A 259,976-nucleotide genomic window follows, 5' to 3' on the forward strand; every position below is an offset into this window, starting at 1 on the left:
ATGGATCATTTGTAATACTTTTTAAATACTGGAACTGTGTCTTTGAAAATGTGTAGTGTGAGGTAAAATTCATGCAACCCATTTATCTTGAGTTTAAATGGAAATCTGTTTCTTCTGGGTTACCCCTGATGCCCAGCAGGAGGCAGTACAAACTCTACTAAGTACATGTGCCTAACATATCTTTATTATAAAACTGATGGGACTGGATGTAGCAGGAATTAAAAAAGACAATTTTTAAGATAATTTTTCCTTTGTCACAGTAGAAAAAGTGTAGTGTATTAGACATTTTCCCAACAAACAAAAGCTCCCCAGTTCAGTTCTGAGACATAAATCCTTTTGGAGTTAAGTCAGGAAGAAAATCCAGCATGATATTCATGGTCAAATATGCAGACAAGGCGCCCTCTTGCAAATAAAGAAGCAGAGTAAAGTAGTTTCTAGAAAAGCACAGATGGAATTAATAATTCTCAGTTCCAGTAAGCTCTGAACTTGGTTATGCAAGACCTCCCCTGAGACACAACCATCAACAATACACCCAAGCTACTATTTTGGCATGTCAAAATGGCCCATTTTACAGTTAAAAGATGTAATCAGATACAACACTGCACATTTGTAGATTTTTATTCTCAGCTATAGATACACTGCAGCCATTTTCTTTTCTGCATTCTTGACTTTTGATACAGTAATACATGCCTTTATAGATATTTATTTATATATGCATTGTATATGTATATAACGGGTCATCATCACAGAGAAGGGATGCTGAGTCTTCAAATTAAAAGCATATCTGTCACAGTGAATCTCCACTAATTTGCATTTTTTTCTCTAAATCACAAAATAAACAGTGAGAGTGAGAGTAAATACATTGCATGTTGTAAATACAAACAGTAGCGATGCTCCGAGCTGTGGATAATCATATATTTAAGCTCTCAACCTGCTTTGTTACAGCAATCCCTCCACAATGAGTATATCCCTGTGGCTGATATATTCTGTACCTTGTATTGCAGTGCACAGAAAGCATGGAGGTTTCCTCTTCTGAAATTCAGGAGTGCAAATGCTAATTGTGTAAAATAAACATTTCTTTTCTTTGCTGACAGAAACTGCTACACATCCTTTAACTACATACGCCGAATCATTCACTCACACACATAACACAAAACCGCCTTTATCTACTTCAACAATCGGATTCAAAAGATAAACTAACAAATCTTTACATAAATAAAACACTGAGTGTATCATCATCTTACCGCAAATGTAATATTAGAAAACTGGGATTATTTCATTTCCCAGTGCCAAATCCTGAGGGGCTGAATTATTAAATTAAATAACTTCTCTACACGAAAATGAAAAAACAAACAAACATCAGCAAACAAGTTAAAATCACCTACAGAAACTTTTGACCAGCGTTCAGTGTGGTATTTAACTCATCAAATGCACAGACAAAATCAAACCTAAAGCACGTACAGTTACACCTGCACTCATCACATCCATACTTTAAAAGTGGAGGTCAACAATGATTAGTTGAAACATAATAATAAAGAATGAAAGACACACACACACACACACACACAAGGTAAAGAAAAGCAGAAGGGCAATCCACACAACGACAAAGCAGTCAAAGCTAGGATCAAACTGACAGATGTTGATTAGTCATGCCTGTTAAGTTCACATGAGTGATTATTCATTCCTAGGCTACAGATGTCAGTAATGTTGAGATTAAATAGAATATATAATTCCCAAAGACAGAGTACACATAGTCAACACGAAACACAACAGCAGCAGTTAAATTCAGTGTCAGTACAGTCTGATTTTCTGTTTGTGATATCTTGACCATCTGAATCAAAAAAGCAGAGGCTAGTACAGTGAGTGAGAAGTTGTTTTTTTTCATAAAGGATTATCTGTGAAAGTTGTGAGAGGCAGTGCAATGTGAAATATCGTCTTTCAGTCCAAGCACCTACTCCAAGAGCAGTACCAGTGTTTTTAAGTAAAATGTACTTCGGAGGTTTGTGAGTTATTTGATGGGGATAGTGTCACTCTGTTTTCTTTGAGTGTTCTGTTGCTCTACCACAGGATAAGACAAACCTATCAGACAACTTGAATCAGAAAGTAAAACAATCAGGAGATCAACAAAAGGCTTTCTTTGGTCACAAAAGGCAAAAAGATAAAAAAAATAAAATAAAGAAACTCAGAAGTACTTTGAAACCACACAGGGAAAAAACTCCAAATCAAGAACTAAAGATCATCTTCCAGGTCCTAAAGGGGAAGACTGTGGTAGCTTTGAGGTGTGTTTGTGCACACTAGGATTGCATGTGACTAATGCATAGGACTAGCAGGGATTTTAGCATGGGCACAACGAGGGAGTTGGGCAGAGTGTTACTCAATCATTTACTCTTCCTTCCTCCTCATCATTGTTCTTTTCTTCTTCGTAGTAGCGGTGAAAGAGCTGGTGGAGATGCTGTTGGAGATCACGGGTTTTTGATCCTTTTCTGGGGTGGTCCACTTTCTCTTGAATGACCTGTTTGCGCTGCCCAGCTCCCTCAACCACTGTTCGTGTGAGAGTGCAACCTTTACGCAGATGGGCCCTGGACAGGTAGCAAGAGGCAGGGAGGGGAAATAGATAAAGAAAGATAAATATCTTTGAAAAAATTCACCTGTGGAAAATAAAGTAAAGGAAGAGCTATAGTTACAGATATGTTATAGGAGAAAAAAAAAAACCCACACAGATTAGACCGTGTAAATCCAACATTACATTTTTGGATTTACACAGTTGAATTGAATTCAGGTTTACTTATAAAGTGCCAAATCCCAACAACGATCACCTCAGGACACTTGATACTGTAAAGTAAAGACCCTATAGTATTCTGGAGAAAACCCCAATAATCAAGTGACTCTATATCACCCACATGGGGGACGAAATGTGAAAGCTTTTTTAGAAACTCTAGAAACCACAAATAAACCTGCCGTCTGAAAGCAGAAGTGCTCTGTTGGGATAATATAAAACTGTCTGATGACGGTATGATGAAGCCTGATTACTCAAGATTTTGTATGTAAAGAGAAGGACTTTAAATTCAGTTGTGGACAGTGAGCCTGAGAAGCAGTTATGGGAGAAATTGATCTCTCTTTCTCATCTCTATTAATACTCGCTGCACACATGCACAGCAACTTCATGGTCTTGATGCATGCTCGATCGTCCAGGTAAGGAAATCCCCACAACTTGATTCTGTTCATCTGGACCTGAAATCACTATGACTAGATGAAAGGAATCAATTTTTTGTGAGCAACTTCATAGCTATTTTCTTAGTGGAGAAAGCTTAAGATTGTGTTGCAAAACTCATACTGTTAAGGCTGAAAACATGTCGTCCCCTGCGTGGAACCTGAATTCAGGTTCCTCAAACCAAGGAATTTCTTTTGAGCCAGTTTTTCCTGAATTAAACTTGTTTGTAAAATACCACCATTAGGAAACCTACGGAATTCTACTCAAAACTCATTTGTGTCAAAATGTATCTTTTTCCTTTTCATTTTTGTGTCTTTTGCTTGTTAATTACTTGGAATATTTAAGGCTATTCAACTTCTATACTACTCAAAAGCAGCAACACAAAGTAATCACTAAAACTATGATTTACTAAAAACAACTAAATAGTGCATGAATAATAATTTTAATGTAGTGCACGGGACAACATTTTCTTGCAGTTGTTCACAAGAGTTAAAAAATTATAAACTCACATCTCACTGGTTTATTTACACGTTTGACTTTGAATTGGTTAAGAATACAAAAAATTTGTTTGCCAGCACAAATGAACATGCGCAAACATTAGTCAATAATAGTAAGCTTCACACACACACACGTGCACTCCAGTAGGCACACCTCCTGACCACTGTTCCATCCTCTTTGATAGTCTCTCTTTCTACCACCAGAGGGAGCTCTGTTCCGCTAAAACCACTCAAATAACCGAATGCCTGGTGGCATGAAAAGCAGAGAACACAGTCTCTTAATTCAAAGTGATTAAATAATAAAAAACATACATTTGAAACTCGAAACATCTTCACAATGTGCTGTTTGTTTATTATTTTTTTTAAACCTAAGGTGCTAAGACATGAAGAATGTTGATGTATAAGTATTATGTTAATATGTGGTTATGTGGTTGGGGAATAACGGTGACAAAGTGTTTAAAAACCTTCTTGAAGTCGTCCTGGGCTGTAGGCAGATCAGAGGTCAAAGACTGATCACCATGGTGTGTCACTGTCCTTTCACCCTCCAACACGGTTGTCCTTTCCGTGTGACTGATCTTGCGGCCATCAGCCGTCTCCTGCCTTGATGATGACGAATGCTCACGTTCGGTAAAAGTCACCTAGGTCAAAAAGTTTATTTAGCTGTACTTTATATATTAATGTCAGTATAGATGTTACACCTTCCATTTTTTGGTAAAAAACAAAACAAAAAACAACCCCAAAACAAAACAGAACAAAACACTATGAAGAAGGACATCTGCAACGAACATACCTCTGTGTGGTCTCCCTCACTTTTCACGACTGTCCGCTTCACAACCTTAGAGTAGCCATCTCCCTCCGCTGCAGGGACAAACCCCTGAGGAGCTCCTTCTAAGGTCGTCTCTTCATGCTCCGCACCATCCGCGGAAACACACTTACGTATAATTTTACGGGTAACCTGAGCAAGATAATGCATTTAACGACTATATATAGGATTAACTTATACTTGCATATAATGCATATAGTGCATTTTTTCTCCACCTTTTTGACAACTATGTGTCCATTTTCATCCTTGTACCTTTCTTCTGACACCGACTGGGCAGGGAGGTCTGGCATTTCATCAGCCTATGAGGAAAACAAGACAACTAATAATCATACAGGCTCATTTGGGTCAGTGAAATATTCACTTCTTTAACTGACAAATTAGTGCAACTGTATGTTCGAGTATAATAATGCACACAACTTTTAAGCAGTAATTCAGTGAGAAAACAGAGACTTCGGGACACAGGAAACAAACTTGCATTTTCAGATGTATTTTGTTAAATAAACCAAGAAAAAAAGTGCTCACAGCAGCACAAAACTCTCAGGTTAGGCTCATACATGTTAATCAAGGGGTGTGTTATCTAATTTGAACCCATTTTAATCCTTTCTGTTAAGACTTAAGGTTGTTAGAAAATAAACATTTGTAACTTGACAGTGAAAGTTTTTAGCTTTCATTTAGTTGCCACACTGGTTTAAAACGTCATCAGTCATGCTAAATCAGATACCTGAATGACAACTCTTCTTTGTACTATTCTGGCAGTCAAAAATTCATCATCTGAACTTTCTGACATTGATCCAAGCTCAGCGTTGATCTCCTGACCAAGCAACACAAATCCATTGACATTTAATAATGAATGACAGCATGAATGCTAGGTTTGCAGGAAAGCAAGCAAGAAGCAGAGTGATATGTTGCACTTTCAGATGATTGCATGTCGTTTTGTACATTACACTGAAAGTACAACATGGCAGTCTATAATTAAACAAAAAAAGAAAATACACCATGCTCTTACCTAGATGACAATAAATGTGCCTACTGATGAAAAAAAAAGTAACTCATGTTATCACTGTGAGTGATCCTACTAGTTACAGGCAGCAAAGTGACATGCTAAGTTAGGATTAGTCAAATGTGAAATCAAAACAAATTAAGGGTTAGAAGGAGTTTTAGCTCCCATTCACGTGTCTACAGGGTTACCAGCAGTCATTCCTCTCTGAAGCAAATATAGTCATTTGGCCAAGCTCAGCTCTGGGGAAAACACTTGCAGTTTTTTTTACCAACTCTCATCTTACCCTTGTCAGAGATTTATCAGTATCATGATATGCTGCAGTTTCACAGACAGGTGGTGGTTGTGAAGTCTCACACAAGGTGAATTCTTCATCTGATGTTTCTTGCATTTCTTCTCTCTTTACATCTACACGATAAATAGGCTCATGGACAAAAGAAGCGTCTTCGTAATCTTCACTTCCAGAAGACAACAGTACTTTTTGATTCAACTTTTCCTGCACTCTAGAGTGATCCTGGGCTTGACCTCCACTTGACCTAGCTCTTGTCTCAGATTCATCAGGATCAGGCTCTGAGAAATCGGATGAACCCTGTTTGCAGTCAAAGTAAGGCTCTGGGTCAGAATATTCATTGGTTGGACTGTCTGCACCACTATGCACTATAGGACTGTATCCTGAAGGTATCTGAGTATAGGTAGATGAAATAGAGGAGGCCTCTGCATAGCCAGGTGGCAAGTTGTACTCTTCATCAGAGGCTGAAGAAGAATAAGTTTTGGGTTTGACTGAAGAAGACTCAGAGTCAAAACATTCATCGTCTACTGAAGTCAGAGATCCTTCTGAATGGTGTTCACTGGTCCTGTCCTCATCTGAAGATATTTTTAAGTTCCTTGATGAGGAATTGGGCACCAGTTCTTCAAAGCTGAAATTTCTTGCAGATATCACTGTCTCAGGAGTCAAATCAGAAAGAGACTGTGAAGACAAATCTTCATTATGTATACTGTCAACAGAGTTTGCTGCCCATAACTGAAGTCTATCTGGGTTAGTTTGTGATTCTGTCACACCTTTAAAGTCATTAGATGGCATAGCTAATTCATGTGCTTCTTGACTCTGAAGAATGTCAGTTGTAGCATCTTCCCAACAAATATCTTTCTCAGGTATGTCAGACTTGCTCTTTGTAGCAACTGAAGGAAATTTCTGAGTATTATTTAGACCATGTGTGCTTAACTGAAATGCATCCACATGAAAGCTTGGTTGTTCCATTTCTTCACAAAGTCTTTGGGAAGATTCTGGGCTCGAAAGGGATTCATTAGAGGACTCAGAACTGTCTTTATGAAGACCAGAGCTTGATGGTACGCTTATGACAAGTTTTGTTACATCGGGAATGACTGAGACCATTTCATGTTCAAGCTGAATGGATGTCTGGAAATGTGGATGCTCTGTAATGGGAATATCTGGGTTATCTACTGCAAGCTGTGCAGCAGATGATAGATTGACTTTTAGCATATCACTATATTCTGCAGGGCTGTGATCCTGAAGGAAAATATCTTGGAACTCATACATTTGGTCAACTGCAGGGATCTCGTTGGTGGATTCAGATGAATGTGGTTTAAGTGCCTCTGGTCTAAACTTAAGTTTCATCTCCTCCAGATCTGACAGAAGCTGGTCAAGCTGAGGGGACCCAGACCCTGGTGGTGTTGGTGTGGATTCTGAGGACATGACAGTTGCAGCATCTGGGCTATCTTGAGCTGTTTGAGAGACTGATTCTAGAGTCATGAAGCTTGGTTTAACTAAGCCATAATCTTCACTTGTGGGAGATGACATTTTGTCTTTTTCCTGTGGTGCACTAATTTGATTGTTCACTGTGGTGTCAAATTGTGCTTTACTCAAGTCAAAGTTAGCTGGAATTGGTAATTCTAGTTTTTTAGTGAAAACTGTATTTGAATCACATGGTAAGGATGGGGATTCTGCTGGAAAGACCTGCCTCTGTCCTAATTCAAGATTTTTTTGTTGTGAATCTTGTGAAATATTTGTCTTGGAAGATGCAGGTGACACCTGAAAGAAATGGTACAATGAAGTGGGAATTAAAAATAAATATCATGGGTGGTTTTGTTGTTGATTTAAGGAAGACTCCAATGACGCATGCATTTTCCAAGATTTTTCAAGGACAAGTTGGTGTTTTAAATACAAGAACAGTGAGCAATATTTTAAATAATTAAGTTCACTTGTAGTGCACATGCATATAAAACAGAATTAACATATTAAGAAATATGTTAATACATGTATTTAACAAGCAGCATGAGGTTTAAAAAGCATGGCATGACCTATTAAGATGCCCATCGATATTTTTGAAATATTCTTCATAGCAGTACATAATTGACAAGACATTATATTACAACTATGATAGACTTGCAAAAATGAATAACAAAAGATTTGATTTACTGTGAAGATGAACATGCATAAGTATAGTATAAAGTCACTTCCATGTCATATAAAGTCAGCCATCCAGCAGTTTATAAAATTTGCTAGTGCATTTTGCTGAGCTGCATTACTGCAATAATAATAACACTGTTTCAAAAAACCTGCCCAAATGACACAGCATTATAAGGAAAGGTTACAAAAACACATCAGGTGAAAATTTGAATCAACGCAACCAACCCAAGGTGTTGCGCCCCTGCCAATACATTTGGGAAAGCAAAATGTGTGGGTTTTAAATGTAAAAATTCTTTGGCGGAGGATGTACTTTCAAAGAGGAAGAAAAATATCAGCTGTGGCAAATTTAGAATTCTGTGTTTTTTAACTGAACAGCTAAATATTGCAAAAAATTTGCTGCAACTACAGTAAATAAAAAATACATTTCTATTGGTAATCTCTATTAGTTTTGCTTCAGAGAAAGGGCATTCTACCTGTTCTAATGCAAACATGCCATGGTCAGAGAGCCATTGCTTGTTATTGGGGGAAGCTACTACTTATAAAAATCAACACTGCATTCACTGATATGCAACAGCCTTTGCTGCCTTACCAATGCCATGGAAATTTTTCTCTTGAACTTGATCGTGGATTTTCTTTTCATGGGCTTTTCATGTACTTGGGAAGATCAGTCTTGGACATGTGATATTGTTGTGTCCATTTTTGTTCATACACAAGTTGTATTCACTTCAGGGATTCTTTTTTCCTTGAGGTTGTTCATTGGAAAGCCTCCTCCAGCCAGGTACCATGATGAAAACCACTGTTTTCTACAGATGGCTTGTGACTCAAATGATGAAAACTAGCTGTGGTTTATTGTGATCTAATATAGACTTTTTGGCATTTAGGCTTTATTAAAAAACAAACTGAAAAACTATTATTTATATCTTAGTAAAGAGTTATAGGTTCGTTTTCAGATGTTTCATTTTGTGTAGTCTTTGTTTCAAGATATGTATCTGTGACTGTAACTAATGTAGAGTGAAATCAGAATTTTGTAATCTATTTGAATGCTCTTCTATTTTTTCTTCTTACTTGCCAAAACCAACAGCAACAGATCCTCTGTCTGAACTAGCCTGCATGCCAGATATACTTGGGCAAGATAGTAACCCCAAGTTGCTCTTCGATGCATCCACTGGAGTGTGAATTTTAGACAGAAAGCAATTGCATAGAAAAAGAAAAAAAAAGTGCTTGTATGAGTGGGTGAATAAGGCAAGTTGTAGCGCTCCGAGTGCCTTGTCAGAGTAGAAAAGTGCTATATAAGAACCAGTCCATTTACTACTGCTTGAGCATAGGGCTTTGTCTGATTGTTGGGGAGTTTCACTCTAATCTGAATTTTAAATAATTTTAGTGATTGCAGGCAACAAATCATCAACAACTGACTGTGTACACCTTTTTTTGTACAGTACATTTATGGGGGACCCGTAGGATTGAATATTAAACTCTAAAGTATAGAGTGTACAATACACATTGTATACAATAAAAACTAGTGTATACAATCGATAATATGGTCATATCACATAAAAGAAAAATAGCAAAACATAAATAATTACAGTGTCTCTCCAGATTAGATAGATAGGTAATTTTATTATCTGAGCTGTGAATATACAATGTTATGCCTATAATGTCTATTCTCTGAAAGACAGAATTGAGTTGGTGGAAGACAGATGATCTGTGACAAAGCACAACACCTGTCAACTCCCTCTGGTGGCCCATCTGCACCATGTGATGACAATTCATTTGCTAACTTTTTATTTATCCAGGGAACATAGTGACAGATATAGCATTTCATTTCCTTTCTAAATTATTTGTTGCACCAAATATTATAATGTCTTAAAATCAGAGTCAAATACCTCAGCACTCCTGAACAAAACTGTTTTGACCAGATGGTGACCCTTTAATTTATAATTTATGTTGTCACGCCTCCATTTGAATGTGCCCCTACAGCATCAGATAGGCGTTTCTGCTGGTGTAACTCTACTAACTAATGCAAAAGCTTGTTTGGACAGAATAAAACAGATAAACAACTGGTCACACTGCATTCTGAGTATGAGCAGTAGGTCAGCCACAACATTGAAACTACCTGATATTTGGTAGACACCCAGCAAAACACCTATGGTCCACTTATGCATGCACATAGGATGTTACATGCAGGTTACACTATACAAGACTAGACCTTGACTAGACCTTACTCCAAAATGTGGCCTGGATTTCCAGCATTACAGCCTTAAGCCTGTGACAAAATCAGCAGACTTGAGCTTAATAAAACTTGACAAGTGTTAGGGGTGGGCGGTAGAAACGGTATACGATAGAAACAATATAAATTTGGCCAACGGTAGAGATTTTGACTTATACCGCTCTACCGTGATAGCGCATGTTGACGGCGTCATCAAGCTGTGCCTGTTTTGGTCGAAAGCATTGCAGCAGCTGCAAACAACATCATCTGCAAATTATGCCGGGCGACAGTAATAGCAAAGAGACGAAGCACTTTTCGAATATGGGGAAAGCTAAAAACTGCGCTTCCTCCACTTCCGTACCATTGATTCAATAATGATGAATTCTCTCGCAGCTGTTCTATTCCCATGCTGTTGCAGTATATTAATGACTAACCTCGTATTGTGGATTACCTCAGTTGTTCTCCTGACTGAAGTTTTGTCCGTTTATAGCATCCTGCCATGCAATTGCATTTGTCCCTAACCACCAGAAATCCTCACGTTAACTTTTATCGAGTGGAAAAAGGTTAGCGTTCATCCTTCAGCTTCACTGTGCTAATGTTATGCTAACATAGCTGTTTTGCTAGCGATCACGTAGCACATCATTATATACCAGCTAGTCCAACTTCAGTAACCCTACAAAAATCACTGCTGTTTAGTTTTCTGTCTGTTTTCATTTATGTTGGAAGTCATAGCAGACCTGTACATTTTAATTTTTCAGAAATCTCTCAGTCAGAACATGCTATATCATGTTTAAGTGGAAACTAGCGAGCTAACTTCCTGCTAACTTCTAACTCCATTAAATTTAATAAATTCTGTTTTCATGGATGCCTGGATGTTAAACTTAATTGTTACACCTGGTAAAGCAGCAACGCTGATTATTTTATTAAGGATGAAAGAATTTAGACAGTTTTTCGTTTGACTTTGGGACCTGAAGCAGACGGAGTTTTGGACCCGGATTACTCCGCGAAGCTCCTGACTACGGCAGCCGTAACGCTCCGGCAATCCATCAAGCTGTGCGCCTTCATAGCTTACCAAAATCATACTAAAACATTTTTTGACAGATTTCTACCACATAAAATCGGTTCGAGGTGAGTAAGCACAACCAGAATTCAGACATAAGGCACACTGTCGATTTCTGAGAAAATGAAAGTATTTTATGCCTTATAGCGGGGGGTAGACAACCTTTCTGATGATGAGTACCATCTAAAATTTCCTCAGAAGTCAATGTGCCATATGATTGCATTAGCAATAAATTTAATAACTCTATATTGACAGTTACACACTATATAGAACAACTTTATAGAATTATATTTGTTCGCAGATGTTTGCAGCTATCAGCGAATAGTTATCAGCTGTTTTGAAACAAAAAAATACACTTTTTATCCATAACAAGAACTCCATAACAGCAAATGAACTGTACAACAGAAAATGCAAATGCTCTTTATGGTCTCCTCACAACAATGATAAGAAAAATAAACTGAGCCAATATGACATGTTTGTTAATACAGGGATACACATGTTAATGTGATCTCTGGTCTCCCACTCAGAGACACAGGTCTACGAGTGTCCAGCATGCAGACCGCTACCTGAGGACACTCTTCGTGTGAGAGAAAATCTGCTTACACAGATATGTAGAGCCAAATACTGTCAATAATGCCTCTGCAATGTTCTGAAGACAGTTAAACTTGTCAGGTAGTGATGTCCAGCAGGTGAAAATGCAAGCTCCATGAACACGCACAGCTATGGATTCCAGCTTCGTTCGTAGTTCTGCAAACTTTCACCCCCACAAAGTTGAGGTTTTCAGTTCAATCAGCTGCATTTCAATGTCGCATTAACTGGCATTAACTCAGCCAGTTAATGCGAGACAAATCCAGCTGCTCATTAAAGCCTTCTGGTTTGATCAGTCTCGAGTCTACGGATGTATCCGTGTATTTCTGTGGTGCTGATGCTGCGCTGAGCGGAGAGCTCCTGAAGCATCTGAAGTGTCAGAATGTGGAAATTTCAACATCGCTTGAAAAAACTGTCAGCTAGCAACGTCCCTCTCACTGGTAAGCTAAGTTATTTTTAGCCAATTACAAGTTGAATCTGGTCGTTGTGGTTGTTAGCTAAGATACCGTCATTAAGAAGCGGCACAACTAGTGTGTCTATGTGAGCTAATTTGTGATGTGCACCGCTGGCCCAGCCATTTATTTTTTAATGCACCTTCTCAGATTAACTCACTGCGTGTCGTGCCCAGGGCTGGACTGTGACAAAAGATCGGCCCGGGCATTTTGACTAGAGACCGGCCCACCAGGTATTAAAGATATAAAGCCTTTGAATGAAAACAAACGCCTTGGTGACAGTGATGTACACTGTCTTGTTGGTATATGTATGATTTCTATACATTTTACGTCAGATAAAAACTTTGGTTATAAGATTCAGATAATTATTTAATAAAAGCTAGATATTTTTAAATGAGAATAAGAAAGAAACATATTTCTTTGTGCCCCCCTTTCCCTGTTAATGCCCTACCTGGCCCCCTGGCAAAACTTTGCTAGATGATGTTGCTGTTTTCCTGTTTCCGCTGGTTTCCTGTTTCTGGTGCAAAGTGGGCGATAAACAAGCATAGCCGATCAGCTGATCATTGATCAGTTTCATGACTGAAGTAGCAACAGGAGAGGGAGGGGGAGAGAGTGAGAGAAGAAGAAACAGCTGTGCAGCGTAAAGACGCAGAAAAACTCCAGCTTTGCTTGTGAAGCTCGCACACAAGAATTTCACTCACATGTGCTGTACCAATGTACCTGCACATGTGATGTGACAATAAAAGTGATTTGATTTGATTTGATTTGCTTTGTGTCTTTTTCCATTTTAGCTGAAGTACGGGACAAACTGTGTTCCTTTTCAGCTCAATACGAAACGCGTAATATTTTCTCTGAATATGGGATTATTCCGTTTTTTACAGGACGGTTGGCAACTCTACTAACTAACCTTATGAATAAAATAAAGTTCGCTATCAGTAACATCATAGCACCTGCCCAGCTGTATAGAAACTCCGCCAGCTAGTACGCAGTACGGGTTATTGTAACTGACTGTAAAAAGTCAGCACAACGAAAATAAACTACACCTAAACTTGGTTTTTCTATGACCCAGATAGACTGCAGGTCATAACGTCTTACCTGAAGTTCAGTTCACCTGACACTCGGACCAGCGGCTGCCTTGGGTCTCTCCTCCTGCCCCCCCTTTTCCTCATCCACCCGCTGGCCTCTGGTGGTGGCTATGGCGGAGCTTCCACAAACAACTGAGTTATTTTTACACATCGACCAGTATCTGGCCAATCCACCACCTTTCATTGTTTATACCGTTACAAAAATAAATAAATAAATACATAATCAGCCCATAAAAACGAAAAATCACCCGGTATGCCAGATGGCCAGTCCAGATACGGTCGTGCCATCAGTTAACCCTTGGCACGCGTGCCCAGGGTTGTCGACCCCTGCCTTATAGTGTGTAAAGTATGTTATACAGAAGAAAAGAATATATCGCGATATATATCGTTACCGCACATGCTTCAAATTATACCATGATATGGATTTTAGGCCATATTGACCAGCCCTAACTGGCGTGGATAATCATTAAAAATTACACATTAGGGAACATGAAAGGCTTGGTCAAACAAAAAAACAAACCCCCCTCAAAATTAGGGCTCAAAATACAACCACATTCACTAAAAAAGGCAACAGTTGAAAACACATAAGGGAACATTAAGCTCATTTTGAGTTAATCCCATGATCCTAGTAGTACCTAGAAGCCCTAGCAGTAACTAGTTGGCCTTACTTGCATTGAGGAAAAGAGCATAAGGACTAAGGAATAAAGGAATAAAGGATAAATAGAATATATGTGTAGGGGAATCACACAGTTTATCATAAATTAACGTCATAAGTCAAGATTACGGGTGTCTTCAGCATTGCAATAGAGATGCTTGAAGATCTAATAACACAATAGTTGTTATGCAAAAAAAGATGACTGGTGACTGGTGAAATACTAGAGAAAAAAAACTGAACCATTTTAGTTACTATTGCGTCAGGATATTTTTTGTGATGTTCAACTGACTTGACTAAATAGGTGGATGGTTTCAGAAAATCTAATATCACAACAAGGACATTTTCCTTTATACATTGGATCAGAAAGATGTGACATTAGTTTGGGAAAACAAACTTTGTTTTGTATGCTAGAATCACTAACATATCTCATTTCATATGACTGTGGCAAGGAATGCAAAGATGAAGTGTGTACCTGGGTATGGTTTTTATTAACTAATAGGTTTTGAGAAGATAGAGGTTCAAAATCTGATGAAAAAGCCTTGGCTGAAGTTGATTTTTCTCTGAAAGCATGACTTGATTTTCGGGACGAAGTTGTGTCGCGTTCATTTTCTGGGGACGAAGGACTATTATTTGATAAAGAATCGGGACCAAAATCAGATGAATGTGACTGAGAGGACACTGGTCTGATCTCATCAAACATAATTTCCAGACGCAAATCAGAATCTTCCCAGTCTGAAAATGCTGATTCTGGTGTAACCGACCTTTGCCCTAACAATTCCGCATTACATTCATTATGGGGACATCTGAACTGAGGAACAGGTGAGTCCGGAGAGAGTGGCCTAAATTCACCTTCAGACTCCAGCGATTCAGGAGACTGGGGCCTTAATTCCGCCACCCACTCGTCTAGAAGATAAAGGGTATGTTCTGTATCAGATGCTTCTGATGGCGAAGATGCAGAAGGCATAGTTCTCAAGTCACTACTTTGGAAGTCAAATAAAGTGTCACATTCGTTGTCATGTGTAAAGCCTCGCACAACCTGTGCATAGGTCAAAGTTCTTGAAGCAGGCAGCAAAGGCGATGATTTTACAGTAAGAGCTGAGTGTTTAACTTCAACATTTAAAGAATAGGAATCTGGTGAATCTGGTCTGTTGTCTTCAAACATTTGTGCAAGACAAGATTCTAAATCATCATTATCGGACATTGTTGAAAGAGGTGACGTGGGCCTTTTTTCAGAATATTGCAAGTAGTAGTTACAATGTTGACTGATTGTTGGACTTAACATCATGGAAGAAGAATGAGGACATTGATGAACTGACACCACTGATTCTGGGGAGGATGCTCTAAAGTCTGCCAGCCAACTGTTCAAGAGTGAAAAGTCCAAACCAGGAGACACAAACTCTGGAGACAACGCTCTATTATCTGACAACAGATCCAGACTAAAATCAGATGAATGTGACTGAGAGGACACTGGTCTGATGTCATCAAACATAATTTCCAGACACAAATGAGAATCTTCCCAGTCTGAAAATGCTGATTCTGGTGTAACCGACCTTTGCCCTAACAATTCCGCATTACATTCATTATGGGGACATCTGAACTGAGGAACAGGTGAGTCCGGAGAGAGCGGCCTAAATTCACCTTCAGACTCCAGCGATTCAGGAGACTGTGGCCTTAATTCCGCCACCCACTCGTCTAGAAGATAAAGGGTATGTTCTGTATCAGATGCTTCTGATGGCGAAGATGCAGAAGGCATAGTTCTCAAGTCACTACTTTGGAAGTCAAATAAAGTGTCACATTCGTTGTCATGTGTAAAGCCTCGCACAACCTGTGCATAGGTCAAAGTTCTTGAAGCAGGCAGCAAAGGCGATGATTTTACAGTAAGAGCTGAGTGTTTAACTTCAACATTTAAAGAATAGGAATCTGGTGAATCTGGTTTGTTGTCTTCAAACATTTGTGCAAGACAAGATTCTAAATCATCATTATCGGACATTGTTGAAAGAGGTGACGTGGGCCTATTTTCAGAATATTGCAAGTAGTAGTTACAATGTTGACTGATTGTTGGACTTAACATCATGGAAGAAGAATGAGGACATTGATGAACTGACACCACAGATTCTGGGGAGGATGCTCTAAAGTCTGCCAGCCAACTGTTCAAGAGTGAAAAGTCCAAACCAGGAGACACAAACTCTGGAGACAATGCTCTATTATCTGACAACAGATCCAGACTAAAATCAGATGAATGTGACTGAGAGGACACTGGTCTGATCTCATCAAACATAATTTCCAGACGCAAATCAGAATCTTCCCAGTCTGAAAATGCTGATTCTGGTGTAACCGACCTTTGCCCTAACAATTCCGCATTACATTCATTATGGGGACATCTGAACTGAGGAACAGGTGAGTCCGGAGAGAGCGGCCTAAATTCACCTTCAGACTCCAGCGATTCAGGAGACTGTGGCCTTAATTCCGCCACCCACTCGTCTAGAAGATAAAGGGTATATTCTGTATCAGATGCTTCTGATGGCGAAGATGCAGAAGGCATAGTTCTCAAGTCACTACTTTGGAAGTCAAATAAAGTGTCACATTCGTTGTCATGTGTAAAGCCTCGCACAACCAGTGCATAGGTCAAAGTTCTTGAAGCAGGCAGCAAAGGCGATGATTTTACAGTAAGAGCTGAGTGTTTAACTTCAACATTTAAAGAATAGGAATCTGGTGAATCTGGTCTGTTGTCTTCAAACATTTGTGCAAGACAAGATTCTAAATCATCATTATCGGACATTGTTGAAAGAGGTGACGTGGGCCTTTTTTCAGAATATTGCAAGTAGTAGTTACAATGTTGACTGATTGTTGGACTTAACATCATGGAAGAAGAATGAGGACATTGATGAACTGACACCACAGATTCTGGGGAGGATGCTCTAAAGTCTGCCAGCCAACTGTTCAAGAGTGAAAAGTCCAAACCAGGAGACACAAACTCTGGAGACAACGCTCTATTATCTGACAACAGATCCAGACTAAAATCAGATGAATGTGACTGAGAGGACACTGGTCTGATGTCATCAAACATAATTTCCAGACACAAATGAGAATCTTCCCAGTCTGAAAATGCTGATTCTGGTGTAACCGACCTTTGCCCTAACAATTCCGCATTACATTCATTATGGGGACATCTGAACTGAGGAACAGGTGAGTCCGGAGAGAGCGGCCTAAATTCACCTTCAGACTCCAGCGATTCAGGAGACTGTGGCCTTAATTCCGCCACCCACTCGTCTAGAAGATAAAGGGTATGTTCTGTATCAGATGCTTCTGATGGCGAAGATGCAGAAGGCATAGTTCTCAAGTCACTACTTTGGAAGTCAAATAAAGTGTCACATTCGTTGTCATGTGTAAAGCCTCGCACAACCTGTGCATAGGTCAAAGTTCTTGAAGCAGGCAGCAAAGGCGATGATTTTACAGTAAGAGCTGAGTGTTTAACTTCAACATTTAAAGAATAGGAATCTGGTGAATCTGGTTTGTTGTCTTCAAACATTTGTGCAAGACAAGATTCTAAATCATCATTATCGGACATTGTTGAAAGAGGTGACGTGGGCCTATTTTCAGAATATTGCAAGTAGTAGTTACAATGTTGACTGATTGTTGGACTTAACATCATGGAAGAAGAATGAGGACATTGATGAACTGACACCACAGATTCTGGGGAGGATGCTCTAAAGTCTGCCAGCCAACTGTTCAAGAGTGAAAAGTCCAAACCAGGAGACACAAACTCTGGAGACAATGCTCTATTATCTGACAACAGATCCAGACTAAAATCAGATGAATGTGACTGAGAGGACACTGGTCTGATCTCATCAAACATAATTTCCAGACGCAAATCAGAATCTTCCCAGTCTGAAAATGCTGATTCTGGTGTAACCGACCTTTGCCCTAACAATTCCGCATTACATTCATTATGGGGACATCTGAACTGAGGAACAGGTGAGTCCGGAGAGAGCGGCCTAAATTCACCTTCAGACTCCAGCGATTCAGGAGACTGTGGCCTTAATTCCGCCACCCACTCGTCTAGAAGATAAAGGGTATATTCTGTATCAGATGCTTCTGATGGCGAAGATGCAGAAGGCATAGTTCTCAAGTCACTACTTTGGAAGTCAAATAAAGTGTCACATTCGTTGTCATGTGTAAAGCCTCGCACAACCAGTGCATAGGTCAAAGTTCTTGAAGCAGGCAGCAAAGGCGATGATTTTACAGTAAGAGCTGAGTGTTTAACTTCAACATTTAAAGAATAGGAATCTGGTGAATCTGGTCTGTTGTCTTCAAACATTTGTGCAAGACAAGATTCTAAATCATCATTATCGGACATTGTTGAAAGAGGTGACGTGGGCCTTTTTTCAGAATATTGCAAGTAGTAGTTACAATGTTGACTGATTGTTGGACTTAACATCATGGAAGAAGAATGAGGACATTGATGAACTGACACCACAGATTCTGGGGAGGATGCTCTAAAGTCTGCCAGCCAACTGTTCAAGAGTGAAAAGTCCAAACCAGGAGACACAAACTCTGGAGACAACGCTCTATTATCTGACAACAGATCCAGACTAAAATCAGATGAATGTGACTGAGAGGACACTGGTCTGATGTCATCAAACATAATTTCCAGACACAAATGAGAATCTTCCCAGTCTGAAAATGCTGATTCTGGTGTAACCGACCTTTGCCCTAACAATTCCGCATTACATTCATTATGGGGACATCTGAACTGAGGAACAGGTGAGTCCGGAGAGAGCGGCCTAAATTCACCTTCAGACTCCAGCGATTCAGGAGACTGTGGCCTTAATTCCGCCACCCACTCGTCTAGAAGATAAAGGGTATGTTCTGTATCAGATGCTTCTGATGGCGAAGATGCAGAAGGCATAGTTCTCAAGTCACTACTTTGGAAGTCAAATAAAGTGTCACATTCGTTGTCATGTGTAAAGCCTCGCACAACCTGTGCATAGGTCAAAGTTCTTGAAGCAGGCAGCAAAGGCGATGATTTTACAGTAAGAGCTGAGTGTTTAACTTCAACATTTAAAGAATAGGAATCTGGTGAATCTGGTTTGTTGTCTTCAAACATTTGTGCAAGACAAGATTCTAAATCATCATTATCGGACATTGTTGAAAGAGGTGACGTGGGCCTATTTTCAGAATATTGCAAGTAGTAGTTACAATGTTGACTGATTGTTGGACTTAACATCATGGAAGAAGAATGAGGACATTGATGAACTGACACCACAGATTCTGGGGAGGATGCTCTAAAGTCTGCCAGCCAACTGTTCAAGAGTGAAAAGTCCAAACCAGGAGACACAAACTCTGGAGACAATGCTCTATTATCTGACAACAGATCCAGACTAAAATCAGATGAATGTGACTGAGAGGACACTGGTCTGATCTCATCAAACATAATTTCCAGACGCAAATCAGAATCTTCCCAGTCTGAAAATGCTGATTCTGGTGTAACCGACCTTTGCCCTAACAATTCCGCATTACATTCATTATGGGGACATCTGAACTGAGGAACAGGTGAGTCCGGAGAGAGCGGCCTAAATTCACCTTCAGACTCCAGCGATTCAGGAGACTGTGGCCTTAATTCCGCCACCCACTCGTCTAGAAGATAAAGGGTATATTCTGTATCAGATGCTTCTGATGGCGAAGATGCAGAAGGCATAGTTCTCAAGTCACTACTTTGGAAGTCAAATAAAGTGTCACATTCGTTGTCATGTGTAAAGCCTCGCACAACCAGTGCATAGGTCAAAGTTCTTGAAGCAGGCAGCAAAGGCGATGATTTTACAGTAAGAGCTGAGTGTTTAACTTCAACATTTAAAGAATAGGAATCTGGTGAATCTGGTCTGTTGTCTTCAAACATTTGTGCAAGACAAGATTCTAAATCATCATTATCGGACATTGTTGAAAGAGGTGACGTGGGCCTTTTTTCAGAATATTGCAAGTAGTAGTTACAATGTTGACTGATTGTTGGACTTAACATCATGGAAGAAGAATGAGGACATTGATGAACTGACACCACAGATTCTGGGGAGGATGCTCTAAAGTCTGCCAGCCAACTGTTCAAGAGTGAAAAGTCCAAACCAGGAGACACAAACTCTGGAGACAACGCTCTATTATCTGACAACAGATCCAGACTAAAATCAGATGAATGTGACTGAGAGGACACTGGTCTGATGTCATCAAACATAATTTCCAGACGCAAATCAGAATCTTCCCAGTCTGAAAATGCTGATTCTGGTGTAACCGACCTTTGCCCTAACAATTCCGCATTACATTCATTATGGGGACATCTGAACTGAGGAACAGGTGAGTCCGGAGAGAGCGGCCTAAATTCACCTTCAGACTCCAGCGATTCAGGAGACTGTGGCCTTAATTCCGCCACCCACTCGTCTAGAAGATAAAGGGTATGTTCTGTATCAGATGCTTCTGATGGCGAAGATGCAGAAGGCATAGTTCTCAAGTCACTACTTTGGAAGTCAAATAAAGTGTCACATTCGTTGTCATGTGTAAAGCCTCGCACAACCTGTGCATAGGTCAAAGTTCTTGAAGCAGGCAGCAAAGGCGATGATTTTACAGTAAGAGCTGAGTGTTTAACTTCAACATTTAAAGAATAGGAATCTGGTGAATCTGGTCTGTTGTCTTCAAACATTTGTGCAAGACAAGATTCTAAATCATCATTATCGGACATTGTTGAAAGAGGTGACGTGGGCCTTTTTTCAGAATATTGCAAGTAGTAGTTACAATGTTGACTGATTGTTGGACTTAACATCATGGAAGAAGAATGAGGACATTGATGAACTGACACCACAGATTCTGGGGAGGATGCTCTAAAGTCTGCCAGCCAACTGTTCAAGAGTGAAAAGTCCAAACCAGGAGACACAAACTCTGGAGACAACGCTCTATTATCTGACAACAGATCCAGACTAAAATCAGATGAATGTGACTGAGAGGACACTGGTCTGATCTCATCAAACATAATTTCCAGACACAAACGAGAATCTTCCCAGTCTGAAAATGCTGATTCTGGTGTAACCGACCTTTGCCCTAACAATTCCGCATTACATTCATTATGGGGACATCTGAACTGAGGAACAGGTGAGTCCGGAGAGAGCGGCCTAAATTCACCTTCAGACTCCAGCGATTCAGGAGACTGTGGCCTTAATTCCGCCACCCACTCGTCTAGAAGATAAAGGGTATGTTCTGTATCAGATGCTTCTGATGGCGAAGATGCAGAAGGCATAGTTCTCAAGTCACTACTTTGGAAGTCAAATAAAGTGTCACATTCGTTGTCATGTGTAAAGCCTCGCACAACCTGTGCATAGGTCAAAGTTCTTGAAGCAGGCAGCAAAGGCGATGATTTTACAGTAAGAGCTGAGTGTTTAACTTCAACATTTAAAGAATAGGAATCTGGTGAATCTGGTCTGTTGTCTTCAAACATTTGTGCAAGACAAGATTCTAAATCATCATTATCGGACATTGTTGAAAGAGGTGACGTGGGCCTTTTTTCAGAATATTGCAAGTAGTAGTTACAATGTTGACTGATTGTTGGACTTAACATCATGGAAGAAGAATGAGGACATTGATGAACTGACACCACAGATTCTGGGGAGGATGCTCTAAAGTCTGCCAGCCAACTGTTCAAGAGTGAAAAGTCCAAACCAGGAGACACAAACTCTGGAGACAACGCTCTATTATCTGACAACAGATCCAGACTAAAATCAGATGAATGTGACTGAGAGGACACTGGTCTGATCTCATCAAACATAATTTCCAGACACAAACGAGAATCTTCCCAGTCTGAAAATGCTGATTCTGGTGTAACCGACCTTTGCCCTAACAATTCCGCATTACATTCATTATGGGGACATCTGAACTGAGGAACAGGTGAGTCCGGAGAGAGCGGCCTAAATTCACCTTCAGACTCCAGCGATTCAGGAGACTGTGGCCTTAATTCCGCCACCCACTCGTCTAGAAGATAAAGGGTATGTTCTGTATCAGATGCTTCTGATGGCGAAGATGCAGAAGGCATAGTTCTCAAGTCACTACTTTGGAAGTCAAATAAAGTGTCACATTCGTTGTCATGTGTAAAGCCTCGCACAACCTGTGCATAGGTCAAAGTTCTTGAAGCAGGCAGCAAAGGCGATGATTTTACAGTAAGAGCTGAGTGTTTAACTTCAACATTTGAAGAGTAGGAATCTGGTGAATCTGGTCTGTTGTCTTCAAACATTTGTGCAAGACAAGATTCTAAATCATCATTATCGGACATTGTTGAAAGAGGTGACGTGGGCCTTTTTTCAGAATATTGCAAGTAGTAGTTACAATGTTGACTGATTGTTGGACTTAACATCATGGAAGAAGAATGAGGACATTGATGAACTGACACCACAGATTCTGGGGAGGATGCTCTAAAGTCTGCCAGCCAACTGTTCAAGAGTGAAAAGTCCAAACCAGGAGACACAAACTCTGGAGACAACGCTCTATTATCTGACAACAGATCCAGACTAAAATCAGATGAATGTGACTGAGAGGACACTGGTCTGATGTCATCAAACATAATTTCCAGACGCAAATCAGAATCTTCCCAGTCTGAAAATGCTGATTCTGGTGTAACCGACCTTTGCCCTAACAATTCCGCATTACATTCATTATGGGGACATCTGAACTGAGGAACAGGTGAGTCCGGAGAGAGCGGCCTAAATTCACCTTCAGACTCCAGCGATTCAGGAGACTGTGGCCTTAATTCCGCCACCCACTCGTCTAGAAGATAAAGGGTATGTTCTGTATCAGATGCTTCTGATGGCGAAGATGCAGAAGGCATAGTTCTCAAGTCACTACTTTGGAAGTCAAATAAAGTGTCACATTCGTTGTCATGTGTAAAGCCTCGCACAACCTGTGCATAGGTCAAAGTTCTTGAAGCAGGCAGCAAAGGCGATGATTTTACAGTAAGAGCTGAGTGTTTAACTTCAACATTTGAAGAGTAGGAATCTGGTGAATCTGGTCTGTTGTCTTCAAACATTTGTGCAAGACAAGATTCTAAATCATCATTATCGGACATTGTTGAAAGAGGTGACGTGGGCCTTTTTTCAGAATATTGCAAGTAGTAGTTACAATGTTGACTGATTGTTGGACTTAACATCATGGAAGAAGAATGAGGACATTGATGAACTGACACCACAGATTCTGGGGAGGATGCTCTAAAGTCTGCCAGCCAACTGTTCAAGAGTGAAAAGTCCAAACCAGGAGACACAAACTCTGGAGACAACGCTCTATTATCTGACAACAGATCCAGACTAAAATCAGATGAATGTGACTGAGAGGACACTGGTCTGATGTCATCAAACATAATTTCCAGACACAAATGAGAATCTTCCCAGTCTGAAAATGCTGATTCTGGTGTAACCGACCTTTGCCCTAACAATTCCGCATTACATTCATTATGGGGACATCTGAACTGAGGAACAGGTGAGTCCGGAGAGAGCGGCCTAAATTCACCTTCAGACTCCAGCGATTCAGGAGACTGTGGCCTTAATTCCGCCACCCACTCGTCTAGAAGATAAAGGGTATGTTCTGTATCAGATGCTTCTGATGGCGAAGATGCAGAAGGCATAGTTCTCAAGTCACTACTTTGGAAGTCAAATAAAGTGTCACATTCGTTGTCATGTGTAAAGCCTCGCACAACCTGTGCATAGGTCAAAGTTCTTGAAGCAGGCAGCAAAGGCGATGATTTTACAGTAAGAGCTGAGTGTTTAACTTCAACATTTAAAGAATAGGAATCTGGTGAATCTGGTTTGTTGTCTTCAAACATTTGTGCAAGACAAGATTCTAAATCATCATTATCGGACATTGTTGAAAGAGGTGACGTGGGCCTATTTTCAGAATATTGCAAGTAGTAGTTACAATGTTGACTGATTGTTGGACTTAACATCATGGAAGAAGAATGAGGACATTGATGAACTGACACCACAGATTCTGGGGAGGATGCTCTAAAGTCTGCCAGCCAACTGTTCAAGAGTGAAAAGTCCAAACCAGGAGACACAAACTCTGGAGACAATGCTCTATTATCTGACAACAGATCCAGACTAAAATCAGATGAATGTGACTGAGAGGACACTGGTCTGATCTCATCAAACATAATTTCCAGACGCAAATCAGAATCTTCCCAGTCTGAAAATGCTGATTCTGGTGTAACCGACCTTTGCCCTAACAATTCCGCATTACATTCATTATGGGGACATCTGAACTGAGGAACAGGTGAGTCCGGAGAGAGCGGCCTAAATTCACCTTCAGACTCCAGCGATTCAGGAGACTGTGGCCTTAATTCCGCCACCCACTCGTCTAGAAGATAAAGGGTATATTCTGTATCAGATGCTTCTGATGGCGAAGATGCAGAAGGCATAGTTCTCAAGTCACTACTTTGGAAGTCAAATAAAGTGTCACATTCGTTGTCATGTGTAAAGCCTCGCACAACCAGTGCATAGGTCAAAGTTCTTGAAGCAGGCAGCAAAGGCGATGATTTTACAGTAAGAGCTGAGTGTTTAACTTCAACATTTAAAGAATAGGAATCTGGTGAATCTGGTCTGTTGTCTTCAAACATTTGTGCAAGACAAGATTCTAAATCATCATTATCGGACATTGTTGAAAGAGGTGATGTGGGCCTTTTTTCAGAATATTGCAAGTAGTAGTTACAATGTTGACTGATTGTTGGACTTAACATCAGGGAAGAAGAATGAGGACATTGATGAACTGACACCACAGATTCTGGGGAGGATGCTCTAAAGTCTGCCAGCCAACTGTTCAAGAGTGAAAAGTCCAAACCAGGAGACACAAACTCTGGAGACAACGCTCTATTATCTGACAACAGATCCAGACTAAAATCAGATGAATGTGACTGAGAGGACACTGGTCTGATCTCATCAAACATAATTTCCAGACACAAATGAGAATCTTCCCAGTCTGAAAATGCCGACCGTTGCCCTAACAATTCCGCATTACATTCATTATGGGGACATCTGAACTGAGGAACAGGTGAGTCCGGAGAGAGCGGCCTAAATTCACCTTCAGACTCCAGCGATTCAGGAGACTGTGGCCTTAATTCCGCCACCCACTCGTCTAGAAGATAAAGGGTATGTTCTGTATCAGATGCTTCTGATGGCGAAGATGCAGAAGGCATAGTTCTCAAGTCACTACTTTGGAAGTCAAATAAAGTGTCACATTCGTTGTCATGTGTAAAGCCTCGCACAACCTGTGCATAGGTCAAAGTTCTTGAAGCAGGCAGCAAAGGCGATGATTTTACAGTAAGAGCTGAGTGTTTAACTTCAACATTTGAAGAGTAGGAATCTGGTGAATCTGGTCTGTTGTCTTCAAACATTTGTGCAAGACAAGATTCTAAATCATCATTATCGGACATTGTTGAAAGAGGTGACGTGGGCCTATTTTCAGGATATTGCAAGTAGTAGTTACAATGTTGACTGATTGTTGGACTTAACATCAGGGAAGAAGAATGAGGACATTGATGAACTGACACCACAGATTCTGGGGAGGATGCTCTAAAGTCTGCCAGCCAACTGTTCAAGAGTGAAAAGTCCAAACCAGGAGACACAAACTCTGGAGACAATGCTCTATTATCTGACAACAGATCCAGACTAAAATCAGATGAATGTGACTGAGAGGACACTGGTCTGATCTCATCAAACATAATTTCCAGACGCAAATCAGAATCTTCCCAGTCTGAAAATGCTGATTCTGGTGTAACCGACCTTTGCCCTAACAATTCCGCATTACATTCATTATGGGGACATCTGAACTGAGGAACAGGTGAGTCCGGAGAGAGCGGCCTAAATTCACCTTCAGACTCCAGCGATTCAGGAGACTGTGGCCTTAATTCCGCCACCCACTCGTCTAGAAGATAAAGGGTATATTCTGTATCAGATGCTTCTGATGGCGAAGATGCAGAAGGCATAGTTCTCAAGTCACTACTTTGGAAGTCAAATAAAGTGTCACATTCGTTGTCATGTGTAAAGCCTCGCACAACCTGTGCATAGGTCAAAGTTCTTGAAGCAGGCAGCAAAGGCGATGATTTTACAGTAAGAGCTGAGTGTTTAACTTCAACATTTGAAGAGTAGGAATCTGGTGAATCTGGTCTGTTGTCTTCAAACATTTGTGCAAGACAAGATTCTAAATCATCATTATCGGACATTGTTGAAAGAGGTGACGTGGGCCTATTTTCAGAATATTGCAAGTAGTAGTTACAATGTTGACTGATTGTTGGACTTAACATCAGGGAAGAAGAATGAGGACATTGATGAACTGACACCACAGATTCTGGGGAGGATGCTCTAAAGTCTGCCAGCCAACTGTTCAAGAGTGAAAAGTCCAAACCAGGAGACACAAACTCTGGAGACAATGCTCTATTATCTGACAACAGATCCAGACTAAAATCAGATGAATGTGACTGAGAGGACACTGGTCTGATCTCATCAAACATAATTTCCAGACGCAAATCAGAATCTTCCCAGTCTGAAAATGCTGATTCTGGTGTAACCGACCTTTGCCCTAACAATTCCGCATTACATTCATTATGGGGACATCTGAACTGAGGAACAGGTGAGTCCGGAGAGAGCGGCCTAAATTCACCTTCAGACTCCAGCGATTCAGGAGACTGTGGCCTTAATTCCGCCACCCACTCGTCTAGAAGATAAAGGGTATGTTCTGTATCAGATGCTTCTGATGGCGAAGATGCAGAAGGCATAGTTCTCAAGTCACTACTTTGGAAGTCAAATAAAGTGTCACATTCGTTGTCATGTGTAAAGCCTCGCACAACCTGTGCATAGGTCAAAGTTCTTGAAGCAGGCAGCAAAGGCGATGATTTTACAGTAAGAGCTGAGTGTTTAACTTCAACATTTGAAGAGTAGGAATCTGGTGAATCTGGTCTGTTGTCTTCAAACATTTGTGCAAGACAAGATTCTAAATCATCATTATCGGACATTGTTGAAAGAGGTGACGTGGGCCTATTTTCAGGATATTGCAAGTAGTAGTTACAATGTTGACTGATTGTTGGACTTAACATCAGGGAAGAAGAATGAGGACATTGATGAACTGACACCACAGATTCTGGGGAGGATGCTCTAAAGTCTGCCAGCCAACTGTTCAAGAGTGAAAAGTCCAAACCAGGAGACACAAACTCTGGAGACAATGCTCTATTATCTGACAACAGATCCAGACTAAAATCAGATGAATGTGACTGAGAGGACACTGGTCTGATCTCATCAAACATAATTTCCAGACGCAAATCAGAATCTTCCCAGTCTGAAAATGCTGATTCTGGTGTAACCGACCTTTGCCCTAACAATTCCGCATTACATTCATTATGGGGACATCTGAACTGAGGAACAGGTGAGTCCGGAGAGAGCGGCCTAAATTCACCTTCAGACTCCAGCGATTCAGGAGACTGTGGCCTTAATTCCGCCACCCACTCGTCTAGAAGATAAAGGGTATATTCTGTATCAGATGCTTCTGATGGCGAAGATGCAGAAGGCATAGTTCTCAAGTCACTACTTTGGAAGTCAAATAAAGTGTCACATTCGTTGTCATGTGTAAAGCCTCGCACAACCTGTGCATAGGTCAAAGTTCTTGAAGCAGGCAGCAAAGGCGATGATTTTACAGTAAGAGCTGAGTGTTTAACTTCAACATTTGAAGAGTAGGAATCTGGTGAATCTGGTCTGTTGTCTTCAAACATTTGTGCAAGACAAGATTCTAAATCATCATTATCGGACATTGTTGAAAGAGGTGACGTGGGCCTATTTTCAGAATATTGCAAGTAGTAGTTACAATGTTGACTGATTGTTGGACTTAACATCAGGGAAGAAGAATGAGGACATTGATGAACTGACACCACAGATTCTGGGGAGGATGCTCTAAAGTCTGCCAGCCAACTGTTCAAGAGTGAAAAGTCCAAACCAGGAGACACAAACTCTGGAGACAATGCTCTATTATCTGACAACAGATCCAGACTAAAATCAGATGAATGTGACTGAGAGGACACTGGTCTGATCTCATCAAACATAATTTCCAGACGCAAATCAGAATCTTCCCAGTCTGAAAATGCTGATTCTGGTGTAACCGACCTTTGCCCTAACAATTCCGCATTACATTCATTATGGGGACATCTGAACTGAGGAACAGGTGAGTCCGGAGAGAGCGGCCTAAATTCACCTTCAGACTCCAGCGATTCAGGAGACTGTGGCCTTAATTCCGCCACCCACTCGTCTAGAAGATAAAGGGTATGTTCTGTATCAGATGCTTCTGATGGCGAAGATGCAGAAGGCATAGTTCTCAAGTCACTACTTTGGAAGTCAAATAAAGTGTCACATTCGTTGTCATGTGTAAAGCCTCGCACAACCTGTGCATAGGTCAAAGTTCTTGAAGCAGGCAGCAAAGGCGATGATTTTACAGTAAGAGCTGAGTGTTTAACTTCAACATTTAAAGAATAGGAATCTGGTGAATCTGGTCTGTTGTCTTCAAACATTTGTGCAAGACAAGATTCTAAATCATCATTATCGGACATTGTTGAAAGAGGTGACGTGGGCCTTTTTTCAGAATATTGCAAGTAGTAGTTACAATGTTGACTGATTGTTGGACTTAACATCATGGAAGAAGAATGAGGACATTGATGAACTGACACCACAGATTCTGGGGAGGATGCTCTAAAGTCTGCCAGCCAACTGTTCAAGAGTGAAAAGTCCAAACCAGGAGACACAAACTCTGGAGACAACGCTCTATTATCTGACAACAGATCCAGACTAAAATCAGATGAATGTGACTGAGAGGACACTGGTCTGATCTCATCAAACATAATTTCCAGACGCAAATCAGAATCTTCCCAGTCTGAAAATGCTGATTCTGGTGTAACCGACCTTTGCCCTAACAATTCCGCATTACATTCATTATGGGGACATCTGAACTGAGGAACAGGTGAGTCCGGAGAGAGCGGCCTAAATTCACCTTCAGACTCCAGCGATTCAGGAGACTGTGGCCTTAATTCCGCCACCCACTCGTCTAGAAGATAAAGGGTATGTTCTGTATCAGATGCTTCTGATGGCGAAGATGCAGAAGGCATAGTTCTCAAGTCACTACTTTGGAAGTCAAATAAAGTGTCACATTCGTTGTCATGTGTAAAGCCTCGCACAACCTGTGCATAGGTCAAAGTTCTTGAAGCAGGCAGCAAAGGCGATGATTTTACAGTAAGAGCTGAGTGTTTAACTTCAACATTTGAAGAGTAGGAATCTGGTGAATCTGGTCTGTTGTCTTCAAACATTTGTGCAAGACAAGATTCTAAATCATCATTATCGGACATTGTTGAAAGAGGTGACGTGGGCCTATTTTCAGAATATTGCAAGTAGTAGTTACAATGTTGACTGATTGTTGGACTTAACATCAGGGAAGAAGAATGAGGACATTGATGAACTGACACCACAGATTCTGGGGAGGATGCTCTAAAGTCTGCCAGCCAACTGTTCAAGAGTGAAAAGTCCAAACCAGGAGACACAAACTCTGGAGACAATGCTCTATTATCTGACAACAGATCCAGACTAAAATCAGATGAATGTGACTGAGAGGACACTGGTCTGATGTCATCAAACATAATTTCCAGACGCAAATCAGAATCTTCCCAGTCTGAAAATGCTGATTCTGGTGTAACCGACCTTTGCCCTAACAATTCCGCATTACATTCATTATGGGGACATCTGAACTGAGGAACAGGTGAGTCCGGAGAGAGCGGCCTAAATTCACCTTCAGACTCCAGCGATTCAGGAGACTGTGGCCTTAATTCCGCCACCCACTCGTCTAGAAGATAAAGGGTATGTTCTGTATCAGATGCTTCTGATGGCGAAGATGCAGAAGGCATAGTTCTCAAGTCACTACTTTGGAAGTCAAATAAAGTGTCACATTCGTTGTCATGTGTAAAGCCTCGCACAACCTGTGCATAGGTCAAAGTTCTTGAAGCAGGCAGCAAAGGCGATGATTTTACAGTAAGAGCTGAGTGTTTAACGTCAACATTTAAAGAATAGGAATCTGGTGAATCTGGTCTGTTGTCTTCAAACATTTGTGCAAGACAAGATTCTAAATCATCATTATCGGACATTGTTGAAAGAGGTGACGTGGGCCTTTTTTCAGAATATTGCAAGTAGTAGTTACAATGTTGACTGATTGTTGGACTTAACATCAGGGAAGAAGAATGAGGACATTGATGAACTGACACCACAGATTCTGGGGAGGATGCTCTAAAGTCTGCCAGCCAACTGTTCAAGAGTGAAAAGTCCAAACCAGGAGACACAAACTCTGGAGACAACGCTCTATTATCTGACAACAGATCCAGACTAAAATCAGATGAATGTGACTGAGAGGACACTGGTCTGATGTCATCAAACATAATTTCCAGACACAAATGAGAATCTTCCCAGTCTGAAAATGCTGATTCTGGTGTAACCGACCGTTGCCCTAACAATTCCGCATTACATTCATTATGGGGACATCTGAACTGAGGAACAGGTGAGTCCGGAGAGAGCGGACTAAATTCACCTTCAGACTCCAGCCATTCAGGAGACTGTGGCCTTAATTCCGCCACCCACTCGTCTAGAAGACAAAGGGTATGTTCTGTATCAGATGCTTCTGATGGCGAAGATGCAGAAGGCATAGTTCTCAAGTCACTACTTTGGAAGTCAAATAAAGTGTCACATTCGTTGTCATGTGTAAAGCCTCGCACAACCAGTGCATAGGTCAAAGTTCTTGAAGCAGGCAGCAAAGGCGATGATTTTACAGTAAGAGCTGAGTGTTTAACTTCAACATTTGAAGAGTAGGAATCTGGTGAATCTGGTCTGTTGTCTTCAAACATTTGTGCAAGACAAGATTCTAAATCATCATTATCAGACATTGTTGAAAGAGGTGACGTGGGCCTTTTTTCAGAATATTGCAAGTAGTAGTTACAATGTTGACTGATTGTTGGACTTAACATCATGGAAGAAGAATGAGGACATTGATGAACTGACACCACAGATTCTGGGGAGGATGCTCTAAAGTCTGCCAGCCAACTGTTCAAGAATGAAAAGTCCAAACCAGGAGACACAAACTCTGGAGACAACGCTCTATTATCTGACAACAGATCCAGACTAAAATCAGATGAATGTGACTGAGAGGACACTGGTCTGATGTCATCAAACATAATTTCCAGACACAAATGAGAATCTTCCCAGTCTGAAAATGCTGATTCTGGTGTAACCGACCTTTGCCCTAACAATTCCGCATTACATTCATTATGGGGACATCTGAACTGAGGAACAGGTGAGTCCGGAGAGAGTGGCCTAAATTCACCTTCAGACTCCAGCGATTCAGGAGACTGTGGCCTTAATTCCACCACCCACTCGTCTAGAAGATAAAGGGTATGTTCTGTATCAGATGCTTCTGATGGCGAAGATGCAGAAGGCATAGTTCTCAAGTCACTACTTTGGAAGTCAAATAAAGTGTCACATTCGTTGTCATGTGTAAAGCCTCGCACAACCCGTGCATAGGTCAAAGTTCTTGAAGCAGGCAGCAAAGGCGATGATTTTACAGTAAGAGCTGAGTGTTTAACTTCAACATTTAAAGAATAGGAATCTGGTGAATCTGGTCTGTTGTCTTCAAACATTTGTGCAAGACAAGATTCTAAATCATCATTATCGGACATTGTTGAAAGAGGTGACGTGGGCCTTTTTTCAGAATATTGCAAGTAGTAGTTACAATGTTGACTGATTGTTGGACTTAACATCAGGGAAGAAGAATGAGGACATTGATGAACTGACACCACAGATTCTGGGGAGGATGCTCTAAAGTCTGCCAGCCAACTGTTCAAGAGTGAAAAGTCCAAACCAGGAGACACAAACTCTGGAGACAATGCTCTATTATCTGACAACAGATCCAGACTAAAATCAGATGAATGTGACTGAGAGGACACTGGTCTGATCTCATCAAACATAATTTCCAGACGCAAATCAGAATCTTCCCAGTCTGAAAATGCTGATTCTGGTGTAACCGACCTTTGCCCTAACAATTCCGCATTACATTCATTATGGGGACATCTGAACTGAGGAACAGGTGAGTCCGGAGAGAGCGGCCTAAATTCACCTTCAGACTCCAGCGATTCAGGAGACTGTGGCCTTAATTCCGCCACCCACTCGTCTAGAAGATAAAGGGTATGTTCTGTATCAGATGCTTCTGATGGCGAAGATGCAGAAGGCATAGTTCTCAAGTCACTACTTTGGAAGTCAAATAAAGTGTCACATTCGTTGTCATGTGTAAAGCCTCGCACAACCTGTGCATAGGTCAAAGTTCTTGAAGCAGGCAGCAAAGGCGATGATTTTACAGTAAGAGCTGAGTGTTTAACTTCAACATTTGAAGAGTAGGAATCTGGTGAATCTGGTCTGTTGTCTTCAAACATTTGTGCAAGACAAGATTCTAAATAATCATTATCGGACATTGTTGAAAGAGGTGACGTGGGCCTATTTTCAGAATATTGCAAGTAGTAGTTACAATGTTGACTGATTGTTGGACTTAACATCAGGGAAGAAGAATGAGGACATTGATGAACTGACACCACAGATTCTGGGGAGGATGCTCTAAAGTCTGCCAGCCAACTGTTCAAGAGTGAAAAGTCCAAACCAGGAGACACAAACTCTGGAGACAATGCTCTATTATCTGACAACAGATCCAGACTAAAATCAGATGAATGTGACTGAGAGGACACTGGTCTGATCTCATCAAACATAATTTCCAGACGCAAATCAGAATCTTCCCAGTCTGAAAATGCTGATTCTGGTGTAACCGACCTTTGCCCTAACAATTCCGCATTACATTCATTATGGGGACATCTGAACTGAGGAACAGGTGAGTCCGGAGAGAGCGGCCTAAATTCACCTTCAGACTCCAGCGATTCAGGAGACTGTGGCCTTAATTCCGCCACCCACTCGTCTAGAAGATAAAGGGTATGTTCTGTATCAGATGCTTCTGATGGCGAAGATGCAGAAGGCATAGTTCTCAAGTCACTACTTTGGAAGTCAAATAAAGTGTCACATTCGTTGTCATGTGTAAAGCCTCGCACAACCTGTGCATAGGTCAAAGTTCTTGAAGCAGGCAGCAAAGGCGATGATTTTACAGTAAGAGCTGAGTGTTTAACTTCAACATTTAAAGAATAGGAATCTGGTGAATCTGGTCTGTTGTCTTCAAACATTTGTGCAAGACAAGATTCTAAATCATCATTATCGGACATTGTTGAAAGAGGTGACGTGGGCCTTTTTTCAGAATATTGCAAGTAGTAGTTACAATGTTGACTGATTGTTGGACTTAACATCATGGAAGAAGAATGAGGACATTGATGAACTGACACCACAGATTCTGGGGAGGATGCTCTAAAGTCTGCCAGCCAACTGTTCAAGAGTGAAAAGTCCAAACCAGGAGACACAAACTCTGGAGACAACGCTCTATTATCTGACAACAGATCCAGACTAAAATCAGATGAATGTGACTGAGAGGACACTGGTCTGATCTCATCAAACATAATTTCCAGACGCAAATCAGAATCTTCCCAGTCTGAAAATGCTGATTCTGGTGTAACCGACCTTTGCCCTAACAATTCCGCATTACATTCATTATGGGGACATCTGAACTGAGGAACAGGTGAGTCCGGAGAGAGCGGCCTAAATTCACCTTCAGACTCCAGCGATTCAGGAGACTGTGGCCTTAATTCCGCCACCCACTCGTCTAGAAGATAAAGGGTATATTCTGTATCAGATGCTTCTGATGGCGAAGATGCAGAAGGCATAGTTCTCAAGTCACTACTTTGGAAGTCAAATAAAGTGTCACATTCGTTGTCATGTGTAAAGCCTCGCACAACCTGTGCATAGGTCAAAGTTCTTGAAGCAGGCAGCAAAGGCGATGATTTTACAGTAAGAGCTGAGTGTTTAACTTCAACATTTAAAGAATAGGAATCTGGTGAATCTGGTCTGTTGTCTTCAAACATTTGTGCAAGACAAGATTCTAAATCATCATTATCGGACATTGTTGAAAGAGGTGATGTGGGCCTTTTTTCAGAATATTGCAAGTAGTAGTTACAATGTTGACTGATTGTTGGACTTAACATCAGGGAAGAAGAATGAGGACATTGATGAACTGACACCACAGATTCTGGGGAGGATGCTCTAAAGTCTGCCAGCCAACTGTTCAAGAGTGAAAAGTCCAAACCAGGAGACACAAACTCTGGAGACAATGCTCTATTATCTGACAACAGATCCAGACTAAAATCAGATGAATGTGACTGAGAGGACACTGGTCTGATGTCATCAAACATAATTTCCAGACGCAAATCAGAATCTTCCCAGTCTGAAAATGCTGATTCTGGTGTAACCGACCTTTGCCCTAACAATTCCGCATTACATTCATTATGGGGACATCTGAACTGAGGAACAGGTGAGTCCGGAGAGAGCGGCCTAAATTCACCTTCAGACTCCAGCGATTCAGGAGACTGTGGCCTTAATTCCGCCACCCACTCGTCTAGAAGATAAAGGGTATGTTCTGTATCAGATGCTTCTGATAGCGAAGATGCAGAAGGCATAGTTCTCAAGTCACTACTTTGGAAGTCAAATAAAGTGTCACATTCGTTGTCATGTGTAAAGCCTCGCACAACCTGTGCATAGGTCAAAGTTCTTGAAGCAGGCAGCAAAGGCGATGATTTTACAGTAAGAGCTGAGTGTTTAACTTCAACATTTGAAGAGTAGGAATCTGGTGAATCTGGTCTGTTGTCTTCAAACATTTGTGCAAGACAAGATTCTAAATCATCATTATCGGACATTGTTGAAAGAGGTGACGTGGGCCTATTTTCAGAATATTGCAAGTAGTAGTTACAATGTTGACTGATTGTTGGACTTAACATCAGGGAAGAAGAATGAGGACATTGATGAACTGACACCAAAGATTCTGGGGAGGATGATCTAAAGTCTGCCAGCCAACTGTTCAAGAGTGAAAAGTCCAAACCAGGAGATACAAACTCTGGAGACAATGCTCTATTATCTGACAACAGATCCAGACTAAAATCAGATGAATGTGACTGAGAGGACATTGGTCTGATCTCATCAAACATAATTTCCAGACGCAAATCAGAATCTTCCCAGTCTGAAAATGCTGATTCTGGTGTAACCGACCGTTGCCCTAACAATTCCGCATTACATTCATTATGGGGACATCTGAACTGAGGAACAGGTGAGTCCGGAGAGAGCGGCCTAAATTCACCTTCAGACTCCAGCGATTCAGGAGACTGTGGCCTTAATTCCGCCACCCACTCGTCTAGAAGATAAAGGGTATGTTCTGTATCAGATGCTTCTGATGGCGAAGATGCAGAAGGCATAGTTCTCAAGTCACTACTTTGGAAGTCAAATAAAGTGTCACATTCGTTGTCATGTGTAAAGCCTCGCACAACCTGTGCATAGGTCAAAGGTCTTGAAGCAGGCCTTAGCAATTCTTCATTGTACTCATTATGGGGACATCTGAACTGAGTAACAGGTGAGTCAGGAGAGAGAGGACTAAATTCATCATCAGACTCCAATGATTCAGGAGATTTTGGCCGCAATCTTAGGCATGATTTTACATTAAAAGCTGAGCGTGTAAGTTCAATATCTGAAGAATAGAAATCTTTTGAATTTTTTTTGTTATCCTCAAAAACTTGTGTAGGTACTGTTCTCAAGTCACTGATAAGGGTTAACTCCTTTTCAGTTAGAGTGCATACGGTCCCCAAACTTTTTGTATCTTCAGGAAATACATAATCCCTCTGTTTTCCTAGCGATGTATGTGAAATTTTCAAACATGGCCTTAGTGCTTCCTTCTCAGTTGTGAATAATGCATACTGACAGTCTTTGTTTAAAGTTTCATTTAAGGGTTTTTTTGTGTTAGAGAATTGAGTTATCGTTGGAAAGTCCAAAATGTATTTTGGTCTCTCCACTAAGTCAAACACAAGTGGTTGGGCTAAAGATATTTTTTGCAAGTTGTCACAAGTTTCAAGTTTTTGGTGTTGGTCTTTGGTAGGTGATAATTCTTTCACCGAAGTCAAATTTATAGTCTCTTTCATTTCATTGTATTCTGGAGCCAATTTTGGCTTTGTTGTTAAATCTTCAACTGACTTCCCTGGTAATGAATTATTTTCTAAAGATTCTGCTTCCAGCTTTGAAAACCAGTAATCAAGGTAAGATTGACTCCTTTCCTCTCTTAATTTTTGGACTCCAGAAACTAGTGGCTTAAATTGAAATGACTCTTCTTCTTTAGCTGAACAGCCCAAGTCTTCAGTGTCAATGATTTTGACTGTAAGAGTAGATGAATCCATAATTGGTATTTCTCGTCCTTTCATGTGACATATCAATGAATCTGATGCATCTGTGGTTTTATCATCTCGCCATTGATTAAGATGAGATGAGCAATTCTTTATAGTATATTGCTTGACATCACATGCATTATGTTGGTGCTGTGAAGCAGAAAAATGTGGTGGAAGATAAACTGATGTGGCAGATTGCTGGGGGATAGACGGAGGGCAATCACAATCTACATAGTCCTCCATCAAAGGGCTACTTTGACCTGCTTCCTTTACACTGAATTTTTGGTAAGAAGTTGGCATCAGGGATGGTGAGGATGGATTTTCTCCTGAATACTGTAAATAATAATGACAGTGTTGATTCATTAGCTGTGTGCGAATTGGCTGTGACAGCAATAGTTCAAGAAATGAAAAACTGCACTGAGAAGTTTGCGATTGTGGGGAAGATGGTCGGCAATCCCTATCTGTAGATAAATAGTCATGAATAGCTGCACACAAGTCAGGTGAAGATATTCCTTTGTGAACTGAAAGATCATATTCATTTTCTACTATCACAGGTGAGAATGTTCTGGATTCTTTCTTTAAATGTTCACCCTCATGTCTTGGACTATATTTAGAGATTAGATAGTCATTCGATACTGGTCTAGAGTGTGAAATTACAGGAACAAAAGCCTTTGACCCAAAAAGCAGTTTGTGGTCGTAACTACATGACTCACAGGTGTTATATTCATTTTCAGTGAAGTTGTTTGTAACTTCTGGAGAACTACATCTCTCAGACATAACAGAGAGTGCATAGGTCTCATCAAATATACTTGAAAAGTCTGGAGGTAATACTCTTTCCCCACCCTGAGGAGAGTCAGGTGACATTGCTCTATAATCACTAACTGACATGACAGATTCGGGGGATGACAATCTAGGTACAGATTCATTTAACATCCATGCATCTGGAAGGAAGTGACCACTTTCATTAGCGGGAGAAAGGGAGCCACACTGCTCTTCAGATGCTAAAGAATCAGGGGTCAATTGGCTGCAGTCTATAAAAGTGGAAGGTAATGTGATACCACACTCAGGTGTTTGTAGTGTGAGATAAGTGACAGGCTGGAAATAGTGGAAAGACAAATTCTCTGGCTCAGTAATGCAGGACCTGTTTGCTGCTGCTACAACATTGTTACTGTTTGGAGTAGTAGAATAACAATTACAGATCATCTCAGTTGAGTCACAAGCCATACAATGAGGGCGACAGGTTGTCTGACTGCATGGCATCATTGTCTGTATGCCATTTTTAAATGGATTCACGTTGCTGGACTTAGCTGTTGCAATATTGAGTTCAGTTGCCTGCATATCAGCATTGTCATCAATGAAGGGCAAGTTTTCCAGAATGACTTCACTATATACATTGCACTTTGTTATTTCTTCTTTGCTTAACTTGAAGGGTTTGGTGTCCATGTCCACACCTGAAACCTGTGTGGTCTTGTCATGACTATAGAGTACTCTCTTGAACTGGGCTGTGATCTCACTAGAACTGGCTGGATCTCTACTGCAAAACAAGGGTGCACAATGTAATTCATTACAAAGCTTACTGATATCAGTTTCAATTTTGTCTGACTCTGACAGCCTCAGAGTAAAGTCTCTGACAGAAAAAGATGAGTGAGATGAGTGAATTTCACAGGATTGACCTTGCTTGTCTTCATAACCACAGTGCTCTAGGCTTTGACCATCTTTGACTTGAGCTCCACCTTGGAAAGAGCTGATGAAATGAGCTTCCTGGTCTTTCACTTTGGGGTCATAAACCTGAGTTGCTTGGCTCCCAAATGCAGCTTCTTTTGAAGTAGGCTGCATACTTACTTGCTCATCTAAGTTGTCTTGACTTGATTCACGTGTAATTACATTCTCAGAGGTCCACAAGTTAGGATTCAACTCACTGCAGAACAAAAAGAAAGATAGGTCACAAAATCTGACTTTGATGATAAATGTGCATCTCAGAGTCCTAATCTGACAAGCTAAAAGGGAAACACACCCAAAGAACTGCACCCACTATATGACACAAAGAACAGCCTGAAGCAGGATAGGACACTGTTCTGTTTCCTGAGGACAACTTGGTGGGAAACATTAGGCTTGAGAAAAGGAGTAGTTTGATCTGACATTGTGTTGCACTGCCAGTGCATTTTGCAGAGTCAGGAATATTTTCAAATGAATAACTTACTGCGGGATTTCAAGCTCCTCCAATAGGTCACCATGCATGCTCTCCGAATGGATCTGTCCAACAGGCTCTGCCCACGAAGGAATATCCAGTAGGGAAGCGACTGAGAGGTCCTCTTCTGAAACAGCTGGGGGTGGTCTGCGATCTGACTCCACTTTTCTCACGACTCTGGGGCTATCTGCATCCTCTTGGACTGAAGATAAGGCTACTGACACTAAAAACAACATATATATGTATATATATGAATGAACGTAAACACACAGGGAGCTTGGTGTAAGGTAGGGTGTTCAGTGTGCTAAGAAGTACAACTACCTTCACTGTGATCCAGTGTCTTCTCTATCTCTGCATAAGTTCTAGATGTTTGCTCTTGAACTGACTTGTTCATCTGGGTTTCAATAAGATGAACAATGTCCATGCGGTTGATCTTAGTCAGCCTCTTAATCAGACAGTCCTCTGTGGAAGAATCAATAATTTATTAATAGATGACTAGAAGACATTCATTTCTATTACGTAAAAACTGAAAATAAAACATTTGTATTCAATCAGCGATTTGAATATGGGTCTACCAAATGCACAAATAATTTCATAAAGGCATATCTGGCAGGACAAAATGTTATGGACCTGTGGCGTGTTTTCCCTCACGTTCAACCCAGCGCTGCAGTAAAGCATGGCTCTGCTCTTGCAGGGAATTAGGATTCTCTGTTCTCACTAGCTGAATATCATCTTCACTGAATTCCAGTTCTCTTGCAAGTTCTTGAGAGGTGGAGAACAAATCAAATAACAAAAGGGTTGAATTATGTATAATATCATCTGTTCCTGATGATGAATAGTTGAGTTAAAGTTAAAATAACATTTGAAAAATGCAGTAAATACAGCCTCTACCTAAAATACAGCCTCTTCCTAAAGTACATTGCGTATTTAAAATTTAAAATATAAAACTTAAAATTAATTGCATAATTTGACAGCTTACCAGTCCAGCTGAAGCCAAGAAGATCTGAAATGATAGCTAATGTCTCCTCTTTCCTGTCAGCATCTTCCTGCCAATCGACTAAAAAAAATGCCAACATAGCCAAACATTAAATGTTAACAACTCCTGAAGTGAAAATATACCGAGTAAAATTTTATTTTACATATTGCAAGTATATGTTATGTGAATGTGTACGTGTAAAATAATATTTCACGAGGATTCTATGCTATAGGCTGTAAAATAAATGTAGATCTGTAATAATGACGTAGATGATAACATAAAGGCTGAAATTTGATACGAATTAATGTTTTCTTACAAATGACTAGTCACGGTCAGCACATCATGCTTTTCAGTCATTAGTGTAAGTAATGTTATAGATCTGCTTTTCCTTATTTTGATAATAGTAAAGCTGGATTATTAGTACAGACAATACTCTCATATAATAATCATTCATTCATCTATAATCAATAAGTCTTCATTGAAACTACTTAGACTATTTCTTTAGCCAACATGGCCATTCAATCTTGAGACTGCATATTCACAAACACAGATGGGAAAGTAACTTACATGCACAACACAAAAATATACACATAGGGGCACACATACTCACATACAAAATACACTAAGCTGTGCAAGGTGGGACCAGACAAGTCACAACATATGAAAGCAATGCAAAATGAGTAATGTTGATATTGTTCTTAGGAGGAGGGAAAAGGCTCTTGCAGCTGAGAGGAAGAGATAAGAATGTAAAAACCCACTTTGAGTCTGGCCATACCTGCCGTACATTCTGAAGTTTGGTCATCGATGACTCTCTGCATCTGAGTTTCCACTGTTTCATTCCAGGCAGGCCTGGATTCAAATACATCCACTGTCTCACAAGACAAATGCTCTGTTGGCTCTACTCTACTGCCATCAGAACCTGAACTATGCGAAGCAGGAATGTCATATGTGAAGATAACAGAATCTGGGCTCTTGTGACTAGCGCTACTTATATCATCGGTATCCAAAGAAGGCCTAACAGATGTTTCTATAGTCATGGACAGTTGGCTGTCTTTCCTTGGAGAAGAGCATGTCGAGATCATATGAGGTAAAGCTTTTTCTTGTGTCATTACAGTAAGTTTGGAAGGGGAAAGGTCAGTTGTATTAGTGGGCTGACTACCATCAGAATAACTCCTGCTGTCTTTTACAGAGGATTTATTTATGTCACTAGCCTCAGATCTAGTCCTACGGGCCAAGGTGGAACTTTTTTCTTCTCCATGAACTTGAGATATCTGTGTGTCTTTCTTGGCTTTTTTATAATGACCATCTCCCTTAACTGCCGTGGCTGGTTTTGTCAAAGGTGTGGGTGAGTCCTGATTATATGCTGGCATGCTAGGCTGACCAGATGAAAAGGCCATCTCTATGACTGAGCACTGGTCTTCTTCCTCCTCAACGTCATCATCATCATCATCATCATCATCATCTGAGAAATCATGGCTCTGGTCTGAGTAGAATGAATGAGCGACTGTGGATATGTCTGATTGAAGATCGGCTATGGTAGAGTCTAGATAGCTTAGACCGAGACTTTCAAGGCTTTTATTGTCTAAAGCAGAGCTAGAGCTGGCACATTGAACTTTAGTAAGTGGCTTCTCAAGTTGTGATTTTCCACTTGTAGCTACGATGACAGTTTCAGAATTGGGACTAGATGCTTTGTCACTGGTACCCTGAGTCAAATATGAATTTGGGGTTTCTTGATGGGTTACATCTGAGACATAATCATTCATCTGTAAAGTTAAAGACTTTGATTGAGAGTGTTCAGTCTCTTCTGGGACAACTTCATCAACTGGATGTTTCCCAATATGAAAAAATGCATATGCTTCCCTTTCTTCATCGAGGCTTCTTGTCATGTCAATAGCTCCACCTCTGGTCATTTCAAATAGCTTTCCCTCTTGAAACTGAAATGGATCAGGGGTTTTTTCATCACCTGGTGTTTTATCTGGTGTTTTTCTGTCCTCTGAAATGCAAAGACCCTCACACTCTACAACAAATTCTCCTTCTTTAGTACACACCGTAGTCTGAGGTTGGCTGACTGAAGCTGAACCGATTGTAAATGGTGATCCAACTTCTTTGTCATCATTTAAATGATGTTCATCTGAGCCAGAAAAAGGAATGTCAGTGACTGCACCTCCAATAGTGTCTTTATCTTTGTGTGGCACAGAGTACTCACATTCTTGTTCAGGTTCATCTGGAGTTGCAGTTAAACACAGTGAACTGTCAACTGAGTGAGTACTTTTAGGATCTGACTGAGTTTCTTCCTTCTTATTAAAAGTAATATTCAGTGCCTCCTTTTGTCTGTGAATGCTTTCTGTCACACATTTCTCTGTTATTTTCTCTATTCCATCTTGTGGGACAGACTGTGAAACCGGGCCAGATTTAAGATCAACCTCACCATTTTCATGACCATTTGTTTCTGATAGTACAATAGCATCAAAAGATTTTTCTATCTGCAGTTTAGACTCCTGTTCCATCTCCTCAAATGTTTTGATCTTTGCAGCCATTTTAAACATCTCCTCTTCTGGTGTTAACTGTTTATTGGTGCCATCAACCGCCCTTTCTTCTGTGTCAAAACAGCCTTGCCTTACAAACATGTGAAGACTCTCACCATGAGCTACTCTCTTTGTGGATTCAGAATATTTGTCTTCTTTATTTTCACTGTGTATTTCAGTTGTCTCAAGATTGTTATCATGCTCAACATGCTCACATTCATCTGAGTAAATATTTTTCTCATAAGCAAAACATGCTCTGAGCTGGGAAGCATAATCTTCATATACAGCAGTCTTTGCTGGGATCTTAACATCTGCATTGTTTGACTGAGTAGGACTTCCCTCAAGAGAGTCTGGACAAGGAGATTCTTTGGTAGGGCTTGGTTCAATTGAATCAGGGGATTTCTGTGACGATTTATCCTCCACAAGAGGGCTAGCTTCTAGTGAATCTCGATGACATGACTCATTAGCTGGGTCATCAAATACAACAGTGTTTAGATTTTCTAAATCAGCCGGTCGCTGTAGTGTGTTAAAACTACTTGGTACTTGAAAAAGAACAGAATCAGAGACAGCAACACTAACATCTTCATGGTCACTTTTATAGTCATGTGCATCCACCATCCATTCCGTTTTAATTTCCTCAGATGAAAAACTCTTCAGGCCTTCATCTTCTTTAGAACATGTGTGCCAACCACTTTCTAAAGGTTGTTTTTTAGTGATATCCAGGCTGTCAAAAATTGTATCTCCTGGTGACATCATTTTATGTTCAGGAGATAAGGCATGAGTTTCTTGTTTGAAATCCTTTATTGCTATAACTTGCTTGTAGCTCTCATGGACTAGTTCCTCTTCTGGTTCAGATTGCACTACTGCTGACTTTTCCTGAAGATGCTGATCTAAGTCATGACTAAGAACTGATAGCATGCCAGACATATTTTTCCCAGTTGTAGATGGCTGGTGGTGCGCCTTTCTCTCTATGCAAATTTCTTGGAATGGAGTTTCTACCACTGAACTTAGTATTTCTCTGCCTACCATTACATCAGTCTGCAGCTCTTCGATTTCTTCTTCTGATATTTTGACCTGTAAATCATTACTTTTTATGGTAGTTTGTTCACATCTCTCATGGACTACAACCTCTTCTGGTTCAGATTGCACTACCACAGACTTTTCCTCAAGATGTTGATCTAAGTCACTGCTAAGAAGTGACAACATGCCAGACATATTTTTTTCAGATGTAGATTGCTGGTGGTGTGCCTTTGTCTCTATGCAAACTTCTTGGAATGGAGTTTCCAACACTGATTCTCTGTCTCCAATTACATTTGTCTGAAGCTCTTTGTTTGCCTCTTCTGCTATTTTGACCTCTAAATCATTATTTTTCACAGTAGTTTGTTCACATCTCTCATGGACTACATCCTCTTCTGGTTCAGATTGCACTACCACAGACTTTTCCTCAAGATGTTGATCTAAGTCACTGCTAAGAAGTGACAACATGCCAGACATATTTTTTTCAGATGTAGATTGCTGGTGGTGTGCCTTTGTCTCTATGCAAACTTCTTGGAATGGAGTTTCCAACACTGATTCTCTGTCTCCAATTACATTTGTCTGAAGCTCTTTGTTTGCCTCTTCTGCTATTTTGACCTCTAAATCATTATTTTTCACAGTAGTTTGTTCACATCTCTCATGGACTACATCCTCTTCTGGTTCAGATTGCACTACCACAGACTTTTCCTCAAGATGTTGATCTAAGTCACTGCTAAGAAGTGACAACATGCCAGACATATTTTTTTCAGATGTAGATTGCTGGTGGTGTGCCTTTGTCTCTATGCAAACTTCTTGGAATGGAGTTTCCAACACTGATTCTCTGTCTCCAATTACATTTGTCTGAAGCTCTTCATTTGCCTCTTCTGCTATTTTGACCTGTAAATCATTATTTTTCACAGTAGTTTGTTCACATCTCTCATGGACTACAACCTCTTCTGGTTCAGATTGCACTACCACAGACTTTTCCTGAAGATGCTGATCTAAGTCATGACTAAGAAGTGACAACATGCCAGACATATTTTTTTCAGATGTAGATTGCTGGTGATGCACATTTGTCTCTATGCAAACGTCTTGGAATGACGTTTCCAAAGCTGATTCTCTGTTTCCAATTACATCTGTCTGAAGCTCTTCCTTTGATTCTCCCTCTATTTTGCCCCCCAAATTATCACGTGTCAATATGACTTGTTGAAACCTCTCATGGACTAGCTCTTCCTGTGGCTGGGATTGTATTGTCACTGACTTTTCGTTGAGATGCTGAACTAGGTCACTGCTAAGAAGTGATACCATACCTGACATATTCTTCTCAGTAGTAGACTTTGGTTGTTCTAAATTTCTCTCAATGCATGTTTCTTGAAATGGAGTCTCTGATATAGAACATGGTGTTAGTTCTTTTACTTCAGCCACATCAATCTGTGTCTGGTCATGCATCTGTGCACCTATCTCATCCTCCATATCAGCACTCGAAGACTGATGTATTTTGGTTTGAATAACTTGCTGAAAATTCTCCTGAACAACAACCTCCTCTGTAGGCTCACTTTTCACTGGCTTGTCCTTGAGGTACTGATCCAAGTCACTGTTCAGCAGGGATAGCATGCCTGACATCTCCTTTGGTTCTGTAGATGGATCGTATGATTGTTGATATTGTACCTTTTTTTCAAGGCAAACTTCCTGGAATGGAGTCTCACTTGCCAAAGTTGGCATGATTTCTTTCTCTCTAATTACATCAGTGTGCAGGTTTTTATTTGCCTCACCGTCTATTTTGTCCTGTAAATCATTACTGGACAATATAATTTGTTCACATCTCTCGTGGACTAGATGTTCTTCTGGTTCAGATTGCATTGCCACAGACTTTTCCTCAAGATGTTGATCTAAGTCATGACTCAGAAGTGATAGCATGCCAGACATATTTTTCTCAGATGCAGATGGCTGGTGCTGTGACTTTCTCTCTATGTAAATTTCTTGGATTGAAGTTTCCACCATTGAACTTGGTGTTAGTTCTCTGCCTCCACTTACATCTGTCTGAAGGTCTTCACTTGGTTCTCCCCTTATCATGTCTATTGAAATATCACTTGTCAATATGACTTGTTGGAACCTCTCATGGACTAGCTCTTCCTGTGGCTGGGATTGTATTGTCACTGACTTTTCGTTGAGATGTTGAACTAGGTCACTGCTAAGAAGTGATACCATACCTGACATATTCTTCTCAGTTGTAAACTGTTGTTGGTTTAAGTTTCTCTGAATGCAAGTTTCTTGAAATGGAGTCTCTGATATAGAACATGGTGTTAGTTCTTTTACTTCAGCCACATCAATCGGTGTCTGTTCATCTGTCTGTGCATTCATCTCATCCTCCATATCAGCACTAGAAGACTGATGTATTTTGGTGTGAATAACTTGTTCAAAGTTTTCCTGAACAACAACCTCCTCTGCATGCTCACTTTTCACTGGCTTGTCCTTGAGGTACTGATCCAGGTCACTGTTCAGCAGGGATAGCATGCCTGCCATCTCTTTTGGTTTTACGGATTGCTCATATGATTGTTGATGTGCCCTTTTGTCAATGCAAACCTCCTGGAATGGAGTCTCAGTTACTGAAGTTGGCATGAGCTCTTTCTTTCTAATTTCATCAGTCTGTGGGTCTTCAGTTGGCTCCTCCCCTATTTTGACCTGTAAATCATTACTTTTTATTATAATTTGTTCCCATCTCTCACAGACTAGATCTCCTCCTGGTTCAGACTGCATTGCCATTGGCTTTTCCTTCAGGTGTTGATCTAAGTCATGACTCAGAAGTGACAACATGCCAGACATATTTTTCTCAGACGTAGATTGCTGGTGGTGTGCCTTTCTCTCTGTGCAAACCTCCTGGAATGGAGTGTCACTTACCAAAGTTGCTGTGAATTTTTCCTTTCTAATTAAATCAGTCAGCAGCTCTTCATTTGTTTCTTCCCCTATTTTGACCTGTAAATCATTGCTTTTCACTATAGTTTGTTCACATCTCTCATGGACTACATCCTCTTCTGGTTCAGATTGCACTACCACAGACTTTTCCTCAAGATGTTGATATAAGTCACTGCTAAGAAGTGACAACATGCCAGACATATTTTTCTCAGATGTAGATGGCTGGTGGTGTGCCTTTGTCTCTATGCAAACTTCTTGGAATGGAGTTTCCAACACTGAACTTGGTATTTCTCTGTCTCCAATTACATCTGTCTGAAGCTCTTCATTTGGCTCTCCCTTTATTTTGCCCTCCGAATCATCACGTGTCAATATGACTTGTTGGAACCTCTCATGGACTAGCTCTTCTTGTGGTTGGGATTGTATTGTCACTGGCTTTTCTTTGAGATGTTGAACTACGTCACTGCTAAGAAGTGATATCAGGCCTGACATATTCTTTTCACTTGCAGATTCTTGTTGTTTTAAGTTTCTCTCAGTGCAATTTTCTTGAAATGGAGTCTCGCTCACAGGAGTTGGTGTGAGTCCTTTCTCTGTAATTACATTAGTCTGCAGGACTTCATTTTCCTCACCACCTAGTTTGTCCTGTAAATCATTACTTGACAATACAGTTTCTTCATAACTTTCATGGACTAGATCTTCTTCTGGTTCAGATTGTACTGCCATTGGCCTTTCCTGAAGATGTTGATTTAAGTCATTATTGAGAAGTGACAACATGCCAGACATATTTTTCTCAGATGTAGATTGCTTTTCCGTTGAAGACTGTTGTAGGCTTAAGCTTTTCTGAATGCAAGTTTCTTGAAATGGAGTCTCTGATATAGAACATGGTGTTAGTTCTTTTACTTTAGCCACATCAATCTGTGTCTCTTCATCATTAATATCATCCTTCATATCAGCACTAGAAGAATGATGTATTTTGGTGTGAATAACTTGTTCAAAGTTTTCCTGAACAACAACCTCCTCTGCATGCTCACTTTTCACTGGCTTGTCCTTGAGGTACTGATCCAGGTCACTGTTCAGCAGGGATAGCATCCCTGCCATCTCTTTTGGTTTTGCAGATTGCTCATATGATTGCTGATGTACCTTTTTGTCAATGCAAACCTCCTGGAGTGAAGTCTCAGTTACTGAAGTTGGCATGAGTTCTTTCTCTCTAATTACATCAGCCTGACTAGATGTTTTTATCTCTACTTGGATTTGATCTTCCTCTGATGGTATAATGTACATTCCATCTTCTTTAGTAGAGTACGAATGGATTTCATTGCTCAGTCCTGACATGAGTCCTTCAGAACTGTCTCTCTCACCAGTGCTGGAGTGATATGTTGTAATAACACTAGTCTCTGAGGATTTATCAATGCCTTTATGTTTGTGACTCTCAAGATACTTGGGACTTATGTCTTCCTCAAAATAAGTATCAGAATCCTGAGCAAAGCTCTCCTCTTCAGGTGTCTCAAGTTGATGTCTGACATCTGAAGCTGTTTGCTTGAACTGCTGGTACTTTGGACATTCCTCCAGCTCAGCTTTTATGTCTGCACTAAAGTCCTCAGAAGGTCTGCGATCAGGGCTAATCTGTGAATCATCAGATATACTCTTTCTAATAGCCGGTTCTTCGAGTTGCATTATCCTTCTTGATAACTCTGAATCATCACTCCAAGAGCTAACCCTTCCGTCATCTAACTGAATTCCATAAGGATTTTTTACTGTTTCTCCAAAATAAGAAATATCTAACATTTGTTGTGAACTCTCAGGATTCTGTAGAGGGCCAGTTTGGGCCTCTAAATCCTTCATATCTCTCTGCGGTTGGAAAGTTGTGATATTCTGCATTTGGGTTTGCAATTTTGGCTCATTTCTGGGACTGTGTTCACTCCACTTAATGCCTGACTCTGACTCTAGTGCTCCAACTTTACTCTTCAAAGGGTCTTTCTGAGACTCAAATGTTTTCCTCAGCTCCTTCACAGACATGGCATCTTTATGTAACATCTTTGGCCCCTTATTAAGACACAATTGATCACCCTGAAGTGTATCTACAAATATTAGTGACTTTCCATAAGGAATATCTGAAATTATCTGTGATTCCTTTTTGATTAAGGTTACTGGTTGATCAACCAATTCTGCCTGGTCATATTGCTTGGCATCACTCTGTTGATGTACATTTGTGAGGTTCTGACTTTGGATTTGAGTATTTATCTGTTTTGTAGGACTTTGTTCAGTACTCTGTATCTCTGCAGAATCTCCTGAATGGGATATTAATGTTGAAATAGAGGAAGCCACAGGTTTGTGTTCAAAAAGTTCCACTTTAGTTTTTGAGGGATCTTTTACAGACTGGAATGTTTTCATCAGCTCCTTAACAGACACATTTTGCTTTTCTGAAAACTCTTGCACATCTTGCTGTGGGCTAACAGCATCATACTGAACTGTGTCAGCAAACGTAACTGTCTTTCTCAACAGGGAAATGTCTGAAATTAACTGTGGTTCCGTTTTGATTAAACTTTGTGATTGATCATCTGTGTCTGTCTTTATGATGCCGTGTACATCAGCGTCACTCTTTGAATGGAAAACCGTGGGTCTCTGAGATTGGCTTTGTGATTCTGGCTCCTGTGTAGAACTTTGTTCAGTTGTCTCTCTCTCTTCAGAATCATTAGAATCTAATATCAGTGTTGAATGAGGTCCCACTTTACTTTTTTGATCTTCTTGCCCAGTCTGGAATGTTTTTATCAGATGTTTCACAGAGATTCCCTCCTTCTCTGACAAGTTTGATACTTCTTGCAATGGGCTAACACTTTCATCATCTCGTTGAACAGTATCACTAAATGTAACCATCTTTTCAATATAAACACTGTCTGAAGTGAACTGGGATTCTTTACAGCTGATTAGGTTTGCTGGTTCATCCTTGATGTCTGTTTGATCACCTTTCTTGACACTACTCTGTTGATGGAAAATCGTGGGCCTTTGAGTTTGGATTTGTGATTTTGGCTCCTGTGTAGGTCTTTGTTCTATATCATGCACTGTTTCCGAACCTGGTGATTCAGAAATCCATGTGGAAATACAAGAAGACTGCAAGGATTGGTGTTCAAAAAGCCCAGATTTACTTTTTGACGGGTCTTCCCCAGTTTGGAAAGCTTTCATAAGGTCCTTCACTGACATAGTTTCCTCTAATCTTTCTGTCTGAGATCTAGGTGACTTAGGAACTCTGGGAAGTTCTGGCATAGCTTCCTCCATTTTCTTTGCGGTAATAGAAGATTTTCCATCGTATGTAAAGACTTTAGTATCTTTTTGCACTTCTTCCTCTTCAACTTTGTTCTGTAAAGCTTTTACCCTGTCCTTTATTGATCCTATAGGTGTCTCAACCACCAAAGGAGAAGCTGGTGGCTCGACAACTTGGGTGGATAAAAGGCTACTCTCTTTAAGAATAGTATCACCATCTAAAGACTCCTCAGAGCTCATCCTTTCCAACTCTCCCTCAGAACTGCTACATCCAGAACGCGATCTGTCTCTAAGTTTTTTCCGAATAGGTTTCTTGATATCTGGGGGGTGTTTTTTGTTTGCATGCTTCTCAATGACCTGTTCAAATCCATCTTGGACAAGATCTTCTTGAGAACCACATGTCCTAGCAGATTTCTGGCCAAGGCATTTTTCTGTCTGTGTGGTAGGGGGGGAGAACAATGTGATGTCTCTAACATCTGTGTAAGATCTACTTAAACTTTGTTTCTCAATGTTCTTTATGACTGGCTCTTCAAGGGTATTGGCCCCATAGAGTGAAAATTTATCTTTGATATCATCAATTTGTTGTCCTCTCAGTTTACTAACATTCGTCCGATCGTTAATTTCACCAGCCTTTTCTACTCTGTCTTTGAACTGTTCTACAGTGGCCACAGATTCTCTTTCTTCCGATTTATTAGTTTCAGCTCTTTCTTCATAGATATCTGGAGTAAAGATAGCAGACATTCTGACATCTTGTGTGTCTGACAGGAGATCTGGGCTCGCAAGGGTTGCAGGGTCAAGAGGTTGATTAGTTCTTAAGGAGAATGTCTCCGTTGATTCAGATTCATCGTCTTCAGTGAAAAATATTTCAGAACCAAAAAGGGTACAGAACATAAGGGACAAATGAAGTGGGGGAGAGAGACATCAGAAAATTGTCATCAAGATAATGCCATCAAAAATCCATCTTCAGTTCACAGAGTTAGAAGATGACAAGGCAGAGAATAAGGAAGTCTCAAAAAGAAGACCAAAGAAGACAAAGTAGTTCCCAGACACTTGAAGAGCGGTAGAGCAGCAACAGCATAAGCAAAGCCAAGAGGTGTAACAAAATGAATAGAATGTAAATAAGTACCATAATAATCTAAATTGTTTGACTATGCATTAAAAATGAATTGCAAGATATACCAAAAACAAGATGAAACAGATAAACCTACATATGGAACAAAGGTACAAGAAGGACTGAAAACAGACAAACAAAACTTCTCAAGATTGTTGCTATTATAGTCATGTTTGCCAACAAATAAACATTTTTTTAAATAATAAACTTTGAATTAAAAAAATTATAAGGTATTTGAGTGAGTGAAAATATGAGGTAAGCAAAGTAAGAGAATCACTGTTACTTGACTGTTTTAGTCTCTTTTCAATACCTACTAACTGTAAGCAACACAATATATAGAACTGTTAGTTAGTATAAAATACTGTTATATTTAGCATTTACACTCTATTTGATGTGTTCACTATTATTAAATATTATAGCTTACAAGTTGTTACTGCTAGAATCCTATAGTTTTGTGACATGATAGCATATATAGAAAATAAAAATAGTGAGGTAAAACAGTGTAAACCAAATTTAAAATTTGTGTGAATGAGTGAATGAAAGTAACTTAGTACAAAAAAATAATAATAATTTAAAGAAATAAAACAACAAAGGAGAAAGCAGTGGCTAAAGAAAATCATAGAACATGAATTATGTAATAATAAATTGGCTAGTAATCAAGCACAAACAACATGATATTGTTTGTTTTTCTGTGAATAACAATTTTTACACGCAACTCGTACAACTGCTGAGGTTTAACATGAGAAAATATTATGTCAAAAAAATACTTGTTACATAATAAATGTTATTATCATAAAACATAATTATCTGTAAGTTAAGATTAATGTCAAGTACAAATATCTAGAGAATCAAACAATTTTGAGAAGATATATATAAAAAATACTATTTTGACCTTTGTATGAAATTAATAAAAACAAATATAGTGGAAAATTGAAATGATAGGAAAGTCAGTGGAGTTTGGAGTGAGAACATAAAGTATAGCAGCCATAGCATTTCCTCCAGTTACAAACATGTAACTGCATACAATGTTAGTAGTAGTAATTAGTAGTTAGTATATATAACAGGCAAATCTTTTAACTTAATACTTCAAAATATTTATGACCAGCAATCTCAAGTTAATCTTGTGATGCATAAATGCATAACTATCATATAATATACAGGCCCATTACTATTGAAAATAGTTTTTACAATGTCTCAATACATGAATTTCTATCATGCATTTTAGATACTTGGTCTATTGTGACAATATATATAAGAAAACTAACTTCTAATAGAGCACAAATACTAAAATAACAACTTACATTTCTTGTCACTCTTCTCACTCTGAAAAAAAAAAAAGAAGTCAAATCACAGTAAGCTGCAACCTAATTATACCATCTAGGTTTTTTGCTATAGACTGAAATCAAACAAACTTTATTTACCTCATCATCTCCATCTTGGTCTGAATCAGACTCCTAAATAAAAGAATAAAAATGAGGAGAAATCAGCAATGCGGCAGTTTCAAAGTTAAAGTTAAAATCACCTAGCATACATGATAAAATATTTAAAAGCTGACCTTTGAGTATGATGGAAGGGTGATGTTTAGGTTGCAGATTGCATTGAGATTAAGACTACGGTACGTGCGCGGTTCCTTGGTAAAAGACAATCGACCACATGGCTCCTGTGCTGTGTCTCGAATCTGCTCATATTTGGGGAAAAAATATGTCTCTGACTTGCATATATTTAGATTTGTGAATTTCTGAGTAAAAAAGTAAACATTTTATATATTTTAATAGATTTAAAGTCATACTTTAATAAAGAGGGCCAGTCTGTTCTCTTTGAAGGCATAGAAACTGAACACATGGTGCTGCCCACTCTTGGTAAGAGGCACCAGGTTTCCAAAGCAGTCAGCAAATATAGGTTTCCCCTCTAGTACCTGTATCAGGATATGACAAATCTAAATGTTTCCATGGCTCAAAAGAAACAAAAATTCTTGGACAATATTATTCAATTTCTTTCCAGAAATGAAAAAGAACCAATATTAATAAGAATCAGTCAGTAATAACCTGCGTCTGATTTAAAATCTTTAAATACCCACTTAACCATCATTAATTGACATCGACCTACTTTTCTCAATTACTGTTTAACCCTCGTTAGATAAACCTGTGCACACAATTTGATTTGATTTGCCTTATTTATTCCCCAGTATTACACTGCACCTCAACATCTCGGCTGCGGGCGACTTCAGTGAAGTTTTCTTGCTGTTCCAAGGTTTTGTCCATCTTGTCATCTGTCATGCAAAAACACCGTAGGCGAGCCTCAATGGGGTCAAGTGTCTTAGCAAAAATGACAAACTTAGCCATGTATGGGACACAGATGATTTCTCTGTAGACCTGAGTGCCAAAACCAACAGACTCCTGGATCTGTCTGCAGTCTATCAGCCAGAATCTACAAATGAACGACACTTTTAGGTAAGTATCAACAGGTAAAAATTTAAGCATAAACGTTTATAACCTTCAATCGTAAGACTGCAACTGTGCATCGTCATTTACCAACAAATAAAGGATTTACCTTGCTGACACATTCGTGGTGAAGGAAACACATTGGTTAACAAAAGTGAGAGGCGTGGAGCCGGTGATGTCCTCCCATTGTGCAGGAGTGGTACCACCTGAAAGGTAAACCGATGATTTGTTACTCAACCTCTGAAAACAGTTCACGCAATATTTTTTAATCTTCACACAGCATTTGTCTTTTTATTGGACTTAAGATAAGATACATCCACCACCACGAAGTTCTGATAAATTACGTCCATTAAATCAGGTCATTTCTTTTAATAGCACACAAAGAAAAATATCAAAGATTGACTAAAGAGCTTTATATTAAGATTTTAAACATAGAAATCTTAATAAAATTATGAAAAAAAACAGCAATTGCACAAGCAACAAATACAACATGAACAATAAATTAGGATGTTCACGGGAGCATTTCAATATGTCATCCAATGAGATGTGCCTGAAAGCCATCCAAGATGTTTTCTTTCTAAAACAAAGGGTTTTATTTATAGATACTTACCTGTAATACTACAAAGCAAACGTAAAGTCGGGGTCTCCCCACTGAATGTGGTGTCACTATTGGAGGTCTTGGGAATTGGGATTGTCATTGTGATGGGTTTGTGGAACTTTCTTCTCCTTGGCTCCAATGTGACAATTGGGCTGAACGTTGCTTTATTACCAAGAATCTTTCTCACCATGTCAACATCAATAGGCTGAGCCTGGGGCAAGATATGTGGTAATATGTATTCATATTTTTTTTCTTCATAGCCATAATTTGGATATTCTGTTGGTATACCAGTCAAGGAATGTACACACCTGAAGCCCAACTCTAATCTTCTTAGTAAGGGCTCCTTCAGGGAATACAGCCTGGACCTGGGGCACGAGAGTACTACTGAGGACCCCGCCCTCTGGACCAATCAAATGACTGTCCTGCTTTATCCTTGACACAACAGCAAAATACTGTGGGAAGTCTCTGGTGATGATGCGACATATTCTTTTCTTTTCAAGTTCCTCAGGGGAATCAAGTTCTGTGAAAGAAAGCATAAAGTCAGTGCTTTGTTTTTTCCCTTTATTATTTACGTACTGTGCTTCACATTATTATACTAGCATTTTAAAATCTATAAGACAACTCTCTCCTGCTCTAGTGTTGCTTGTTTTATGGCATTCATGTATTGTTTTACATAAAATGCTTTGAGATATCAACCTATCGATCACAGTTATACATCACAGGCCACTTCAGATCCCTTACTTTCATCCATGCCATTAAGTATCTGGTTCAGTTCCTCTTCAGTGAAGTCACAGTGGTGTTCCTTCCAGCTCTCTCCTGTTTCACTCCTTAAGATCACTAGCTCCCGCTCTGTTCCCCGCAGAGCAGCAAAATGGGGGATCTCTACAATCACAGGCCTAAAAGGTGTGACAAGGTAAAAGCAAATACAAATTGGACTAATGCTAATTAATGCTTTTCAGCGCTAACTCCAGAGAAAAATCAATGATAGCATAGTGTTTAGGTTGACATGTGAATGAATTTACGAAGAAAGAAAACAATAAAAACTCAGTTAAAATTAATTTCAAAACACAAACTATGAACATAAAAATAAATAAACATCTATTTCACATCAGGACCAGAATCCAACTAGAAACATGATTGGGGAGATAGGTGCTTGTGGGAAGCATGAAGAAAACTCAACAGGTTAAGGTAACAGGTCAGGTGGTAAAGCTGTCCTTCTCTTCAAAGAAAGAAAAGAAGCACCACAAAAATAAATTATAAAAATTAATATATATATATCATGAAAAACTAAAAAAAAAATTCAAATTTCAGGACAAGGGAAAAACACGGGTGGGCGTGTAACCAGGATTTGAGGGTGGTTGGGTATCACCCTCACATGGTCCTACCCGAGGAACTTGGTTCCTGGAGGACCCAGCTGCAGGATGCGACTGACCAAGCTCTCACCCTCATTCAGAGGGGGTGGAGCTGTAGGTAGGTGGAGCTTACTGATCCATACGCAGCACAGAGGGGGAGTGAAGAAGAAAGTATGAACACACCACACAACTACTGAAACACACTTATACCAGATAGTACAAAGCCACCAGCAAGTACACAAACTGTTAGTAGATGCGCGCAGACACACACAAACACACGCACACTCAACCAAATTTACCCCAAGAACTGGGCTCCAGTGGGTCCCACTTCTATAATGCGACCAGCCAGCCCTTCACCCTCTACCATAGGTGGCATAGAGGCCAGACGATGCCTCTTCACCAGCCTGCAAGTCACCCGTGTCGGGGCAGAGCACTTTCTTGGTGGGACAATAATTCGCAAACCATTGTGACGGCAACCACGCATAGCTCCACCTCTGGCATCTACCATAAAGCTGACCAGGAAGCTAAAGAAAAGGCACCAGAAATGGATGAATTGGTTTCTAGACATTCAAACAAATAAAGATGCAAAATCTCCATGCTCACAAGGCAACTGAATCAAGTAAAGGTAAAAGAAAAGGCTATTTTTGTAACCTGAGAAGAGACATTAATAACAAATAGGTCTCAATAAATATCACTTTATCCTGGAGAAACACTTTTTCGGTTTTATTCTGCTTTAATTTTTTAACTTGCAAGATTCTGGTCAGGACACAGGTTGTATTATGAACTGATATAATTAAATTGCATTAAAAACAGGGCAAAGCCAGCTAGAGCTGCACTAAGGATAAAAAAAAATCTGGTTATTTCAGGTAATGTAAGGGCATTCATTATGAAATAAAGCAGAGAAACAGGATGGAAATGAGAAAATCATTCAAAAGTGACAAAGAAAAAGAAGTAAAGGCACAAAGGAGATAAGAAAATAGACAAAATAAAGACTTCACCTGCTGTTGTCATGGTCTAGGCATGGTGAGGAACGGCTAGAAGCAGAATACAAAAACAACACACACACACACACACACAGAGTCACAAACACAGAGAAGATAAGAGAATGCACATCGAAGCAACAACAAAATAAATAAAAGAGAAAGAGAGAAAAAAGAATGAGTAAAAGTGAGAAAACCTGACCAGACAGATAATTACACAGCAGGAAAAATAAAAGGAGTAGAAAAGACACATGAGAAAGTATGAAAAATACACCAAAAGTACACCAGAAAAAAATAAGGGCATGTAAAAGATGGAATATCTATTTCAGAATATAATGATAACCCTTGAAGTAGTGCATTAGCCAGCACAAGCAGCAGAACAGTCAGTAATTTGTTGCAGGAGGTATATAAGCTGAAGGACAGCTGCAAACAGGAGAAAGATTTACTGAAATAAAGGCTTGCAAAGCACCGAGATGCCATTTTGTGTCTTAAACTTTGGTGACTTTATCAGCAAGTAAACTAAAATAGAACCAGAAAATACACAACAATGGCAGAATAATGCTTTGAGTATAAGTAAATCATTAAAAAAAAAAATCAATATCAGCTGATCCTTTGACATGCTGCTGCACATACTGTACACAAAGCAAAATGCAAATGAGAAGATCCAGTTAGAAATGCCCACATAGCCTGTTTATCCAAGATGTACACCTTTGTGTATAAAGATGGAGCCTTTAGTCTGAATTCTAATGTCCAAGCTCACTCTGAAATTAAAATGCTACAAGTGTAAAAAAAAATTGATTTTACTTTGAAGTCAATGTGCCTTTAGAGGGCACTGCTACCATAAACAGGTTGGTAGAATTTCCAAAGATGGGCTTAATGTATTTATTTCTATAAGAGACGCCATGCAAAATGAAACTGTACCTGAGTGTAGTGACAATAAAGACAATTCTGCTTTTGGTTGTGGATAATTTACTAAAGAAATTTGGATAAAGTGTGCACCCTAAGCTGATTTAATGCAAGTCCACAAAAAGTTTATGGCATCTTGTGGATTTTACAAATTGTGGGTTTAAAAAAACCCCTCAGTATTTCCAGACATAATGGGAATGTGTATGTTAAGTTTGCAACTGGGTTAAGTCCCAACATTTGGATTTTCTCTGAAAGAAAGGAGTGTGAGTTTTTCTCTGTGTGTGTTTGTGTGTGTTTATACCCAGAATGTAGCAGACTGGAGGACAGCACAACATTATCAAGATGTTCAGCACCCCAGCTCAGACGGAATGAGTCCTTTTCATGCTCTCTAGACAGTGTTGACACCTAAAGAACAACAAGCATCAGCAGGCTGGTTAAACTCACCTCGAGTGTCTAAAGATACTTTATTGAAGGTTAGACTACGGATACTACGCTTACCTGGTGACTTGTAAGCAGATCTTCAATGAGAACTTCTCTTTGATGGAAACTTTGGTGAATGGGAGTGTGTTGGGGCCTGATGAAAAACCAAGGTGAATCTTCTCAGACCTTTTCTGTATATATCTGCATTACTTAGGTATTCCTTATGATGATGAACTTGGCTAACAGCAGATCTGGAAGGTTTGCTGTGAGCAAATTTAGATGTTTGTCAAATACAATATGTGTGTGCTGTTTCTGACCTGTCCAAGTTGTGGCTCATGTAATTGAAGCCATCTAGATAATGTCCTGGCAGAGAGTCATCTCCCAGCTCACGGAGGTCCTCTGCTCTTAGATACTCTCCCCCATCACCTGTCATTGTGTCCTCGCCTGGAAAACAGATACAACAAAAATGCCAAACCTTGTTATGACCAATGAAAAAATTAATAACACTCTCTCTCTCATGTATATATATATATATATATATATAATATATGTTGCATTGACTATGCAAGTAATATGGGGATCGAAAAGATGAGTTCCACAGACATCTCAGATAATGGCTCTTCTTCAACCCTTCGAGCACTTTTTCAGATCCAAAACTACATCACCTACAATACACTTTTTTACAACTTTTGAACAATGAGGTATAATTTTTTAATGAAGCTCAGTCATGACTTATTGTGTCTCATGACTGGAGTAGTTTTTTCCTATAAAAAAATTAGCTTGATATCGATGAGCAGCACACTAAATTCTTGTTTTCTACATTTAAGTAACTTACCCTCTTCATCAGACACATCGAGAATCTCAGTCATGGTCTCTGGAACATTCAGTTTGTGTTTCTCTGTAACCGTCTAATGTAACACCATTCAGAGTCATGGAAAACAGACAACCAAAACAGAGAAAGGTTATAGTTTAAGTTAAAAAAAATTTCCTGGCTCCATTTCCAGAGGCTAAAGCAATCATGAGCTTACAGTTGTGGTTGTGATGACCTCCTCAGTGACGACTTTCAGTGTGTCTACCACAGAAATGTAACCCAAACGTTTCGCAATCGACAGAGCGGTATTTCCATTCTAACAGAGAGAAGGATATACGATAGCGTACCAGCAGAACTTTTTCCACAACATATTTCACATGTTAAAAGTAAATGCTTGGACTCTATTGTGTCTTACCACTGTAGTAGTATTGGGCTTGGCCCCATGTTGTAATAAAACATTAATTATGTGTGTATTCCCTTGTTGTGCCGCTTGATGAAGTGGCGTGTAACCATTCTGCAGGGCAAAAGTTTAAAAAGAAGACAACAAAATTTTGTTAAGTCACAGTAGAAACTAAAACGAAAGGGATGCTATATTTGAGTTTTGCTTCATGCTGTGTCTGCAGTTTAAGTTAAATAGAGCTTGCATGCTTCAAATTTAAGATTTAAATATAACCTTGGTTTTGGAGTTGACGCTGGCTCCTTGTTGTAACAGGAAGTTAACCATCTTGGCATTTCCATAATGACAGGCGACAATCAGAGGGGTATATCCAAGCTGTAGCGAGGAGGGAGAGGGTGAGAGATGAACACTGATCTTCTGTAAGCAAGCACTAAACTCAATCTTAATGCTTCCTGAATATATGATGTATATGAAGACTTTGTTATGTTTTTAAAAAGCCTCTGGATGGCAGGTATTTACATGCACGTCCATATGATACACTTAAATATTAACATGTAAACATAAAGCGAATAAACAGAAAGTAAGCAAGACATACTGTCATTCACACAGGAAAATTCTTGTAGATTAGCATACTGTTAGGTTTTCATTACTAGTAACAATTTTCTTTTGCGTATACTTGTTAAATTTGTCATGCACATGCATGTCTGTACTTTGGTTTGCTGGTCCAAGTTGGCATCATGTTTGGCTAGTACTTCTGTTACAGTGACTTTGTCCTCTTGGGCAGCAAGATGCAGAGGAGTTAGTCCACTCTGTAAAACACAAAGCAATGTCACATTACCATCCTTCACACTTTTTTATTTTATTAATTCCATGAAGCAATTTATTAACATAGTAATAAATTGCTTCATGGAACAAATTAGACAAAACTGTTGTTATAGAGCACTCAGCTTAAGAACTAAAGAGTTTTATACAGCTGTATGTAGAGTGCATGTGTTTCTTGTTTCCACTTCAAATTATTTTAATAAATAAAAATGTCATAAAGATTGTGCTTCTGTGTGACCTTTGTCGCTGTGTTCACATGGGCTCCTTTTCCCAGCAGGAGGCTGGCCATCTCTGCATGTCCTTCCTGAGCTGCCAGATGCAGAGGGCTGACTCCCTGTTTCGTTAAAGCATTGGTCTCTGCTCCATACTGCAGTAGCGCTAAAGCAATGTTTGTCTGGTTCTTTTTGGCTGCAATGTGGAGAGGAGTGTAGCCATTCTAAAACAGAGGAACGAAAGAAGATATACACTGTGATAGAAATACAGTACATGCAAACAAGTGTGAGCTTCTCATGGACCTTTATTTTTCTTTAAAACTCAGCCTAACCTTTGCAGTAGCATGAGGCGATGCACCTTTATCCAGGAGCAGCAGCGCCACCTCTTGGTTGTCATAATGAGCTGCCACATGTAGTGGAGTTAAGCCATTCTGTGAAAAGAAGCATTTGATTTAATGAAACTTTTTGCAAGCCTTTGTGATATTTTTGTGTGTGTGTTTTTGTGTGTGTTTTTTTTGTTTCAAGTCAGTTTTATTCCATAATTTGTGTTTCAGAGAAAACAATCAGATGCTCAAAGATTAAGTGTAATGTGTCTCTCTCTGAAATTAAGACAATTACCCTCAGTGCTGGGTTTTGTTTCAGAACCTGCTTCTACAACTTCAGCTCACCTTGCCAGCATCATCAGTAAGAGCTCTGCGCTGAAGGAGAAGTTTTGCTACGTCGAGGCTTCCATATTTTGCTGCTACATGTAATGGAGTGAATCCTTTCTGTAGATGTAAAAGGGATTAATTAAAATTCCACTGATTTAACTTATCACATGTTATTTATCTGTCTACGTGCATTCATCCTCTGTTCACCTTGGTGGCCATTGAGTGTGAAGCTCCAGCCTCCAGGAGCACAGCAGCTGTCTCCACCTGCCCCTCTCTGGCTGAAATGTGGAGAGGAGTGTAGCCATTTGTGGTGGCAGCATCCGGGTAGGCCATGTGCTGTAATAGTAGCTGGACAATGTCTGTTTTTCCCAGACGGGATGCAATGTGCAGGGGAGTCTGGTCCTCCTGTAGTTGAGGGGAAAAGAGGTAGTACATGTTATAGAAGAAAAGGATAAACGGAAATGATGCAGTCATTTAAAAGCAGTAAAATTAGAATGAACGGTGATGTTGTAGGCAGAGCTGGGACAGGTGACATCAGGCATTCAAACCAGTGCTTGAAATATAAAAATTTACTGTAAACAGAAGGAAAGAGTGATTAATGTTTACAGCTGACTCACCCTGGCCATGGCATCCACCAACGCTCCATTTCTCAGCAAACAGCGAACCACTTCCATCTGTCCTGCTCGTGCTGCCATATGGAGAGCTGTCTCACCGCGCTGACAATCAAAGGCAGAAGATTTTTAAGCTTTAGGACACTGTGCTAAACACAAAAAGTACACCAGAACGGGGTACATTTTTTCACGTGTTTGCACTGAAACAAATGAAATGTGTGTTTACTTTGTGATGTGTATTTCCGACTGCTGATCGCTGACCTGATAAAAGAAATTACTACTTACAATGTTACGAACATCAGGAGAAGCTCCATTCTGCAGTAGAAGTAAAACGATGTTGAGGTGACCCATGAAAGCAGCTACGTGCATGGGAGTCAGACCAGACTGCAATAATGAAAAAAGAGACAGTAACAGTAGCAGTAACAACAAGGAGAAGCATTAAATGCAAATTTAGAACAATGTTAGCAACAAAGTATACTGTGCTAATCCATGAAATCCTGACACACCAAAACAATCTCACCTCAGTAATTGCCTGTATGGAGGCACCGTATTTGACCAGCAGCTCCATCACCTTCACTCTGTTTTTCTTACAAGCAATGTGGAGAGGAGTAAAACCATTCTGGTAGAGACAGTAAGAGAAAAATTAGCAGGAATATGCATGTCTCTATAGTAAAAAGGTAGCATTGGAGTATTTAAATTTTATAACCTTATTTTATATTTCAGGAGTTATTAAACTTTTTGGGTCAACTGACCCTTGATAATCTGATTAACCCTATGCTTACTACTGTTGGGACTCTTATATATCATTAAAACTAACTGTATTCTGACCATTTCCAAACCAAAGAGGCATTTAATTTGAAGGTGAAAAGTCAGAATATACGTGTTCCCAGTCAGAATTTTTTAACTGTATCTGCCCCTCAAGTCAGATTTCCAACTCAGACCATCAATGCTGACTTCACAATCCAAGTTGGCAGTTTGAAATTCCTCAGGAACATTTTATATGAAAGAATATGGAAATATATAAATATATATATATAAATAAGCATACTAGTAAATCGCAAGATATTCACGATCCATAGTGTCACTCTTTTTATCTTAATATGTGCATCAGTAAATATCATGATAATTTCTGTTAATACCAGTTTTGGTGCTTCTCTTATTGTTTCTTTGAACCCTTACCAGTGCTCTTGCATTGGGATTGGCCTTCTTGTCCAGGAGGAGCTTAGTTACTCTGTAGTGGCCACAGTGAGCTGCGACGTGCAGCGCGGTAAGGTAGTCGAGTGTGACATCATCAACAGGCGCCTTGTGTTGCAGCAATAGTTTTACACACTCTATGTGGTCTCCCTGGGCTGACATGTGCAGTGGAGACAGTCCATTCTATATGGAGGCAAAAAATTTAAAGAATAGCAGCCGAGATAAAAACCAAAGGCATATAAAAAGGAACAATAGTACTCATATTGTATAAATTCTAAATGATATACTAGTGCAAATATGCTAACCTTGGTTCTAGCTAGGATGGGGGCTCCTCTTTCCAGCAAAAGCTCAACTGCAGGATCATGTCCACTCCTGGCTGCACAGTGCAGGGGCGTCAAACCATCCTTCGGAACAATCACATATGCACAAGCAAACGCACACATTAATCCAGTTTAAAGATTTTGAGAAAGAGGACGTGGAAAGTTGTTGATTCCACTTATTTATTGTTCACTATGGTTTTAATAAAATCTGAGTCTTACTCTTGTTTTAGCATCTATCTGAGAACCTCGGTCCAATAACAGGGCCACCATGTTGGTGTTGCCCCTCTTAGAGGCAACATGTAGAGGTGTTATTCCATTCTGACAAGGCAGATACAGAAACAAAGGTACATCAAAAACTACAGCATGTAAAACATACAGAAAGAAATGTAACGTTTAATGGGCTAGAGGTAAATGTATTAATAAAGGCTTATTAGAAGTGAACACTACGATGGTAAATAACATGCCCTTCTGTAATGATCAAAATCAAAAACAGCCACACAGCAGGAATTTGGCTGTACCCTGGCTGTGAAGTCAACAGCAGCTCCTCTGTTCAGCAACAGGGTGGAGACATTCACGTTACCATAGTGAGCCGCAATGTGCAGAGGGGTGAAACCACTCTGATAGGAAAGGAGAGAATAGAGAGGGACAGAGTGAAAGGAAAAGAGGTTAGAGAGTGCAGAACAGCTCATCACGAAAAGGAGAAAAGTAAAATGAAAGTGAACAAAAGAAAGTAAGAAAGACTTTTCATTGTTAGATACAGGAATAGACTCTACTGAAGCAGACTCTGCTGAAGTAGTAATATGATGAAAGAGCGTGCTGAAAGAAAAACATTGTGTAAGAAGGAGCATAAAAATGAGCAAATCCCAAAATAGCACATTCAATAGATAACACATGCAAAACTGCTCAAGTTCAGCCATGCTTACTAAAAAAAACTACGGGTGAATCAACTTGGTTTTTTGGATACATAAATATATTGAAATAAAGGACAAAACATAACTCATAAGCACCAAGCAACACTATGGACGCTCGCAAGTATGTGTTTCTACTTGGGTGGACAAATGAACATTTATATATTAGCTATATATATAAATTTTCATAGTACACAATTGCAGGTCGGTTCACTCCTTACCTTCCCATTCTGATAGACATGGTGCAATTTAATTAAGAAACAAAGTTTACTTAAAGATCAGAGATCAAAGTGTTTCAGAGAAGTAAATCAACATGCACAAGGACACACATGCGCTGAGTTACGCGTAGAAAGATAGGAGTAAAAGAAAAAGCTGATTTTACTTTCAGGTTATCAGTTCAGTATAAAATTTGTAAACATAATACATTTCAATGACCTATCAATTAAAAATAACAACAAAAATCTATAAAATAAATGATCAGTAATTAACTGACATTCTCTGGGGATTATCAATAAAACACATTGTGTTTTACTGTCAGCCATGCAGTGTCTAATACAGCAAACTCTGGCATGCAGGGTATCCCTATGTCACAAAAGTCCTCAATAAGTAAGGACAAGATCAAAACAAAAGAGCTGAAAAAAATGGTCAGAAGTAGGGATGGGTACCGGTGTCCGGTGCCATCTGACATAAACGGTAGTAACCAGACCGAAAAGCAGCGCACATTTCGGTGCTTTATTTCGGTGCTTTTTTTTTTCCTGAGCTGTGATACACTTCTAGCCAATCATTTTACGTTTCCGAGGATAGTAGGCGGGGCCAGGTACGTGCGTTCTTTTAGAGCAGAGCTACAGATTAAAATGTCCAAGGCGAAGCGGTCAAAAGTCTGGCTGTACTTCACAGCAAAAGATGCAAACTCAGCAGCAACAAGTGCTTTAAGGTGATACTGTGATACTGTCAAAGGAGGTAACTCCTCAAATCCAATGAGACACCTGGCGACGCATAGCGTTTTTTTTTAAAAGCCCAGAAATGCGCCGTATGATAGCTTGCTGCGAGACCTCACACCGAGCGCATCTACTGCGGGTGGGTTGCCTGTTATCTGACCCGGAGTTAGCAATATCCCCCAAAAACCCCGAAGAGGAGAGTCCTGGCCCCTAGCCCTGTCAGTGTAGCAGAAATGATGAGGATGATGATGCAGCGGCAGCCGTTCTTCTCTGCGTGAGTAGCTTAATGTTGTTCGTGTAATTTACGTTGAGTAGGCTAACCACGTTATTACATTAATGCATGTAAGGTGAACTAGCAAACATCATCATAGCTACATGCAGCTGTCTTCTTGTTTGATGGCAGATACTCCCTTCACCCTGGCCAAAAAGGCTAAAATGACCAAAGAAAAAGTGGAAAACAGTTAAACATGAGAGGTTTAGGACAAAGTTTGTGTTTTTTCCATTGTTTAAGCACTGCTTCCAGCCAAGAGTGATGCCATATATGCCACATAGCTGCAGAAAAGGCTAACATTGTTATCTTTTTACAAAAAACAGCTGAACATGAGAGGTTTTTGGACCAATTTTGTGCTCTCCATTCTTTAAGCACCGGTTTGAGCACCGTTTGAGCACCGGCACCGTTTCAAAAGTACCGATTTGGCACCGGTATCGGATAAAACCTAAACGATACCCATCCCTAGTCAGAAGTGACAAAATTCAGAATCAAAGGAGGAGGTGATAAGTCTGTATACCTCTGTGGTTCTATTGACCATCATCTGGTTATGATGCATAGAGAGAGAAAAGGGGAATAGGGTGAAGGGCTGTCAGGGGAAACACTCAGTATTTTTTTTTTAATTTAAAACACTGAGTATGTTTATAAGTTTGCACAGTTTGAAAATAAAAAATAAGGACCTGTACAATACAGCATTTTCAGAGAGGCCTGGTCTGTCCGTTTTATTATTGTTCCCTAAGGAACCCACAAACAATAAAATGTAACTTGTCCCTGTTGCCCTCCCTCACCTTAGACTGGACATCAGCGTTGTGGTCATTCTGAAGCAGCAGTGCAGCAGACTTTGTGTCGTCTTTGCGGGCAGCAATGTGCAGGGCTGGAAGGCGTACCTTACCCTTAGTGTCATGCTCCAACAACAAGGAGACAACTGAGTTGTGCCCCTGCTGAAGAGCAATAGCAAGTGGAGTAAAGCCATCCTGGAGGAGCACAGGGGAAAAAAAGTTAAATGGTTACACGCTTCATAGAGAAAAGAAAAGAAAATAGGCAAGATATTACATATTGTTTTTACCTTCAATAATTGTATATATAACAATATGAAAGATAAACATACCTCTGTTGCAATGCTTTGATTTCCTTCATTTTCCAAGAGGTATCGCACGACCTCCAAGTGATTCTCCTGAGCCGCCATGTAGAGTGGCGTGAAGCCATTCTGAAGAGATATACAGACAAAAACAAAACCACATCATATACTTGTTGCTTGTGTTGCATGCTGATGCATTTTGTAAAAGTTCTTGTTAATTCTCACCTGTGACTGAGAATTGACATCTGCTCCTCTTGACACCAACAATTTGACTACTTCTTTTTGTCCAGCCAAAGAGGCAATATGGAGGGCAGTGTTTCCTTTCTGCAAAGAGAAAACAGGGTTAAGATCACCAACCAAATATCTGTCGTCTCTTACCTCCCTCAGTCTTAACCCTGAAAATTCCAGAAAATTCTGATTTTTGAAAATGAATGTTTATTGAAATGTTTGACACATATAAAAAAATATACATACACTTGGTGTTACAGGGCTAAAATCACATTATGCAAACATTTCATTTCTGCTTTAATGTTTAGGATGTAAAAGTTGGGTTTAATTCCAAGAAACGTATTCAAGTCACTCGAAGGACACAAACAGCAGAGTGATAGATTCTGTGTCAGCTGTTCACTGCTGCTAGCTGTTGAGCCTGAGTCATGAGGCAGTCACAGACTCACATAACAAGCAGCTTGCCAAAAAGCGCACTACACATTCACTCTCGCCTTCTCTTACTCCTTCCGACTGAATGGTACAATATCTAAACTTAGCACAAAAAGTAAGGATTTCTTTGTTGTAACAATGCTTCTTGGCAATAAATCTTATACTGTTGGAAAGGGTTGAGCAGCAGAGTTGAGTATACAAAACATATTGGCCATATAATAATAATAATAATAATTTAACAACAGAGGCACAAAGCACAAGTCATTAGTAGAAGAAGCTGTTTGGGATTGGCAGAGAGGTTTTTCATGGGCGCAACCGACACACTCAACTCTGCTGCTCAACCCACAAATGCAATTTCCTTACCAATGTGGCACCATTTAATGGAAAAAAATTAAACAGGGCTTCCAACATTTACTGCCAAGAAACATTCTTACAACAAACAAGTCATCAGCCAATCAAAAATTTCCTGACTCATTGTGCTAAGTTTATATATGATACAATTATTAATATTTTATTAATTAATAAAACTGAATGTCTGAAGAAACAAACAATCAAACTCTCATAATCATCTTAAATCACCCTCATATCCACCCCAATGGCTCCTTAATTCACTAAAGAAGGAATGATTTTTATGGTATTTTACAACTTATTTAATTCCTTTCCATCATCTCCTTCTTTCTCCTTTGGTTAAAATAATTTTCTTATCTTTTTTTCCCTCTTTTAAAAATTTAGCTTTATCTTTAAAAAGTTATCTTTGCCAATGCAAGCCAAAGAAAAACCCATTAGATATATAGTGAGCGATTAAAGCAACAATTATATTAACTGAAATATATCAATTAAAGACCCTATAAAGCTAAATCATGTGTGTACCTTGGTGGAAGAGTCAACAGATGCTCCTCTCTGTAGCAGTTCCTCCACCAATTCCTTGTGCCCCTCCTTAGCCGCCAGGTGTAACGCATTGAGACCATTCTAAACAGAAAACAAGAGAAGATTTCAAGAAAACACGTGAAGAAAAAATGAAACTGCGTGGTGCTCAGGGAATCATATTACAACCCCCCTGTATCAAAGATAAGGCATACCAACATTACAGGACATAAAGCGATATCTACTGGAAATTGGCTCAATAACAATCTAATGGAATCATGTATACTCCTGCAAAAAAGGAAAACTATAGTACAAGTGTGAATTTTTGTAAAATTGGCAACAATAAAAAATCTTGATTAAGTTTATAGTCACTTATGAAGGTATAATCCAACTTGACATTGCATTATACTGTACATGATTTATGGCATTCATTTCATTCACAGTTGGAGAGATTGACATTTAAGAATGGAAACAGAAGAAAAACTATTTGGGTTAAAAAAACTGGCTGATTTTTCACAGTTCAATTCGCTCATAACAAAGGCCTCACCTCAGATTTATCAACAGGAACTATAGCAGCACAAGAGGAGAGCAGACCTCAAATGTTGCACTCCAACAAGCCCTTACAACACAACTGATTTATCCCCACTCGAAAACTCACAGTACCTCTTCTGACGCTGACATTTACACACAGAAACAAACTCTAAACAAAACAAAAACCATTCACCTCGTCCTCCTTTTCTTCCATCCTGTGCTTTGGATCTTTGAAATTTTGCTCTTTTTTTATCTTTCAAAATGCCCGCTCCTTTGGGTATTCTGTGCCTTCATGAATCCTTTGCTCTGTTTTCTTTTGTCTTTGGTGATGGAACTCCAACCAGTCCTCCACCTCCTGCTTCCTCTATACTGGTTTAGAACCAGCTTTCTAGGTTTATGTGCTCTGTCCTCTTCCTGCAGGCTAATTCAGATGAATGACAGCGAGGAAATGTGCCTCTAAGCTCTGGATGCTTTTTGGGCAGTGATATAAAAGAGGAGCTGTTGCTAACCCCTCTATCATTGCCTTTTCCCCTCCATAGCACATGTACATCATGCATATACATTCACACACAAATAGAAACACGCCCTCTCTTTCTTTCTCGCGAGTTGCTAAATGCCAAACAGCCAAAGAGGGTGTCATATTTCTGCACAGTCATAGAGGGAACCCAAACACACATCCAAACATAGATAATCATATTTAGAAGCAACTGAAAATGTCAGCCTTTAAAATAAAAAGGGGGGCATTCCTCAAAGGCCAAAGTATATCAGTGACTGTCTGGCTGAGTGATTTATAACATGACTTTAAAAAGAGTGAAAAATGACACATAGTTCGTATCACTATGGTACATCCATAAAACCTAAGAAGGCATAAATGCCTTCAGTTTGTGCAAACGGTTTCTAATGAGCTACGAGTAAAGCGGCACAAATGGCACTAGACCAGTGTCTGTTATGTGTCTTAATCAAATCTGCAGAGATCCACCGATCGACAGTCTATGACACATTCTCAATCAGTTTCATGTATGTCAGATTATGAGTTGGTCACACTGCATCACGCTAAAATAGTCACACATGCTCTCACAGCACAGTCGCTTAAAGTGTGAAAGCTCCTCATGGTCTAATCAAGTCTAATCAAACACTTAAATCATCATCACGCAGGTCTGCAAGGTCTGCAACTGACTCATCATAGCAAGCACTCACTTTTGATAAGTAAAGACTTTAAATTTTAATATATGTTTTTGCTGATTTTTTTAAATTGTCATTATCACTTCCACAATGATCACACTGCATATCATGTTTGTCCGGTCGCATGGCCAAACCTTCTAATATCATCATCACTTCAGTATATTTTAAATCAGTATGCAGTTAGTCCATCTGTGACTTTTTCCACTGAACTGGCAACGAATGAAAAGAGAAAAAAATAGTCTAGGCTATATCAGATGCTCTTTGCTGACATTTGAGAAGCAGAAAGTCCAGCCTCAGTTATACTTCAGTTCTGAAATGATAGACTCACTGACACGGCACAAAATAATCATACTTTCAGCCACATTTCAGCCATTATGTATTTCAGGAGAGACAAGAAAACCCTACAAAACACACACACAGTCACACAAACCGATCTAAATCTCCTTTCCCTCTGAGCTCAGTTGTTCCTAAAAGCTTCATTTAGCTAATGGACATCGTGATCCCTGGCACTTTGTTGCTTCCCCTAGCAGGAGACAAAATGTTGAGCTTCATCCAGCGCAGATTGTCATTCAAGCTGCTTTGACCACTGACCTTTGTTATAAGCACACATGGTATAAACAACCATGCTTACTTGGTGCCGTTTTATTGTCTCAAATGTCACAGGGGAAAGATGTTGGAGGAAATAATGTAAATGTCATAAATGTCACAGTGGGATAGATTTTGGAGCAAATAATGTAAATGCATGCGGATTAAAGTAAAGAGTAATATTACTCACCAAGGATTAAAATTTTAAGTAGATTAGAAGGGAAATCTGGCCTTTAATTGTGAAGAGCGAAACAGTTCTTATACACACTCCTAACACGCAAATACAAGCACATAGGCATATTGTATTAAAATGCAGAATAAGCTGTAGTGACTCATTCTCTTTTGAAATCCTAAAACTCAAACACACCATGCTTAAAAACTGGAAGAACAAACATCATCTGTAAAAAACATTACAACTTTATTTATACATCTCATTCATAAAATCTGTGCAATGGAGAATCATAGTATGACAGTGGCTTTGGCAAGCTAGGAATATACCCCTCACTCTCTCTTCTACTAACTTGGGCAGCCTTCTGCCCTTGGCGCCAGTTTCTGGCCCTTGCCACTCTCTTCGTGCTTTCTAGGTTTTTACTCTTCAGTTATTAATGAATATAGCACCAAGGGCGATACTCAAAATATGTGCATGACTTAGTGTGTGACATTTGCAGCTTCTTGTGGTGTTTTGTGGATGGATAGACTTTTTAAAGAAACCATGAATAACATTAAACATGATAAAATACTAAGATACAGTTCCTGTATTTGATTGCATTGTGAACGGTAATCGGAAACGCATTAAAACAAGCAAAAGGAAATTGGGTCATTCAACTGCAATGTCACATTATCCGGCTCTTGTCAATAGACTACTAACTCTAATGACTCATTATCGGACATTATTTCAGATAATGGCTTTGTGATAATGATGCTTTTCCGTGATTCGTTCAAGTCTTTGGAGAAAATTTGCATTTATGCACAGAATTATTGTGATTTATTTATTTTTTTTTATCTTACTGCAGTAATCAAAAGCATTAATCCTGGGCTCATGCCATCACTTCCAGTACGGTCATGTCACTGCCTGTTGTGCTTTGACTTAACAAAATCATTCTAGAGACATCACTCATCAGCTGTCATACACATTCAGCACAAATTAAGACCAGTGATGTGTGCTTTAACTTAACCATACTGTCAATGTCTTTCCTCTTAAAATTTGTGAGTAAAAAGGTAAAGACACAACAGACTTCCCTGCCTGTAACACAGCATATATCTGTAGGTGGAAAAAGTGTAGAAATGATCTGTGAATCTGTGAATGTATGATTATGTATTTAAGCACGTGCAATCAGAATTAGAGACAAATACACACGTGGGAAGATGCACACATTATTTTATATTATTTTACATTTGGCTATTGAAAACACTAAGAGAAAAAAAGTAATGCATTTATGTGCATGTTATAACTTTAATTTGGTTTACTTACACATCACTGGAATAAAATAAAGTCTATAGCTTATGTTCATATGTGCTGGGAGATATTTAACGTGCTTAGGTCCAAAATTACATTCACTGCACATTATACTGGCCTCTACACACACAATAATGAGGGAATAACTGGGATATGTATAAAAATGTCCCTTACATTTTTTGGTCACTTGACAAGGTCTCAAATTTGATCATCTGACCACCGAGAAATCCTATTAGGGCAAGGCTCTCCTGTTGCAGGACAGGAGGTGTGTGTGCCTATGTACATGTCTGTGTGTATGTGTATGTGAAGATTAGTGTGTGCACAGCTTTCTATATTCAGGCTTCCCTCTCGGGGCACAAAACAGAGCCCATGGTGCCCATGATAACAAACAGCAGAGCTACGGGTTGGCTTTTTATAGCTGCAAACCAGCTATAACAGTCAAGCAATGACACAGTAAAAAATAACGATATGCACGCACACACACAACACATACGCTCACGTAGCCTCACTCCTTTAGGCTGTCTTGTGACTTCTGTAAATCACATTGACGTAGACAGGAGAGAGGAGTAGGGGGAAATATTTTAACCTCTCCAATCCCTCCCCTTCGGCGGAATGTGGGACAGGGCGAGTATGGGGAGGGGACGAGAACAGCTGTCACGTAGACAGACCTTTTCAAAAGCTGCTGAGATTGGGGGGAAGAATGGGTGGGGGGGGGGGGGAGTAATTGTAGCTATGAGGGTAGCTGTGAGTATGTAAAGGGATATGGCAGGTTAAGGTACTCGCTGTGTGATGCCATCATGACACGGCAGGGCAAAGGTTAGCTTGAGCAGGTTTGACAGTAGCTTGCATTGAAGCACTAAACAGCAGATTTTAGATATTATTTCACACAATTGCTATATCAGTTCTGGAAAGTTGTAATAAATATTTAGATTAAAAAAAACTAAAAACTTAAAAAGTATTATTTAAAATTAAAAACGCAAAGATGTAGTTTTGAAAAATATAACTCCATAAAACCTGAAAATTTGTCACAGTTTTTATTTTTATCGCCTCTCTTCAAATTAATGTAACTGCATACAAGAATTCAAACAAAATCCGATGTTGTTTAAGTTTTCTTACCTGGTTACATGTGCTGATGTCAACCCCGTTCTTCAGGAATTCAAGGACTTTGTCAATGTTTCCAGCTCTGGCAGCCCGGAGGAAACTGGTGTTACTGTCCGACTACAGAGATAAAACAGAAATTAGGGTAATATTAATAACAGGTAAATAAGCAAATGTTTCTAATTTATTTTGTTACTGTGTCATTCTGATAAAAGTGCCACATATATGCAATATTATAGTAACAACATTAAAGGCCACATTCCATTTATCAGACAAAACAGTATTTTTCTCTCTCACACACACACACACACACACACACACACACACACACACACACACACACACACACGATGGGTTTGTTCCTTAAAGCTCTTTTAATGTGAAAACATAAAATAAAGGGTCAATCATGTGTTTTTATATGGCTAAATAGCTGCTTGTACAGTATCAGTGGCCTACTAGGCTACTCTAAATGTAACCATCACAAAGCAGCTGCGCACGCGTGCACACACACACATGCACACACAGAGTCACGTTTCCACATTGCCAGAGGACATTATGTTGACTTACATTCATTTCATGGAGATTCTAACCTTGATCCCTACATCATGTTGTCATACAAAATTTGCATTTTGATGTCGTGGTTTTTTTTTTGTTCAGGCTTAAGTTTATTTGTTTTATTTAGCCATTCCTGGTGTCTTTTTTTTAGTTTTACTTGTGTCTTTACTATTTTTTCCTCCATTTTTGTCTGTCCTGCACTGATAAATATCACCTGCCGCACTTGTTCCCAATCTGTTACTGTTTGATCTCAAGCCTTCCAGCATTTCTTGTTCTCCTGGTGTAAGACTTGTTTTCATTTTATTCAAAATGTGTTCATTTTTTGTTAGAATTGTTCGTTACTGCCTGATCAACAGTTAATGACAGACTGTCTTTATGTGCATGTACACAGCAAATTTAAGTTTTAAATGTAAATTGTGTTTTCCTCTTGCTCTTTAAAAAAAATGTAAGAGGAATAGCACTCTTTTCTGAGTTGGATTAAATATAAATCTTACCAAATAGTGTTATATTTTTAAGGCAGTATCAGAATTAAAAGAAAAATCTTATATTAATAAACCATCTAACATTTGTTTACTGCAGACAATCATAATCACTGCAGCTTAATGAACAGAAATTTAACAACCAATTTTAACAGCAAACAAAAAAACAAAACAAAGTCAAAGGAAGTGATGACTTTCTGACGATGGCCTGTCATTACCTCTGTAATGATTTTGGCCCAAAATAGAATTTTTCATTGCATGACATCTGATATTTGAATAATCAAAATATACCGATGTATCGCTTTATTTGCTGAATATCACAGTATGTGAACATTAGTAGTGTCTTCATTATCTTGAGAGTGTCAACGAGTTTCTAACCTCTTTTTAGCAAGGTTAAAGTGTTAAAGTGTCAGTCAATCACCACTGGAAGTTAACTTGTAAGGTCATCAAACTTCGCAATACATGTCAACAATCATACCACACCCCCTATGTGGATTACCCTTCACGTGCAATGTCGCACAATCCCAAGCAAACCATCAGACATTAACATGTTTGTTTCTTCTTCTTTTTTTTGCCTGTCCCGTTTGGTTCTTTTGCCATCAGAATTGTTGTCTAAAGGCAAAGAAAGATGCCCAATGGATTTACTTTACCAAATGGACCATCCCAGCCTTGCTGTATTGGTCTATTTGATTCACCTTTGCTTTTATTGTTTATTTTATTTTCATTTGCTGAACACGGGACAAACAAACATGTTTGTTTCTGACAAAAAAGGACATTAGCAGAAAAAGAAATTATAACAACCCAAGTCTGCTTTTTCCATCTCTTACCAGTAAATCATCAACGTTAGATCCAGTGTCAGCAGCCTTGTAGTAATCAGTATGTTGATTTGAGGCATAGTCAATCCCAACGGTCTTTGAAGCTTTATCTGATCCACATATCTTACATGTTGCTGCATTTCCCATGGTTACCATTCAGACAGGAAAAGAATTCACAGCTTTACCTGAATATTGTCGCCTTTCTTTACTCTCTTTGGCCACTTTGTCAAATTCTTGCAGTTTCTCACTTTGCATCTCTCAGTACACTCCTGATTACTGGCATCCTTTAATCCTACAGTCTAATAAATTTGTACATATCTTTGGTTCAAACATATTTAATAAATTACCAAATCTTGCTTCCTTTTCTAATTAATTCTACTACATTTCCTTGTTGTTCCCTTTTATCACAGTGCAAGCTGAGGATCAGCCTCTAGCTCTGACTTAATGTACGATGTACTGTGGTCAAGGCCCAGTCCTGCCTACTCTTCCGCTGCCTCTCCTCTCTCGCAGTAAGATAACAACTGCAGCCATAAACATTTAACCCTTACTGTTTCTCCTGTCTTAGCTATTTTTACCATTCTAGACCTTCAGTTCCACAGACACAACCCACTGATGGGTGTGTGTGTGTTCATGGTAGGGTGCATAACAGCTGGGTTTCACTCAGAATGTAGACCACATGGCCTACGGTGCTTTCAGGAACACCAAGGGTCAGGATTCTGAGACAAAATTAAAAATGGAACACAGCAATAAAAAGATTTAAATAAGAAATGCACTAATTGAGATTTCTTTGGCCAATTCCATGTTTTTTTGCAAGTCTGACATGGTAATACATATTTTTGATGATTCTGATTCTCTTCTTTCTAAGAACTATAACTGTTCTTCAAAGCAAAATTAGCTGAAGCATAAATAGTTAACTGAAATGTCTGATATATTTTTCCTTACCAAACAAAAGCAACAGATTTATATAACAACAACAACAAAAAACCTTTCATCTTTTTTCAGCATGTTCATAACAGGCTTTCAGCCCTTCCTTCATTTTTACTCATCTCTATAATTGTCTACATAACTCCTCCGATCCTTTGCTCATACCGAGGCTGCTGGCTTGGATTGGCTCTGAGCTCTGGACGGCTTTAGCTTTAGTCCCTTTGCCTTGGTTACTTTCTTATAAATGTTCATGGTGGTGATTTAAGTGTTTGATTAGGTTTGCTGTTACAAAGGTTTTTCATGGTAGTGAACAGTGAGACTTTACCTCCAAAAGTTGACAGTACTGTTTATCCCCAACCTTATAAACAGTACTGTTTATAAGCTCGGGGAAACCTGCAGTCAGCTGAGACTGAAGAAGTCACTTGGATGAGTGACGAAACGTCCAGATGAACAGAATCAACCTTTGGAGATTTACTTACCTGGATGATTGAGAATGCATCAAGAAGTGAGTCTTTACAACACTAATGACATGTTAGTGTGTGGCTGTGAGTGTGTATGCAACTGTTTGGCTGTGCTGCTGTACATGTGTTGCTCATGCATAACGGGACATATGGGAGGCTGACAGAAACCACTGAAAAATGGACCAAGTCAGATCCGGTTAGTACAAGCAATCTAATTTCAACCTTACATAGAATTTTTCACTACACAGAACTCGTTTTGTGTGTGTGTGTATTCTTCAGTCTCCACTTTTTGAGTTTTTACTCGTCTGCCTGCCTGATTCAGCTGTTTGCCAAACTCCACATGCAGAGATTGGATTGATTGAGATCCAGCTGTAATCTCTGTATCCGTACAGGATTTGCACAGATTCGCCTGGAGTCAGTCATGTAATGAAGGACAACACAAGTATGCTTACACTGGATGAAAATCAAAACTCTACTTATTATCACGAATGTCTCATTAACAGCTGCTTTGTGTACACGAGGTCACTTATGAACATATGTGCACTAGTATTGCTAGGGGCTTTAGCTTTAGTCCCTTTGCCTTGGTTACTTTCTTATAAATGTTCATGGTGGTGATTTAAGTGTTTGATTAGGTTAACCTCATGGTTAACCTTGTTTTAACCATGAAGGTTAAAACAAAAACGGTGAAAATCTTTTTAAAAAATTATACTATTTATGGTAGACAGTGGTACAGTACTATTTCTTTGACTTTATCCGTTACCTAGTGCGATTTCAACCACCTCCACATCTGTGCAAATCCCAGAGCCCCTTTTCATGTTGTCCTACAGTAACACCAAAGCGTACGATAAGGCCACCACAGAATGTGGTAATGAAATTGTCATGATACACACCACGTGTGACAGATTTTACCTGACGCTTTCGTTCAGCTCTTTCCCGCTGCCGTCTCCTCTTCTCCCTGGCTTTCTGCAAAGCCCTGTAGTCTGGGTGTTGCTCAAGCTCGCGAGCTTTCTTAAGATGGGCTGCAGCGTGGGCCATGACTTCACCCTTCTACTTTTCTGTGTTTTCTCCTTGGTGCTAAAGTTTATAAATTCTGCCTAAAGCAAACTAAACACCTTCACTTTTTATATTTGTCAAAAAAAATGCCATACTATATAAATTATAAAAAGTTATTAGGCCTTGTTTTGCATCAGCATTATGCTAATACTAAAAGAAAAAACAGAGAAATATTGACTAATTACTCCGAAATGACTGAAAAAAAGACTTTAAAGAAGCGTTAACCCAAATTCAGTGAAAAATAAAATATTTTTAAAAAACTGTTGCATATTCCTCTTTTTCCTTTCTTCGGTTTTCTTTTCTTCCACCTTGTACAGCGGTTAGATTTCAGTCCTCACACAAAAACACAGGCATACACACACCTACAGGTGCTCAAAAAATGAATCCCTCCCCTCGTATGATCCTATCAAACACGAACAAGAGGGATGATGACTGAAAAGGGCTGATGAAAAATGAACATAAGAACCACTCACACTCTCATCCTCATCACATATTTCAACACACAAACAGGGAATTACCCATCCCAGATGTACATGAAAACCCTCCATGTGAACAGATGTGGCTACAAAAGGCTCTGAGTGTGTACGAGCGTGTCCTTGCATGACTGTTAATGTGCATGTGAGCCAGAGTCACAGGAAATTTTTCATTGTGTAAGGGATTTAAGGAGGCTGTGTGCTAACAGCCAGCTGACTGCTGCAGACACAGCTACTTCCTCTGCTGCTGTGAAAATGCTCTCCATCCTTAGCGAATGAGGTAAATGTGTAGTGAAGATTTAATAGGTCAGAAAGGACCATGAGACGGATTACAATGGTCGAAATACGGTAAATATTCTAGTCATGGTATGGTTAACCCCCAATTTACAAGTTCATAAATCTATAAAGTCTGTAAGGACTTTTTATTTTGTCGCAGTTTAAATGATGTATGCGTTTAGTTTCTTTTATTACATACTACAGACTTTTCCAAATAAAAATGGAAAAGAATGATGCAAAAAGTGTTCAAAAATGAGACAAGACCATGAAAAGGGTGAACTTGGGTACAGGCTGTCCTACTGTGAGCCAGCAGAGCAAATGGGACACACCACTCTGTCCAGAGGGGGACCAGTGAGCAGAGAACAGTGGCTTCCAACCACCAAGTTACAGGCTTCCCCCTAAACGGGAGAAAGTGGGTCAGTCTGAATCTTAACTGCATTGCACCCTCCATAGTGGTGGCTGATAGAATTGAAGTTGACAGCTCCTGCATGTGAGTGTGCGCGCCCACTCCAAGCAGACGGGTGTCAAGGTCTCTCTCTGTCAATGCCGCTAATGTTAGGAGTTTGAAATTTCAGCACAAGTGACAGGGACACAATCTCACACCTCTATTTCTGTTCACACATTCTGCCTGATCGGTTTCACTGACTCAGTCAGCTACAGCAGCATCAGCAGCATTTATTTCTTCTAGTAATCATGAATGGGACAGATTTGCTGAATCACTCCACAACTGCAATAATGTTGTTTTCCTTTTTTTCTTTTTTTTTTTTTTAACACTGGTGCACTGAACCTGACTGCTTCATTTAGTTCCATGACAATGCTGCCTTTAGAGAGACTGCACATTTCTTTTTCCTTTGCTGCTCTCTGCTGGTGATGAAGGGAATAAGAGAATCTTTTTTTTAAGGAAACAGCGTATGGATCTTAGAACCCAATCTGACCTAACAACAGTGTTTATATTGGAAGAAAAAACAACTGGCAGTAAACACAAGTAAAAAGAACACTCGACATTTTTGCATCATTAATCCATTATACTAATATTCAAAACAAAATAATACTACTCTGATCTAGGTTTTTGGAACAAGGAACCTTGAACAGAAATTTAAGGCTCCTTGTTAATTTATTCACTTGAATAAAAATAATACAGCTGTAATAATTGTAATAAACTGAAATTGTAATATACATTTTTTTCTGGTTTCTTTTCAAGCATAAACTTGTTTTTAACTGAAATTACAAGCACATGCTATTCACTAGGTCACCTATTCAAACCATTTATGGTCATAAAATTAAAACAGTTTATGGTTACAGATACTTTAGAATGTGGCTGGTTACTATATTCTCAGTGCCTGATTATGAATTTATTGTTTGATTTTACGCTCAGTAAAAACATACTCTCAAAGCCTCAGATGAGATTTTCCTCAATCATTGTATCTTAAAAGAAAAGGTGGGCTGGTCTTCCTTAACAAGGGAATGAAACAGATGCAAAATGTTTATTTTTATTGTATTTTTCATAAATTTGCAATTACCTTTGTTTATTTGTAACAGGCGGGCATAGTACATAAAGTCTGAGTTTTCAGGAAATGGATTCAACCAAAATCTTTTTATTTCACGAGAGATAATTTCGCCATTAACTACATTAACTTTTACATAGCAATATAGTTGGTACTGTCCAGTCACAGGACATCCTAACAGGACATAAGAAATTGTGGAGTCTCAAATGGAATGGAACTGCTGCACAATACAATTTTACTTTTTGGTTTGCTATTGTAATTTTAAATATATATGCATCGTTACTTGAAATGTATCACATACTGAAATACTTACTGGATGGGGGTTATTTACAACTAGTAGCATTTTGTTACAGTGAGCTATTGTAAAATTACTAACAAGTTCTGTTTGGATTGCCGAAGATGTGCAGTCTTTTGGAGGTGTACCTTCATTGGGTACACCTTCCCTTCCCTAAGTACACTAAAGCCAACTCTGTTTTACAAGTAAAAACCTTGGCATTACCCGAGTTCTTGAATTTCACATTAAACAGACAAAAATCTATAATTATTGATCATCATGTTAGCTGATCCAGAAACAGTGTCCTCAGTAATAAGTTATAATGCTATCATTGCTTGTCTGCAAATGCACGTGTATATGAGGAAGTGTGTGTGTGTGTGGTGGCGGTTATCCATTTGAGATTCAGGTTACACTGATGGGCGATCTGAAAGAAGGATGACGTGAGCTCTCGTTTCTGTTGGTCCAGTGGACCTGGTACATGGGGAGGGGTTAATGGTCTGCTTTCCTTTTTATAGATCCAAAGGCTTTTATTTGGCCCATTAGCATTCTTTGATAGACAGAGAGCACACACGCATGTTTCAAACTGTAAATGTGTGTGTGTTCGCAGAATTGTACAACTCCTTTGTCAAATGAACACACACTCATTTTTATATGAAAAGGGGGGTTATAAACAACCAAATTCACACTTTACATCTATGTTTCAATTTGTTCCTGTTTATTTTTCGACTTTTGTGCTTAATTTTCAAGCTGATTTTTTTATTTAATAATGAATTTGACAGTTTTAAAAGGCAACAGGGCTTTAAAAAGATAGTTGCCTTCCATGGACTTCGATCTGTCCATCCATCCAATCTCTTCTGCTTATCCTTATCGTGGGGGGGCTCATGTTATGAAACACAAGCAAACATTAGGAGCAAGAGCAAAGGAATAAGCCATTATGTTTTTGATCACTTTCTTTAAATTGTGAGATAGGCCATTATCCTTGATGGAAGACGTGGCCTTCAAGTTGATAACGATTATTCTACCTGCTAATGGAGCTACAGTGCTGACTAGTAGAGTTCTCCCAGAGAAGAGTGTCTAACAGCATATAATGCATCTGAGATTTAATGGAGATATGATCTTTCTGTTTGAAAAAACTCATATAGACTTCTTAACGCGTTTAAATATTTCATAACCACAATTTTTATCTCCTCCCTGAAATTTGTAACAGCGATCGGGGATGGCTACCAGATTCTTTTTTTTGCCAACCCCTTTGAACCTTTGTTAGCTTTGAATAACTTGACCATTTTCAGGCCCGGGACTAATATAAAGACTCATGATGTCAATAACCACTATATTGTATTTTCCAATATATTTAATTTAGTAAAATATCCTTCATTATCAGATGACATCATTCCATAAGAAAGATTGGAGAAAAAACTAAATTTAAGTTAAGGCTTTACCATGCTTTAAAAGATTATGTATAGCAGAGTTTCACTTCTTAACTGTCCAAAGACCAAAAATAGCCAATTTACAGCATCGACTGAGGCCGATGACCAGTCAGTCAGCCTCACTTATTTCAAATTACAAGCCGGTCTGTTTCATGCATGTACAACACACACACAGTGATGTAGGCAAATCGTTGCATGCAAACCACATGATACTATGTGGTTAGCTTTAAGGCTTCTTATTGTGAGTGAAGACACGATGTTTGCCAAAATCACAGGGGGACCACCACAAATGTTCAGAACAAAAAAATCTAAAGAGACATTTAAACCACCTCCACCTAGCAAAACATGGAAACGTGGATTTTAAAGAAACTAACAAAGGCAAAGTGGCTAAAGCTATAGAGTTCAGAGCCAGTCACAAACAAGCAACCTTGGCATGAGCAAAGTCACTAATAGTTATTTTGTTTCATAAATCTGTTGCATCTGTGGGTGCACAGCAACTACACTTGAGTTCTAAATACTTCTTTCAATAGCAGAGCACTTTATTTTTACTTGTGAGAGAGGATCCTGTAAAACATACAGTTTGGGGGAAAATTTTTTGAGGGCAGTTTTTTTTAAAAATGATCAAAATATGATTTTGCATTGAAGAGAAGTTGATTTTTTTTTTTTTTTTGCTTTGATATGCTGACTTTCCACTTAAAAGGTTGATATTTCTATTTTTTATGTCTAATAGCTAAATTGTTAGCCTGTTTATGTTTGTGTAACAGAATTAATAAAATACATGGCTGAAGCAGTAATGGACTGCCTCAGAGACAGTTCCTAAATGCCATGTCTTTTTGAAAGCCTCTTTTAGTGCTTAAGAAAGGTCAGCACCATAAAATACACAGCACACATGCTTGCTCTCCATCACCGTCCCTGTTTTTTCCAAAACCAAATCATACAGAGTCAAATTTAATAGCAAGCAAACAAAGCAGGCAGTTAAGACTCCAGATCATGCCACACCCAAACACACACTAAGAAATAAAACTCGGATGCTTGGTGGGAGGGGCTGAAATGAGATGAGATTGAATAGAAGGGCACATTGTAGACATGACATAACCTTGATACATTATTATATAAAGAGAAAGTCAAATGAAGAAAGAGGAAGTCAAAAGGACCACACCCTGTTGCAAATGAAGCACAAAATGGAAAAATCTCATTAGTCACTCAGCTCATTTACACGTAACATGACTTGCTCCATTTGTTTGTTAGTGTTGTGCAACCGCACTAAAGCCCCCAATACACACACCCTCACAGACAGGCAGCAACACTAAAGGCAAACAGCAGTGCTACATTAACTGATTGCTTAAGCTTTTATTTTTTGTTACACAATGCCACAACCTTCAACTTCTTTCTTTTCCCAAATAAATTATGAACACTTTAAGAAAAGCTAGATGGCCAGTAATGCAGTGTAAGCAACTGCTCACGTCAATAAATTCATTATTCACTTCCCGTAACTGATGCCAGGGTTTATGAAGTGTTATATGTAAAAGCCATCAGTACAATGCAATGCCTCCAGCTACAACCAACATTCACTGCCTCCCTGTGATAGATGAGGGTTGGTAAGATAGCCGCTACAGTACCTTGCAAATGGCCAGTACCTGAATTTATAGCTTTCCCCTTTTCCCCTCTTTGAAGTTCTACCCAAGTCCCTTGGGAACACATGATGTCATCTTGCTTTTCATTTTAATTAAAAAGAGGCCTTGAGGCAAATGGAAAATAAATACTTGAAAGAGACTCCCATCCTATTATAGGATGTTATCAATGTTAAGTAGTACAATATACCAGTTATCACAACAAAAGTCTGTAGTTTTGTATACTAAATACTGAAGTATAAGTTCAAGCCATAGAGTCCCTAGCTATGTGTGGCTCCACAGCCTAGTGGTTCACACATTTACCTAACAAATGACATCACCTAACAAGATACCTGGTTTCAGCACCGTATTGCACAAAGTAACAATGCAACATCATATCAGCTGGGATAATGTTGGGGATAACCTGTGTAATTTTTTTACGTGATATAAAAGTATAAATGGTCTGGTTCTTATATACCGCTTTTCTACTCAGTCTGAGCATTCCAAGTGCTTTACAACTTGCCTCATTCACCCATAGAAAACACTTACGACTAGAGCTGGGCGATATGAGATTTTTTCATATCACGATATGTTTTTTTCATTTCAGGCGATAACGATATCTATCACGATATAAGCCAAATAACTATATTTGTAAGATTTAAATGTGCCGTTGCTCACAAGTAAAATGTGAAATAATCAGCAGCTTGTTTTTATTTAAATATTTATTTCCCATAATAAGTTCAACAGGGTAGATGTACTTAAGGAACATGAGACTTTTTCAGATAAATAAAGGCAAATATTGCAAACTACACAAAAGGCAGCCGCTAAAGCGTTTAAGTTTCAAAATAGAACAAACGAAACAGACTAAATTGTCAATTCCACTTAGAAACAAAATATTAATTCTAAAAATAAATCTTAGTTTGTTTTACAGAAGAACAGACAAAACTGACTAACTTTTATCAATATCAAATAAACTGAGAACTAAAAGGAAATTCTCAATCTCTCCTTGTTGTATAGCTGAGCTTTTCAAACAGTTTTAACAGTTACTTTAGTCTGACAAAAGCTGAATGACGAATTAGCGCTTCCAGTCAGAGACTGAGGCTACGTCCACGCGTACACGGGTATTTTTGAAAACGGAGATTTTCCGTTTTCGTTTTAAAAAATAATCCCATCCACACATAAAGGCAGAAATGAAGGAAAACGCTGCTATGAACATGCCAAAGCAGCAGGTGGCGCTAGATTCCTAACCGTGCAGAAATGTTGGCCAATCAGAAGTCTAGAAGCCTCGGTGGGAAAAAGTAAACAAAGCTGGGGCATAGAAGCAGAACCGAGTCGTATGTGTGGAGGGACAGTAACTGTGTGTATATGTAAGCATTTAAACACTGCAGAGAGTAGAATTAACAGTATTGTAGAAATTCATTTCACCGAAACAATAACGTGGCGCACAGTGTGACGCATGCACCAGTTTATTGTATTTCCAGACTTGCTTTCGGCACAATTTACAGTGCACGCTACTCTGTTTTTTGTCAGACTTGAAATAGCCGAAATACCTTCACACTACGGAACTTCTATGGCTCTTCCGTTCGACAATCTCTCCGGCATTGGAACCATCATCTGTTTTCTCTTCGGTCACGCTCGGTTGATTTTTCTAGTCGGCACACTCATTTCCTCCATTACCCGCTGGCTGCTTCCCAAACAAACACACGTGCGGCTTGGCACTTGTGCTGTACGTAACAAGTCACGCGACGTGACGCTGCGGCTGTGATTGGTTCGGCTCTGCGCTACTTAGTTTGGATTGGCTGTTCTTTTTTTTCTTTTTTTTTTAAGAGGACAAGAGCGGCGAGGTCTATCGCGATAGCTTAATTTCTCTATCGAGTAAAAGTTATATCGCGGTACATATCGTTATCGTTCTATCGCCCAGGTCTACTTACGACGTAAGTGCTTTCTATCTAACATTCACACACATTTATTCTCCAATGAGAGCACCTCGGGGTTAGTATCCTGCTCAAGGATATTTGGCATGCAACCTGAAGCAGCCAGGAATTAAACCATCAACCCACTCCTGCGTTACAACCACAAGTGTCACAGCATGACATGTCATTGCTATAGTAACGCCTAGTACAAGCGTTACTTTAGATTCCCTAGTACACACAACAAAACAAGCCCGGACATCTCTGACAGTAAGAGTATGTGTCAGCTACTGGAACAACCACCAACAAACTCTGGAAAAATATGCAAAACATTTGTTCCTAAAGGTGGAACTAAAGGTTCCACCTTTTGCTAAAGGTGCTAAACATGGAAATGACAAACATGTTTTGCCACTTAAGGCAGAATCACAGTCAAGAACAATGAGGAGATACTAGCAGCTGGTGATGTGCAACCCAAATATAATCAAATGGCCTCACCGGGAGTTGATGGAGTACTGACTAGTTGCACACCATATGAAAGGACGCACAAACAGTGAAGGAAAATTCCTGATGCAGTTATAGAATAAAAAAAGCACGGCTGGCTAAAAACCTTCCAACGAGAAAATATTTTTCTTTTTTATTATGTGACAATATTGTGCAGCTCCTGATAAATTACAAGGTTGGGTTAGTTTAGTTATTTTTGAAATCAAAGTGTTTAGCTGTTATTTTACCTGCTATTTAAAATTTCTCAGGTAACATTACATAGGCTTACATTTGAACTTACATTTAACATCTGCTGTGTCACTGGATATTATGCTGTATGATCTCTAATGCAGTATAATGCTTCTGCAGCTGGCACCTTGTTTCAGTAGGTTCACACTTCAAATTACGTGGTGTGTCATCAATGACAGCAGCTCACTGAAAAAGAAGGATGAAAAATGACCTTCAATAATTTAAATGCGGCTGCCTGCAATCATCAATAACACATCTTTCTGTATCTTTCTTTCTGTATGTTTTGATATGAGTCAAAACTGACTCAAAATTGGACACAATAAACATCCAAGCATCCACTTATTTTCTTAACTGCTTATCCAATTCACGGTCTCAGGGGTGGGTTGGGGGGGGGTTGAAGCCTATCCTAGCTGTTACAGGTCAAGGGGAAGGGCACACCCTTTACAGATTGCCTATCAATTGCAGGGCTTACACATAGAGAAAGACATGCATTCATGCTCACATTCACCCCTACAGCTAATATAGAATTGGAAAATTATCTGTATTGTAAATTTTCTGCACCTTTTCTTTAAAGTTCACTGATTTCTTGATATGCTAGAATAACAAAATGATGACAGAGTGCTGTGTCAGATGACAAAGGGTATTGAGGCAGAAACTGATTTCACCTCCAATCTGAATGTGTTATGAATAATGAAGCGTGTGACCTAAAATCCGCTGCAGCGCACAGTCAAGCAGGAATGCTGAGTGATGCCGTGATGCCATCACACAGAGAAAAAGAACAATGCAGACAATTAGTAAGACAGACATAAAAAACAAAACTGTGAGATGGCGACAAAGAAAACAAAACAAATGGGGGAAGAATTCACTTTATTGTATCGCCACTTTTTTCAGCCGCTTTTTAGATCTATAACCATACCAGTTCAGAAAGGAAAATGTTAGACCTAAGTGACACATAATAAAAGCACAAATGTCAGACTTAACTCTAATGTAACTGCTGCATGAGTTAGAAGGTGGGTCACAGGTTGTGTCATCTTCCTCGGTTTGTGAAAAAAAAGCAACATGCTGCTGTGCGTATGTGCACGTACATGATTGTGCGTGTGAACATTCAGTTCGATCAGCAAACTATTCTCAGCAACACGGTCAAAAGCTTTGATGCGTTTCCTATGAGAAAACCTTTGCTTACCCAACTTAAATTTGATGCAAGAGAAGTGGAGAGAAGGAGCATTAGGAAGGAGCTGACGGCTGGGGAGAGTGCACATTTACATAGATATGTCTGAGCTTCTGAGAAGTCCATTGATCACTAACCACACCCTGCTCTTGCCCCCGCCTTCTATTTCTCTCTAACGGGAATCAGCCTTATAAGGTCATTATAAATAATTAACTTCTAAATGCTTCTCACTGCCTTGGTCCAAAAACACCTGTCCTCTATGAAGCAGAGGACACATTTCAAGGGATACAATATTTACATAGTGTTGTTAGCTTTTCTTATACTCGGGCTGATATTCTCTCAAGTTTTCTCCTTATAAGTTCATCTGTTTCAGTCTGCAACATTTTGTAAAAATGATGGTGAGGTATTACACATCAAGTGATGCTATCTCTCTCCTTGAAACATCTATAAGGAAAAAAACATGCCAGGAAAAGATGGTGTCAGACGTAAATAGGGCACCCAAGCTAGCTGTGAGGTTGAGTCAGGGTGTTGTTTGTACCCCAGTATAGACATGCTCATGTGCTCTTTGGATTTTGGATCTTGGACAGGAATACCAATGGATTTCTCTACACAGTATCACCATTACCTAGTACTGAAACACAACACTCATGTGTATTGCTTGTACATTGCATCAGAGCTCACCAGCAATGTGGCTCATCTGTATTTGGAGAACATTTTTCTAATTACTTGCTCTTTGACAATAATTGACTAAAGCTAGGTGTCAGTATTTAAAAATAATTGGTACTAGTAAAATGTTTCAATTAACAATTAACCAGTTGGCAAAAATAAATTATTCAGAATATAAGTAGTGAAAATTACAATAAGCATTCTGTATTCTATTGTTGTGTTGTGTTGGTCCAAAAGCTCCAAACTACAAAAACATAAATCATTTTCCTTGTATTATATCAACAAATTACAAGAAAAAAGCAGCTTTACATTTTTTGTTAAAAAACAAAACACTTTACTAATTCTCAAAATCTCAAAATTAACATTTGACAGACTGAGTGACGAACTGGTTAATCCGAAAGATGATGCAGTAATGTGCCATTTTGCTGATGGTATAGTATATGAATAGTGAGAAAGTGTAATTGACAGCTGTATCCTGCTGAATCATATCTATACAGAAATAATCTGGAAGCATTAAGCCCACATTATAAATTGTTAATGGCATTTGACAACCATAGGGTACTGGAGTTGTTGACCTGCAGTCATTTACAGGTTTTTGCATGAATTTATAATCAGGAATGTGCTGTTAAGCCTCTGGTAAATACTAATATACAGTTTAATGCTTTACCTACATGTGCGTTTAGCAATTTGAATGAATATAGAGTATTTGACCCCAAACGTTTCCAGTGGTTATATGTGGGTGTACATTGATGTAGCTGTTCTGAAGTAATGTAATGAAGATCTTGGCTCCATTAGGACTCCCTTCCTGCAGAGTCCCATCATGAGACTCCCAGTGGGAAAAGACAGACAGGCAGGCAAAAACAGAAAGGCATAAAAGCAACAGACAGAGAGGCGGAAAAGAGAAAGCTGAAAATGTCAAAGGCTGCAGTGTAATCTGACCTCCTTGCACATCAGGACATGAGTGTAGGAACTAGTGGAGAGGAGTGCAGGGCAAAAACAGTGTGTGTGTGTGTGTGGGGGGGGGGGGTATTTTGCTGGGAAATGAGAGATGGGTAGGGAAGGCAGCCAAAAAGACAAGGAGAAAACCAACCTAAAGAGTCAAACCCCTTTAAAGAGGAAAGAACGAGAAAGCAAGGCTCTCGAGGAGAAAAGACAACTGGCAACCAGAAAAGAAAGTGGAGAGGGAACGCAGCGCAAGAAAAGGTGTCAAAAGAAAGGAGCATGCAGCGACAGGGCTTGACACTTGAAATAGGACCTTCATATCAAGTCCTGAATAAAAAACAGGTCAAGCTGCCTAAACCCATCATCGTTGGATATAAAATGAAGGCATTACGCTTTTCTGGGTTTTATATCTGTATCTACATGGGGAGCAGCATTTTTCCACCAAAGCAAAAAGGTTCAAATAGCTCCTTGACTTGTCTTAGACTGCAATGAACATAAAATCTAGTAGAATCAATCTCTGTTCCTAAGAATCTACTATTCGAGCCCAGGAAAGTAGTTTACATATTTTGACGCACTCCACATATCTTTCAGATAGAGGAGGGAGTACACTGCAGAAAGCAATCATTTAACAACAGCTCAGAGTAGCGTGCAAATGAACAGTGACATTGGTCCATTGCAGTGAGCGCAGAGACATGGACACAAAGCCATTTGGCTGGGAAAAAGCGATTTCTCTCCAGGACAATCACGAGAGAGACAGGAGTATTTTTAGACCTGAAAATAAGATCTTCACATCCCAGTCTCCCTTAGTCATGTTCTCCTTTTGTGTCAGAGCTGTTTTATTGTTTTAGTGAACTCCAGCTCAACGATAAGATTTCGATTATTCATAAGATTAAACATTAAAGTGCTGTAATATATTACATTTATTCATGTCAACTTGCTTTTTTTAAAGTTTTGCGCATATTGTCTATCTGTGGTTTGGAAAGTACACTGGAGATGAAACAAAGTTTGGTTGCAGGATTAAAATCTTTGAAAGTTCAGTTTAGAAAAACACAAGAATCGTTCCTGCAGTCAATCCTGTTTCTTCTGACACCTTAAAGTCCTCCATAAACCAAGGTATCGTTATTAGAAAGACATTTTCTGATGTATTTAACAGATAAAATCAAGAGTATCCACTCAGCTAGATGCTTTTTCACACTTGCAAGACAACAAGACAAGACAAGTGTACTCTTTGTGCCAAAAGCCTATTAATTGGACAGTATCCCTTTGATGTGCCATAGTCTTTCTTGCAAGTTAAAGTGATGTATCCCAAGAGGCCAAAATGTGCTATTTTTTATACTCACGGTGAGTAAAATTATCACACGTATCACATGATTTGCCTTCACATAAGAACTCGCTCTGTACCTCTCCTTGCTGGCCCATGCGCATTTAGGATACTTAATTTTCACTGTGCTCATTAAAGCCATTTCCAGCAACAGCAGATATAAAAAGGCTTTGATAAAACCAGTGTGCCCTAACAAAATGGCAGACAAAGAAAGCAGAAGCTTGCTGGTGAAGAGAGTCCAACATAAAGCAAGAACAAGACTCAGGAGTTAGATGGGACCAAAGCAGGGGGTGAAGAAAGTGAATATCAGAGTCATTCATAACGATACACAGAAACCTGAATCAACTTCCAACACAAGTTTTCAAAGATTTGTAATATCTTTTTGTGTTTTGGGCATACTGACTATATAAAGTATTTTGATTTTGCACTACTGTTTGCTCAGCTGTGGTGCATTATGCACCCAGTGCACTCTACTGAACAATTCGTTACTCATCATTGCCTCAGGCATCTTTTCCTACATTTTTCTCTGTAAAAAATAAAAATAAAAAAGTAATATACAGTCATGTGAAAAACTGTTTTAACAGGACTCCATGCAGTCCTGTTATGATTCACTAACTTGTGGAACCACCTTAAGGAGCAAAAAGTTAAAGTAATCTTTTAGCAGTATATTGTTGTGAAAGATCTCCACTCTTCTTTGCTTTGCTGAGGCTTGCAAGCTCTTCTTTATACAGCGCTCTCTCACCACATCATTTCCATCAGGTGGAGGTTTGTACTTTGGCCCATTGCAACACCTTGATTCATTTATTTTTTTGTAGATTTGATCCTCAGAGACCTGTGAAAACTTGTTTTTCAAATGATTGTACGTACACAGTGCTAATCAAATTTATTAGACCACCTAAAACTGTAAAAATTCATATTTTAGCATTAAAAATATATGAGTTAAAGGGCTTGCACATACTGGTGTATTAATGATTACATGTATGTGAAATTAGTTTTAGTCATTACCAGTTCCAATGATTTAGTGCAACTGTGGTGTAAAATGTAAAGTGGGTGATGGTCTAATAAATTTGTTAAGCACTATATATTGGAAATCAATAGGTCAGTGTCATACAGCCTCAAGCTGTAAGGTGTGGCTTATTGTACCAGTTTAGCCTCTAAACAAGCTTTGAGTGTCACAGCCTGTTTAGAGGCCTAAACGTGAATCCAGTTTGTTATCTGAAAATTAAGAAATCTATTTTCTGCTTTCATTGTGGAGCACATCAACATAAGTATGCAAATTGCATTTTTTTTAAACTAACTATAGTAAACCTGTAGACGATGTGATTAGTTGACCACGAACAAGCAAGCACACGGATGAGCAGTGCGGCGTTTGATATTTCAGTGCCATTTAATTATAAAAAAACAAAACCTCCGGGGTAATTCAAGTATCTGAGCTCAAAGGCCCCACCCCAAAAGAAGGGTCTAAGTGTGTGTCTGTGTGTGCAAGTGTACATGTAGCACCACAGTCCATTACTGAAATCACATTAGCCTCAGAGAGTGCACTGAGACAGGAAACAACCCTCTGCCATCTCCTGACTCACTTCCACCGAGCAACCAAACACACATTGCATGATCAGGCCTAGATGGTAACGCTTTACATCCATTTTCTTGTTCATACTGAAAATTTATGAAAATTGACTTTTGGATATAGATATAGGGACTCTATATATTACTAGCATGTGTACTCATAAAAGTAAATCTAGAACTTAGTGATAAATAAACAGTACTGTTAGTCTGTAAGTCTTGAGCCATCCCCTCATTTCTTAATATTTTGTTTTCAAGGAGCCATACTTTCATGTAATTTTTAAAGTGGTCCTGGGCAATAGTTCTGCAGGCTTCCTGGAGGTTTTTCAGTGTTTTTCTTGGATATTGGCTTCTTTTTCCATCCAGTCCAGTCCTTATACCTGACCATTTTCATACAAATGTTTAAAAGGAATTTTTTTTTTTTTAGTATTAAGCCATTTAACAAAAACACTGAACTATAAAGCACTCAAACATAAGCAAAGTGCCTTACTATAACATGTTCTATTTCTTTACCTGAATCTACAAAAAATACCAATGACCAAACAGTTTGACACACATAAAATCCACCATGCAATACCATCTGCACAGCATCTGATTGGAAATGACTTCATTTTCCAGCATGACAAGGATCCCAAACACACTGACATACAGTATTTTACTGTATGCCAGTGTGTACACCTGGGTAGAATAACATACAATGGAAGAGAATCAATCCTGGATTGGCCTCCCCAGGGCCCAGACCTCAATTATTGAAATAGTGCGGATCTTGACAGAGAACAGAGCAAAAAGCAGCCAACGTCTAAAAACGAAGATTTGAATGTCCTTCATGAAGCCTGGAAAACTATTCCTGAAGACTACTTAGAAATGATCAGAAAGCTGCCTAAGAGAGTTCAGGCTTTATGGAAGAGTAAAGGTGCCCATGCCAAAATTGACATTCAAGCTCACTACCTCTGTCTGTTTGCATGTTTCAATAAATTGCTGAGCTTACTGTATTTCCCATCTTTTTAGTGAAATGTAAAGAAATGAGTGGAGACTTTTGCACAGCACTCTATGTGAGGTTGTTGCAGATATCACATACAGTGTATGCGTGTCATTTCAAGAGCTTGAGAGTCTCAGACACAAGTCTATGGACCTACAAATATTTGGAAAAAAAAAAAATCACATCTGAAGTTCAAACTAATCAAGCAAATATTCAGAACTATAAACAACTTGTAGTGTGTCATGATATGGCCGATCCAGACAGTAAACTTTCAGTGGTAAATGATAACATGTAAACATTCTTCACTGAAGCCCCTCGACCAGAGCAGACCTGGTGGTGTTTATTTTGACGGCCATAACAACTGGCACAGTTGGCCTGTTATCACACAATGCTGAAGCACGTCCCTCTACGTCGCTTATCAAAACAGATGGTTGAGGAGCTTTTCTATTATTAACAGCTAATTTAAACACAGTTTATGCAGCATCATAGGAAAATCTGTCTTCTCGGCAGCGCCGATGTGATAAAGCACGGCAACGCCTATGACCGCTCTGCCTAGGCGCACAGCATCATCAGCATCATCAGCATCAGCGCTTTGGACTGCTCGTTACACGGCTGACTGGGCCAGCTAGTGCAGAGAGCAGGCTGCGGACAGACACCCACCTGGCGTATACGGTTTTGGTGCAGCGGTGGTGGATTTCCATCCTCGAGGGACGTGCTGCTCGAAGAGGCCGTCTTTAAGTCACGGTTGGAGCCGCCGCCCCTGGAGTGACTTTCTTCGGGGCTACTTGACATTCCGTCTCGGGCTTGCTGCTTCTGCTGGAGGAGACACGGGGGTCCTTTACCCGACCCACTGTGGATTTCTGTGCACGCCTCAGCATCCACGGCGCCCGGCAGAGCCCGGGATCATTATGCGTCGTCAGAGAAAGTCTTTAATCAAGCTCGACAGAAGCTAATACAGCGATTCTTCCAGATGGTAAACCAAAACGAGCGCTCCCTCCTCTCAGGGATGCTCCCGGTGTGCTGCTATGGCCTGCGCGCGTGTTTGTGTGTATGGAAACGGGAACGCGCTTCAGATGCGCTTCCCCGAACCTCCGCAGGACCAGTGTTGCCTTCGTGGACAACCGGAAACCTCGACAGTAGACCTTGGCAGTGATGACCACCCTGAATGCGACCAGAAGTAGCCTCAGAGCACCTTTTAAAGGGGCGCACTGTGCGCAGACATTTTTTTTAAACACATCGCATCACTTAAAGCATACATTGTCACCATATAGTGCTTTACTGCATAGTAAAGCACTAATTCAAAACAAAACATTTACAATGAGACAATTCCCAGTGGCACTTGAATACACCGACGCCCTGTGCAGCAGTTTGCTTCAGAGATCAAAGTTCCCAGTATGGAGCATGTTGTCCCATGGTTGAATAAAAACTGTGAGATTACTTACACACTCATGTGAAATTAGACACTTTGGGTTGGGTTTAACTAATCTAATCTCCTTCTTCGTGTTCTTACGCCCCCGCCATGGCCTGGCCTTCTTCACTAGATGACAAATTTAATATAGGCTGACAGGGCAAAAATCAATAACAATGTCTTGGAGACATTTTAAAAAACAGACAGCATCTTGGGCAGAGGAGGGCCAAGTACGGGAAGAGATGTAAGAAATCATGTTAGCAAAATGTCATCGTTTGAGATGCAGTCTTCAGAGCCAGTAGGGCATAGAATAATATGCCCTAGGCCAAATCTATGAGTTTACAAAAAAGACAGAGGTAATTTTTTTTCTTTAAAACATGCGTGAAACAATTACTAGATAAGAACACCTTTTAGATGTGACTTAACCCTTTGTCAGAAATCAGCTCTAAAGAATGCAACTTTATTTAGTTAAATAAAGTAAATAAACTATGAATGGTTGCCAACACACATGCAATTTCTGAGTGAAGGGAATGGATGTGAGAAATGCCCTGGGCTCCAGCTGCCCAGGTCAGATGTCAGGTCAGCTCCACCCACTAATTACCTGGGGGATATGATACAGGCAACAAGGACAACAAGGGTGGCCGTCATACTGCAGTATTATTGTGTCTGTGCCTAACACAACCCCCCCCCAGCTCAGAATACTAATAAAATACTAGTATTATCAATGAGGAATAGAAAATAAATCAAATCAATTTTATTTATATAGCACTTTTAAAAAACAACAACTGTTGGCCAAAGTACTGTACAATAGAATAATCAGATAAATAAGATAAGAAAATAATAAGAATAAAATAATGACAGACTCATACAGAATAGTAATTTAAAAAAAAAAAAGCCAAAGAGTAAAAATGGGTCTTTAAACAAGTTTTAAAAGTATCTAGTGTTGGAGAGGTCCTGATATGTTTATTCCACAGTTTCGGGGTAGTCACAGCAAAAGCCCGATCTCCTCTGTGTTGTAATCTAGACCTAGGGACAGCTAGAAGCATTTGGTCCGCGGACCTCAAAGATCTCGCTGGAGTGTACCAATTTAAAAGATCAGAAAGATATATAGGAGCTAGTCCATCCAATGTTTTAAAAGTGTCAAGATTTTAAAATTAATTTGAAAACTTACTGGCAGCCAGTGTAGCGAGGCAAGTATATAGGGGATATGTGCTCTCACTTCCGCTTGCCAGTCAGAAGCCTTGCCACAGCATTTTGAACCAGCTGTAGTTGGCCAATAGATGACGAAGTAACACCAGAGTAGAGGCTGTTGCAGAAGTCAAGGCGAGATGAAATAAAGGCATGGGATGCTTTCTCAAAGTATCTGAAGCAGAGAAATGGCTTCACCTTTGCAAGTACGCGGAGTTGAAAGAAGCTGGTCTTGATCACATTATTTATCTGTTTATCGAATGTTAAATTACTATCAGAAACTTAGTTATTTACAAATAAATAACTGCAAAGTGGGGTGTGCGTAATTATTCAGCCCCCTCTGGTCTGAGTGCAGTCAGTTGCCCATAGACATTGCCTGATGAGTGCTAATGACTAAATAGAGTGCACCTGTGTGTAATCTAATGTCAGTACAAATACAGCTGCTCTGTGATGGCCTCAGAGGTTGTCTAAGCGAATATTGGGAGCAACAACACCATGAAGTCCAAAGAACACACCAGACAGGTCAGGGATAAAGTTATTGAGAAATTTAAAGCAGGCTTAGGCTACAAAAAGATTTCCCAATCCTTGAACATCTCACGGTGCACTGTTCAAGCGATCATTCAGAAATGGAAGGAGTATGGCACAACTGTAAACCTACCACGACAAGGCCGTCCACCTAAACTCACAGGCCGAACAAGGAGAGCGCTGATCAGAAATGCAGCCAAGAGGCTCATGGTGACTCTGGACGAGCTGCAGAGATCTACAGCTCAGGTGGGGGAATCTGTCCATAGGAAAACTATTAGTCGTGCGCTGCACAAAGTTGGCCTTTGTGGAAGAGTGGCAAAAAGAAAGCCATTGTTAACAGAAAACCATAAGAAGTCCCGTTTGCAGTTTGCACCAAGCCATGTGGGGGACACAGCAAACATGTGGAAGAAGGTGCTCTGGTCAGATGAGACCAAAATGCAAAACGCTATGTGCAGTGGAAAACTAACACTGCACATCACTCTGAACACACCATCCCCACTGTCAAATATGGTGGTGGCAGCATCATGCTCTGGGGGTGCTTCTCTTCAGCAGGGACAGGGAAGCTGGTCAGAGTTGATGGGAAGATGGATGGAGCCAAATACAGGGCAATCTTGGAAGAAAACCTCTTGGAGTCTGCAAAAGACTTGAGACTGGGGCGGAGGTTCACCTTCCAGCAGGACAACGACCCTAAACATAAAGCCAGGGCAACAATGGAATGGTTTAAAACAAAACATGTCCATGTGTTAGAATGGCCCAGTCAAAGTCCAGATCTAAATCCAATCGAGAATCTGTGGCAAGATCTAATCTGACTGAGCTGGAGCTGTTTTGCAAAGAAGAATTGGCAAAGATTTCAGTCTGTAGATGTGCAAAGCTGGTAGAGACATACCCTAAAAGACTGGCAGCTGTAATTGCAGCAAAAGGTGGTTCTACAAAGTATTGACTCAGGGGGCTGAATAATTACACACACACCACTTTGCAGTTTATTTGTAAAAAATGTTTGGAATCATGCATGATTTTTGTTCCACTTCTCACGTGTACACCACTTTGTATTGGTCTTTCACGTGGAATTCCAATAAAACTGATTCATGTTTGTGGCTGTAATGTGACAAAATGTGGAAAAGTTCAAGGGGACCAAATACTTTTGCAAGCCACTGTAAAATGGCGGAGTCTCCCGAGTCTGTAAAAGTTAAAAAGTCATTAGAAACTTTTAAAAAAATTAAAAGGTGCACAGTGGCTGTGGTTTCATGGTCAGAGTGAGGTACACTACATATTGCAGAGATTATTTTGAAGTTAAGCTGATGATGCTTAGATTAATTCACTGCAATCTACCTTCAGTCTGTTTAATTTTCTACCTAAGTGATTCAAGCTGAGTATATTATTTAGAACTAAAATTTCAACCAAAGTAAAGTTAGCATTCTCATTTATTGTCATTATTAAATTAACATAACAGTAGTAGAAACATCTTCCAAAGAGATACTTTTTACTTTCTTACTTTGCGCATGTTTCATGTTTCAGTCTATACTTTTTCATTGTTAGTTGAGTTAAGAAGGTGAATCCGTACTTCAACTTTTACAACAATCAGTACTTGTACTTAAGCACAGAATGTCTGTACTTTTGTCACCTCTGTGGCAAAAGACAATACACTTCCAGGGAGGAGGAAGTCTTAAGCAGCATACCATAACTGTTAGAAGATAATCACACGGATGACTTCATGTTCATAAATTCAACCTGAGATTTTATCACTTTTGCCACTGTTAACAGCCTTAGAAACAAATAACACAAACATGTGCGTGTACTGGAGCACACAACTGATGCTTTCTGCTACTTAAATAGCGCTACACCTCTAGGTATAGTCACATTCAATAAGTACTCTAGACTATGAGGCCTCCCCAAACCAGTTATAGGTCACAGCCCAGTACTCAGACAACCAATTCACAATATTAACACACAAAGGGAAGGGGTGGTGAGCTCTGTGCTCATGTGGTCTGTGCTTATGTGCTTCAGGACTGGTGCCATAACAGCAGAATTACACAGTCACTGCTCACTACACTTAGGTGCCATGTCCACTTGGTGCTGGCCTATCTATCTGCCTCGCAAGCTAACGGTAGCCAATGTTACCACTGAACAACCTCACCAACCACAAAGGCCAGAGCTATATCCTGGACAGCAGCCTCAAACTAGCAGAGGAGCTCATACCTTCTTTGCTCAGTTTGAGACCACCCCTCCCCCACTTCCCCTGCCACCCACCTCACCCAGCACACACCCTTCTCCCTCCAGGAACACGAGGTCATGAGGAGGCTGAGAGCAGTGAACCCCAGGCGACCTGCTGGCCCCGACAGCATCCCAGGGGCTGTGGTTAAAGTTGGTTGAACGAACTGTCAGGGATCCTCATCAGGCTATTCAACCTCTCCCTGACTCATGCCACTGTTCCCAACTGTCTGAAGGCCTCCACTATCATACCCATCCTCAGAAGACTGGTATAGACAGCCTCAAAGACTTCATGGAGGCTGTCTATGAGCCTGAGCCATCTGGAGAACAGGAAGGTGGACTAAAGCTTCAAAACCATAATCCCAGAAATCCTCACCACCAAACTGGACTATTTTCAGACTAAGTCAGTCCGACTTGGCCCCACCTCTCCCCCTCACTGTCACTGAGCACCACGGCTCCCCACAGGGCTGCGTTCTCAGCCCCCTTACTGTACACTCTCTACAGATACGAGTGTAAACCAACCCACCCAACCAAACATCATCATCAAGCATGCCAATGACACCACTGTGATATAGATCAGACAGTGTACGGGGCAGAGGTAGAGAACTGGTGCTGAGGAAATAACCTGAAGTTGAACATTCTTAAAACAGGCCCAGGGTAATTAAATCATTGGCTGCCCACACCCCAACCCTGCCCAACCACCTCACTAATCTGAGCCATGCTCTGAGTAACCCCCGCAACACTCAGGCCACTCATACATGGACTCTATTCAGATCAAGTCTTTACTTTGCATTAGTTCCAAGCACTTTGCAACTTGTTCTCTGTGTGCCTATTTTTGTATATATTTATCCTGTTTGCTATTTATTCCTGTCTACTATTTATATTTTCATCATCATCATCATTGTTTATTTATATAGCACTTTAAAAACACACAAGGCTGACCAAAGTGCTGAACAATAGAAACATAATAGATACCATAAGAATAATAAATACGATCAAATAAATAATATTTTATTGCACCACAGTTGGTGTGAAGCACCCAAAATTACATTATACATGTAAAATGACAATAAGCAGCAATATTCTGTTCAATCCTTTTCTAAAGGCAAGTCAAAAGAAATAACTAACCAAAATAAGTATACACAAGATGTGACCCCAAGAATACCAGGTGCAGCCTAACAAAGCAGTACAAACAAGCATTTGAAAACTTACTGGACCCGATTTTTGTGCAGACAAGCTCCCATTCGATGCAACCCGCTTTAAAAGAATAACAAAAACAGGGAGACCACACCTAATCTTAGGAGGCAGTGGAGTGGTTTAATGAAATAAAGTAGTGAAACCAGAGATTTGTATGGGTAGTTATCAGGACATCAGTGTGTATACAGTGTGTGTGTGAGTGCAAAGACAGCGTATAAGTGTGTGCAGGTGAAAACAAAAGCGAAACCAAATGGCCAGGCGGCCAGCCAGCTAGTCAGTCAGGCTTCTGGAGGAGGAAACATACAGGCAACAAGGAACACAAGGTCAGTCCCATCACATTCCTTTCACATTTAAACCCATTTGGACCATTATATGGACCATGAGTTTGTTTGTTTGTTTGCAGCCTCTGTGAACCAGCATTGTGCACTTTAAATCAAACAGTCAATATGTGGCGTAAGTACAGATTTTTGAGGGGGTTAAACAAAAAAAAAAAATTGAACTAAGCTCCCCCTGGAAACACACATTGTTTATAGACCGAAAAGCAAACTAAAATTATTATAACTATCAGGATTGTTTTTAGTGTCAGGATGGAAATCACTTGCAGCCAACGACATCGACCATGGACATTACTAAATATTGTTTCCTTCCTTGATCTGCTAGTCCTTTACTGCAGCAGTTCAGCTGCTGCTTTTTTGTGTGTCTCTCTGTGTTCAGTTTTGTAGTTAATAACTGAAAAGTTTCCTCTGTTACGTCAAGTTCAGGTGACTGAATGATCTATTGAAGAATATCCATTTTTCTTTCTTGAATAAACTGTAGCGATGCCTCTTTGGACTTCAAAATTGAACAACTGCTCAATACAAGTCCAAAAGTTGGAATCAGCTCCAGATCTTCCATCTGCTTAGTTTTTCAGGAATTAACAAATAAGGAAACACACCCTGTGCATTATATGTATGCCTCTAAAAATGGCTCTGATGGACAGGGGGCAAATTACAAAATCATGCTGGTGTCAAAATATTTACAAACTGTAAATATGTCTGTTTACAGTCTGACTGTAGGTCCTTAAATCCAAATTAATGAATGCTCATTCCAAAAAGAGTTTTTATAAGTCTAGTGTACCAATGAAGCTTCACGACAAGAAAAAACATCAAAGCAGGAAGACGACAATGACACAGCCACCATAACCTTTGTAATGCACTTTAGATTTTGAAGATGTAACATACTCAGTGTAAGCTTGCCCAATTATTGACAAGTGAAATAAATGTTTTGAAATGTCTTGAAACAAAACAGCAACAGAGCAGTCTGTGCAGTCATCCAAATTTTTAATAAAGGCTGCGTTACTGTGGATGCAACCATTCCAATGCAACCACATGGGCTTCTTGTTGCATATTACTCTGCTGTAAAACGTTTGTTTGTAGAAAGGCTCTTGATATAATAGAGGCTTAAATAAAATATATCCAAATACCAGCCATTTTATGAACTGCATCTAATCAGAAATGGGAAATGAATGAGGTGGCTCAGGCCTGGTTTTAGGGGGTTTTCTGGCGTTTCCAGTATGCTAAAACTGGAAACTTTCTTATTGTTACAGTTTTTCTCCTCATATCCTGAAAGACTAATGAAAAGACAGGAAAGGATCAATCCCTTTCTATATGCCAAAACATTCATCAACAGAAATGTCAGTTACCAAATACATCCTATGTACAGTATGGAAAATGACTCAATATATGAATGATGGGAAGTCGTTCCCAGAATCTTACCGTGCTGCTCATTTATGAACTCCCATACACAACACTGCCCTCTATTTCCACTCTATGGTATTACACCACCTTAAACGCATTGTTCCATCAGATTGCCTGCAGTCTGATCAACACCAGTCCACCTTGATGATCTAAACTCAAGGCAAAAATTATGATGACTGCACAATTCAACTGTAAAGTGAGGTGGACTTTGGCTCAGATTAGGCTGGACACAAAAATCAAACAGGTTAAAAAAAAGAAAAAGAAAAAAAAAGTAGAAATATATATTTAAAAAAAGCTTTATTGAACAGCTACCTTTTACAAACAAGACATCACTAAACTGTTTCCAGTTAGTGACAGCAGCACAAATCCACCAAAAATATCAGCAATGACAAACAACAGAAGACAAGAACACATGGTGGGAAAGCTTATAAAGAGCCAGAACAGAAATGTACTTCTGAATAATTTTTTTTGTTTTAATGTGGAGAGAGTTGGTCTATGTTGTCATGGATACGACTTGACAGATGGGTCTCCAAAATTTCCCCAAACAAGTTCCTTTTCAGTAAGTTGTAAGCCATGGGCAAAAGTTGCTTGATAACCTTGTGGAAGTACTGTAAGAGAGAGAGAGAAAATCAAAGAGAAATGATTTATATCCCCAAAAACCCAGTCCTTAAAAAGTTTTGAAAATTCAGTTCTTTGTATGGACCAAAGCATTAGTTCCCAACTTATGTTTATTCTATTTAACTTAAATGTATGTGCAACATTAAACCACTAATAGTTCTAGCATAGCCACTGTTGTGTTTTGTTTTAAATATGTCAAAGAATTAAAACTATCCCATTTTAAATAAGAAATAAGTCGAAAAGAAAAGTTATTTTTATTTCATAAGTCATCTCAGAAATCACATCAAATCCAAGAAAGATGATTGCTGAAGAAGCAGTGACTTAGTATACTCACATGAGATCCATAACAGAAGAGGTCTATTCCCAGTTCATAACCCATGCCATAATCGCACTCGTCATTAGCAAACTGAACAAATGTTATCATTTCCTGGATCGGTCCAAAAGCTTTGACGCGTTCTTCATCAGTCCGTGCTTCAACAATGGCTTTACAAATTTTCTTGAGACCAGCTGGGACACAAGGGAAAAAACAAATTTGTTAAGGAGCGGAGACAAAAAAAAAAAAAAAATCTCTGCAATCTCCAAAAGTTGATTCTGTTCATCTGGAGGTAGCGTTTTCAGTGGGAGAAACGTTTTGTCACTCATCCAAGTGACTTCTTCAGTCTCAGCTGACTGCAGGTTTCCCCAATCTTATAATCGTATGAGTTCCGGTCAATAGCATTGTCTCTTCACTTGCATCCCAGTCACGGAAGCGTTGGAGGTAGTTCGTAAGAGATTACAGGATGACCCCAACCTCAGCAACAGGACCACTCTCAGCACTAACCAAGTGTGTTTGCTGTTGGAACTGTATCTTCATTCCACCTATTTCACATACAAGGGTCAGTTCTACAGGCAGAAACATGGGTGTGCCATGGGCTCCCCAATTTCACCCATCGTGGCCAATTTGTACACGGAAGAAGTGGAAAAGAGGGCTTTGTTATCCTACCCTGGAACACCACCAAGTCATTGGTTCAGGTATGTGGATGACACCTGGATGAAAATCAAATCTCAGGACGTACCACAACTCACGGATCACATTAACTTGGTGGACCGACACATCAAATTTACCAGGGAGGATATGAAAAGTGGCAGGTTAGCCTTCTTAGACTGTGAGATTTCCATCAGTAATGGGGAACATCTAAAAGCTGAAACCTACGCATACAGATCAGTATTTAAGGTTTGACGCTCATCATCCACTGGAGCATAAACTGGTTGTCATCAGGACGCCAACACCATCCCCACAGACACAGCGGACAGGGAAGCAGAAGAACATCACATCAAGAAGGCCCTGAGTAAATGGGGTTATCCCAGCTGGACTTTTGTCAAAGCTGGAAAGGCGCCTAAAGAAAGTTCCAGCCGATCCAGGAGAGAAGGACAACCGCTGACTAAGCAAAAACCTGTAGTGATCCCATGTGTCAGGAGTTGAGACACATTTTTTCTAAACATCATGTCTCTGTGGCTTTTAAACCCCAAAACATGCTGCGCCAAAAATTGGTCCACCCCAAGGATCTGGTCGCTCGACACAAACAGAGTAACATAGTGTACGCTGTTAAGTGCCAGGAGGATTGCCAGGATTTATACATCAGGGAAACCAAACAACCTTTGGCAAAGCGGATGGCACAACACAGAAGAGCCACCTCATTAGACCAGGACTGCAGTATTCCCACCTACAGGGTGGACACTCTTTCAATGATGAGGATGTACACATCCTGGAAAGGGAAGAACGCTGGTTTGAGCGCAGAGTCAATGAGGCCATTTACATGAAAAGGGAAAGACCATCTCTGAATAGAGGAGGGTGCTTAAGGGTACATCTTTCGCCATCTTACAATGCTGTGATTGCAGCCATTCCCCAACTCTGTGTGAATGGTACTCATGGCCATTGATCAGTGATCTTTGATCAGTGGTTGTTGATCAATGGTCATGAGAATTTGCATAATCAAGATGAAGGAACTGACCTCCCAGTCCATTTTTCCTTCAGTGGGCTGGTTTCAGTGATTATGCAAATGTACTAGTTACAGTATAAGATTGGGGAAACTTGCAGTCAGTTGAGACTGAAGAAGTCACTTGGATGAGTGACGAAACGTTTCTCCCACTGAAAACGCTACATCCACATGAACAGAATCAACTTTTGGAGATTTACTTACCTGGATGATTGAGAATGCATCAAGACATCTCTGCAATCTATATAACCAGCTTATTTCACAGAAGCTAAATTCCTTTATCAAAATTTGTTTACCTCACCAATGAATAAACAAAAGACAAATGGAAAAAACTGGTGTTAAAACAACTTTAAATTTGTAAACTCACCATCTGTTTCTGGAAGTTCCCTGTATCCAACATCATTCTTGTCTACAGGTACAACAATGCCCGCGCCGTGGAATGTCTTTGTTACGACCTATAGTGTGTAAAAAGTTTTCAAGCATCAACTTTAAGAACACTTTTTTTTTTTCATATCTATACATTTAATGCTTTTCAAGCAGCATTACTGTCTTGTAAATGTGGAACAGTCAGAGCTACCAGAACTTTTTCTGTAAATGAAATTGGACTTGATCTTTTATTAAGATGTCTCGGGGATTAAATGTGTACATCAATGTCTTTAAAGAAGAAAGTGCAGTTTCACTCATCCGGTCCACTTAAGATCAAAGTCGGCTATATGCGACCCTAAATGCAAAATGAGTTTGACATCCCTGATTTAATGGGTATTACAAGAGAGGTCTTGGTAATTTTTTTTGTTGGCGTGTCCATTTTACCTTCTTGTCTCTCTGCTTCATGTCTTTGGTCTTCTGCTCCAGAGAAAAGCCCAGAGTCTGTGCTTTGTCTCTCAGCTTTGCCTCCAAGGTTTCCAATGCCTCATCCCCAGTTTTCTTACTGCCCCTCTCTTTCCTCTTCCTCAGCAGATACAGGCTGATGGAAGTAAGAACAGCAAATTACAAGACAAAAAGAAGTGATGACAGAAAATTTCATGCAGTAATGTACCTCCACTCTCACACATGAAATAAAAGGAGGAAGGACAAGAGGGCATATTATGAAAAGTTAAGGATCACCCAATTTGACTGTTTATTTCTGTAAGCATCAAGTTATTGATGGAATTTTAAGTGGCCAACAAACAAATAAACCACAACATTAAAGCCACCACTTTAATACTCTACAATTTCCCCTTGTGCTGAGACCACACCTCAGTGGGTCAGAGCTGTTGAGGGGTGGACTCAACACAAGACCTCAGAAGGCGTTTTGTGGTATCAAGCATCAACAGATTAGCACGACTTCCTTTAAGTCTCCATGCACTCGAGTTTTTTCCCAACACATTCAGATGCTCAATCAGGCAGACACAGAAACTCAGCAAGTCAACTTAAAACCTTAAAGCTTTTTTCATATTCCTCAAAACATTCCTGAACAGTTTTTGCAGTTAAATGTGGTGCATTATTCTACTATTGTTCCCATGAAAGTTTATTTGTGGTCTGAAGGTTTAGGTGGGTGATATGCATCAAAATAACAACATCCACATAAATATACTTTTAGTAATGTAAGAGTTCAGCAAAGGTACCCTGACTGATCTACAGCTACAAAACCCAAACACAACAGGATGCAACGCACTGATGATTCTTTCAACTTTCTGATAGTGCTGGATGATAAAACGATTACAATATTATTTCGAGAAAATTTTTTTTTAAGACCATGATAATAAATGTAGGCTTTACAATTTGATCAGACAGACAATACAAGTAGCTTGTTTAATAATAATAAATAAATAATAGCTTGTTTATATTATGCTAACGTAGCTGTGTCGCTAGCGGTCACACAGCACATCATTATATACCAGCTAGCCCAACTTCAGTAACCCTACAAACGTTACTGCTGTTTAGTTTTCTGTCTTCATTTATGCTGGAAGTGATAACAGAGCTGTACGTTTTAATTTGTTTCCAAAACCCCGCAGTCAGGACATGCTATATTGTATTTAGATAGAAGCTAGCGAGCTAACTCCCTGCTAACTTCTAACTCCTTTAAATGTCATAAATTCCGTTTTCATGGATGCCTGGATGTTAAACTCAATAGTTACACCTGGTAGAGCAGAACGCTGATCATTTTATTAAAGATGAAAGACTTTAGACAGTTTTTCAACTCTCAGTAATGCCATAGTGATCGTTTGATATATGGACCTGCAGCGGAGTTTAGACCCAGACACGGCTAGTGACGTCAGACTGAACAACCGGATAGCCTATCAGACAGTATTGTAGGGTTGGCATAACGCCACAGCAGTCAATCATAGTCAAATCAAATTCAAATTCAAATTTTATTTGTCACGTACACAGTCATACACAGTACGATATGTAGTGAAATGCTTGGACAACTGCTCGTGACCTAAAGAAAACAAAAAAAGGAAAGGCTATGAATAAGATAGGAAATAAATATGAAAAATTAAAAAGGGTAAATTTAACTAGGAAGGAATAAAATATAAATTAAGGTTAAAAATGAAATAACTGTACAACACAAATTAGAATGAAGGGTAAATTTAACTGGGAAGAATAAGATTAAATATATAAATTAAAGTTGAAAATAAAATAACTGTACAACAAAATACACAATACACAATATAGAACTATATAAGAATGTATGAAGAAATCTAAATATAAATAAATATATACACAATAACAGCAGCTGTACAAGTATTAACTGGAAATGAAGAATATAGTGACCAGTGTTGTGCAAAAACAATGTCCAGAAAGTCCAGTGTGTGTGTAAGAACCATATGTGTGGGTCAGTACTGTGTGGTGGTGTGATTGAGAGACCGTATCGCCTGCGGGAAGAAGCTCCTCCTCAGTCTCTCTGTGTTGGTCTTCAGGGAGCGGAATCGCTTTCCTGACCTCAACAGAGAGAACAGTCTGTTGTTGGGATGGCTGAGGTCCTTCACGATCTTCCTGGCCTTGGTCCGGCACCGCCTGCTGTAGATTGAGTGCAGGTCAGGGAGCTCGGAGCGGATGGTGCGCTCAGCTGACCGCACAACCCTCTGTAGAGCTCGTTTGTCCTGCATGGTGCTGTTCCCGAACCAGGTTAAGATGTTTCCCGCCAGGATGCTCTCTATGGTGCACGAGTAAAAGTTCCTGAGCACCTTGGAGGGTAGTTGGAAGTCTCTCAAGCGTCTGAGGTGGTAGAGACGCTGTCGGGCCTTTTTCACCACGGTGTTGATGTGACAGGACCATGACAGGTCCTGCGTGATGTGAACTCCGAGGTATTTGAAGCTGTCCACTCTCTCCACTGGGCACTCGTTGATGACGGGGGTCTGGTAGTTCCTCTCCTGCTTAGTGCTGAAGTCCACTATCAGCTCCTTTGTCTTACTGACGTTTAGAAGGAGGTTGTTCCTCTGGCACCAGTTCTCCAGATTCCTAATCTCCTTCACGTAGGCCGTCTCGTTGTTAACAGAGATCAGGCCCACCACGACGGTGTCGTCAGCAAACTTGATGATGGTGGTGGAGCTGGTAGTGGCCACACAGTCATATGTGTACAAAGAGTACAGCAGGGGGCTCAGAACACACCCCTGGGGGGCTCCAGTGCTGAGAGTGGTGGAGGCTGAGACATGTCCGCCCATCCTTACTGCCTGTGGTCTGCCAGTTAGGAAGTTGGAGATCCACTGACACATAGATGAGCTGAGTCCCAGATGCTCCAGCTTGGTGGTGAGTGTGGAGGGAATTATGGTATTAAATGCAGAGCTGTAGTCTATGAAGAGCATTTTAACATAATTCCCCCTTCTAGTGTCCAAGTGAGTGAGTGATGTGTGGAGGAGATGAGAGATGGCATCGTCTGTGGAACGATTTGGACGGTAAGCGAACTGTAGTGGGTCCAGTGTGACTGGTAGTGAAGAAATGATGAAGTCTCTGACCAGGCGTTCAAAGCACTTCATCACTACTGAGGTGAGGGCTACAGGGCGATAGTCATTGAGAGAAGCAGGGTGGGGTTTCTTCGGGACAGGAACAATGATGGACTCTTTGAAGCATGTGGGGATCACCGACTGAGATAAAGAGATGTTGAATATCTCAGTGAACACAGGAGCTAGCTGGTATGCGCAGTCTCTTAGGATACGACCTGGGATGCCGTCTGGTCCTGCTGCTTTCCTGGTGTTCACTCTCTTGAAGGCTCTCCTTACTTCATGCTCGGAGATGACGAGCACGTTTCCGGTGCTGGCAGTATCTTCCTGTCTGCAGCCGTTAGCGCCGCTAACACTAGCATTGTTGGAGACCTTAGCTGCAGCCTCGAAGCGTGCATAGAAAGTGTTCAGCTCGTCTGCCAAAGTCACGGCCGCGTTCGTCATACCGGTTGTTGGTGCTTTATAGTCCGTTATTGTCCTTAGTCCCCGCCACAGGCTCCTAGAGTCACTCTGTTGGAGTTGTGACTCTAGTTTCCTCCCGTAGCGCTGCTTCGCCTCTTTCACCGCCCTCCGCACGTTATATGACGCGGCTTTGTACGGGTCCATGTCCCCCGTCATGAGTCCCGTGTTGTAGGCAGCGGTGCGGGATCTCAGAGCGTCGCGGATGGTTTTATCCACCCACGGCTTCTGGTTGGGAAACGTTGTGATAGTCTTTGTCTCCACGGTATCATCCGCTAGTTTCCTGATGAATCCCACAACCGCTTCCGTAAACACGTTGACGTCATCGTCGGAGCTGTTTCTGAACATGCCCCAGTCTGCGTCATCGAGTGCGTCCTGTAACGCGGCCACCGATTGATCCGTCCAGCGCGCGACCTTCCTCTGAACCGGAACTTCCTGTTTCAGCCTTTGTTTGTATTTTGGCATGAGGAAGATGGCGGCGTGATCAGATTTGCCAAACGGGGGGCGGGATTGTGCCTTGTAGCCGTCCTTGACCGTAGTGTAGCAGTGGTCCAGTGTCCTTTCACCCCTGGTGGGGCAGGTGATGTGTTGATAAAAGTTCGGCGCTGCGCGTTTGAGGTTGGCGCTATTAAAGTCCCCCGTCACAATAAGCGCAGCGTCCCGGTGTTGTCTGGTGCTGTGTGAGTGCCTCATGCAGCTCGCATAAGGCGGTGACCGTGTCCGCTTGTGGTGGAATATAAACGGCACTTACAATGACCGATGTAAATTCCCGAGGTAGATAAAAAGGACGACACATGATGGACAGTAGTTCCAGATTTGGTGTGCAGGAGCGTGTGAGAGGAACAACGTTCGCACTGTTGCACCAGTTGTTGTTCACCATTAAACACACGCCGCCTCCCCTTGACTTCCCCGAGTCCCGTGTCCTGTCCATGCGGTGAACCGAGAAGAACTCGGCCGGCTGGATGGCGTGGTCCGGCACCGCTGGGTTCAGCCATGTCTCGGTGAAGCAGAGGAGATTGCAGTCCCGAATGTCTCTCTGGAACTTTATCCTGGCCCTGAGGTCGTCAAGCTTGTTCTCCAGTGACTGGACGTTGGCGAGCAGGATGCTAGGCAGAGGTGTGCGGTGTGCACGAGCTCTCAGCCTGTTCCTGACGCCGGCTCGCTTCCCTCTAGGCCGCCGCCGCTTCCCTTTGTTCTCCCTCGAGATCTCACTCGGCCAGCTCGGATCCGGAGTTAAAAACTTCGAATTGTGAGTACATTGTATACCAATAGAAACAAGAGTGTCACTGTCATACCTAATGTACCCAATGGTGATGATTTTGCCGATTTAGAAACGCTGAAAACTAACTTAAAAAACAAAGACAAAGAAAAAGTGGTCGGAGCAGTCGTGACGGCAGCCGACCTCACCGGCGCCATCTTAATCACTCACTGACGTCAGACTGAACAACCGGATAGCCTATCAGACAGTATTGTAGGGTTGGCATAACGCCACAGCAGTCAATCATAGTCAACATGTTTCCCATTCCCTCAGAAGACGAAAAAAATAATGTAAACATTACTTGCAAGGACTTGTGAAAAACATGTCAGGCAACTAAGATGTCCTTGTGAGCAGTAAATAAAGACGACGATTGTACCGCATTTTGATCCGGGACGTAATCTGCATGAAAACAAGCGCTCACTCTTCCTGCTCAACAAATGACAAGGGCGGAGCCTTATACCACGTGATACAGAAGCTGGCTGCTAAAATTAGCAGGGAAAAAACAACGGAGAGCACATGAGAAAGTGACAGGAGAAAATCCGTCCCGGTCAACCACCCAAACATCAATAACGGGAACCTTATACAGCGCTTCACGTCGAACTCCCGCAGGCACAAAGAAATTACGGAGGCTATCACTTATCACCTGACCAAAGATATGGCTTCCATCAACACTGTGCAAAACGAGGGATTTAGAAAAATGATCAACACCCTAGACAAACGCTACACAGTGCCGTCCTGCAACTATTTTTCTATTGTTGCACTACCTGCTCTATACCAGTGTTGCCAACTCCTCAGTAAGGAAAGTCGCTATTGGCTGTCCTAAAAGTCGCTAGAAGTCGTTAAATGACGTCATCGCCTAATTTGCATAATTGGTCATGCTAATATAACTGTAACCTACGTTGTTGGAGAGAGAAATAACATCATGGAAGAGACATAAAGTGAGTAAAGAACGTTCTAAATGCATTTAGAATTTATTTATAACTACAAATTAAATTTATTTGAGCAATTATTGTTTTTTTTTAATGTCACAATTCCAACCCTGTTCCTTTATCCGGGCTTGTACCGGCAAAAGTGACCCGAAATAGGCACTCTGGTGGAGTTACTGTGTGTGTGTGTGTGTGTGTATAAGTAGTTTTAAACCTCGTGATCCACAAAAAAGCACAACAGTAAAAGAAGAACTGACTGCGTTACAGTCAGTGCGAGAGCAGCGGCTTCGCTCATGCGCTATTCATTTGCAGTTCGGACGCACAGGTGTGAACATCTTCTGCCCTGATAGAAGCTGGGGGGGACTATTCTCCGCCCGTGAGCGCTTTGGAACGGGTGAGATGCCCACGGCAGCACCCGCTGCTTGTTGAGAGTAAAAGCGATACGCGCTTTCACTTCAAAAAGTCGTCATAAATAGGTCTCCAATAACACCAGAAAAAGTCGCCAGATTTGTCGCTAGTCGCTTTTTAGAAAAAAAGTCGCCAAGGGGGTCTGAAAACTCGCTAAATATAGCGACAAAGTCGCTAATGCTGGGCTTACACTGTGCGATTTTTGGCCCATTTTGAGCAGATTTTTGAGTCGTGCGACCGTTTTGGCGATCGGCCCGATTTTGGCCTTCATCGTGCGTCGTGTAGTATACGTGGGGTAACGAGAAGCGATTGACACCTCACGACCAGCTCCCGATCATCAATCGCTTGGTCGAGAGGATTTCAAACCTGTTTGAAATCCTCGCGACCGTCGTGAGGGTGTCACCGCAGTTTCTCACACTGCGCACGCGCAAACACAAATGTCAGCGAAAAAGACGGCGCAGCACGGCAGTGCAGCGTGTGATCTGGACACAAGCGATGGAGGCACAACTTGTAGAACTATGGCAAGCTCATCCGAGCCTTTTCGATGTGGCCTCACAAAATTATCACGACCACAACAACCGTGAAAATAGTTGGATCTACACTGCTGCTCAATCACAGCTGCCTGGTCAATGTTTTTCATTAGCAATTTAGCAAAGTTGATGGTGGTGTGTGTGTCTGTGTGAGTGAAAGACAGAGAGGGAGAGCGAGCAACAGAATTTCTCTTATAACCTTCATTTTATGGACGCACAGTGTGAGCACTCGGGTCGCATCAGAGCATCGGGCCGTATAGTGTGAGACCCTGCATCGTGACCTATGAACTTCTAACCCCTGCGAGTCAACCGTACAGTTTGAGCAGGAGCTGAATCGCGCGACTGAAAAAAATCGCAGTGTCTGCCCAGCTTAAGTTGGCAACACTGCTCTATACACGCAGTGTCGAGCAACGGTGGAGACGGAATTTCAAGCAGTACAACATTTTGCAGCAACAACAAAATGTGAGACATTTGTTGTTTTTATGTTTATTTATTGTTTTTATGTTCAGTCTCAACTGTTGCGAAGTTGATGTGCAGTTAATAAGTGCAATAAATATTTATACTGGAAAAGAAAATCGTGAGATAATCGTGATCTCAATTCTAAGCCAAAATAATCGTGATTCTCATTTTATGCAAAATCGTGCAGCCCTAAATAATACCATTCAAACAAGCATGATGGAATAGTGGAAAGTCCACGCAACAGGTTTTCCTACAAAGAGTCTTCTTGCTTAGCGTTAAATCTGTATCCCTGCCATCAGTTCACCAGAAACTGAAATTGTTCAGTAAAGAAAAAAAAAATTTGTGATTGTTTTTTTTTTTTTTAATCCATATTGCCCAGATCTACCTTCCAGTACAGCTGATACTAAGCTCTTCCTGATTTTCCTGAACATAAAAAAACAGTTTTCATTTCTCCTGCTTTGGAGGCTGTGACCTTGTTGCTTTTTCAGCATTTGTCCCCCTTCAGATCACTTTTAGAACCTGTTAAACAGTACATACCTAAACACTACATTTAAAAAAACAAAACAGTTTATTGTGAAATGTGATGTGGGAAATAAAACCACCACCATCAGTGGTCACTAATGCACAAGGACTTTTTTTGTTCTTGTGCCAAGAATTTGTTTCTTAAGCTGGAAGTTGGATTATATAAAGTGATATAAGGTGAGTTTGTGGTGGTTAACACTCACTGGACTGCAGCAAACACGTTGTCCCCCATCTGTGTTATAGTACAGCCCTTCTTGGCTTCATTTTCCCCAACAAACGAAGGGAGGGAGTCTGGAGTATCTCTGGCGGAACAATGAAATTCAGTAAAACAAAGCAACAACAAAATCAGAACCACTTGTGCTCATGTACATATTGTTATCACCATTTTCATATTATTACACACGATGCTCTCTATCTTCTCGGTAGAGCAAATGTTGGAAGCAGCCTTTGGTGGAAGCTACAAGATTCTAATAAAAGCCGATAGTCACACACTTCAGATCTTATGTTCTATACCTGTAGTAACCAATGTGATGCTGGCTGTTCTCACACCCTGCGAGTATGGTCTGAAACTCTGGTGGGTCATAAAAATATCGCCAGTGAAGGTGGAAGTTCGGCTGGGAATTCTTGGAGTTTTTGTGAGCTCCTGCCAAAATATCAAATGGTCCAACTAGCTGCAATCCCAGCGAGTCTTTCAGAGCACCTACAGAGAGTGACAATATATTGATACAGAAACGAGCTGACACAGAAGCATTACTTAAGTGCAAATTATTGATGAAATATTTTACTAAATAGACACACTGTTTTGTAGCACATATCTTATACACCACATAAGTATCTGAGATGGAGATTTTTCACTTAATGATAAAATGAATCATCTGCACTGCTCAAAAAAACCTTGATAAATGAAATAAACTTAAATCTGAGAACAAAACAACACTCAGTGGAAACAAATCATCCACTGTTTTAGGGCTGGATTCAAAAATAACAAAAAAAAAAAAAAAAAATCAAAGATAAAATTGTTCAGGTGTTCAGTATATTTGACATTTTATAGATGAAATGATCATTGACTGTCAGCTGCTGTACTCTACTGCAGTGTGTACACTACCACTCACCGCAGCACCTTCAAGAACATCTGCTTTTAGCTAGCTGTTACACTGGCCTTTAAAGCACCGTACAGTACTACAGTATTACAGACGTGATGCTTCTGTCTTCTACTGTGTCATCTGTTTCACACCTGTATTACAGCTCCTAAGTTCATTACAACGATTGAGCATCTAATAGCTAAAAAACAGGTTCTGAATTTCATGTTTAAGTATAATAGGAGATCTGTTCATTTTGAAGTCCTTAACCACCGACTGTCACGTGGAATTTTTTTTTGCTTTGAATTACCTCGTCTTTAATGTTCTATTAGACTGAAATACTAAGCAGTATTAAATTCAGCGGTTCCACCCTATGAAGTCTAGTACCACATCATCATACCACAGGGGTTGTCAGTGCAAAGCTCGCTGCAGAATTCCCAGAAGTGGTACAGATCTTCTGGCATTTGAAAACTGTATAACTGCATCAGCTCATCACGTTGCTCCGATTTCACTCCCGATGGCAGCACATCATTGGATTCTTCACTTCGAGCTTTCTTCACCTCTCCATTATTTGTGCCTTTTTCCTAAAGACATGAAAAGCAGGGGAACTCCTGAGCAATACTGCATAGTAAGTTGCCTATTTATGTATTATATCAAGCTCCAAATATCTCATTTTGATTCAGCAGGTTGACAGTAAAACATATCGTGGATACATTGAACCAACCACTATATTATTATAAAAAGAAGCCATCCATCCAAAAAAAAAAAAAATATCGATAAAGGTTATTCAAAACACTTCTATAATAATCATTGAGCATCATGGTCTCCACAGAAGTAGGTCAATATTTACTGCGTGAGAAATAATGCATCGACCTCGCATCAGCACTAGTGTACAATAAGTACAGCTGTGTCCACTGCCTTGGACTCTGTACCCTGCAGTGGCGTGTACAATACGAGTAGGGATCGAAATCTTTTCCAATAGTTGCTCGCAACCTTAGCAAAACGATATTATGGGGCCATTTATTGGTGTTTAATGGATAAAGGCACCAATCAATGAAGACACCCACAGTGCGCTTGCTGATGCCACACTACACAATCAGTGAATGGGAACGACGCACGGATATTTCCTAGCTAGCATAAAGGTCCAGTTATGGTGCAGTGCTTTCCATTTAATCAAAGCCCATGACCCCATTCAGGTATGTGCTGTTAGCATCGCTGAACAAGCTGCTTTGTGGGACCAGCCTGCAGAGCTGCTGCCATGTTGTCCACTGCTGCTCGGTCAGGCTGCTAAACACTTCTTCACACCGACTTTAACGGCAGCTGCTCTGCTGCACACAGAGCACGGCGTCTCGTTTGGTAAGGCTGCTGTTTTAAACGCATATTCCTGCACCAAACACAGCAGGTCAAAACAAAGCGTATTTACCTGAACGGCTTTGTGTTTTCTTTTTGCGCGCCCTGTCATTTTATCCCTCTTTTTCTCCGTTGAAGTCTTCTTCTGCCAGTCAGCGTCGAGCCGTCGGCAGCAACAGCGCCCTGTTTAAGAGCACCAGTGCCACCCACAGGCCTGGAATGCAAACGTCCATTCCCCTAAATAATCCAGGTAACAATAAAACAACGCTACTACTACTACTACTATTACTACTACTACTACTAATAATAATAATAAATTGGCTTACTATACAGTCATCTGCCCCTTTTGCCTCTACAGTTCAGCTAAATAACTACTTACTATTAACAAGGTTATGCAAATCATATAGAAGGTATGTGACAATACTTTGAACATTTTAGGCTGGATAATTATTTAAAATGCATGCTGTATATGTGTGGTGAACAATATCTTTATTGCTCAGTTTCAGATGGTGGGAATAACATTAGTTGTTATCAGTTCTGCTAAATTTCAAGATAACCTTGTAAGTCAGAGCCAATAAAGGGGAACAATTAATAGAATTAGCACAGGGTCAAAGTGCTCCAAAGAGCCATTATGGAAAGAAAGTCAAATCAGATAAAAAAAAAAAATATGTAGATGTCAGTAATCTAATAAAATAAATAGTTGAATACAAGTTCACAAAATTGATTATGTTATAGATCACTGTACTAATTTGATGGTATGTGGAAAGGAAGCAGTACATTTAAAATACTTATGCATTTGAAAATCTGGATACAGGTCTTACGAAACTCAGTGTAGCACAGATAAAAATACAAATACAGATATGGTGTGCAAATAATCAAAGTCATTTTTCAGACTTTCAAAGCTTCACTGCTAAATAAACAGATTAATGTAGGCTCAATGTGAAGGCTGAGCAGTCCATCCCCTAACCTAACACTCCATACAGAGAGAACATAAATGTGAATGTAGCTTTTAATGTAAAGTACTTTGAGAAGCTATTTAGTACATCTTTACATACAGTAAATGCATTTAATTTGCTATTATATATGTGGCACAATAAGTTGTTTGCAATACAAGTGCAGGAATAATCATAACCGTGAGGGCCACTGCATAACATATTAACCAGTTTGATCATCAAAGTTCTGATGTGTGAGCAATAGGTCAGTCTTCACTTAGAAGAATGAAGATAGAACATATGGGCAAGCCTCCTTTTAGCCTCTGAAGCCACGTGTCTTCATCTTCTCTCCAGTCCGCTGTTCATTGGTCTGTCTGTGTCTCTCCCTTAAAGTCTTCATGCAGTGAAGTTTTCATTGTTTTCTTTTTCTTGTTCATCAGCAAGTTGCAGCCAGTTTTCTCTGTTCTTCTTACACCCATTTAGCAAAGGAGAGCAGGAGTCAAACAGTCTCGATACAGTCTGAGGAAGGCAAAGACAGAGATGGGATTGTTGATAGAACAGTGGAAATTACAACTGATCTTAAGGGAACAAGATGGCAACAAGGTGAATTCTGTGATGAAATGTATAAGGACACATGCATGCAAGTAGAATATACAGTTATCTACACATTGCTTACACAATACCAATAGTAATAACACACCTTGTAGAGTGGATAGCAGACCTCATCAATGTATTCAACTTGCATATACGGCAGTCGAGTGCTGTTTTCTCTGTTCATTATGTCCTAGTGAAAAGTAAGCATAAAGTGGCTGTTAAAAAGCACTTAAAGCACTTACAGAAGATCAGATAGAATTGTAAAAGTATGCAGTACTTGAATATGAACATTTATATATGAAGATTGATTCAACCCCAAACACTGCAAGCTACATTAAATTTACTTCACTCTGAATGGGGAAAAATGCATCAGAAATACACAACAGGCTTTATAAAGCTTTATGTATTCAAAGATATTGTTATTTTTGTTATAGTGTAGACAGAGTAACAGTAACATTTTATGAAAACCCTTTTTTGAATCTGTGTAAACAAAATAAGAAATTTTTTTAAACCACAGTGACAAAAATGTGAAGATATTCTGAGACATACCAGTGTTTGTGGTTATGTATTTTTTCAAAGAACAGTCTTTGGCACCGTGATACTGTTATACGACGGGGTAGATGCAATTGTAGCGCAACAAGAAATAGGACAACAGCATGCCTTTTAAACTTAAAAACATTTATCATCAGACTGAAACAAGATATTCACAAATGATTGGATTCTTGTTTGATTCCAATCATGAAAAAATAATATTGATTTAAATTCCTTTTTATGTGCGCACACTTTTTTATCCGGATGTGAGTTCCACTCAACATTTTCAGAATCCTTGGCACACTACAAATCCTGCAAGCTCCACTTACAATGGGTTTGATTTTGAACTCTTCCCTCTCTTTGTCCCCCTGTGCAAAGAACTCCATGGCAACCAAACTGGCAATCTGTTAGGCGGAAGAGTGAGGTTAAGGTTGCAGTGAAAAAGGATTGAGAGATGAAGCATGAAGTGTTTTATTTCTTCATTCAGAGCTACTTTGTGAGACCTACTCTTTTTTGTTCAGGCCAAGGCTTTGTGATAGCAGAGAGGTCACTGGCTGTCATCAGCATTGACCTGTGGGGTAAAGTAATAGCTTACAACACAGCGCATTCTCTTGGTTTACCGAGCACAACAATATAATATGCCTCTGATTCTAATTTATGTGATTCTCACGTGAGCAAGTCTCTTTGTTTCTCACTTTTCCAGCTCACTCCGCTTTTGTTAGCAAGAGAAAAGAACTCCTTTCTTCTTCTGAAAATTTTTTTTTAAAAACAGCCAGAAGAAACATGGGTTAAAATAAGACTGACTTAATGTGTAATCTACGTCTTCTATGACATTTTTAATGTTTCAGACGTACTCCATGTAGACAGTCAGGTCTGTGGCAAGGATTGCCCTTTTGATTAAGTGTAATAGAGCTTTGTGCTCTTCAGCAGACAGACCGCTAAGAATCTGACTGCCCTGGAAGATGAGAGAGAGAAAGAAAGTAAATTAAATTGAAGACTACAAGTTCACACACAGAGATCAAAATAATCTAATTATTTCACAAGTGGAATGATTGCAGAATAATAGATATAGTATATGAGCTTCATTTGAACGTCCTGTTGTGTGCATGCAAACATAACTTATTTCTTGCATCTTACAGTGTTGTTTAGGATGAAGACACACAGGTTGTAGTGGTGGTTCTCAAGAGAGGAGTGTCCATATAACTGAGCTAAAGGCTGATGAGTCCTGAGAGAAAAAAGAAAGAAAGAATCAGGACTGAATATAAGTAGGCAGTGACTAATAACTGTTATAGATAGTACAAATCAAAATAAATACAAATAATTATGGTCTAGATAATTTAGAGTAAAAATAAGTAATGGAGTAAATGTGAGAGATGAAGAAGTAACATTTACCTTTCTATGAAGGAATTATTAACTCCTCTGTGATCAACATCATGATTCAGAGTGGCTATCATCAACGCTAAGATCTCCAGACGAGAAAAAATGGTCTAACATATGAACAGAAAGAAACAGGTTGTAATAATGAAGAAAATTATTTTTCTGCATTTTATAATTGAACGCTTTATAGGAAAAAAATAATAAGTGAGAAAATAATCATCTGCACATGTATATATTGCACATGTGCTACACAAAATAAAAGAAAGTTTGTATCAATAGGTGGCTCATGTGCTGTCAAAAGTCGATAATAAAAGTTTCTAACAGATAAGATGATAAAGGACCAACCCCAATTGGAGCTGAAGTCTATGGATCCCTACACACGAGTATATGTAAGGGTAAAAAACAGGAAGCAGGAATTTATGGATAGTTGATGATGCAAAATCTCTAAATCATTTTTAATTTGTTTTTTGTATTTTAATTGTATTTAAATAATCTCTAATCTAAAAGAATTAAGTGATAAGACAGTAAAATGTTAGATAGTAATGTTATTTTCTATCTGAACAAATACTGAAAAAAAAGTGTAACTGTAATTCTACTATTCAATGTTTGATGTTAAAGAAATGAAGTACGACAAATGATACTTCCATTTTAGTGTTACTAATACCAGTCAGTGTCTTCATTGAATATCCCACATAATTAAGCTCCAGACTATAACAGATACAAATATGCATAACAGATACAGCTTGGTCCTGGTACAGAGACCCCCAGGGTGGCCATACACCTGGATCTCCAAAAAGCTTAGAACACTGGTGAGTGAATGGCAGAAGTCACTTGAGTTGAGGCGTAGGCATGTGTCTGATTGTTACAGACAGCAGTTAAGAGGTTTTGGCAAGATCTAAAATTAATCCTCTTCCAAACAGTTAAGAGCGCTGAGTATGGAAGGACAACCCTGGCAGTCCTCAACTGACTCCTCCCAAAACTTCTGAGCTACAGGACAGATGAAACTCCGGCGGCATTATGCAAATGTCACAGTGTGACTGTCACATGGACACATAGAATTGATTGTAAATAAAATTATAATAATAGCAACTACAGACCCACTCTGCTTTTACCACAAACTAACCTGGAGTTGGTCTGTTGCCATGAGCATTGCAAACATGCTTTGAGCAGTGCTCACTGCATGGTGCCAGTTGTGGTAGGGCACATTGTTCCTGTAGCCACGTTTCACAGTCAAAACCCACTGGCAAAGACTCTGGAAGGATGAGATATGTAAAATTGATAAATAATAGAAATTGAGAATATTTAAGGTATTAGGTGATTCTATTGTGCTTTTCTAGTTTGTCAGTAGTGAAATTCCTGTAACTCAAAGAGACATATTGAACTACATATTGTCAAATGTAAGAGCTAATAAGATAACACTAAAATATCCATTATGAACTCATATTCTCCTCTCTCAAAGGTCCTTTTCCCACTAACGTGATTCCTGTTTTGGTGCCTTAGATAAGATGGAGTTAATGAAATGAAAAAAAGACCAATGCCAGTGAAACAAGCTTGAACCACCACAGAACCCCAGGGTTTCACAGTCCTTAACATCAGTAGCTACACAACAGGATTTTACCAAGAAATTCACAGATAACTTGCAGATGCAGCTTGCAGATTTTGACAGAGAAGCTTTTCTTCTTACCAAAATCTCTTTACCCCAACTTTTAAAATGGAACATTGTGAAATGCTTAGTTATTAAACTTTGAATTTTGTGCTTGTTCAAAAGGCACAAACGCCAAACTGGCTTCACACTAACACTGATACAAGTACTATCCTGTATCCTGATTGGAAAAAAGATGTAAAAGAAGCATGATGTGTATGAAAAAGGATTTTTGAATTCATAAATACTTATGAAACAAGCCTATTAATGTCATTTTGTTCTAAAACAAACAAACAAACAAACAAACAAACAAACAAACAAACAAACAAACAAACAAACAAACAAACAAACAAACAAACAAACAAACAAACAAACAAACAAACAAACAAACAAAAATTAACTGTTTCCTCATTTATATGATAAAGAAAATGACGCTACTAATATTAATAGAAGCTGAGCTACCTTGTAGTCTATGTTAAAATCCTGCACCAAATTGAGATCCAGGAACATGCGAATCGTGGATTGTGTTGTCGCGTCTTCTGGCACGCTGAAACCAGAGAAATGGAAGTCTAGAATATTCAGCAATTCAGCAGAAGGAATGGTGGCCTCCTAAAAACACAACCAATAAAAGAAATTAAAATGTACTCTTCAGGACGTTCAAGCACAAACACACACAAACAAAATAGAACTTGAGCTCCTTTCCTCAGTTTACCTAGGTGTGTAAACACAGAAAACCCATCTAGCTTTAACATGGGTGAGGAGGTTACCTTAACACTCACATTCAGTGATAGCAGCTGATCAAGAGCTTTAAGTTGTTAGGGCATTAGTTCTACAATAGCATTAAAGCCTGTAAATCTGGCCTCTTGGAACAAAGCAAGGGTTGATTGCTTGACTACTGCCATAGTGATTAAAAAAATAGGAAGAGTGGAGAAGGAAGGCATTTAACAGAAAGAACAAGGTATATGAAAGAAAAGGGAACAAATGTGTGCGCTATTTACTTTAAATCACTATTTACATGCACGATGCCACGCTGTAACAGGGATAAACTGGATAAAAAGAGAAAGGCTGATTTCTTCCAAAGAAAGCCTCACCTGCAATGCCTGGATTTCCTGCTCTGCTGCAGTGATGTGGTAGGCAAGGACCTGCACAATTACAATAAACAAAGAAAACTCAGAAACAAAACTTTAAGATTTGTTAATGTATGAATTATTTTTCTGACTCTTCTCTAACTTACTAATTGGGCGAGATAGTGTTCTCACCTCCTGTGTGACCTCTATACTGGCCCTCCGCTCCTCAGTGATCTGGACTGCCTGAGCATACTGTAGAGCCAGGCCACAATACACTGCCAGGTCTTCCAGAAGGCGCTCGTCATATCGGTTAAAGACTTCCATTTCATCTGAGGCTCTGCTTTGTTTGTTCATCAGCTGGCACACAGCTAAATGACATTAAAAGACAGATGGTTGTGTAGCTTGAGCACAAAGTTCTTCAAATTATGTTTTTGTTTTTAACACATAGTCTAGTTGCTTTCTGTGGTAAAGCTGAGATGGGCAACTTGTTTTTGGAATCACTGGGAAAAAAAATCACAATAATAATCTCAGCATCTAAATATTCAAGTGGCTAGAAAAGATAACTGGATTAAAAACTGAAACAATTTTATAAAATGTCCAGATCTGGTCTTCTCAGAGCAGATCACAGTAAGTAGTATAAAGACTGAAAAGGTCTAAACAGTAAGTAAGGATTTCTAGCTGTGAAAGGTCACTGCAAATCATCTGTGAAACCTATTATTTTATATTATTTCATACTATTTTATTTTCTATTTTAATAAGAGAGCTTTGTATGCTGTGCTTCATTTGTGCTTGTCTGGTAACAGAGGTGTGAAAGATTTATTTTCAAATTCTATCCTGTTTACAATGTTTACTGCCATTCAAGAAAAGAACTTACCGATAACATTTTCAGATCTCTCATTTCTAACTGGGCAGCAGATGAGACTCCTTTTCAGTTCATCAGAACTCTTCGACATATTAAGTGTTTCCATAGAAGTCAGGGTTCGAAAGGCATATGACGGATCTATATTCCTGAGGTCACGCTCCCTGAAAAATTATACTTTCAAATTACAAAACCCCCCAAATATCCCATATTTGTTTTAAAAGTAAATCACACTCAAGGACTTGCAAAGTCTCCGGACAATACCTTCTGTAGATCTGGCAGGTTGATCCGAGCTCCTCACATTCCAAATGTATAACTCTTGAGAATAAAGTCTGTAATCAAAAGACAAAAATGAAAAACAAAACAAAACAAAACAAAAAAAAATGAAAACATTGTGTATGGCTAAAAATATTGTACTATATTCTAAACAGACAAAGTAATGGAAAACAAGGAAATTGAGCAGGATGTCAAGATAATGTACCTTTTCTTCAGTGTCTGAAGTTTGCTCACTGGGGATAAAGATGGTGCAGTATTGAGCGTGTGTAAAGGGCATGATGGTGGCAGCCATCTTACTCAGCATAACTTCAAGGGAATGGTGCTCCTTTGATAGTACTTGTGCCATCTCTATCAAAGCCTGGACCACACACACACACATATGCATGAAGATATTACTTAGATATACATGTTACAAGGCATAAAACGATTTTAAACTGTTCTCTGGCTTTACCTTACTGCGTTTAGCCTCTTGTCTCGCACCTTCATACAGCTGGACATTATCCAGGACAGTCCCCAACACATCCATGTGATTTGACAACACCTTAAAACAAAATCGTATTTATGGGTGGTAAGCATTAAGACAAGGCAAATATCTGACATTATAAATAATGTTTATAATAGAAAAAAATCTCCATACTAAAGTCCAATCCCTCACCTTTTCATCAACGTTTGTGAAAACAGAACGTGATCCATCGCAACTATTTCTTTTGTTGATCATTAGCAGGACACCTAAAACCTGTTCAAAAAAAGAAAACGTTTTATTTACATCCAATCTATATTTAAAATTCTGTTATGACAATGAACAATATGCCACTGAAAAATCCACAGGACATTTACATTAGTTAAAGGTATTTGCAACGGCACACATACCTCTCCCCTATGGTTGCTGATAGGAACACTCAGAACCGTCCTGATCTTTGATGTTTGATCATTGGCTAAGTTGAATCTGGGGTCCTGTTGGGACAAATAAGGAAAACATAAGTGCATGTAAGAGGATCACTTAATATTAATTACTTAACAGCAACATGTTTTAAACATATCCTATCCAACAGTCTTATGTATGTTAGATATTTGTGGCAACTGAGTAGCAACAGACTTTAATACCTAAACTAACTTTAATCTCTTCATAACCCTTTGTTGTTAAGCTATTGGGTCAGCGCTGTTCATCAGCTTTAGCCACATCTGACCAAAAATACCCACACTTCTCAGGATGCTTGGCCTCTACCTAGTTATTAGGGACAACCCATGCACACCCACGCTGACTGGGTTTACCTGGTGTTCAACTCTTCCAGGCACACATTCCAAATCACCTTACTTGTGAGGGCAAGAAGAGCTGCTGTGACCACCACCTGTAAGCCTTTTAGACAGCTTTGGCATGAATCTACTTTTGTGGGGGTGTATGTGTGGGCATGTGCGAGGAAAGGACAGTAATCCAAGGTTTATCACTGGAAGCAGTCACTAAAAGGATTAAAAGAAACTGCGTCATCAGGGATTCCCTATCAGGCTTCTTCAAATAGCCATGTCATCATCTCAAAACAGACTTTCAGGAAATGGGTGACTCATTAAACATGCAGTCCTCATTTCTGATTTTTAATCCCTCGTCTGTGCCCTGGAACATGGGAGTTAAGCTTACATGTACAATCATGACATCAACATTTACCTCAGATGCATCTCTTAGATTTATTGGTGAAGCTGTAGCCATTACGCATCCCATGATCCCTTTTACCAGTTCTAGATGAGCTTGGCTGTATGGGTTTCCCTCATTCAAGTGCCCCAGTGATGTTAGGGCTATCACGTCTTCCAAGCTACTCCTTCCACCACAGTGTTTCCGTACAAGAGAGAGCGAACCACCCTCTGCTCCCAGTAGCTCCCCAACATGGATCACAGTCCCCTGGCAGAGCTCTGCTAAAGAACCCATACAGCTTAGGCCTTCTCCTAGGAGCCCCATCATCCAAGGGCAGCCGTCACCATGGCCACATGATGTGGGTGGAAAAAACTGTGGAGGGTGGGGTAAGCTAGATGAGCAGGGGCAAACGGGAGCTCGTGGTTGACAGGGAGAAAACTGAAAACGGGAACAACGAGGTAAGCAGAGACAGCATGGTGAATGGCTTTCTTTAACATCTGGACCAAAGTGATCCATCCATTCAGGGACACTGAGATTTGAAGCGAGGCGTCTGTCTGTCAAAGTTAAAACGTTCAGGTCTGAGCTTCTCAATGGGGAAGAATTTCTCCGATAAGGTGCCTTCATGAGCGCCTCGGAATGGTCAGAGCTCCTCCTTTGAAACCTTGACAGAAGTGGGGACATTTCTGTCTGTGGACAACTGACCCTGAAATCATACACAAATTACACGATTTATTTAAAAGCAAAACTAAAATAAAGTACTTAAAATTTGTATAAAAAGTATTAAACGTATATGTGGAAACATAATTTTATCTAATGCAGCTTATATTTTCATTACTAATAAAGTGTTCACCTTTACAAGCGTTTTATTCAACAAAAGTTTGTTAAAAACGTTTTAATCGCACATTATAATTTTGAGGGATCTGAGTAATTTGAGTTTCAGCTAAAACTGTAGAGGTATAAATGTAAACTCTTACGCTGAGGTTCTGCGTAAAAAGTAAGCCCTTGTGAAGTCGGAGTGGTCATCCAACCATGCGTCCTCTTGGTAGCTTGTCGTACCATCTCCAAACTTCCTGCTATGCAACCTGGACCTTGGACTCCACAGTGGGGAGAAGAACCAGCCCGTGCCTTGCACCATCGGCGAGTCGCTCACGATTCCCCTGCGCATCGACTCCGCGCCAGCGTCCGGAGATGCCCCAGGACTCACGCTGCCAGGCTCCATGGACTCTAGCGCTTCAGAGTGAAGGCAGGGCATCCCCTCGCTCAGGTAAATCGAGAAAAGATCGGGTAAACTCAGTTTTTACGCCCAGTGAGCTATCTAAGAGAAACACCTCGAACGCGAGGAGGCAGAAAGTAAGACAGACTAACGACTTGCCAGAGAGCAGAGCATAAAGAGCCCGTGAAAACGATTGCGTCAAGGTAATCCCTTGACCTTTATTTAGCCGATATCCACTAAAGGAACCTGATTAAATGGATTTGCTCTAACCCCCGGCTCGTACATGTTATGACCTCGTCATTTAAATTTAACACCTGTGTCCAAGTGTCCAAAAAAGTAAATATCTTAGAACTAGGAAAACCAACCTATTGTGATATTTATTTGTACAATAACAAAAAAGCACCAACATGTCCTCATTTAAATAGCAAATAATAGGTTAATCCTAATTATTTGGCTTGAAGTACTGAACGAGCAATAAAACCAAGTAAAAAGGACAAATTATGGTTTAATCATCATAAGTACACAACATATTATGTGTTATTCACTTACGTGATGTGGATAAACTATAAATTAACCTTTACGCTTTATATAAAAAAAAGCATGATAGGTGATCACATGATCAGCAAATATTTGAGCTTTGCAATTTAGACCTTTAGAATTAAAATAAACAACCAAGAACAACATGAACACAGTCAGATATCATTACAGATTTATAGCATTAACTGGACATTAGAAGATTATTTCACACTGTGCAAATATGTTACAAAATAGTAATTTGCCCTCTTAAACAAGAAATAAATTTGAGTAAAATGTAACTGAAATATATAAAATCAAAAGTTTCTTTTATTTAAATAATTAATGATGGAGCAAAATAGGCTTGGTGTAAACTGAATGCCAACTGTATACCAGTCAAGTACATTTCATTTAGCCAGATTCTGTTAAATACATTTATACGTGCAACATAAGTACAACATAACATAAATTGTACTCCTTGCAAAAAAAAGAAAAGAAAAGAAAAGCCGAAGATCATAAAAGCAAGGTGACCAGAACAATGTTTATTTAGTTTTTAGGGAATATCACACAGTGCTGTAATAAGAAAGGGCTTTTCAAACATTCTTTGACTGATATCTTGTTTATCCTTTTCTTATCATGTTTTATTTTCTGGAGACAAATAACTGAAATTGTAGCGACATACCATCAATTGGTGTGTGAGGTTTTAAAAGTTTCTTTTAAAGAATTTTTCTTTCATCTGTTTAAATTGCTCTGCAGTCCTCAATATTATTTTTACTTTGGACAGAAAACTGCATGCTGGTATGTGCCACTCAGTATTTAAGGGCTCCCTCTGCTGGTCTTGGGTACTTCTCATCACCTGCAGTGGGTGGATCCTCCAGTGACAGCTATACTGTGATTGGCTGCTCCAGTAGGAGGCTGCCATGACACATTGGATGCTGCACAGATCCACAGCATCAGCAGGCAACGGACCTCCATCCTCCTCGTTATCCCTCTCTCTTTCTCTTTTTTCTCCTCCTTTGCCTCTCCTCCTCTCACTACTACCCCTGCTCTCTCTTCTCTGTCCCTTCTCCTCCCACTTGGAAAGACACGCAGGCCTGTTTGAGTACACTGCAGCAGAGGTCCATTAACACAACAGCAGCAGGAATAGCAGCAGCAGCGACAGCAGCAGGCGGACTGGTAGGTGTGCTGAGGCCTGTCTCCCTCCTTATTGCAGCACAGGCAAGACATCGCATTCTCCTCTGATCACTGTCAAGGACTATCTTTTTGAGAAGTGTGCGTGCATGTGAGAGCAGGAATCTGGCAAGTAGTCAAAGAGGACTACCACACCCTGGGAACATTATTACCAGTGGTAGGGCTGAATGTAGCAGCTGATATTTTCATTCTCATGCTATGTTCATTATATACTTATTTCTGAGCTTAAACACAAGGATTCATCTTTTGCTTTTCTCTGCTCTAGTTGTTTGTTGCTTTTCCTTCATTCTACAGCACTGTGATTTGATTCAGCACCCACTAGGCCTTGTTCGTCTACACACGTGTCTTTGCTAATGAATGCATTGAATGTCTAACTAAGGTCACATCATTTGCCATGCTGTGCGCACATATTGTCAGCCTACCTAATGACAGCCTTCGTCTTTCCTTTCCAAAGCTGTCTTCATCACCAGCCTCTCCATCCACCGTTCTCTCTTCTGTCCTCCTGCATCTTAATTTCCTCTCACTCCCATTCCTCTTTCCTAAAACCCTGTTCCTCCTTCCCCCGCCCCTTGCATTCCAGTCTCAATCTCTTCGACGTGCCTTTTCTTCTTCCTGCCGGCTGGTTTCCCAGGATGCCTTTTTCCAGGCCGCTCCGTTAGGCCCTACCAGCATGGGCGGAGACTGGGTGGGGAGAGACATTACGGATTGGACCCTTCCCCTCAGGACGGGCGCACTGGCGGGTCACCCTCCCTCAGCTTCAGATGGGCGAGGACGCTGAGAGCCCCAAAATCAACCACACCTTCCTGCGAGACTACGTCACTGAAGGTAGAGCGGACGATGTCTCGCTGCCATCTCTGTGGTGTCAGATAACATACTGGTATAATTGAACAGATTAATTTCAGCTTCCTGCATTGCACAGTAGAAGGAATGTATGATGACACTGCCTGACTCAGCAACAGACACTTTCATAATTTAAATTTTCCTTAGGCATCATAGACATAAATGGTTGATTTATGGTTTAGAGTAACTGAAATAATATGTGATTTTATTAATTTTTCTTTCATTGCCAGCCTTTTCTACATTGTTATGGTCACTTAATCATCTGTGCTTTTTTTGCCATGTCTGCCTAACGTTCTCGCTACTCTATCATTGCTGCGGTTTTCTTTTCTTCTTTCTATACTTTTGTTTAATTGCCTCCAATGTTCCTATCTTCCTTACAGCTGATGTCATCTCTACAGTGGAGTTTAACCAGACAGGGGACCTTCTGGCCACGGGGGACAAAGGTGGCCGGGTGGTCATTTTTCAGAGAGAGACTGAGGTTAGTTTACAATGCAAAACCACCACTTTCTGTACACATGCTTTTTTTTTTAAAAAATAGCTTCGTACACATACTGTAAATGCATGCTGAAAGCCGTGTTTTCCTCACTGTCTGCCCTGGGCAGCCGAAAGGTGAATCAGAGGAGGTGGGCGAGACAGGGGACTCTGGGGAGTACAATGTCTACAGCACGTTTCAGAGCCACGAGCCTGACTTTGACTACCTGAAGAGTGTGGAGATAGAAGAAAAAATTAACAAGATCAGATGGCTGCCACAGCAGAACGCAGCACATTTCCTCCTCTCCACCAATGGTGAGAAATCAGTGACTTCTCAGTCTCTATCAGAACATCATATTGATTGTTGGTTGTCGTAAAATGAAGTACAGGAAGTATACATGCATATAGGTTTTATCTATCTATCTATCTATCTATCTATCTATCTATCTATCTATCTATCTATCTATCTATCTATCTATCTATCTATCTATCTATCTATCTATCTATCTATCTATCTATCTATCTATCTATCTATCTATCTATCTATCTATCTATCTATCTATCTATTGAGAGATAGTGAGAGAGAGAGATTTGTTATAAATAGCAGTTGTTTTTGCTTGATATGGCACAGGTATCGCTTACACACTTTGGTTTCAAACTACCTCCAATTTCCAAAATTATGGCAGCCTTGTGTCATCTTTTATTACCTACATAGAATTAAATAACATCAAGATAGTCTTTGGAGTCTCACTTACGGGTGCAATAATGGCACAGAAAAAAAAATCTAAATTTGGTGCATGAATTAAGTATTATGTTTTAAATTAGCTGCAAATGTGATTTTTGTTGTGCTTTGCAATTTTCAATGAATGTAATCATCGTCAAAGGAGCTTGCAAAGAAAAGCGTCTGGACTTCTTTAAGTTCTAGCAACTCAAAGAAGTCCAGACGCTTTTCTTTGCAAGCTCCTTTGACTACGATGACCTGGATGACTGAGAACCTTCACAGACGAATGTAATCATCATTTTCTGGCACGCAAATCCCGATGCCTGTCACAGATAAGACTATTAAACTGTGGAAGGTAAGCGAGAGAGACAAGAGACCAGAAGGATACAACCTGAAAGATGAGGAGGGACGGCTCAAGGACATCTCTACCATCACCTCTCTACAGGTACTCGGACACACACATACAACTGCACACTTTCATTTTGTTGGGTATGCCTGATACAAGTATTTATCAGGCTAACATTTAATCATCAAATCAAGTGTCTGTCTTTTTGCTCCTGTCCTTAAATGATCCATGGCTCTACTGTCCTCCAATTATGTCCTTTCTCATTGTTGTCTTTCTTTTTGCCCTATGATTTACTCCTCCTGTTCTTATCACCTCCTCCCTTCCGCCTTAAATCTTTTATCTCTCACCATTTAAGGTGCCAGTGCTGAAACCTACAGATCTAATGGTGGAGGTCCGTCCCAGAAGAGTATTCGCTAATGGACATACCTACCATGTCAACTCCATCTCAGTCAACAGCGATGGGGAAACCTACCTGTCTGCTGACGACCTCCGCATCAACATGTGGCACCTGGGCATCACAGACCGCAGTTTCAGTATCCTTACTGTCTTTTTTTTTGTAATATAACACACTATTTTCAGTTTAACCAACCATGACCATTTGCTTTAAATAATTCTATAGCTCCTCTCAGACTTTTGTGTGGTGGAAACTCCTTCAATTTTACAGAGAATTCAGCGGTATGAATTAGATCACTGTTCATTGTTAAAGTATAACTGTATCCTTTTGGTAATTGTAAAACAGCAATGAGAACAATATACCTAAACAGGTAAAGATTCCTGTCTACACCAAAAGGGAAAAAAAAAGAAAAAGTTTAATATACGTCAGTAAGCTTTTTTTGTGTTTGATTTTATGGTGAAGTGTCCATAAAGGATAAAATCTCATTTTAATTGTGTTAAGGTACACTGTAAAACAATTCATGCTACTATGTTAGTGTGCATGATTTTAGTTATCAGTATTGATCATTATGTATGTAGTTTCCTTACTAAAGAAAAAGAAATTGAGCAGTGTTGGGAACGCATCCCATATGCTTCTAATCTGTGTTTGTATTTCATCCACTGTTATCTAAATTTATGCCTAAAATATCACGGAGCCAATTCCAGGTTATGTACAGTAATCATAACCAATCATCCAAATTCATCTTCTGATTTATACTTAATGTAAACAACGTGACTCTGATTGGATTTGTGTTTCCATTATAATGCTGAGTAGTCAGTGCAGGTGGTAGCATGTGGGACTGGCTGCATGTTGTGATTTCCCCATTCAAATGGAAGCTGACCTAGAAAATCATAGAGGCATCTATGGAAGACGAGTTTAAATAATTCACACGGCAGTACACTTTCTTCTGAGCCACACAGGACTACCACAAATAGAACAGAGAGGAACAGCCTGTGCATGCATATTGGGGATAGGATGGGGTGCAGTTTTTTTTTTTTCCGGGATGTCTTTATGAATTTAGGTTGTGAACGTGTAGATCATCTGAAAATAAAAAGACTGCATGAATGAATATAAGTGATTTGTTTGCATGTCTGCTGCCTCAATTGACAAAATGTAAACATAGTCATGGAATTCGGTGTGGCTGTGGTAGAAACCCAGCTCGCCAGATTTATGTGGTGCTTAATGTCTGCGCTGTTTGTTCCTTGATGGCTCTGCTTCTCAGATATTGTAGACATCAAACCAGCAAACATGGAGGATCTGACGGAGGTGATAACAGCGGCAGAGTTCCACCCTCACCACTGCCACTTGTTCGTGTACAGCAGCAGCAAGGGAACACTGCGCCTCTGTGACATGAGAGCCTCGGCTCTCTGCGACAAACATACCAAACGTGAGGAAACATTTTAAAGAGTTTACTGCAAGCTGTGCATGAGGAATCCTGCTCTCACGAAAGCAATGCAATTATATTTCTGTCTGATTAGTTTTTGAGGAGCCTGAGGATCCAGGGAACCGCTCCTTCTTCTCAGAGATTATTTCCTCTGTGTCGGATGTTAAGTTCAGCCATAGCGGACGTTACCTGCTGACCAGAGACTACCTCACCGCTAAGGTGTGGGATATCAATATGGATAAAGGCCCAGTGGAGACCTTTCAGGTAGAGGATTTTACCTGCACCTATTTGGAAATTGTATTCATTATTTGTCTGACATAAAATCTGTCTGAATCAAATTTGAAAATTTTGGGTGTTTGTTATGCTTTTCAAATTCAAAATACATATATTTTTACATTCATACACAATTCATTCAGTTGATCAGCATAATTCAGCAGCATCAACTTGATCCCAAAGAAAATCTGGAAGCCTTTTCTCATTTTTACTGCCGGTGTATTATACATGAGAGCAAAGTACAAGAAAGAAGATTAAAATGCCAAAATGTGAGCGTCCTGAGCAGGATAATGCTACCTTCCCCAAAACTTAAGCTGACTGTTTGCATCATCCCCAGGTCCATGAATACCTGAGGAGTAAGCTGTGTTCCCTCTACGAAAACGACTGCATCTTTGACAAGTTTGAGTGTGTTTGGAACAGCTCAGACAGGTAAGAGGCGGTGGGGGGACAGACAAAGTACAGCTTAAGTAGATTTGGAAGCAAAAACAGACTGCTGTGTCAGTGTGTTACTGCTTACAGTGATTTCCTAAATGCCCGGCCTCCTGCTTTATCCGACGTTTAAATCAATCCCAGAGACAAGCTTTACAGACATCAAATCAATCCTCATGTATTCAGTTTGCTTTTTCCTCTTTTCCTCCCCCTCATTCTACCATGAACACCGCTTGTCTCTTCCCGCTCTTTACTTCCTTTCGCCTCTCCTTTCCTCCATGATCCAGCGTGATTATGACAGGGGCGTACAACAGCTTCTTCCGGATGTTCGACAGGGAGACAGGCCGAGGCGTAACCCTGGAGGCCTGGCGAGAGAGCAGCAAGCCCCGGGCCGTACTGCGAACCCGCCGTGTGTACACTGGCGGTAAACGTCGCAGGGGCGATGTGGGCGTCGATAGCTTGGACTTCACCAAGAAAATCCTGCACATGGCTTGGCACCCATCTGAAAATATAATTGCCATAGCAGCCACCAACAATCTGTACATCTTCCAGGATCGTGTCAACCCAGAAACGCAGGCACAGTGACAAGAATGGAAATATGAACAGAAGCAGACAGTACTTTTTATCAAAGTGTCACAGAAATGCAAAGAGTGACTGGAATATATTTGGATGTTCTATCGAGGGCATGGAGAGTGGCATGTTTGATGACATGCTTTGATGCAGAGTCTGTACATAATTGGAATAATCATAAAATAACAAGACTCTTTATTCAGTTCATTTTATTTAAAGGTGTTTAATTTAATCACCGAACTGAACTGATCTAGTACCCATCGGGACATTTGATTGATTGATTTATTTTTGGCTGCACTCTACTTCCACTTTTTGAAGATGTTTGTCTAACTGCCCCACTGTTGGGGCAGTCAATGAGGTGCAGGGACACCTCTCGATCTGCAGTGACTCAGTGCTGTTCCTCACACCGTGTTGCACTTCCCATTAATGTTCTGGTTACCTTTCACATAAAAATGGAAGATATGTGCTAGCTAGCATTTGAGAGGTAATTTCTAAATGCTACAGAATATACCGATAGAATGGCTGGAAAACTTTACCAGGCATTTAATCCAAATCTAATTGTTTTCACTAGGGTGAGGTATCAGGAATGGTGTTATTGTATAGTTCACAACAGTCTCCTAAAAGTTTTTTCTTCTTTGTCGTGTGACAACAGCAATTCAGTCTCTCCTTCAGAGCAGTGCTCTGGGGGAACGCACGAATAACTGTCCCGTAATCTTTTCCCTGTTCACGTTGCAATAATAACACTAACAAAACACAGTGCAGCACCATTCCTGCTTTAATACATGAGCTCTTCTTCTACAGGTAACAAAAAAATGTACACACTCTTTTTACTGTTTGCTGTAAATAGTCTGTGTTTTTTTTTAAAGGCGGTACCAATTTTCAGTTCCAGAGAGCTAAGAAAAAAAAGCATTTTGTCAAGGACACTCTAAATCGGTGTGAGATCTCATTTATAATAAGGTTTGTGGAATCACACTTTATCAGATATTTTCTCGTAGCAGTATATAGGTAGTTGTCGCTGGCTGTAGAGAGGACGGGGTAAAATTGTGCACAAAAAACACTAACTGTTTGGTTGTGTATATTAAGCCCTTATTGTGTTTTGATTGCTGTATCATGGTAATCTCATGTAAAAAAGAAAAAAAAAGAAAAAGAGGAAAGAAACAAATCCACATGCTTATATGAGAAAACATAGCAGTTGAAGGAGGCAGTGTGTGTATTGATGGGGGAATCTTGCAGTTTGGACAAACTTGAATTCTAAGCACATCGTTTATCGTTGAGACTCCCAAATTTAAATCAAAGTTGACTTTGTGTCCAGTGTGCTTGGAGGTTAGAGTTTATCATCAGTGCAATAGCTCATCACAGCAGTAATGTCATGTGAATTCATACTATCACAAGATCTTAATGTCATTACACCGTATACCTCACAGCGCCACATGCTACTCTGCGGTGCGACTCTGAAAGCCTGGGATGTACAGCAGTACAGTAAGGTGATGTCCGTGTTGGATCGCGTGAGACTTGTTTGTTTACAGTGAAGTACTTTATTTTCAAGTGACCTTGGCCCTGATGGGATTATTGTAAGTGGTTTAAATGTGTACTGTAGTGGGTGGGGTAACATAACCAGTGCAAAGGTAGAGAATATCAAGTCCCTTTGCACATTTTCAAAATCTGAAGAATCAACAGTGTAAAGAAATAACTGCTGTCACACCTGCTTCCTCCTCTCTCCCTCATGCCCGTTTGGTTTTCCAAGTTGCTGTTCACACACATCTGTGTTATCTGCCTGTAGCTAAGATGGTTTTCTTATGGGCATATATATTTTTTGTCTTCACTACCAGCCAGTGTTATCATGTGCAGGTACAGTTTTTCACTTATTGATTTAACATGTACGACACAGCAAAATCCATGATGACGACAACCCACAAGAAAACGGTTTTACATAGTGAAGGGCCTTGTGAAGCATTATGTAAGCTCCGAGGTTCATCCCTGCAGTGGCGAAATGTAGTTTAGAACAAGTCAGTTGTAATCGCATCATAACCACCAACACATACAACCAGTGAGACGATTTGTGTTCGGGAGCACAGCAGCAGCAGCATGTCGCCATTACTCAATGCTACTAGCGTGTATATCTATCATGCTTTAAAAATCTAACAGTACGAAAACATAACTCATATGAGGTGAATGAAAGGAATGTGCATTAATAAAATAACATAAAATCTAACAAAAATGTGTTGGATTTCATTTTAATGTCTGTCCTCATTTAATAGATTCTGCTTTTTGTCTCATCACCAAAAAAGAAATATATATAAAAAATATATATTAATCTGAATAAAACCTTTCACAAGAGATTTTTCCCCCCCAATTCAAGCATTTTAATAGACACCCCATTTAACTCCACCAGTGGAAAAAAAAAAGGCACTCACATTTACAGTGTCGAGGCTCAACGTCAGCAATTGTAAACCACACGAGCATTGAGGTTACAGATTGATAGTGTTTATGTGTAAAGCTTTTCATACACCACCACTGCATTACTGTACTGTGTAAACCAGATAGCTAGGAAAACCCCCATTTCAAAAATAAATTAATCATTCATTACTGTTATTTTAACTATCCGTCCATCCATCTTCTTCCACGTATCCAATTCAGGGCTGCTGGAGCTTATGGAGCTTAGGGTTGAGAGGTGGCGATACACTCTGGGCACATCGCCAATCTTTCACAGGGCTTATTTTAATTATGTGTACAATATTTTCTTTAGTACCTCTTTCTTCAGTCAAATTCCAAACTGGCAAATTTTGAGATAAAAACTGTTTTTCTTTAAAGGTTCGGATTCTGTAAACAAAATGGTCTCTTAACTTGAACCAATATTGTGTTCAACTCAGTGAAACAACACATTTTAAACATTCCTGGTAATTCTTAATTGTTATGGAATGAACATGGTGTGTCTTAAATTTGTCATTTGCATACATTTGAGAAATACCATAAAAGGAGGTCTAGTGTGTGTTAATGTGATAACGAAAGTTTTCACAGAACTGCACAAAGTTCAACCTTATTTGCGTCTGGTTATTGATCATCAGCAAGTGAGCACTTCTATAAAAGCAGAGGTTTTGGCAGTTTTCTGGGCTGGAGCATTCTCATGTGTGTTAACAAAATGCCACAATCTTCCAATGAGGGGATGCCCCAGCAAATTCACTCCAAAGTCACACTGTGTAACTCTCAGATCACCTACAAGAACAACAAGCACTATATCTTAGCCTCTATAGGCCTGAATATGTTAAAGTTCATGATAGTAAATTTATAAAAAGTACAACTTGGGTAGAAGGGGTTCCAGGAGAAAGGCTCTTCCTCTAAAAACAAGATGTCAGCACAGTTTAAGTTTGCAGATCTGCATCTGGGCAAACCACAAGACTTCTGGAACGATGTCTTGATGAGAAACAGATCAGACCAAAGTGTAGATATCTGTGTATAATCCACAGCACCACATTTGATGCATTTTGATATGTGTAATACAAAAATCTGCAAGTTTACTGCAACCCCCCCTTGATGAAAGTTTTATGCTGGCTTTTCAAAATGACTGCATGTGCATCATAGCTTGAGAGACAGGAAAATCTGATGCTAAAATTAAAGTTAAGACCAGGAAGTTTAAAGACAACATCATAAAATATTGCCTAACAGAGGAAGCCAGAAATGCATATATATTATCACTAAATTTGTGTCATATATTTCCATAAAAATATTTAAATATGCATTTGAAAATGCACAAATATAAACAGAATACAAATGCACTTCCCATTAATGTTCTGGTTACCTTTCACATAAAAATGGAAGATATGTGCTAGCTAGCATTTGAGAGGTAATTTCTAAATGCTACAGAATATACCGATTAAGATCTTAATGTCATTACACCGTATACCTCACAGCGCCACATGCTACTCTGCGGTGCGACTCTGAAAGCCTGGGATGTACAGCAGTACAGTAAGGTGATGTCCGTGTTGGATCGCGTGAGACTTGTTTGTTTACAGTGAAGTACTTTATTTTCAAGTGACCTTGGCCCTGATGGGATTATTGTAAGTGGTTTAAATGTGTACTGTAGTGGGTGGGGTAACATAACCAGTGCAAAGGTAGAGAATATCAAGTCCCTTTGCACATTTTCAAAATCTGAAGAATCAACAGTGTAAAGAAATAACTGCTGTCACACCTGCTTCCTCCTCTCTCCCTCATGCCCGTTTGGTTTTCCAAGTTGCTGTTCACACACATCTGTGTTATCTGCCTGTAGCTAAGATGGTTTTCTTATGGGCATATATATTTTTTGTCTTCACTACCAGCCAGTGTTATCATGTGCAGGTACAGTTTTTCACTTATTGATTTAACATGTACGACACAGCAAAATCCATGATGACGACAACCCACAAGAAAACGGTTTTACATAGTGAAGGGCCTTGTGAAGCATTATGTAAGCTCCGAGGTTCATCCCTGCAGTGGCGAAATGTAGTTTAGAACAAGTCAGTTGTAATCGCATCATAACCACCAACACATACAACCAGTGAGACGATTTGTGTTCGGGAGCACAGCAGCAGCAGCATGTCGCCATTACTCAATGCTACTAGCGTGTATATCTATCATGCTTTAAAAATCTAACAGTACGAAAACATAACTCATATGAGGTGAATGAAAGGAATGTGCATTAATAAAATAACATAAAATCTAACAAAAATGTGTTGGATTTCATTTTAATGTCTGTCCTCATTTAATAGATTCTGCTTTTTGTCTCATCACCAAAAAAGAAATATATATAAAAAATATATATTAATCTGAATAAAACCTTTCACAAGAGATTTTTCCCCCCCAATTCAAGCATTTTAATAGACACCCCATTTAACTCCACCAGTGGAAAAAAAAAAGGCACTCACATTTACAGTGTCGAGGCTCAACGTCAGCAATTGTAAACCACACGAGCATTGAGGTTACAGATTGATAGTGTTTATGTGTAAAGCTTTTCATACACCACCACTGCATTACTGTACTGTGTAAACCAGATAGCTAGGAAAACCCCCATTTCAAAAATAAATTAATCATTCATTACTGTTATTTTAACTATCCGTCCATCCATCTTCTTCCACGTATCCAATTCAGGGCTGCTGGAGCTTATGGAGCTTAGGGTTGAGAGGTGGCGATACACTCTGGGCACATCGCCAATCTTTCACAGGGCTTATTTTAATTATGTGTACAATATTTTCTTTAGTACCTCTTTCTTCAGTCAAATTCCAAACTGGCAAATTTTGAGATAAAAACTGTTTTTCTTTAAAGGTTCGGATTCTGTAAACAAAATGGTCTCTTAACTTGAACCAATATTGTGTTCAACTCAGTGAAACAACACGTTTTAAACATTCCTGGTAATTCTTAATTGTTATGGAATGAACATGGTGTGTCTTAAATTTGTCATTTGCATACATTTGAGAAATACCATAAAAGGAGGTCTAGTGTGTGTTAATGTGATAACGAAAGTTTTCACAGAACTGCACAAAGTTCAACCTTATTTGCGTCTGGTTATTGATCATCAGCAAGTGAGCACTTCTATAAAAGCAGAGGTTTTGGCAGTTTTCTGGGCTGGAGCATTCTCATGTGTGTTAACAAAATGCCACAATCTTCCAATGAGGGGATGCCCCAGCAAATTCACTCCAAAGTCACACTGTGTAACTCTCAGATCACCTACAAGAACAACAAGCACTATATCTTAGCCTCTATAGGCCTGAATATGTTAAAGTTCATGATAGTAAATTTATAAAAAGTACAACTTGGGTAGAAGGGGTTCCAGGAGAAAGGCTCTTCCTCTAAAAACAAGATGTCAGCACAGTTTAAGTTTGCAGATCTGCATCTGGGCAAACCACAAGACTTCTGGAACGATGTCTTGATGAGAAACAGATCAGACCAAAGTGTAGATATCTGTGTATAATCCACAGCACCACATTTGATGCATTTTGATATGTGTAATACAAAAATCTGCAAGTTTACTGCAACCCCCCCTTGATGAAAGTTTTATGCTGGCTTTTCAAAGTGACTGCATGTGCATCATAGCTTGAGAGACAGGAAAATCTGATGCTAAAATTAAAGTTAAGACCAGGAAGTTTAAAGACAACATCATAAAATATTGCCTAACAGAGGAAGCCAGAAATGCATATATATTATCACTAAATTTGTGTCATATATTTCCATAAAAATATTTAAATATGCATTTGAAAATGCACAAATATAAACAGAATACAAATGCAAATATCTTAACCATACACTATATTTCTAGATAAATTTCTAAATACAAAGGCAGATATAAAATCTACTCAGTCGCTATTTTGTTTTCAACAAATGTGCAGTTTTCTAGGTATTCAAAGGAGAACAGCACCCAGCATTAACCTTCTTGCATACAGCTGGATACCATCAAATTACAGCAATCTTCCAGTTCTTTATAACTATATTATAACATATTATTATATATTAGGTTGTGTGTGTATAAGTTTAACTCTAGCTAGACATAAAATGGATTTGAAAATAAAACAGATCATGAGTCTTGCCAAAGTTGGTGTCTGACGATTCTTGAACTGCTGTAGATGAAGTAAAAGTAGGATCTGCATAAACTAATGCACAGGAACACAAACTTTATAGATCCATCCAATTAAAAAAATATTATTTTAATTGCATCAGTGCTTCTAGACTAACATCATAAGAAACAAGATGATGTTCTGGAGAGACTCAAATAGGTTATTTTATTTCTACTTTTAATTACTAGTTTTACATTTTTGCTGACAAAAATGGGGAAAAGAAAAAATCAAATGCAAACTTCAGGGCTTTCATTGTGGTACGTCTCCAGTTTCTCTCTATTTTCACCTGCCTGCCTCTAGTGAGCACTGAAGAAGGACAGTCAAGACAGTGGATAGCTTTCAACTCAAAGGCTGGAGCTCTGGCTCCTAGACGTCCCTCCAGTTTGGTGCTAAACTCCACCTTATTACCAGGGCTCAGATTTAGAAGCACCTGTCTGAACTCATGACTCGCCATTAGGACTATATCTCTGGCTGGGTCCTCTCTCTCTCCACGTTCATCCTGGATCATTCCCACTGTCACTTCAAAGCGGTAGCTGTCGAAACGCTTGACATGGCAGGTATGTTTAGCCAGAGCCTTGAGCTGACACAGTTCTTCCTCATCTTGCGATAGAAGGAGGATTGGCAGTGAAACAGGCCTTGATGCAGAACTGGCTGTCAAATCTGCAGCTGTCAGATTTGCAACTGCGGCATTCTTTGGCTCACATTTGGGATAGGTCTCACCGTACAAGCAGCGCAGCCAATCTCCCACAAACACCGGCAACATGTTGATCACAGACTGTGCCCCATTCTCTGTTTCAGCCACACGGACTTGCTTGAAGCACCCAGTCCAGGTGACTCTGTGTCCATTCAGGTGGCTACAGAAGATTTGTGTCTGGGCTATGCCTTTGGTTTCCCAAGCAGGAGGCCCACAAACCTGGCCATACTGACTCCAAGTAAGGGTGGGGTTGTACACCTTCTCACCTTCTGCATGGTACACATAGACAGAGAAGAATAGAAGGACCATGGAGATGCAGAGTAAAATGAGTTTGACTGGACCCCGATGAGTCAGTGAGCGAAAGACATCCAGAATGGACGTGCTGAACCGCGTCCACAGCCGCAAGGTGACAGGGATCGCACATATTACCAGAGTCACAATCATCTTTGTCAGTTCTAGCTCGAGGAACCACTTAAACACTTGGATGAAGAGCATGGTGGCGAGACCAAATGCCAGAACAGGCAAGGCAAACAGGAAGAGAAAGTAAGCCACACAAGTGCGGATTAGACCCACAACAGTGGAATTCTGGAGGAGGACCACTGAGAACTCGCACCACATGAAGCACACAAGATACGGAACCAGGAAGCAGTAAGTTCCCCGGAAACCACGCAACCTCGCCATGCTAAGGAAGGAGAAACAAAAAGGAGGGGGTAAAAAGTTCTGAGATTACTTTAAGTGTCTGAAGAGTAAATCTGTCATTTTAACATAGAATAAAACAACACGGCAGACAGGAGTAAGACCAGTTTGAGAATTTTACTAATATAAGTAATCAATATTTCAGTTTGTCCAAATCTTTCTTACCTGAAGAACAGATAGAACAGGTAAACATAAAGCAAGCAGGGGAGACTGAGCTTCAGCACCACAGACTCCCCCAGTGGCAGAGTGGCGAAGGTGCGTCCCAGTAAATGAAGCGCCGTCATGTTCTGTGGCAAGAACTGCGTCAGGCAACAGAGAGATGATGCCATCTGGATTAAACCAAATGCAAGGACACAACAGAGGTTTTGATTAACTTGGAGAAGGCTGTTTTATTTCACTGTCATAAAAACATTAAGATTATAAATAGGAAAGAGATTTTTGTCGACATTTGTTAAAACCTTGCACAACAGCATTGCATGTTTTCCATTCATAAAACTGAGGTTAAGTACACATAAAAACCCTTTAACCCATTCTGTGGTTTAGTTTATATCCGTAGTTCTGGTTCTTTTAGTTGTTTTTCTGTTTTGTGTAATACTTGTAGTTTCTGGCCTTAGTTTTGCCATCTAGTCTTCAGGTTCTGTTTCCATGCCTCTCCTATGTTCCACAGACTGTTTTATCAGACTTGTCTTCATGTTTGTTTTACTCTTATCTCCGTGTTTAGTATTTCTTTTCTGTCTCCTCAGTAAGTTTTGTTCCCATGTCTGTTTCTCCCCTGGTCCCAGTGTCAAACACTTGTTTCTTAGTCTTTGTCTGTGTGGTTATTGTACTTCCTGTTTTATTTTGACAGTCTCTCGTAGTGTGTACAGTTTGTTAAGTTTTGCTTCTCTTGTCCTGTTTGTCTGTATTAGTTCTCATTGTGTCCCATCCTCTCGTTAACATGTGTGTATTTAAGTCCTCTCTCTTCCACTGCACATTGTCGTGTTGTCCCTGTTTGCCATGTGTGCCATGTTTTACTTGTTAATTCCTAGTTTTAATCTCCTAGTTGTTTGTTACCAGTTTATAGTTCCTAGTTGCTAATTTCTGAGTTTTTGGTTGTTAGTACCCTTGTGGTTAAATAGTCTCAGCTGCGTCTTTCAGTTGATCCCTTTGTGTCTGAGTCCTGCTTTTGGGTCCTACCTCTGCCTGCCACACAGCGTACACAACAACGAGTGAATGAAAGCATGTGGTCACTATCAGGCTAATTATGCAACTTATGCCTAAAAAAGGCATTACTAGAAAATTATGTCAAACTCTGGTTTTACAAGGCAAAATAAAACTTCAACTCCCAAATCTGAGATTTCCCAGTATTTACAAAAATATTTTTTCTCTGTTATCAATGTCATGTTGCTGCTACACGTTTTTATGACAGAAGGCAAACAAGTGGTATCCTAGAAATTCCAAATCATTTCATTAAGAATGAAATGATTAATTAAGCAGCAATATTATTAGTGTAAATTATACTTAGCAACAGGCAAGACAGTAATTCTGATCATTCAATCACTCAGTCAACTGACCTCTATAACCATTGCCCGGCGTGCATATGCTGTGGCATTTGGGCTGAGGCTGTGGTAGCTGACAGCAGTAAAGAAGATGGCCACAGTCGAGAGCTCAGAGCAGGGGATCCAATTCTTGTCTGCTACAGGGAAGGAGAAAATTACAAAGAAGACGGAGAAGATAAAATAGAGGTACGGTTCAAGGTTGTTCCAGCCAAAGTTTGTCTCTGCTTGTTCCACATCAAGGCCAGGTTCAAACCGTGTCAGCAGAGATGTCAGGGCACTAAAGTTCTCCCAGGTCTAGAAAAAGGGGGAAAGTTTACAAGTGAAAGGAAGCAAAGCACTCCAAAGAAATTTAAATGCAGGGTATTTAGACTGAAATTCAATATCAAACAAATTAAAGAAAAAAAAACAAACAACAACAACAGAAAACATATTCTCACCTATCCCATTTAGCATTAGCTGACTTTTTTGTACAAAAATGTCGTCCGCAAAGTTTACATTCATGCTATAAATATTTTCTGATTTATAGGCATTCAAAGTGGATTGAGGTTGGTTGAATTTTTTTAATGTGCTGCAAATTTTAAATCTGAGATTGTGTCCCTTTTTTTGTATCTTTGGGGTCAGAAATACTAAGTTTGCAGAATAAAAAGCATTTAGCATAAAAAGCAACTTTTAGCAACACAGTAAATTTGAAACAATAATTATATTTTTGCATTAAAAATACTGATTGTGGTATTTTTTTTTACTGGTAATTTGATAATTACCAGTACTGTTAATGTAGGGCAGATTTAGCATAAACCTTACATTGGTTGTGGTGTAATAAATTGGTTGAGCACTACATAATTTCATTGATTAAGGAGAAATGCAAAAATAAATGCACATTTACAGTAGAAATTACTTTGTTTCATAAACTTTCATGTAAACTTTCAGGGTTCTGACAGTCCTGCTAACTGTGTGAAAATTACTAAATGAAACTGAAAGGAAATGCTCACCTTTGTCCTCTGGAAAATACGCAGCGTGCAAATGATCATGGTGATGAAGGAGAGGTAGAAGACAAGCAGAGGGATAACAAAAGCAAACAGATCCACCGTCAAGTTGCTGATGATGAAGAAGAAAATGAGAGCATTGACGTGTTGCGTTGGAATGATTGTGCTCAGCCACTGGACACCGGCCCGTGATGCCCAATCAACAAGATGCTCCTTTATCTCAACAACTGCATGCAGTGGGTACTGCAGCATCTGAGGAGAAGAGAGACGGATATGAAGATGAACAGAGAATATCAACACATTTAAAAGACTATTAAAATGTGAAATAATAATGAGGTAACAGGTACTATTAATTGTGACTTCATGTCCATGGCCCTTCTAAAGGCTCCGGTCTCACTAGTGTGCAGCATCATCCCACTTCGGCCAAAACTCCAGGCACTCTTGTTTGACTTCTTGCATCCTGATGAGACTGACTCAGCCTTGTGCTTTAAAAACACAGTTGCAAACACAAACACATTCACAGCCATGCTGTATCAAATAAACTATGTTCAAGTAACAGTTTATTTCTGCTTATGTAAAGTGTAAACCTTTTTTTTCTTTTCTTTTCTTTTCTTTTTTTTTTTTTTTTTTTTTTACCCCTGTACGACTGTCATGAAGTGCAGGGCTTTCAGTTGTGGCTGAGACTTGGCTGCCATTCTTGGGAGTAGCCGGGGCAATACCCTGTGCATAGTTCTTAGTCATCTCAACAAACTCATCCAGGTCCACCATCTGACTGGCTAAGAGATAAAGAGAGATATAATTACAGGTGGAGATGCAATATAGTTTCTGGTCCGCTCCTCCACCCTCTCTGGATACCTACATTCTTTGCTGACCATGCTCCCCAACACTTTCTGGGCTTGATTCGAAGTTGGGACAGGAACCTTGCTGCTTGCAGTGCCACCTGTTGGTGAGAAATGACCACACCACCATTGAGCTGGATGAAAGCTGGTAACATGAAACTATTCATTGTAACAGCTGCAAATATTAAAATCACACAGGGGCATCTCATATTTCCAGCAGTAGTGACAGCTATTGCATAACAGCATACTAAATCCTTCTAGGTATAGCCACTAGTACATCATGCAGCATTATTTTCACCATTCAAAAATAGTTAATACTTTTTAATGATGAATTTATCAAAATATCTGTGGCTGAGTTTGTCTCTCCTACCTGGAACTGCATTCACCTGGTTGACATTTTCCAGCATCTCAGATACAGTCACCTTCTTCTTCCTGTCTGGGTTTAGCTTCCAGTACATCAGCATGGCTGCTTTGCGTACTGCCAGCTCAAACTTACTCTCTGTCGACAACCTGCGGACATCAGCCTCATTCTCTGGAGTGATTCCTAGTGGAAGTGAGCTTAAGTTATAGAACAGAAACATAAAGACTTTAACACATGTGATACTTGTGTTAAATGAACCTTTTTTCTGGATCCAGCAGCGCTGCAGGGCTTTTGCTGCACCCCTTCTTCCCTGTTTCGCTGCTTTAACAAGCCAGTTAACAGCCAGCAGATTATTTGTTTCACTATCCTTCTCTTTAGCAAGACCCAAGTAGTGCTGACCAAGCTGAAAGACAGAGGAGAGGTAAAAGGGCCAGATTATTTCAGCTTACTTAATGTACTGCATGCATGGATATGTATTTAAGCAAGCTTGTTATACTGTGGTGTTAAAGGCAAAACTACAAAAAATCGTGTATGTCCAAAACTGTATGTCTACTACAATCTTTTTCCTAGCTCCCAAGATACAGCAGTGAACAATGCCCCAAAAAGTGTTATCATAAAACATTATGCCATAGTGAAATCATAGCTGAGCTTCTTTTGTATTTTGGACAGAAACAGAATCGCATATTAATTTTATCCCATTAAAAATGTATGTGAAGTGTTTTGGTCATAATTGGTGTATGCATGTTATGGCCAAAAATGTGTTACGTGAGGTCACACTGACCTCTGAATTTTAGTAACCAAATAATAATAATTTCATTTTTGAGATCAAGTGAACGTTTGTGCTAAAGCTTAAGAACTTCCCTGAGGGTATTCCTAAAATATTAATATTATGAAAAAAATGGGAGAGACAGATGAAAAAAAAGCAACACCTCCAGCTACGACATTCACTGTCATCAAAATTAATCTGCAGTGGCACAAAAATGTAATTAAACAGGAACTTGTATTTCCAGTAGCTCTCTTGTTATTTTGAACAATCCTCAAGGATTATTGGATTTACACTTGTTTGTGAGCTCCATTCAAAACAGTTCATAGTAAAGTTCATATAATGCACCAAGAACACATGACTTCAGAATGTATTATTTTCTGTTTCTGTAGCCGTCGGGGCATTCGTCATGTCTAACTAACAGGGGCAGCAGTGGCCCCTGTGGCATATCAAATGACTGCTTTCTAATATTAACTGTCATTTCATAAACTTCCCTCTCACTCAGTTATTATTAAATGTCCCTATTTGTGTGGAATCAGATGTGTCTTCGTTTTTAATGGTTCTGCAGTTGTGTATTCCTGTGTCTATCAGACAAACAAAGAAAATACCATCATAAAACTTATTTTAATTGCTAGAGTGACAAAATGTTTTTAAAATAAAATAAAGCTTTGAATTGGAGTATTGGACAGTACTGTAAATATTATAATGTGTATCTTGCCTATTGGGATACCATAATGCACAAATGGAAAGCCTACCAATGCTTCTCAGCATCCAGCTGCTGTACTGATATGGTCTCAGGTTTGCATGTGTTCTCTTAGATATGCACACCCTCTCCTTATTTAGACAGTGGGTATGTGCAAATACATGACATCTGGCAAGAGAATGTTGAACCAAATGTTGACAAGACACTTGGGAATGTCACTTCTACCACCCTTGAATTTGTTTGCGCTGGCAGACAACATGGAGTAAACAGAGTGTGAATTTTGCATTGTTATTTATACAGCAGCAGTACATGCTACAGTATGCTTTAACTTTTACACTTCTTAATGATTTGTAAGTATGACAGTATATTAGTGTGTCACACTGAAATTGTGGGATCATCTTCCAAGTGGCCCAAAATAGGCACATGCTGAAAACCAGACTGAGTCAGCTTGCAGGACTGAAAACAATACCAAGAGCCTGTCTGTGCATGTCTGTGCATGTGCTTTCACTTACACGGGCCTGAGCTCTGGCATCACCGCCTATGGCCTTCTCCTCAAGCTGCTCCACAGACACGTCTTCCTCTGGTTCTTCATCTGCAGGAGAGGACACAATATGTCTTAATAAAAAAAAAAATCATGTATATCAATTTTAATTAACTGCCAATAACTTTTTGACAAAACCTCAAAGCTTCCAGCAACACCGTGCCCAGTTTTTACCTCACAGCACTTGTCAGCTGTAAAAGTTTCATAACTGTCCCCCCGCTGTCCATTAAGAAAAGGGCTTGACACTCTTCAACTTTAGCCCTTACTGCATTTCAAATGTCACAGCTTATCACGCATAGCAGATCTCCAACTGGTGAAGCCAGGATCTTGTTTTCAATTCCAACAGCTATGGAATATATTGAAATACCACAAAATGTCAATGAGACAAGAGTGTCGGTTTTCTAAAGTACTTAAGGAAAATGTACATTATGAACAGTTTTATTATTATACATAAAAATCTGATTATACAGTCTGATCTACTGGGACTTTCCCACACAGTCATCTCTAGGGTTTCCTATGAATGGTCTGAAAAAGAGTAAATATCCAGTGAGCAGCAGTTCTTTTGGCAAAAATGCCTTGTTGTTACCAGAGGTCTGAGAAAGATGGCCATACTGCTTTAAGCTGACAGTTAGGAGACAGGAGACAGTTAGGAGACTCAATATTTACTTTCACAAACAAGGTATGCAAGGGAGAGTATCTCTGAGAACACATTAAACCCCGAAGCAGATGGATTACCACAGCAGAAGACCACAATAGGTGCCACTTCTGTCAGCTAAGAACAGGAAACTGAGGCTATAATTCCCACATACTTACCAAAACCAGACAACACAAAAATTGGAAAAACATTGCCTGGTCTGAGGAGTCTTGACTTCTGCTATGACATTTGGATAGTGGGGTCAGATTTTGATATATGCAACATGAAAGTACAATGCATTTTTTATTGTACCAAGGTTTAGGGAGGATATTTTCTTGACACACTGTAGACTCCTTAGTATCAACTGAGCATAGTTTAAACACCACAGGCTACCTGAGTGTTGTTGCTAACAATGTTAGCCATCTTCTTGTAGGGTTTAAAAAAAAAAAAAAATGCTGCTTCCAGCAGGATAAAACACCATGTCAGGAAACTCAAACGGGTGGTGTCTTGAACATGACAATAAGTTCAGTGTATCCAAATGGGCCCCACAGTCACCAGGTCTACATCCAGCAGAGCAGTTATGGGATGTGATGGGGCAGGAAATTCACTTTATTGTTATGCTGCCAACAAATCCGCATCACCTTCATGATGCTGTCATTTTAAAATGGACCAAAATTTTTGTAGAATGTTTCCAGCACCTTGTTGAATCTGTGCCAGAGAGAATTAATGAACGCGAGTGTTAATTTTTGAGTGTACAATGACACAATCAAATTCTTTTTGTGCTTTGTTTTTTTATAGAATAAACTTTAAATAGTAATACTTTTTTGCATATTTAAACTTTCAGAGAGTGCTGAACCCTTCCTATTGTTACTCTTGGCAGACATTTTTAAACCAGTGATGCTGCTAACCAACCAAATTTAGGCTGTAAAATTGACTTATTAAACAATGAGCAACTTCTGTTTAACTTTTCTGTTGCAAAATTCATATTTTTTCAATGACAATACAATTTCTTCAGTTTCAGCATTTTACAGATTGCCTTTGTATATTTTTCCACGAAATATGGAGTTTATGTGATTTGGAAATCATTGCATTCTTCTTAAAACTGCATTTACACCTTCCCAACTTTTGGAAGTGAGGTTATAAAATTAGTGCACTTGACAGATAAAATATTTATTGTGATACATGAAACATATCATGATGTACAATGAAAAAGGTGTATTATTTCTATCAATGAGGGGACATGACTTTGTGCACAAAATTCCACGGCAACGCAACTAATATTGTTTCATAGATTTGAACCTCATATTGGAGTTTTAGACTACCAAAGTCATAATGTCCCTGTGTAATGCCCTACAGATTTAAATGCAAGCCATAACAAGTTGCTGAGATATTTAAGTAAAAGCCTTTTGCATTATTTCGATTATTGTGTTTAATTCACTGGGAAAAAAAGCATCCCAAAATGTTTTACAGCACGGTATTCAAATGAGTAAACAAAGGAAGCCAAAGTGGATCTGGATTCTTGACAAGAGTTGTGTTTTCCTCGGGACAGGGTTACATGAAAAGACATTCCAAAGCATGCAGAAGGCTTAACACAGCAACTGGTCTATGACATCCTCTCAGCAGCACTGAACCTTCAAAATCTGTCATTTAATCCCTCAATTTGAATGAAACTATTCTTACCATCCTCTTCATCAAAGGCATCCTCTTCCTCAGCTTTTCTAAGTCTTTCCTGTATGATTACCCGTTTGGCCATGGAAGCAAAAGTGCGTTTTGCGGAGGCCATGGATGAAGATGTGGAAGCCGTGGTGGAAGTAGCTGTTGAGGAGGCAGATGTGAGGTCGGAAGTGAGTGAAATTGTGGAAGTTTGAGGGTCAGCAAGGGTGAGAGAAGCTGGTAGGGGTGTTCTGATCGGAGCACTAAGGGAGGGATTAGTAGAAACGGTTTTACATGTAGAGCTAGGAGACACAGCAGGAGATAAGGGCTTTGACTTGTCTAAGGAAAGGGGGGGATCCATCTGTTTAGCGGTAGTATGTGTAGATGGTGGCGAAGAACTGGGTAATTTTCTGGGTTCCAGAGAGGTTGGTGATTTTTCATGCTGAGTGGGAGAAGCAGAGAGGTTACTGGAGATGGGTGTAAGAGGAATTTGCATGGGGGATGGACAAGAGGGCATATCCAGGACAGGGCTCGACCCCTGGACGTTGACACTAGTTGGTGTTGATGACAAATCCTTCTCCATCTCTCCTAAAATAAAAACAGGGTGAGAGAAAATGTATATTTTAGCTGGGTAGTGAACTTTCTGAACTCCCTGTTACAGAATTTGATGGATTCACCTACAGACATTTTACGTCCATAACAACAGATCTTCTCATTGAAGTTTTGAACTTAACAAATTCTTACATAAAGCAGGCTAAAAGTGCAAAGCAAGAAAAAGGCTAATTAAAAAAATATACAACAGCATAAAAATTTGAGAAAACGCAAGGTAAATGAGAGGTGCTTTGGGAAAGTACTGTAATTACTCCGCATTAAAGCATCAGAGCAGCAAGCAGGGACTGACATGAAGTAATAGGCAACAGGAGAACTCGGAACGTCAGTAACTAGAGCAAATCTTCAACATTAAAACTGCGCTATGATGACATACAGTAAAGCAATAATCATTACCTGTTTACTAAATGAGCAGATTTCTTTAGGATTCAAGACAATCACCCTCCTGGATTTGAATGTTGAGTGTGTATTCCATGTTCCAGATTAATCCTCACCAAACAGCCCCGAGTAACCAGAGACGCACACTTGCTCGCTGCCGTCAAACTCTGGGCTATAAACGACGCCACAACTTTGTGGCCCGCCCTCTTAAAACAGGCTCTCGCACTGCAAGGACTGCAAATGTCCGTCAAAGGAACAGCTTACCTGATTGGTTTTTAGCTTTTTAAACCTGTGACAGATGCTTTGCGGATGTTTTATGGCGATTCTTTAAACATTTCCCCAATGCACTTCCAATTTTAAAAAGAAAAAACAAACAAACTTGAGGTCTTGCTTTAAAGTTCAAGCCTGGACGTGCAGTTATTTTAGCTATAGCTAGAGCAGTAGACACATGTAAGTAGATTACGGGGTCCCAGATCAAACGCTACGGGCCTACACTTAATCGATTGTGTCTTTTCCATATGGCAGAGGACAGCGATCCTGCACCCTGAGATGCTGTGAAAGTAAAATAGAAATCATTAAAATGACTAATAAATAAAACCAAGATAATTATATAAGTCACAATTGCTGTAATCATCAGATACAAACACAATCGCATATGAATTAAAATAGGAGATTCTTATGTATACCTGTTTACCATCTCTCGGTTACTTCAAAAGTAAATGTCGTATTGTTATTAATACCCGATGTTCTATTAGACGAGGATTTATGATCCTTTCATTATTTCATTAAGGAGAGACAGGATTTTACATCAGTGTAGTTGATCATTATGAGGCATGTAGTAGAGAAACACTTGTATCAGTATACTAAAGAGGACAAATACATAATAATAATAATAATAATAATAATAATAATAATAATAATAATTGTTAGGTATTTTAGTACCATGGTAGCATTTACTGGATATTGTTTTATAGTGACATTATGCAGGAAAACTCTGTCATTCAATAAGGCCCCTTTGTTTCAGTGTTTTTCTCTTTGACCCAAGAATTGATGTGTGAGAATCACAGGCTGGTACAAGGTTGAAATACCACAGAGATCACTCCCTCAGCTACATTAGTTTCTTAATCTTTTAGACGCCTGTTGAAGGCCAAATGGTTTGTTTCAGATTTCACTAATGAAAGAACTCTTCGTTTTGTGCCTTGAAAATATGTCGCTGAGATAATCACAATTGTAGCTGAACTGATACACTACACAAAGGATGCTTCTTCACCCAAGGGCAGGAAGACGCTGCCTTATCTTGGTCTGTACTGGTTTAAACTGATAAATCTGCTGTCTCATGAATTTTACCCTATATAAAAACTATTGTATTTGTGAATAAAGTTGAGTCACTTTGGGAAGACAATCTAAAGCAGTCTCTGTTTTCTTGTTCTCCCAAGCTGCTCCCGAGCTCGTACTAACACGCTGAATGGCATGCTTGAATATTACTTGAGAATATATTTGACTGTGTTACAGACTAAGGGACATTCTCTGCTGATAGGTGAAGGTACATTCTCTGCTGATAGACGTCCACGCCTCGAAGGAAGTCGATCCACGGATTAGGCCCTGGAAACCGTTTCCTTCAATAATAATAATAATAATAATAATAATAATAATAATAATAATAATAATAATAATAATAATAATAATAATAATGCGTGTGCACGTATTATTGCTGTGTTAATGTTTGTAGCGGTCCACCTGTCCAAGTGCTGAGGGACAGCCGCCGCCCACCCTCATCCCGTTTCCGAGAGTACATATGGAGCGCCCTGGGAAGGGCAGGCCTCCATAATTGAAGATGAAGGAACTAGAAAGGCTAGCTCTCGTTTAGCTCGCATGGTCTTTGATGTAAAGCAGGTCTTTGTGTGACAACCGCAGTTAAGCCCCTAAGGCACATGGACTTTGTGGATGATCCCCCCCAGATGTGGATGGAAAGATGATGCTGATTTAATCCGATGATAATGATGTGTCTTGCTCAGACACAACCCCCCACATTAAAACACGAGAAAGGGGCACACTGGAGAGAGACAAAGAGGTCCTCCACAAAGAGGCCAAAACACCGAATCTAAATTTATCGGGGTAAGTTGTAGATGTGCTTACTTATTCTTTCAGCACGAATGCTTCACTTTAAAACTAGTTCACACTGACACGCCACCAGTCCTGTCAAAACGGGAGCACTGCACCATGTGTGTATGAAGAGGAAGGATTCTAGGTTGCCCGAAGAGAGCTGCTTTTCCAGTTCACATCATCGAATGAGTGCGCTTGCCTGGAGAGGCGGGACTGTGACCCGGTTAGACGTAAAATAAGCAAAGCCGTCTCCATCCTTTCAGACTTGGGGGGGAAGTGTGCGTCTCCCACTGTAGCCAATATGTCTGACTGCAGAAGACAGTGGAACCGGGAGGATGAGCTACCTGTCTACCTAGCAGGGCCGATCACCACCGGGCCGAACCAGCGGAAGACCTATGGTATGTTCAGCTCCGTCGAGGGGGCGTTTGAGAGCAAGACCATAGACTTCGAAAACTACGCGGTGGGGAGAAAAGGTAGCCGCACCCCGAGAAGCGGGAGCCGGGAACGACTCTTAGACACCGGTGACCCCATTAGCAAGACGCCCAGCGAGGCCCGGGAGTCGTCGCTGAACGGCTCGCCCGGAGAGAGAAACGAAGCACGCAGTGGTGCTGAGGTCAGATTTTCATCGGGGACGGAAAGTCCTAATGGCAAGGTAGGACTGACAGCTTCAATCTGTGGCTTTTTGTTGACATATGTTGATAGTGCAATGGCTCCGTCGTTCCCTAACTATAATTTATTAATGAAGTGCACCAGTAAGTGCCACTAGACTTTAACCTTTGGTTAAACCTTTGGCCTACGCAGAGGATAAAATTAATTTTTACTCATAAACCACCAAAAAAAGCTATGCTGGTTTCGTTTTGGGACACCAGGAACCAGGAGTTATTTTCCTGACAAAGGCGTCAGTTTGCATAAATTATGAACTTTTTATGGTGCATTGCAGTTTGGCTATTATGGATTGCGTTAAGCTTAAATTCTCAATAAAAGGCGCAAAACGCGCGCAACAAAGCAACACATATTTTTTGCTTGCCGTGGTGCTGAATCGGACAGCTACAGACAACATGCACCCCCACCCAACCTCCACGCTGCATTGTTTATGCTTTGAAGTAAGATGTGTGTGTGTGTAGTGGGTGTGAGGGTGCTCGTGTCTTCACATACGGCCTATAGCTGTCTTTTCCCCCCCGTGTCGTGAACGTCGTCAGGCAATACGGTGGCTGTGAGTTTTTCCTCACGCGCGCGCCCACAGGAACGTCAGCTTTCTTCCACTGTGCGCGCGCCACGCAGCCTGACGCAGCCGTACGGCGGCGGATTCATCGCTCGCTTTCTGTCACACACGGAAACAAAACCCACATCACATCAGTGGAGACAAAGGGGAGCAGGAAGCCGCGCAGGGGCGCCGGAGTCGGTATAATTCGCTTCTGAGTTAACTGCCAGGGGGCAGAGCGACGGAAAGAGCATGTCTGGGTCCAAGAACAGCATCCCCCATCTGACGGTAAGCGAGCCGGCCTGCTCAGCAGCGACCAGCAGTCATGTATGCATGAATACGGATTAAATTCCTACTGAAGGTTACCTCACTTAAGGCTTTCTCATGCTGCCCCTACGAGAAACTGCACGCCAAAGAAAGGTGACAGTGCGTTGTGTTTGAGCGCGTTTTCTCGCTCCTGGTTGGATAATGTTATATAATCTCGCTGCCTGTCAGAGAGATTAACTCGGTTGACGTGTGCGATCGAAACTGGAGTCGAGCAAGTGACAATTGCTTGCTTAAAAGCAACGAAATGTGAAGCTAGATTTTAACAAACGACGTGCATCCTTTTCAGTCTGTGTTCAAGCGTGGATTTTACACATTTGGCACGTCTGTTATTTGAGAATTATCCAGTGTCTAATGGATCTTAAGCCTAGAGTTACACATTGAATTTGAAGGTTAAGACACAAATAATGTCTGCATATTCTTCCCCCCTTTTGCCTTCTCATTGGTCAAAGACGTTGATTTTTCGGCAAGCCGTCAGCTGTCGTCATGCCAAACTCTGCTTGATCACTGGTTACCATGGAGACGTAACATCTTCCTAATGCTGTTGCCAGGCACCATCCGTAGTAGTAGAAGGTGTGGACACGTGGTGGTCTCACAAAAAACGTGCTGGTTTCAACACCCTGTTTGTGAATGTTCAGTATTTGATTGCATAATTGAAATAACAGAAAGATACTTTTTTTTGGCGCCCCATTCAGGTACAGCTCTTGTGTGGCCATGCATTTCTGTCCACACTACACCACATCATGTTATATTGCTATAAAGCCATGGATTACATAACTGATTGTGCAATATATCAAAATGTCAGGACTAAGTTCAACCTCTCCCTCCCTGATCTCCCTTTCTGTGCTTTTCCCCTGCAGAGTGAAAGGCTGCTGATCAAAGGAGGGCGAGTTGTTAATGATGACCAGTCTTTCTATGCAGATGTCTACATTGAAGACGGGCTCATCAAGTGCGTATTTGGGGACATTGTATGAGCGTGTTGTTTTAAGCACTGCACAGGCTGTTTTCTACATTTCTTTGCTCTTCCTTTCTTTTTGTGTTCTTTTCCATCTTCTCAACCCTTTTGCATTCCCATGTGTATTTTGCCATGACAAATCTTTTCCATAATCTTCACACCTCCATAATTTGGCTTCCTTTTCCCTTTCATCAATTCATCTGTTTTTGCACATCTTATCCTGGGTAGGCAGGTGGGGGAGAACCTGGTTGTCCCTGAGGGAGTCAAGGTGATCGAGGCCAATGGCCGCATGGTGATACCAGGTGGAATAGATGTTAACACCTGCCTGATGAAGTCCTATCTGGGCACACAGCCTGTTGATGACTTCTTTCAGGGCACCAAGGCTGCACTTGCTGGGGGCACCACTATGATCAGTGAGTGTGAATGCTTAGACTTAGTCAGCAAGTGTCAGCTACAGTATAGCACATACCATATCTACATTTGTCTTTAAGTGTTTCAAAATACTGATTACGCTCTTTCTTTTTTCTATGCCTTGTGCCCTTCCTAATTTTCAGTTGACCATGTAACCCCTCAGCCTGGTGACAGTTTGCTGGAGGCGTTTGAGCGCTGGCAGGAGGCCGCAGACAAGAAAGCCTGCTGTGATTACTCTCTGCACGTAGACATCCCCCAGTGGAATGAAAATGTTAAAGATGAGTTGGAGCTTCTCGTGCAGGACAAAGGTATGTCCATTTTTAATTATTTTATGATATTTTAGAGATGTGGCCTTTCTTGCAGTTCTTGTTTCAATCCCTAGTTTGGGCACATTTCACAAGAACAATAGGGACAGATTTAGAAACAATTTGGCTAAAGTGCTGAATCCTCTTAGAGTCAAGACACTATAGAGAGCCATTGTTCTCACTGCTGTCATTGTGGCCATGTGCAAATTTCACTTGTAATCTGTTTGAGTAGAAAAATTAGCATTTTCTTCTGGGGCAGCTTTAAAAGTCACCATACGAGATAAACCAGCTGCTTGTGTGTCCAGCTTCCTTCTAGGAGTTGTATTATTTGGCTAGACACAAACACGCACTGCTTCCCATTCCTACTCACTCACAGTTTGTCTTTATTATCCACGCTCCTGAGTATTTACTTTCTCATTATGAAGCCGTTCATTGTTTCTTCTGTTGCCAGGTATCAACTCCTTTCAAGTATACATGGCTTATAAGGATGTGTACCAGATGACCGATTCAGAGGTATGTTTTATACTCATAAATTCCACGAATCTGTACTGTACGAATCTTCTGGCTTCTGTTTTTAACAGTAGAAATCTGAAAATTGGTGTTCTTGTCTTTTAGCTGTATGAGGCATTCTCATTTCTGAAGCAGCTGGGTGCTGTGGTGTTAGTTCACGCTGAAAATGGTGATCTTATTGCTCAGGTAAGTGCTACTGCCTGCTGAAAAAGGATATCTTATTATGTAGGTAAGTGCTGCTGCCTTTTTTTTTGCTCTCTCCAGCATGCACCACAGCTTAGAGATATTCTTGTTACATAATGCTGCATCTCTCAGAAAGAGAAAGCAAGGATTAATACGCCTGCAACTGCAGCTGCAGTTGAGAATGACATGTTTATCTTAGGCCACCATTAAAGTTGACCATTATTATTCTAATGAGGATGATGATTATGTAATGGTGATTAAGTTGGTGAGGGTGAAGGTGCTGATATAGCTAGCAGAAGTGATGGCAAGTATTAGTTGTGGTCATGGAAATGATGGCCCAGATTAATGAGACAATTATGGCAAAAACTTTGATGTATGTGAAGATGAATCAGGGTAATGGAAGATAATTGCAGTGCTGATGAATGATCATGACACGCTTGTTAAACTAACTGTAAGAGAAATAGGGAGATAGGTGATGAAAATTCATATCAACCCCATAGAGAACAAACAAACACTAAAAAGGGAGCAGGGTGGGGATCTGGTTGTCATCCAGGTTTTCAGAGAAACTGAAATGTGCTTAATCTTCCAGCTGTGCGCTGGCTTTCGAAGATTACACTGCATATTTATTTTAGCTTGACAGGCCAAAAGATTTGTTATTTCTAATTCCTGAAATCTCATCAGAGGCATTCAAACATGGCTGTACAGTTACTGTATGTACAGCTGTCAGTGATTGCATTGCATGTGAAGATAATTCTGACATTCTTTTGTTATTCTTATAAAATTTTTTTTTTTGCAGGAACAGCAAAAAATACTTGGAATGGGAATTACTGGCCCAGAAGGCCATCCTCTTAGTCGTCCCGAAGAGGTGATTTTTTTTCCCCCATAGCTTCACTGTTAATCAATTCACCTGCCACTGTATAGGTTCTTGGCTCTAGTTTATTCCCTTCCTGTGCAGTTGGAGGCTGAGGCGGTGTTCCGTGCCATCACTCTTGGCAATCGTGTGAACTGTCCTGTTTACATCACAAAGGTGATGAGCAAGAGTGCAGCTGACACTATCACCCAGGCCCGGAGGAAAGGTAGTTCTTAATCATATAATGTCCTTTTCTGTCTTTATTAAGGATGAAATTAACCATTCTACTATTCTTCTCAGGTTCGGTGGTTTTCGGAGAGCCAATTACAGCTAGCCTGGCCACTGATGGTTCGCACTACTGGAGCAAAAACTGGGCCAAGGCTGCTGCCTACGTGACCTCTCCACCTTTAAGTCCTGACCAGACAACCCCGGACCATCTTCACACCCTGCTGGCCTGGTACGTCTCACTTTTTCTTTTTAAACAGTGAATGGATATTGCTAAAAACTGTAGTAATTTAATTTATAGAAGACTCCAGAGTTTTACAACAAGTAGTTTGTATGAAGTCTGAGAAAATGTGCAGTGTCAAGAGTGTTTCATAAACCCTAAAACAGGCAAAAACTTTTAGTATTTATGTAAAGGCAGACAAAAGCTTAATTTAGCTACAGTATGACCTCTGCTCAATGTGAAATGCAAATAGGATCGAAGACACAAAAGGAGACTCTTACGTTTTACCCCTACACACTCTTTGGTATTCATGCCACAAACAGCTGCTAGTGTTATGCAGAATTTTAGATCAAACTTCAGTGAAACAGAAGAACAGATGGAGAGAAGGTGAAGGTGTGAGGAGAGGCAGAAGAGAAGAGAGACTTAATTACAGACTAAGGACTACATAATCATTTGGAAGCCACTTTACTGTATATTCAGTCAAGCACACGATAATGGTTGGTTAACTTGTACCTATGCATAAGTGCAAGTCAAGGCCAAGCTCACCTCAGGTATTACCTCAGACACAGTACTCGCACCCGTCACACATATCACACACACACAATGCGGAGAACTTCCAGCTGCACATTTTAAAATGCCCCCGATTCCACAAATAGCACTGAAACCTCTATTATCTGTTGCCTTGGCTACCGAGTGCCTCCCTCCTCCTTCTCCTCCTCCTCTATCTTCCTCTGTTTCTCCACCCTTCGTCTGAAGCTCCTACTTCTCAAGGCGGGTCCATGCTGTCAAGCCGGTGGTGTGATACTGCTGTTTTCTTTGAGCCACTCCTGAAACAACGGGGTGTATCCTTAGGTTCTTTTCGGAGACATGAACACAAGAACAGCTTTTTTTTCCTCCTCAGATTTCAGTGAAGCCCATTATTTACATAATAAGCACTTTCTTGGCATTAAGGTGACGATCCCACAGCTCACTAACACGGAGTAATCACTGTAATTAACAAATAAATTAAAGGTCTTATAACTGAACCGTGACAATCACAATTCTTTATCAGCCGGATTCAGCCTTATTTATTCAGAGCTAAAGCGAGCATAAGTCTTGTTGGCTTTCTTTAATGATGCAGACCAGACTGAGCATTAATCTAGTTAATGTTTAAAGGACTGATACTGCAGCTGTGTTGCACCATTCTCTGTAGTTCAGTTGGCTGTTTTTCTGCAATAGGCCACTGCATGACTTGACATACTTTACCTTACATGCTCAGTGAGGACACCTGGTGGCTAGTGGTTAAAAAATAACTTCTCTGTATGTGTCTTCTTCATTCTGTCTTTTTTTTAACGTAAACATTTTTATTTTATTGATTTGTTGCTATTTCTACAGACTGAGCTCTCTGAGGGGTTTAAAACTTTTAGCAATTTGTTAGGGAACCTTTTAACATTAGACAAGTCAATGACTGCATCCTTAAGTGTTTGCTGATGATTTCACTTCATTTTGTTGCCTTGATACAGTGGGGACCTCCAGGTGGTGGGCAGTTCTCACTGCGCTTACAGCACCTCCCAGAAAGCTATTGGTAAAGATGACTTCACCTTGATCCCCGAAGGAATCAACGGCGTTGAGGAGAGAATGGGCTTTGTCTGGGAAAAGGCAGTGGTGAGCAATGAGGGCATGTTTTCGTTGTTTCTTTTGTGTAGGTGTGAGGTTTTTGTGTAGCACTCTAAACATCCACTTCTTTTTCCCTTAGGCCATGGGGAAGATGGATGAAAACCAGTTTGTGGCAGTCACATCCACCAACGCTGCTAAAATCTTCAATCTGTACCCACGTAAGGGTCGGATAGCTGCGGGCTCTGATGCAGACATTGTCATCTGGGACCCTGACAGCGTCAAAACCATCACTGCCAAACTCCAGCAGTCGGTGAGGACAAAAAGAAAAGAAAGATGATGAGGGAAAAGAGAGGGTGGGTAAATCGGAGAGAGGGAGAAGAACTAATAAAATAAGGGGGGGAGGTCTAGACAGAGGCTGCACAACAGAAGGTTTCATGGGAGACTGCAGAGTGTAAAATAGGATAAGAACCATGTGGAAGATCACAGGAGGGGAACAAAAACCTGAATAATAATATGCAGTCAAGTCTAGCTTTATTTTACTCAGTATATATCATATATGTGTGCTAGAACCAAAATAGTAAGCCTCAATGTTTTAAAAGTTTTTTCCTAAATTAATTAAAATAATATTTCGTAAAGGCAGATGAGACAGAGTTTACACATGAATAGCTGTTCATTCTTATTGTGTTCGGGTCTGAGCAAATGTGCGGTCAAATGTGCATTTTGTACATTTCTCTCTCAAAATCAGAGATGGCAAGTGAAATTTCGTATTGTGAAACCGACACCGAGTCTACTGAAAATGACACGGAACAATAACCATGCTCCCGAGTTCACACTGTGGACCGTGGATTATCAGGACATTGTTGTTTTAATCCTTTAAGCATCACAGATGAAGCCTTTTCTCCTTTTTCAACAGCAGCAGCTATCACACAGACAGCTGTGTCTGTGTGAAGGATAAGACAAAATCTATCTGCAAAACAAAATGAGCTATAGGCAAATGGTAAAACAAAATTGCCTTCAAAAATGTAACTCAATACACCGTAGTTCATTTATTGGTCTGTTCTGCCACTCCCAAAGACCCTAATCCAGACTGAAGCCAGATTTAAATTATAATCTCCCTTCACCCCTCACCCATTTTGTTATATCTCCGCCCATCCCCCTGAATTTATACAGTCACCCCCCGTATCCCCTTGCCCCCCACTTATTTATCCCCCATCTTCTCATATGCTGCATTTTGCTGCATCTATTAAACTCTATGATAAAAAACAAGCTTGCCCTGACTGCATAGAGAGGCTAAACACTGTACAGTATTTGGAAAAATCAAATAATCCTCTGTTTTCTGTACTTCTTTGTCTCATATTTTCTCTCTGCACAGGCTGCAGAATACAACATCTTCGAGGGTCTGGAATGTCGCGGAGGTCCAGTGCTGGTGCTGATTCAAGGCCAGGTGGTGTATGAAGAAGGAAAGCTGCATGCTCAGCAGGGCACCGGTCGATTTATTCCACGCAAACCCTTCCCAGATTATGCTTACCAGCGTGTAAAGTTCAGGAATGAGGTAGAGTATTTAGAAGATTTTAAAAATACTTAAAAAACAGTGTTATAAATGTCACATTGAAAAATTTCATTGAAAGATTAATTGGATAGTAGATGTTTGAGGATTTCTTTTCCTTATCTTGCTGCAAGTCCTCATAAAAAGGTAAAAATTTAAATATGCCCCCAAAATGAGGCAAATAAAGATTTGAAGAAGACTCTGTAAATTAAATAATTGTACAACCTAACCTTGGTTGGAGGAATTTGGGATGTTTATTTTTACCTTTTGTACAGATTATTATGTTATGATAATGAAAAAGAAAAAAAACAAAACAAAACAGGAGCTGAATTGATTAGAAACATGATCATTATTCTCTCTTTTTTCACCAGTAGGTGATTCAGGCAAAATACAAATGAGCCAATTAGTCCCGCATTATGGAGACTAATGTGCTGCAGGCCATTCGCTTCTAAAGAATGAATAATAGGTTGGCTTGTTTGTGTCTCTGTCTGTTTTCTGCCCAGGTAAAGCGTAAGCAGGGTGTAACTCGGGGGATATATGATGGCCCTGTATATGATGTTGCTCCGACTCCCAAATACATTACTCCTTCACCGTCAGCCAAAACCTCTCCCACCTCTCACCAGCCACCACCAATACGTAATCTTCACCAGTCCAACTTCAGCCTTTCAGGTAAGAAAAGTAATATATTTTCAAACAGAATGTACTCTAAATACACAGTTATGCAAAATTGATTTCTTTTGCAATTAGAGCCATCTAATATATAAATTTTGTCCTCATTTTAGGTGCACAGATTGATGACAATATCCCACGTCGCTCTGGCCACCGCATTGTAGCACCCCCGGGTGGTCGCTCCAACATCACCAGCCTTGGCTGAATACTTGAATACATATGAAGCACGGCTGGTGCGACGCTTCACCTACTGAGTGTGTGCGAGTGTATGTGTACGACTGAATGAATACCTTTGCATTTTTTTGGCATAACGTGACCGTTTCTGTTATATCGGTTTGTCATGGTCACTCAGAACAAAAAAAGCACATTTCTACTTCTAATCCAAAAAAGGTGTGTGAGTTACAATCAGCTAAATAATTCAAATCAATAAAAAGTCACGTTCCAGGCACACACACACAAACACACACACACACACACACACACACACACACACACACACACACACACACACACACACACACACACACACACACACACACACACAGATTCAGTGTTGGACCCCCTCCAACCAACCCGTCGCCCAAGTGTTATGTCATAAACTTATTTCCTGTGAGCATGACTTCCTTCTTATTCTTCCTCACCTCCCACATCTTACCGTGTGGGTCTGACATGGTGCTCCTTTCCACCCACATGGTGGACAGCTCAAGAATTGTCAGATTTTTTTCTGCATCTGGTTCTAATATCTTGGCAATATTTGTTTCATTGTGGCTCAAGCGGATCAGTTACACTGCATGGACGCGTCTTTAGATGTTACACTACTTGTGGTTTATTGTTGCAATGGAGGAACACTTTAAAATGAACTCAAAGCACATTTGTATTCAACAGCACAAGCATATTCTTATATTGGTATATGTATGGTTTGAAAACCCTAACGACATCCACTGTGGGCAGAGGCAGTTGTTACCTAGTTAAAAACATATTCATGCAATTTAAATTACTGTAAATTTTGAAAGGAATGCATTTTTTTCTCCACCACCAGATACTATATGCAAATGTGTCAGTACTCTCTTACACTCTGTGTGAAAGTAGATAAGCAGTCAAAGTGAAAACAGAAACAAGTGAACTAAATTAAGTTCTAGATTGATGTACCTACATAATGTAGACTTCTCAGTGTGCGTGCTTAGTTTGCTGCCAATCACTCCCACCAGAATAAGAACTTTGTTGTAATGACATGCTAAACTCACTGCAGAAAAAGAACTTCTGAACAGGTTTTTTTATTTTTATTTTTTAAATCTTTTATTGTTTCAGTTATTTATTTCTGGGCATTTTCCTCATTATAGTACATTTAGTGTTTCTCTGTTTTGTTTACTCTTGTCTGTTGTCACCAATAAAACCACTTAATAAAGACTGGACTGTTGTCAAAAATGATGGTAAGACAAACACACTGTGAGCTATTAGTAATATCATTTGTTATTCTGATCGTAATCAAAATTCAGATGATTGAATATAATTTTTCACGATCTGTCTCTGTCTTTTCTAAATTTAGAATTACTGAATGCATTTTCTCAGGTTAAATCAAAGGCCTTATTTATTGTAATACACCTTGAAAGGAAACTTTAGAACAGCCAGTTTTGATAGGTTGTAATGGTTACAAACTAAAGCACAATTATAATTCTTTCACTTTATTGTATTTTGTTTAAGATTGGAGATAAATTTCCTTTTATAGAGGCTCAGTTAAATACTGTGTGTTATGCATATAAAAATAATCTAATAATCTTCAGAGTCACTGTTATACAGGAAAGTCGCTGCCAACATAAACTGCATGTAGTTAATCAGAAAGATTTAGGTAACGTTGCTGTTAAAAGCATTAGATACAATCCCCCCCAAAAAGGTTTACACATGCAAAAGGTTGAAAAACTGATTTATAAATATAATTATATAATTTATTATTACAATTTATAAATCACAGTAGAAAAAGTTGCTAAACTGAAAAGAAATGAGTACAGGAATGAGAACACTACATTTTTTATAGATCAAGACTGAATGAAAACCAATCTGATGCAGGACTAACATGGAGAGACAAACAACCATTTACATTCACATGGAAATTTAGATACACCGATTAACCCAACCCCACTAACTGCATGTGTTTGGATTGTGCAAAGAAGTACCTGGAGAGAACCCACGCAGACACGGGGAGAACATGCAAACTCCACACAGAAAGACCCCGGCCAGTTGGCAGAGTCGAACTCAGGGCCCTCTTGCTGTGAACCAACAGTGCTAACCTTTTTAGCATATTGTGAAATTTGGCACATTACAAAAACGTTTGGTATAACAGGATGTAGTAGAAAGAATCTAAAAAAGTCTGATTTAGGTTTCTTTTTTCAAAATTTAGAGAAGCTGTATTTTAACATTGGATTTCTTCTGTATCTGTGTGCAATATGGAAAAGGTCAGCAGAGGGCGTTCTGGATGTTTTTTTGTCAGTACACATGGCTCTTGCTGCTTTACAGCCTATCCAGCTTACAGTCAATAGTGACAGCAGGCACACAGTGGGGTTCCATGTCTGACGAAAAAGCCTTTCATGTCTATGATGGCAGAATGTTGGGTTGTGCTGGAAAGCTGTGCTACTTCAGAGTAGTCTGAGTAAAAGTGTATTTCTAAAAGATGTCCTTTCACTTTATGATGGAGTAGATCAGTACCAATGAGGTTTTTTAGCAGTATTTTTATGCACATCTGAGGCATCATTTCCCAGAGTTAATTTAAGTGTATCCTTAACTGTCATCCCACTAACTGGGCTCTATGAAGCCCCAGGAGTTATATTTTTGTTATATCTCTTTTTTCAATCTTTCAGGTATTTTATGATTTTGTCAGTTAATGTGTTTCTAATGATGCCACATCATTGCTTTCTATTTCTGCTTTGATTAGTGTTTTTTTTTTTTTTTTTAAATACAGATGTTTTAAAAAGAACCCAATTCTGCCGTTGCAGTTTTAGCAAACTGATTTATTCAGTTATTGTTTGTCCTAAGTTAAAGTATCACATAATATCAAGGGAGGCAGGGGTACCTGTCATGTGTCAACTTAGATGCTATTACTGCATTCATCATCTTGATGGGGAACTTCCCAGACTGGAAGTCATCAGAACATTGGAGACATTGCCAGATCTACTTGAGACAGATAGATGCCCTGGTTATGCCACACATGAAAAGGACAGCTGATGCTGTTATATTGCAAGCCACAATCCCTCCTGGGAGTGAAGAAAATTCCATCTGCCGATGTGACTGTCCAATATTTGGCTGGACAATCTACTTGACAAAGGTGTCACCTTTATCTGACGGAAGAGTGGAGTGCCCAGAACGAGGTGCTGTCCCGAGTGGAGGAGTTTAAGTACCTCGGTGTTTGTTCACGGGTGAAAGCAGAGTGAAGCAGGAGATTGACAGACAGACTGGTACAGTCTTGGCAGTGATGTGGATGCTACACCAGTCTGCTGTGGTGAAACGAGAGCTGAGAGAATCAGTCAATTTGACGGCTAATGTGACCATACCGTCCCATATGGTCAGGAGCTCTGTGTAGTGACTGAAAGAATAAGATCACAGATGCAAGCATCTGTGATGAGTTTCCTATGAAGGGGGTCTGTGTGCAGCCTTAGAGATATTCATTTGGATGCCGCTACTCCTTCACATAGAAAGGCACCAATTGAGGTAGTTTGGGTGACTGACTGGGATGCCCTGTCTGTGCCTTCAAGGTGAGGTGTTTTGGACATGTAAAGAAGGCCCCAGGGCAGACAGAGGACATGGTGGAGAGGTTATGTCTCTGGGCTGGCTGGTTTTTGTGTTATTTCAAGTATTTTATATCAGTTTCATCACAAAAATACAACACAAATAATGTTTACTTTATATCAAAATCAAAATATTGTTAAATAAGCTGTTAAATAACAATTTGCATTGTATTTGGAATAAAGTTACAAGTTGAATCAAAGAAAGCTATTGATTTTAATTTTTTACAAAATATGTAAATTAATTGTAAGTTTGAAAAAATAATAATAATGAAAATCATTTTTTTCTTAAGATTATATTAATTATGTAACTAATAATGCATTAAGTAGAAATAAGGTTTGTTTCTGCCACCAAGGAGGTTACATTTTTTGGTAGTGTCTGTAAACATGATATTTCAAGCATGGGGTCAACAATCCATTAAAATTTACCTCACATACGCCGAGGTCAGCTTATAAAAAAGCCTTATAACATAGAAACTATAATTTTTACAAGTGTGGTCTAACATATAGTATAAAGGTGATTGAGATTGAGAACCTTCACAGAGATATGGCATAGAGATTCAACATATCATGTAAAATTTGACCTCTAACCTCTCCTTCAAACTCGATTGATCTGAAGGACAAAGTGATAATAATGCTAAATATCTACTAAAAACTATGTTACTTAAGATATAGAGACTGATCTACAACGCTAAATATCTTGTTTCTTTGGACCTCTGATCTCATCTTATAAGGTTAAACTTTCACAAAGTGTCTTTTATCTTTAAAGCTGTGCTTAAAAGTCTACTGCCTTTGTTTGTATTGGCAACATTTAGAAAACAGTACTGGTATATGGGGATTTTGAATATCATGTTATAGTTTGTATCCAAATATCATGTCACATTTGACCTCTCATCATATTTCTCCATATTTCTCCATTTTACATTTACAAATTACCTGTTATCGATTAGCTACTCCCATATAATGGTTGTATAATCAAAGTAAACATCCTTCATATATAGTCATTGATTAATTGTTGTTTAATAAAGATGATTTATTATTATTACCTTCAAGTAAAAGGTGCATGTGATTAAACAGTATGATGATCCTATTTCTAACAAGATGGAGCACTGTTTAAAAAACAAACAAAAACAGAACTCTGACTCTGAATAACTTTACATTTAATTAAAAGTAGAACAAAGGTAACATATCAAATATGCAAACTATCAGTGTTTGTTGTTTGTAAAACAAATATCTAGTACTGTTTAAAAGTCTCAAGCTGCTGCTCATTTCTTTATGTTTTGCTGGGTAAATGGGAAATAGGTGCAAGGATTAAGTGAAATAGATAGATGGACATATAGTGTATATGGTAAAAACATAGCTTGTAAAATTTTAATGAGCCTGAAAGTTAATATTTGGTATGACTGCCTTTATTCTTCAACAAAGAATAAACTCTGTTAGGCAAGCTGCCTTGTAATTTTTTTTATATAGTCTTCAGGAATAGTTCTCCAGGCTATCTGAAGAAGATCCAAGGCTCTTCTTTGGATGTTGTTCTGTTCTCTGTCAAGACGAACCCACATAGCTTCAATAATGCTGAGGTCCGGGCTCTGGGGAAACCAATCCATGACTGATAGTGTTCTGCTGGCATACCTCACTCTTTTCTTCCTTCTTCCCTTCCTTAAGAACTGCTTCTTGACAGCCATCACTTCCAGTGAACAATTTCGGATGAGCTTTTGGTGAATAGAATACGGGTCAGATGCATGTCTCAGATCCTGTCTCAGGTCTTTCAGGAACTGTCCCCCGGTTTCTTAAGGACATAACTTTCAGATATGTTAGATGTTATTTAGGTCTGCACGCTTCCTCTTTTACCTTCAACTTGAATATTTTCCTAAAACTTGAAAATGAAAGAAGGGATGGCTAAAGAACATATAAATGCTATATTTAAAATTTCACCACAGCATCACATTTCAAAAAGTTGTGACAGGCGGCATTTTTATCATTGTATTGCATCCCCTATTACCTCTTCTTTTAAAAGTGCCCACTTAGTATTGGGGAACATAGAGCAATTAGCTTTGGAAGAGCGATCTTTTCAAATGCCTGTTTAGGATTTCAGCTGCTCAACAGTTTGGGGGCCTCATTTGTTGTTTTTCATTTCATAATGTGCCAAATGTTTTCAAAGGGTGACATGTCTGGACTTCAGGCAGGGTGGATTTTCATCTGGACTCCTTTAATATTGTGCCATGCATGCTGGTGTTATTCATTCTGAATGTGGTTTAGCATTGTTTTGCCAGATCACAATAAGCGAGGCCTTTCCCTGGAAAGGACTTCATCTGGATGGCAGCGTGTGCTCCTTCACAACTTTTATATTATAGCTGGCAGGCTCTTAACAGTGACAAATACTCATGAAAGAGAGGCTATAGATGGGCCACAATTGAAAAGAAAAGCCCGCATAAAGTCCCTTAGTTTGTTGTTGGGTGACCACGCAATGCCAGAACAGCCTGAACGTGCCCTGGCAATAACATCCATCCACCCATTTTCTTAACAGCTTACCCATTTCAGGGTGGTGGAGACAGCTTTCATCAGGAGACAAGTGCAGTACACCCCAGACAGTTTCCCAGCCTATGTGAGGGCCCCTGGCAATAAAAATGTCTGAAACTCCATTGGAGGGATAGAGCACCGTTTTACCAGAAGATATTTCCTCATTTAGTGTTTTGATGATGGCGATGGAGAGTGCTGTCTAACAAGGCGGTCCAAAATCTCTAACAGGGGTTTGAGCGGAGAGTGACTGGTGACTGCGAAGGAGATAGCATATCACTGACAATATATTTTTTACACATTGGGGACCATGGATTGGAGCAGTGTGATCCTGGAAAAGAGCACTAACACTGAGATAGATATGTCAGGATAAAGGTTATCACTCAGAACAACTTTGCATTGACTGGCAGTGATCCACTGTGAGTCTGTTTTAAACATCACTTATCCCGATGCATGAGTGTAGTGAACTACACAGTAAGCAGCCATTATGTAGTTTTCTCCTGCTCCATTAACATGGAACAGCATGGACCGCAGACTGTCTCATATTAGTTTCACACAGCATTAGTCAGCGAACTTTCACAGATGTCACATGATATCTTAAAGTAAGCAATAAATGCTACGCAAAACATATCAACTAGCACGACAAAAAGCCATGTACATCCAAACGCTACATACGATTAATTATGCTGCATCTGTATAATATCTACACCCATCTGTGTTTCCTTGGAGGCTCATTTCCCTTTATTGTGGTCCTCAACAATAACAGCTACTTCTACTTCACTTAATTTCCACGTTTCATCTGGAGACTGATATCACTTGTTCTCAAGTGTTTTCTCAAAGGAAGCGCTGTTTAGTGAGTTTGCTTTATTGGGGTTGCTTTTGCACTCTCTGTGCATCAGTAGCATTCGTTATAGTGTCCCAGAGTTTATTTGTGTTTGCCTTCTAAAGTCCTAAAACACCATGTTGTGTTTTAGGGAGACCAGGTGTGAAAGTGATAATTATGAAAATGAATAAACAGTTTTTAAATGCTGCAGGGAGAGCAGTGCTGGGGCTTGCTTTAGAAACAGTGGAGCCACTTACCCTTTCTATGATCATAAAAAATGTAAAGGTCAGAAAGATGTTCATCATATGCAATCTGAAATGTCAAAGATTTTAATTTTATGTCGCATGTAACAGATAGGGGTATTTTGTAAAAGCAATAAAGCAGACTAGTAATAGCACATAGTTTGACATTTATTTGATCTTCGCACTAAAACTTTATTTGCTTGGAGATTTTTAATTTACATCATGCAGACTATATATATATATATTTGAAAAGAACATTTTCTAGCTTCTAGTACAGATGAACTGAATCCAGACAACATCACCTTCACAGAGACCAACAGAGACCTGCATGCTGCTGCTGCCATCTGCTCTGGGAGTAAACCAAAGGGATGTAATATTGAGCTTCTGAGGCTGAAATTATGCATGTCTTCCGATTTTCTGCTGCAGGCGATGAAATCACAGAAATGTAAAACAGTGGCTGTGTGTACGTGGAGTTTACACAAGTCTGAACAGGTGCCATAACAATGCAATGACTTCCCATCCCTTGAAAGAGTACAGACCGCTTCTTGGGCATAACAGAGGATTGACTGCATCCAGGCAAATTACTGAGCCAGCTGTGCTTTCGTCCTACTACTGATAGTCCCATAGGCCCCTGCAGTGCATATTTGAGCTGCATCCAGCATCCGTGCAATAAACAAAAAAGTCTGCTAGTTCTCTTTAGAACGTGACGATATTTTGAGTGACATCCAAAAACAAAAGATAATACGCGGTAATGAATGGTCCATTATTCGTAGCTCTAAAACAGACATGTTTGCAGAGATAGTATGGATCATAACTATAGTCCTAATTTCAACAACAAAATTATCAAGACCACAAAAATGATGATTGCCTTCTGAGGAGGAAGTAGAGGGATGCAGTTTGATTATTAATGGCATTACCACTTGACATTATTACACATCCCCATGTTAAATGTGTCATCATCAAATGCTTTTAACAGCAGTAAATCACATCTGCCTGAGAAAGACAAAAGTTTCTTTAAATAAGATGCTGTCCATGCTGAACTTTGGGGAAAATGGTCTAGACTCTCGAGGCATTCAGAATCTGAAATGGATGTAGATTGATTTAAACTTGAGCAACAATGTTTGGTGTCCTCTTTACTTGAGTAACAGACGAGACTGCATTTGCTATATGGATGAACTTTTTAAATAAAGCTTTAGGGCAGCAGTTTTTACAGTACTTTTTTATCCCCCAAATGAAAACAGTCAAAGCGAATTACTGGAAATAGAAATGAAGTGTATAACGTATCTATCTGTCACTCCTTTGGCACTGCTTATCCCACTTAGGCTTTCACAGGGTGGCTCTGGAGCCTATCTCACGGTGCAAGAGACCAGAGAGTGGGGGTGTTAATTACTAACATGCAAACTTAACCACATGTAGTAAAATTTCGACACTGGGCAGCTGTCACAACTTTGATTCTGAATTAGCTACACAAGTGAACCTTCTTTTGTGAGGATAAAGACAAAAACAACAAAAAAACAACAAAGGACTGAAGAAACATTTGGAAACCCAAAGAAATGGTCAATCAGGAGATGCAATGACATCCCTGCAATCACTTGAAACAGAAAATCACATGTCACCACCTGCAGGTCATCAGCCACACACACACACACACACACACACACACACACACACACACACACACACACACACACACACACACACACACACACAGAGGGTTTTTATTACTTCCTACGGATTATGAGCTCAGACTTATCTGTGAGGAAATGGCACAAACAAAGTAAACACATTTGAGGAGACCCATGGGGTAAATTAAAAACACTGAAAAGTGGTCTCGCCTTGAGACCATTACACCAATCTAAGCAGTGCGGTCCTGCAAGTATGGAAATAACGTTACTCTGTGAGTGTCAAAGTGAGTTCTCTGAAAATCACATGATTGTTACATAAAAGCAGAGCAGAGGCTGTGAAAGGTTCTGTTAGATTTCATCAGTATGCAGTGAGGAAATCCTAAGTTCACTTTTAAACGTGTGTATAAATGAATCCTTAATTTAAAAGTCCTTTAAAAAGAATGGACAGAATATAAATGTGTTCATTCAGGATGTATAACTGCAAAACCTTAACAACATGTACCAATGAATTTAAATGCTGTTTTAGCTGTTTCTCTTTTATCTTTATGAAAAACTGTTCCACCTGTTCCGCTTTGCCACAAATACTGCATTGCGTATTTTTCTTCCCTGCTGAAACCTATTCATCATAACAAGTCCTGGTATAGTGACCATTGTGACATCGCACATTTGGTACGGCATGGCTCTGCAATGTGATCGCTTCATTTTCTGCATATATTTTTATTTTTCGTTCAAGACCGTTCTTGCAGCCTTCCATCGGCATGGAAACCCCTTCATCTAAAACATGAAGAAGCCGTTAATGCATTTTACAGTAATGACTATTCTCACTTGTTTGGATTTACTTTGACAGCAGAAACCAAACTGACATTGATACTGTGCAAATTAGCCTTAAAACATACCATGCAGTCTTCATACATTACAGCAAGTGCAAAGCTAAGCACAGCAGAGGACTGTCAAATATATTACATATTTCATAGAAATATATAATTGGCATATTTATCCTGCTTCATAAACATTTAGGAACATTTGAATAACCCACTTTTCATCTGAAAAGTAACTTTTATCGTGCAGGTATAGGCAGATGCCATCATGCTAAAAGATGCGCTTTTATATAAAATGTGCTGTATATGTGTTATTTCCTGCTTCCTTGTTCCTACCAAGAATGCTGATGGCACAGCTTTGATGAGCTGAGGCTGGTGTGACCATGAAAAGATGAAAAGACATAAATGACAGCCTATCAAGGAAGACGGGGAGGATCAAATCTCACATCATCTGTCTGGCATATTGGCGAGAAATAGTGTTTACAGCTCTGCTGCAAGGCTCCCCTTAACATAGGAACATTGCACTGACAGAATTTATCGCATCCTTAATGCTTTATCTTCACTTCTACCAATCCTGAATGTTGTGTATGTGTGTGTGTGGATAAGTTGCAGAACTCTTTACATCTTCTACTCTTACACCTTCTGATAGGATCTGAAAATAAACCCCTCTCATTGGAAAGCACAAACGAATAAGACAGGCGAATTTCAACATATTACACGAATATGTCTTTTCACTTTGAAGCAATGAGCCCAAGGTTCTCTGTGCATGTAAAGCCAATTCAAAGGCAATTCAATCTAGCTTTCTGTCACTCAGAAGAAGAGTGAGCTTAAGCTCTTGAAAACACCTGACAACTCCAAAGACCACTTGATATACTGCTGGGCAGTGTGTGAGGAGGTTAACATGCTGGGATTTACTTCACCGGGCGCAATCGCAACACTTTCTTCTATCTTTATAAAATCAATAAAATGAACATCCATCAGATGTATCCCTTGAATTTAATGAAGAGTTTAACTTTAACACTTTTTCTGGATGACAGACAATTTCTTATTCAATTATCATTTACAAAACCTTTTATGGCTAGTGCTTATTATATGAGTAAAAGTTGATTGATATGATGGTTCTGATGTTTCAAAGAAGGTTTTTAATATTTTTAAATGATTTAATCAATGTGTGCTTTTATTACTTTATTACCAGCTACATAAGAATTTGTCCTCTGTGGAATGCAAATACATCTAGGTGGCTATTTCCTGAAAACTTAAAACTGAGGTCAGCACTTCATAATGTTTTTCCAGGTGAAAACAGCCTTTTATTGAATGGGTGACACACTTGCATAGTAATACAAGCGATTATTCTAATTGATGATAATAAGGACACACAATTATATGACTTTAGAGTCCATCAATTGACATTTTTTTCACTGAACCTTAAATCAAATGTGAGATTATTATAAGCCATCACCCGAGGAAAAAATAAAACAAGATGCATTTGAATTGAATTTTGTCAAACAGCAAAAGTAATTTAGTAATTAGTTGGAATTGTTTGAAAATCTAATTGTGAAACAGGAACGCATTAAATTCTGAGTGCTGTAACCAGCTCAAAGTTCAGGAGAAAACATGCTGTTCTGTGACAATGGAAAACAGAGTAGAGTGCAGGATTCAACTTTTAATTGCTGCGATGCCCCTGATAATGGGTACTCAAATATTAAAATGTGCTTGTTTTCTGAAATTATCAATTCCTTTCAAGAACAATAAAGTAATGTTTAAATAGTTATCGTAGCTATCATGTAAAATATATTGTGTATCACATAAATTCGAAGAACCTTCTTTTCTTAAAGGATCATTTCCAAGATTCAGGGACATCATATTTTGATATTTTATTACATCTAAATCTTTAGCAAATATTTTTGGTTCAGTGAAAAGAGTCATTTGAATTAAAATGACATGTTTTTTAATGTAAAGTTAATGCCTTTAATTGCTTAAAAATATTACTGTACTTCACTTCTTCATGTTTAAAGGGGTTATGACACAGAGAAAAAGCTCTACCAGGAAACTGACGTACCACGCATGACCATCTGGTGTCAGCGTTGCATACTCAAACCAAACACAGATTCTCATTTTTCTTTTCCTTTCTTTTTCGTTTTGACATTTTAAAGTCCTTCACGCTAATCTTTGTAGCAGTTAACACCTGTGAAGCATTTTCAGATAAGTCCAAATCCAAATTGCTTCTACATTTTAAACTTTTCTAGTAACAAGGTCCAGTGCAGAATATTTCAAAGTTGATAGATTGTTCCACCTTTTAGTGATAAACTTATTTTTTTGTGATAATCTAATTTTCAGATATCAGCCAGCTGCAAAAATGACATATAATTGCGTGACAGTGGTGCTGTTGGTTCAACAGGAAGGCAGACAAAAGCTAAACTTCACTGGGCGTTCTTGACTTTGGAAGATGTAAATGGGAGAATGACCTCCACACTTCAGCCTGCTTAGAAAATTGTTCTGAAGTTTTTAACTGCAGCTTGCTGTTATGAAACTGAGAATTTGGACCAAGCTGACCTTGAATAAAGATGGCCTTGTCTCCAGTTTTGTACCACTTTCAAGTAAGGCTTCCATTTGCTGTAAGTAATGACTTTATTGATGAATAAATTTGCCAACATTTGGCTCAGTTCTTGATAAAAAAAAAATATTGCAAGTTATTTTGCTTGGTGTCATTACAAGTGTCACACCTGCTGTTGCTCTCATTGTTACTGTGCGAAATAATCTGAGAACAGAGTGAAAGTGCTAACAGCCAATGGGTATGTCTGAAGTTTTTAATGTCAAAGTCAAACTTTTACATGATTAATCTTCATACCAAACCATTCGTCAAGAGCTCTTCTTCTTCTTCCACATCATAGCAAATGCAATTAGTTCATTATGTAATTACAGGGGGGAATTGGCAAAGAAACAGAGCCAATTCCTAAAGGTAAAGAAAACAAAGAAGAGGAAAACAAAAATAACATTTTTTTCCTTTTTTTTATCAAGTGCAGATTTGAACCTTAAGCATGCCATCGTTTGTTATGGTTTCCGGTTGTCTGTTCTACAGTGTACTTTATTTGTACATGGCTAGGGTAACAGCACAAGGGGGATGACAGGTACATGGCGTCCACTGAAGTGTCTCTTCTCAAAAGTGTCTTGATTAGTAGGTGGCAGATCTCAGACATGATGCCTTTCTCTGTCTCTCTCCCCTCTTCATTTTCGCAGTAGACTGAAACATCTTCATGTTTAAACGTGCAGTATAAAAAAAAGAGACACACCCACACAGATTCATTTACATAAAGTTCCCTTAAATCCACTCTTAAGTGTTTGAAAGGTGCCATCATGGAACTGCCATAAAACAGCAGTTTGAAGAAATATTTGCCACTTTTAAAAGGCAGGGCTGTCTCAAGAGTCTCTTTGCAAAACTCACAAACTGGTTTCTCCACGGGTTCTTGATGCCCTTTAAGGGTCTGAAAACCATTTATCTCAACTCATTCTCCCAGAGAATGAGCACGTGTCCTTTTGTCTCTCAGAACATACCATGCAGGATATTATGATTGTTTTCAATCCCCATGAAGTCTCCAAGAAGCGAAAAATCCCAAATGTTAGGCTTTGAATTTTGTTACATCCTCAGCACAGTCCATCAAAAACAGAGCTCAGTAAACAGCCATATTGGGGTATATGGGAGTAATGAAGGCTTTGGGAGTAAATACATCAGTGGACCTGAAGCTAAAGAGTGTTTTTTACAGAGTTGGAAAGTTAAAGATATATACAGGTATACAAAGTGTATCCACACACACGGAGCTGTTCTTATCCTTGTAAAATCTAAGGAGGTGTCACAATGATTCCTGCTTCATTTCCAGTCCAGTTATCTTTCAGTGAGGTGACAGTCAAGCCGCGACTCTGTGAGTAAGCTGAACCTTACTACACATTTTTTTTTAAATGTCTTAGTTCACTCTTATGTTCCGAAAACAACCAGAAAAATTAAGAGACACACTAGCAATTTTCCAGCAGTGCTACATTCCTCTATCCAGACATTAATGAGATCAGAACAGATCAAGGGAGGAGAAGAGAGGAGAAAAGAAACTCATTAAGACCACAGGGACGACCTAACCCTATTATCCCTATCACACCACTGAGCCACACACTGATGATGGGAATTAAGATGTGTTGGCCTCAATCCACACCCACTCTTTAGCCCAATGCAGCAGAGTGTGTCGAAGTCGTGCAGTAGCTGATGGGAAGGACAAAATGTGAAGGAGTCTGTTATCTGTGCAGTTCAGCACAGCAGTATGGGCGTGTTCAGGTCAGCACTGCGCGGTGAAACGGGTCGCAGCACAAGTCTTACGTTCCCAATTCACTATGTTCTTTTTTTAATATATATATATATATATATATATATATATATATATATATATATATATATATATATATATATATAGCCTCTGGCATCCTTTGTGCCAAAGTGAGCGAAAGGGCCCAAGGTTACTTCAAACTCTCTCCACGATAAAGAAGAAACGATCTCATCCACTGAAGCTAACTCCCTTGCTGCAATCATTATCTCCATTTCCCCGCGAGCACACACATTTAGTACAGATGTATCCAAATAGGCGTGGTATTCAAAAAAGCATGTGGTTTAAAAAAGAGAGGAAAAAAAAGTTAGCATAATCTTTCTTTCATGCAGTTTTTTTCTTTCCTTTTTTTCTTACAGAAGCTATAGAAGTTTGGTCTTTTCTATGAGTCCTACGTACAGCAGAATAGCTCCGGTTTTCACATTGTTTATCGTCACTTACAGTAGATGTCACTGAAATTCCCTTTAATGTAGTCTCACACATCAGTCAGAGATGAATAATTATTAAATACATTTCATGTTTAAATACTGGATGGAGGGGAGCAGGCAAAATGCTACAGCTAGTTCAATGATAATGTTAAAAAATTATGATAAAAAAGCACATACATACATAGTGCACATGAACTATGCACTGCGTTTATATGACTTATGTTTAAATATGCTGTGTGTATGTGTGTGTTGTGTTTGCCTGTTCTTAATTTTTTCTGTATGAAAGTTAATGCAGGTTATTACATACTTTATGTTACACAGCCACTGACTCGTGTCATAAACGGTGGCCTTATGCACGTCCACATTCTGTAAATGCACTGTATGTTTGTGTTTACATGCTATGCTCAGTGTATGAGCGCTTGCATGCGTATGAGTGCATATGTGTCCGCGTGTGCGTGAGAAAGCACTTATCATACATGAACACCGTTAGGATACCGTAGATGTGCAATGAACTAAGCACCCCAGTCTACTCAACGAAAGACAGCAGCGGAGAGATAACGCTGCTGTTTTATCAAATACTGACATACACTATATACATACAGACTGGGTGTAAAGGTAAAATAATAAACATATATTCTCACACACGCCCGAATACTGTGGCACTACTGACATACTATGAGGACACTGTATTCTGAAAAATTACATTTGATTGTAAGAAAAGTCTGTTTTCACATTGTTGCTGTTTGTTCTGAATCGTATGTGTTTTAAACAACTGACGTTTTTTTCTAGTGTGTAACATTACGGCGATCACACTCAGGTGGTACTTTATGCTCTATTTATGACAGAAAATCCTCAAGACATGAGCAGTTTGATTGGTTAATATCCCCCTCTTGTGTTATGATACAGTTGATTAGACATTAGAAAAATTGATTGGTTTGAATTAGATTCAAATAACTCAATCAAAGACCCGTCACTTCTTTTTTAATCTGTTTTGACTGGATGAAACCTCTGTGGTTTTTCAGCAGATGGCTCACCAGTTGAGTCCAAATCTGGTCTGCTGTAGACTCAGTTTTTATACGCACTCAGGAATTTATAGCATCAGAATTTACACCGTCTCCGCTTCTTTCTTCTTCATACAGTTCCCTCTGTGGGATAGGGTCAGGCATGCATCAGATTCAGGTAAAAAGAAGAGAAGATTGTCCTCCTCCACATTGTCATAAGAGGAGCTTTGCCTGTAGGTAACTTTCACCAGTATTTAGAAAAATGCTTTAGAAAGTGTTCTTTCTGTTCAGGGTTCTCCTAGGAGTTTATCCAATTTTTTTCCTACATTTAAGGGCCTATAAATATTAGTCAGAATCAAAAAGTATTTTTGGAAAACATCTTTTCTGACAGTTTCACATCTTCCCAGGTTCCAAGTCCTTTCACGCTGATGACTTGCCAGTGAAGTTTTAATCCTCCCTCTTGTTACGGAAAAGGAAGTAGTGGTGAGGACTGCAAGGATGTCACAGGTAGACCTCACGGCGTGACAAGGTCAGGCAGGATGTGGTCTTGTAGTCCCCTCCTGTCCGCGTCAGTGGTATGACCTCAGGTGGGTTTTGGTCTTCTCCCCCTCCCTCCTCTTGTTGGCGTCTCCCAAAACCAGCACTGCTAAATGTGTCGTAGGATGCAGAAGTCATCTTGCGGTTAAGAAGGTTACGGTTGTGATCACCCATATTCCTGTTGTGGTTTCCCCTACCCAGGGTGCCAAGCGGATCCCCATTGGCTAAAGGTAATCTCTGACCTTCTCCACTGACGACCACTCCGGGTTCGGAGCTCCCCGCGCTTCCCGCACTCTCACTGTCACTCTCATGGTCGTTACCGCGAAGGTTATTGTTGTCATCTCCGGGGGCAAAGGTCGAGAGTCGTGGTGGGTCGCTGCCGTGGCGCTGACGCGGCCGTGCCGAAGAGCGGACAGGCATCCAACAAGTGTCAGAATGGCCAAACTCATCACACTCCCTGGTACACTTCCCTGTCAAAGCTACATCTGGCAGCTGTCTAGCATCTGGATACAGAAAAAAGAAACAAAAGAAGTTAAATGACATCTCTGCCTTAATTTAACAAGTAATATATCACAATGAAAACACTGGCGAAAAGAGAGTGAAAGGGGAATGTCACAATGAACTGACTCACGGTGCCACACACTAGACCACCAAATGATGAGGAGACAAGGAAATAAAAAGTACCAGAGAGAAAGGAGAGTTGAACAATGAGACAGGAAGACAGAAAATAGCTTTAAAAAGATGGTTTTAGACAAAGGTTGCAAAGGAGGGGGTTGAATTAAAGGAAAAATGCTGCTGGAGCAAAAAGAAAAACTGCTGACATCCAAAGAATGCATAAAAAAATCAGGTGCGGTTCAGCATTACATTAAAGGTAAAAGTTGAGGTCAAAGCAAAAAAAAAAAAGAAAAAGAAAAAAATACTGAAAAGAAAAGGAAATTCATCAGCAGGAATTTGAATGGCAAGACTAAATTTCTTTATGTGGAAGGAATTGATTGGATGTGTATTTGTAACATTCCTCCAGTGCTTTTTTCCAAAGGTTAGCAAGACTACCAGAGATTTAATGCTGATGTATTGTAGCCTTATGTATGCAAAACCAGTCGTTTGTCTTTTCATGTCTTGTCATGTCATGTAATGTGTTCATTTCCTGTTAAAGCTTCTAACTTTGGCTTCACTTGAATTTACCGCAAGAAATTAGATATCTCTGCTGTAATCTGCCAGCAAAGTTTTACTGAATATGTAGAGCGGCAGCAGTAACTTCATGCGAAACCAAACAAGAACATACTTGTGCAGTATAATTAAAGCCAACACAACGAATTCTCTGTTCAATTCGTCTCTCCATCTGACCGTGACAAAAACGTATTAAACTCAACAAAATTTCGCACACTGGCAAGAAGCAGCATTGAACTGGAAACTCACTGATAGCCACAGAACTAGTTATTCACCAAGGTCACAGTGACCCTGGCTTGTTGCCGATGTTGCTGCAGCCCTGGCATGACCATATACAGAGGAAAGATGAGTGAAAAGATCAAAAGAAGAACTTTTTTTGTCGCTTGCCATCCTTGACAAAGACTTTGCACAAAAAGGTGAAAACACAATTTCATTGGTGAAGCAGATGCTTGGACAAGGCCAGGGATGGTTCTCTGGCATAACATACTAACACACATTAGCTTTTATTAAAAAAAACCTTCACATATTACTCAGAAACACTTTGTATATGTGGGACAAGTGCATGCACACACAGAGACACACAGACACACACACAGAACAAATGCTTTTTTGTATAAAACAGATTTCCATCATGTGAAAGACTGAAAAGATTCCCGAGGCCTTGACAGCAAGCCGAGGTTTTAATGAAAGTGTTATTGTGTGTTTTTATGGCATAGAAAGAGGAGGTGAGGGGGTGCGAGAGAGAGATAGGGAAAGAGAAAATGAGAGACATAGATAGTGTCTATCAACATGTCCAAGCAAAGTAAAACATATACAAGTAAATGCATCGCTCGGCCTTTTTGAGCTCTAATGCGCCATGTGTGTACCATTCTCCACATGCTCCTCCTCCCCTACGCTGCCCTCAGGTGTGGTTCGCTCGTAGCCTTCCTCTGGAAGTGGCAGGGCTCCCAACCGAGGCCCTGATGAACTCTTGCTACTCGGAGTCTCCGAGTCTTCCAGGCCACTGTCATAGCAACCACCGTCCTGTGGTTGGCTCACTACCGAGAAGGTCACCCGGCGAAGGGTCCCCTGCAGAAAACAAACGCACAATATGAGATTAATCATCCAGTATTCCTAATCTGAGGTTCTAAATCTGAGGATTAGGCTGTTGGGCAGGGGTCTGCAAAGACATATTGGGATTATCGGAGGATGTTCGCCTTGATTATGGGCTTAGCTGCTACAATGCAGGGTAATAGTTATCAACCAATCATGGCACTCCCTCAAAGTTTTCAGTTGGCCTTTAATCCTAGTTTAGATTAAGGTTTCTGGACATGGTTGATGTTTACAAACCTCTGGACGGGCCAGAGAGAGTTTCTTTTCAATCTGGAATGGTGCCTAGTAGTAGCAGCTGGGTAATATAAAGTTCAAGCTCACAAACAACATTCAGCACTGTATTGAAATAAGAGAAGGATGTTAAATGATGAGTCTGGTGACATTTTACATCTTTCTCATTGACAGCAAGAAAAAACGGACATGCACAGATTTTATGCTTTTGACTAAAGCAAAAGCCGGGGTGAAGGCCTTCCGTTTTCCTGTCTGTCTCTCAGGTACAAATACTGGCAGGTCAGATTTTTCGGAAATGTGCTGGAATGGTGGAACATGCACAAAGGAAGAGGCCATTAAATTTCAGTCTGAGCGTGGTTAACTCTTTTGAAACTGCAAAAAAGGCCTCGGTGGTGCATGTGCTTTCCAGTTAAAAAGGCTTGTCTGTGTCTCCAAAGGCTCATACAGCCTCTCTGGCGCAAAGGGTGACATGTTCCTTCAAAATGAATGACAGGCAGCGTATTCAGCTCAAGCCAGTCTCTACTAGATCATCCTGCTGTGTATGTGGAATTCGCACTAGCTTACTTACTAAAATCCACTGCATTTATTTAACCCCTTTAAAGCCTGAGTTTTAATTTATGTCACATTTGCTACACCTGGCATTTTTTTTACCTCTATTTTTGTTATTTATTGCTTAAAATGTATTGTGAGATTTATTTAGGTTTTTCGGGGGAGTGGGGAGGGTTGACAGATGATGTAGAAGTCTAAAAAATGCATTTTAATATAATACACTGGGCATTAAAGGGTTAATAAAAAAAATAAGAATGTAAAACTACACATTTGTGATCCACAACAATTTACTCTTTGGGCTCCAGTTCCAGAGATATGAGATATCAAAAGATCTGACAAGCGTTTTCCTTCATTTTATCTTAGTTTAGAAGTAAGCCAACTCATCATAATGTAGAAATTTATTAATATCTGAATAGCAAAAAATAAATAAGAACTGCAACTTTCAAAAATAGGTTGCAAGCATCCTTGCGACACAAACCACTGAACCATCTCCCATCAATAACAAATAATCTAGTTTTACAGTGTAAGTGGTTTCAGGAGTGAATTACATCATTCATGCAAACTAAGCATCGCACCTGCTCCAGTTTTAACGCTCTAATCACCCCCAGTCTAGTTAGCGGAGCGGTTTTCACTTTGAGGCGAGACAGAGAGGATAAAGATTGTTATAAGTTCACGCTGAGAGGCTATCAGTGAAAGTTAAACGACGCTGTCTGGCCTGAAGGGATCACTCTGCACCAGGAAGCCCATTTCTATATAACCCCCCTTCCCCCACAAACCCCTTTCATACTCATTTATCTGGTCACAAAATTACATCCCTTTCAACCTAAATCTGCTTTGAAACATGCAGCGTATGGGGAGGAAGTGACTGAGCAGAGGACGGAAGCAGATTAGGGTGGACAAAACGTCAGCTCAGAAAGTCACCTCAGGATAATCGGGGAGGAAAACTGATGGAGGGCTGCAATAAAAGTCCGGACTGTACCAAATCTTCCTTTTCTTTCAAACAGGCACACAAGCACGCGCAGAAAGAAAAGAAACATTTGAGCGAGTTCACCTAATGAACGCACAAGACAAGATGAGAGGCGAACACAGCAAAATTAATTAAGGAGAAACGGGAAATTAATGGAGCACGTGTTTCTTCTGCCACTTCTTAACATCGTTGAGATAAAATGGGGATGAGAAAAAGTGACTCAGACAACAGGGATGGGAGGCACGTGCAAGGGTGAGGAAAGAGCCGAGACATTGGAATCTAATGGAAAACCAGTAGTTCTTGCAACCTCGGTGGCTTCATTTTAACTCTCCACAGACAGCAATGTATTTTTTAGAGCGTTCACTTAGTTGAAGCAGCTCAACCTCTTTTACACTTATTCAAACAGGGGGCAACAGCTCAGAGAGGGAACAGTGGATAAATGAGTAGAAGCTGGGTGTAAAGAGTCAGCGAGAACATGAGTAAGAAATAGTTTGGCTGCCAAGAAAATGTGGGAACTTGTAATAATAAGTGTTTTCCGACATCACAGGTGTTGACAAAAAGAAATCCTCTATTCACTTAACAGGCTGTCAAAACTTTTCTACTTCTGATCATAAAATAATATTAACTCAACATTACGGCAGGATGTGTTTTCATGATCACAGATTTATTTCATGAAAATAATGATGAAAAATTATAATAATTTCTGATCACAAGGCCACAAGAGGGGCATGCCCGTGTTCAAGGGATATAAAACAGGAAAAAGAAAGAAAGATATTCTCATAATAAATGACTGGGCAACTTTAAAAACACAGTCCGCTGTTCAGAAGCTCTTTCCTGAATCCGCTAATTTCTTTTCTTGCCCAGCTGAGAAAAACGCTCTCTATCTTACACAATAGAAGATATTTCAACCAGTATAATTGCACAGTTGACATTTCTCCCTTTTCAATCTGAAAAATGTCCAGAATAAAATAAAAATCACTTCTATTTTGATTGTATTCAATAACATCAAGGATGTGCCGTTACATCTACCTGAGTGAGGAAATACACAACTTAAGAAAAGAGGTAATAATCGTACTTTTGTGCAACTAGGTAATTTGTTTCAGGTGGGCAAAGCTGTCAGTAAACAGAGGTATATTGAGATGACAAGTAACAATAACACTGTCAATATGTTTTATATTAGCTACTATGCTAAGAAAGTTAGCGTGTGAGCAACCTTTGCTAATTGAGCAGTAAGTATAAAGTATAAAGCTGAGGCTGCTGTGTCGAAAGATCTGATTCAGCACACAAACTCTTCATGTTCTCTTCATGTGGTTATTGAGCAATTACTTAGTGTGCTCAATAAAGACGAAAAGCACAGCTGTTTGCGTGTTGCTAGTCTAGTCAGTCTGCGGTTGTCTATAATTGTCACATGAAGATCAGATAACATTTTATGGGCAATCAATGTAGAGATCATGGTCTTTCCAAAGGCTTAGCAAACTTTTTCTTAGAGCTGTACTTCTGAATATGAGATTCTTAGCTCTGTGGCTTAAATGTAACATGTCAGCTACATGAGAGGGGGTAGGATTACTGTGTAAGTGTAGAAATCCAGCTTGCAACACAGAGCACGCCTTGATTTACAGCAGCTTATTGCAAAACTGGTGCGGGTTGCTCCTCTGTGTGTGTTTTATTACAGATCTGATCTGTTCAGCCATGATTCCGTCTAATTCAATTTCCCTCTAACCTTGTTTCTGGCCACACTTGCCCCCTTTCATTCCTTCATCCTTGTTATTTTTTATTTTCTACTTCTCTCCCGCTTCTCCCCCTTCTTCGCTTCGGCCAATTCTACAGTCACCCCCTCTCCACAGCTGTAGCATAGCTCTCCCTCTGTCCTCCGTGACTCCTGTTCACTTCCTCCATCTCCTCCTCAATCCTTTCTTCTCCTTGCCAGTCAGCGTTATGATGTGGCGATCGATGATGTGTCCTTGACCTCGTTATGAGTCCCTCTCTGCTTCCCCACAGCGGGCTTTATTGACCCATAACTTCTCTGCACTCCCCAAACCCCCTTTTCCAGCGTCTTCTCACATCCACTGCCTTAGCCTCATTGACAAACCTCGCTTCTTTTCTTTTGCCAAATCCCATATTTTGGCATCTTCTAGTCATTACATTCTATGACTCCACACTCTACACATTCTGCCTCAGCTCCTCTTGCTACTTCACATTGTCGTCTCACTTTTTCCTTTTCGCTCTCACTCACCCTCTGCTACCCAGTAACCATTTGAACATCTTTCTTTTGTGAATATGGATTTCTTAAAAAGCTTTTCACATCTCCGCCTTCTTTGCTTATACCTGCGAAGTGTCTCCTACTCTCTCCTTGCTTCTTTGCCAGCTTCTACCTTTGCACTGAAAAACCTCCTTGATGTTTTCCAACCTGACTGACAAAAGCACTTTTGTGTGTGCATGTGCACTTTCTCTAATTTGGAGGAGGAACTTCAAAAAAGTCTCATTATTATAATAGGTAACATAGTGCTATACTCAAATATCAACTGAATGTGAAAACACATTTATTAGTTTCAAAACACACGCATGGATGAACTGGCTAAGGTCCAGTGTGGCCTATGAATTCATGCCTGATGGAGTATTAATTGAGTCTGACGGAGGACATAAAAAAAACCCTTCCCCCTAATCTGACATGGGCCATTACAGTCCAATACTGACATGGGAGCTTCGCTCATCTGCGCAGCAAAGTGAGCGAGTGTGAGTGTCCGCGTTTGATCGATTATGTTTTCATATGTGTGTGTGGATGTAATGCAACTATATTGTACAAACATATGACCATCCTGGAAGTTGGTCTGAAGTTATTTCTGGCAGATCGAAAGAGTGAATCAAAAGGAAGCATGATGGGTCTGAACTAAGAATAAACTTAACCATCTGTATCTTGCAGCTCTGAAGAGAAAAAAAAAAGAGTTCCTAATATAGCTTTCATTTCAGGGCAAAACCGTGTTGCAGACTGTGTGTGTGAGTGTGTGTATATGCATATGAGTGAGACTTCTCACATTTATGTTTGTGTTTGATAGCCGTGTACGAGTGTGAGACTTTCAAAACCTGCAAGATGTGTTATGTCAGCCCGTGAGACTAGTCGCACCTGCGTGTGCGTCTGTGTTTGTAGAATGTGTGTGTGTGCGCGTGCACAGGTTGGCTCAGTCATCAAGGTAATTAGTGTGTAAACCTCCATGCTGTCGGTTCAAAGAGAATTAACGAGCTCTAGTTAATTAACAGTCTCCCTCTCTTCTTGTTACATGTGTCTGCATATTCAACACATGTGTGTATCTGCACATCTGATTCTTGGTCTCTCTCTCTGTGTGTGTGTGTGTGTCTGTGTGTGAGAGAGAGAGAGCATTTGGATGTGAGACCGTGTTTGTGTTTGTTTATGCCCTGGTACACTCTGGTCTGCATAATGAACTGACAGGATGTGGCTTATGCATAAACCAAAACTACAAATATGGTTGTAGGACTGGAGCCACAGTTCCCTTTCGCTCTCTGCTCGTTCTCCTTGATGTTTGACATCATCTTTGTATAGGTGAAGAGCCACTGCGGCTAATTTTTAGAAACCAAGTGTACTGGGTTGTAACAGTGCATAGACAGGGGGACAAATTCCCATCATGAACACAGATTTATTCAAATCATGTTGCATGGAGGCAGAGTGAGACACATTCAGTAAATACAGACCAAAAAATGTAAAATAATTCATTTGACGGATTGACTGATATGACTTTTTAAATGCTGATACATAATATAAAATCATTATCCATTAAAAGAGTTGATGATAGCTTTTAACTTCTGAACTGACAATTGATAAAAGTCAGTGTAATTAGGTTTCGGCTAAACATACTTAATGACCATAATAATTGGTTTTTTTCTTTGTGGCTTCTTTCTTTTATTCAAGAAAACAAAACTATGAAAAGAAGTGTAAAATGTAACAGGCTGTGACAGAACAAATATTAAATTTATCGACTGAGAGCTGGAAATGCTAGTGTTGATGATGATTAATTTTTATCTTTATAATTCATAATGACGTTAGCCGGTCCTACTGCCCGGCATCAAAAGTGTTGTGATGGATTATACTTTCATCTGTCTTTGCCCAACATATTGCTGCATGTTTGTATTTATTGCTGTTTGCTAAAAATAAAAAACTGGATGTTAAAAGAAAAAGTGTTTTTCCCGTGTTGTTAATATAGTTCTTTTGAAACAGGCCAAAGTCGGTTTATTCACTGAGTCCAACGTCAATCAAGCAGACAACAAACATCCTGTTTGTAATCGCTCCCTCCAGACACCTGAAATTTTCCTTACGTTGACTGAGGGGTGCCACGGTGTAATTTCCCTGGCAGCGATCCTTGAATCGTGATTTAATCCTGAGAACACGTTACGTTTGATGGCATACATCAATATTTGTAAAATAAGATATTTTTAGGCCAAAAATTGGATTGTGTGACTGATGTGGGATACTGAAAGTCTTAATTACAGACCAGATTTATGGAATTCTTTAAGAGGCTTAGCAGCTCTAGTGGGCAGGATGACCTCTTGAATGATTAGAATAACCCTGGCATTTAAGCATAATATGAGTAATGACTTAATAATCAATTTAAAAAAAATAAATTAGTGATTAAACGAGTACATTGCTCTAAAAAGCCTTTAATATACAAATGAATAAAGTAAATAGCGATCTATTCTTTGGTTCTGTACAAAGCTGTCAAAAAATAAATAAATCAGAGGGTTGTCAGTTCAGTCCCTGGTCCCTCCACCTTGGGCAGGACGGTCAACCCTAAGTTGCTCCTGATGGCCGGTGAGCTTCATACGCCAGCTCTACTGTGACTAGTGTTGCACGAGAAAGGATTAAAAATGCCTTAAAAGTGCAGATTATTCAACATAGCTATTTTTTATTAACAGATAATATCACTTTATCCCGATTCTTATAATCTGGAAGTTTATTTACTATCTAAAAAAATACCAGACCTGATAAAATGTCAGCCTAATGCTTATTACAGCTATAACTGTGTGGAATACGTAAGGTGATATTGCACTATACTACCAGAGCACACACTGAAAACTAATATGCTCCTGTTGACACCACATGGGTATAGTCCAGACTTCATATCCAGAATGCTGATCAGTCAAAATGACCTTTGTTTCTGCTCTGTTGTTTTGCTGCCGTTTAGAAATCATGTTGTGCTAATGCAGACAGCCAGCGTGCATGTGGTCATACTTTAAGAGTAGAGTGAATACTGGAATGAATAAGTGAACTCAATAACAGCGACCAGATTACAATGCAAATATTATTGAAAAATAATGAGCTTGCATTGACTGCTTTAAAGCAGGCATCCTTACACCTTGCAAGATTAAACTGCCATGAAAAAGGCGTTTATGCAGAGACACTTCTTCACTGTGGATTCACACAAAGTGGCTCTACGGATGACATGTTGCATGACTTGCATTTAACTTCAAAGCTTGCTTTTCCTTGCCTTTCTTTACTATTGTTTTCTACCATTTTAATTGCCATTTAAATTCTCTGGCTCCAGATGTCTTGTTTCATAACTGTAAGGGATTTTTTTCTTTTTACAAGCACCTTAAGTGTGAAATTTGTTGGTGAAAAAAACAACAACACATGAATATCTTTGTTGTTGTTTTTTTTTAATCTAATTGCACAAACAAAGTTCATTTCTACTCCAACACTTTTTGCTATTTCTTTTCTTCTGTCTTTTCTCATCATGTCAAAGAGTCCAATAAAATAAATGAAACTAAAGTTTAACTGGAAAATGAGTTAATTGGTAAAATTCGTGTGATCCTAATAAAATCTCCAAGAGTTTATGAGAAAACCTCCTGAAATCTTTTGCTGTCAACTGCTAAGTTATGCATCAAAGCCAGTGAGGAGGGGAAACAGTGAAGCACACTGACAGAAAGCATCTTTCAGTTACTGCGCAAACAGGACAGACGGGTTAACAATTTATTTGATGATGATATATTTAAACTGGTTATTTAAATATAGAAATGATCTGCAACTTTGTTCAAGCCCTTAGTGGTGTAACAGAGTGATGTTTCCAGTGCCATAATGCAGTTTCTTAAGGCTATGTTGAAAAGAGCAGACATCCTGCTTACGCAGTGTCACCGCTGGGTCAAGCAGACAGGTACAGACATGTGTCAAGAGACTACGTGGAAGGGAGTGACGGATGATGGATGGAACAACTGATCAAAGGTGGGATGAGGAAAAAAAATGTCTGTTAATCAGCATTTGTAGCGAGGTAAATATAAAATAATAAAAGGAAAAGACTCGGCATGACCACAGACTGTCTGAAGTAGAAGTGAAGAAGAGATGAAGAATGTTGTTCAGAGGGAGAGACGCGGACTGTTGTGGCATTTGCAGAATGCACAAAATGGTTTGGAGCAGGTTGAAACTCAGCTCAGGGAGGGATGAAGCAATATGAGTGGCATTTCTTCAGCTGTCTGGCCCAGTGATGTTGATGAGTCAAGGCGCCTTATTATCACAGCGCACACTCACGCACTCGCACAGACATTCATAGCTTCCACGCTGATGCCGTAAATGCGCACTTCAGCCACGCTTGCTCACACTCACACTTGCAAGTGTGCACTTTAACACACACTGACAACACATCTATAACTATGCAGCATGTATGTTGCAGTGGGACCACCTCTGCAGTAACAGCAATCCTCCCTTATCCATGCTTCTGCTTTTTCCCTCCCTTCCCATGTTTCTCTGCTCTCCTTCACCCTTTGTTCCCTCACCCCCCACTTTCTCCCCTTTCATTTCCTCTTTCTTCTTTCATTCCCCTCATTCTGCAGTTCACCGATCTTCTCTCCCTCTTTCCCTCCCCTCTTCCTTTCTCTTCTTTCCTCTGTCTCAGTCTCTCGCTCTCCATTGCTCCCTCTAGAAGCAGGTGATGTAGAAGGGTGCTCAGCAGTATCTGACTATCAGGCCTGACTCTGTGAGAGGAATGATAATCACTGTGCTGCACTGCAGAGAGAAAAAGAAGAGAGGGAGAGAGAGAGAGAGAAAGGGAGAAGAGGGAGGGAGAGGGGGTATGAGGTAGAGAAAAAGGGGGGCAAGTGCGGCAGTAGAAATGAGGGGGCAAATTAAAGTGCGTGGGGGGGTGGAGACGCAGAGGGCAAGAGAGCGGGACAAAGAGAAAGGAGGCAAAGAAAAAGGAGAAATATGGGGAGAAGGGTATAGAAGAAAGAAAGACCGGATTACAGAAATTGAGCAGTGCTTTAGAAACATGTTACCTTCTTGGTGTCACACTCCCTCATTCCCCTCACAGGAGCACCTTCTCTTGTTCCACTCCCCTAATCTTTTCCCCTCCTGCATACACACTTACACACAACCACACTCGCACTCCTCAAACAACACCACCCCTACCACCACAACAGCTTGTTGTACAACAGCCCCGCGGTATGAGGGAGAGCCTTAGCCTTGTGTCTGAGCGCCAGGGAACATTAACTGCAGCAGCGAGGTCATCTGATCGGCACTATGCGGACCCATTCGCTCCCTCTCTCCACACTCCTCTTCAGAATGCTGCAGTCTGCTGCAAGCCCTCCGGTGGCAAACACTGGAACTACGAGCCTCGCTGACTTCTGACACGCCTGTCCCGCTTAACAGTTTTTGCTTTGTGCGAGGCACGTTTGTGATTTGTTGAAGCTTTGTGAACTTCAATCACTTTCTCTTATTGGCTCCATTTAGAAATAAAACCGTGAGTCAGTTGTGCACCATTTTAGCCCTAACTAGTTATTTAAAGTGTGTGGATGTTTGCAGGTATTTTGCGGATGACTGTTTGTGCAGAGGCAGACAGGCAGAGAGACTGTTTCGCTGCATGTGGATCGACTGCTTCGCCATCCACCACAGCTTTATTACCATCAATCTGTCCACTCTGGCATTGTGCTTTCTCCCTTCTCCCTGTCTCCATCTGGGCTCTCCACCCTGCAGATACACATTGAAAATCATTGACTCTATTCACAGCATCGGCCCTTTGAAATGTTTATCCTTTTGTGCAGCCGTGGCTGTCTATAGGGGAAAAAACAAAACAGAAACAAAGGCTCATAGTGTGAGATGTGAAACGAGGCTTACCGGACAAATGCCCATGATTCAGATTAGCTCCTCTGTTGGTGTGTGTGTGCTGGTGGTGTTCATCACTTTCCAGTGCTAGTCCTTAAAACAGTCATCTCTTATAATATCCATGACAGCAGTCATTGTTAAGAAAGATGCAAACAGGATGGCCGCGTACAACTGGCCTTCTGTGTGCCTGCGTGAGTAAGAGAGACCATACATATGTATGCCTGCTATTTAGATGGTATTTACTGCCCATTCTGTCTTCGTGTGTGTGTGTGTGTGTGTGTGTGTGTGTGTGAGAATTTGTACCATTAGACTAATAGTATGCGTGTTAGGAACAGGCTTTTCCCACCCACTGCTATTGTCCATTAAGGTTGACCAGATGAAGAGTGAACAATAGCTTCTCTGTGGGGGCCAGTGTATGAAAGAGTAAAAGTGAGGATGAGGCTAAAGATACGTACTTTTTGTAAAAGGCTGGCAAACAAGATCACGCAAACAAGATCACACATCCACGCGCGGGCACACACAAACACAACCTCCCTGTTGAGAGTGATTAGGAGTGCTGCTGTGAACAATAGATAGAGTCAATAAAGGACCTCAGAGACGTCCGACTACAAGAGCAAGGTCTCTTTCCCCCTGCTCCCTCCACCACCTCTACCTCGGTTCACACTCCCATTTTTTTTCTCCTTCACACTCTTTTGCCTCGTTTACACTTTCAGCTCTTTTGGTGTGGCATCCTTTCTCTGTCAAACAAGACCGCTCTTCCTCCCCGACTTTCCAAACTATTTCATTTCTCATATCTTTCCCAGCTTTCTCCATAAACCTCTCATTTTCTTCTTGTTTCTCGTTGTTTCTCTACCTCCCCCTCACATATACTTTGTCTCCTTTGTGACGCTCCTGTCTTTTGTGAAATGGGCGGACGGGCTGAGCTGACAGAGGCTGACACGATGGAGCGCCATGGCAAACTGAAATCCATCCTGTCAGTTTAGAATCAGTGTCACTCATTTTACAAGGTTAAAGATAGCTTTGCCTAATGTGCTGTCAGATACAAACAAGCACGTACACCACATAGGCCTTGCCACACATAATCACAACCCACATATGCGTATGCTATAACTCTGGCACGCACAAGTACAAACACACACTCACACATGCCTGCTCTGCACTCCAGGCAACTGCCACATTAATTCACCTGCCTACATATAAAATGGCATATTTGTACATTAGTTGTGGATCTTATAGATTGTGTGTTTATACTTTGTGGGGACATAAATGTATTTACACCATCATATTGTGGGGACCAACTTCCCATTTGGGAACCATAAACAAGTCCCAATAATAACTAGGGCACAATTCGGAGGTGAAGACATGGTTTGCGAGCAGGTTTAGTTTAAGTTTAGGGAAGGGAAGCAGTTAAGCAAATAGCAGCTATGGTTAGTTTCAGGAGAAGCCTTCAGATAAAAAAATTAAGTCAATTTAATGTCCTCTAAAATGATTTAAACACAACTGTGTGGGTGTATGTGCATGTGCAAACCCCTTTACAGCCCTATCACCCCCGTGACAGACACAGTGCCACAGAAATGTCTTGGGGTGCCTCGCCCAATGTCTTGACAATAGTCTCAGTGTGTGTGAGTGACAGAGAGTGGCTCGGGGACACAGAGGGGGCGTTATACTGGGTAGACGACACGCACGAAGATGTACAGGCACACACACACGTGCACACACGCACATTAAAGAGAGAAGACAGTGAACTCTTTCTCTCCCTCTGCACTATTTCTCATTCCCTCTCTCCCTGACGCAGAGAGACTCAATCATTCTCGCACTCTGTCTCCTTTGACGCATAGGAGAAACAAAATAACTGCTCCCTCACTCTCTCCTCTTTTTTTCTTTGTGTGTGTGCGTGCGTGTACAAACGCAGACTGTATAATTAATACGGCTTTCATTTTCTTTCAGCTATGAAGTATGCTTTTGGTATGCAAACAGACTTCTTGCATGCGAGTGTGTGATAACGTGTGTGAGTCTGCGCGTGCATGTGCGCGCGTGTGTGTGTTCGATACACCAGAGAACAAGTGCAAAGTTGGGCCATTGAGCGGTCGGAGAAGGAAGAAGGAGAGTTAATTAGAAAGCAGGGGAGACTCCAAAGCGTCCCTATCGATAACCTCACACCACACTTCAAGCGTATATATGTACATTGGCTTTTGCAATCCCCTTTGAAAATTATAGTTCGGCATTAGGGTTAAGAAATGGCTCCCGTGAAGTCATATTCAGCAGAGCCTTTTACTCAGAAGTCTGCCTGATTATTATGCGACTCGTGGCATTAAAAAATGTTGAAAAGTGCAAATTATTCTGCAGCTAATGCAGTAAAAATAGTTTAGATGCTGTTTGTCTGCAGCATAAAACGACAGGTATAGATTGCACTTTTAAGGTGTCAGTAAGGAACCTCATTAGGGTTCATTTTGGGTGTATGAGGATTTGTGTATGGTATATTAAAATATAACCATCTATATAACATCTGTCACATTTTCTTTATGTTCTGATTCAGTGCTTCTGTTTTCAGGCTTCAGGGCTTAACTGTGGATTATTTTCACAACTCATTAATAATTTAGTCTCATTAGCCCAATAGGCTGACAGAAATTGCCATTTGTAACCAACCAAGAGTCCAGACTACATATTCAGTATGCTGGCATAGAAGATTCTGAAATCCAACCTGTTTTCATCCCTAAAAGTTACATAAATTTTTAAATACTGAAACTGTTGCAGTCTACGGCTCTTGTACGGTGTCCATCTGCAGAGGAAGCTATGTGTTTTTAGAAAGCATTGATCTTTCAAGCTTTCTTTTAAGCCACGAGACAACAATCCAATTACTCTTTAAAGCTTATTCAAGGAAGAAATGTATTTTTCAGCCCATTAGGGGGATTTAATCCCCTTAGTTTATCTGAAAACTAATTTTCACAAGACAGCAACGAGACCTCTAATGTACACAATATTTCAGCAACTTAAGCACTATATATATTGAAAACTTTGAGCTTAAGTGGAGCACTTTGTAGATGCAAATACATTCACTGATCTCTACATGGGTTCAGACATGATATGCGCATTTGGATTCCTCACAGTCCAGATCTCATATTCTACACAAATCCCCATACGGGAATAAGAAATGAATTATTTAACCATTCATAATGATCATGCCATGTAAGAGTAACACCACTTTGTAAAAGTCACACAGAGACACTTTCTTGCAGGAGCGACTTATTAATCAGATTAAAAAAAAACATTTTTTTTTTGATATTCAGTTAGTTAACAATTTTAAATTCAATGTTTGATCATCCACAGCTACACTGTTACTGCTGCTGCTGTTGCCTTTTGGTTGAGATCTACTAAAGATCTACTGCAAACATGGTGAGCACGTTTAACATCTGTCTTTTAGAGAATTCAGAGAAAAAAAAGGGGGGAAAAGAAAAAGAGTAACAACAAAAAAACCCCTTCAGAGCATGTTAAGGTGAAATCGTTGATTCAACATATTTTTGACAGAAGACTCCCTGCAAAGGCTCTGCAGGATTTAAAAGGGCCGCTGTCAGCAAAGGCCGGCATTAGAAAACACTCTCACACATCAAATTCTAATCAAAGCCTGGTCTTTTTAACAGCATGAAAGCTTTTATGTTAACACGACACCACGACCAAAGCTTTATTCACGCTTTTAAAAAGAGACTGACCCAAGCATGTGTGTGTGCCTGCACCTGACAATACACCATATCTGTGTCAACACACTCTACCCTTGCTTCTCATCTTACCGGTGATACCGTGTGTGACTCCCCTAACCATGAATAAATTGTCTGTGATCCGCGCTTACAAAGTGTACACCTGTGTGTGTCTTTCTATGGATGCAGGTAGGGATGTGTATATTTTCCAAGCTGTCTCAAGTTGTCGGCTCGGATGTGAGCATTCTTTTATCCAGCCAATTAGAGGTTGCCATTTCATCCCATGGAAACCTGTTTGGGGCCTAATTGGAAGACGTATTTGCATGACTTTGATTTCAGTTTCTTAGTGCGCTTGTTTTAAAGCTTCTGTGTGCATATGCGGATGTGAATAATTTTCAGTAAAAGTGAGGGTTTTTTTTTTGCTTTTACCCCCTTTTTCCTCAAGTGCTGTTAGTTGCCATCTTCATATTAGTGCTGCATTTGTGAAACAAGAGGAGAACCTCTTAAATAATCTATGTCTGATTTGTACCTGTGCACTGTTGACCCATTAAGAACGAGCTTTATGGTAATGCCTTGCTATTACTGTGCTATATCAGGAGAAAGTCTTTGACTTTAAGTGTAGTTTGATTCATCACGTTCACTGTGTTTTGGCTCTAAGTGTTTGTATGTGAACATAAATCATGTTAGTTTATGCGCATGGAGGTAGTTCTTCCTTTCCAAAGTCCAAGGGAACAAGAGTGTGTGATTATACAGCCTGTGTGAAAATGTGTGTCTGTCAAGCAGGTCAACCTGTTTTAACATCTCTGTTTGAAGACACTGGCTATTTCTTAGGGCTTGGGTCAGCTAGATCTTTTGGTCTGTGTGTAAGTGTAAGTGTGTCTGCACATTTACGTGGGTGTCTCTCTTCTGGTTTATTTCTGACATGAACAGGCAAGTGGGACTCTACAAGGATCGAACACGCACACATAGCGTGTACGCTCACACATGCACTGGGAGAGGTTTGGGTCAGTGGTATAATATGGAGAAATGCTGCAGGCAGAGGCATGCCCACTCAGATTTATGTAACTTTTTCATTAGGGCAGGTAGAAAGCTCTCATCTCTTTCCCTCTCCCTGTCTCTCCCTCTCTCCCTGACACACACACACACACACACACACACACACACCAAAATAGCCTGGAGAGTCTGAGCTGGCTTTCCTCTCAAAGTGAACCTCCTTCCCTCCTCTCTTCTTCTACTTCTAACCCTAGACCCATACACCTCATTTCTATCTTTTTCAGTCCATCTCCTCCTTCCCTGTACTCCCCCCATCAGCTTTCCACCCCTAGGCAATACCTAAGAATGCATTTTCATTTTGTAGCTTCACATCTCCCTCCACCACTCACTGAAGCATTGCCTGTTCTCCCACTCACCTTATTTCTCTTCATCCACCTACCCAAATCTCCTACAACCACCCCACACCGCCACCACTATACCCCCCCCCCCCCCCCCCCCCCAAAGTTAGTGGTACTAACCAGGAATTTCTTTTCTACTCTTTCATTTATTCTCCTCCTCTTCTACAGTCTTCATCTCGATCTTCCGATTTATCTATCTTCCACCAACAATTCTAAACAGATGGCTACACGTAGCCTGGAGCAAAAACATTGGCTTTGGACTACAGCGCTACCAGGGCCAGTCTTTTGCACTCACGCAAGATCTAATAAGCTGATATCCGGCGAGAAATGTGCTCTGATTCGCCAGTGGCAAAAATGCATAAACCATATTGCACAGTGCAGATATTCACACCTTAGGCTTGTTCCTTGGTAGCATGCTTAATTTTATCCAACCCCCCCAAAAATGAAAAGCAAAGATTAAAGCTGATTTTAACTACGGTCTAAAAACAGACGAAAAAGAGGGAGCAGGAAATGGAGAGGGTTGTTAAGAGTCATTTGTAAAATTTAAAGAAACTATTAAGTGTTATAAAAAAAGAAAGTTTGGAACCATTAAAAACACGTTTTAAAAAAGATGGATCCAGATGGAGAGTGATGAAAAGAGATGAAACCACTTAGGGAGAACAAAGAGATCAATCAAGAGAAAGACAGACGGAGGAAGATGTAATTGTGCGTGTGTGAGTGTGTGGAGGGGGCGGGGGGTAAAGTCAGACATTGGGGATGGAAGATTGGAAAGAGACACTTTTTTGAATTGGACGACTTACACAGCGCTGAGTTCTAAAGCAAATATCTCAGGCGCCTGCTCTGTACAATAAAATAATAAGTGTTTATAAGCACATTCCAGTGAGTAGATTTTTGCCACCTTGGTTTTGTAAGTTTGTACATTGAAGCTTAGATCTGTTACCATCACTTTTGAGAGTATTTTTTTAAGACTCATAATTAGACATATATCTTTATATTCCAATACTTTAACTCTGAGCATTCACCTCCTTTGCTTTAAGCCTGATCGTGATTTAAGAATAAAAGCGCTTTTTCTTTATGTGTGTTTGCAGACCTGTCATTGGATAGGTGTTTGATGATTCGTAAGTTGTTTCCTCTGTAGATGTCATGAGTTCAAAACTCAGTTTCAGCATCTTTTAACGAAAGCATGCTGATATTGTGTCAGTCCATTCTACATAATAAAATCAGTCCGTCCACCGAGCTGTCACCTGGAACATCGACTGGCAACGCTAAACCAATTTTAATCAAGTTGACTCACCCTAGATTGATTCAGTTTGAGTTTATCCAATCTGACTTGATTCCACACAATCTGAATTATTCAATTTAGCTGCGCTGTGCGCAGTCCAGTTCAGTTCAATTCAAAATCCATTCAAGCCAATTTAATTCGGCTCAACTCAATACCACTTAATGCACTGAAGATTCTTTTGTGTAGGTGGATAAAACCAGTCATAGGGCTACTAAGCTGTCTCGAATCCCTGTCTAGTGTGAGAAAGAGTGCTTTTGTTTAGCAATATTGGGTAAAATTGCTCAACCCACAGACAACCATTAAGGTAATGCTGGAAGGCAGATGAGCTGAATGCCGAGCTGTACAATGCGGAGCAGAGTCTTCAAGACGCAAATAAAAGGAAGCATCGCAGTGAGGGGCTTGCTATGTAGGTCTTTGTGTGTGCTCAAATGTGTGTCTGTGTCAGGGAGTTAAGAGAGAGTGTTTGTGAGCCTCCGCAGATGTGTGTGATTCTTGGAGGCAGAGTGTGCCCGGGCTTGTGAATGTGATTCCGATCCAGAGGGAATGGAAGAAGAAACTGATGTAAGAGATGGAAAACTTTCCTATCCACTTGTGTGTCATCATATTCTTATCAGACTTCATTTGCTTGCAGTGAAAAAGTGTGTATGCATAAGGATCTGGGAGGGTGTGTAATTATGTGCTATTATGTACACACAAAAGTGTTTCGGTGGGCACGTCTGTGTGTGTTAAAATCATAATTTTGACAGTGCCTGCCACATGTATCCCTGCTTCAGCTTGCCTGCGTGAGTGCATGTATCTGCTGGAAAGACATTCCCACATTCTTGCCATTTCCACAGAGAAGTTGAAACAAAAGCTGAAGGGAGGAGTTGTTAACACGGTAACATTATCAGCTGAACACCCTGTCTGTATTATCTTGTGTGGTAAACAGCTGAGACAGACAAGGGACTTCTAATCACATTCCAGCTCTGGTTGACCTTGATGTGTAAGGAAACAGACAATTTGTCTCCTTTTGCCTCCTGCAACCTCCCTCCCTCTGATTCTCTCCTTCCTTTGTCTTTCTCTGGCTGCACTTAGGCTGCCACACATGGAAGTGCACATGCTGTCTTTGTGGCTTTAATTCAATGAATCCTAAAAATAATCTCAACCTTTAGCATCGCCTGTTGCCCTTTACTTTTTACATTCACATTCTTATCTTGAGTCAAAGTGTTTTAAAGAGTATGGGCGACCAAAACATCACTTTAAAAACCTCATCTTCATCCCACTGAGGACATTTGGACTGCACCTTGTCTACGCTGGCTACATTGTGAAAGCAGCATGCCAGCCCAGCAGCAGTAGCAGCTGCAGTTCTCAATCATTTTGTGTTCAGTTGGAGCGCCGCTGTGCAATCTGAAAAGTTTCGGCAGCAGTCACGGCCCAATACACTCTACATAGTCCCGGAGAAAATAGCAGAAAAACAGGTGTGAAATGGCAGCTTCGAAATGAGACCAAAACAGTTCTTGTGCAGATGCAGCCTGCAGTGCTTTCACATTTACCATTTTTCAGGAATTTGAAACCAAATCTGGTCCTCAAGCTAAGGCTTTTCCCCTGTATTACAGAGTTATATCTGTGGAAGTGAGTGCAATGCAGCTGAAGATTTGTTTGGTCAGATTCAGTCTATGAGCTTAGTTTCTTTCAGTTAAATTTATATCAATGTAGCTGTTCTAACAACAGAGGAGTTCAAACAGATGGATAGCTCAAAACCTGTGATTGTAGATATGTCTATACTATGTACAGTACTACACTGTAAACATGGAAATAAATAAATAAAAACATGAATAAAAAAGTAAAGGATTATTTTGTCCAGTGACCTTAAAAAACATGACAAAAACATTTATGAGTCATTTATAAATCTGATCGTTGCCTATATTTAAAATATAAATGTTGAATGAAATGATTTAACTAACAAACTATTATTCTTTCAATTTCAGCTGATGCTTCTAAATCTTAAATCGAAGGTGCGATGAAGATGCTTTTGTACTTCCATTCAACTGTGGCTCTTCATGCCAAGAGCCCACAAAGTACTGCTGAATGGCAGGTCGACAAAACTGTCAATAAAAGGGAAATTCGTGTTTCTCGATGTTTACAAATGTCAGTTTGTTTGTGAGTTTTAATAATGGACCTTCAGTGCACTTTCAGACGCAGACTATTTATGTTCGTACAATCTCGATCAAGCGGAAAATCAATGTTTACAGGGTAAGCAAGTGTTCTAAATCTACAGCCAAGCACCTAAGAAGGGATAGTGCGATGGTCAACCCTTTCTTAGTCTCCTTCCATCATTTAAACCTCTCTCACTCTGTCTCATTTCATTCAGTCTGGCTCATGTTTCCTCTCTCAAGTCCACTGCCTCTAACCCCAGCACCTCCCCTCCCCTCGTGCTTTGCTGCCAGGTCAGCAGATCAGTTTCAGTCTGGCTCAATGGGTGATCCCCACTTTGGTTACCTTGTCCTTCTCACCTCCCACTTACCTCCACCTCCTCATCTCCCATCTACTCGCCCCTTGAGCATATGGCTGGCTGAGTGGCCTGAACTCGTCGTGACTTTAATAAATACCTCAGTGTGCTGGTATCATCATGACAAGGGTCACGGGATGGTTACAGTGTGCGCATTCGTGTGTGTAACAAAGCAACAGGGAGGGGACAGTGTGTGGTTGTGTGTTTCTGTTTGTTTCTGGATGACAGTACCTTCACCTCTACGACCCAAATGCACGCTGCATGTTATCACAGGGGGCGTATGTGCGGATGCATTCATGTGGCATGCATGAATCTGAGTCTGTGACAGAGGCTCATCATATTTAATCCTGGAGGGATTTTGCTGAAATGAAAAGCTGCTTTTCAATTTTATAATCCAGTAGACCTAATCTCTCCACCCGCACCCGTCCATACAGTCCAATTAGATGGACAAGACTGGCCGGATGAGTCCTGTTCACCACAAACTCCCCTTCACCTGACCTTGCTGTGCCAATACAAGTGCCCCGTGTTGTGAGAGTCCAGCAGTGACCTTCACCAAGTGTTGCAGAAATGTGCAGTGCGCAAAAAACTGCACCGTCGACCCACCTGTTTCCACTGCAGTCTTGGCCTTGTTAACAGGACATTGATTGGACTTGGACTGAATGTGTGTGCATGGGTTTAAGATGATGTGTGACTGGTTCGATTCAGCCTTTGTGGCACCGAGCGCTCACCCGCCCCCGCACACCCGCTGGGTTCAGCAAGAGAGAAAGTGCACACTACAGTAAAAGAAGTCGCACTAGTGAAAATGCTGAGTCGATTTATTCTCGGAGGTCAGTGTGGCGCATGGAAGATGCAAGGGTACCAGCGACGGGGTGTTTAGATTTATAGCCTGGCATATGGCAAAGAAAGTTGGAGACTGATGGAAAGGAAGAGGGAGTGAGAGTTAAAAGGGGAGAAAAGTGAACAAGTGAAAAGTTCAAAGCGCTCTTTCAGATTAAGTTACACTCTGCAAAAAGGATGAAAACCAAAGATAACTGGAAAAATAACTGTTAAGTTTGATAAGCTTTAATTGTGGGTGACTGAGGACAACAGACAGGAGGAACCTTGTTGTGATGAATTGTGCATTTTTTTTGTGTGTGTGGTGGAGTTAAAGGGTGGAACAAGGCCACTTTGCCCATATTGACTGCAGTGCCATGTGACTGCTGTGATCATTAATGTGTCCTGATGCCAACGGGTATCCTGATGACCCACATCTCAGCAGTCCACTCTCAGTCTCTGGCTGCCACCCAAACCAGGCCTCTCTCTTTCTCTCGCTCTCTTGTCTTCTATCTTTACTCCCCGCTTTCCATGCCTCTCTTTTCTTGGAGAAACATACTCCTATCGTCTTTCTTAGAATTTGTCCACTGCAGGTGTAAAAGTGAAGTTGCAAGGAGCAGAGGTGGTGAGGGTAAACAAAACTAAATACCTGGGCTCAACCAACCTCCACAGCACTGGACAGCATGTAAGAGAGGTGAAGGGGAGAGTACAGGCAGGGTGGAGTGGGTGGAGATAAGTGTCAGGGATGATTTGTGACTGAAAGATAGTAGCAAGAGTGAAAAGGGAAGGTGTTAGTGAGAGCTGCTATGATATATGGTTTGGAGACTGATGAAACGACAGGAGGCCAAACTGGAGGTGAAGAGTTGAAGATGTTATGGTGTGACCAGGATGGACAAGGTTAGAAATGAGTATATCAGGGGGATAGCACGGGTTGATCAATTTACAGACAAAGTCTGAGGCTGAGATGCTCTCGACATGTGCAGAGGAGGGATAGTAGGTATGTTGGGGAAAGGATGTTGAAAATGGAGCTCCTGAGCAGAAGGAAAAGAGGAAAAAGACAGACAACATTCATGGATATAGTGGAAATTAAGGGGGTCGGCGTGACAGAGGAGGATGTTAGAGACAGGGTGAGATGGAGGCAGTTGATCAACTGTGGTGAGCAAGAAGAAGAAGTTTGGTATTGAACCTCTATAATTTTTCTATTACTGTTAGAGACACACACCCCCAACCCCCAACACAAACACACACGGACACACACACTTCTTGTAGAATTTAGTTAAATAGCTAATCATTTAGACCACATTTCTGTTTTTTTCACCATTTTGTCCCTCACCATTTCCATTCGTATACAGATATCTTTCCCACTCTCTCTCTCCCTACTCCTCAGTGGACAATTTACATAAAAACAACCAACACTATTAACTGAGCTGTCTTGTGATCTTGTTTCCTCTTTGATGCAATCTTGCACTTTATTCATGAGCATCCAAGTTGGTCTGATGATGTGCTGACTTCAAATGAACAGCTTTTAATATTTTCACTGACCCAGTAAAGTAGCTTTAAAATGCAGAAGTTCTGCCCCATCTGGTTTACTCCATCTTCTTCCCCCTCCTAACCTTCTGTAATTCTCACCCACTCCTGATCTAATTCTATTCCAATTTCTGTTGGCATCGCAAATCCTACATCTGGCACATGCACACCACCTATTACTCCCGGAGTCTATCTCTCACTTGCACTCATGTATAAAATGCATATGCCTTCATGGAATAAGCACTACTGCAAGCAAAGTGACAGGCACCCACAAACAAAAACCTGCTCATGTCGCTAAACTGTTTGAGTTAACAAATTTTGACATGTAAGCGAAACCAAGTCACGCATGAGCTCCCAAAATCTTAGCCAGCACACACACACACACACACTGTGTATGAAACCAATGGGTGTTGGAAATTTTGGGGGTCAGCTTGGGTGGGGAGGGGGCAAACCTCACTGCAGAATGGGAGTTAATTACCACATCCGATCAATAATTCATTACTCTGTCAGTTTGTGTGTCTGTGTGAGTCTCTCTCTGCTCTGGCATGTTTTGAGTGCACATAAGCATGAACACCAAACTCTCCCAGTAAGCATTTTCTTTCCCTGGGAATGGCAGATTAAGAGGATTGAATCCGTAATGGATTAACCTCTGCAGTTTGTGTGCGTATGCATATGTGTGAGTGTTCCTGTGTGTGTGTGTGTGCACGTGCACTGAGCGGGATCAGAGAGCCCATGTATGAACTGATTAGCCTAAGAAGCTGCTCTCCTTCCCTTTTAATGACCACATCAGCACTTTTCTCACCACGTGGAGGATAAATGTAGACTTGTCTGTCAAGGAAATGAGAAGCCCGCCTCTTTAAGAAGGGTTAGCTGTCATTCAAATATCACTCGTGGGCGCACTCCCTACAGAGTCCGGAGACCCTGCTGTGTCAGTGTGGCCGTGATGATAGATAGTGACTGTGTCTGTGTATTTGTAAATGTGTATACATGTGTAGGTGGAGGGGTGAGTGACCATCTCTATGGTGCATTTATTTATCAGCAGGAATTCAGCTTTTAACTGCAGCGCCTGGATTGAAAACCAAAGCCATTGCATCCATTAACTATATGACTGATATTGTTTATGGGATAAACATATATATAAATGGAAGAAAGATAACAGCTTGACAAGGGAAACAGAAACACAAAATGACCAATTACCCTGCTGGAAGCAACTATTCACCCACACCCCTCTCTGTTTTCACTCCGACTGATCTCCTCAGGGGTTCATACACACGGTGTCACATACACACACGTGTGCGCGCGCACATATACACACAATCATGCACATTCACGTACTCTTTGGCTACAGTGTGAGCTTGATGTATGTGCCCTGTAGTAGATCTTGCTAAACAGAGGGCCGATGTTTGACATGGAGCGCACGCGTCTGACAGCAGGCTACCGCCACACTGCTCATAGGCTTAGTATGCTGACACAGACACAAAAAAGTGCGTAAGCATACACACACACACACACACACTGACAGCTATTTTGTGGAGATAAAATGGTGTTTAGACATCAGCGACAGGGTTTGCAGTACAGTATGTCAGCAGATGTGTGAATAAGAAGACATGAAGCCTGGGATGAAAAGGAGGAGATCAGGAGCCACACAGCGGACAAAGAGACAAAGAGACAGAAAGAGCTGAGTTTTTTAAGACAGAGTTGTAAAGAGGGACCAGTCAAAAGAATATTCAACATCCAGTGCGCCTACCTGTTTGCTGTACTTGTTTCCAGTCTGGCAGCCATACTCTGAGCACTGGTCAGATCCCAGGGACATGGCATCTGCATTGCCACTGCCTCCACTACTGCTGCTGCTGGAACCAGCACTTCCCACACACCCACCACTGCCTACAAAGGTGTTAGAGGGAGGCAGCTCCTGGACTGCCTGGTGCTTCTTTCCCTCTGCTGGAGGTGAGTGAGGCTGAAGATTCACTGCGGGGAGGGGCGAGCTGGATTTGTAGTGCCGGGCCAGATCTGGGCTTGACTGATGCCTCCTACCACCGCCCATCCGCGGGCTTCCAGGGTCACCATCCACAGCACAGTAACGAGCTGCCAGGCGCTCACTAGCACTGCTCAGATCCTCTTCATCATCATCATTGGCATGGCGACGCAGTCCGTTGACTGTGACTATACCACTGTAGAGGGCTCTGTCTGACTTTCCTCCTCCAGGTCCATTCCCACTGCTTCCACTGCGCTTGTCCCTACGAGGCTTGCGTCCACGATCTGATCCCCCACCACGGCCAACCTGTGGCTGCGCCCCCGTGGGACCAAAGAAATCTTCCTCTGGCTCCTTCTTGCCGGCCTCATAGCCATTCTTACCCTGAGCACCACACTGCCGAGCTGTGACTACCAGAAGAATAACCAAGATGACTGCTGCGGCTCCTGCCAGGACACCAATTGCTACACTGAGGCGCTGCTTGCCTAACGCACGCTCGCTGTCTGGGTCCCCTGCAATGTCTAGTGACAGCGGAGCCATCAGGCTTCGGGCCACCTGGGGAGAAAGGGAATAGGGGGAAAGATAAGATGCAAATGCAGAGTAAAGAAGGAAAAGGAATGCAGAGACAAACCATCAATAAAAAGTTTAGAGCAGCAACTGTAAAAAGATGACACAGTGGGGGTGAGCCACAGAGAAACATCAAACAGCATCGTCATCTTAATTACACTGTGTTTTAGTGTGAGAGCTTCCCATTATTCCCAGACACATAGGGTGTCACTAAATATATAATTGCTCTTGCTTCCCAGTTGCAGCATTTCAAATTGTGCCTCCAATTCTTCACTTGTGATCTCGCATCTTCTGCAGTAGTAGAGAAAAAATCTGGGATTATACTGTTTAAAGCTGATTAAAAGAATAAAATGAAACTTTAGACACTGAGCTCATGGGCAGTTAGGAATGGGAAAAGTAGGAGAAACAGTCAGTAAATGTGAAAATAAATTCAAGAGACATTATGAATACACCCTCTGAATGCAAACTCATCTACTGTCTCATCAATGAACAATGTCCCTATTGTAAATGAAAGCGTAGGCATGGATTTGTTAAGGATTTGGTATCACAATTTTTGCACTGCGAATTGGACAGTTAGACAAATAAGGAGGCCACTGTAAATATGTGAGCTCTGTGGAATTGTCTTTAGAGCCATTTTTTCCCCCACATTTTAAGGTCTCAAGTTTGTTCTGTTTAGTTACAAGGTAAATCCACGCTAATCCATTTCAATATACAGCATATTGCACATATTTTGTCTCTGGGCTTAAGATAGATCTAACAATTATCTTCCTTTATGAACACATATACAGGATTGAAGCTCAGACATGCTCTGAGCTTGTACACTAATAAAAGGATCATTATAAGAAAGTGGGTTATGCTGAAACACAAACACAGCCATTAGTGGATATGGAGCCTTGCTCGACAGGAGACAATGAGGCTGTGGTGTTCTGGTCTGCACAGCCCTGCTGATAATATGGGGTAGACTCATGAATTTAAATACGACTAATCAATACAAACCAGCTTTGTAGGCAGAATCATTATTTAGACGCACTACAAGTTTAGACAGATATGAGCACAGTGATATCTATTCATGCACCTACACATGCCCGCAGAGAGTGTAAGCTGTTAGCGAGACAACTCATTCAGCAATCCCGACACCTTGTCACAGAGCTCATACGACAATTTCTTTGACCCATCTAGACAAAAAACTACTGACTCATGTAATTCCTGCTGCCTGCTGCTTAAGAATGTTAGATAATAAAGTATGCAAGGATGGATGGGAGAAAAAGAAGTTAAATATGAGCCCTCGTGGCTTCAGATGGCTCAATAAAAAAAATATATGGTATAACCTGCAGTGTTAGTAATACTGCAGAAAATTCTGCTCATACAGCTGCACTGTGTAACTTGCTCATTATACTACAAAAGGCATATGAGGCTTACTTATACAGAGGCATTCTTTTTGTTATCCATGAGCTGAGAATAAGCCTGGCAGTGTTGTAGTTCGTTGTTTTATCCCCATCTATCAGGGTTAAGTTTCATTGTTTTTCACTGAGTTGTGTTGGTTCTATTCCATTATTCTGCTTCCACTGCAGAGGGCCTCTCTGCCAGGCTCCGCTCTCCCATCAGCCCCACTGTTCTTTTGCCTGCAGTATTCCTTTCCATTCTCATTCTACTGGGCGTCTCTGGCATAGCGCATCCCCTGCACTGTCTGCTGTATTGTGTGTGCAGAACAAAGAGAACATTGCGATGGTGTGTCATATGTACAGATACCACTATGTGATGGTGCAGCCGCCGAGTCTCTGTGTGTTTGAGTGAGCACACAGGCACATGTGACGGCAAAAAACATGAAATGATGCAAGGTGTATGCTTGTGAATCATCTCCTCTCTCTCTGTGTGTGTGTGTGTGTGTGTGTGTGTGTGTGTGTGTGTGTGTGTGTGTGTGTGTGTGTGTGAGTGAGTGTGCATGTGAGAAGATGAGACAGCCCATGTATTGTCATCCAAGTGTAGATATGCATGCTGTATGCAGGTATGGGTACAGCATACCTGCACAAGAACATTAGATGCCCCAAGTGTTGAGCGATATAAGCTGCCAACTCTACCCCTACATTTGAATTCAACCTTGTGACGCATCCCAAAATCCCAGAGGAATCTTCCATTCTGCTGCATGAGCTTTATTCTAGCTGGACCTAACATTAGCATCTATCTGTTCTACTCTCCAAGGATTCAGTTATCAGCATGTCACTGCAGATACTGATGCATCCAGACAAGGAGTCCACACAACTAGCCGATACTTGAAAAGTACTCATTCCCGGTTGGGGGCTCAATAAATTCACACCACAGAATAGCAACACTTTTAAAAATCTTACATTTTTAAGATGAAAAAATATATATTCATATATATATAGATGAACTGAGATAATATACAATTGGTCAAAATGTGAAAGTGGACGTCATAGTAGATCACACTTTTGATGTACCTTAAGGGGTCCCAAATGACAGCAATGTCTAAAATCTCACAACTAAATTCTTTCTTCTTCTACCTCAAACTCTGCAGAATGATATTCCAGATAATTATCCAACATGTGGCTCTCCCAGTAATGTTGGATAGAAAAGACTGGGGTAATTTTCTGCCGCGGTGCTACTGCAGCAGCAGCAGCCGTTTTCGTTCCCTAATTGCATCTGGCATCCATCCACCACTCAGTTTGACTTCATTATGAGATGGAGGTATTCTCTCTTCAATGACTTCTACTCAATTACTCCTTCAAGTTCCTCCAGTCACACTAAACTATGCATATTGTAATCACAGACAGCTTTTATATCAGCTTGGATATATTACACCCTATTGTTTGATTCAGTGGCATGGTCATTTAGGCATACTGCAGCTAATTCTTCCTGCCCTGGTATTGTTTCATCACTTACCTCATGATCTTTTTAAATTCTCATCTCTTTGATTTCTTGTTTTTTTTAATATATATTTCTATTTTTAAGTGTTAAATTCATAAGGTGTTCTATTTACTCCCTTGTGATAAAATCATTCACCCTCTGTCTGCACTCATTTGTTTGACTTTGTTCGAAAAGATATCTGGATGCCAAATTGTCTCCACATGAGGTGAGTCAAAACTTTCAAGCTGAGGTAATACAGGATGTTTTTCCCTTGCTAAAACACAACATTTAGCTTTAAGTGTGGTTCAATACAAGGATTTAGATTACTCAGAGGGCATGTTTAGCACAGTTTTACTGTAGTTGCTATGCAACTGTCTAAAATAGCTATACTAACATAACAGAAAATGAGAAATTAGTTAAAGTTTACATTTCTCAGCTGGCAATCATATATATTCTCCAAGTGTCTCATTTTTAGTCATCTTCCCACCCAGGGAAGCAATACACTACAACAAGCATAGAACGAGGTAGAGTCTGCAAGAGGTGCATCTGCATTATAAAGTGTGCTCTTACAGATTCAGCTAACATTTTGCATAGGTTAGAGTTCAGTGGAACTTTTTATGCTGTCCATATTGACCAAAACATTTTTTTTGCTTGTTATATGTGTGCCTCTTACTACTCTTACTGTTCGCCTCACTACCTCACTACTATTTATACAATATTTATATTTATATAAATCATGATACATGCAAAGAGTGGACAGCTGAAGACCTTTTCCTCAGAGAAAATCTAAGAATCAGTTCCTGCCCAAGTTTCAAGTGGGAGTTGAAACCACAAGTTCAGCACAAACACTCTAACCACAAAGCCACTGAACCAATTTAATTAATTAAGCGCCAGTACCAATTTCCACACCAGAGATAAAGTTTCAGTAATTATTACCTGCCAGCATTTATAACTTAATTGAACATTTTTAAAGTGTAATGGAAAGTTCATTTGATTAATACGGAGGCAGAGGAGAAAGAAAGATTTCCACCAGCATAGCATAAGCTAAATTTGAACTCATACTGTTGTAGTTATTTTTGGTATCTCGGTAATGTCTTTGAGTCTAGTCAATTACCTCTGCACCTCTGTGTGGCTCTTTCAAGCCAACTCTGATCTTGCTCTGAAGACTTCTGTTTCAGAAAGCCACACAGATTTATTCAGTAATAGCAGATGCATTATATATTAAAGATTCTCTTTATTCTCCCAGTAAACATTACTCCTTTACCATTTGAAGTGGTTTACTTTATCTAATCTCTGCCCGTGTCTCTTCTCTTCACAGTGTGCTTCAAAACACAATGCAAACTCTATACTGCATTAATATTCAAGTCTATAGTTAAGAGACACGGCTCTGGAATAACTTCTATTCAAATGTACGAACATACTTCAACCTATTCTGTATCAGAGGGCCAAAACTGGGACAGGGCGATCTCTCTCTTGCTGGCTCTCTAACATACTTACCTCTAATGCTCTCTCTCTCTCAAACACACTCTTTTCCTCTCCTCTTTCTCTCTCACTCTCCCTCTCTCTATCACACACACACACACACACACACACACACACACACACACACACACACACACACACACACACACACACACACCTAATGCTTTCAGCTTTGAGTTCAATGTACCATAAAAGGAGAACCACTTCAGTAATAACAGTTATTTTAACCACACACACATTATAACAATGCATGCTGGACAAAGAACACACTCCAGTAGGCTCCAAACTACAAAGAAGCTGGCATTGCCAGTAGCCATCAATTGAGAAATGGGCTTCTTTATCTGGGGCAAATGTAGGCACATTTTCCCCCAAAAAACTGTCTGAAAATTACACCATGCAGGCTGCAGAATCTCTGCATTTATTCATTCTGCAGCCACAGCTCCTGCACTGTAATGTGTAGACATTGTGGCCGTTTAAGTAGGCCCCGGGGCAATACCATCGCTGTCAATATTTGTTATCATTATCAACAGTGTGGAATTGTGGTTCACATTTACCAAAAAGGGACAGTAGGTTTCATTAAATCTTTTACTTTGAGTTATTTAACTTAATGTACTCTGTGGGAGAAATCAGTTAGCATAAGACTGTATTAATACATGAAGTTACCTGTGCATCCACTAGTGAAGCATTAGCCAAGCTCTCATTAATGAAGACATGAACCAGCGCAGTGGCACAGAGAGAGGGGATGCCACTGTCATTCACTCGGACCACCAAACGATGTAGACCTCTGTGGCGGCGCTCCAGAGGCTCTGCCAGGGTGATCACTCCATTGGTGTGGCCAATCTCAAACAGTCGGAAGGGATTTCCTCCTACTAGAGAGTAGTGAAGATCAGCATTTGGGCCTGTGTCTGAGTCTATGGCTGTTACAGTTTTGACAATGGTGCGGGCACTGCTAGCAGGCGGTAGGAGGGTGTAGGACTCGTTGGCTGGAGAAGTAATTGCGGGGGCGTTGTCATTTTCGTCCGTCACAAAGAGCGAGACGGTGGCAGTAGCAGTTTTGCGAGGCTCACCTCCATCCACTGCCCGGACACGGAAAGTGTAGGTGGAAAGCTTTTCACGATCAAATGATGCAGAAGAGAAGATGGTTCCAGTGTTGTTCTCAATGGAGAACAACTCTTCATTCTCTTTTTTACCATCTTCTCCCTCTGATTTTTCTCCTGTCATCTTCTCATCAACTCCATCCATCTCTACAAAAAGACTTAGTTCTGCATTCTGACCTTCGTCAGCATCAGTCACAGTGACCATGCCAACTGGACTGTTGGCTAGCAGATTCTCCTTTACATAAAATGTGAAGATTTCCTGAACAAACTTTGGAGCGTTGTCATTGCGATCGGTCACCTGAACAACAACGCTGGCAGAGCCTTGTAAAGACGGGGTGCCTTTGTCCTTTGCAAAAACCCGCAGTTCATATCGCTCTCGCTGCTCACGGTCCAAAACCCCAGTGGCACGAATGTCTCCATTGTCTGCATCTATGTAAAATGGTCCATTAGCAGCAGGGTCGAGTGAGTAGGCAATTTCAGCATTCTTGCCACTGTCTGCATCTGTAGCTACAACAGTGACTACCCTTTCGCCAGGCGAGTTGTTCTCTGCAAAGTGGACCTCCACAACACTCTGGGCAAAGGTTGGAGCATGGTCATTGATATCTACAACTCGCACCATCAATGAGCTGTTACTAGAGAGACTGGGGCTGCCAGAATCTACTGCCACAATTGTTACACTGTACTCTTTTGTGGCCTCGTAGTCCAGCAAGGCAGAAGTGTGTAAGAAGTACTTTTTCTTGTTCCTGTAAAAAAAGAAAAAAGAAAAAAAAGAAACATGAATGCAATAGACATTTTACAGGGAAATGATATACGTCTGATCTCCGGTGGAGACAAATAATGATATTTCTTATTAAACTGCACTGGCACTGAGACACCAGGTGTTGCAGAAAGTTAAGTGGCTATTGTCTTGGTATTTTTATGGGAAATGTTCTATTATCATATCATACAAAATGTCACTTCTTTTGATTTTAGAAAGCCCAAGGTCACATCTTCAAAAGTCTTGTGTTGTCTCTCCAACAGGAAAAAAAGCATAGAGATACGTAGATCACAGTGATTAGAAACAAAAAAAAGACAAGCACTCAATTAAAAAGAAAGGACTAGAGAATACCTTGTTCTTTTTTTTTGCCTGAAAATTAACATCTGTCGAATAATTTCACTTTTCTTTCAATCAGCTCTAATATTTGCTACTTTAATAATCATTGGATTTAAAAACATCTTCCAAGGTGACTGCAATAATCTGTGAAGGGACACTAACACTGGAGAAACTGTGATTGTGACATTTTAATTAAAACCATGTATCGATGTGGTGAAGACCTCTTATCGTTACCACTTTGACAAATTTCTTTAGTCGACAATAGCCTTACATTCAATAAAACCACTAACCTCATTGTACAGGTGTCTGGTACTAACAATAATATCCTAAGAGGCTTTGTCTTTTTTTTCTCACTCCTGCCATTCAATGCCTTAAGGGAACATTCTTATAACTGACTGAAGTGCACTGACATCTGTAGTCATCACTGCTGGAATAATATTATTTAAAAGTGCAAAGCCCTTGACTATAATGAATATTTGTGCCTTAAGTTTACAGATTGTAAGATAGCTTCCCTACTTTGTAACGTTAGTGAATGAGTGACACTACTTGAACTAAGCTCAAGTGAAATTGGCATAGAAAAACACTTGAATTCTCTGTGAAAAACAGAGATCTAGATGGAAACGGTTTGCTGGATGTGTTGTTATCAGTGTTAGAATAAGCAGGTGTATATACATTTTCATATGCTGTATATTTCTGAATCATGATAACAGTTCACACGGTTCAAGGTTTGTATGGTATGTATGGTGAGGAGATACCAGTGAGTGAGCCAAGAAGTAGCTTCACATTAGTGTACAGTTTATGGAAAATGGGGGTTGACAAATTACAAAAGAAGAAGAAAAGCATCTTACTAAGCTAATAGGCTCCTTCTAGAACAACTTTTATTCACCATTCATCACTGATTCTACAAGTGTGCGAAACGCTAATGGGGGGGATTAAATATTGTTATTAAAAAATATATATTCCCACATTTGATGTTTTGATAACAATGGTAGAGAGTCAGGTCTTTGTATATGATTCAAAATCTCCCATAGGTGTTGTGCTGGGTTGAGATGGGGTTACTACAAAGACCATATGATTAATATCATTTTTATACTCATAAACCATTTAGTGACCCCTTGTGCCCTATGGATTAAGGCCATCAGTACAGAAATATTTCATCAAGCAATAAAGGTGAGCACTCAGGACACCTTTGTATTGATTTTTGGAGACCCTTGCCTTTAAGGGAACAAACTGTTCCAGGAACTTGACCTCCATAGCATGACAGAGCCCACAGAATCTCTCCGTATAAGGATCAAGGGTTCAAGTTTCCCTCTGATTGTTCACACATCTGTGTTCTTTGATAACTGAATTAATCACTGTACATAAGTGTTAATAAATAGCTATAAATTACCTGTGTTTGATGGAATTTTAAAGTTGTATTGTTTGATGTATATGACCCTTTTTTTAATAAACAATGACCTCGCTGTTGTTTTTCAACTCTGTCATTTTGATTCAGGTGCTTAATGATACATAGACACATGTTATTTTACTAATATTCTGCCTGTTTGCTAATGTTTTGTCCCCCGCTCAAGTGAAGTTGTGTATCATATTGAACTTTTATTTGAAATGCCTCATTACTTCATAATTACCAAAGATAACTTACTGTGTTGTGCTCCTTAAAAAATTTCCACCGTGCTTTGGCAAGGAATTATTATTAGGATAGAGGTTCATTATCTGACAGTGTGTGCCCAAGTAACTTATTATCTAGTCTTTGATTCAGTGTTGTTCAGCAAATGCTTAATGATAAACACTTATCCTGGCATGTTTACTTTTAACTTTTCAGGATTTTGTGTAAGTTATCACTGTTAACTGTTTTGGTTCATCTTACCTGTCAAAGGCGTCATCTGCAGGTAAGGGTGGGAGCACTGTTTCCCCAGCTGGCTTGAGTGTGAATGGGACATCTCCTACTACTGTGCAAGTCACAGCTCCATTCTCTCCCTGGTCCCGGTCTGACACCTGGACCAGAGCTACTGGTGTGTCCACCAAGACATTCTCTGGCACTAAAGAGGCTCCGTCTCGTACAGGGATCCGGCCAATTTTTCGGATCTCTACAACAGGAACGTTGTCATTTTCATCCCGAACAGCCAAAACTACCGTGGTTCGATCAGTGCGGGGTGGCTGGCCGCGGTCCCTGGCCATTACTGTGAACCTCAGTTGTGCCACTTCTTCTCTATCAATCCTGTGGAGAACACTCAGCCATCCAGTTGCTTCATCCAGCCTTAGGAGTCGCCTGACAGACTCAGTTGCAGCTCCAAAGACGTACTCCACTTGCCCATTGACTCCAATATCACGGTCTGACGCTCTAACCTGGAGGACAGGTGTACCTGGAGGGGCATTTTCTGCCATTTCTGCTTCATATGTAGACCTCTCAAATTGTGGGCTGTTGTCATTCACGTCAGAGATAGAAACACGAAGCAGAGCTTGGGAGGAACGTGGTGGGTTCCCTCCATCTCGAACCCTCAGGACAAGCTCATATGAATCTTTTTGCTCACGGTCTAAGGTGCCTTTCACAATGAGCTGTGGCTGTTTTTCACCATCTGGTATATCTGCTACTTGCAGTTCAAACACACTGCTTCTAGCTCCTCCCCCATTATCTCCACTTCTACCCCTCCGGTCCCCAAGCCCATCTACTCTAGTAATGGGGTTTCCTCCTGCTGTGCGTCTTGATGAAGTTGACCCAGCCCCACCGTCCTGAATGAGCTCATAACGGTCAATGCCGTTTCGCCCAAAATCTCTGTCTGTGGCAGTGGGAAGCAGGTAAAGGGTTCCAATGGGCCGATTCTCTTCAACTGAGAGCTGCAGCACAGGTGAGGGGAAGGAAGGTGTATTGTCATTGATGTCTGTGATGACAACACGGCCTTCAAACAGGTCTACCCAGCTCTGCAGTGGCCCGATCACTGACACTTCAAAGTCCAAGAAACACTCATTTTCATCAAATATCATCTGGCACTGGGGGAGTTTCTCTCTGTCGATGCGCCGTGGGCCGGTTGTCAGCTCACCTGTCACATTGTCAATCTTGAAGTACTCTGAGCCGCTCTCCAGGGCAAAGGTGACATCCCCACTGCCTGTACCTGCTGTGAGGCCAAGGTCTGCGGCTACGTTGCCAATCTTGACGTCAGGTGGACCCTCCTCCGCCACCCGGTACCGGAGAGCTGAGTCGGCACCCGGTAGCTGAGTCAGCAGCTGCAGCACTAAGACCACGAGGCTGAGAACCTGCGCCGCGGAGGAGTGCACTGCACCAAGCCTCTGCATGGCTCTTTCTCTCGCTTCTCTCCTTCCCGCTCTGTCTGCCTCGTAGCTGCGGCTCGTCTCTTCTTTATTTATGTTCTGGTGTACCTCACGGCGTGGGTGTTTGGTTTATCCTTTCTTACCCTTTCTCTACCACTCTCTGTGGACTGCTGCCTGAGGTCCGGAGAAAAGCTTTCTGACTGTAGTTCACTTCAGTGGCACAGGCTCCTTTCTTCTGTTCTCCACCTATACTCAGTGATTTTTATTTTCAAACTTCTATAGCAGCAGTGCTCTTATCTTGCTGGGCTGTTTAAGCCTCAGAGATATAAAAAAATCCATCCTGCTGCGAAAAATAAAACTAATTTATCAGAATTGGATTAATCCACTTCCTCACTTCTTTCTCTTCCCTCCGTAAACCGGAGAGCTATCCGGACAAGGGCGCTTATCAGTTCATAATGCTATTTGTAACTTCTTTTTATTCCAGTCACATTTGGGACAGAGGCTTTTCTCGCGTTTTTCACAGTTAGAAACTGCAATGCAGCACCACTAGAGGAAAGAAAGAGAGAGAGAGAGAGAGAGGGAGAGGGAGAAAGAGAAAACAGCCTCTCAGCTCTCCGGATGGTCAAAATTTACTCGAATCTCAGAAAAAGAATGAAAATCTGTTTGAAACAAGTCTCTGGGATCCTGCTAGACGGGATCTTTTCTTACCTTCAGATCCAGCTGCGTTTTCCTCTTTTTCCCGCAGTGGAGCAACGTGCCAAGCAGTCGGATTCCTTCACGCAAGTTATCTGGAGAGAGGAGTGTTTTGCAAGCCGACTTTCTGATCATGTATTTTCTCATAAAATAGAAAAACCAGAGCCACTCTTTGTGGACTAAAAGGGGGGTATCCCGAGTGCAGCATCAATTTAGCATAATCCTGTGCAGCCCGTGTTCGGGATGGATGTCTCGGTGATGGACCGAGTGTAGATGCGTCTTTTTCCAAGAGTCCCGCATTCTCTCTCACTCCTCCACACGCGCCTCCTCCTCTGGTTTTTTTCCCCTCTCACCTGCACTGCTCGGGACTGCTGCTGCTGCCTCCGGTCTCCAGCAATGCTGCAGTCTCTCTCTCTCTCTCTCTCTCTCTCTCTCTGCCTCTCTCTCTCTCTCTCTCTCTCTCTGTCTCTCTCTCTTCGCTACTGCAACATTTTCCCCCATTCGCGTAACTCGATCGCTGAGCTGTAACGGGAGAGGCAGCAGAGGCGGTGTTGGGTCGCTGTGTGTGTATGTCGGTTACTGGGGACAGACCTCACCCCCCTTCCTGTCATATAGGAAGATTAAATGGCTTGGTGTCTGGGCTGCTGACAGCTCCTGGTGGGGAAATATCTTTATTCACGTATTCATACAAAGGACAAGAGAGACGGATAGAAAAGAGAGTGATCTGGCTGTAATACAAGTCAGCCCAGCGCTCAGTCATATTTCTGCTGGTGCAGCTCTTTTGCAGAGGCAAGTGTAGAGGGCTTCATTCATTCTTTTCTGAAAGAGGCAGAAATTGACACAGCCTTTGCGCTCTCACGTAATGGGAAATTGTTGTAATATTTACAATCCTGTGACGGGTATAGTTGCACGGCATGCGTAAACTGTAACCTATAGTATACCTTCCACAAGGCAACACTGCAACCAATGCTCTATTGTAAATAAATGCAGAAATAAATTCCACGGATGAATTAAAAGTGGTAAGCATGCTATCTACCACTTTTTCTGATTTTCTTTTCTTTTCTTTTAACGTTCAGAGGTGTTTCGGTTGTTTCTTGGCTTTCACTGCCTCTTACATAGTCTACTCACACACGTGCGCACACTGGTGTGGAGTTGTTGTCTCTCAGCGGAGGGACCTGCTCGGTGAGAAGCGCAATGCAGCATCGGTCCGCTGCTTACTGAACACTACCGGGATTTCCACGTTGCTGCTCTACTACATCACCTTTGCATTTCTAATTTCCAAGCTAGTCAGGCCGTTTGTTATAGAGCCACTAGCACCGTTTGTCTCCCGGCCTGAAAGCAGGGAGTTCCCCATAACACATAACATTATTGACGGAGTGAGCCCTGTGCACCAGCCATTAGTGAACAGTTTATTGCTGACGGAGAGTAAACAAAGACTGACAAACTGCCTAGACGGGTGACATGTTGCCGTTTCTACCCTCTCTCCCACCCCCACTCCCCTTTCTCCCCCCCTCCCAGCTGCACCAGGAGCTGTGGGTGTGTAAAGCGCTTATGGGCCAATGTGCTTAACATTCAGAGGCACCGACACTCGCCCGCTTCAAGCGCACTCACGCCCTCTATTGTCTGCCCCACGTGCGCGTTTGTTTCCCTCGAAATGAATCCTGGAATTCGCCTCGTGTTTTGTGCGCGCGGGCATGAGCGCGCACATTCATTTCTGGGAAGAAACGAGAGAAAGAAAGAAACGGGCAATTAGAAAATGAAGTGCACGTGCGCGACTGCTTGTGTGTATTGTTCGGCTCCTCCGGTCAGGTTAGTTCATTTTTGCTTCAGCTGATTTAAGAAATTTTGGTCTCATTTGACCTAATAAAAAAATCATCTAATAAAAATATGCTGACCCGAACATGCTGTTATATCCAACCCATTAAGATATAATTGAGCACGAATCCTCTTTCATCAGCAAATGAACTGCACTTTCAATTTGCATATTGAATGAAAAGTGACCCGTGGTGTGCGTGCGTGTGTGTGTGTGTGGTCTAGTTAAACACAGAATGTCTTTTTTGTCTCTGCGCTGACAAGCTTTTTAGCCTAAAGGCTTAATCTGCTGTTTGTGCCACCGCAGCAGCAGTCAACAGTCTTTACATCATATTGTAATAACTACACAGAGAAATAAGGAAATAAGGGAAATAAGGGAAAAACCATTCCACAACATTGATCATAAAAAGTTATTCATGTTAAGTATCATGAATCATGTTTGCTCGATGTCATCCAGGCAAATGATAATTGTTCCAGCACCATCCCTTTTAAGAGAATGCGACCTTATAATCAATTTCATTCAAATTTATGTATATGTGATGTTACATTGACATCATGGAGCTTTAACTACAGACATTCAGTCAATCAGAAACTTTCAAGGTGCATTATATCTAAAGCCATTATATGCCATTTCTATGACATTTGTATTTTCCCCTCTCCGTCTATTCATTTTTTCTACTCAAACTGCATCATAAATGAGATTTGTTAATTGTTTATTGATTGCTGCCTCTGTTATGTTTTGGTAGAAGCACAAAGACGAACACCAGTTGCCAACTATCTGTGACACATTAGGTTGTTTGAGCATATATTTATACCCCAGTGTTCCCATCCAGAACTGCAGCAAAAAAAGGCTGAGTGACTACAAAACTCATCACGCTAACCTCAGTGGTCATAAAGCCCTTTAAAACCTGAATCATCTTCACAGACCACCTACTTGACATCCTGCAGTCCACCTCCTACACAGAACACAAGCTGCAAGCCCAAGAATACATTTATTGATTCTTCCTGGTGGTGGACTTCAGCTCAGCGTTTGCGATTTGATCCATTAACTGCTTCACACGAATCTCTCCTAAATCACAATGCCTGCTTCCACCTGTTAAAGGATCGGCAGCTTCCTGGTAGGGGAGCGCAAATGAAGCTGCAGAATATTCCATCACTCCTTAGATGTGTGTACTTTCTGTTGCTCTTCTCCAGTTAAACACATCAGAATCTTTTTAATCCTTTTCAAACTTCTTGGGTTTGTATGTAATGCAAGCGTTAGATGAGTTTGCATAATGTTAAGGTGAACAGCTCTGGCAACCTTAACAAAATGGAATGATTTGTTCAATAAAAAAACATGAAAAAAAGCATTACAGGTGAAGAATGTTAGAAGAGGAATGCAGAAAATCAAGAAAAATATCAACAGTTGAAAAAAGAAAAAGTCATAATCAGTTCTAATAACTGCAACCACAACTTTAATTGCTTCCCTTAAGATTGTGCCTCACCACATCTTAGCATTCACCTTAGAAACAAGCAGGGAAGAAATCCTCTTCTTTGTTAACTCGGTTTTCAGAATTTCTCAACATACATAATATTTTCGTCATTCATGGTTCTTAATAATTCAAATCACTGTCACTTCGCCCACACCAATCCAATTACCCTACAAACATATATATCCTTATACAGTGAAACTGATATCTGTTTGTACATTTGACTGTGCCAATATCTAATTCTCCACAGCATGTGAAAAGCAGAGATACAGAGGAGGCAGGAGGCTGACTCTGTCCTTCACTGTGTACAATACCATAACACAGGACATTGAGGAGCTTGTGCACTCTTTTTTATGATGTGCTGGAGAGGGAGCATCAAGATTGGCAAAGCTAAATAGCTCAATAAGCCAGTCAAGAAAGCAAGCTGTGTTGTAGGATGAGCCCATATTGTCTAGAGGTAGTCAGTGAGAGTGGGATGAGTACAAGGACTGACTCAATCTTGCATGACCTTCATCCTCTTTATCATGGTGAAAGAGCCAATAAACCAAGCACCATCAGCACTGATGTGGGACTTTAGCCTCTGTCACCATTCTCTGACTTCTACCATGGATCAGCCCTCATGGCTTTGTGTGGACAGTATACTTTGCTGTTATGTTGTGTATGTATAATGTTTAATTTTTATACACCTGGTATTTAATGTGTAGAAGACATTTAATAAAGGAACAAAGAGCACAGGTGTCCTTCAATATGAAATTACAACTCAGTTCACACACCCATGTGTGCATTAGACTATTTCTAGAATAAAAGGTTTCTGTTTGTTAATATGTTGTCATAGTTACAAATCTCTGGATGCAAGGAATATTACAGTTCAGTTCACATGCCCACGTGTGCATTGGATGATGTCTAGAATAAAATGTTTCTGTTTGTTAATATGTTATCACAGTTACAAATCTCTAGATACAAGGGATATGCTTTATTAAACTGGACTCTGGAATAACTTAATCACATTTGAAAACACTGGTACTGGTGGGCTATATTAGATGAAATGCCAATTAGTAGCTTTTGTTAGCAAGGTCTGGTAATCAACGGTTTGATGTCTTTTCAAAGCAGCTTGAAACAGCTGCAGTAACAGACCTCTAAAGAGGCCCAATCATTCACATTCTAACTATGAGAGTGTCAGTCAAAGAACTATTTTAATATTGAATAAGTCCAGGGTAAGGAGTCTGACAAAGAAGAACAGCAATTACAAGGTGAAATGATCTAACGGTGATGATCTAACTCCACATTTTGCAAATGTTCCTAAAACTTGCAGTTATAATTCCAACAAATGCATATTTGTCCTATTTTAACTCTTTGTAAAATAATTTCAGTGACAAGCATCTATCTGAATTTTATGCTGGTTTGTGTACTTGCTTCCCAGAGCTGTGAACTATAAATCATGTTCTACATGCTGGGAACTACTAATGTTCTAATAAACTAATAAAGCTCCTAGAAATAAAACCCCTGCTGCTGTCTGTTCGTCCTTTACTCTCTGTCTCAGTCAGTGTTATGTGAGAAACTTGTGATCAAACTAAAAACATGCAGTAATTTCATATCTAATTTACAGTGATCTTGTGTGTCACCTGAAAAGTGACTCTTTCTCATTGAAAGGTTGAAAACCACTTAAGAATAGAATCCCAGTGATCTATATTGCATTATTTTTTTTCTTTTACATCAGCATTTAAGAGCTAGCTTCTGCATAATGTCAGCTTTTGTACTGAATCATACCATATGTTGACCACTATCTGCACTATGATATCATGTTTTATTCAACATTATTTCTAATATATGAATCAATTGAATTTTCACTTCTGATTCAGCTTTGATGGTACTGACCTCTAGGTAGCTCAGCATCTCTGGGCTTCTCCTTATATGCAGCTGTATCTCTGTTATTATTCCTATGCCCCTGCTAGTGCTGTGTACACAGGCATACTTGGCTCCAAAGTTCAAATTCCCCTGGGTTGTTTGTATTATCCCCAGGGTACTTTCTTTATTTTCCATTTTTATAGTTGGTAGTCATAGATGTTTTTGAACAGCTGTTTACACCTAGTGCATATAATTTATTGCAGACATTAAATGCAGCATGTAGTCTGCTTTAAGTTCTGTGCTGAGTGTGAATAGGAAAACAGAGAGAGACGTGGCAGTGTGTTTGGGGTAGCTGGTCTTCTCCACTAGGATGATAACAAGCACTCAAACAATATTGGAAAGAAAGGTTTAGGAGTTGTGACTGTGAGAAGCATTTGCCACAATTTTAATTTTAATGTTTTAAGGCTTCCCAGCTAAGGTGCCAGTGCTAAATTAGCTTCTTCATAGAGTTGGACTTGCTAGATGCAGTGCTAAACCTGAGTCAGCAAATTCAATGAAATTGCTATGAACTCTCAACTGATTCTGAAGGAACCAACCTTAATCACCTGTAAAAGACAGTCAGAAGTTGGCATTACTAATAGGTGAGTGATCTGGTTTTCTTGTCTACTAGCAAATGTCATATTATATAAAAACATATTCAATAAAATATATATAAAAATCTACCTTTTTAGGTATGTCCCTCATAATTTGTGGTTCTGGAGGTAGATCAGGTACTCTACTGATTGGACAGTTAGTGGTTCAATCCCTGGCTCTTCCAGCCTGCATACCAAAGTATCCTTGGGCAAGATATTGAAGCTGCTACTGATGCATTCATCAGCATGTGAATGTGAGATGGAAAGCACTTAGATGTAGAAAATGTGCTTGTGTGAATGAGTGAACGAGGCATGTAGCACAAAACGCTTTGAGAGCTCAAGTAGAATAGAAAAGTGCAATATAAGTCCATTTACCAGAATCAGGATCACAGTGAGATGACACAAAGAAGAAGTGACACGATCGAGTCGTGTACTTACACCATGGGTAGATCAAAGGTCAGTCCTCCATATTGTTCTAATATTTTCTGATTCGATTTAGAGTGTGAGTCTAACCAATGCAATATTTCCTTTATTTTAACATCTACATTTATCCTTGACTTTTATAGTTCATTACATTCCACTTCTAGCATCTTCTTTTCTGAGAAAACACTAATGTTAGGACTGATTTCCAACCCGGGTTACTAAAAATAAAATACAAAAGTGATAAACATATTAAAACCATTAAATATTAAGCAACATTTCTGCATTTATTTTTTATGTTTACCAACAGAATAATATATGTATCCTGCCATGATGTTGTGCGACCCTTTTGTTCCAATTTTAACCGTGTTAGCGTATTATTTTTAACTAAATGATTATAAATGCTTTGTGTAGCTCACAAGGATTCAGTCTGTTGCGTTTGTTATAGCTTAAGTTATGACATAAATTGTGTATTTGAACAAAGATTTGAAAATAAATACCGAAATTACTGAAAAAGAAACAAAACAATCTGCGACTACTGAAATGTTGGGAAAGGTTGATTTCATAAAACTGAATGAGTGCATGAGGGCAATCTTTAAATGGCAAATAGTAGTAACAATAGTGGCAACAGGCATGCACACAACTACAATAGGTTGTCTGTCTCTCTGTCTTAGCCCTGTGACAGACAGGCGAACAGGGTGTACCTCGCCTTTTGCCAGTTGGCAGCTGGGATAGACTCATGATACAACTGGGATTTGAGACATTTAACAGTTTCAAATATTTAAAGTAGAATCCAGGTACTATAGAGCAGACAAAAAACCCAGCTCTTTGTTGAAATATGTACTGTCCATCTCTTGGGTTGCTATATTGCTCTTTTTAATGACATCTGGACTCTACACTACAAGCGTTTGACTGCATGTGACAGTGGAAATTACAGTGTGTAAATGAAAAACTAGTTGCACGTCGGTGAGTGACTGTTCTGCGGTGAGTGACTGTTCTGACACCCGGGATGGCAAAATTCGCTAAGCCGCTTAGTGTTATTTCTTTTTTTTTATGATTAGAAAAGATCAGTGTACATAACATTCAGGGAGCAAAGCCCTGCTGATTGTCACAAAATGACAAAATGGAACTGGTGGAAGGTTACACTAATTCTACAATAACCCAATGGCAGGTCAAAATCAAGCTTACATGTCAGTGGTTTTGTTCTGGAGTACCTATTCAGCAAAGGAAGCATCAATCTGTAACACTCATGTATCATAACTGTACGCGTAGGTGTGTGGCAGGCAGACCCAAAAACGTAGAACTGAACTAAAATTCATAGCTTTAATGCTGGAAAAGGCAACAAAAAACACGAGGAAAAGGGCCAACTAAAGAGTCACAAAACATAAAATAAACTGACTCACTGACAGGAAGGAAAACAGACAGACAGAACCACTACCTACAATGAAGCAAAACACGACAGAGCACAGACGGGAACGCAGTCGTGTCCAAATTCATTTTTCACTACTCGGGTTAAACGTAATATATAAGTCACTTAGACAACCTAAAAATGTTATTGTTGGGCTTTTTTCAGTGTTTTGTTTGTTCGTGAGTAAATCGGTTTGGCTGAGATTAAAGTTATTAGATTAGATAAAATAAAACTTTATTAATCCCCCGGGTGGGTTCCTCCTTGGTTTTTACACAGCTGACTAAACGTCAAACAGAAAACTGATGAAAAAGAAGTATGAGACGGTCGAGAATTTACGCCAGTGTCCTGTTATATTTTAGATAGCAAGGAGCAGACGGCTGAGTTTATTAAACTCCACCGAGACAGCGGTGACGCTAATCAGAAGGCTAGACCGTCCAATTTCCCCAGCTGTTTACTTCCGGCCTACCCGACCTTCTGAGGACCCGGCCCGCATAGACCGCGGAGGTCCTCAGGAGGATGCAGCCCATGAATTTGGACACGACCAATATATACACAGGCTGTATCCCAATTCAGGGTCTGCAGCCTTAAAGGACGCATTTCAAGGCCGATTACGTCACAGCGGCGCGCCGAAGGCTGTCCCAATTCAAAGGCTGCTCGAAATGCGGCCCTGAAATGCGTCCTTCATTTCCCTGAATTTTAAGGCTGTGGCAGTGTAGACTTCGTGGCCCAACATATCCCAGAATGCATAGCGTGGCGGTGGGTGTGGATAATTTTGCCGAAAAAAAACGGCGGATGAGGGGCGCCCGAAGAGTACACTTTAAGTAAGTACTGAATATTATGTCACTTATTTATGTGCAAATGTTTAATAACGAAGAACATTAAAACATTACTGTTGGCCACATGTCGGCAAAGTTATGTGACATTAGTGACGTTTGTACTAACTTGGTTTTAAAGCCTTTACTTTAAAATATACGCCGTTCAATAGCTGAGCTTAATCTTACAGAGAATGATCAAAGCTCATGTAGAAAGAAACCAACAAATGAACAAAAGATTTTCTCCTTCATTTCTGTCAAACAAAGCTGTATGACACGTTTCCAGTTGTTAGTATCATGGTTGCTAGGCAACCTGGGCAGCGCAACGGAGGCTAGACCGTCCCATTTCACAAGCCTCGCACTTCCGGCCTTTGAGTACGCGGCCCTTGAGGATCATTGAGGCTGCGTACTTTAAGGCTGCAGACCCTGAATTGGGATACAGCCACAGAGAGGATAAGAAGGGAACAGGACACAGGTGGGAACACAGTTGACACTAATCCAATTGATGAGACAGATGAAGCAAACCTGAACATAATACACACAAGACAGGAACTATCAACGTAAAACAGGAACTAACACCGAGACCCATACTAAGACATGTGAACTTGACACTAAGATAAGATAAGATAAGATAAGATAACCTTTATTAGTCCCACACGTGGGAAATTTGTTTTGTCACAGCAGGAACTGGACAGTGCAAAAGTTATGAGGCAAAAATTAGAATACAATAAGAATAAATACAGTACACAACTGTACAGAATAGAATAAAATAAAATACTATATACAGTAGAATAAAATAAAAATAAATATACAATAAGATAAAAATAGAATACAAATACAAATACTATATACAACTGACTGGAAATAACCCAACAAGGGGAAAACAACAGACTGGGGAGACAGAAGGGAACATAAAACACCAGGACAAGAGATAAGCAAACATGAAGACAAGGGTGACTAAACATGGAAGATGGAAAACAGGGGAGGCATGGAAACAAAGACCTAAAGACTAGATGACAAAACTAAGACCAGAATATACAACTACTACACAAACCCTGAAAATAAGCTAAACGTTACAATATTAAATAAGCCAGAATCAAAAAGTCCAAATACATACAGGACCATGACACTCATGTACAAATAAATGTAGATACAAGCATGTCAACAATTGAACCTTTTCATATTATTTCAGAGGTGTGGACTCGAGTCACATGACTTGGACTCGAGTCAGACTCGAGTCATTAATTTTATGACTTTAGACTTGACTTGAAAAAATGTTCTAAGACTTGTGACTTGACTTGGACTTTTACACCAATGACTTGGGACTTGAATTGGACTTGAACCGGTTTACTTGAAAAGACTTGATATTTTACCCCAAATATAAAATTTAACATGCATATTATATAGAGATTGAAAATGTGACGTCATTCACGGGTAGAACTGCAAAGGATTCTGGGAACTCGTGGCAAGCGGTACTAGCGCACGCAGGCTTGAAATCAGTCACACAGCGATAAAAAGAAACACAAAAATGTCAAGAAGCTGTTGTATTATTAACTGCAATAGCCGGTCGCATGACAGCCACGGGAAGCCGACGGGTAAAGAGATCGGTTGTTATCGGATTACGTCGTTGAAGAGAAATTATTCGAGCCATGTTTCCGAAGTAACAAAGAGGCGACGGATGGCCTGGATTGCAGCCATTCAAAGACCAAATATAACGTCCCAGAACCCTCCAGCTCACAGGTTAGTCTGCTCCAAGCATTTACACAAAGGTCAGTCTGCTGTTGTAGTTAATGCGTCATTTTCATAACATAATTGGTGATATAGGTTACAAGCAAGTCTGGCGCTGAACAGAAATTGTCGCGCTATGCTCCTTTATTTATTGTGCATAAATAGTGAATTGTCCTGACACAATATTGCGTTTCGCTTCTGTTATTATGGTGCATTGACAAAAACACATACTTTTATTCACAGGATAAAACAGGTTTTTTGTATCACTAATTGCCCAGTACGATTACAGCATACAATATTATTGTCACTGCTACATTTCTGTGATGCTACCAGAAATTATTTCCACTACTAATTAATTACCGTTGAGCTCAAAGGTCCTATTAATAAACGGTTAACAAATATGTATTTATGACGACAATTTGTGAGACTGGTAAACTTATGATACGTACGATGGTCTTTCGTTCTACACGGTGCATTTCAAGGTCCTGCACCCATCCGTCGGTAAACTGTACCTGGGCTTGTTGCAGTGACCTGAAGTTACTAAACTTCATGAGTGTATGCACTCACTCCAAGAACCGTATAATTATAAATATGCATATAAATATGCTACGATGAGATAGCTGACTTCATCTAACTAGCAAATGTTGTCCAGGCTACGTTGGTGATGCAGTTTTTTTTTTTAAAATGATATTTTTAAAAAAATATCATTTATTTATGTATGATATTTTTGTCATGCGATTTTAAGGCCGGTCCTACAACCGCATCCAAGAATAACATGCGGCTTATCTCAGAACTGTCGGTGAAAATTATTCTTGGAGCTAGGTTTAATTGAGCTGCATTTTAAAGAGGTGCAATTTCACAATTTGTGTATATTTTCTAAGTTCACTATTTTGTCATGTGTTGAGAAAAACACAGATTTTAAAATTACATGGTCTAATATTTACATTTAGCATAACTGCAACATGCTTTTTTCGTGTGTTTTTTTTAAAGACTCGAAAGGACTTGAAATTCAAAATTTCAGACTTGTGACTTGACTCGGACTTTTACACCAGTGACTTGAGACTCGACTCTGACTTGCCTGACATTACTTGAGACTTGACTTGAGACTTGAGGATAAAGACTTGAGACTTACTTGAGACTTGCAAAACAATGACTTGGTCCCACCTCTGTTATTAATTAAATACACAGACCTCTAGTAATCTGGTTAAGAAGCTTGTAAAAAATATGCCTGTCAGATCTAGAAGGGTACAGCTGTTAAACTAGTGTGTCAGATACATATTCACTCAGCATTTAGGAAGCCTTTTCTAAGCCTCAGCTTGTAATTGATATCGAAGATGCTCTGTAATAAATGAATAGGGCTGAGATCAGACCCGTCGGGAAGTTCTTTATTAAAGGCATTGCAGCTTTTCAGCAACATTTATTTATAATGCCTGAGATGTTATGAGCATCGCTGACATTTACACTCGGCAGTGCAGTCTGTTGTTTAACACCTTGTTTTGACCAAACAGTGTGTATCTTTATACCACTGCTAAGCAGGAGAGGCGAGGTAATTATTTTTATCATTTACATGATTGATGTCTGACAGTGCTCTTTGAAAAAACAAGGATGTTGTGTTTGTACCTTAATTAAAGGTGAAAGTTTAATTGCAGTTAGGTGTACTGTTAATTGAAGAATTTTTCTGTGAAGCTGCTGTTTTAATCTTTATGAAAGACGGTTTCTTGTTAACAATAGAAACCCTTGGTTGTGGCTGCAAAAAATAAGGCTTTAACCACTGTAGTGCATTCCAGAGCAGTAAGATCTTGAAACATTAGACTGCTTTCAGATCATACAATAACCTCTGTTAGCGAACCGCAGCTTATTTACACATCCTATATTTACAAATGAAGATTAGTGATGGGTTATGAATTAGGTTATAATTGCTTTTGTGTATCCAGTACTTTAGCAGTACTTTTAAACCCTTATGCTCCTGCTAGGGCTTTAAGGTCATCGTCACAGCTACTGCTGGCTCAGCCCAGATCTCGACTTAAGACTAGAGGTGATCGATCGTTTGCTCTTGTCGCACCTGTGCTGTGGAACAATCTCCCGATTGGCATCCGGGCATCTGATTCTATTCATTCTTTTAAATCACAGCTTAAAACATATCTTTTTAAACTTGCCTTCTCCACCTTTTAATTGCTGGTTTGTTTGTTTGTTTGTTTGTTTGGTTGCTGTGACCTATAGACCTCTTGTATTAATTCCCTCCTATCTTTCTATTGGTGTCTTTTATTATGGTGGTACAGCTTTTATCTTGCTATTACCCATGTGCTGTAGTCATTCTTATTGGTAGCTTTTATCTATGAACATAACTCGTTATTTTTATTTATCCGTTATCAATGTTTGAACCTTTTATTGTTTTATGTAAAGCACTTTGGTATGCCCAAGGCTTTTAAATGTGCTCTATAAATAAAGATTGTTGTTGTTGTTGTTAGCAGAGTCTATGATATTTAGGTTTTGCACTATTTGCACATACAGTAGAAGCACTTAAAATGGATCATGTAGTGATTAGATACTGTCACAAAACCAATCAGCGGGCCCAAACCATTGTTTGCTTTGTTTTTGTGTAGATAAACTAGTTTCAGGAAACATGATAGATGCATTAAAACTATTTGTGTAAACACATCATAATGGACTGTATATGCCCAACTAGAAGCTTAGCAGCCATTATTTTACTGGTTAGAGCTTTGTGCTTCTCCACATATCGAAAAATGGGGTTACTTCAGATTTCCCCAATGCATTCTGCAAGATACTCCAAGTGCTTGTCAATAAACACTTATTGAACTGTCTATCACTCTGCAGTCATTTCATACTTGTGAAGTCATATCCTTGGGTGCATGTAAGTTCAATATTCACTCTCCTTTAAGTTTGCCTCCAACACTCATATCTGTCAGCTAACTGGTACCAGCAGTCTGCATGATGTTTGATGCTGTGTAGGCAGTGTATAGTGGGCTTTCAGTGCTTTTCTGTTGTAGACAGCTGTTTGCTGCAGCTTAAATAAAGCTATTAGAGAAAACTGGAACAGGCAAGTCGCAAACAGTGACCTGAAAACCGCTATGAAGCTCTGCAGAGCTGATGGGACTGCAGAGTCATGGTTTGAGACCTTGTTTATAGGAGGAGTCAAACATGTTGATTATATGAACATATTTATTTCACTTTAATTAAGAAAAAAAAAATCGGAGGTGCCAAACAAAAAGTTCTGTATGTCTAGTTTGTTTTTAACTGGGGACTTCTGTTGGACTTGGTCTTCTTATTCACATTTGCAGTCCTTGATTTTGTATTAGCCCTCTGCTATCCACTATAAACATCCACAAAATGTTTAAACAGTGATTTTAAAAAAATAATGCAAATGTCAAGTGAGAAAAATGTCTCTTCCTTCCAGTAAACCTGTCTATTATTATGGCAACTTCTGCATTAATTTATTTGCATATAAAAAGCCATGCCTTTAGAATAAAAAACTGGATCCATTACAGGTAGAAAAGAATGTCGGAAAATATTAGAATAAAAATCTTAATATTTAAGAAACAATAACAACTTTACTCAGCTTTCATTTGCAGTTCTACACAACTTTATCATATTTATTTGTTTTCAAAGGGCTGAATAATTTCTCGTTGCCTCTGTGTTTGCTGAGAAATAATTTTCTGCTTTTCAGTCCTTAATTCTTCAGAAAGTAATCCTTTAGAAATATCCTTCTTCACAATTTTACTTTGAGGCTCGTAGCTTCTGAGAAACATACCAAAAAAACCCCAACAAAACAAAAAAACATCAGGCATATTCATTGCTACAGAACTATATTATGATTCGAACTCACTGCAGCTTAGGTGTATTGGCATTCTGATGCCGCTTACTCAACCTGTGACACAGACTGTCACATTGCAGAGAATAAATCAGAGACGTGACCTTAAACTGAAAAGTCTAAGCCGTTCTCACCTCTGCACGCGCTCATACGCGCACACCCCCACCTACACACACAGAGTCATGCACAAAAAGAAAATGTACTTTTAAAGAGGGATACGACACTCATAATTGCACACATGCTCACATTCTTATTTGCTATCACTTTCTTTCACTTTGTTAACTTAAGCTGAACATGCAAACATTCACATGTACAAATGCATGCGCATATTAATGCACACTTAATGCTTTTTACTCCCCACCTGTCAGGTGTAGAAGAAAGGTATAAGTGCAGATAAATTGCTACTATGAGCATTAACACCCTTGTGTCTCATTGAAAAAAAAAGTATAAAACAAATCCTCGGTGATCTGCTTCAGTGGTCATTTGCATTGTTAATGCATTGCAATTTGCTATGTTGCAGTGGAAAGCAAAAAGAGGCATACATAATGCAGAAGGAAAAACATTCCTCAGCATTCCCATAAAAGGTAGGCTATGCTAATGTCTTGTGCACATTATCAGTTTTACAACTTGGATGTGGTTTTGAAAGTAAGAAAAGCTACAAAGAATCTCCATTAACAATTATTAAAAAATCAAATAAAGTTAAAATTTTAGATAAAGTTTAAAGCACAATAAAATCAATCAGCACACAAAAGTTTTCTATGTTTTTTTTAATTAAAAAAACACATTTTAAATTGATTTCCACCCGTACATTGCCTCATAAGCGTACACTTTGAGTTTGCTGTTTCAAAATGTGTTTAACTTTAAAAAAAATGAATAAGCAAATTAAAATCAGTAGCTTCTCTTTTTGACTTACAGTGCGAGGAATAATTAAACTGACATTTTAATAAGCTGTAGGAGATTACACACGTCTCAACTCTTCTTTTTTAATCAGGTTACAGTAATATAAAGAGCTTGTGATGAGTATTAAGTTTCTAACTTTGCCTTGACTTTCTTAACGCCACATGACATGCACACACACATCATGTATACTATCTCACAAATTTGACAATTATAATTTAATTCAAGCCGTGGCAGCCTTAGTCTTAAACTCTCAATTCCTGTGTTGAATAGCTCTCCCGGCAGCACCCCTGGAACGTCATCAGCTTTGGAAATGCTGACAAGCCAAAAAAGCAGCTGAGTCATTCTTAATGAAGATCAGGAAGCTTTTCCTCCTTTCCCTCCATCGTCAGAATAACAAGCATGCTGGCACAGACAGCATAGGCTTACCCCACTGGAAATTTACTGCTACAGCACCAGCTGTCAAAAAGTTACAGAGCGAATAAAAGACAGAACCAGAACAAATTTTTACTCTCCACACTTCACCTTTATTTGTCATAACAGGTTTTTCTCCCCTGTGGATGTCATGGTTTGATTTGCAAAATCTCACATGAATGTTGTTGAGTCAGACCATTGAGCATGGCTGCAGAGTGACCGGTAAAGTGAGGCAAATAAAAGAAGTCGGTATGTATCAGTGAACAATCATAAGGCACAAGGTCTTTTATAACAGATGTCATTTGCAGCAAAAACAACAACAACAAAAAGGAAGAAAACACCACAATCCTTTAAGGCATGAGAAATGTACTTAGCTTTATGATACACTGTCGTGAAACATCCTTGCAGTTTACCCTCTTATATTTTGACATTGTGTACACCAAAGTGTTTGTCATGGGTGCAGCCACGCATGGAGCTTAAACTGAGTGTGATTGTCAAGCGGCTTACATGAATCATGGACAATGTTTCCACGAAGAAGAAGAAGAAGCCGACGGAGTAACAGAGTTGTCTAAGAATGCAGATCATGGAGAAAAATCATGCTCTCTTTTATGGCAGCGGTTCATACACTTGCCCTTGAGATGGTTGAAAATGCTTTTGATTTGATTTCATTCTGACAAGTACTTGTAAAAAAAAAAGAAAAAAAAGCAACTGCACGGTTGTCAACCAGTAAGTCAAATTCAGTGTAGCTGTTGAGTAAGTAGACTTTGGTGTCAGATTCTATAAACCAGTGTGAGTGACTCCTTTTTTGCGCTTTTTCTTTCCCAGGCAGGAAAACGAATGGAATAACGTGTGACATTGCATTCAGAGGCACAATAACAAACATCAGATTTACACTGTAGGAAATTAAAGATGGAACATGACGGAGAGTCACGTGTTAGAAAAAGAAAAAAAGAAAGCTCGTCTGATAAAGAGGTAAAGAGAAGTGTCGGTGGTTGAAGGGAACAGATTAAGTAATGTAATGAATGTGCTGTAATCTGGGCAGTGTTGATCTCATTATTTGTTTATTTCTCCCCACACCTGCCTAGACACGCCGTTCCACAATGTTTCCCCTCTTCATTAGTGAGGAGCTACTGCTGCGCGCTAATGCATGTACTCGGCTGATGTTCATGTCCTGGGTATTTGTGTCTGTTTGTGTGTGTGCGTGTGTGTAGCTCAGCGTCTGCATATGTGCGTGGACATGCTGGCATATTTTCATTTCCCCCCCCCCCTCTGATTAAACTCCTGCCGTGAAGCGATACCTCCTGTTGTCTCTGAAAACTCCTCCTGTTTTTGACCTTTCTGTCGAACCTGCGCGCACGCTCGCACATCACATGCGCGCATGTTCACACACGCCGGTGATGGATGGTGTTATTACCTGAAACTTTTAAGGGGCAGAGAGGTGCTTAAGAGAACAAACACATCTGACTATTGTGCTTTATCATAAGAAATTAACACTCAGATATGCACAGCAAAGTCAGATACATGCAGTGATACACACATCTTCGACGCATACAGTGTTTCGTGAAGATGTTAGCAAGTATGCTCTCACCAAAATTTGTTTTCAGCTTTATTTTTTGTTTTGTTTTGCACACACTCTTTCACCTGTGAAAATTATTCATTAATGATTTATTGAGACTCACACAAGCCACCCATGCTCGAGAAGCTGAATTAAGCTTTGCATTTCTAACACAGCATTAAGTACAGATAAACACATGCACACTCACACGCACACACATATATATATGCATTTTTAAAATATTTATTGTGCCACTTTCAATCTGCATTAGGGCATTTTAGCACTCTGGATGACCTTCCTTTGTATCTCGATGGAATAAATAAAACACCAGTGAAGGAAATAAGTAGTTTGTACAGGTTGAACATGCTCATGCTAAAAGTGATGATTCCATGTATATCCTTTTGCTGATAGTCCAAATGTCACAGGGGCACTGGCAATAAAGACATATTGCTTTCATCCATCTCTCTTTCTTTTTTCCCCCACTGTCTTCCCCTTGCGTCTTCCTTCTGTCTACCCATCTCCATTTTTGCCGATTGCTTTGCACCATTAATATTTCATGTGTAATGTGGCTCTTTTGGATAGTGTGAGCATGTGTATGTGCCCCTTAGAGCCCGTGGTGGTGCGCGTGCATGTACGTACACACGTGTGTGTGTGTGTCTACGCCTGCATACGTGCGTGTTTGTGTGTTTGTACTGCAGTATCAAATTCTGCTCTCACAGCTGTCGGCCAGTCTCAGCCTGGTTGTGATCTGTCTGTCTACCTCTCAACCTTCAACCTCTCCTTCTGTTTCACTCTCTTTCTCGCCTTCTTCAGAGTTGTTTCTCTTTCATTTTACATACCTCTGTTGCTCTCTGGGTCTTTTCTTCTCCATTTCATTTCTATTTTTTTTCTCTTGCAGCATCTTGTTGCCTATCTTAACATCCTTTTCATCCCTCCCTCTGAGCTACTACAACCCCAATTTTTTTTAATTTTTATCTTGCATTACGTTCAATCTGCCTGGCTCTGGTTATTTTCACCTTTCAGCTATTTTTTTTTCTAAAATACTTCCTTGATTTTCTTCTTTTTTTTGAATGGCGGTTTTTACTTGAGTTTGTGAAAACAAGTTGGAAGTAGTTGAGAAATGATGAATGAAAAAGGCCTTGAACTGTTTTTAAGAAGCAGTTGCAGCAGCCAAGCAGAAACCTCATACTGAACAAGGATGATGGTGGTGTTAGAGGATATGGTGTGACCTCTTCAGCAAAAGAAAGGGGACAATTATTTATTTATTTGGTTATTTATTTTTCTGATGATCAGTGTTATATGCACAAAACTGCTACAACTCAGAAAAGTTCAGAGGTGGGAATGAATTTCTTTTGCTTGCCATAAAGTATTCTCAAATGTCTCTTTAGGCAGCCCTTCAAGTTTGTGTGTGTGTGTGTGTGTGTGTGTGTGTGTGTGTGTGTGTGTGTGTGTGTGTATTTAAGAGAGAGAGAGAGAGGGCTTGTTTGTGTGCACCAAAAGCCTCCTGCTGGTTATAGGCACATACACTCTGCACCGTAATGAACAGAATTACCACTGACACACACATTTTCCATTTATTACGCTCGTCTCTCATTATCGAATTTCCATGCATGCTCTCCCGTGGATGTGTGTGTGTGTTTATGCTGTTGCACTGTATGTATATGTGTGTGTCTGGGTGTATGCATTAACTGCTTCACCGAGGGCCCAGGCGTGTGATTGGCTGTGGATGAGAGCTAAGGTTGGCACGGCGACATTTCCGCAGAAGGCCGTAAAGCAGTGGGCCTGGAGCGCAGGCAGCATCTGCCCCTTCACTGCTGCCAAGACACACACACACACACACACACACACACACACACACACACACACACACACACACACACACACACACACACACCCTTACATGCATAGATTTGCATCAGCACTCACACAGATTGAAATACATGTATTTACACACACTAGATAATTCATAATCAGTCATTTAGCCCCATTCCTCGGTCCAGTCTCTCCTCTCTCCTGGCTATCATCTGGCTTTCTCTCACCCTACTGACCTCTGTCCATCTCTCTTCTTCTAATTTACCACAGCTTTGCCCCTCATAAGCTCCCTCTCTCTGTCTCATATTAAATTCTTTAGCCCTCTACTCTATTTGTCTTTCTTTTAAGCTGTCCCTTTCTATCACGCAGTTTGAGGTAAACAGTTTCTGTAGACCCACTTCTCCAGCACGCTGCTCATTTTCTTCCTTCTTCACCTTTCCTGCCCTGTGACAGAGCCATACACTCATTATAGGTCTGCCCCTTTTCTCTCTCTCTCTCTCTTTCTCAAACACACACACACACACACACACCCACGCGCGCGCACACACACACACACACACACACACACACACACACACACACACACACACACACACACACACACACACACAGGGACACATTTATCAAACATACACAGTACACAAATACAAGCAACAACACATAGACACAGTGCTATAGGGCTATTCATCTGTCTGGAGCAGTGGCTTATGAAAGGTCAGCCTTTGAGTTATGACAGAATCTCCTGGCCACAACAACCTAAGTGTGGGTGGCAGAGCATTAACTCTGTATGTGGGTGGCCATGTGTGTGTGTTAGATTAGGTTTGATAGCTATTGGTGGCAAGTGCATGCTATTTCTTGTGGACACTTGTGATTCTGTGTGTGTGTGTGTGATGGGTGGGGTGTACACTACCTGTGTTTTAATGTTTTTGTATTCATGTGTGTATGTCTGCATGAATGCATGGCTGTGTGTGTCATAAAGATTGTGACCTAGTCAAATAAAATATAGAGAAAACATTTTTCAGGAAAAGACTGAAAAATCAGTGTTACAAAAAATCCGACAAACCTTAAATATTTTGTGATTGTATCTATTCCTGCTTTTTATTCAACTTCTAATATTATAAACAAATGAATAAATTATTCATTAAAATGTGTTAAAATTATTTTCAGTTGTGTGGGCTTGTTTATCACAGCGTGTGGAGTGCAGCCTTATCAAGGCTCATTCTTTGGACCCTCTGGACATGTTAATCTACAAATGATAATCAATAGCTTGTGAATTCTTATATTTTAAAGAGGTTTATCCTCTTTCTCACTCATCTGTCTCTGCTACTTATAGCACAGAGATCAAGTAAATGCGCACAAGATGCATTCAAAAACAGGCCTGCCTCAAAAGCGGGTCAACCACTAATCAGAGGGTGAGTTGTTTGATCCCTGGCTATTCCAGTCTGCATGTTAATGTCCACTTAGACAATATACTGAATCCCAAATCTTCCTGAATGTATTCCCCAGTGTCTCAGTAACAGATAAAGAGCTTGGCCTTCAGTGTAAAAAGTGCTCTGAGTGCTCTATAAGGATCTTTGTCTATAGGCAGCATTCTTTGCACTCTTATAATCTATTTTGTCTACAAGTTCTCTACAAGTGAAGGTCAACATTGACAGCTGAAAATCCTCCTTGCAAAAAATACAGCCCATACACAGCTTCTCATTTTGCTGCTGATCTTGCAGTGCTCTGTTGAAAGTAGACTAAATGCTGCTGTGTTCCAAGAAGGGGTGGGCTTCACGATAAACTTGTGAAAGAAAAAGACCATTTTTCAAACCTAGCAAGGTTTTTATGTAAATTTAAAAAGAAACAGGCCAAGGATACTTCCAGCACAAAAAGAAAGAAAGAAATTAAAAAAAAAAAAGTTGTCTCGGACTGTGCTCATGAAACCCCAAATCCTTACTTGATTCAAATTAGGTTTATTAGTCTTTCAAGGATGTCTTCTCGTTCAAGTTTAATTACTCATTTGTTCATTAATCATAAAACCAAATGTATATGTAAAGACACAGTAGACAGAGTATTTCTTTCTCATTATTTCTTTTTTGTAAGAACAATTTAAAGTAACAGTACTCTTTTTATATTTTCTGAAGAACAGTAATATTGGTGGTTGAAACTTTCACCTGGGTTTTTATGTCTTGGGAACTTTATGAGCAAAACTTTGTCTGTCTTTAATTCCTATGCTTTTGCAAGAGCAAACACACCTAGATCTTATAATAAGAAAGTCAATCCTAGGGACAATCCTCTGAACACTAAACAATATTTCACTGGAAAGCACTGTTCCAGAGGAATATGGCTCATATCTTCAGTTTCAGTTCTGTCTTCCTTCGTCTACAAAAGCCATGGTAACAATGTTGCCATGACCACCTTAAAACTACTGGCAACAGATTACATATTGGAAAAGTAAAGTTAAGAAAAAAACACAAAAAAACAAAACAAAAAAAAGAACCTTGTTCAAGATTTTTTGAGGACAGAGTGTAATGATAGTGATTTAAAATTTCACTTTTAGACTGTTTATGGTAAAATCCTTAACATGGACATGCACTTGATTTCACCACAAAAACACACAACACATCCTGACAGACAGTCTCCTCATGAGTAGATATAAATTATAGATCATGTTCCCACTCTAAGCTTGTGCCTCTGCCAGACAGAGTTCTGGGCTAAAATGCTGAGATAGACTGTTTCAGTATCTCATCTCACTCAAAAGTGAGAGAGAGAAAAAAAACATCATAGATGTCATAGAGAGTGGTGCTTAAACATTTACCCTGGTACTGCAGTATTTCTGGGTAAGTATGCTATTTAAACTGAACTAGCACATGTAAATTTGGTAAAAATCTTTCATTGTTTGGTTGACAAAGAGATAGAGGTAGACATATCTCAAAGATACTGTAATGTGTATAAATTAAAGATGACAGACATACACAGTATAGTTGTTTTGATAGTACTTTCTTCTGTCGTACATGTGTCATACCTTCATAAGCAAAAGTGTTAGATTCCTTTTCTTCTGGGATGAAAATAGCCATTTAATCAGATATCAGATGACAGGATTTTTTCTTTTGTTCCCAGTTAAGTTCAGCACAGCACATAAGAGCTTGAAGTAGAAATTTTGTTGTAGAATTTATTATGACTTCATAAAAAAATCTCTCTAAAAAAAAAAAAACTAAAAAAAAAAACTTAATTGTGGTTATTTTCTTTGGGCTTTTTGGGTACTCAGTGTTTGGTGGTCAGTTGTCATCATAAGAAGCTGTATATGTTGTTTTGGCCCTATAGGCCATTCAGATCTGAAAGGAGGGTGAAAAGCCGCCCCAGGAGGTAATAAAGGTCAAGGTCAAGGTCAAGGTCAGATTTATTTATATAGCACATTTCCAACAGCCGATGCTGCACAAAGTGCTTAACAATAACAATAAAATTAAAAACTACAGTGTAATACAATAATAACAATAGAAACAATAAAATAGAAGAATTGAAACAATACTAACTAATTCAGATAAATCCAAAATGCTTGGGTCATGATGTGTTAAAAGCCAGAGCGTAAAAGTGTGTCTTTAGTAAAGATTTAAATTGCTCAAGAGTTTGAGCAGATCTAATATTAAAGGGGAGACTATTCCAAAGTCTGGGACCTGCCACAGAGAAGGATCTATCACCACGAGATTTGAGGTTAGTCCGTGGAATGGACAACAATAGTTTTGAACTAGATCTCGTGGGTTTTCCTGGAGCATAGGCAGAGAGGAGATCTGACAAGTAGGGGGGGGGGGGCTCGGGCGTTGAGTGACTTAAAAACAAAAAGTAAGAGTTTAAATTGGATCCTGTAGGGGACAGGGAGCCAGTGTAAAGAGGCTAAAATTGGGGTTATATGCTCTCTCCGTTTGGTACCAGTTAGCAGGCGAGCAGCAGCATTTTGAACCATCTGAAGGCGATGGATGGTGGCATGATCTAGGCCATAATACAATGAATTGCAGTAGTCCAATCTGCAAGTAAGAAAAAGGTGGATGATACGCTCGAAGACGTCAGCCGGAAGGTATGGCTTTATCCTGGCTAGCTGTCTTAGCTGAAAAAAACAGGACTGAACTACTGCACTCACCTGCTTATTCAATTTAAAAGAACCATCAATGTAAACTCCGAGGTTTTTTACATGTGTTTTACAATACGAGGAGAGGGTACCCAACGTGCTGTCGATATGATTGAAATTGCCAAAAATGACAACCTCAGTTTTGTTTTCGTTTAGCTGTAAAAAATTTAATGATAACCACTGTTTAACGTCGTCAAGGCAGCGTAATAAGAGCTGCGGTTGATCTGATCCTGATTTTAAAGGTAGATAAATCTGTAGATCATCCGCAAAGCAATGAAATGAAATGCTGTACCGCGAGAAGATGGAGCCCAATGGCAGCAAATAGAGTGCGAAGAGGGCGGGACCCAAAATAGAGCCTTGAGGAACGCCGTATTTCAGAGGAGCTAATTTGGAGTTGTGGGGGCCCATATTGACATAAAAGAACCTTTCTGTCAAGTAGGAGCGAAACCACTGAAGGGCAGATCCTTTTAGGCCAGCATGCGATTCTAGCCGTGATAACAGGATGTCGTGGTCAACCGTGTCAAAAGCTGCTGACAAGTCCAACAGTAAAAGGGCAGCAGGGCTGCCAGAATCCATAGTTAAGAAAATATCGTTAAAAATCCTTAAAAGTGCTGTCTCAGTGCTATGTAATGATTTAAAACCAGATTGAAATTTTTCTGAGATCATATTAGAATCGAGGTGTGCCTGCAACTGTAGATAGACCACTTTCTCCAAAACTTTAGATAGAAAAGGAAGCTTTGAGATGGGCCTGTAATTAGACAGAACAGTTGGGTCCAGGTTTTGTTTTTTAAGAAGAGGCTGAACTACAGCTTGTTTGAAGCATAGTGGGACGCAGCCTGTAGTAAGGGACGTATTAATCAATTTCAGAATAAAAGGGCCAACAATATTAAAAGTGTTTTTGAGCAGACTCGGGGGAAGAGAATCAGAGGGGCAGTGTGATGATCTTAGGCCACTAACTATCGCGGTCAGGTCCTTAAGGGAGACGGGATCAAACTGCTCTAAGACAGCTGAACACACAGGTGGAGGGCTTTGAACTGAGACAACAGACAACGAAACAAGGGCCCTAATCGATAAGATCTTGTTATTGAAAAATGCTAAAAAATCATCGCACATACTTGGTGAAGAAGTAACTCCAGGATTATCACATAAACTAAAAAAGCGATTAAGAATGTTAAAAAGTACCTGAGGCCTATGACCGTTTGCTGATACTAAGTTTGAGACAAATTGTGTTTTTGCAGTTTTTACAGCTTCTTGATAAGCAGAGAGACAAGACCTTAAAATCTGTAAGGAAACATACAATCTGTCCTTTTTCCATCTCCTTTCAGCGCGTCTGTAGTCGCGTCTGAGGGAGCGGGTGTAATCGTTCAACCACGGTTCTGATGAATTCTTAGCGCGCACAGTTCTGAATGGTGCAATAGAGTCCAAGATATAAGTGCAAGTAGAATGAAGAATAGCCGAAAGGTCCTCAACATTTTTACAATTGGAGTTCAATATTCCAGAGTCCATAAAAGCAGCAGAAAAGGCAGGTGCTGTCAGTACATTAAGCGCTCGCTTTTTGCGCAGTGGGGCGTTCGACTTGTCCATCGAGCAGCGCAGTGTTAGAGTGAACAACACAGGAAGATGATCGGAAATGCGTAATTCGGATATATCCGTGATGCACACTTCCAACCCGTGGGAAAGCACCAAGTCCAGTGTGTGACCTTTTTCGTGCGTGGGACCAGAAACCCACTGGGTCAAGTTAAAGGAATCAATAATATTTAAAAAGTCCTTGACCAAAAATTTCGAATCACAACAGACATGAATATTAAAATCGCCAAGGATCAAAAAGCTGTCGTATTTAAGAGCGATTCCAGCCATAAAATCAGAAAACTCTTTGATAAAATCCTTATTAAACTTGGGAGGGCGATATATAAGGGCACACAGCAGAGGCGCAGCAGGATTAAGGTGTAACTCAAACAGCTGGAGTTCAAAACTAGAAAATGAGTCATGCTGTAATATTTGATGGCAATGAAATCGAGAATTGAACACAGTGGCTAGGCCTCCCCCCCTGCCAGAGGACCGAGGGAGGCTGAAGAATGAGAAATTGGGAGGGACCAGTTCCGAAAACGCTACAGACTCACCGGGTTGGAGCCAAGTTTCCGTCAGAAATAGGAAGTCCAACTGTTGTGACTTTATGAAGTCGTTTAATACAAACGTCTTGTTTGCTAATGATCTTACATTTAGCAAGGCCATTTGGAATGTGTAGATCCTAGCATCGGACGCTCCAGCTCGGTTAAGTGTGCGAAGATTTCTGTGGTCCACACCGCATCCACGGGTCCGAGGCCGCTTAGGAAAATAAAAAGCTGAGGACGGGGGATCAAGTGACGTGGAAGTTCCAGGGACAACAGGCAGGATCCATCTCGAGATGCACTCTGCTGGTCCAGTAGTTCCGCGGGAAGCGCGGAGAACAGCTCGGAGTTTGATGAGTGTACCAGCCCGCTTTCCTCGTTTCCTCGGACGCTTTTTCCAGGACGTTGTGAAGGTGTGTTGACACAAGTAGGCCGGGATACAGGGCTCTAGGAGTGGTGGAGGAGGCCCATAAGCATTTCCTACCACCGATTGTTTAAGAGCGAGGTCATATGAAGCTTTGATTTCAAGGAGTAACTGGCGATTATACACACGCAGAGCGAGAGCATTTTGGGATAGAAAGGAGAAGGATAAGGCTAGCCAAAGCCAAAGCAAAGTTAGCAGGGTTAGCGGACGTGTCGCCGTGCATACTGCTGGCGCCATCTTCAAGAGGAAAGTCGACCACTCACCGGATGGTAGAGGAAATCCTCTGCTGTTTCGTACCTTCTGACAGTTTCCTGCTGATATACACGGCTGAGTGGTCAACCCCCCCTTACCTAATGGGACAAAACTGCCCCCAGCCCTATGTTTGAGGCGTCAGTCTGCAGAACAGGGAGGGAAAAGCTGGGACTGTAGACCAGAGGTTCCCCACAGAGGCCTTCTTTACCTACATGAACGCCATGTGGCACTGCTCTGTCCCCCGGACCAGAAAATCTCGTGGAGGCATGGTGCACCTCCCGCATTGCAAACAACAGACGGTCTAACCAGTGATCCTAATAGCGTTCATCCTTGAGAATTAACTTACTAATAATGAACTTTAAAGTCTTATTCAGCAGCTCCACCAGCCTGTCAGTCTGAGGGTGGTAGATGTTGGTCCAAGCCGGTCAGAGCGGCACGCTCCGTTTTGTGCAACTACTTTTAAATACCGGTAGCACTGCAACCACGTAAGCTAGCGCAATATTTTTTTTTTGCATATGAAACCGGAGGAGTTGTACTTACATCTTATGCCATCAGCTTGTCCTGGGTCACGGTTTCCTTCCACATATAGCTTTGCAAAAACTGCATAAAAAAAGCTAGCAGCAACAAAAACACAATATTCCAGAAACACCTTTGCCGATCCGATCAACTGGTCATAACACTTCCTACATTGGAATAGATGTCAGCTGGAACTACCGCATGTCCGCCATTACCTGCTCGAAACCGGAAGTGACGTCATTTTCACGGAAATGCAGTTTTTTACCATCAGGGCCTCATGAGCCTATACTGGTGTTTTTAAAAAAATATGTTTAACTTTATGACTTTCTGTGTCGTTTCTGGGATGCTTAGAACTCAAATTGCACTGCCGGAAATAGTTTATTTTGATGCACATGCTGCTTTTTTGCAAATTTGCATTATTATATTTATTTTAGTTTTTCCTGCAGTATATAAAAATTGGTGTATTTCAAAAATAAAACTATGAAGACACTCAAAATTTATGGTGGCCCCTAGAGACAAAGCACTTGCAAACTCCAAAACACATGCAAACTCCAAAACACTTGCAAACTCCAAAACACTTGCAAACTCCAAAACACTTGCAAAATCCAAAACACATGCAAGCTCCAAAACACTTGCAAAATCCAAAACACTTGCAAACTCCAAGACACTTGCAAACTCCAAAACACTTGCAAACTCCAAAACACAGTGGAAGTGCTCCAGGACGCTAGGGGCAGTGTTGAGCTTGATTTGCAAAATAAACGGCAAGTTTGTCTATATGGGGCGGTCTAGTCTCCGTTGCGCTTCCCAGGTTGCCTAGCAACCATGATACTAACCGCTGGAAACGTGTCATACAACTTTGTTTGACAGAAATGAAGGAGAACATATTTTGTTCATTTGTTTGTTTGTTTCTACAAGAGCTTTGTGTGATTTGATAAGTATCTGAGGCTGAGACCACAGGACAGTAAAACATGATTTTTGGGCTTCATTTCTGTACTGAACAGTCATTTAAGATTAGTTAGTAAATAACAATTAGCTAATGTTGTTCATGAGACTAAAGTCATATCACTTTGGTAATGTAAATATAATATGGCCAATATTATAGTTATTATATTAATCATTATTAGTTATTACAGCAGTGAACATGAACTCTGTGTCAAATACTGAGCCTCAGTACAGATTCAAGTTGCAGTTATTTATATGTCTTATCACCTTAAATCTTCACTCAAAGACAAGTATCTTTGACAGTGTATATATAGGTGTATCATATATAAGAGACAAATGTTGTTCCTTAAGTATGTTGGTGTCACGGTCCTGGGTCTCCTGACCCAGCGTTTTTAGTTCTTTGTGATGTTTGTATTATTGTACTTGTGTGAGTTATTCTATGGTTTCTAGTTTCGATCCCTTGCCCTTCATGTTTCTCTGTGTCCCCTCTGTTCTGTGTAAGTCTGTGTCTGCATGTTTGATTTCCCCTCTGTGTCTTTCGGTTCTTAGAGTCCTCTGCCTTATGGTTTATGTCTCTGTGTTTCTTAGTTGCTGTCTCCACTGTGTCAAGTTCGCGTCTCTGTGTGATCCTTCCTGTTTTACTTTGAAGGTCCGTGTCTTATGTGAATGTGTCCTGCTTTGCTTGTCTTGTCAGTCCTGATTTCTCCCAACTGTGCCCTCCTTCTGTGTCTCATTCCCCTCGTTACTCCCCAGTGTATTTAAACCCTGTGTTTCTCTGAGTCAGTGTTGTGTCATCCCTTATGCTGTGTGTTTCTACCTGTAGCTCCCTGTGTGTTTTGTTAGAGTCTTTCCAGTTTAGATTTTGTAGAGTTTTTGTGTTCAGCAATAAAAGCTGTCATTTTGAGTTCAGTCCTGTCTCCAGTGAGTTTGCGTTTGGGTCCAATTCCTGCTGGCACACAGCCGAACTATGACAGAACGACGCGACCACAACATGGACCCAGCAGACTTACCCGGGGAGAGCGATCTGATATGTGTCCAACGCCTAGTCGAGTGGATAACCCACACTTCCAATACAAGGGCAAAGATTGTGGGGATAAATGCTATCGAAGCAATCCTCAAAGGAAATTCTCATCTCCGCCAGGTCAGAGGATGTTTGGACTTATTGGCCAATTTGAATGAAGCCCGGGAGGCGGCGCGAACTCGGGAAATATCAGACTTGGCCCAGCAGCAACAGACAACAGCCACCCTGGAGCAGCCGCGTCAGTTTCACCGGCCGGATGTGGTTTTGCCCGGCCCTTTGGAGCCATCTGCGGGGAAGAAACGACGATCACGCCGCGGGCGCGCCACCCCACAGCCGGACGTTCGGACTTTTACATCGCCGGCTGTGGTGAATAAGGACTCTTTTTCTGTGTCGAACCGTGGGACTATTCGTTCAGGGGTTGTGTTTTGTGCTACGGATGGTAATGTGAACAGTTTATTAGCTGCCCAGCCTCCTGAAGCTCTCTTAGCTACCCAGCCTCCTGAAGCTCTCTTAGCTACCCAGCCTCCTGAAGCTCTCTTAGCTGCCCAGCCTCCTGAAGCTCTCTTAGCTGCCCAGCCTCCTGAAGCTCTCTTAGCTGCCCAGCCTCCTGAAGCTCTCTTAGCTGCCCAGCCTCCTGAAGCTCTCTTAGCTGCCCAGCCTCCTGAAGCTCTCTTAGCTGCCCAGCCTCCTGAAGCTTTCTTAGCTGCCCAGCCTCCTGAAGCTCTCTTAGCTGTTCAGCCTCCTGAAGCTCTCTTAGCTGCCCAGCTACAAGCTGCGTCTCCTGTGTCCCCGCTAGCACAGTCATTAACTCCACCACAAGCTCCATTTTCACCTCTACCATCGCTTCAGTCATCAGTTCGGTCTGCCACTCAGTCGCCCTTAGCTCCATCATCCACACTACCACCTGTTTCTCTTCCACCACAACCGTCACTACACCCAGCCATTCAGGCTGCTACTCAGTCAGTCATTCAACCCATAGCCCTGCCATTAAGGCACTCTGTAGCCGAGCCATTAGCCACCCGACCCGCAGCCAATTCAGCCGCTCTTCCACCCGTTACACCTCCACCACAATCCCCAGTGCAGTCTCCGGTGTCCCCAGTGCAGTCTCCGGTGTCCCCAGTGCAGCCTCCCTTAGCACAGTCATCCACTGAACCACCAGCTCCACTTTCTCCCCAACCATCACTACTACCTCTAGCTCAGTCTCCTGTGCAGTCACCTCTGGTTCATTCTCCTGTGAAGTCATCAACTCCACCACCAACTCCACTCTCACACCACCGTTACTACAGACATCAGTTCAGTTCCCTGTGCCAGTGCAGACGCTCTCAGTTCAGTCTCCCTTGCAGTCATCTACTTCACCACCACCAGTAGCTCAGCTCCCACTCTCACCTGTGTCTCCAGTAGCTCAGCTCCCACTCTCACCTGTGTCTCCAGTAGCTCAGCTAGCTGCCCAGCGGCCACTCTCTGCTCAGTCTCCTGTGTCGCCAGTTTTGCTCATTCACTCCATGCAGGGAGATAACTTAATTTCTACTCAGGGTGCTCTTCATGGTTTAGCCGCCATTGGCACAGTTTGCCACTCCAGGGCTTCCCCAGAGGCTAGGTCTCAGTCCTCAGCTGATTCTGGACCCCTGAAGTTTAAGCAGCCCCCTAAGAACTGCACCATGTTAGCATTTCCTGGGCAGAGTCAGTGCTCGGTGCAGCGCCAGTTGTCCTCATGTCTGCCAAAGGACTTCATGCCTGTTGGCTTTGTTTTTGCCTCCGCTGGAGGGTCCGAGGGACCGCTCCGGCCTCAGCCTCCCGTCTCCGCTGGAGGGTCCGAGGGGCCCGTTCAGCCTCCCGTCTCCGCTGGAGGGTCCGAGGGGCCTCAGAGTCTTCATCCTCGCCAGCTGCGGCCTCAGAGTCTTCATCCTCGCCAGCTGCAGCCTCAGAGTCTTCATCCTCGCCAGCTGCGGCCTCAGAGTCTCCACCCACGCCGTCGCCTGATTCAGCTCCAGCATCATCAGCTTCAGCGTCGCCTGGTCCTGTCATGGTCCTGGGTCGTGCGACCCAGTGTTTTGTGTTTTAGCCTATTTTGATGTTTATTCTTTGTTTAGGGTCACTAAGGCAGTCCAGCCATTTGTACATATTACCCGTGTATTAAGTCTCCCTTGCCCTTCGTGTGTTTATGTCTGCGTGTCTTATATTGTCAAGTCCATGCTGTCGGTTATGTCATCTCCCCTGTACTACGTCTCCCCGGTTCATGTGTCTTGTCTAATCTCCATGTTTCCTGTTTTACTTTGAAAGTCTGTATTCACGGTCAGTGTATTCAGTTTCACTCCTTCTGTCCTGTCGTTAAGTTCATGTGTGTCAGCTGTGTTCCGATGTGTGGCCACTTCCCCTGATCATCCCTCATGTGTATTTAGTCTCTGTGTTTCATACAGTCTGTCTCGCGTCGTCTGTGTTACCACCTCCTGTGTTCTGTACCTCCAGCCATAGTCTTTCCTTAGTTTTGTCCAGTTTAGGTTTTCTGTTGAGTACTACACGTATGCTGCCCTCATTCTGTTTTTGTTCTTTTCATCAGCCATAATAAAAGGCTCGTTTTGTTGGAATCCACTCCTGCATCCTCGTTTGTGTTCGCACCTGGGTCCACCACACACCTTTCCGCACGGTCTGCCTCCGGCCTCATCGGAGTCTTCAGCCTCGTCTGGTCCTGTGTCCACCGGGCCTCGGCCAGTGCGCCTGACACTGCTCCGTCGCCGCTGCCTTCCGCGCGGCCGGCCCCCTGAACTGCTCCGTCGTCTCCTTCGCCGCCGCCGCTGCCTTCTGCGTGGCCGGCCTCCTGAACTGCTCCGTCGCCTTCGTCGCCGCCGCTGCCTTCTGCCTCATCCGAGTCTTCATCCCCGTCTGGTCCAGCCTCATCCGAGTCTTCATCCCCGTCTGGTCCTGCCTTGCCTGGTCCTGTGCCCTCCAAGCCTCGGCCGGTACGCCTGACACTTGGGAGCCGCCGCCTTCCGCTCGGCCGGCCCCCTGAACAGCTCCATAGTCTCCTTCGCCGCCGCCGCTGCCTTCCGCGCAGTTGGCCCCTTGAACTGTTTCCTCGTTGCCACCGTTGCCTTCTGCCTGGCTGGCCCCCTGGCATGTTCTTTTTTTTGGACTCCTGTTTTGTTTTGGGGCTTTCTTGTGCTTGGCATTACTAAATTTGGCTCATTGCTTACATATATTTATAAAAAGAAAATGTTCAAGCTGTGATAACTGTTTCTGATAAAATGAAGAGTAGACTGATATATTGAACATTCCTTTATTGGGTGAGAAAATCAGACCATGTCATAACTGCTTTAAGTTATACAGAATAGATATCAGCGCCTTAAACGGGCTGACTTCTGCTAAATGGGTCAAACTGGGCAGAAAGTATACAAACACATAACATCCGTATAGAATAGCATGTGACACTATAGATCAACTTACATCAAAATATATAAAGCATATAAACAATTACAGTAATATGATGCAACAAACACAGCAGTACTACTAATCCAAAATACTCAAAGCTTTATAGAACTGAAACAAACATTTATTTTTAGGTCCATTCTGCTGCTGATACATATTTTAGGTTTCTGAATATTAAACTTGTTGCTACCTTTCATAGTGTGGAGGATAAAATTATTTGAACATTACCTAATAAGACTGATTCAGGACAGACAATTAGTGATTCTAAACTTTCCTAGCAGTCCTTCACAAACAGGGAACAGTCTTTCTATTCTCTCCATCTGTCAGCTGCTGCTGGCTCTTCCTCCTCCTCTTCCTCACACACTGCTGAGTTTGTCCTGGTGGATCATTAGGGGTGCAAAGCCTCACAGATGATGTGCAGCAGTGGGTCCCTCAGTCTGTCCTCACTCTGGACACTTGCAGTTGTCACACATGGAAATCAAATGTGTGATAAGCTGCAGGATTCAAACACAAGTGTAACTTATAAATGAATGTTCATACTTTTATTCCACAATCAGAGAGAAAGAAACAGAGAGAGAGTGCAGGACGGACAGACAGGTGACAGTCTCAGGTGTATACACTGCTACAAAACAGCACAAAAGAAGGAGGATTTAGTGTTTGTGTTATTACGAAACAAGAAGAGTTCCCAGATGGTACAGTGGACACATGTGTGACTCCTGTGATTAAAGTATCTTTCTTTCAGCTTAACGAGTGAACCGTCAGCTGGCTCAAACACACGTTAAAGTCCGTTTGGCTCGACACCACCGAACAGAGGCAGCAATATAACATAGCTAACATTAACAGTGCAGTGAATCCTGCTTGTGCTGTGATATTCAGGACTGCAAACCGAGTAGCATCACTGACTTTCAGCTTGTTGTGTTTGTGGATATATGACTGACTTTAATTATCCATAAAATCATCACAATCTCTGTAAGATTAAAGTCAGCTATTGAACTGCGTATATTTTGAAGTAAAGGCTTTAAAACCAAGTTTCACATAACTTTCCCGACATGTGGCCAACAGTAATGTTTTAATGTTCTTCATTATAAAAACATTTGCGTATAAAGTGACACAATATATGGGCAGAAATCTGTGCCATCAGAAACTGAATTTGAATAAGTTAAATTTGAATTTGAATTGCTCAGATTGATTCTGAATTGTAACTTGAATAAATGCTTTTGAAAACGTTTAGAGAATGAGAAGTGTTGTTTGCTTATTTACAAAGTTTCCTGTTTCAGTGATAGTTGTATATCATATTATATCACTTCAAACAGAGGTGACCCAGTAATGCTGCACTAATGAATTAGACTAACTATTCACTTTAGCTAAAGTTGTTAAGTTAGCTAAAGAGTTTGGATGCTGTGTAAGACATAAATAAAGCCAAAATACAAAGGTTTGGACACCGTTTTGCATGTTTCCCTACTGTAGGGGTCTCTGCAAGCATACAGAGGGGGTACTCTGAGAGGGTCCAAGATGACAACTTTGGAATTCTACTAGAAACAGCCGATCAAATTTGTTTGTCAAAGCTGAATTCAGGGCAAACTACGCTAAATTAGCGTTTTTAGCTAACAGCTACAATAAGCATAAAAGTTACCTTACGGCTATCATTTGTTAACATGACGCTTGTTCTTATACATGTAATACATTTATTACCAACCTGAGAGTTTATCCGCTGGTCATTCGACATGACGAATGACTTCTGAAGTTTTAATTCAGCTCAAGACGCTGTAGATTCCCGTCAGTAACACTTTCGGTCCGCTAGTAAAACGTAGTTCTATTAATCTGTGCTTGAACCGGAACCGGATGTAAGTTCCAAAAAACTGGATTTTGGAACTGAAATTGAATTGTAGAACTGAAACTGATTGATTTGATTGATTTATTGATTTTATTGATTAACATTCAAATTCAAATCTCAGTGAAAACAGTGAAAAAACAAAACAAAACAAAACAAACAAACAGTGAAAACAGAACAAAAATCTACCATAAAGAAAGAAAGCATGAGACAAGGCTAATCAAAAGGTATTGGCTGAAGCATTTGCTTATTACGCCAACCCTTTTCACAAAATATCTTTTTGTATGCAGCTCCTGTACACAGGGCTTGACTGAATGGTGAGAAGTGAAACTGAAATTATTCGAGAGCTGAATTTTTAAAGGATAAAATGCAGTTTCAAAGCAAATCAATTCATTTTCAAAATATAAAATGCAATTTCAATTTAGTGATGATCATTTTCAAACCATAAATTCAATTTCAAATTAGACTAATTCAGATTCAGTTTTCAAAAGCATTTATTCAAGTTACAATTCAGATTCAATCTGAGCAATTCAAATTCAAATTTAACTTATTCAAATTCAGTTTCTGATGGCACAGATTTCTGCCCATAACAATATTCAGTACTTACTTCTGAAAGTTTACTCTTCGGCGGCTCCGCTTCCGCCTTTTTTTTCGGCAAAATTATCCACACCACCGCCGCACTATGAAATCTGGGATATGTTGGGCCCATCCTTAAAATTCAGGGAAATTAAGGACGCATTTGAGGGCTGCATTTCGAGCAGCCTTTGAATTGGGACAGCCTTTGTCGTGTCGCTGTGACGTAATCGGCCTTAAAATGTAGCCTTTAAGGCTGCAGACCCTGAATTGGGATACAGCTCAAATCCGGTCATTGGTACTTCCTAGCTTGTGTAGTTCTAGGTAACAAATGCTCAACACTGCCCCTAGCGTCCTGGAGCACTTCCGTTGTGTTTTGGAATTTGCATGTGTTTTGTGGTTTGCATGTGTTTTGGGGTTTGCAAGTGTTTTGGAGTTTGCAAGTGTTTTGGAGTTTGTACGTGCTTTGTCTCTAGGGGCCACCGTAAAAATTAATTTCCTGTGGTGGGAAACTATTTTGTGCAACTTTTTTGTATTTACAGTTTTCAGGGATAAGCCTGTTACATTTCTCTAACTAGAAATATATGTTAAAAAAACAAAAACGATTTTCAATTTTTTTGTAGTTTATTGCACTTTTTTGCAATTTATGTAATTACTATGCACGTAATGCATACATATTATTAAAATTTGGGCTATAATGGTTGTATTGATGTGTAGCAACTTGAAATGCTCCCAAAAATGGCTCCCCAACATGTAAAAATATAATATAAGCTCTGGCAGACTTGGTTCTATGGTAGGTCTTAAAGGGTTAATGCCCAATAATTTGTACAATTTCTTTACTTTCAAAGTGCTAATTGCCAGGGTTACTTGTAGTTTGTATTAAAAAGATGCTAACCATAGCTGGACTGGCCATCGTGCATACCGGGCATTTGCTCGGTGGCCCGATGATTTTTTTTTTTACATTTGTAACGGTATAAACAATGAAAGGTGTTGGATTGGCCAGATGTATAAAAATAACTCAGTTTTTTGGTGGTAGCATCACGGAGCTTCCACAGATTCAGCAAAATTAACAAGTGATGGAGGCCAGCACGTGGATGAGGGAGATCTGAGGCAGGAGAAAGAGAGACCCGAGGCGGCCGCTGGTCCGAGTGTCAGCTGAACTGAACTTCAGGTAAGAAGTTATGACCTGCAGTCTATCTGGGTCAGATATAAATCAAGTTTAGGTGGAGTTTATTTTCGTTGTGCTGACTTTTTACAGTCAGTTACAATAACTCGTACTGCGTACTAGCTAGCATGACAGAGTTTCTATACAGCTGGGTGGGTGCTTTGATGTTGAACTTTATTTAATTGATAAGGTTAGTTAGTAGAGTTGCCAACCGTCCTGTAAAAAGACGGAATCCTCCCGCATTCAGAGAAATTATTAGCGTTTCGTGTTGAGAGGGGACACAGTTTGACTTTAGCTAGAATGAAAAAAGGCACAACGCTGGAGTTATTCTTTGTCTTTGCTGCACAGCTGCCTCTTCTTCTCTCATTCTCTCCCCTCTCTCCCCTGTTGCTACTTTAATCATGAAACTGATCAATGATCAGCTGATCGGCTTTTCTCTCTTGTTTGTTTATCACCCACTTTGCGCCAGAAAGAGGAAACTGCCGGATGTCGTACTAAACAACAGCAGCACGTTTAAGCTTGATCAGCTGTTGTTAGAATTTATTTAATATTAATTTCTAGTATCAGCTGATTTTTGCTGGAGCCACAGCTGTAAAAGCTGCTGGTCATGATATTGGTGAGAGGTCGTGATTATCTGGTGAGAGGGAAAAATGAAGATGAAACCAGGAGATGTCCTTACTCCTTAACAGGTGATGGAGAAACAGGTTTACCTTAGGTGACCTGCATGAGTTGAAGGGAAGTTATGAACTGTTTCTGAGAGACAAATAACACCAGGATCCTTTTCTAAGTAGCTGACAGCTGGTAACTGTGCAGGGGCGGATCTAGCAAAGTTTTGCCAGGGGGCCATGTGGGGCATTAACAGGGAAAGTGGGGCACAAAGAAATACTTTCTTATTTTCATTTAAAATGTCTGGCTGTTATTAATTAATTATCTGAAGCTTACAACCAAAGTTTTTGTCTGATGTAAAATGTATAGAAATCATACATATACCAACAAGACTGTACATCACTGTCACAACAGCGTTCGTTTTCATTCAAAGGCTTTATGGCTTTAATACCTGGTGGGCCAGTCTTTAGTCAAAATGCCCGGGCTGTTTTTTTGTCCCAGTCCAGCCCTGGGCACGACACGCAGTGAATTAATCTGAGAAGGTGCATCAAAAAATAAAGGGCCGTGTAAGTGGTGCACATCGCAAATCAGCTCGCATAGACACAGTATTGACAGTATTTCGCTCTACATATCTGTTTGAGCAAATTTTATCTCACATGAGTCTGAATGCTGGACACTCGGAGACCTGTGTCTCTGAGTGGGAGACCAGAGATCACATAACATGTGTGTCTCTGTATTAACAGACATGCCATATTGGCTTAGTTTATTTTTCTTATCATTGTTGTGAGGAGACCATAAATAGCATTTGCATTTTCTGTTGTACAGTTCATTTGCTGTTATGGAGTTCTTGTTATGGATAAAAAGTGTCTTTTTTTGTTTCAAAACAGCTGATAACTATTTGCTATAGCTGCCAACATCTGCGAACAAATATAATTCTATAAAGTGGTTCTATATAGTGTGTAACTGTTAATATAGAGTGTTATTAAATTTATTGCTAATGCAATCATATAGCACACTGACCTCTGAGGAAATTTTAAATGGCACTCACCACCAGAAAGGTTGCCTACCCCTGGTTTAGATAATCATTTAAAATAGTATTGACACTAACACTGCCATCTTTGCCTCCTCTAGTTAACACACTACTTCACCCAGAAGCTGCTGCCAGGCAGGCGCATAGCCCTTCCCCTCATGAGTAGTTGAAGAGTTGACATTTCCAACACTGAACAATACTTTGTGAAGAACTTTGAGAGACCAGTAAAGCTCATGTTTCAACAACACTGAAGTACTGAACAGTTATCATAAATGGAAGCCTAGCCAGTGTGCACATTAACGTTGGCTGCTTAACTACAGTGTCACTGAAAAGTATTTATCCCCTTCCCAATTTCTTAGATTTTTGCATATTTGTGACATTTCATATTTGTCATCATTTCAGAACATCAAACTAATTTTAATATTTGTCAGAGATAACCTGAATAATTAGAAAATATGAGCTAATTCTTTAAGGGAAAATATAACAATGCCTATCTGTAGCTGTGCCAAAAAGTAATTTCTTTCTAAACTTAGTAACTGGTTGTGTGGACCCTTGGCAACAAGAACTGCAGTGAAGTGTTTCTGATAACTGGCAATGAGTCTTTCACATTGCTGTGGAGGAATTCTGACCGAGTGTTCTTTGCAGAATTTAACTGAACCAAATTGGAGGGTTTTTGAAAATAAACGGCCTGTTTAAGGCCATGCCAAAGCATCTCAACTGGATTCAGGTCCAGAATTTGACTAGGCCACTCTAAAACCTACAACTTGCTAGTATGTTTCCGAATATTGTCCTGCTCCATAACCCAAGCTAGCTTGAGATTCAGTGGATTAACTGATGGTCAAATATTCTGTTTCAGGATTTTGTGGCAGAGAGCAGAATTTATGGTAAGCCCTCCATGTCCTGAAGAAGCAAAGCAGCTGACTGCTGGTATGATCTTGTTATAAAATACCACATTAATTTTTATTCCATATGTAACGGCAAATGTGGGCCAAATCTTTTTGGTCCACAGGGTTTTTCCCCTTGGAACGCTTCCATGGATAACATTTTTGTCCAGCCTCTTGCTTATTAGTGAATCATAAATACTGATTTATGATTTATGAATACTGCAGTTCTTTAGATGTTGTTCTGGGTTATTTTGCATTCTCCTGAATGACTTGTTGCTGCATTCTTAGAGTAATTTTGGTAATCTGATCATACCTACGAAGGTTCACCGGTGTTCAAAGTTTTCTCCATTTGTGGCAAAATCATGATTTACTTGAGACCCCAAACCATAGAAATGGCTTTGAAGTCCTTTGCAGATTGGTAGATGTCATTGACTTAGTTTATCATCATTTCTTGAGTTTTTTGTTACCAGTGTATGATGTGTTACTCTTTGAGATCTTTTAAAATACTTCACTTTGCAGATAGGCTTTATTTAAATTATTTTTTGAGTCACAACAGATCTGGCAGTAATCAGGCCTGGATGTGGGTAGTCAAACTGAACTGAGATTTCCAATAAGTGTGGTCATTCGTTGTTAACTGTTTAAACCACAGGGCTTTCTGAGGTTCCAGCTTGAAAATGAAATGCCCAAAATGAATTGAAGAAGAAAATCATTAATCAACATATGGACATTACCTGTAGAAAGATCGATGCTGCTGAATTGAAACAGACCAGTTCCAGAGATTTTATTTGAGACACGGCTAAGCGTTTCATAATTTGCACAATTTGGTTGCAAGTTAAAATTTCTTAGGTAAGGTAATAACTAGTGTGTTTCTCTTAAAGACTGAAGCTAAAAAGTCTACAAACAACTAGAAACACTGGGAACTTACCAACCCTAATTTATCATCAATGAAAATGTGGAATCCAGCACAGCACTACCTCAGTCAACCCTAAAATATAATATTTTGTATTATTTTTTTACACTAAGAAAATCTTTAAATATTTCTCATATATGCATCTTAAAATTCTATTAAAGTATTTTTTTTCCGCTGTCAGTTAAACTGAAAAAAGGGTTGCTGCTTGTGTTATTGTTAGCGTTGTCTCAATCTTTATTTTAAGAAAAAGATTCTTAACTTTTAAACACTGAACTTTTTTGTTTTTGCCCCATAGTTTTATATTCCTTCGTTACTGAGCTTGAAATCATGACAACCCTATGTGGTAGGGCTGGGTGATATATGGAAAATCTAATAAATCGAATATCATGATATGTTTTGGCTATATCGCGATACATGATATATATCGAGATATGTCTTGAAACCCAGCAAAGGTGAGCTGCAGTTTAAGCCTACAAAAAGTCGCATTTTTTATGTAAATATTGTCATGTGTGGTATCCACAGAAACCTCCAACTTTCAGCTAAAAGCTAATATAAACCATTTCTACAATCACTGTAAAAACGACAAACAATTAAAAGAGCAGTTATGTAATTTCACGAAATGTGCCTAAGCACAAACAACGAAGCCGCGAACTCACTTGACTTCATGTAACCAAGCAAACAGCACCTCATCTAAAGCAGAGATATCACAGATACAAAGCTGTAAGTTTCAAAACGCTCTGACCAAAATTCACCAAACCAGCCACAAAAGAAGACCTGACATATGCTTCACATTCAAAAAACAATAACATTGATTTACCGTGCCGTTTTTCTGAGTTTTTCCTTCTGATAGGCATTGTAGCTCATATCACAGCTGGTTTATATAAAATTTTCTTTGGTGTGTGGGGAGACATTCACATGCATAGTTTAAAACAATCTTAATTTTGCAGTGGATGACTTTTCGGCTGGTGGAATAAATTCATGGTGCTGCCACCCTTTGCGTCAACAGTTTTACGGCATGTTTTGCAAATTACCGCATTTTGTTCGACATCCTCCTTGTGAAATCCAAACGACAGGAACTCCCACTATCGCCATATTTTTCCCTATCTGGTAGTATATAAACATGCATGCTCAGTGCAGTGTGCTCGATAAAAAAAAATTCCGGTTGGGAGTGGTGATTTATGATGCATTTGCAGTGTGTGGAAGAAAAAATCTCACAGTGAATTACATGAAGTCATCTTAATATTCCCATGGTAACCTATACTTTATGGTTACGATAAAGCCATCGTATGTGGAAGAACTCACGATACAACGAGTATGTTCGATATATGGCCCACCCCTACTATGTGGTAGACACGTTTCTATAGTTTGGATGCTTAGGGCCTGTTCTTGTTCTACCATTGTAAGAATCTCTACCATTCTACATATTCTAGCCAGTGTTCTTTCATGATACCCCCCACCCAATCTACATTATCTTCTGCTGTCTGAGACAGTCTGTTAGCAGTTCCCCCCATGGGGCATCTTCTTGATGACTCTAATGCTCACTAATTCTCACCCTTCCTCTTTTTGTTGTTTGTAGAGTCACAGGGTCATGGATTTTGGGTGGAACCCTTTGTGCATTATAAGGACTTTTCTTGTCTTGACATCAGTAGCATTGATCCTCCTGTGACCACCTCACTCTTTTAATTGGGTATCTGAAAACTTGTGGATGTAAATGTTAATGTTAATGGCTCAGGTCTTACTCTTGCTGAGCTGGATCACAACTTGTGGTAGCCGGTTATGGCTAACCTCCTTCCCCGCTCAGCCTTGCACTCTGATGAGATACTGTATTGTATATTGTATATTGTATAGCTTTCTTGTTATATGTAAAATTGTATTATATTATTTAATTTTTTTACTTTAAAATATTTTACTTGCATTTTTAATCACTCTTATATTTAAATGTTCATTTTCTATTTTATCTAGGGATTGAGAGTAACGAAGTTTCTATTCTCTGTATGTCCTGTACATGTGGCAGAATTGACAATAAAGTTGACTTTGACTTTGACTTTGATACTGAGCAATAGTCTTACTCGTAAATCCACGTGGTGCTCTGGATTTCTCTCTTTTTAATAATTAATGGTTCCTGAGAGGTTGCTGTGGTCTACTGTTTTGCCACACCCACCATTTTTTCATGACTCTTTTCCTTATATGTCCCATTAATCAGTTTTTAGTTCTAGATGGTTCTAGCCTTCTGCTGTTTTTCCCCTTCCAACTGTGAGGATAGCTCCTGGAGACTAGTCTGTTTATTCTTCTAGCTTTAGTTTCTCTAGCAGCCAGAGCTATGAGCTTGGCAGTCTCTAGAGCCTCATATAAAGACATCTTATTATTATTGATCTAAGACCTGTCTTTCATGACTCGATTGTTTTCCAACCTTGTTCTCCAGGGGCTGACACTATACGATGCATTCTTGATCTTCATTTCCAGGATTAGTTACTGTAGCATATATGAGTTAATTGGTTTCTGTGGCAATGTCAGTAGGGAAAGTGTGTCAACATCTACAAATATTACTTCCAGTGAAACTTTGTTAGTTATCTGAAAGAGATTGTGTCCAGACACTGAATTTTTTTAATCTTGCAACAATTTTCATTCTCATCTCAGTAGTTGTCACACTGCTTTCCTGTATAAGGGTCAGTGCAATATCTCAGTAGTGTTGTACTTTATTTGGAACCCCTTAATGTCCAGCTGTGATAGCAACTTCCTTCTATCAATGTAAGACCACTGAGCCACCAGCTGCTTCTTAGTCAGTGATGATGTCTTCTCTGCATCCACTGTCCACTGAGCACTGTCTTTTTTCTTGGTGTTCAGTATTCTCAGTTATTTCTTTTTGTCTTGTGTCTTTTTCCAGTGGAAAGGCGCTACACAAGAACCAGTCCATTTTCCATATCTTTTCATGAAGTCTTAATCTCCTTGTTCACAAACCCCAAGTCCAACTCTTTGTGAGAACCCCTCTCCCCACACCTTTACGACATCAGAATAAAACGATTTTTCAGAGGTTCTTCAGTAACACCCATTTTGTACAGTGAATGGAAAGTTGCACAGAGGTTAGAGAGTATATATCTGAACTTCTTTCTTTTTTAAAAATCTTTGTTTCTTATTGTAACATCATGGAAATGACATGTCTGTCTGTGTGATGGACAGACAGCAGTGAAGGAAACTTAGGCACAAGTTAAAGTCCAAAAAAAAAGATTTTTTATTTAACCCAAAAAACATAATTGGTTAACTCATGCAAAAAGAATCAAAATCTTGGGCCCATAAAAGAGGTCAAAATAACAAAACTCTACTCAAAGTTGACAACACAACTGATAACTCAAACAAACTGACCTAACTTAACGAGACAAAGGGGAAACTTAAATAGTGGCTGATCAGCCCACAAAAACAGGAGAAGGGGTAAAACACACAAAACCTAACTAAACCAAACATAATGAACTCCAACCCCCCCCCCCCCCCCCATGGTCCTGAGTTATGGCATGAACCAATTTGTAGTCTTCCTTTAAAGCTCGCTCCGCCCCTTTTCCACCTCTAAACTAAAATGTGCGCACTTATTTTAGAATGCAGTGTTATGTGGATATGTGAATTAACTCTAAACCAAAACCAGTTATTTATTGTCCTGTAAATAAATTCCTATATTTAAAGAAAGAAATGTGAATGCAATGTTACTTATAAGCCTCTACACTAACATGGTGGGTATTACCACTGTGTGGCTGTAAGTACAGCCATCACAGTCTGTGTTTAACAGACAGTCTTATTCACAAGCAAATACATTTGGAAAAAAGAAATGATCTCTATAGCCATCATATCTGAAAAAATTTGTGAACACATACCTTCTCACCGCCTCTGCTTCACACAGTTATTTCTTATGTGTACAGTGCGACACAATAGAGGCCTTCAAAAACTGCTGTAGGAAAGTGTGAACTTTTATTCATATTTGCATGATTATCGCATCTGGCCTCGCTTTCAAGTGAAGGCGTTCAGAATGGCTAACACTTTTCCTTTTAGCTATCATAAGACGACAGTATAATTTGTTCTCCCTATGTCTCCTACTGCAGATCATTCTTCTTTCACTGCCCTCCATCCACCCCTAACCTTCCTCCTGTGTGATTCACTTCCTCTCTTTTTCTGCCCTCTTTCTCTTTCTTCACCTAAATGACCACCTAGTGTCCCACTTTTAAACTGCTGGTTGCTTAAAGTCTAGTCCAATCTTACTTAACTTCCCTTATATATTTTTCTGTCCCTGCCTTTCCCTCCCCCTCTGCCTTTATTCCTTTCCCTTCAAAAGTCCCATGGATAAGATGATTCAGTCCATATTTTTGGCCAAAGATAGGGATTAGTGAAAAACTTAAAAGAGATGCTCTTACTGAAAGTGACTCACTTGTACTCAGAGGAACTGGCAAATGCAGACATATAAATTTACACTAAAAAGTTCAGTGCATACTGAGGAAAGTACTTATACACAAAGTCAATATGTGCATCTATGTCCTACACATGTTAATGTGTTTTAAACCTCTCTGGAGATTAGAGAGGTATGCAAGACACTGTAAACAAAAATCACCTAACAGTCAATTGCATATGGGCTATAATTTTAATCTTGGTCAGTGTAAAGCTCTGCGAAGTCAGCAACTTTAACACACACAGACACAGACTTACACGCATAGGCACACATGTACATGTTTGCATGTCTTTGTATATGGGCAGTGGTGAATGCATGAATGCATCAGAGAGCAACTTAGGGTTCAATATATTGCCCAAGAATACTTAGGTCTGCAGACTGGAGACTAGAGCAGCCTGGGATCGAACCAACTTTAACACAATTGCAAGTCAATCTGAAGATGGAAATTCACAAAGCTTCAGATTAGATGTTGTTCTGAGACCTATGATGATGAAAAGTTTACAAAGGCAAGAGGATGATAGAAAGCAGAGGAAATTATTACAAAATGCCAGGGATTTTGTCAGATTCAGATTCACACATGGCTGGAGCATATGATCCTACCTAGCTACAAATATTATTTTTATAGTAGGTATCAGAATTGTTTGCTGTAAATACAGACACATATCCAGCGGGTAAATATGTACAAATGATAAATAAAGATTTGGTTTACTTCTCTATTTACTCTCAGCAGACCTTTAGGAGAAAGAGAAAGAAGGCAGCAGATATAGAAGAGGCCAAAAAGAAAAAGGGTGGGGGGGGTGGCACTGTGTAAAGAAAAACTCATGGGTGGAAGTTTGGGTAGCAAAGACCATAACTGGACCTTCTCTCACTATGGAAACAGAGTTGGAGCTTGGTGAGTGCAGGGCATTGTTGGAAAAAAGTTAAGAAGAGGAACGGGAGAATGGAGAGACTTGTGTGTGAGAGCAGAGAGAGATGAGGGAGTAAAAGAAAGGAGGGGGGGAAAGAAGACAGGAGAAAGGGACAGCCAAAGTGGAAGGCTAAAGGGAGAGAGAGATAAAAAAGACACAACGTAAGGATTTTTGGAAAAGGGGAGGGTGAGAAAGTTTGAAAGAGGAGGAGAGAGCGAGAGGAGGAGAAAGGGTTGGAAAGTCATAGAGAAAAAGGGAGGTGGAGAGAGAATCAGGCCATTCATCCATGCCTCTGGAGACGGACGCAGTCTGAATTCAGGATAGCTCATTCAAAACGCCAACTCCACTTTGTCCCACAACACCTCTGTCAGTCTCTGCTACCTAGTTACCAAGTGGCTGGGACATATCCAGAATACCTTAACACCATGACTGACAGCAATTTTCAGTATGTGACAACTACACATCCCACACATAGACACACACACATGCACATGCACCCACAGACACGCGCACTACATAACACACTCTGCGGGGTCCCAAAGCAGTGTTGTTTTTGGTGCAATAATTAAGTTTTTGGGGCAATAAACATGATCACAGCGACACTCTGGAAAGCCATGTTCATTCCTAATGCGTAAGCTGAGGGGGTTCTGATTATAAATAATACACATGCAAGCATCATGTGCATGCATACACAGGACACACACACAAACACAATCACAATGCCCGAGGAGACATGCTAGAGTGTTGTCAGAAAAGCGCAATCTCCCTGCTCTGGCACAAGAGATTTTCCTTAACTCTGACAGATAATTGGTCTCCAGGGAAACAATGTTGCTTGAAGCTAAAAGTTAAACCTTAATAAGGCTGTAAATACACACACAAATGCAAAAAATAAATGCTACAGAAGTATGCTAGACCGAGCAATGCAAAACATAAGTACACATAGACTCGAACACTGATGTAAATCATTTAAGTCTGTGTTCTCAGAATAAATGAAAGGTGATCAGTGGCAGAGTAATAACAAAACAAGTCAGTCAGTTCAATTCTGCTGCCTATGCCGTTTAACCTATCAGCCAGCAAGCACAGTGCAAACAGAGGCACACTGTCTTGGTTATGCAGTAGGTTTTCATCCCGGCATGAATGTCTTATTCTTCTTTTCTTCAAATTCAGCTTTGCAGTTTTATGTTTTAGAAGCAGCAGCTCTTCCCAAAGGTGTTTTGACCAAGATCTGTGTGTGTTTGTGTCTGTGTGTATACCATCATGTGTGTGTGGGTGTTTCTGTGTGTCTATACGTGTAAGCCTGTTTGACCTTGTCAGGAATGTTCCTATTTAATCATCTCGGGGAAACCTCAAACTTGCCTTTAAAATTGAACATGAAAGGTAACCTTCTCTATTTTTGCTTGCTGTCTCGCTGCAGAGAACCGAGGAATTATCTTTTTCACTCTGTCTCGGATCCACCGAAGGCACATGAATAGGATGGAGAGAGGTGGAGAACGAAGAGAAAATGACACACACACACACAGAGGAAGATGGGGGCAGAGAGAAGTAAAAGTGAGTGGGTAGAAAGAGGGGGTGGGGGGGGGGAATTGACTGAAAGAGGAAGAGTGACAGCCAGGCAGGAAGTAAGTTAGAGTGAAAGTGAGGCACAGGAAAAGAAAAGAGGAAGAATGAGGTGCCAGAAAAGAGGAGATACTAGTGAGGTACTAAAGCAAGACAAATATTTGGTATAATGAAGTAAGCACCAGGCCAGAAGTGCGGAAAAAGATCTCTCTTTAACAAGGTGCAGACAGAAGATGCCATAATGAGGGAGTGGCCCATTTATCAAACAAGCAACTCCATCTGAAGCAAACTGGAGATGGAGTTTAGTTGCAGTAGCCAGTAGAGAGTGGTTTAACGAGAACTTGTCATTGTGTATGTTACCAACACTTTTACACTTGATGTGTGTGTGTGTGTGTGTGCGCTGCGCGCAAATATTAAGCCACCGTCATTGGGCATAGTCTTTATGTCTATCAGGCTCCTTTTCTTTTTCTTCCTCCCTGTGAGTGCAGGGCAGCTGGCTAAGTGGTAGAGTTGGCTGAGCCTGAGGCGAGAGCAGAGCAGCCTCACGTTTCGCTGGGTTGAAATATTTAAGGAAGCCATCTAAAGCCTGTTTCACTCAGTCAGTACCCAGTGGGTCAATCCCATCAGAGACCAATTACAAGTACTGCTGAGCCATGGATAAAAGGCTAGATCAAAGGAAACAATGCACAAGGATATAGCGTGTTAGCATACAGCGATATGTGTATGAACATGCAGTGCTAGAACACACATACACCTTAAAAATAAATAAATAAATAAAGCTCATCTACACAGACTCACACACTTTTCCCTTTGTTTTCTTTTTTATTGTCATCTCTCTCACCAGTTCTCTGTTTCTTGATCCTTACTTCTGTTTCTTTACAAACATAATAATCTTTCTGTTTTTTACAGCACCACCAAATCCCAAAGGTTTCACAGTTACACTCACAGAAACCCACATACCAAATGTTCTGCTCCCAAAGAAAATTCAACAAAAAAAGTGTCTTCCACAAATGTGAAGTTAACCAAGGACAGTGAGAGGTGAGCAGGTGCACGGTCCAAAGTGTGCAGATACACAGTCTGTCCATTGATGACTCACTGTCTGCAGAAAACACTCAAATGCACCTCATCTTCTTATTGTGACATGCATACACAAACACATGTCAAGGGAGCATAAATCATTCATAATGATCGTTAAAAGGGGAAAGAGGGGGATACATAGGAGGAAGCAATGGGTTGAATAAATCGCTCCCTCTGAACCCCCCCCCCCCCCCCCAACGCTATCTTAGTCACAGCGATCCGAACTGACAGGGCACTAGATAAGCAGCAATTAGCCAGAGTCATCTGTGCAGGTAGCATAAGGGACGGACACACACTTCTGTGGATGCTCTTGCACACTTTCAGGTACACACAAATGCACGAATGCCTGCAGAGAGAAATGCCATGTTCTATTGCATATACTATTATATATTGTACATATATTTATTAGTTTCAGATGTAGCCATTCTTGTATTTTGCTTGTTTACATTATTGTATTTTGCACAACTCTGTTGCTTGTGAAGCTCGCACACAAGAATTTCACTCACATGTGCTGTACCAATGTACCTGCACATGTGATGTGACAATAAAAGTGATTTGATTTGATTTGATTTGAGAGAGATGACTTAAAACAGAGAGACACTGATAACTTGCAAAATACAAAGCTCACTAACAGGCATATGACTAAAACATATAAACATACACTGACCCAAATGATCTCTTTCAATCAAACATGAAGTGCACTTACCCTGATTTATTCCTCTTTTTCCTGCTTTGCTAAAGGGGAAAAATTCTGTATCTCTGTCTTCCCTTTTGTAAGCCCCAGGGAGAAAAGGCACTTAAGATAACATAGACATGACACATGTTGAATCAGGGTTGCTGCTGAGACATACGGAAACAGAGGTGCACGAAACAAGAGGGCTCCATTCAGTGAGAGATAAAACGCTCTTCAGGGCTGTCAAATAACAAACCTAATGGCCGTGGTTTCATTGGGACAGTTTAGTATTCGATGCATTTATACTGTACGCCTCCTAGTTTGGCAGTAATAGTTCTTTGTTGTGGGAAATCCTCCTTATAGTGTCTTAAAGTAATTGTAAATGTCTGTAACAAACCAAAACCAGAAAAGCTGAGGCAATAAGTAAATAGGAAATGAATTGATGTAATAAGATTTAGTATAGAATTGCATTTAATATTTAGCCCTGTTAAAATTAAATGTAAAAGCATAATTCATATCAAGTTTAATATCTTCAATGAGCCTGAAACATATGCAATATCTTAAATGCTTTCAATGCTATATATGCTGAAAAGCTAAGCTTCCCAGCTTTTACTCAATTAGAAGCCATGATTTTACAGACATTTAAAAGTAATTTTATCCAAAAATCAAACAAACAAACCAACAAGCCTATCTTTCTTTTATGTGAGGGAAGGTGATGTTGGTTGTGGAAACACAATGAATGTGATGAAACCACTTTCATCATTACAAAAGCGAACACTAGCATGAATGTTGTAGACCTTGTGCACAGTGGATGCCACAGTTGAGCTAACACAGTGTGATTAATTACAACTAAATTATTTTCTCAAATTCTGTTAAAGCTCATTAAACGCAACTTTGGATTCTTGGAACATCTGCAGCTGTTTCTAACAGAGAAACAATTCAGAAATAGGATGCCAGAATCCCTAAAGTGAGAATTATTCCCAAATTAAATTGGACACCATTTATCTGAAGTCCCGGGTGGGACCAAACCAAAAAATGTCTCGTTGCCTCCCACACTTGCTTGTCCTCCCAAGTATACCAGTTTTACAGCAACTTTTCAAGAACTGCTTTCCAATTGGTGGGTAAGTGGGTCAGTCGGGGTCTTTCTTTGGGGGTGTGCCAATCCCATGAGCCACTGCAACCTCTGGCATGGCTCTTTGCTCCTTGTTTATCTGCCATCTTCGTTGCCAATAAACATTTTTTTAATCCCAATGGAAGTTTTGGTCCTTGCTAGTAAACTGAAGTATTGGAGCAGGATCACACCCCAAACACTATTCTTCCAATCCTACTTATATATATGCCTACTTGTCCCAAATAACCATTTGTTCTCATTTTCCAGCCTTAGCTTAATATTTCTCTGATTGTCATTCAGTATTGTTTTCTAGTACAAAAAAAACCAAACAAACAATGAAAAAAAAAAACCCCAACATAGATTGATCCCCTTAGCAAGATAACATTGTTCTTCTTTCTTCAAAACACTATGTAAGTCATGGTACTGAACAAGTTAAAAAAAAAAAAAAGTTCCAAACAATGTGTCTGCCCACTGACACGATGCAGTGCTGCCACTGAAGCAATGCTGAGGAGATGATGTAGCCCCTGGGCCACACACACACGTCGGGCTGGAGTTGAGAACGGTAAACAGCGACGCTATTATTTAACAGACTGCAGAGTCAAACGCTGTTACAGTGTGTGACCTTTACATTGCTTGAGGGCTAATACAGAAATGAAAAGCGAGCAAGAGTTTTGGAGGAAATAAATTGGGGGGGGACACGCCGAGATGAACACACACACATACACACACACACATACATGCAGATTTATAGTTGTGCATAGGTTCACATTAATCATTCATGTATGAGCATCTAATGTTGCTACTAGTGATGCAGAAGATACACACAGCCACTCACGCTTTCTAACTCTTCTGGTAACACTGTGCTAGCACCATACAGGGTGTGTGTGTGAGTGCATGTATATGTGCGTGAGGTAAATCAGCCAATTCTGCAGTGAAAGTGACTGTCGGCATGACTATTGCAGGGATGTGCTGATAGAGAGGTTTTAGAGCAGCAGACTGCCTAAGGCCTGGAAGAACTTGGGAAACTGAGGTGGAGTGAGGGGGGCAAACAGTGGAAAGGAGGAGAAGCAAGAGAGATAAAGAAAACAGGAATGCGGCAGAAAATAAACAAGGTTACAGAAATGGGGAGGGAGGCAACGAGCAACGGGTTTAAGTGAGGTGGGAACCAAGGTCAAGCCACTGAAGCAGAGCGAGAAAGGTGAGAAAAAAAAAAAAGGTGGGACGTAAAGAATGAGCGACAATGAAAGACGGAGAGGAAGGAGGGGAGTGAGGGCTTGTGGGAGGAAGCGGAGAGAGAGAGAGACCTTTGCATGATAATTCGTTCATTAGGAAAGACCTTGACCAAGAATTCTCTCCCTACATCCTGATCTCCTGACTCCACTCCCTCTTGTCTCTTCTTTTCCAGCCCC

The 259,976-nt window shown here is 40.3% G+C and overlaps 8 protein-coding genes across 12 annotated transcripts; 2 read left to right on the plus strand and 6 right to left on the minus strand.

Annotated features, from left to right (window-relative positions):
* Positions 1-602: 602 nt before the first annotated feature.
* Positions 603-91,881, minus strand: ank2a (ankyrin 2a, neuronal). The gene is made up of 48 exons (XM_085276982.1): positions 91,474-91,881; positions 71,702-71,803; positions 66,838-66,936; positions 65,536-65,634; positions 65,341-65,439; positions 65,021-65,206; positions 62,637-62,735; positions 62,338-62,436; positions 62,104-62,202; positions 61,784-61,981; positions 61,125-61,223; positions 60,890-60,988; positions 60,611-60,709; positions 60,201-60,398; positions 60,012-60,110; positions 59,676-59,774; positions 59,370-59,567; positions 59,020-59,118; positions 58,586-58,684; positions 58,328-58,426; positions 58,130-58,228; positions 57,937-58,009; positions 57,419-57,545; positions 57,180-57,255; positions 56,983-57,086; positions 55,794-55,829; positions 55,095-55,319; positions 54,829-54,927; positions 54,185-54,339; positions 53,752-53,963; positions 53,456-53,654; positions 52,955-53,051; positions 52,603-52,831; positions 52,194-52,319; positions 51,960-52,082; positions 51,826-51,858; positions 51,706-51,727; positions 40,362-50,141; positions 39,590-39,667; positions 39,241-39,372; positions 38,932-39,072; positions 38,623-38,833; positions 38,265-38,340; positions 4,747-4,830; positions 4,499-4,663; positions 4,173-4,346; positions 3,863-3,954; positions 603-2,579 (listed from the first exon to the last, which is right to left on the minus strand). Exons 1-48 carry the CDS (start codon positions 91,603-91,605, stop codon positions 2,375-2,377), a joined length of 15,573 nt encoding a protein of 5,190 aa, XP_085133108.1. The 5' UTR covers positions 91,606-91,881; the 3' UTR covers positions 603-2,374.
* Positions 25,526-38,206, minus strand: LOC146572671 (uncharacterized). Its single transcript, XM_085278408.1, has 11 exons — positions 38,196-38,206; positions 38,000-38,049; positions 36,969-37,363; positions 35,351-35,537; positions 32,132-32,248; positions 31,343-31,459; positions 29,828-30,073; positions 28,976-29,092; positions 26,417-27,763; positions 25,820-25,936; positions 25,526-25,602 (listed from the first exon to the last, which is right to left on the minus strand). Exons 1-11 carry the CDS (start codon positions 38,204-38,206, stop codon positions 25,526-25,528), a joined length of 2,781 nt encoding a protein of 926 aa, XP_085134534.1.
* A 5,251-nt stretch (positions 91,882-97,132) lies between the features above and the next one.
* Positions 97,133-112,782, minus strand: hpf1 (histone PARylation factor 1). The gene is made up of 8 exons (XM_085276983.1): positions 112,654-112,782; positions 111,631-111,814; positions 110,665-110,851; positions 110,355-110,453; positions 102,480-102,633; positions 102,037-102,124; positions 100,028-100,200; positions 97,133-99,683 (listed from the first exon to the last, which is right to left on the minus strand). Exons 1-8 carry the CDS (start codon positions 112,690-112,692, stop codon positions 99,549-99,551), a joined length of 1,059 nt encoding a protein of 352 aa, XP_085133109.1. The 5' UTR covers positions 112,693-112,782; the 3' UTR covers positions 97,133-99,548.
* A 276-nt stretch (positions 112,783-113,058) lies between these two features.
* pde5aa (phosphodiesterase 5A, cGMP-specific, a) lies at positions 113,059-122,851 on the minus strand. Its single transcript, XM_085276984.1, has 20 exons — positions 122,457-122,851; positions 121,519-122,185; positions 120,729-120,812; positions 120,514-120,594; positions 120,310-120,399; positions 120,064-120,216; positions 119,847-119,914; positions 119,598-119,746; positions 118,916-119,091; positions 118,748-118,798; positions 118,119-118,265; positions 117,138-117,266; positions 116,030-116,124; positions 115,775-115,862; positions 115,492-115,592; positions 115,308-115,385; positions 115,145-115,208; positions 114,967-115,041; positions 114,213-114,296; positions 113,059-114,031 (listed from the first exon to the last, which is right to left on the minus strand). The coding sequence occupies exons 1-20, from the start codon at positions 122,732-122,734 to the stop codon at positions 113,909-113,911; spliced, it is 2,781 nt and encodes a 926-aa protein (XP_085133110.1). The 5' UTR covers positions 122,735-122,851; the 3' UTR covers positions 113,059-113,908.
* A 649-nt stretch (positions 122,852-123,500) lies between these two features.
* Positions 123,501-132,084, plus strand: ppp2r2ca (protein phosphatase 2, regulatory subunit B, gamma a). Of its 4 annotated transcripts, none has more exons than XM_085276986.1 (10): positions 123,501-124,384; positions 124,854-125,224; positions 125,620-125,717; positions 125,842-126,025; positions 126,764-126,876; positions 127,133-127,310; positions 128,433-128,597; positions 128,689-128,858; positions 129,205-129,296; positions 129,584-132,084. In XM_085276986.1, exons 2-10 carry the CDS (start codon positions 125,161-125,163, stop codon positions 129,879-129,881), a joined length of 1,362 nt encoding a protein of 453 aa, XP_085133112.1. In that variant the 5' UTR covers positions 123,501-124,384; positions 124,854-125,160; the 3' UTR covers positions 129,882-132,084. The 4 variants fall into 4 exon arrangements, with proteins under 4 accessions (XP_085133112.1, XP_085133113.1, XP_085133115.1 ...); XM_085276987.1 differs by having other exon boundaries at positions 124,980-125,224; XM_085276989.1 differs by having other exon boundaries at positions 125,031-125,224.
* Positions 132,085-133,757: 1,673 nt separating this feature from the next.
* On the minus strand, positions 133,758-147,012 carry wfs1a (Wolfram syndrome 1a (wolframin)). The gene is made up of 12 exons (XM_085276990.1): positions 146,858-147,012; positions 145,880-146,440; positions 143,537-143,616; positions 141,817-141,961; positions 141,568-141,741; positions 141,218-141,298; positions 140,995-141,134; positions 140,706-140,843; positions 140,365-140,610; positions 139,391-139,669; positions 138,003-138,166; positions 133,758-137,823 (listed from the first exon to the last, which is right to left on the minus strand). Exons 2-12 carry the CDS (start codon positions 146,433-146,435, stop codon positions 136,638-136,640), a joined length of 3,189 nt encoding a protein of 1,062 aa, XP_085133116.1. The 5' UTR covers positions 146,436-146,440; positions 146,858-147,012; the 3' UTR covers positions 133,758-136,637.
* A 1,703-nt stretch (positions 147,013-148,715) lies between these two features.
* On the plus strand, positions 148,716-159,362 carry crmp1 (collapsin response mediator protein 1). Of its 2 annotated transcripts, none has more exons than XM_085276992.1 (14): positions 148,716-149,594; positions 151,328-151,416; positions 151,651-151,835; positions 151,977-152,141; positions 152,590-152,651; positions 152,754-152,834; positions 153,628-153,696; positions 153,787-153,907; positions 153,982-154,138; positions 155,629-155,770; positions 155,862-156,032; positions 157,095-157,274; positions 157,772-157,937; positions 158,051-159,362. In XM_085276992.1, exons 1-14 carry the CDS (start codon positions 149,244-149,246, stop codon positions 158,140-158,142), a joined length of 2,031 nt encoding a protein of 676 aa, XP_085133118.1. In that variant the 5' UTR covers positions 148,716-149,243; the 3' UTR covers positions 158,143-159,362. The 2 variants fall into 2 exon arrangements, with proteins under 2 accessions (XP_085133118.1, XP_085133119.1); XM_085276993.1 differs by lacking the exon at positions 148,716-149,594 and adding an exon at positions 149,617-150,431.
* A 13,045-nt stretch (positions 159,363-172,407) lies between these two features.
* On the minus strand, positions 172,408-210,911 carry pcdh7a (protocadherin 7a). Its single transcript, XM_085276994.1, has 6 exons — positions 210,408-210,911; positions 208,300-210,245; positions 204,906-206,082; positions 199,107-199,886; positions 176,096-176,297; positions 172,408-174,565 (listed from the first exon to the last, which is right to left on the minus strand). The coding sequence occupies exons 2-6, from the start codon at positions 209,721-209,723 to the stop codon at positions 174,027-174,029; spliced, it is 4,122 nt and encodes a 1,373-aa protein (XP_085133120.1). The 5' UTR covers positions 209,724-210,245; positions 210,408-210,911; the 3' UTR covers positions 172,408-174,026.
* Positions 210,912-259,976: the final 49,065 nt, after the last annotated feature.

Source organism: Mchenga conophoros, linkage group LG6 (assembly GCF_057382185.1).
Source record: "Mchenga conophoros isolate Kocher_MC1m ecotype Shallow Benthic linkage group LG6, M_conophoros_male_GT1.1, whole genome shotgun sequence".
Taxonomy (NCBI): domain Eukaryota; kingdom Metazoa; phylum Chordata; class Actinopteri; order Cichliformes; family Cichlidae; genus Mchenga; species Mchenga conophoros.

Coding starts and splice junctions, on each gene's coding strand:
- crmp1 (XM_085276992.1), top strand. CDS start 149,244: ATGTCTGACTGCAGAAGACAGTGGAACCGGGAGGATGAGCTACCTGTC. Junction 152,142..152,589: donor GCTTCTCGTGCAGGACAAAG/GTATGTCCATTT, acceptor TTCTGTTGCCAG/GTATCAACTCCTTTCAAGTA. Junction 156,033..157,094: donor CTGCCAAACTCCAGCAGTCG/GTGAGGACAAAA, acceptor CTCTCTGCACAG/GCTGCAGAATACAACATCTT.
- ank2a (XM_085276982.1), bottom strand. CDS start 91,605: ATGTCAAGTAGCCCCGAAGAAAGTCACTCCAGGGGCGGCGGCTCCAAC. Junction 59,775..60,011: donor TTACTGATGATGCTGGCAAG/GTGAGCTGAAGT, acceptor TTCTTTTCACAG/AATGGCTTAACTCCACTACA. Junction 55,830..56,982: donor TCCAGTCTGCTACATTCTGG/GTATAAACACAC, acceptor TTCTGCTTCTAG/CCGTTCCTCACCATGCCTAG.
- pde5aa (XM_085276984.1), bottom strand. CDS start 122,734: ATGCCCTGCCTTCACTCTGAAGCGCTAGAGTCCATGGAGCCTGGCAGC. Junction 120,813..121,518: donor ATCTAAGAGATGCATCTGAG/GTAAATGTTGAT, acceptor TTGTCCCAACAG/GACCCCAGATTCAACTTAGC. Junction 115,863..116,029: donor AATAATTCCTTCATAGAAAG/GTAAATGTTACT, acceptor TTTTTCTCTCAG/GACTCATCAGCCTTTAGCTC.
- hpf1 (XM_085276983.1), bottom strand. CDS start 112,692: ATGACAGGGCGCGCAAAAAGAAAACACAAAGCCGTTCAG. Junction 102,125..102,479: donor TGAAGCAGAGAGACAAGAAG/GTAAAATGGACA, acceptor TACACACTATAG/GTCGTAACAAAGACATTCCA. Junction 99,684..100,027: donor TCTTCTGTTATGGATCTCAT/GTGAGTATACTA, acceptor TCTCTCTTACAG/TACTTCCACAAGGTTATCAA.
- pcdh7a (XM_085276994.1), bottom strand. CDS start 209,723: ATGCAGAGGCTTGGTGCAGTGCACTCCTCCGCGGCGCAGGTTCTCAGC. Junction 206,083..208,299: donor GCAGATGACGCCTTTGACAG/GTAAGATGAACC, acceptor CTTTTTTTACAG/GAACAAGAAAAAGTACTTCT. Junction 199,887..204,905: donor CTTCACTAGTGGATGCACAG/GTAACTTCATGT, acceptor CTTTCTCCCCAG/GTGGCCCGAAGCCTGATGGC.
- LOC146572671 (XM_085278408.1), bottom strand. Junction 35,538..36,968: donor GAACATTCTCACCTGTGATA/GTAGAAAATGAA, acceptor ACCTATGCACAG/GTTGTGCGAGGCTTTACACA. Junction 25,603..25,819: donor CAGATGTCCCCATAATGAAT/GTAATGCGGAAT, acceptor ACTCTTGAACAG/TTGGCTGGCAGACTTTAGAG.
- ppp2r2ca (XM_085276986.1), top strand. CDS start 125,161: ATGGGCGAGGACGCTGAGAGCCCCAAAATCAACCACACCTTCCTGCGA. Junction 126,026..126,763: donor TTTCCTCCTCTCCACCAATG/GTGAGAAATCAG, acceptor TGCCTGTCACAG/ATAAGACTATTAAACTGTGG. Junction 128,859..129,204: donor GCCCAGTGGAGACCTTTCAG/GTAGAGGATTTT, acceptor CATCATCCCCAG/GTCCATGAATACCTGAGGAG.
- wfs1a (XM_085276990.1), bottom strand. CDS start 146,435: ATGGAGAAGGATTTGTCATCAACACCAACTAGTGTCAACGTCCAGGGG. Junction 140,844..140,994: donor TTCATGACAGTCGTACAGGG/GTAAAAAAAAAA, acceptor GTGTTTTTAAAG/CACAAGGCTGAGTCAGTCTC. Junction 140,611..140,705: donor ACATGAAGTCACAATTAATA/GTACCTGTTACC, acceptor TCTTCTCCTCAG/ATGCTGCAGTACCCACTGCA.